Here is a 204,934-nt window from a genome sequence, read left to right on the forward strand (position 1 = left end):
AACACAGTACTCCAAGTGCGGTCTGATCAGAGTTCTATAGAGCTGCAACATCACCTCGCGGCTCTTGAACTCAATACCCCAACTAATGAAGGTCAACACTCCATACGCCTTCTTAACAAACCTATCGACCTGCGTGGCATCCTTGAGGGATCTATGGACATGGACCCCAAGGTCCCTCTGTTCTCCGTAGTACAAGAAGGAAACTATCTTCTGGGGCAAGAGTAGCGGAAGGGGACTGTTGTAGAATGAGTTGGCACAGCTGGAAGGGCCAAGTGGCCTCCTCCTGTGCTGTAGTGATTCTATAAGAGGGAATGAGTTTAAGATGGGTTTAAGGTAAAAGAGCCAGGCAGATGTTGTTAATGGTGACCATGAAACCACCATTGACCTTCCTTACCCAGTCTCAGCTGTAAGTGACTCCAGAGCCACCACAATGTGTTACACTAATCCTCAAGGACTGCAGCAGTTCAAGAAGGCAGCTCACCACCACTTTCTCGAGGGCAATGAGGGACGGGCAATTAAATGCCGGCTCAGCCTGCGAAGCCCACATCCCTTGAATGAATAAAAAATTGTGTTTGTGTGTCTGTGTGTTTCTGTGTGCACGTGTGTGTGCCTGCAATGTTTATGCATACATGTGTCTATGTGCGTGTGTCTATGTGCATGTGTGTGTTTCTGTGTGTGTGTCTGTATGTGTGCAATGTGTATGCATACATGTGTGTCTATGTGTATGTGTGTGTTTGTGTCTATGTGCGTGTGTTTGTGTGTTTCATGGCCTAATCCAATGTCTTGCTTGTTCCTATAGGGTGGACGTCTGACTGCCTGCAGGAGTGGGGGTCCTTCTTGCGACTGGCCATCCCCAGCATGGTCATGTTCTGCACCGAGCTCTGGGCTTATGAAATGGGATCGTTCCTGGCAGGTAACCAACTCCAGGCCCGGGACGGCAGTGCTCCGGTACCTGTTTCCCAACGTCCACTAAAGAATTCCAGGGACTGTTGGATGCTGGCTGTACTAACGATGACTGTCTTTCTCCCCCTTCTCTCTCAGGGCTCATCAACCCGGTCCAGCTTGGGGCACAAGCTGTTATTTTTCAGTTCTTAACGGTTTTGTACATGGTAAGTTATATACTTCACATGGAAGGCGTAGGACTCCCTCCCTCTCATTCACACCAGGCAACACACACCCCTCCCAAATCGTCCCCCACTCCCCACATACCACCTCCCCCACATCACCCAAACCCTCACCCAGAAAGCCCCCATGAGCCAAGTCAAGTCAGGTTGAGTTTATTGCCATGTGCACAAGTACGGTGAGGTACAGGTACAGTGAAACACTTGCTTGCAGCAGCACCACAGGCACGTAGGTACAGACAACACACAGAACATGGATTATATATAAATTATACAAGACAGTGAAGAAAAAAGTGTGCAAAACAAGACATCAGTGCAGAAAAAACAAGAGAGATAAGTCTATGGTGGTGCAAGACATGGTCTGGTGCTCAAGTTCAAGTTCATTTATAGCCATGGGCACACATACCCAGGGTATAAACGCCACGAAAATTAGTGTTTTGCAGCAGCAGCACAGTACGTTACAGACGTGGCAAATTACACCATCTTAAGTTATTATAAATTATACATAACTTACATGACAAAATAAACAAAAATAACAACGACCTTAGAGCAAGTTGAGCGAAATATAGTCCGACGTAGTGTTAGGGTTTCTCAGGTCAGTTCAAGGACCTGACAGCAGTGGGGAAGAAGCTGTTGTTGAACCTTGACGTGTGGGTCTTCGGGCTCCTGTACCTCCTGCCTGATGGCAGCATCGAGAAGAGGGCATGGCCCCTATGGTGTGGGTCCCTGATGATGGATGTTGCCTTCCTGAGACATCAGCAGGCCAGGCAGCATCCGTGGAGAAAAGCAGACGGTCAGCGTTTTGGGTCAGGACCCTTCTTCAGGGATCCTGACTCAAAACGTTGACCACCTGAGTCCTGAAGAAGGGTCCTGACCCGAAATGTTGACCGGCTGCTTTTCTCCACGGATGCTGCCTGGCCTGCTGAGTTCCTCCAGCATCATCGTGTTTTTCATCTCGATTCCAGCATCTGCAGTCCTTTGTTTTCATAGTATTCCTGAGACATCGCCTCTTGTAGACGTCCTTGCTGGTGGGGAGAGCTGTAGCAGTGATGGAACTGGCTGAACCCCACCACTCTCTGTACATTGTTCAATCAGCACAAACAACAGTTTGGGGGAACAGGTACAAGGCCCAGGATGGCCTTCAGCTGCTGCTGTTTATATGTCCTCATGCAGTTGCCAATTACTGCAGAGAGTTCAGCTGCCAAGGCCTACCTTCCACCTTCATCCCCTCTTAAGACGATGGTTAAAACCGACCTCCCGACCAACCATTTTTACCTGCCCTGATATCTTCCTACGTGACTCACCGGCACTTGGTAACCTGTCTGTGAACGTTCAGGGATGTTCCACTGTGCAAGTGTCAAGCAAAACCCTCAGCAGCTCAAGGTGGAGGTGTTGAGGGGGAGGGGATGATTTGGTGAATTATTCTCCACACCCAGTGACTCAAAGTTTACCGGCTCCACCAGTTCTCCCACAGCCTATGTTGCACGGCCAACAAACCACAGACACAGTTACACCCAGGCTCTTAGAATGGGCACATGTACAGAACTACAGATACACAAAGAAACATCATCATACAGTTACGTGTGTGCACACAAACACACACACAGACATACACATTCACATACACATACACTCTCACACACATACAGTCATACACACAGAAACACATAGACATACATACACACACACACACACACATGCCCGTGCACAGATACAAACTCTCGTAACACAAGCTCACACACACAGACACACCCACACACGCTCTCTCTCTCTCTGTCACACACACACACAAATACCCACCCACACACGCTCTCTCTCTCTCTCTCTGTCACACACACACACACACACACACACACACACACACACACACACACACACACGCGCGCGCAAGCTCCTGCACACCATTTTTTTTCCATTCAGATTCTCCCCGTTCCGCAGAGTGAGGCTTTTAAAACCATCCAGTTCCCCATGTGACCCATGAGCCTTTGAATCGGCCACTGGACGACACAGAGCTTTGCCTTTTCTTGTTTAAAATGAGTGTTCTCCCACCTTTCAGATTCACGTTGGCATTGGAATGGCAGCTGGGGTCCGTGTGGGGATGGCCCTTGGGGCAGGGCTCCCACAACAAGCAAAGGTCTCCGCAATGACCGCTCTAGTTTGCACAGGTGAGTGGAGTGAAACTCTGCCAAGGTGGTTATCTCTGTATGTGTGGGTGTGAGCATGTGTGTGCCAGTGTGGGTGTGTCCGTGTGTGTTTGCCACTCCAATTCCACATCCCACTCCCACACTGACGTGTCTGTCCACGGCCTCCTCCACTGCCACGTTGAGGCCAGACGCAGGCCGGAGGAACAACACCTCATATTCCGACGGACGTCTCCAGCCCGACGGCCTCAACATCGATTTCGCTGACTTCCAGTAACCCCTCCCCTCTGTTTTCCCTTTTTCCCTATTTCCTTCCTTCTTCCCCTGCCTTTGTTTTCCCTCATTCCCGTAGCCCCCACACCCCTTCTCTTTCCCCTCCCCCACCCTCACATCCTGCCCGCCTCCTCCCTCTGGTTCCCCACCTCCTTCCCTTTATTCTGTGGTCCACTGCGCTCTCCTACTGGATCCCTTCTGCTTCAGACCTTTGCCTCTTCCACCGATCACCTCCCAGCTTCTCACATCTTCCCCCACTCCCCCCCCACCCACCTACCTTCCCCCTCTCACCTGGACTCACCTCTCCCCTGCCCGCGTGTGCTCCTCCCCCTCCCCCCCACCTTATCCCGGCTTCTGCCCTCTTCCTTTCCAGTCCTGACGAAGGGTCTCGGCCCGAAACGTCGGCTGTTCATTCCCCTCCATAGATGCTGCCTGACCTGCTGAGTTCCTCCAGCACTTTTTGTGCATTGAACAATCCAATATTTTTTATTCCAGCTTTGTTTAGTTGCTTGAATTTAAATTCCCCAGTTGCCATGGTGAGATTTGAACTCATCTTCAGATCAAAGATCCAGGATTCTGTGTACTTAACCACAGCACTATTATACCCTTATCTACTTATGTATTTCTATCTGTCCATCTCTCTTTACTTCTCTCACCATCTCTCCCTCCCTCCCCCCTTCTCTCTCTCTCGTCACTTCCTCTCCCTCTCATTCAGTTCCCCTCTCCGTTTCTTTCTTTTAATTTGCCCTGAATATCTCTTCTCCTTTTTCACCCATCTTAGTCCCCCTCTCCTCCCAGACCCTGCGTAGGTTGTGCTGTTGTACAAGGGGGTCCAGTTGTAAGCCCTCTTGTGCAGATGGAAGGGCCCATGTCAGGGACAAAGGTACGAGAGGGAGAGAGGTGGGGGAGCACTGATGTAAGGTCACTGACCTGAACCGTCAGTTTTGTCTCACTCGCAGTTTTGCTTCTACAGATATCCAGCATCTGAGGTAACTCGATGCTTTTTGATGACTACTTGTGTTGGTAAAGGTTGGTAGTAATCTGGACCTGTCACATAAATACTGTGGTGACCTGGGTACTGCTGCCGGTGACCTGGGTACTGCTGCCAGTAACCTGGGTTTGATTCTGACCTCGGGTGCTGTCTGTGTGGAGTTTGCATGTTCTCTCTGAGACCATGTGGCTTTCCCCCGGGTGATCTGGTCTCCTACGTCCCAAAGATGAGTAGGTTGGTAGGTTGAAGGTACAAAAGCTTGAAAGGGCCTGAGTTATAGGGGGGGGAGGGGATGTTGGGCAGGCCAGGACTTTAAATTGGTAAATTGGTTTATTATTGTCACATGTACTGAGGTACAGTGAAAAACTTTGTTTTTCATGCCATCCATACAGATCATTTCATCCCATTCATTGAGGGAGTACAAGGGAAAATGATAACAGAATGCAGAATAAAGTGTTACAGTTTCAGAGAAAGCACAGTGCAGGCAGACAATAAGGTGCAAGGCCATAAGATAAGATATCTTTATTTGTCACATGTACATCGAAACACAGAGTGAAATGAACCTTTTGTGTAGAGAGTTCTGGGGGCAGCCCACAAGTGTCGCCACATTTCCGGTGCCAACATAGCACGCCCACAACCTCCTAACCCGTACGTCTTTGGAACGTGGGAGGAAACCGGAGCACCCGGAGGAAACCCACGCAGACACGGGGAGAACGTACAAACTCCTTACAGACAGCGGCCGGAATTGAACCCGGGTCACTGGCGCTGTAGTAGTGTCACACTAACTGCTACACTACACTTCTGCACTCTGTTTCCTTTTTATCACCTTGATGTACTTATGTACAGCATCATCTGCCTGGATGGCACGCAAAGGTTTCTCACTGTATCTCGGTACATGTGACTACAATAAATCAATGTTCCACTGGAAATTGTCCCTCGTGTGTAGGTGGGTGGGGAGTCGATGGATATGTGAGAGTATAGGTTGTAGGAAATTAGTAAGGATAGAGGATTGATGGGATAGCTCTGAGGGTCACCATGGACTTGATGGGCCCAACGGCTTCCTCCTGTGTCATAAATATGAGAAAGACCAGAGAGTGGGTGTCCTGCAGCAAGTTACTCACGCCCGACACCCCAAAGCCTTTCAAACATCTACAAGACATGTCGGGAATGTTGGGAATATTCTTCCCTTGTCTGAATGAGTGCAGCTCCAGGAAACTTGACAACACCCAGGACAAAGCAGCCCGCCTGAAGATTCACTCCCTCTACCCCCGGCACACAGTGGCTGCAGTGTGTACCGTCAGAGCGCACCGCAGCTGCTTGCCTCTGTGTGCTCGACCGACAAGGACAGCAGGCACGTGGGAATGCCACTACCAGCAGCAGATTCCCCTCGTGACTTGGAAATACACTGCCGTTCCTTCATCACCACTGGGTCTAACTCCCTCTCCAGCTGTACCAGAAATCATTGAATTACTTCAGATGCTGGACATCTGAAATAGGAACAAAAAATCAGCAAGTGAGACAGAATTGGTGTTTCAGGTCATCTTTCATTGTTGCTCCCCATCTCAGGTCCTGGTCCCTCACGTGGGCCCTTCCGTCTACAGAAGAGGGCTTATAACCCCCTTGATAGCAACAGCATGACCTCCGCAGGGGGCTGGGAGGAGAGCGAGAGGTATTCAGGGCAAATTAAAAGGAAATAAATGGAGAGAGAAACTGAATGTGAGAGAGAGGAAGAAAGTAGTGAGAGAGAGGGAGAAAGTAATGAGAGAGAGAGAAGTGGGGGAAGGAGGGAGGGATAAGATATTTATTTATTCGTCGCATGCATATCAAAACACACGGTGAAATGCGTCTGTTTGCGTTACTGAGAATGTGCTGGGGGCAGCCCGCAAGTGTCGCCACTCTTCTGGCGCCAACATAGCACGCCCACAACTCCCAAACTGTACGTCTTTTGGAATGTGGGAGGAAACTGGAGCACCCGGAGGAAACCCACACAGACAAGGGTGGAGAACATACAAACTCCTTGCAGACAGCGGCCGGAATTGAACCCGGGTCGCTGGCGCTGTAATAGTGTTACGCTAACCACTACACTACAGATGCACATCATCACCCTGAAGGACTGTAAGAAGGCAGCTCACCACCACCATCTCAAGGGAAGTTAGAGATGGGCAATAAATGCTGACCTCGTTAAAAGTATTCTGCAAGACATTTTTGGAGAGAGCTTCATGCACCCCTGTAACTTTAAATGTTCTTTCGCATTCCTCCAGCTGATCTTGTGTTAGTGATACCCATTTGGTTGCCATGTCCTGTGGTTTGACGATCTATTTATTGCATCTCATTCCCTGTGTCCTCTTTTGAACAGGGTGTGTGGCTCTGATCATTATGGCGCTCCTTCTGATGCTGAAGGATGTGATACCCAAAATCTTCACTAGCGACCGGTTAGTACAGTTTGCTCAGAGGAGGGAGGGAGGGAGGGACAGAGGGGATGGAGAGTGACCTGGGGCCATCTAAAAGGTTTCACAACCCATGAGTGCCATTACCGTTGTAACATAAGGACTTGTGCTGATGTCTGGTGTCCTGTTTCACCCTGAATACAGCATCAACACCTGCTCGACTGCTGTAACCACTCATAATCAATTCCGCAATGCCGACATTATGTAGAAGCTCCAGTGTGGAGTCAGGCCGTTTATTATGTTTCAATGAGCTCACCTCTCATTCTTCCAAACTCCAGAGAGTACAGGAGACACACGAGACTGCAGATGCCCGAATCTGGAGTAACACACAAAACGCTGGAGGAACTCAGCGGGTCAGGCAGCATCTGTGGAGGGAAATGGACATTCGACATTTTGGGTCGAGACCCTTCATCTAGACCCCATCAAATCTCCATTGTCCAGATGAAGGGTCTCGACCTGAAATGTCGACTGTCCATTTCCCTCCATAGGTGCTGCCTGACTTTCTGTGTTTCTCCAGTGTTTTGTGTGTGTTGCTCCAGATAGTACAGACCCAGTCTGCTAAACTTCCTCTCATAAGACAAACTTGCCGTCCCAGGAAGAGATCTGGTGAACCTTCACTGCATCCCCCTCTATTGCAAGTATAACCTTCCTGAGGTAGGAAGACCAAACCTGTCTACAGTATTCCAAGTGCAAGTTCACCGGGCCCTATCAAGTTGTAGCAAGACACCTCTGATCTTATACTCAGATCATCTTGCAATTAGGGCTGAAAAATACTGTAATGCTGGAGGAACTCAGCAGGTCAGGCAACATCCGTGGAGAAAAGCAGGCGGTCAATGTTTCGGGTCAGGACCCTTCTTCAGGACTTCTTCAGGCTATGTTGAACAGTCTCTATTCCAAGCCTACTCCGGCCCCATTCCTCAACTCTTTCTCCATTATATCAATGACTGTATTAGTGCCACCTCTTGTACCCGTGTGGTACTCAACAGTTTTATAAATTTCGTCACTAATTTTCACCCAGATCTCCAATTCATTTGGACTATCTCTGACACCTCTCTCTCCTTGCTCCATCTTTCTGTCTCCATCTCAGGAGATTCCTTCTCCACCGACATCTTCTACAAACCCACTGATGCCCACAGCTTCCACAATTACAGCTCCTCCCACCTTGTTTCTTCCAAGGACGCCATCCCTTTTTCTCAATTTCTCCGCCTCCGCCCCATCGGCCCCAACGCTGAGGCTTTCCACGCCAGGACATCCGAGATGTCCAACTTCTTTTCCAACTGGGGCTTGTGGTCGAGTTTCGTGAGTCCTGAAGAAGGGTCCTGACCCGAAACGTTGACCGCCTGCTTTTCTCCACAGATGCTGCCTGACCTGCTGAGTTCCTCCAGCATCATCGTGGTTTTCATCTCGATTCCAGCATCTGCAGTTTCTCTTGTAATTAGCGCCAACATACAGTTTGCCTTTCTAACTGTTTGCTGCCCCTTCAGGTTAAAGGTACACCTGGGGTCCCTCTGAACCTTTCAATATCTCACCATTTCAAAGATGATCTTCCTCCCGTTTACTTTACCAGTGGATCATCTCATCTACGTCCATGTTATACTCCATTTGCTATTCCCTCACCCAGTCTCTTAACTTGTGTTACCCATTAAGTGATAAAACACACTAGACAATGAGTTTGCTGAACTACTGTACTCGTTTATTCATTGCAAATGATTCAAACAGCTCAAAGATTCACTATGTAGTTTCAAACAAGTTTCATTAACTCTTTAGTTACACATCTCTTTAGTTTACTTTCACAACTTTCAGAACACACAAATTGTATTCAGATATTACCCACTCCTGATGAACCTGGCCAGGATTTGATCTTGGAGAGTTCTCTGAGTCCCTGACTCTTCACCTACAGTGGTTGGTCTCTGGAGTCACTGCTGTTGGTCATCTCGTAAGGCACCTTTTCTTCGCAAACCTTCCACATATTGTTTAGTTCTTTATGCAGCTGTAATTCCAATCCTTGTCCATACTAGTATATGTTTCTTTAACTTCAAATTCCTGCTGGTTCTATCCCACAATCACTACAACAATTTGGTTCCTTAATTATCAGAATGTTTGTTTGAGCTTTTTGTAACTTGTCAGTTCTCAAAAACATCACCATTTGCTTATTCTGCACTTCAGATAGCTCGCAGTGAGATGGTTTACAATGGGATAGATCACAGGGGCTGTAAGATAAGATAAGATATCTTTATTAGTCACATGTACATCAAAACACACAGTGAAATGCATCTTTTGTGTAGGGTGTTCTGGGAGCAGCCCGCAAGTGTCGCCACGCTTCCGGCGCCGACATAGCATGCCCACAACTTCCTAACCTGTACGTCTTTGAAATGTGGGAGGAAACCGGAGCACCCGGAGGAAACCCACGCAGACACAGGGAGAACGTACAAACTCCTTACAGACAGTGGCCGGAATTGAACCCGGGTCACTGGCACTGTAATAGCGTTATGCTAACCGCTACACTACCGTGCCTGCCCTAAAATGTTCAGCTGAAGAACAGCAGAGGATGGTTTCGATCTATCGACCTCTGGATTATGGGCACACCATGCTTCCGCTGCGCCACTCTGCTGTTTAAAGCTGTCTCAGCTTTGTTCTCAGTTGAGTCTGGCCAGGTGTCAATAACCTGACCTTCCCTCACTGTGCATCTTTGTACTGTGCATTCCAACATCTCTTCCTAGACTGCAGAGTGTCCTCCCAAAGCCTGATGGGATACTTGACATCGCTCTGGCTGCTACACCTGTCTAAGCCAGTCTGAAACCTCTCTGCATCTTCCTCTCTGCATCTCTCTACCCCCTAGTTTCATATCACCAGCCAACCTGGATATACTACACTTGGTCCTCTCAAGCAGTCACTGATCTAGATTGTCTACAGCTTGGGTCCCAGCACTGACCCATGGGTACCCAATGAGTCACATCCTCCCGACATCAAAGTGCACTGTCGATTCTTCCTCACTGTTTAACCAAACCTCGATCTATAGCATTAAACACCCCTCAAGCTCTTATTTTGTTTAATGATCTCTTGTGCGGTACCTTATCAAAGTCCAAATACATCACATCCACTGGTTCCCCCTTATCTATCCTGCTAGTTACATCCTTGCACAAACTGCAAAATTCCAGCAAATTTAGCAAGAAGTTTTCTTCTTTGAATCCATGTTGACTTTGCCCACTACTGCTATTATTTCTTAAGTGTCCTGTTGCTTACTGCGTAATAGATTCTTGCATTTTCCCTGTTATTGATTTGAGGGGTGGGGAATGGGGAGTGAGGGGTGGGGGAGGGTGAATGTGAGAGGAGTAGAGGTTGTAGAGGGTGGGGGTGAGGCTGCGTTTGCACTGGAGGCTGTTGGGAGTGGGCAGGAGTGGATTTGAAGAGGTGGGAAGAAGAGTCCGAAGATTAAACATTTTTTTGTTGCTGCGGGAAGTCACGGTAAACATCTGAAGTTGAAACTCTATCCTTGACAGGAAAATTATTGAGCTGGTTTCGAGCATGATACCAATCCTAGCTCCTTTCCACCTGTGTGATGCCATCGGCTCGGTAAGTCATTCGAGTGCGTTGCATTGTGGAGGGTTTGCCACAGGAGTGAGTCTGCTGGGATGTGACCATGCACGACCCTCGGACAAGTGCTGGGCAACCTCAGCAAGGCATTTTCCTCCCCGGGGGGGAAACACCAAGGGCTCCAGTAGCAGCGTGCACCAGAAATCCCAGCAGAACTTGGCCAGTAACTTTGGTCTTTTGTGTTTGCTCAAGAATCCCAGCTGTGACAGAGAGAGACACCGACAGTGTGGTGTAGAACCATTTGATACCTTGGTAAATTGGATTATTACTGTCGCATGTACTGAGGTGCAGTGAAAAACTTTGTTTTACATGCCATCCGTACAGATCATTTCATCATGTCAGTACATCGAGGTAGTACAAGGGAAAAGCAATAACAGAATGCAGAATAATGTGTTACAGTTACAGAGAAAGTGCAGTGCAGGGAGACAATAATGTGCAAGGCCATAATGAGGTAGATTGAGTGCAGCTTGTCGTACAAGGTTCCTGTCAGAATCCAGTTCTTGTTCCTTTCTCTCACTCACTCATGTCTTTCTAGGGAGTAGTTTCCTCAAAAGGAAGGGGTAAAGTTTGCTGCATGGATGTGGAGTTGAGGTCACGGTCAGATCCACCAGGACATAATTGAGTGGTAGAGGGGCCAGGTGACTGAGCAGCCTTCTACTCTTAATATGTTCCTCACTCTGTGTCAGCTGCTTCGCCGTGGGTACTGCTCAAACAGAAGGTTGTAGGTTCAAATCCCACTCCAGAGAGTTGGGCCTGACTGAGGCTGATGATCTGGTTCAGTGTTGAGGGGCTGCTGTCTATTGAAGTCCTGTCTACCCTCTCAACTGGAGGTTAAAAGTCCCATGGAACGCACCGGAGAACAGCGGGAGAGTGCCCTGGTTTCCTGGCCAATATTTGGCCCGCAGCCAAGATCAGTAATCAGGTTATCTGTCCCTTGCTGTTTGTGGGAGCTTGCTGTGAATAAGTTCTTGCGTGTTTCCAACATTACTGCAGTCACTTTGTCTCAAACATGACGGGATGTACTGAAATGCAGGATTTATTTCTGCAGTGCTGGCGTAAATTTCCCTGCAGGTTTCTGGGAAGAGTGCTGTAAGTGAGGGTGAGGGGTGTATGTACCACCAGGCTTAAGGACAGCTTCTATCCCATGGTGATAAGACTATTGAATGGTTCCCCTATATGATGAGATGGACTCTGACCTCACGATCTACCTTGTTGTGACCTTGCACCTTATTGCACTGCACTTCCTCTGTAGCTGTGACACTTTACTCTGTACTGTTATTGTTTTTACCTGTACTACATCAATGCACTCTGTACTGACTCAATGTAACTGCACTGTGTAATGAATTGACCTGTACAATCAGTATGCAAGACAAGTTTTTCACTGTACCTCGGTACAAGTGACAATCATAAACCAATACCAATACCAATGAAGAAGGAAGTGGGGGTGACCACTGAGCTCAGCTCATGAAGCACCGGGGGAGGAGGCAGAAAATGAAGGGGGGTGAGAGTGGTGAATCTGCAGAGGGAGGGAAGAGACAAGGTGGTGATTCCTCCCTCCACGCTCCATGAGCTGGGTTATTGTTGCAACACTGTAGCCCTTTGTGCCCCGAGACGGTAGAGTTCTTCCAACCCCTTACTGGTACCATAGAGTCATAGAGCACTACAGCAGCACAGAAACAGGCCCTTCAGCCCATCTAGTCCATGCCGGCCTGGTTTCTGCCTAGTCCCACCTACCTGCATCCGGCCCATATCCCTCCAAACCCTTCCCATCCAGGTATCTATCCAAATCTCTCTTAGATGTTACAATTGAACCCGCATCCACCACTCCTGCTGACAGCTCGTTCCACACTCGCACCACCCTCTGAATGAAGAAGTTTCCCCTCAGATTCCCCTTAAATATTTCACCTTTCACCCTAAACCTATGTCCTTTAGTTCTAGTCTCACCCAACCTGAGTGGAAAAAGCCTAGATGCATTCACCCTATCTATACCCCTCATAATTTTGTATACCTCTATAAGATCTCCCCTCATTCTCCTGTGCTCCAGGGAATAAAGTTCTAACCTATCCAACCTTTCCCTGTAACTCAAGTCTTCAAGTCCCGGCAACATCCGTGTAAATTTTCTCTGTACTCTTTCAAGCGTATTGATATCTTTCCTGTAGGTAGGTGACCAGAACTGCACACAGGAGACTTCTGGCACAGAAGGAGATTGTTCTGCCCATTGTGTAGGCACTTCCCAGTTCTCAGCCTTGTACTGCTCTTCCAGGTCCATTTTGACCATGGTGAAAGTGTGGTAATGGTAGGGCTGGGAGATCACAGCCCAGAGTCAATGCCCCTCCTCCCCTGTGATGCTAGGGGGGTGTGGGTTTGCAGAAAGGGGCAGGGTGTTTGGGTGTGTACTGCAGGGGTAAGGGTTAATTCCTCCCATTTATTGATACAGACAACTGACTCCAGTTGAATGTCATATCACACGTGCCCCCCCCCCCCCCAACTTCCCCAACCTCCCATCACATGGAAAACACACCTGGAAGAAGCCTATAAGACTATGGACCAGGATCTGGGAAGTGGGAGTGGCCTAAATGGCTCCATTACTGGCCAGCACAGACAGAATGAACAGAATGGCCTCCTCCTGTGCCATAAATTTCTATGATTCTAGAAGAGCGAATAGACTCACCTGATGCAAAAAAATAATTATTTTTTAAAATTCTTTTAAACCCTGGGGCTGCATTTTTGATCTGTTGGCTATATTTCACCCCGAATATTGAGGTCTAACCTTTCACTTTCCAACAGGGAGTAGCCAGTGGGATTGTCCGAGGAATTGGGATGCAGAAGGTTGGAGCAATTGCTAATCTAGTGGTGTTCTATGTTGTTGGGATCCCCATTGGAATTTCGCTGATGTTTGCCTCAAAGCTCGGAATTCTCGGTGAGGAGTTGAACTGCATGTCCCATGTCCCCAGAACCCTCGATACAGTCAACCAGGGGCCTGTAGGGGTTGTCCCATGGTTACACATAGTCAGGCGTACATCACCCTGAGAAGCAAGCCGCCGTGTGAGCTGCGGGTATTGTCTGCGTGGGTTTGGTCAATTGGTTTGCAATTCCAAAAAAAGTGTTGGAGCATGGGAGATCCAGAGGAATGTTGATGTTAGTCCTGCCTCCTTGTGCAGGAATCGGGAATGTGATGAATAGTCAGCACTTCCCTGAATGAGTGTAGAACCAGCAGCAACTTGAGAAGCTCCTGGACAAAACAACTAGTGTCCAATCCACCAGTGGTAGCATTCATTTCTACACCAGTGATACACCATGGCTGCTATATTTTCCATCTCTAAGATGCTCTGCAGTAGCTCAGCATCTGATAAGCCAACGGACTCCACTCCCTAGAAGGACAAGGTCACCAACTCCTTGTTCTCGTCAACCTGCGTGCTATCCTGACTTGGAAATTAATGGTTCTTCCTTCATCATCGCTGGGTCACACGTTTCTGTCTGCCAAGGCAGGGTTCTGTTCTGAAACGTTAACGATGTTTCTTTCTCCACAGATGCTGCCTGACCTGCTGAGGATTTCCAGCAACTTTGTCATTGTATCAAAGTGGTGATTATCCCCCCTCAACCAACACCCATCTCTCCGACCCCCACCCCTCCAAGTTAATCGCCCACGGAACTTCATGGGTGCCATTAGTTGCACATACAGGATGCTGGTGGAGGCTGCAGCGGAGATCACCCGGTCACTCCTGGGATCTTCCTTCTCCCTGCAGTTGACTGCCTTTTCCAGGAAAGACATTTACCAACTGAGCTCTTCCTGTTTCTTCCAGGTCTATGGGTGGGATTGGCTATCAGTACCTTTCTGTTGTCTGCTTTCCTTTTGACGTTGATCTTCAGGATGGATTGGAGTGCAGCGGTGGAAGAGGCAAGAGCTGCTTTCTCCAGTCTGTCCGTAGCTCCCATGGCCTGGTGACTACGTGAGCTCTAGTTAAAGGGGAGGGAAGGGAGTCAGCAAGACGAGTCCTCTTGGGTCACAGCTGGGCATGTTGTGGAAGAGGCAGGAGAAGTCAGACCACCACTAGAGCTCTGCTTACACCGCCCTCAGCTTGCACACAGGAGGGAGGGGCAGTTGCTAACTGAGGGTGGGTACATAACCAATATTGCAATTATACAGCACCTTTAATGGAGCACCTTGAAAGATGCTTCTAAGGAGGGTTACCGAGGCAAAACCAAGCCTCGTTGGGAGATACAGAGACCAAAAATGTGATCGTTGAGGTACCTTTTAGGGAGAGTTGTAAAGGAGGAAAGAGTGCGTTATGGGAGTAATTGTAGAGCTTAGGGAGCAGGTAGTTGAAACCATGGCAACCGTAGTGGAGCCATTAAATGTGGGGATGTTCAAGCAGCTGAAATTGATCTCAGGAGAACTTTAACATAATAAAACATCACAAGGAGTAATTTATTGGCTCAATCTGATCCCGCGCCAATTCAGGAGGTCAGTAGAGCCAGAGAGTTGAGGAGAGTTTAGAGAGCATTTGGAGAGAGGGTGTGGGAAGTGACGGGGTTTACGGAGGGAGTTCCAGAGTTTAGGAGTTGGGCTGCCCGTGGCAGAGGGATTAAAATCAGAGGTGTGCAAGAGGCCAGAACTGGGGGAAGCACAGGGTGGGGTTTAGCACTCCCCCTGCCCCGGAGGTTGAATTGGAATCTAAAAGCCACTATCAGTTGTGTGTGTGCAGTTGCATCTCAAGGCTTTGAGGTTGATTGTAGGGAGGGGAGAGACCAGTGCTGACCTATTCCTTGCAGTGTCCTGGAGTCAGCTACCTGTCACCCAGAGCTGCCCGGATCAGAGGGCATGTGCTATCAGGAGAGGCCGGACAAACTTGGGCTCTTTTCTCTGGAGCGGCGGAGGCTGAGGGGTGACCTGTTGGTGGGTATAAAATTATGAGGGGCATAGATAGAGTGGACAAGCAAGATCTTTTTCCCATTATTGAGCGATCCAATACCAGAGGGCATGCATTTAAGGTGAGAGGGGGTAGGTTCAGAACAGACGTGAGGGGTAAGTTTTTTACTCAGAGAGTGGTGGATGCCTGGAATGCGTTGGCTGATAAGGTGGTGGAGGCAAATTCATTGGGGGCTTTTAAGAGGGGCTTGGATGGACACATGAATGAGAGGAAAATGGAGGGATGTGGGCTTTCTGTAGGTAGGAGGGATTAGCTATGTCGGCACAACATTGTGGGCTGAAGGGCCTGTTCTGTGCTGTTCTATGTTCTTCTAATGTGGTCCTGGTACCTGGTCAGCAGAAGGAGAGCTTGCGTGTAGGGGTGGAGCCTAGGGGTGTGGGCGGACATGGGGCCAGGAGCGGGGGTGGGATGTGGGCAGGGCCAGGGGTGTGGGCAGGGCCTGGGTGTAGGAGGGCGGGGCCTGTTGTGGATAGGGGTGGGGCCAGGGTGTGGGAGGCGGGGCCCCAGCCGCGACTGACGTTATGGATGTGGTGGGACCAGGGTGTGGGAGGGCAGGGGCAGGGGTGTGCATGGGTGTTTAAACTTGCCGGCTTCAGCAGGGGTTTGTGCGTGGGTTGTTAATGTTGAGGGGCAGCATGTGTTTGCCTGTTGATAAACTGATGCTCCACATATATCTTTGGTCAATGGATGGGCCCTGCCATTTCCCTCTCCCGGTCCATGGAGACAATGCGGTGGCGCTCACTGAGCTGCGGAGAGAGCACATGACCCTCAGTTCTGCTCACGCTTCTTTCAGGCTCGAGAACGAATGGGGCTGAAGACGAGGTTGGGACCCACCACGGCAGCTGAGCTGTGCCCCCCTGAAAACGGTAATGTCACAGATATGCTGCTTACTTATGTTGGCCCAGGACACAGCCCGGTCCATCACACAAACCAGCGTCCCCTCCCCTCCCCTCCCCGCTCCCCTCCCCGCTCCCCTCCCATTGGGCAGACGATACAAAAGCTCAGGACAGTTTCTATCCCAGCATTATCAGCCTCTTGAACGGACCTCACGTACACTTAAAAAATGAACTCCTAATCTCCCAATCTACAGTGCCATGGCACTGTATTTGTCACAGCATGTCACGATACCTGCAACACACGTTTTCTGCAGCTGCGACACACGCCCCCTGCAGCTGCGACACACGCCCCCTGCAGCTGCAACACATAAACTCTGCAGCGGCAACACATGCCCTCTGTAGCTGCAACACATAAACTCTGCAGCTGCAACACATGCCCCTTGTAGCTGCAACTCTATATTCTGCATTCTGTTTTCTTTTTACTCCCTCAATGTGCTCGTGTATGGCATGATCTGTCTGGATGGCAGGCAAAACAAAAACTTGTCACTGTACCCCGGTACATGTGACAATAATAAACCAATACCAGTAACACAAGTTCAAATCCCACCGAGGGAGCTGGGGAACTTAAATAGAATGAAATAAATCCCAATTTTATTTTTAAAAATCTAGTCTTGGTAAAGGTGACGGTTGACCACTGGATGATCATAAACCCTCACCTTGTTCACAATGTCCTTCGGGGAGGAGACTTGCCGTCCTTACCCTGTCTGGCCTCTGACTCCAGACCCAGCAAAGTGTATAAGCCTCTGAAGTGACTCAAAGCCACTCAGTTGTACAGCACCACTCCTCCACATGGACAAAGACTTCACTACTTCCTCCTTGAGGGTAGTGAGGGACAGACAATAAATGCTGGTCTTGTCACTGATGAGGAGATGCCCCCAAATTAATGAAAAGATCACTTTAAGGAGGCATAAATGCGGCCGTACTCGTGAATTCCATCTGGCCACATTGCTGTCATCTGCTGTCTGAGGAACACTGGGGATGTCACTGGTCGGGGACTTTTGAAAGAATTCGATTCCTGAGACATGGTTGAGACCAGGTTAAGTCTTCCCCAGCGCGGCAGTGCGCACTATCTACAAAATACGCTTGGTTACTCACCCAGGCTACTCCATCAGCACCTCTCAAGCTCATGGCCTCAACCACCAAAAAAAACAAGGACCATAGGCACTGCAGATATTACTTCAGGCGCCCCTGCTGCCTGTGTCCTTGATGGTAGAAGTTGTGGGCTTGGGAGGTGCTGCTGGAATAGCCTGGGTAGGTCACTGCAGTGCACTCTGACGGTACACACTGCAGCCACTGTGTTCTGCTGGTGGAGGGTGTGAATGTTTAAGGTGGCTGGATGGGGTATCAATCAAGCAGGAAGCTTTGTCCTCGGATGGCGTCAAGCTCCTTGAGTGTTGTTGGAACTCAGCTTGTCCACCAAACCCGTGACTTGTGCCTTGTCGATGGCGGAAAGGCTTTGGAGGAGAGTCACTCGCTGTGGGATGCCTAGCCTCTGTCCTGCTCTTGTAGCCATGGTTGTATGTGGTTGGTCCAATGCACTCTAAGGTCCAAGACTAATGGAACTATGTGTTCCTTATGAAAGGTGACACCTTGGGCTTGTCCCAGAGCCATGAAGAGACAGATCAGCCGGAGGGCAGCTCACTGCCAGTGAGGAGGAGCTCCTGCCTGTCAGAGGACATCTTGTCGCCTGCTCAACTGATAGTTCGGCGTGGGCTCCTTGCCCTTGCAGGACTGGTAGTCCTGGCAGTGGGGATTGCTGTACACTTCACCGAGCTGTAGAACCTCACTAATGTGTCAGACGGGAAGGTGTAAAAGACGTTGCCAGTAGGGCAACTGCTGTTTATATTGGCTCCATTCCTGAAACCCACCCTGGTGTGAAATGAACAGAAGTACTGTGAGCTTTAGAGACGATGGAAGACCCACAGTGAGCTGCTTACTGTGCAGATGTCCAACTGAAACTAACCCATGTTGAGTTCTTGGAAACCACCAAACCAGGTTCAAAGGTTTCTTCAAACCATGCAGAGTGGCATAATCAGAAAACACTATTAAACACTATTAAACATAGTTTCTTTTTATTTCTTTACAACCAATCCACGGAGAAACCTCTAATCCATTATTCCACACTGGACTAGAATCCACATTCCAAGTTATTGTGATATTTCACCAAACATTTTTCACTCCTGGTCCAGTGAAGAAAAATTCACCAAGCACTGTTCTCTGGACCTTGGTTGGCTGAACAGGTATGAAGTGGTTGGTTGTCCTTGGGAGGGAGCAGCTGTGTGCGGTCAGGGACAGGAGGGGAGGCTTGTATTACCGTAAGGTCAGCCTTTTATCTAAGTGACCTAGCCTAGAGGGGGACCCTTTGACTGCCTATATGTGGGGTGTGCAGCCAAACTAATCACAAAACAGGTAACCGTTCAATAATTACAGTGCCTTGCATTTATACAGCATATTAATAGAGTACCTCCCAGGTGATGCACGTAACGTTGGCGGAAATTTGTCCTGTTGTGTGTGGCAAATGCAGAATATAGAACAGTGGCCTTGCATTTTTCGGAATTTCACCAAGTTTTTGAAACATTTATTTATGAATTTTTGAGGTGTGGGCCTGTATTTATTGTCCATCCCTAACTCCTCCTGTGAAGGTGGAGGTGAGCTGCCTTCTTGAACAGCTGCAGTCCTCCTGATGAAGGCACCATTGGGGAGGGAGCCCCAGTGACAGTGGAGGTATGGAGTCAGGATGTGTGAGTTGGAGCAGAGCTTGGAGGCGATGGTAGATGGTACACGGTCCACACTGGTACCACCGATGGAGTGAATGTATGTTTAACGTGGTGGGTGGGGGTGTAAGTCAAGCTTGCTGCTTCATCTTGGATGAGGTTGAACTTCCTGAGAGTTGTTCAGGCTGCACCCATCCAGGAGACTGATGGATCATGTTTCTGACTTGTGCCTCATCAATGGTTTTAGGGTGTTAAAGGTGAGTCACTTCGAGTCATAGAGTCATACAGCACAGAAACAGGCCCTTTGGCCCAACTCATCCATGCCGACCAAGGTGCCCACCTAAGCTGGAGTCCCTGGATGTTAATTATACTGGGTTTAGGAACAGTAGTGTCATTGGATATCAAGGGTAGGTCATTAGAGTCTCTCTTGTTGGAGGTGGTCATTGCCTGACAGCTTTGTTATAGAAATATTCCTTGCCACTTATGCCTGAATGTTGCTGCTTGCAGCCATGGGCTGCTTCATTGGAGTAGAGAATGGAGATGAACGTGGTGTAATTGTCAGAGAACATCCCCACTTCTGACCTCAGGATGGAAGCAAGGTCATTGGTGAAGCAGCTTAGGACACTGCCCTGGGGAAGTCCTATGGTGATGTCCTGGGGGTGGGATTATTGACTTCCAACAACCACAACTGCCCTCCTTTGAGGTAAGACTCCAACCCCTGGAGTGTTTTCCCATTAATGCCCACAATACTTTTACCAGAGGACTTCTACCACACTCAGTCAAACACTATCTTGATGTCAAGGACAGTCGGCTTTTTGGTTCGTGGCTGAAGTCTGGGGCCAAGAGGTCTGGGGAAACCCAAACCAGACATTGATGAGCAGATTATTGGTGAGTAAGTGCTGCTTGATAGCACTGTTGACACACATTCCATAGACAGAATTCCAAAGTGGTTCACCTTTCAGTTTTCACCATTTATCTCAGTCTACTGGGAAAAATTTCCTTTCCTGGGATTTTTTTCAGTTCTCCTTAGAAAGGTCTTGGTTTAATGTCTCCTGAAAACAACAGCTCCTCAAACAAAGCAGGGCTAGCTGAGGATTGGAGTACCACCCTGGGGATTCTTGTATCCTAGACAGAATTGAGTCCACAGCTTTCTGAAACAGAGAGGGCTGCTAGCAAGGACCCAGGCTGCACTGCATGGAGCAAACGATGTGCGTCTGAAGACAACGTACACTCAGAACAAGGAAGTCCATGGAAGTAAAGAAACTGTGATTGTTCTCCTTGGAACACAGAAAGTTAAATAGAGTAAGAAACAAAAAAAAAAGTGCCAAAAACACTCAGCAGGTCCAGCACATCCATGGAGAGAGACACAGAGTTAAAGTGGAGGTTTAATGGAACTGTTCAAAATCATGATAATCAATCAGGAGAAACGGTCTCTGCTGTTGGTGGGGCTGGTAATCTCTGAACATGGGTTTAAGGTTTTGGGTCAAAGAACCAGAAGGGTCATGAGCAACAAGGATGATCTGGAGTGCACTGGAAGCAGACGTAATGATAACTTTCAAAAGGGGATTGGATGAGTACTTAGGGGAAAGTCTGCTGGCCTGTGGGAAGGAACAGGAGAGGGGGTTTAATTGGAAGCCACTGTCAACGAGCTGGCAAAAGAGATATTCTGTTCTATGGTATACTGCATGTTTCATTTGGCAAAATAATTTCTCGAGCAACTGGTGCACAGGTCAGTACAAGTACATCTAAATGCTCCTTGTGTAGGTGGGAGGTGGCTTTCCTTCCGCAGAGACTCTGAGACAATGTTGTGGTGGTGCATGAGCACACCCGCCTGAGATTTCTGTCCTGGTTTCAAAAAGCACTGTTAACCCCACCTCCCTCAGTCTTACAACCCGGTGGGATCCCTGTGCTCCTCCAATCCTGGCAGCTTGTGCTTCCCTGAATTTAATCACTCCACCGCTGTTGGCCGTGCCTTCAGCTACCTCTGGGATTTCCCTCTTAAAGTCCCCAACCTCTGTGGGATTAATTCAGTGGAGGCTGAGGGTTTTGAAAGGGAAGAGTTCATCTGTTTAGAAAATGCAGACATTAAGAAAGAATGGGGAAATAGTTTGAAATGAGTGAATATTGGACCTTAAATTGACCAAATTTACCCAACAACTTCTGACGTGAGAGTGTTTTACATTAAACAATGTGGCTAAATAACTGAAAGGTTTTCTCACTTATGCTCCATGCTATTGGAAAGAAAAGGTTTTACCATGTTTGGATTAGTATACCGATACCACAAAGGTGATGGCAGTGATGGATCACATTGTCCAACCCGTGTACAGGCAGTGATTGTAACTGCTGTGCCTACCTGCATGTGCTTCTGTTTCAGCGTAGAAAGCTGGGCATATTGGCAGAGTCCCTGAACAGCTGATGTCCAAACCTCCCGAGCTCTACTTGCTTGTGAGGCAGGTCCTTCACCACACCGCTGGGAGCCAGGTCTACTGGCCCACGCCAGATCTTTCAGGAGGTCTCAGACTGAGTGAGATACTGGGAAGGAACGGGACCTCCAGCCCATACTGGAATTCAGGGGAGGGGTTGGGGGGGGGTGTGGGTAGGGATGGAGGTTGTGGGGACGGTGTGCTGGTCACCATAAAATGAAAAAGGCGTCATGTTTTAAGGTCGCTTTTGCCAAAGAGAATTTGACAAAAGAGTCACCTCTAATGATTTAAAAAAAGGATAGCGAATTCACACTAATTTAAGAAATTAGTGTCTAGTGAACTAGCAATGATACTGTTTTAGCAATGATTCCAACATGAGCTGTTGTTGGTCCAGTTCAGGAATTGGAAGATCACCTCACCCAGGTTGTTCATAGCTTGGAAAGAGGTTTGGATGGCAGGTGAGGTAATGATACCATCACGTCTGTTAATATTGGCACGTGCGGCTGAGATAGTATTAATCAGCCCACCCAAGGCTTATGAACCTTGGTGAAACCCTTAATAAAGATGTCCATAACATGGGTTTATTGTACAAAGGTTTTCAAGGATAAATTCTAATTAAGAATATACTTGATGTACTAATTTGTGTAAATAATATAAAACAGCAAGTTTATATTTCTGAACTATTTTTTGACCATTACAAACAATTAAGGTATAAAGTAATACAAAGTAAAATTCCACTGAAAATGCACTGTGACGGCATTCTATCTGTATTGAACATTCTTTGACAGGGAGGCTCGGTTCACTGAGCCTTTGTACTGTTCACTACTGCAGAGTGGCGATAGTGGGGAGGGATTCTAGTTGACAGGTATAGGTCGATTAGAAGAATACCATATTCAAGCCAGAACATCAGCAGCTTCCACAATGAGCGGCAAACATTGTTTGCTGTAATATTACCCTCTATGTCTTGGCTGGGAATTTCAATGACATTCATGCTCTTATAAATCATTTCAAAGCAACTACATTCTTGCTGCAAACTCTCTACTGTAAATCAGTTAGCTCAGCACCAAAAACCACTCCCCTTCTAAGTGGATGGTCAGATAACTTAGTAAACATGGGGCATGGGGCAGATCAGCCATGATCGTACTGAACAGTGGGGCAGGCTTGAGGGGCCGAATGACCTACTCCTATCTTCTTACATTCATAAATCAAATCAGGTGCTAGCACTGACAGAAATGCACCTCATGTTCCGCCTCGGGAGTCTCCAACCTGACGGCGTGAACATTGATTTCTCTAACGTCCGGTAACCCCTCCCCTCTCGTCTCTTTTATTCCCCCACCATTCTTCCCCTTATCCCACCGGCGCCCTTCACCCCATCGCTTTCCGCTCCCCCACCCTCTCCGTCTGCCCGTCACCCACACCCTCCTCCCACTGGGTCCCCTCCCCACCTTCCCTTTATCCCATGTCCTCTCCTGTCAGATTCCATCATCTTCAGCCATTTGTCACTTCTACCTATCACCTCCCGGCTTCTGACGTCATTCCCACTCCCCTCCCTCCCTCCCCCACCTGCCTATCACCACCCCCCCCTCACCTGGATCCACCTAGCACCCACCAGCTCTTGCTCCACCCCTTCCCCCCACCTCTTTATACCAGCTCTCTCCCCTCTTTCTTCCCAGTCCCGGTGAAGGTTCTCGACCCAAAACATCGGCTGTCCGTTTCCCTCCACAGATGCTGCCCGACCCGCTGAGACCTCGAGCACCTTTGCGCGTTGGCCCAAAATAATTGTTTGGTTTGATGTTACCGCCCTCCCCGATGGGGAGAGGTAAACATCTTCCCTTGATGCCTCTACACTGACGCAGAATCCCACTTTTACTCTCACCGCGTCTCCTGGGAATCACCAGGATAAAGACGGGAAAATTTCTGCGCTTTTCCATGGAAAAGTAGTGAAGCAGTTAATTTAGCAAGGGTTTCTTGTCAAATTGTCTGAAAAACACGGGTAGGAATGTTGCCTGGGTTGGTGTTAATGCCTCAGAGCATCCTGAACTTGACAATATCACTTCATTCTACAGCAATTCCAATGGCTCTAATGTGCCAGTGTTATGCAATCATTAGATGTGAAGATCTTAAGAAAAAAAAAGAGGTAAGAGGGAATAAAAGCTTGTTCTATTTACAACCATAAAATGGATGGTTCTTTTTCATGGTTATGTTCTTCGCTTCTCAGCTTCCTTGGCTTATTCCACTTCGTAGAACACCTCCGTTCAGTCCCCAAAGATGCCCCTGAGCTTCCAGTCGCTATCATTATGATTTTCTGTTCCGTGACCTCAGACACTGTCCCAATGTTCCTCGATATAAGCGTGAGGAACAGCACCTCCTCGCCCCACTAGGGATATTACTGCCCTCGGAACTCAACACTGAATTGGATAGTCTCAGATAGTCAGCCACTCCAGCCCTGTGTCACACATCTCCAGCAGTCAGGTGTTTTTCATTTTCTCTGAGGGTATTTTAGGTTTAATTTGCCTGCTCCTCTGACATCCCTTTTGTTATTCAACAGCGCTTTCACAGTGGGCAGCCACAATCTGTGCTGCAGAGTCCTCTCGATCTCCCTCCCTTTTAAAGACCTATTTCGAAACCTCACCCCCATTTCCCTGCAACTTAAACCTTGTTTCATTTCCACCTTTTTCAGTTCTGATAAAAGGTCAGCGACGTGAAACGTTAACTCTGCTCCTCTCTCCACAGATGCTGCCTGACCTGCTGAGTATTTCCAGCAGTCTCTATTTCAGGTTCCCAGTATCTGCAGTACTTTGCCTGGGCTTATTTCCTGTTGTTTCCAAGTCCCCCAGTCAATTAAACTAACATGTCAATTTTAAAAATTCTTTTATACCTTCATAAAGGGAATCCAGGTACCGGGTCTTGTCGCTGATTGGCAATTAGGCTATCGGGGAGGTGTGGCTTTCATGCTTCACATGACCTGCTCTGTGCCCTGGTGATTGGCAGGTGGCATGTTGCTCACCTTGGGGACATCCTGCCGAACTCGCTTGGGAATGCAAAGCATCTTCTGGAATCAGATGGGCTTCCTCTGCCTTGGAGGGTCTGAAGCTCCACCAACCATCTTTGCCTGCTGCTCCTGAGTCAGTCATTTACACATCCACTGTCAAAATTCCTCTCCCACCCTTCCCCTCGAAGAGCAATTACCCTCCAGCTAAGTCTGGTGTCCACAGCCATCAGTCTCAAGAACCTCAAGCTCAAAAGAGCTCCAACTCAGCAGAAGAATAAAACATTTCACACTGCGTAATCCTCAGCAAAACATACCACTTAACTGCTGATGAGCAACTGCAGGGAATTATTAATAACTGGTAAATGTGTTCCCCTAGCAGCGGAAAACCATATTTCATCCCTCTCTGATAGTAGTGGTCCTCAACAATAATGTCTGAAACAGCCGCCGAATTTAAGCCCCTGAACCAAATCTGGATAGCTTTTGCATCTACGAGTCCTTCACTGAATATTAGATACTGCCAATCTAATGAAAATTTGGGCAGCATCGGTTGATCCAGGTTATAGATAGTGCCATAGATAGAGGCACACAGCATGGAAACAGGCTATTCAGCCCACCATGTTCATGCCTACCAGTGGGCACCCACCCCTACTAATCCCATCTTCCAGCACTGTGCCCATAGCCTTCTATGCTTCGGCAATTCAAGTGCTTGATGGCAACTTCTCTGCCCAAGACCGCAAGAAATTGCAGAGAGTTGTGAACACAGCCCAGTCCATCACGCAGACCAGCTTCCCCTCCACTGACTCCGTCTACACTTCCCGCTGCCTCGGGAGAGCAGCCGACAGAATCAAGGACCCCTCCCGCCCCAGTCATTGTCTCTTCTCCCCTCTTCCATCAGGCAGAAGACACAAAAGTTTGAGAACATGTACCACCGCTCAAGGACAGCTGCTACCCCACTGTGATCAGACACTTGGACAGACCGCTCATATGCTAAAAGATGAACTCTTGATCTCGCAATCTACCTCGTCGTGGCCCTTGCACTTTATTTGTCCACCTGCACTGCACTTTCTCCGAAACTGCAACACTACATTCTGCATTGTTTTCCCTTTTGTACTACCTCGATGTACTTACTTATGGAATGATCTGTATGGATGGTGCGCAAACAAAAGCTTTTCACTGTAGCTCAGTACATGTGACAATAATAACCCAATTACCAGATGCTTGATTGCTAGCAATGACTCCTTTTGTTTGGAATTTGGAGACCTTTGGATTGTGGATTGTGCATCAGGTCCATGCATGCTACCAGTGGTTCTCCACCCCATGAGAATTTGGAACAGCTGGCAACTCCCAATTGACGTCCCACTTGTACGTTCCACATCAAGGTCTTGTACTGGCTAGTCCTCCTGAAGCGAAAATCCACCTCGATCCCTGCTTCCCTCTGCCAGTTTCACCAAGGGACTACGTGCCCTTGGCAACGGTTAACTGTACTACCAGCCCGATGCCCAGGATCACGGGTCCTGAAAGGAGGGCCAGTCCCCGGCGAAGGATGAGTTGTTTTGTGGACAAGATTTCACCGACGATGGTAACACCAATTTCTGGCGCAGAGGTTTCTTCCCTGAGCTGTTCAGTATCGACATTGCTCTCCACTGGATTGAGGTTGGACAACACAATCACAGCAATATTCTCCGTCCGTGCATCTACAAGGGAAAATCGGATTGAAACTCTTTTTATAGAATCATACAGAGAAAAACAGTATGGAAACAGCCCAGCAAGTCTGCACTGACCATCACGCACCCATTTTTACACTAATCCCATTTTTATAAAAAATCAACAGGGATATTGTAGTGGGTGACTTTAACTTCCCCATTGTTGATCGATGCATTACTGGCGTTTATCCCCAATCCCCAAGGTGGTGGTGAGCTGCCTTCTGATACCACTGTAGTCCTTCTGGTGAAGGTGCTCCTGCTGGGAAGTTCTGCTGGGAAGGGTGTCCCAGGGCTTGCACCCGGTTACGATGATACATTTCCAAGTACATCACCGTAACTGGGTGTTGTATGACTTAGGAAAGCGAGAGTGGAGGTGAACCCAAGGTGTGCAGGAATGTCCTCTTGTGGAGAGTGGTGAATCTCTGGAATCCCCTACCCGGAGGATTGAGGAGGCTGCATCACTGGGAGGCATTTACAGAAAAGGTGGACACATTTGTGAAAGATCATGAACTCAAAGGCGATGGGGAGATATGATTGTATTGGATGGTGAGGCAAGCTTGAGGGGGACAAGTGGCCTACTCCTGCTCCTACTGTCCTGTGAATCCAGGAAGGGAAAGACCTATCCCACCATTTCCTACTGCAGGAGGGAGTTACGGGCTCAAGCAATTATTTATCAAGGGGAAAACAATTAAATTCTTGATACCTGTTGGAATATCGTTCACCTGGCCGTTGCAGGAGCTGTAAGAAGTGTCCACATTTACCTTCATACCTGCGTTAATCATTGCCTTCAAGGGGAACAGAAAAGCTTCATTAAAAGAGGAGTATAGAGGAAAGCCCCAGCTGCGTCAGTACTGCCGTCTCTTCTGCAGCCAGTTAATGCAGATATTATTTTGCATATGGAGTTAGAGGCAAATGTTTCAAAACTGACAGATTTTGTTAGGTGCAGGTATTAACAGAAATAAGGCAGGCAGAGGGAATTACGGTAACGATCAGCCATGCTCCAATTGAATAACAGAACAAGACTGAGGGATTCAATGGCCTCATCCCTGTCATTAACTGGTAATTGGTTTACTATTGTCACATGTACCGAGATACAGTGAAAAGCTTTTGTTTAGAAACATAGAAAAACTACAGCACAATTCAGGCCCTTCAGCCCACAAAGCTGTGCCGAACATGTCCCTACTCAAGAAATTACTAGGCTTACCCATAGCCCTCTATTTTATTCAGCTCCATGTACCTATCTAACAGTCTCTTAAAAGACCCTATCGTATCAGCCTCCACCACTGTTTCCGGCAGCCCATTTTTGAGAAAAGGCCGAGTTCCCTCAACCTGCTTTCATAAGGCATGCTCCGCATCCCAGGCAGCATCCTTGTAAATCTCCTCTGCACCCTCTCTATGGCTTCCACATCTTTCCTGTAGTGAGGTGACCAGAATTGAGCACAGTACTCCAAGTGGGATCTGACCAGGGACCTATATAGCTGCAACAATACCTCCTGGGTATTGTTAGGGATGGGCAATAAATGCTGGCATGGCCAGTCACGTCCACATCCTGTGAATGAATTAGGGGCAGAGAAATGGCAGATGGAGTTTATCGGCATGGTGGTGTAGCGGTTAGCGTAACGCTATTACAGCGCCAGTGACCCGGGTTCAATTCCGGCCACTGTCTGTGAGGAGTTGTATGTTCTCCCCGTGTCTGCGTGGGTTTCCTCCGGGTGCTCCGGTTTCCTCCCACATTCCAAAGACGTACGGGTTAGGAAGTTGTGGGCGTGCTATGTTGGCACCGGAAGCGTGGCGACACTTGAGGGCTGCCCCGCAGAACACTCTACGCAAAAGTTGTATTTCACTGTGTGTTTCATTGTACATGTGACTAATAAAGATATCTTATTATTCTCTTATTATCTGGGTAGTGACATGTGGCACTTTGGGAGATCAAATTTAAGGGGAAAGTATACAGTTAGTGGCAGGACCCTTAACAGCATTGATGTACAGAGTCCAAAGCTCCCTGAAGGTGGCAAAACAAATACCTAGGGTGGTAAAGAAGGTGTACGGCATGCTTGCCTTCTTCATTTGGGGCATTGTGTATGAGTCAGGAAGTCATGTTGCAGCTAAGAAAATATAAGATACAGTATCTTTATTAGTCACATGTACATTGAAACACACAGTGAAATGCATCTTTTGCATAGTGTTCTGGGGGCAGCCCGCAAGTGTCGCCACGCTTCTGGCGCCAACATAGCATACCCACAACTTCCTAACCCGTACGTCTTTGGAATGTGGGAGGAAACCGGGACATCGAGAGGAACTTTGGTTAGGCTGCACTTGGAGTATTGTGTGCAGTTCTGGCCACCCCATTACAGGAAGGATGTGGAGGCTTTGGAAAGGGTACAGAAGAGTTTTACCAGGATGTCGCCTGGATTAGACGGTATGAGCTATAAGGAGAGGTTGGTCAAATTTGGGTTGTTTTCTCTGGAGCGTCGGAGGCTGAGGGGAGACCTGATAGAAGTTTATAAAATTATGAGAGGCACAGACAGGGTAGAGAGTCAGAATCTTTTTCCCAATGTAGGAATGTCAAATGCTAGCGGGCATCCATTTAAGGTGAGAGGGGGAAAGTTTAAAGGAGATGTGGAGGCCAAGTTTTTTTGTAACACAGAGGTGCCTGGAACTCACTGCCAGGGGTGGTGGTGGAGGCAGATATGATAGTGGTGTTTAAGAAGCTTTTAGATAACCTCATGAATACGCAGGGATTGGAGGGATATGGATCATGCGCAGGCAGAAGGCATTAGTTTAATTCGGCATCATATTCAGCACAGACATCATGTGCTGAGGGACCTGTTCCTGTGCAGTACTGTACTGTGTTACAACAGCTTACGCAGAGTCTGGAGGACGCTTGGTGCTGTGACTCCCCACATGGTGAAGCTTTAGACCAGCCATGGTTACAGGGGCAGGGGCAAGTGAGGAGAGGTGGGGATGGGGCTGGTGGGATGGGGTGGTTCCCCCCCAGTGTAACTCGGCTCCTCCCCTGTTGGGCTGTTGTGGTGGGTGCATTGCACCAGGGCAGACAACCAAAGCAGAGAAAACCATGCACAGAGCTGTCAGGGGGTGCAGCAGCCATTCACGGGGAGGGCCAGCTACCTGTTCGGAGGCCTTCCTCCAGTTCATTTTGTAAATCACGACCAAGAAGAAGGCAGCTTGTACCACCACACAGATGAAGAATCCGGACCAAAGACCTGCAAAGCCGGAACAGTGCAGTGAACACAGAGGACCTTCTGCCGGGTTATGAAGACCCCATGATCTACAGCCTAGTTGACAAGTTGGCCCTGCCACTGGACATCACTGTGACATTAATAACATTACGTGGGAACCAGCTTGTACCCAGGATATTACAGGCCCACCTCCACCAACCAGGAATGCCACAATACAGAAGAGGCTTGTCACCAGCCGAGACGAAGGGGGCTGCTCCATAGATACCCTGAGTGTCCGCTTAAAGAGAAAGGACTTGCATTTCTATAGCCCCTTTCGCATCCCTTTTGGGACATCCCAAAGTGCTTTACAAATCACTTTTGAAGTGCAGTGACTGTTGCAAAGGAGGAACTATGGCAACCGATTTGTGCACAGCAAGATCCCCCAGAGACAGTGATGGGATGAGATGTTTTAGTGATCTTGATTGGATGATCAGTATTGGCCAGGTCACATGGGGAAGACCTCCCTCGTTCTTCTTTGGAAGGGATCAGTTTACAACCACCTGATTTTATTCAAAGGCAGCTCCTCTGACAGTGCGGAACTCCCTCACACTGCCTTGGAATGTCGGCTTAGATTTCTGTACTCAAGTCTCACGGGGTGAGAACTTTACCCACGGAGTAACAGCTAACAGAAACGCGTACTCGTTCCATACGGTGTGCATCATCTATAGGGTACTTAATAGGAACCTGAGGGGCAACTTTTTCACCCAGAGGGTGGTCCGATATGGAATGAGCTGCCAGAGGAAGTGGTTGAGGCAGGTACATTAACAACATTTAGAAGGCACTTGGACAGGGAAGGTTCACAGTGATACGGGTTAAACACAGGCAAATGGGATTAGCTTAGATGGGAATCTTGGTTGGCATGGACCTGATGAGCCAAAGGGCCTGTTTCCATGTTGTATGACTCTATGACTCTAATGTGCTGTGGTGGTAACTAGCCTTGGCTTGTTTAGAAGCCCCTGCACCCTAAACTTTGACCTCCACCTTACAGAAGGACAATGGCAGCACGTCCTGGGAACGCCACCACATCTTCTCACCGTTCCTCCGTCGACACTGGGCAACATTTGGGGACTCCCTTCCTGATGGTATTGTGGAGTGTTGTCCCCTCAGGGACTGCAGTGGTCCAAGAAGGTCACCAGCACTTTCTCCAGGGCGGTGAGGAAAGGACAATAAATAGCAGACCAACAGACCAAGCCCGAGAGCAGACATTAATAATAACGTCGCTGCCTTGGCAAGTGTGTTCCAAATGTCTGAGGTGCCCACTTGTGAAGGGAATAAATGTAAAGGATAATGAAGTTCTGGTGAAGGATCATCATGGAACCAAACTGCACTTCAACTAATTTACCAGAGGCTGAGCAGAGGTCAGACACAGCCCTCCAGGGGTTAGGGGAAGACAAACAGCAGACCACATCCCACACATTGGTGGCATGCTCACCTTTGCCCCAGTACACTGGCACAGAAAGACTCATTTGGAGCACTGCGTGCAGTTCTGGTCACCACACTACAGGTGAGATGTGGAGGTCTTGGTGAGGGTGCGGAAGACATTCATCGGGATGTTGCCTGGATTAGAAGGCATGAGCTATAAGGAGAGGTTGGACAAACTTGGGAGACACAAGAGACCGCAGACGCTGGAATCTGGAGCAACAAACAAAACGCTGGAGGAACTCAGCGGGTCAGGCAGCAGCTGTGGGGGGAGATGGACAGTCAACGTTTCAGGTTGAGACCCTTCATCTGAATGGACTAGACCCTTCAGAATTTTGTTTGTTGGACAAACTTGGGTTGCTTTCTCTGGAGCGTTGGAGGCTGAGGGGAGAACTGATAGAAGTATATGTATAAAATGATGTAAGGCATTGACGGGGTAGATAATCAGAGTCTTTTCCTCTGGGTGGAAATGTCAGATACAAGAGGGCATAGGTTTAAGGGGAGAGGGGGAAATTTTAAAGAAAATATACAGAGAGAGTGGTAAGTGCCTAGAACATGGTGCCGAGGGAGGTTTGTGGAGGCAATATGTTTAAGGGGCATTTGGACAGGCACATGAACAGGCAGGGAATATAGACCTTGTGGAGGGAGACGGCATCATGGTCGGCATGGACACTGTGGGCCGAAGGGCCTGTTCCGTGTTCCAGGACTCCACAATGGATAAGGAAAATCGGGCATGTGGCAGATTAATCCCTACCTATGACACCAAGATGTGCAGCAAACATCAGCGCGATCCCAAGGGGAAAGCCGATGGAGTAGAAGCCGACCAGGTTACCGATAGCTCCCAGCTTCTGCTTCCCCGCTCCCCTCAGCACTCCACCACTCACGGTCTGCAGGGGGAATAGGCAAAGTACCAGCTGATTATCTCTCAACGTTGCTTCCACGCAGGGATATTAAATCATGCCGACAATTCTCTGTTAAGTCATAGGGTCTCCAGTGATTAAGACCAAGACATTGCACTGACTCGCCTGAAAGAAAGGTTTGCATTTCTGATAAGGAAGGCATTCCTGAGAGTCTCCACAGCAGCTGGGCAGAAGCTGACAGAGTTCAACCCAACAAGCTGCTTCACTTCAGATTACACTGCTCTAACACAATTCAAGCATGATTCAAACTCAGCTTCATTCTTTTTGAGTACTTACAGTTTGCAAATGTTTTAACTGAGGACAAAACTGGCATTCTCTATTTGTAGCAACAGCTCATTTACTACAGCTGAAGTGGGCCATTTATTGGAGGCAACATGAGCCATTTATTGAGGCAACGTGGCCCATTTATTATTGTGGACCATTTATCAGAGCCATCAGGGACCATTCACTGGAGGTAACATGCCATGATTAGATTCAATGCAGGCTCGTTATTGGAGCCAGTGGATGGGCTGTAAACCGAGGTTCATTGGAACAGTGAAAGCATTCTCTCCTTGCTTAATAAGTGCACATGATGAGACAATAGTCACCTCATTAGTGAAAGATAATGTGAATAGCTGACTTATCAGGTCTGTTGGCTGAAGTAAGAGATAGTGGAACAGAAATGTGTCCACTGTTGCAGGAATTAAATTAGTATTGTTCCAAATCACAGTTCCACTGAAGTGATTACTGCCAGGTTCTGGAAGGGGAGAACAATTCATCATCCTACTGTTTTTCCCATTTAGCACAAGCGACTGAAAACTATTCTGCCCTCATTGATCTGTTACCAATGGACCTTCTGGACCTTCTATCAAAATTGCTCTTTCCATTTCTCAAACAGCCCTGTTGAAATACTCACAGCTATGGCCTCGAACCAGTGGAAAGTGGCAATGACTGGGTCCACATCTGAAACCAGCTGAATGATCTCCCTGCAGGGGGTGGGGGTGGGGGTGGGGGGGGGGAGAGAGAGACAGAGAAAGAGAGAGAGAGCAAGAGAGAGAGAGAAAGACAGAGCGAGAAAGAGAGGAGAGAGAGTGAGAGAGAAAGAGAGCCGAGTGAGAGAGAGAGAAGAGAGAGCGAAGAGAGAGCAAGAGAAAGAGAGAGTGAGAGCGAGAGAGAGAGAGAGAGAGAGAGACAGGGAGATGGAGAGAGGGAGAGTGAAAGTGTCAGAGGACGTCCAGATAGGCTAAAGATAGTCAATAAAATTTGAATTTTGAAAATTTGCTCTCACTAACTTGTCAGAGGTAAAAACATAACCCAGCACACTTCGAGCAGCTCCAAGGGTAGTAGAAATCAGCAGTGAGCAGCACCCTGGTGAAATGGATGCAAAACAAATTGTTACTTAGCATTTTTGCGGTATTCTTCTTGGGATTTCCCAAAGTGCTTTCGAGTTAGTGAAGTTCTACTTTGCTGAAGTGTTGTCCCTGTTTATAGTCTGAAGCTGCCAGTGATTTACACAGTGTTTTCCTGTATGATGCAGACCAAATAATTTGTTCTGGTGATGTTGGTTGACTTATAAACATTCCTGAGGCTTATTAACTCATCTATTTGATGCAATTTTTTTTTAGAGGAAATGAAAACTGGAAAGGCATTGTAGGTCAGTGAGCAGCTATGGAGATCAAAGACATTTCTTGAGTTCCGATGAAGGTTTTTCACCTAAATCTTCAGAGTCTATCTTTTCTCTTTACATTTCTGACTTGGCCAGTGGCTAGTTTTGGTTTTATCCATCTTTATTTCAGATTTGCTGCATTTGCTGGCAGTCACAGATCTTTGGAGTCCACAGAGCAGAGATTATAAAACTATGAGAGGGAAGACGGTCAGAATCTTTTTCCCAGGGTAGAAATGTCAAACACTAGAGGGCATAGCTAAAAGGTGAGAGTAGGAAACCCACGCAGACACGGCGAGTACATACAAACTCCTTACAGACAGTGGCCGGAATTGAACCCGGGTCACTGGCGCTGTAAAGCATTATGCTAACTGCTACACAACCGTGCCTGCCCTCTGTAAGGAGCTTGTACGTTCTCCCCGTGTCTGCGTGGGTTTCCTCCGGGTGCTCCGGTTTCCTCCCACATTCCAAAGACGTACGGGTTAGGAAGTTGTGGGCATGTTATGTTGGCGCCGGAAGCGTGGCGACACTTGCGGGCTGACCCCAGAATACTCTACGCAAAAGATGCATTTCACTGTGTGTTTCAATGTACATGTGACTAATAAAGATGTCTTATCTTATTCACAGTTTTAAGTAGTCACTATGTGTTTTAGGTTGTGGATATTCTGTGTGCCTGTTCCTTGCTTAAGCGCAGAGCCGCACTTTCCTACATCTTGGTTACGAGTACGCCCTGCGTCCTAACCAGTCGAGTTGTCGGATATGTTCTAGAGGCCCCACGTGTTCAGGCGAGGGAGTGCCAATGGGGCTACTTAGCCAAAGTGAACTCCATTCCGCCTTCTACTTTGATAATGACCCCAGAGCTGAGGGGGGAACAAGAGACTGCTCTTCCCATAGGGACGAGCCTTGGCTTTGCGATCGCTTTGCGGGATGGTGTGTTATTATGTGTTATTCTGTAGTTATAATAAAGAACTACAGTTCCCAGTAGGCGATGCAAGGGGTCACATTGGGGAACAGAAAGTGGCTGTAAAACGAGAGGGAAAGCAAGCCACTCTGGTGTTGGTTAATAAAACGTTCAGATGTTAAACCCACACAAAGTTTGTCTCTTGATGAAGAACAAACATAACAATGGTATCAGCCTTCCCATGACAGGTCGCATAACCCTCCGGCGGTGAGATTGATCCATGTGTTACATACCCTACTGTTCATGTCTTAAAGGGACATTCACCAAATAGCGACCTGACCCATAACACATGGGAGTTAGGGTTTGCTACTGTAATACCCAGGGTTTGCGGTCAGACTTAGACACTGGTACATGCAACTTCTTCACCACTGCCGACACCCCCTGGCCGTTAACAGCACCTCTTGGGTTTGCCGCCACAAGGTTTACCCTGGCTGCCGGGGATACCCCTCTCCGAATGGGATTCCTGGCCTGAACCAAGGCCTTGGAGAGGTTGCTGTTACCTGGCCTACGTGACACCATAATGTCTTGCCTGCCTTCGCTCCCCCTGCAAACCCAAATGCTGGAAATCTGCAATAAAAGCAGAAAATGCTGGAAATACTCAGCAGGTCAGGCAGCATCTGTAGAGGCAGAAACTGTCAACATTTCAAGTCTGTGACCCGATGCAGACTGAAGCTTTGGCTGTTTCTTTTTCCACAGATGCTGCCTGACCTGCTGAATTTTGTCAGCTTTTCTGTTTTTTTTTAAGAAAAATAGCCACGATCTTATTGAATGTTGCAGCCACACCACCAGGTCCAGGAACAGCTACTTTCCTACAACCACCAGGTTCTTGAACTGATCTGCACAACGCTAACCCTGCCTCAGCAACGGGACACCTCCTGCACCACCATGGTCTTGACTGAGGTTTTTCTCTGCACTGATGTCTTATTTTGCATAGTCTTTTCCTTCACTGTCTTGTCCAATTTATGTATAATTTATAGACAATTTATGTTCTCTATGTTGTCTGAATCTAGATGGCCGTGATGCCGCCGCAAGCAAGTTTTTCACTGTACTTGTACCTCGCCGTACTTGTGCACATGACAATAGACTCGACTTAAGACTTATTGCTGGTGTGAGCACATTGGCTTGAAACAGTCAGGTAAGTCGATGCATGTTGGTCGAAACTGTTGAACGTCTAGAGTCGTCCCCTGACCTTTAGCAAGCCGGGACGCCCTGGTGACCGTCAGCTGGAATAATGCAACTGGCACAACATCGATGCGTGGCAACTTCCTTGCAACAATGCAGGTGGCCTGCGTTGCTGCTCCTGCAAGAACCTTACTTACATCTTATGGCATAGAAGGAGGATATTGGGTCCATCTGTACGATGGATATTCACTATCCAGGGCCAGGAGGCCTTTTGCTGAACGAATACTGTTTTTAACTAGATTTAACTAGTACTATTTTTAACTAGTACTATTTAGCCATCTTCTTGAGAAGCAATACTCTCCAGGCTCAGGAAGCCTATTGCTGACTTAACTGAGACTGCAACCTAGTCAGAAGAAACAACAATGTCGATGTTAACCTAAAGCTCCAGCCATTTCACCTGGTCAATGCAGTTGTGCAAACACCACCACTAGATGACTGGCAGAAAGGAGGTATAGATATTAGAAGGCAGTGAGGGTGGGAGGAGTTACAGAGATGAAGACATCGAGTCTACTCCTCAGCCTCGACTCGAGAAGGGTCTCTCCCCAGAGCCTTCCACCTGCGACGGACGACATGTTCGTCTGCAACTCGATGGTATGGTTCTCTAGTTTAAAAACACGATGACGCTGGAGGAACTCAGCAGGCCAGGCAGCATCCGTGGGGAAAAGCAGGCGGTCAGTCCTCGGTCTCCTCCAGGAGAATTCCAAGTGCCGACTGGAGGAACAGCACCTCATTTTCCGTCTTGGAACCTTGCAGCCCAACGGCATGAACATTGAATTCTCCCATTTTAAGTAATTCCCCCCCCTCCCCACAACACTCCCCCCCCCACCACGCTTCTTCTCCTCTTCCCTTTCCCAGCCTCTCTCTCCTTTTTCTACCCCTTTTTCCCCTCTCTCTCCTCACCTTTGACCCATCCCCCGGTGGATCTGCTCTCCCCTCTCCCCCCACACCTGCCTATCACCATCTCTTCCCTGCATCTACCTATCACCTCCCTGTGCCCACCCCGCCTCCCCTCTTTTGTCCACCTATCACTGCTCTGCTTTTCCCTCCTATATATCGGGCTTCCCCTTTTCCTATCTTCAGTCCTGAAGAAGGGTCCTGACCCGAAACGTTGACCGCCTGCTCTTCTCCACGGATGCTGCCTGGCCTGCTGAGTTCCTCCAGCGTCATCGTGCTTTTCATCTCGATTCCAGCATCTGCGGTCCTTTGTTTCTCTGGTTCTCTAGTCTGTAAGAATTGTACTTGTGTTTGGAAACCCTTTGTAGAATTACAATCTCTGTTAGAATTGTTTCTCAAAATAAATGTGCTCCCTTAAAATAAATAACTGTGTTTAATCTGCTTTGTTAGCTGGAAGCCTCTCCTCTTTGGTTGGCGGGGGGGACTCACTGCTTGAAATGGTGATTATTGACAGTTAGACCCCTTCAGAAAAGAGACTAAAGTAGTTAAGTATAGTCTCCCTAAAGTGAGGGTACTGATAGACACCTATAAGACTATAAGGTCTTGGCTTGAGTTTAGGACTCTAGAACAGCTACACTCAATATCATCACATTTGGTCCATGCTAGCTCCCAACTAGGAAATGCCATTCCCTCTTCCTTTTTCCCGTGTCCCTGCGACGTACACTCTCAACTCTTCCTTTTGCCAACTAGGGGGTAATTTACAGCGGCCAATTAACCTACCAGCACGCCTTTGGGATGTGGGAGGAAACCGGAGCACCCTGGGGAAACCCATGCGACCACAGGGAGAACGTGCAAGTTCCAAATGTCGGGATTGAACTTGCGTCGTTGGCTCGGTGAGGCAGCAGCTCTCCCTCCTGTGCCAGGCTACCTATGATCATCAGCGTAAACCAGGAACTTAACCACTGTGCAAACTCTGTCATAACACAGCAAACCATGGCCCGGCAGCTCACCTATGAAGCACAGGGCGATTGCAGCTGAGTTCTGAGCCTTCTCTGGATTTCTTGCTCCCAATGCGTTACCAACAAGGACGCTTGCAGCCACACTGCATCCCAGAGGGATCTGTAGGGCAAAGAACATCATCAGCTCTTCCATCCATGTGCCCGTATTTATCTTCCATTTATCAATTTTGCTCCCCATTTCAGAGTAAACGCAAGAAGGGCTTGCATTTATATGGTGCCTTTCACAAGCTCAGGAGGTCCCAAAAACAGCAGGTTGCCAATGCAGGCACTGTTGTAATGTAGGAATCACAGAGGAGCTGAAACAGAAACCATGACCGAGGTCAGATAACTTGCCGGAATTGGAATTGGTATTGGTTTATTATGTACCAAGATAAAGTGACAAGTTTGCATGCCATCCAGACAGCTCATTCCACACATAAGAACATCGAGGTCATTCAGAAGGAAAACAGAATGCAGAATATAGTGTTACAGTTACAGAGAAAGTGCAGTGCGGGTAGACAAATAAAGTGCAAGGGCCACATCAAGGTAGATTGAGAGATCAGGAGTTCACCTTTAGCATATGAGAGGTCTGTTCATGGGTCTGATAACAGCGGGGTAGAAGCTGTCCTTGAGTCTGGTGGTACGTTCTCTCAGACTTTTGCGTCTTCTGCCAGATGGGAGTGGGGAGAAGAGAGAATGTCCGGGGTGGGCGGGGCTTTGTTTCCAACCTAATTAACCTGACCTAATCCTCCATCACCACTGGTTCTAGGGATGGAGAGGCAAGATCGTGTAGACTAGGGCTATATTCTCTTGAGTTTAGAAGAGTGAAGGAGATCTCATTGAAACTTCCAAAACTCTTAAAGGGTTGGGACAGGCTGGAGGCAGGGAGGATGTTTCCCCTGGCTGTGGAATCTAGAACTAGAGGGTCCCAACTGGGATAAGGCTGATTAGGGCAGAAATAAGAAACTTCTTTACCCAGATTTCTCCATCCCAGAGAGCTGTGGAGTCTCACTTGTTGTGCAGACCCTTATGTTCTAATGTTCCTATTCCAGCACACACATGCTTGCTCAATACACACTATACATTGGGAGGTACATTTATTTACACAGGACTGGCCCAGTTCAGACCCCTCCCACCCCGGTCATTCTCTCTTCTCTGCTCTCCATTTGGGAAGAAGAGACAAATGCCTGAGAGCATGAACTACCAGGCTCAAGGACAGCTTCTATCGCACTGTTATCAGACACTTGAACAGACCTCTCATACACTAAAGATGAACTCTTGATCTCCCAATCTACCTTGTTGTGGCCCTTGCACTTTATTTGTCTACCTGCACTGCACTTTCTCTATAACTGTAACACTTTATCCTACAGACACAAGAGACTGCAGATGCTGGAATCTGGAGCAACACACAAAGTGCTGGAGGAACTCAGCAGGTCAGGCAGCATCCGTGGAGGGAAATGGGTCCATTTCCCTCAGTAGATGCTGCCTGACCCTCTGAGTTCCTCCTGTGCTTTTCGTGTTACACTACATTCTGCATTCTGTTTTCTTTTTACTCCCTCAGTGTATTTATGTATGATCTGCCTGGATGATATGCAAAGTTTTTCACATTGTATCTCAGTACATGTGAAAATAAACCAATACTATACTATACTGACCACTGTTTTCAAAGGCAGGGTTGGTTCTGGGGATTAAGGACTCAAGTGTAGTGCTCTAAAAGCTGCAGGTATTTTACATGAAAATAAGATTGATACAATCACAAAGAAGGCATGCCACTGGCTCTATTTCATTAGGAGTTTGAGGAGATTTGGCATGTCACTAAAGACTCTTGCAAATTTCTACAGATGTACAGTGGAGAGCATTCTGACTGGTTGCATCACCGCTGGGTATGGAGGCTCCAATGTGCATGATTGCAAGAAGCTGCAGAGGGTTGTAGACTCACCAGCTCCATCACGGGCACAACCCTCCCCACCATCGAGGACACCTTCAAGAGGTAGTGCCTCAAGAAGCCGACATTCGTCACTAAGGACCCTCACCACCTGGGACATGCCCTCTTCACGTTACTACCATCGGGGAGGAGGTACAGGAGCCTGAAGACACACACTCAATGATTCAGGAACAGCTTCTTCCCCTCCGCCATCAGGTTTCTGAACGGTCCATGAACCCGTGAACACTACCTTGTTATTCCTGTTTTGCCCTATTTATTCGTCTTTGTAACTTATAGTAATTTTTATGTCTTTATGTCTTACACTGTACTGCTACTACAAAACAACAAATCTCATGACATACATCAGCGATAATAAACCTGATTCTGATTCTGAGTGCTGTGTCTGTGTATGCACTTCATTCACAGAGGGATGTCAGCCTTACCATGTATGCTGCTGTTAACACCTGGTAAATAACAGACTGTGCTCCGAGTTCAACTTCACTAACCAGCCCTGCGAACAGGAAAAGCCACAGTCAAGCTCCGCTGGAAATTAAAACTAGGAGAAAATGTTACCAAAAGATCAAGTGTCCCCATTGAAGTCAGCGAGGGTAAGCAAGGGATCGGCGAACTATGTCCGCTCTGGGTGCTGTTCATCTTGCAACCATGTGGAGGAGCCAGCGATCTGCATTCAGGTCTCTGCCAATGCTGCTCAGACATATTTTTGGGACGAGGTCTCATATCCTAATAGCTCTAACTCTCTGATATACTCAGAACAAACTGTTTCTGTTAAGCATTAAAAGTCAGAGAACTAAGGTGGGCGGATGAGGTTAAAGTCATGATCAACCCAGATCAACACTTGAACAACAGAACCATCTTGAGAGGCTGAATGGCCTTCCTTCTCCACTTGATCCCAGAGAAATATTGCCTGTCATTCGAACAGTACCGTCCCATAGTAGCACATGTGATAGGCACCCCAGCAGAGTTGGACATTGGGCACGGCCTGGATCTTCTGCTGAGCAGTGAGCTACCCAGACTTCCCAGTCACCTGCCCGTTAAACCCTTCTCGGCCAGAGTGTGTTCCCAGATGGGGTGTCCTAAAGGTGAGAAGCTCACGTACTGGGTGAGGCCCAACGCATTGCAAGGTATTCCCCATTCCCAAGCCCCACCCCCACACTTTCTTTGACAACTGGTTAAGCCCCACCCCAAACATGGTCTGACAGCTGTTTAACCCCCGCCTAAAACTTACCCTGACAGCTGGTTAAGCCCTGCCCCCATGGCTTGCTTCTAGAGGTTAAATGTCCAATGTGTATAAACTTCAATATTAACCATATTATTAAGTTCTTTTAGAAGTAAGAAAAACACAAAACGATTAGAGGACACTTTAAATAACTTAATGCAGATAAGGTAATTAAATCAAATAAATGTAAAAGTAAACAGTTTTAAAACTCCTCCAGTTAACCAGCTGTCAACTAGTTTGACAGGGGGATGGGAACCCAAGTGATAGATTAGAGGTTGGTGCATTTAGTGTACAAGTAAATGCAGAGTGTAGACAGACAGTGAGGAAGGATAGGCGGTTGAAATTGTAGTCAGTTGGATGGGCTGAAGTGTGTCTACATTAACGTGAGAAGTATCAGGAACAAGGCTGATGAACTTAGAGCGTGGGTAAGTACATGGAACTACGATGTGGTGGCCATTACAGAGACTTGGCTGTCACAAGGGCAGGAATGGCTGCTGGATGTTCTGGGGTTTAGATGTTTCAAAAGGGACAGGGACGGAGGTAAAAGAGGTGGGGGAGTGGCTTTGCTGATCAGGGACAGTATCACAGCTGTAGAAAGGGAGGATGTCCTGGAGGGATTGTCTGCTGAGTCAGTGTGGGTGGAAGTCAGAAACAGGAAGGGAGCGATCACTCTACTGGGAGTATTCTACAGACCCCCCAGTAGCAGCAGAGACACTGAGGAGCAGATCGGGAGGCAGATTTTGGAGAGGTGCAAAAATAACAGGGTTGTTGTCATGGGTGATTTCAACTTCTCTAATTGGCACCTCCTGATTGTAAAGGGGATAGATGGGGCAGAGTTTGTCAGGTGTGTCCAGGAACGATTCCTGACACAGTATGTGGACAGGCCGACTAGATGTGAGGCCATACCGGACCTGGTACTAGGCAATGAACCTGATCAGGTTTCACACCTCTCAGTGGGAGAGCATTTTGGAGATAGTGACCATAATTCCTTGACCTTTACCATAGCCTTGGAGAGGGATAGGAGCAGATGATATGGGAAAGTCTTTAACTGGGGGAGGGGGAATTATGATACTAACAGGCAGGAACTTGGGAGCGTAAATTGGGATCAGATGTCCTTGGAGAAGTGCACAATGGAAATGTGGAGGCTACTTAGGGAGTACTTGCATGGGGTTCTGGATAGCTTTGTCCCATTGAGGCAGGGTAAGGATGGTAGAGTGAAGGAACTGTGGTTGACAAGAGATGTAGAACATTTTGTCAAGAGAAAGAAAGAAGCTTCCCTAAGGTTTAGAAAGCAAGGATCAGACAGGGCTCTGGAGAGTTACAAGGTAGCCAGGAGAGAGCTTAAGAATGGACTTAGGAGAGCTAGAAGGGGGCAATAGAAGACCTTAGTGAGTAGGATTATAGGAAACTCCAAGGTGTTCTACATGTAAGTGAAGAATAGGAGGATGACTAGAGTGAGGGTAGGACCAATCAGGGATCAAAGAGGAAACATGTGCCTGGAGTCAGCAGAGGTAGGGGAGGTACTTAGTGAATACTTTGCTTCAGTATTCACCAGAGAGAGAGACCTTGATATTTGTGATGATGGCGTACAACAGGCTGATACGCCAGGGCATGTCGATGTGAGGAAAGAGGATGTGCTGGAACTTTTGAAAAACATTAGGATAGATAAGTCAACGGTGCCGGACGGGATATATCCAAGGTTATTACGGGAAGCGAGGGAAGAGATTGCTGCACCTTTGGTGATGATCTTTGCATCCTCACTGGCCACAGGAGTAGTGCCAGATGATTGGAGGGTGGCAAATGTTGTTCCTTTGTTTAAGAAAGGAAGTAGGGATAACCCTGGGAATTACAGGCCAGTGCGTCTTACTTGAATGGTGGGCAAATTACTGGAGCAGATTGTTAGAGACAGGATTTATGGGCATTTGGAGAAGCACAGGCTGATTAGGGACAGTCAGCATGGCTTTGTGAGGGGCAGGTCATGCCTCATGAGCCTGATTGAATTCTTTGAGGATGTGACAAAGCACATTGATGAAGGTAGAGCAGTGGATGTGGTGTACATGGATTTTAGTAAGGCGTTTGATAAAGTTCCTCATGGAAGGCTCATTCAGAAAATCAGGAGGCTTGGGATCCAGGGAAACCTGGCTGTGTGGATTGAGAATTGGCTCTCCCATAGAAGACAAGAGGGTGGTTGTAGATGGAGCATATTCTGCCTGGAGGTTGGTGACTAGTAGTGTTCCGCAGGGATCTGTTCTGGGACCCCTGCTCTTTGTGATTTTTATAAATGACTTGGATGAGGATGTGGAAGGGTGGGTTAGTAAGTTTGCAGATGACACAAAGGTTGGTGGTGTTGTGGATAGTGTAGAAGGTTGCTGTAGATTACAACAGGACATTGATAGGATGCAGAGCTGAGCTGAGAAGTGGCAGATGGAGTTCAACCCGGAGAAGTGTGAAGTGATACATTTCGGGAGATCGAATTCGAAGGCAGTATACAAAGTTAATGACAGGACTCTTAGCAGTGTGGAGGAACAGAGGGATCTTGGGGTCCACGTCCATAGATCCCTCAAGGTTGCCACGCAGGTTGATAGGGTTGTTAAGAAGGTGTATGGTGTGTTGGCCTTCATTATTCGGGGTACTGAATTCAAGAGCCATGAGGTAATGTTGCAGCTCCCTAAAATTCTGGTTAGAGCACACTTGGAGTATTGTATTCAGTTCGGGTCGCCTCATTATGGGAAGGATGTGGACGCTTTAGAGAGGGTGCAGAGGAGATTTACGAGGATGCTTCCTGGATTGGAGAGCATGTCTTATGAGGAGAGGTTGAGCAAGCTAGGGCTTGTATGTTCTGCCCTCAATCCTGGCAATAGTGTGAAGTATCGCACATGCAAATATTTTATTTTATTCTCTTGTCGGGAAGTGGGCATTGATGACAAAGCCAACATTTATTCCCCACCCCCACTTGCTCTAGAGAAGGTGTGGTGAGCCATCTTCTTGAACTGCTAGACTCCCTCTGGGGAAGATGTTGATGGGGAGGGAGATCCAGGGTCTAGAACCAGTAGCAATGAACAACCAACGATATATTTCCAAGTCAGGATCTCCATGACTTGGTGAGGAAACATCAGGGTGGTGGTGTCCGATGCATCTGCCCTCATGGAGTCACAGAGCTGTATGCACAGAAATGCACCTTATGGCTCAACCTGTTCATGCCAACCATGACACCTATCTACACTTGTCCTATTTGCCTGCGTTAGACCTGTATCTCTCCGGTGGAACTCTGGTTAGGCTGCATTTAGAGTATTGCGTGCAGTTCTGGTCACCTCACCATAGGAAGGACATCGAGGCTTTAGAGAGGGTGCAGAGGAGGTTTACTAGGATGCTGCCTGGATTAGAGGGCATGTGCTATCAGGAGAGGCTGGACAAACTTGGGGTCTTTCCTCTGGAGTGGCGGAGGCTGAGGGGTGATCTGTTGGAAGTGTATAAAATTATGAGGGGCACAGATAGGGTGGACAAGCGAGATCTTTTTCCCATTACTGAGCGATCCAATACCAGAGGGCATGCATAAAAGGTGAGAGGGGGTAGGTTCAGAACAGAACAGATAGGGTGGTGGAGGCAAATTCATTGGGGGCTTTTAAGAGGGGCTTGGATGGGCACATGAATGAGAGGAAAATGGAGGGATTTGGGCATTCTGTAGGTAGGTGGGATTAGCTATGTCATTGTGGGCCGAAGAGCCTGTTCTGTGCTGTACTGTTCTATGTTCTTGGTTCTTCTGTGTAGATTTGATGTCACGCCCAAACTAACATATGTCATTCTGTGGCTGTTTTGCTATTCAACAGGGAGCAGCATAAAGTTGTGCTGGGCAGGAGGGGAGGGAGTGCCTTCCATATCAAGTTCCCTTTGGAAAGTTTCAAGTCAATCCGCTTCCACTGCCATCAGACTTCCCTGGACCCGAGTTTACTTCTTCAGAAGCTGCTTGGTTTTAGGATTTACCTCAGAGGCCACTCAGCCCATTTATGTTTTACTGGCATTTTTGCCTTGGATGAACATCTTCCTGCACTTCTTCATCTCACCCTTTCTCTCTTGCCTACAACCCACCCTCCCCTCACCTGCATACATGCTATTGATCTCAGTCGCCCCCTAAACAAGTGAATCCCACACCCTCACGCTCTGCGTAAACACACTACAGCACAGTACAGGCCCTTCAGCCCACGATGTTGCGCCGACATTTTATCCTGCTCTAGGATCTATCTAACCCTTCCCTCCCACATAGCCCCCTATTTTTCTATCATTCATGTGCCTCAGAGTCTCTTAAATGTTTCCAATGTATCTGCCCCCACAACCTCTGCCGGCAGTACGTTCCACACACCCACCACTCTCTGTGTAAAAAAAAAACTTACCCCTGACATCCCCCATGTATCTTCCTCCAATCACCTTAAAATTATGCCCCCTCATGTTAGCCATTTTCACCCTGGGAAAAAGTCTCTGACTGTCCACTCGATCTACGCCTCTTATCATCTTGTACACCTCTATCAAGTCACCTCTCATCCTCCTCCTCTCCAAAGAGAAAAGCCCTAGCTCACTCAACCTATCCTCATAAGACATGCTCTCCAATCCAGGCAGCATCCTGGTAAATCTCCTCTGCACCCTCTCTAAAGCTTCCACATCCTTCCTATAATGAGGCAACCAGAACTGAACATAATACTCCAAGTGTGGTCTAACCAGAGTTCCATAGAGCTGCAACATTACCTTGCGGCTCTTGAACTCAGTATCCTGACTAATGAAGGTCAACACACTATACGTCTTCTTAACAACCCTATCGACCTGCGCGGCATCCTTGAGGAATCTATGAACTAAAGGAAGTTCTCCTGATTTTTTGGGGGATTTATTAGGAGCTATCTGATATTTCAGTTCGCTGGCCCAAACCTTCCCCATTTTATTTGCTCTAGCTTATTGCTTGAGGAGTCTTCTCAGATTCCTTACAGCCATAAAGAATAGTGTTAAGCAGCAGGGCATCCCACAGACCCTGTGGCAGGTTCCCTGGGACAGTTATTCGGTAAGCAGGCTTAGAAACAGCCCCACTACAGGAGGCCAGCTCGCTGATAAGAAATCTCTTAATTTGGAAATGGGCTGTTAAAGAAACTCAGGTTGTACTCACTGGAATTTAGAAGCTAATGGAAACTGGAGGCTGAGGGAGACTATTCCCAATACTTGGGAAATGTGGGACTTGGACAGAGTCTAAAAGTTAGAGTGGTAGAGACGTAGAGTTATACAGCACAGAAAAAGGCCCTTCGGCCCAGCTCGTCCATGCTGACCAAGGTGCCTACCTGAGCTCGTCCCATTTGCCAGCGTTTCGCCCATATCCCTCTAAACTATGTAGCTGTCCAAATATCTTTTAAATGTCGTAACTGTACCCACCTCTACCACCTCCTCTTGCAGCCCATTCCACACACCCACCACCCTCTGTGTGAAAAACCTGCCCCTCAGATCCCCTTGAAATCTTTCCCCCTCACCTTGATCCTATGCCCTCTAGTTTTATACTCTCCCACTCTGGGGGAAAAGACTGCAACCATTCACCCTATTTATGCCCCTCATGATTTTATAAACCTCTATAAGGTCACCCCTCAGCCTCCTAGACTCCAGGGAAAACAGACCCAGCCTATTCAGTCTCTCCTTATAACTCAAGCTCTCCAGTCCCGGTAACATCCTTGTGAATCTTTTCCGCACCCTTTCCAGCTTAATCACATCCTTCCTATAGCTGGGTGACCAGAACTGTGCGCAGTACTCCAAGTGTGGTCTCACCAACGAGGCAGCACTTTCTGACTGGAATCCAGTATGTTTCACAGAGGGAACTGGCTCCTCCCAACAGCAATTGGTACCAGGTTAATTGTTCTGAGATGCACGGCTTTTTGTTAACCATAGTTATTGAGACTTGGGGATAAGGTGGGTCTAGTCATAGATCACCCATGGTGGAACATCTTCCTGTGGTTCTATGACGGAGTATTCGGAGTTTCTATGACAGAATTTCCCATTGTCCTTAATGGCAAGGAGTCGAGAATTTTCAATAGGCAGTTGATTACCTGCTAGGAAAGTCCCAACTTCATAGGTCCACCACTCAATGCACAGCATAAGCATGCTGGGGATGGCCAGTCGGACAAAGTTGCCCCACTCCTGCAGGCAGTCAGCCGACCAACCTAGGGTAAAAGGGATGGGGTTACTGGTCCAACGTCAGGGAAGAACATCGAGCCACAGCAGACACTAGGAAACCAGCAGTGAACACACACCTGTCCATGTCCTGACATGCAACTTCTTCCATCGAATGTACAGAAACAGGAGAATAACTTGAAAGTACTGAGAAGCAACGTTGGCAGCAGCTGACCCCCTGGAAAACACCAGATGACGTGTTAAAAATGTTTCAAAATCTGGGTTGCTACACAACGAATGAGGCTCAGCGGGTAAAGCCACTGCCTCACAGCACCAGAGACCCGGGTTCGATCCTGACCTCAGGTGCTGTCTGGGTGGTGTTTGCACGTTCCCCCTTCGAACGCGTGGTGGAGCGCCGGTTTCCTCCTGCATCCCAAAGACGCATGGGTTGGTAGGTTAATTGGCCACTGTAAATTACTAGCTGGAGCGTAGGTGAGTGGTAGGATCTAGGGGGAGTTAATGGGAATGTGGGGAGAATAAAGACTGTGGTTAATATAGGATTGGGTGTTTGATGATGGTCAACACAGACTTGGTGAGTTGGACGTCCTGTTCCCATGCTGTATACCTTTACGCATATAAACAGGTTTGGAATAGATCAGGACTGTCAAGACAGTGTCCCACTTGCCTTGGTGGCCAAGTCACCCTCAAATCAGCAGTGAGGGTCTGTGGTACCAATCTGATTGCCTGCCCGAAGGTCGTGTTGTCCTTCTGTAAGTGCACCACCCAGAACCACACACAGGAGGTCTAATACTGGAAGTCACAAGAACACAAGAAAACAGGAGAAGTAGGCCACTTGGCCCCTTCAATATGACTATGGCTGATTTACCCCAGACCTGATCTCCTCCTCTGTACGTTCCCCACAGCCCCCAATTCTTCGATCTTTCCAAAGTTTATCCACCTCTTTAAATATTCTAATGATCCAGTCTCCACAACTACATAACGTTTGTAATGTACTGTGCTGCTGCTGCCAAAAACTAATTTTCATGGCATTTATACCCTGGATATTAGGCATATGACAACAATGAACTTGATGTAAGATCATGAGAGTAAAAAGCTGCCACAATGCGTGTACTCTATTATAGCTTGTAGCATTTCCCTTTGTCTATTCCTGTATCGTACATCCTTTTTATTTATTTTCCCTAATATGTTATACATTATAAAACTCCGGTTAGACCACAATTGGAGTATTGTGTTCAGCTCTGTTTGACTAATTATAGAAAGGATGTGGAAGCTTTAGAGAGGGTGCAAAGGAGATTTACCAGGATGCTGCCTGGATTGGAGAGCATGTCTTATGAGGATAGGTTGAGCGAGCTGGGGCTTTTCTCTTTGGAGAGAAGGAGGATGAGAGGCGATTTGATAGAGGTGTACAAGATGATAAGAGGCATAGATCCAGTGGACAGTCAGAGACTTTTCCCAGGGTGAAAATGGCTAACATGACGGGGCATAATTTTGTGGTGATTGGAGGAAGGTATAAGGGGGATGTCAGAGGTAAGTTTTTTACACAGAGAGTGGTGGGTGCGTGGAACGCACTGCCGGCAGAAGTTCTGGAGGCAGGTACATTAGGGACAGTTAAGAGACTTTTAGATAGCTACATGAATGATAGAGAAATGAGGGGGGCTATGTGGGAGGCAAGGGTTAGATAGATCTTAGAGCAGGATAAAATGTTGGCACAATATTGTGGGCCGAGGGACCTGTACTTTGCTGTAGTGTTCTATGTTCTATTCATAGTGTTCCGCAGCAGTGTTACTTAGTTTTAATCAACTTTTAAAAGAGCTTAGATTTGTGTTGCTCATGACCAGCTGTACCCTGGTGTATGGATTCCAAGACGGGACACTAATAATGGAAAGGTGAGGCATGGATTGGCCATATCCAGCTGATTGATGGAACAGCTCTGTGGGGCTGGAAGTCATCTACATTTCCAGTGGGGGGGGGGGTAGGGAGAGGAGGTGAAAGCATGCATGAAGCAGAGGAATCATTACAGCTATCTTTGAGTGAAAAGAGAGAAGGCGTACTTACAGCACTCCCAGAGTTAGCACGTAGAGAAGGAGGTAATTTACCACAGCGTTGAAGACATTGGCTATGAGTCCCGTGAAGACTTGCGGCAAAGTGATCCCCTGGAGAGCAGATGAAAGGAAGTCAGTCCTCCTGGCTGTTGCCTTTGACTGTAGCCTACATACCCTAATCAGGATGTGACGTGGTGGCACAGTGTGTTGAAGTTCACCCAGGTTGCGATCCCTCCCATGTAGAGCTGATCTCAGCCAAGCTGCAGTGTAGCAGGGGAGAGAGGGAGGAAGGCTCAGGGGAGGGTTGTCATCAGGCAGCTACGGCTCCTCGAGAATGATGAGGGAGAAGCGATGACGGAGGTGCAGGGAGCGGGCTGCCCAACATCCTGGTTAACGTAGGGATTATGGAGCCTGCCTTCCCTTTGCAAAACAGAGCAATGAAGTCCTTTCATTCACCTCAATCCTTGGGGGAATTCGGGCATTGGGAGACAGTATAAAGTCTTAGATTTCTATTGTGTCCTTTGCAACCTCAGGAAGTCCCAAAGCTTTTCACGGCCAATGTGGTACTTATGGACTGGTCATGATCCGGCTAAATGGTGGAACGATCTCTTCTTGGCCACTGCTATAGTGTGGAAGATGGGTCAACTGGAGTTATAAATCTTTGCTGATTTGTAAACTGACACCCAATGTTGCCTGTTTTATGTTGTGGTCAAAGGTTTAAATTGTCCCCTCGACTCTACTGTTGGTGTGGAGCTCAGGCTATTATCCACGGAGGGAGTGGAGAAATGAGTCAGTGGGAGATACCGAGAGACAATGGCTCCCTCTGTTCCATCTCACATCAGTCCAAATCACTGAAGCTCACAACTGACTTTTGGCATCTATCACCAAAGATCCCCACCATCCGGGCCATGCCATCTTCTCGCAGCTCCCATCGGGCAGGAGGTACAGAAGCTTGAAGTCCCACACCACCAGGTTCGGGAACAGCTACTTCCCTTCAACCCTACAATGGATCTTGAACCGACCTGCACAACCCCAACCCTACCTCAGCAATGGAAAACTACAGACCACCTCTTGCACTCCCATGGACTTGTCTTTGATTTTTTTGCACTACGGTCTTGTTTATGCATTAGGGTTAGGGTTTTTTTTCTCGTCACTGTCTTGTATAATTTATATTCTGTGTGTTGTCTGTACCTAAGTGCCCGTGATGCTGCGGCAAGCAAGTCTTTCATTGTACCTGTGCCTCACTGTACTTGTGTACACGACAATAAACTTGTCTTGACTTGGCCTCGGGTTGGAGGGGGTCTGAGGTGCAAGTGTGGGGTGGTAACTGACTTGAGTCCCCTTCATTAATTGTCCTCCCGTGACCTTGGCAAAGAGGATGGGCGATCTGTCAGGTGAAGCCAAAGCAGACCTCAGCTTAGTCTGACATTCGACCAGGGTCATAGTTGAAGAAAGGTCACTTGGACCACATTCCAGGGGACTCCTGTGCAACCACAATCAAAACCACTGGAGTGGAGATTCTTTTCTTCAAAGGGAAAAAATGTAATCCTTGACCGAGAGTGAGATAACAACATTTGGGCCATATAGACCACTCGCCTAAAGAGTGGTCCATCCACCCTAATAGACTAATCAATTGGCGATGAGAGATTGATAGGAACTTTCCCTGGAGAGGGCAAGAGAGAAACTGGAGGTCAAGTCACCCAGATTTGGCAAGGCTAACCTCCAGGCAGGATGGTCGCCTGCGAGGTGCCTGCCGCTGGATATGGAGGAGATAATTTAAATAAAACAATGATTGTAAACTGATCGGTTTCCTGGCCGAGTTTGCAAATAAAATGGCAGATGGTCCCTTCCTCTCTTGCGTGGTCGGCACCTCTGATCTGGCTCCCTCAGTTCCATTTCCACAAATATATCTCGGTCACTAATTTAACCTGACAAGAACACAAGAAAATAGGAGCAGGAGAGACCACTCGGCCCCTCAAGCCTGCCCCGCCATTTGGAATGATCATGGCTGATCTGACTCAGACCTCAATGGTTGGAAGGATGTGGTAGCAACAGAGAGAGTGCCTGTGACGCTGCTGTAAGTTTTTCATTGCACCTGTGCACGTGACAATAAACTTGGCTTTGAAAAGATTCACCAAGATGTTGCCTGGAATGGAAGGGTGTACTCATAAGGAGAGATTGTATAGGCTGGGTTTATTCCCACTGGAACGTACGAAGCTGAGACCTTGAGCGATATAGCACAGAAAGAGGCCCTTCGGCCCAACTCATCCACGTCAACCAAGATGCCTACCTGAGCTAGTCCCATCTGCCTGGATTTGGCCCATATCCCACTGAACCTATCTTATCCATGTACCTGTCCAAATATCTTTTAAACTATACGGAGGTTTACAAAACTATGAGGGGCATAGATAAGACAGAATCTTTTTTCCCAGGTGAAGGGAGTCTAGAGCTAGAGGGCACAGGTTTAAGGTGAGAGGGGGGGAATTTAAAGGAGATCTGAGGGGCAGGTTTTTCACACAGAGGGTGGTGAATATGTGGAACGAGCTGGCAGAGGAGAGAGTGGAAGAAGATACTGGTACAGCGTTGAAAAGCCATTGACCAGGTACTTGGATAGGAAAGCAGAAAGATACACGTAAATTTAGTGTGGATAGGCATCAAGCTCGGCGTGGGCAAGGTGGGGCGTGAGGGCAATTTCTGTGCCCTGCATCCCTAGGATTCTTACCGGTACTGTCTTGTTGATTAAACCCATGCGTATCGATGGAGTCAGACACTTTCACCTCTGGTTTAAGGAGTCAACAACAGGATCAGTGGGCTATTACTGGGTTCAGTTCTACCTCCCTGGTTGATAAATGCACCCCTTCACAGAGGAAAGGTGCATTTTGCTAGCACCTTTGGCAACCTCAGAACGCAGCCAAGCTTCTTACACTCAATGAAATGCTTTTGCTGGGTAGACTTAGCTGTGATGCTGAGAAACACGGTGGCCAATTTGTGCTCAGCAAGATCCCAGTGAGGAAAAAGACCAAGAATCCACTTTTGATGGTTAAGCATAAGTACAGGGGCAGGATTCAGAGAGAGTGGACTTGTTCTCCAATGACGGACCATGGGATAATTGACACGTAAGGACAGATAACGGCTAACACCTTTTCAGAAACCAGTCGTTGACCACAGTCAAATCGGAGATGAACTGATGTGTTGTTGTGTCACCTGGTACCTCACAAGAACACAAGAGAACAGGATCAGGAGGCCACTTGGCCCCTCAAACCTGCCCCGCCATTCAATATGATCATGGCTGATCTACACTGGCCTCAATTCCTCTTCTGGGCCAGTTCCCCGTAACCCTTAAGTCCCCGATCTTTCAAATATTTATCTATCTCCACCTTAAATATATCTAATGATCTGGCCCCCACCACCCTCAGGGGCAGAGAATTCCAGAGAATGCCCTCTGTACCTCAGTTTTAAATGACCGGCGCCTTATTTTGTATCCGTGTCCCCTTTGTCTGTGACTCTCCCACAAGTGAAAACATCCCGGCATCTCCCCTGTCGAGCCCCCTTAGGATCTGATATGTTTGAATAAGGTCACCCATCATTCTTCTAAACTCCAAGGAATACTGACCCAAACTGTCCTGCCTCTCTCGATAGGACAACCTCTTATCCCAGGAATCAGCCTGGTGAATCTCCTTTGGACTGTCTCCAACGCTGCTACATCCTTATTTAGGTAAGGGGACCAAACCTGTGCAGAGTACTCCAGGTGTGGCCTCACCAACACCCTGTACCACTGCCAACAAAATCTCTCCCTTCTGGAACCCCAGCCCCTTCACAATAAAGGCCAATAGGCTGTTTGCCTTCCTGTGGGACCTGTTTGTGAATTTTTTGTGATTTGTGCACTAGAACACCTAGATCCTCCTGAACTTCACTCACTTGTAGTCTCTCTCCATTTAAATAATAATCTGTCTTTTGATTCCTCTTACCAAAGTGCATGACCTCACATTTCCCCACATTAAACTCCATTTGCCAGGTTTTCACACAATCAATCTTGATCCCATTCAGTAGGGGGACAAAGTTAAGGCAGGTTGTAGTGGAAAAGCCAGTTGATGGAGCAACATGGTGTAAATTCTTTAGGCAAATGGCTGTTAACAGCATTAATGGCTAAGCCAAAGTCTGTTAAATGCTTGACCACCGGGAGCACAGTGGTGAATGAATTCATCTCCTATTCGACTATTGTGTCTGAAGACTCATTGAGTGAGTTTTTGATGAGATGTTGATGGGGTCTCTACCTCTGTGTGTAGAAAATCCCGAGTTCCAACAAACAGCACATGTCAGACCAAATACCAGAACAAGTTGGATTGTAAGATACTAGCTGTGTGTCACTCTGCCTTCTGGAAAAATGTATAATAACAATCTGTCTGTACTTAACATCTTGAACATGGAAAATAAATCCTACAGGCCTTTACAGAACCTTAATCCAGTTAAGAGCTCAGACCAAATCGGTGAATGTGATGTTAAGTGTGGAGGCCAAGAAATCTGGATGTTTCATTTTCCTGCATTAAACCATCATAGATGTCTCCCAAATACTATTTTTAGAATGCTTGAGAAAGACTGTGATAATTGAGTGTTGTTTTAAAAAAAAGCAGTGTCAGGCTCCCTCGTGAGATGTCACGCTGTTTCAGAAACACCCGGCGTGATGAAAATCTCTTATAGAATTTCTTGCAGCTGCCGGCATTGAGACTTGCAGCTAAGACCTAGCTAAGAACTAGCAGCACTCTTCCAGATCCTGGAGAATTCCAGGGGGTGTCTGCTTCAGACAACATCCCCCGCTCTACTGATCAGTGTCCAGAAAAATATAACCTCACAGGATTGGGCAAGGTAAGTCCTTACAACTTAAGACTGTTTCACTACAGTCTGCCTTCCATTCACACACACATACACAGGCACAGATAGATGCACAGAAACACACACACAGATACACACTCAAACACAGAGAGAGACACACACACAGAAACACACACTGACACCTACACACACAGATAGACACACGGACACACACAGAGATAGATACACAGACACACACAGACACACACACAAACACACAGAGAGACACACACAGAAACACATACACATACAGACACAGAGAAACACAGACACACACACACACACACAGAGGTACACAGACACACAGATACACACACACACACACGCACAGATACACACACATGCAGATACACACACACACACACACACACACACACACACACACACACAGCTGCTTTTGCCTCTCTCCTATTTCTATTGCTCTCTTTGCCTCTCTCACCCTGTGTGTGTGCCTCACTCTCACCCTCTGTGTGTGTGCCTCACTCTCACCCTCTGTACATGCCTCTCTGCCTTTCCCCCTCCCTCCCCAATGCTTCTCTGTCTGTCTCTCCCTCCCTCCCTCTCCCACCATGGCCCATATCTCTGCCTTTGCTTGTGGTCCTGTAAGGGAAGATTGGCCCCAGAGGGAGCAGTGGCCCATCCAACGTCCCAGGACTGGTTCACACCCGGGACAGTTCCACAACTGGGGCATCCATCACTGAAGTCCCAACACTACGGCGCCAACTGATAACTCACTAATCAAACACTGATGGGTCAATTGGAAAATCTGCTCCAATGGGCATGTGTAGACTAAGTATCAGATCCTGGAGAACTTTTCTTTCTGTAGTACATTGTTGCATATTCTCTCCTCCAGAGGCGACCCTTCAGTGCACTACTGTGGGAATTACCCTGGAACAGAAGGAGGCCATTCAGCCCTTCAGGCTGGTTCCACCATTCCATGAAACCAGAGCTGACCTGCACCTTTCACTGCAATAGAACGAGAGAACGTTGGAAATACTCAGCAGGTCAGGCAGCGTCTGTGGACTCCTCAGAGCTTTCACTTTCCATATCTTTCTTAGACTGGGGTATGGATACGGAGTCTAGTGAAAAGCCACTCATCTTAGAATAATGAACTGAGCTTGTTAATGAGGTAGCAGATGTTGGGTGAGCTTGCTAACTTTGTTCTAGCACTTACTCCCAACAGTTCTCTCCATTGGTTATGTTTGCCAGATGACCACCTCTCTGGGCATGAGGTGTGGAGGGGCCTCCCTTCCCTCTACCCCCATTCCAAGATGTTTTGCCCTTTAATCTCCTCTTCTCTCTCCATGGGGAAACACCAGGCCTCCGCTCACTGCCTCCCCATAAAGGCACCACTGAGATCAGGAACTTACCGTGTGGGCAATCGTGGGGGGCAAACCTGCTCCAGCACCGTGCCACCTGGAATAGTTTCCACTTTCAACATCCACTCGCTACGCATCCTCTGCACTTACAAATGAATCTTCTACCTGAAGGCAGCTGAACTTCAAGGGAAATGAAACTGAAGAATTTCACAAGTGGTTTAAAGCAACAATCATTAACATGGAGAAGCAGAACACCACAGGTGTGGGAGATCTGAAATTAAAACCGAAAACGTTAGAAATGCCCAGCGGGTCAGGCAGCATCTGCGGAGAGAGAAGCACTGTTGACGTTAGAAGTAAAACATGTTTTCTGTTGCAGAATAGGAGGAGGGGCGGAGAGAGCAAAAGAAATGTCTGTGATAGGACGGAAAGCAAGAGAAGCTGAATGACATAAGTGGTGTTGGTGCTGACGGAGAGAGGGTGGTGTAGGCCTGTTGTTTGCAGTTGACCTGCCTGAAGGAGGTGTAACTAGAGACAAGAGAGAGGGAAAAAGAACAGAACTGTGGAGTGCAAAACAATACAGGAAAGTACTCAGCAGGCCAGGCAGCGTCTGTGCAGAATGAGCAATTATGTTAACGTTACGGGTTCTTGTGTTTCCCTCCAAAGATACTGCCTGCCCTGCTGAGTTCCTCCGGTGTTGCTGCAGATTTCCAGCATCTGTAGCCTCTTGTGTCTATAACATTACAGGTTGCTGATCTTTCATTTGAACTGGACAGTTCCGACGCAAACTGGGAAGGTTGATTATCCGAAATTGTTGAATACAATGTTCAGTGCGGACATCTGGAACGTGCCTAGTTGGAAGGTGAGCTGCTGATCTTTGAGCTTACATTGGAATTTGGAATTAGAATTGGTTTATTCTTGTCACATGCACCGAGATGCAGCGAAAAGTTTTAGTTTGTGTGCCATCTGGACAGATCATTTCATACGTTGCCGTACCAAGCAGTGATGCATCATATAGGATGCTTTCTATAGTGCATCAGTAAAATATTGGCAAGAGTCATTGGAGGCATGCCGAATTTCCTTCGGCTTCTCACAAGATCACAAGACAAGGGAGCAGAAGTAGGCCATTCGGCCCATCGAGTCTGCTCCAAAGGGAAAAAAGAAAAAGAAATGAGAAACTGGGGGGGGGGGGGATCTATTCTAACCCCAATTTCCGGCCTTATCCTCATATCCCTTGATACCCCGACTAATTAGATATCTATCTATCTCTTCCTTAAACACCTCCAATGATCTGGCCTCCACTGCCGTACGCGGCAAGGAATTCCACAAATTCACCACCCTCTGGCTAAAGAAATTTCTCCTCATCTCTGTTTTAAACCTGTACCCTCTAATTCTAAGATTGTGCCCTCTGGTCCCTGGACTCACCCACCAAGGGAAACAGCTTGGCCACATCTACTCTGTCCAGTCCTTTCAATATTTTAAATGTTTCTATGAGGTCCCCTCTCATTCTTCTGTACTCCAGTGAGTACAGTCCAAGAGCCGACAAACGCTCAGCATACATAAGCCCATTCATTCCGGGAATCATCCTCATAAATCTCTGAACCCTCTCCAACATCAGCACATCCTTCCTAAGATATGGGGCCCAAAACTGTACACAGTATTCCAAATGAGGCCTCACTAGTGTCCCGTAGAGCCTCATCACTTTCTTACTTTTATACACTATACCTCTCGAAATGAATGCCAACATAGCATTCGCTTTCTTAACCACCGATCCAACCTGGTGGTTAACCTTTAAGGTATCCTGTACGAGTACCCCCAAGTCCCTTTGTACTTCTGTACTTTGAATTTTCTCTCCTTCTATATAATAATCTGCCCATTTATTTCTGTTTCCAAAGTGTACAACTGCACATTTCTCAACATTGAATCTCATCTGCCATTTCCTTGCCCATTCTCCTAAACTACCTAGGTCTCTCTGCAACCTTCCTGTCTCCTCAATACTCCCTACTCCTCCACCTATCTTGGTGTCATCCGCAAACTTAGCCACAAAACCATTTACTCCGTCATCTTCTGAGGAAGTAGAGGTGTTGGTGTGCTTTCTTGGCCATAGTGTCCACATGGCTGGTCCAGAACAAGTTGTTGGTGACATTTACACCTAGGAACTTGAGCCTCTCGACCACCTCCACCTCCACCATCGATACAGACAGTGATCAAAGCAGGAGGCCAAAGACGAGAAACAAGCGGGGGCAGGACAGAGAATTAATGTGACAGCAACTGCAAGCTCAAGGTCACCCTCGAGGACTGAATGGAGGAGTTTTGTAAAGTGGCCACCCAATCTGAATTTGGTTTTGCCAGGATACAGGAGACCATATCCTTAACATTTAATGAAGCACACTACATGGGAAGAAGTGCAAGTGAATCACTGTTTGGGTCCTGGATATTGGGACCCAAACTCCCAGTTGTCTGTAATTCTCCATCCTGTACTCACTCTGACCTACAGAATCATACACCAGTTCCCTTACAGAAGGAAGGGATTTAGCCCGTTGTGTACATGGCTGCTCTCTGCCCGAGTATCCAGTCCCCGCACCTGAGCCATTTCTCCGTCGCCTTGCAGACTTTTCTTTACCATCCAGTTCCCTCCCCAGGCCACAGGGGACCTGCCTCCTCCTCATCGGTAGCCGGTGCAGTCCACATACTCCTCCAGTCACTCTTAACCCTCCTCCCACTTGTGGCCTCTAGTGCTCGACCCCCTCTACCAATGGGAACAGTGTCCCACTATCCATTCTATCCTGACCCATCATCATTTTATATACTTCCATCAAATCCTCCATCAACCTTCTTTTTTCTAAGGAAAACAGCCCCAGCCCCTCTAATCTCTCCTTGTAACGGTCGTCCCCCATCCTAGGAACCATCCTCGTAAATCCTTTCAGACCTTTTCTAACACCTTCACATCTTCCCATAATATGGTAACCAGAACTGAGCACAACATCCAGCTGAGGCCCGACTAGTGTTTTATAAAGATTCGGCACAACGTCACTGCTCTTATACCCTGTCTCTCTGTTGACAAAGCCCAGAGCTCTGTACGTCCCAGTAACTGCTACCTGACACTACCATGGACTACACTTCTTTCTCACTCTTGCACTAGTGTCGTTATGCTTATTTTGTGTATATTTTTGTGCGTGCATGAGCTATATATAATTCATGTTAATTTATGTTAACTTACACTTGTAAGGTACTGTGCTACTGCTGCAGAAAACTAAATTTGCTGGCATTTATACCCTGGGTATGTATGCCTACGACAATAATAAACTTGAATTGCTTTCTTAATCTGCCCTGCCACTTTCAATGATTTGTCCCCCTGCTCCTGCACCCCTCTTAGAACAGTATCCTTCATTCTATATTGCCTCTCCTCATTTTCCAACCAAAAGATAGACCTCTTTATCTTTAACCTCCAGTACTGTTCCAATGACGTCCAATGAAAGCTGGAGGAACATCAGCACATACTCTGACTGGACACCTGGCGGTCACAGGGACTCAAAGACGTCAGATAGCCGTTCTTTCTGGTTTGTGTCTTACCAAGTCAGAACTGTGTTGCATCTCAGGGATCCAGCATTGGTATTTTAAAATCGTTCCCTTCTGTCCTCATTACCTTCTCCAGCTGGTTAACAAGCTCTCACTGTCCTCTTCCACCATCATGTATGTCCCTCAGCCTCTCTTGACCTTCAATTCTACCCCCTGTGTGCTCCCCACTCCTCCCCCTTCTCTGAAAATGTAAAACATGTTAATTTCTAACTTCTCCAGGTTCTAATGAAAGGTCGTCGACCTGAAACGCCAGCTCTGCTTCTCTCTCCGCGGATGCTGCTTGACGTGCTGGGTATCTCCATCAAACACTGAAATCAGCCCCATTTGCCAAAACTGGTGTTGGGTGACAGTACCTGATTCTGAAGATAACGGATCTCCAACTGATACAGAAACGCTGCCTGCAGAAAGAGGGTAGGAGTTAGGATGGCCGATCGATGAGTGACCACTGTCGAGAGTGAAATGAAGGGAAGGTCACGCTTCTCTTCAAAGCTGGAGCTTGACCTGTAGACTGCTTCCTGCCCGCCATGAACCAATCAGCTTTGAGAATTCAAGTCAGAGAGCTGGGCAAGTTTGGCTGACCCCTCACACCCTCCCTCCCTGCCTACCCTTGCCTCCTCTTTTACAATCCTGCCCCCAAACAGGAACCAAGAAGACAAGTAAGGCTCTTGACACGGTCCCATATAATCAGTTAATCAAGAAAGTTCGGATGCACGGGGTCAGTTGAGAATTGGCTGTGTGGATCCAAAACTGGCTTGCCTGTAGAAGACAGAGGGTGGTCCAGTCTAGATGAAGGGTCTCAACCTGAAACATCAACTGTCCGTTTCCCTCCAAAGATGTTGCCTGACCCGCTGAGTTTCTCCAGATTTTTGTGTGTTGCATTTAAAACCTTTTAACAACCTTTAAAAAAATATCATTTATTAGCCTGAGAGAGGCTCAGGATAAACTTGTTAATATTGGCTTTAAAACTAAGAATGGCAAAATGAGATTTAAAATGCTTCTCCAGACTGTCTGTTCCAATGGGACAACCCACCTCTGCAAACATCTCCTGTGTGGGAACTCTGTTCCTGACTGTTCGTCCCACTTGTGAACTGTTTGAGTTACGAACATTTCTCAGGAACAGGACTCTCCTATAACCTGGGGAGGCCCTCTAAGTTTATGTAATTTCTGTCCTCTGAAATGGCTCAGTCATTCAATTCAAGGGTAATTAGAGACCAAGCAATAAGCATTGACCTTGCTGGGGATACACACATCCTGCAAATGATTCAAAATATATGTTAGCCGAAGTTTCCTGTCCATCTATTCTCTGCAGGGATGAACTGGTGTCGGGACATTCAATGAGGAAAGGATTGACTTCACCTGTAAGGTTCTTCACAGTTAAATAACATCCTTTTTCTCTAGCTATGCACAGCTACAGAGACATGCATTTATACAGAACCTTTCACTTTCATTAATGTCCAAGTCCATAGCTCCCTGAAAGTGGCAACGCAATAGATAGGGTTGTAAAGAAGGCATGTGGATTCTTGCCTTCATCTATCAGGGCTTTGAGTATAAGAATCAGGAAGTCATGTTACATAGAACATGAAATAGTACAGCACAGTATGGGACCTACTCCCTGATCAATCTAACCCTTCCCTCCTACACAGCTATAACCCTCCATTTTTCTTACATCCATGTGCCTATCGAAGAGTCTTTTAAATGTCCCTATTGTATCAGCCCCTACCACCACCCCCGGCAGTGTGTTCCAGGCACCCACCGCACTCTGTGTAAAGAACCTACCTCTGACATCTCCCCTTAACTTTCCTCCTCTGACCTTAAACTGGTGTTGGTCATTGTTGCCCTGGGAAAAAGGTGCTGGCTGTCCACTCTATCTATGCCCCTCATAATTTTACACACCTCTATCAAGTCGCCTCTCGTCCTGTGTCGCTCCTGGTAAATCTCTTCTGCACCCTCTCTAAAGCTTCCACATCCTTCCTACAATGAGGTGACCAGAACTGAACACAATACTCTAAGTGTAGTCTAACACCAACATTACCTCACAACATTACCTCGCGGCTCTTGAACTCAATCCCCCGACTAATGAAGGCCAGCACTCCATATGCCTTCTCAACCATCCTATCACCTTGCGCGGCAACTTTGAGGGATCTGTGGACGTGGACCCCAAGATCCCTCTGTTCCTCCACACCGCGAAGGGTCCTGCCATTAACCTTGTACTCTGCCTTCAAATTCGATCTTCCAAAGTGTATCACTTCAGACTTTTCCAGATTGAACCCCATCTGCCACTTCTCCACCTAAATCTGCATCCTGTCCATATCCCGTTGTAACCTACGGTGACCTTCTACCTCCAACCTTCATGTCATCTACAAACTTACCAACCCATCCACTTCCTCATCCAAGTCATTTATAAAATTCACAAACAGCAGGGGTCCCAGGACAGACCCTTGCAGAACACACTGGTCACCGACCTCCAAGCAGAACACTCCCCACCTACTACCTCCCTCCGCCTTCTGTGGGCAAGCCAATTCCGAATCCACTCAGCCAAGTCTCCATGTTGCAGCTGTACAAAACTTTGGTTGGGCCACATTTGAAGAATTGTGTTCAGTTCTGGTCACCACATTACAGGAAGGATGTGGAGGCTTTGGAGAGGGTACAGAGGAGGTTCACCAAGATGCTGCCTGGATTAGAGAGTATTAGCTATAAGGGAGGTTGGACAAACTTGGATTGTTTTCTCTGGAGCTGATAGAAAGGAGGCTGAGGGAACATGTGATAGGTCTATAAAATTATGAGAGGCATAAATGGGGTAGACAGCCAGAATCTTTTTCTCCAGAGTAGAAATATCAAATACGAGAGGTGAGAAGGGGTAAGTTTAAGGGAGAGGTGCGGGGCAAGTTTTTTTTTTACGCAGAGTGGTGGTGGTGGTGGTATGGCAGTGAAAACAGATACAACAGTAGCATTTAAGAGGAATTTTGACAGGGACATGGATATGCAGGGAATAGAGGAATATGGAGCATGTGCAGGCAGATGGGATTAGTTTAATTTGGCATCGTGTTTGGCACAGATATTGTGGGCCAAAGGGCCTGTTCCTGTGCTGTACTGTTCTATGTTCTCAGATCATTACCAAGTATTTTTAAAATGTAGCTACTTGCAAAGTAAAAAACGCAGTGACAAATGCACACAGCAAGCTCCCACAAACAATGCTGGGATTACAAGCGGGTAACCTGTTCTAGTGGTGTTGGTTGAGATATTGATACTGGGTCTGAGGGATACTGGGAAGGACAGTATCAAAACAGTCCTGGGAATCCTCAACCTGAGAGGACAGGTGTGGCCTCTGTTTAGCACTTCACCCGAAGGACGGCGGTGTGGCGCTCCCTCAGTGCTGTGTCAGGAGAACCAGCCTAGATTTCCCACGCAAGTCCGTGGGGTGGATCTGGCACTGACAGCTCTCTGACCCAGAGGTGCAACTGTTACCCAGAGAGTCGGGGCTAACATCAGAAAATGGATGATGCCACCTCTGGACTGTCCGAGTTTTACCCTAAAGTCTAATGATAACGGTAGACCCACTGCCTCACAGCTGCAGAGACCCGGGTTCAATCCCGACCTCGGGTGCTGTCGGTGTGGAGTTTGCACGTCCTCCCTGTGACCGCGTGGGTTTCCTCCCACAACCCAAAGGTGAGTGTGTTGCTCGCCTAACTGGTAAATATTGCACAGGTGAGTGGTAGAATCTGGGGGTAGTTGATGGGAATGTGGGGAAAACTGAAAAAAAAATGGGATTAGCGCGAGCGGGAAATTGGGACTGGCTGGGTGGACATCATGGTCAGCATGGACTGGTTGGGCTGAAAGGCCTGTATCCATGCTGTATGACTCTACAAGAACAATCCTACTGCCAACCAGCTCACAGTGGGCACTAAACCCAGCCTCATCTGTGCCTACCATGAAAGTGACTGATATACCTGGAGCTTCAACAGAAAACTTTGTATAACTCTTCTAATCTGCCACGCACACGTTCACGCTGACTAGTTTGCAAAGAAATTGGATGCTACGTCAATTAACTTACAGGAAGACCAGGGATAAAGATCCATACGTAGAGCTGTGATAATCTGGAAGAAAAAACAACAGTGAGCAGCAAATAAGTGAATGGCCCTAACACTGTCAGCCCCAACTCACAGTTCGGACACAGGCAGTCTCTGTGTGGAACTGAGAGAACTGGGCAAGCACAGTTAGCGTGACGCTATTACAGCACCAGCGAGTCGGGTTCAATTCCGGCGGCTGTATGTAAGGAGTTTGTACGTTCTCCCCGCGTCTGCGTGGGTTTCCTCAGGGTGCTCCGGTTTCCTCCCACATTCCAAAGACGTACGGGTTACAAAGTTGTGGGCGTGCTATGTTGGCGCCAGAAGCGTGGCGACACTTGCGGGCTGCCCCCAGAACACTATGCAAAAGATGCATTTCACTGTGTGTTTTGATGTACATGTGACTAATAAAGAAATCTTATCTTATAAGATCATTAGTCTAAATATAAAGACATGATTCTGTACAAGTGCACAAATGATAAAAATTGGCAGCTAGCACATAACTGGCAAATAAATATTATTCCCATTTCCTGACTGGAAATAATTTCCCAAGATACTTCCCGTAAAATGTGAATGGGCGCCAAAACTGACAGCTGGCTTCAGCTCTTCACAGGTATCGAGTTCCAGACAAGATCACCGAGTTCAAGTTGCAGGAGTCGCTGTCAATCTACCTCACTTTGCTTAACATTGTACATTCAGATCTTAGCCAGTCATAGAAGTTTCCAGGCCAGGAGAAAGTACTGACCGATGCTTGACCTCCAATGACAGGTTAAGGAGCGACAACTGACAATAGCTGTGCGGAGTTCTGAAGGACAATAGCCAAGGGTTCCCTCACCTGTGCTGACTCTCCCAGAGGGAATGAGGTTTTTAATCCCAGTAAGGTCACATCTAATTTATTTACAACTCCTTATTTTTCTCTTTTAAATCTTTGATTTGTTTCTTTTATTAATCATCTCACCCCAGCCACTGTCCCCAGGGACACGACAGAACAAATTACTGGTCTACACCGGACAGTTGGTACAGGTGCAGGCTCAGGCCTGTTTGCTCGGCAAGGTTTAAGAACTAGCAGCAGTAGTAAGAGATTTGCCCCCTCACACCTGCTCTGCCATTCAGTCAGATCACATTTACTCACCCCCACTTTCCTGAACTACCCTGATATATCCCTTAATTTCCACAACTGTGGTCTGTGTCTTTATTAATGGTCAACCTGTTACCACCCCCCCCCCCCCTCTGCCCCTCTCCTCTCCCACCACCATAATACTTTTCCAGCCCTTTCTCCCTCAATTATTTGTCCAGCTTCCCCTTAAATTTCTCCTTCCTCCACTTTTTGGCTGAAGGGGTTTGACCTAAACTTCCTTTTGAGTTTATTGGTGACAATCTCATATTTATGACTTTGGGATTTTTGGAGAAGTCTTGAATTGAATTGGTTTGTTATTGTCACTTGTACAGAGTACAGTGAAAAGCTTGTCTTGCATACCGTTCATACAGATCAATTCATTACACAGTGCATTGAGATAGTACAAGGCAAAACAATAACAGAATGCAGAATAAAGTGTTACAGTTACAGAGAAAGTGCAGTGCAGGCAGACAATAAGGTGCAAGGTCATAATGAGGTAGATTGTGAGGTCAAGAGTCCATTTTATTGTACTAGGGAACCTAACAGTGGGATAGGGGCTGTCCTTGAGCCTGGTGGGACATGCTTTCAGAACTGAGGAGTCAGCCCTCCACCTTCTCTGCCATTGAATAATATCAGAGTCCATCTGATCTTCAGCCTTAACTCATTCATCTGTCTGATCCCAGAATCCTTGAACCCTGTGTAATCCAAAATCCAGCTCAGCCTTGGATATACTTAAAGACCTGGACATCCACAGCTCTCTAGGATAGAGAATTCCAAAGCTTCGCAACAATCTGAGTGGAGAAATTCATAGGAAACAGCAGAGGGAGTAGGCCATTGCTCCACTGTTCAATACTATCACGGCTCAACACCATTTTCCCACTCTCTCCCCATACCCCTTGACGTCCTGTGCGTCTAGAAATCTACTTATTAAATATATTCAGCGACTTAACCCTCAGAGCCTTCTGTGGCCGAGAATTCCACAGGTTCACCATCCTCTGAGTGAAGACAGTTCTCCTCATTTCAGTCCTAAATGTCTTACCCTGTATCTTGAGACGATGATGTCTGGTTCTAGGTTCCCCCACCGAGCGAAACATCCTCCCTGCATCCAGCCTGTCAGAGTTTTGCATGCAATTTTCTACGTTTCTAAGAATTTCCTTCTCATCGCAGTCTGAAGATACCAAGCCTAGTTTTGGACCAGTTCTCTTGGGACTGCTGTCACTTGAGAGCTTCCATCAGCAGAGAACAGGTACATCAATCCCTCCTCCCTGAAATGAAAGGCTTAACCAATGAGGAACGTTTGATGTCTCTGGGCCTGTACTCGATAGAGTTCAGAAGGACGAGGGAGGACCTCATTGAAACCTGCCGGATACTGAAAAGCCTGGATAGAGTGGACGTGGAGAGGATGTTTCCATTGGTAGGAGAGTCTAGGATCCGAGGGCATGGCCTCAGAATAAAGGGACATCCCTTTAATACTGAGATGAGGAGGAATTTCTTCAGCCAAAGGGTGGTGAATCTGTGGAATTCGTTGCCACAGGGGGCTGTGGAGTCCAAGTCATTGGGTGTGTTTAAGGCAGAGATTGATAGGTTCTTGATTGGTAAGGGGGTTAAGGGCTACAGGGAGAAGGCGGGGTTGAAAAAAAAATCAGCCATGATCGAATGGGGGAGCAGACCCGATGGGCTGAATGGCCTAATTCTGCTCCTATATCTTATGGTCTTATGGTCCTTCCCTTATCACATCACTCCATCCTCTCTGCCTCCCTGACTAAGCTTTAAGATAATCCTTAAAACCTGCCTCTTTGACTAACCTTTAGGCCTCTGCTCTGGTGTCTCCTTATCTGGCTCAGAGTCCATCACTTTTGTTTGATAATGTTCCTATGAAGAGCCATTGGATGTTACAGGTACTCTAAAAATGGAAGGTTGTTGTTGAGTCTCACGTTTCAGTGATTTGCGTTCCTGGGTGGTCTTGAGTGGTCTTGCCAATTTCTACAGGTGTACGGCGGAGAGCATTCTGACTGGTTGCATCACCACGTGGTATGGAGGCTCCAACGTGCAGGATTGAAAGAGGCTGCAGAGGGTTGTAGACTCAGCCAACTCTATCACGGGCACAATCCTCCCCGCCATCGAGGACATCTTCAAGAGGCGGTGCCTCAAGAAGGCGGCATCCATCACTGAGGATCCTCACCATCCAAGACATGCCCTCTTCATGTTACTACTATTGGGGAGGAGGTACAGGAGCCTGAAGACCCTCACTCAACGATTCAGGAACAGCTTCTTCCCCTCTGCCATCAGATTTTTGAACGATCCAATGAACCCATGAACACTACCTCGTTATTCCTTTTTTGCACTATTTATTTATTTTTGTAACTTATAGTAATTTTATGTCTGCACTGTACTTGCTGCCGCAAAACACCAAACTTCATGACATTATCAGTGATAATAAACCTAATTCTGATGCCAACAGAACCGTGTGTTGGCTCACGATCTCAGGGAAACCCTCCTAACCTCGTCCCTGTCTGTGCTGTGACGTTATTCTGTGGAGAATACATGCATGGGTCCTGCCTTCTGCTGTCTCAAGGTACAGCATTGACCTGCTATTGGACACAAAATTAAAGAGGACTTCTTTTTCTAGAGAATCCAGCAAGGTTAATGGGAGGACTCTTAATGGTGTGGAGGAACAGAGGGATCTTGGGGTCTACGTCCATAGACCCCTCAAGGTTGCCGTGCAGGTCGATAGGGTTGTTAAGAAGGCATATGGTGTGTTGACCTTCATTAGTCAGGATATTGAGTTCAAGAGCCGCGAGGTGATGTTGCAGCTCTATAGAACTCTGGTTAGACCACACTTGGAGTATTGTGTTCAGTTCTGGTCACTTCATTATAGGAGGAATGTAGAAGCTTTAGAGAGGGTGCTGAGGAGATTTACCAGGATGCTGCCTGGATTGGAGAGCATGTCTTATGAGGATAGGTTGAGTGAGCTTGGGATTTCCTCTTTAGAGAGGAGGAGGATGAGAGGTGACTTGATAGAGGTGTACAAGATGATAAGGGGCATAGATCAAGTGGACAGTCAGAGACTTTTTCCCAGGGTGACAATAGCTAACAGGAGTGGAGCATAATTTTAAGGAGATTGGAGGAAGATATCAGGGTGATGTCAGGGGTAAGTTTTTTTACACATAGAGTGGTGGGTGCGTGGAACGCACTGACAGCAGAGGCTGTGGGGGCAGATACATTAGGGACATTTAAGACAGCCACATGAATGATAGAGAAATGGGGGGCTATGTGGGAGGGAAGGATTAGATAGATCTTAGAGCAGGATAAAATGTCGGCACAACATTGTGGGCTGAAGGGCCTGTACTGTGCTGTAATGTTCTATGTTCTATTAATAACGAGATAGTAACATAGTAGGACCCTTACTTGGCCACCTCGGGAGACTGATGGACCGCCAGCAGGATGTGTTCAGTGTTAATGAAGAGAGCCCAGCAGGGGAAGCAGAATATCATGAGGATGATGATCCCTCTTTGGAGAATCACCCCAATTCTCTTCAGGTTTCTGCTGCCAAATGTCTGAAAAATCAGAAGAGATTTCTTTAAAAGCATAACTCACATGTCCACTGAAACCTCTGTTGGTAACAAGTTCTCTGAATTGCCATTTATTGAATCTAGAACAGGCCCTTCGGCCCACAATGTCTGTGCTGACCACGGTGCCAATTTAAGTTGCATGTCGGACTGGAAAGTGAACTCTTGATCTCCAGTCTACCTCGTTGTGGCCCTTGCACTTTATTTGTCTGCCTGCACTGCAATTTCTCTGTAACTGTAACACTATAGACTGCATTCGGTTTCCTTTTTACTACCTTGATGGAATTATGTATGGCATGATCTGTCCGGATGGCACGCAAACGGAAGTTTTTCTCTGTACCTTGGTATATGTGACAATAACAAACCAATGGTCTATCTCCCCCCCATCCCCTGCCTATTCATGAACCTGTCTAAAGCCTCTTAAACATTGCTGTCGTATCTGTTTCTACCACTTCCCCTGGTAGCAGGTTTCAGGCACTCACCACTCTCTGTGCAAGAAACCTGCCCTGCACATCTCCTTTAAATCTTTCCCCCTCACCTTAAAAACACAGCCTTGCTCTTTGTAACCTCCCTCCAGTTCACTGGTCATCATATATAAAAGCAGAGAATGCTGGAGAAACTCAGCAGGTCAGGCAGCAGCTGTTGAGGGAGGGGCAGAGGTAACGTATCAGCCGATGCTAACCGAGCTCCTGAGGAACTCTAGCATGTTCTGTGACCCCACATTTGGTCACGTCTCTTGGCAGGACTCAAGGGCCTGAGGGGTGGGGCAGGCCAGGACTTTAAATTGGTAAATTGGTTGATTTTTGTCACATGTACCAAGGTGCAGTGAAAAATCATTTCATCCCATCAGTACATCGAGGTAGTACAAGGGAAAACAATAACAGAATGCAGAATAAAGTGTTACAGTTACAGAGAAAGTGCAGTGCAGGCAGACAATAAGGTGCAGGGCTATTAGATTAGATAAGACATCTTTATTAGTCACATGTACATCAGAACACACAGTGAAATGCATCTTTTGCGTATAGTGTTCAGGGGGCAGCCCGCAAGTGTCGTCACGCTTCTGGCGCCAACATAGCACGCCCGCAACTTCCTAACCCGTACGTCTTCGGAATGTGGGAGGAAACCGGAGCACCCGGAGGAAACCCACGCAGACACGGGGAGAACGTACAAACTCTTTACAGATAGCGGCCGGGATTGAACCCAGATCGGTGGCACTGTAATAGCGTTACGCTAACTGCTACACTACCATGAGGGATGGTCTTACAGAGGTGCATAAAATCATGAGGGGCATAGATAGGGTGAATGCACTCAGTGTTTTTCCCAGGGAAGGGGAATCAAGAACTAGAGGTCATAGGTTTAAGGTGAGAGGGGAGAGATTTAAAGGAAGCTGACGGGCAACTTTTTCACCCAGAGGGTGGTGCTGAAATGGAACGAGCTGCCAGAGGAAGTGGTTGAGGCAGGCACACTAACAACATTTAAAAGACACATGGACAGGTACATGGATAGGAAAGGTTTAGAGGGATATGGGCCAAACGCAGGCGAGTGGGACCAGCTTAGATGGGAACCTTGGTCGGCATGGATCTGTTGGGCCAAAGGACTCTATGACTCCCTTCTGTTGTCTCAGTATCAAGTTTGTTCTCTGTGTGTTGGTTGGGTACATACCACAAAGGTTCTGTTCTAACTTAGTCTGTCCATCAAAGGCTGGGTCCCCATTTCTTAATCAGAAATGGGGACTCCAACTAGTTACCCCGTGTGGTCTGAACAATCCACCCCATCTCAATGGGTCACTTCTACCTCACTTCTTTCAGGTTAAAGATGGTCCGCATTTAATGACAAAGAGATGGAGGTTTGCGATTTCTCCGCACCTACCTGGGATATGAGGGTGTCGCAGGCTGAAGCTAATCCAGCACCCACGGAGATTCCCGATACATTGATCACCTGTGCAAAGGGAACAAAAGGTAAAGAAAATGGTTTAACAATTCAATTGTAAACGTCACCTCAAGACAAAGGGAAGGATAACTCTGGATGTCGTCCAAATTGCTTTTCCATTTGAGATGTGGGCATCATTGTCAGGGGTGGAGAACAGTACTATAGCGGTTTTGTTACTGGATCGTAAACCAGAAGCCTAGATCAATGTCCTGGGGGTATGAGTCCAAATCCCACCATGGCAGCAGGGAACCGAGCGAATTATATAATCTAGTCTCAGTAAAAGAGATTTTGGACAGGTACATGGATAGGAAAGGTTTAAAAGGATATGGGCCAAATGCAGGTAAATGGGATTAACTCAGACAGGCAATTTAGTCAACACAGCTAAATTGAGCTGCAGGCCACGTTTCTGTGCTATATGACTCACATGTCATTGGGCGAGGCTTGACCTGCTATTGAAAAGAGTACAGCAAACCACTTGATCAAGGAGAATAAGGGATGGGGAATAGCTGATGGCAATACCAGGGCTGCTTACAGCTGTGTGAATGAATATAAGGAACGGTTTTGCTGTATGTACCAGTCCTGCTGAAGGGTCTCGGCCCGAAGCGTCGACTGTCCACTTCCCTCCACGGATGCTGCCTGACCCGCTGAGTTCCTCCGGCGTTACATGTGTGTTGCTCCAGATTTCCAGCATCCGCAGTCTCTCTTGTGTGGAAGGGATGTGGGCACCTGGTGAGCCTGGGATTGTGACGGTAGGGACGCAAATTAAGTTACAGGATGCAAGCCTCTCTGACCAGACCGGCCTTCACTGCCATCCCCTAACTGCCCAGGAGGAGGTGGTGGTGAGCCACAGTAGTGAGGGTGTTCCCGCAGTCCTGTTGGAGAGGGAGTTCTAGGATTTGGAGCCAGCGACAATGAAGGACAGGTGACCCACTTAGTGGGTGACTTAGAGGGGAACTCGAGGGCAGTGCTGCCATGTGCTTGCTGCCCTTGCCCTTCCAGCTGATGCACCTCATGGGTTCGGGAGGTGCTGTCGGGGTAGCCTTGGTGAGTCGCCATAGTGCATTTGGTGGGCCATGGGGCACTGACTGTGGGGGCAGTGAACAAGGTGCTGGATGGATTGTTGGTTACATGGGCTGCTGTTATAAGTCTATTGTGTACAATAAGATGGACTCTTGACCTCACAATCTACCTCGTCATGACCTTGCACCTTATTGTCTGCCTGCACTGCACTTTCTCTGTAGCTGTGACACTTTATTCTGCATTCTGCTGTTGCTTTTCCCTTGTACTACCTCAACGTACTGATGTGGTGAAATGATCTGTATGGATGGCATGCAAAACAAAGTTTTTCACTGTATCTTGGTACATACCACGATTACCAATTACCAGCTACCTTGTCCTGGTTGATATAAGCTGTTTGTTCATATGTCCAAATTTATCTCAACACACTTGTCAACGTTTAACATTGAATTTTTTTGCTCTGATATTTATCAATAGATTGGCTTCCTAGACAACTTCCAAGAGTATTGGTATTGGTTTATTATTGTCACTTGTACCGAGGTACAGTGAAAAACTTGCCTTGCATACCGATCGTACAGATCAATTCATTACACAGTGCATTGAGGTAGTACAGGGTAAAAACAATGACAGAATACAGAGTAAAGTGTCACAGCTACAGAGGAAGTGCATTGCAGGTAGACAATAAGGTGCAAGGTCATAACTTTACCTTAAGAGTCCATCTCATCGTATAAGGAAACCGTTCAAGAGTCTTATCACAGTGGGATAGAAGCTGTCCTTGAGCCTGGTGGTACGTGCCCTCAGGCTCCTGTATCTTCTGCCTGATGGGAGAGGGGAGAAGACAAAATGTCTTGGGTGGGTGGGGTCTTTGATTACGCTGGCTGCTTCACCAAGGCAGCGAGAGGTAAAGAAAGAGTCCATGGAGGGGAGGCTGGTTTCCGTAACGTGCTGGGCTGTGACCTCAACTCTCTGCAGGAAGGAGTCAACACTCTTTGAGTGGGACTAAACATCAATGAACATTTACTTTTTTCTCTTTTGCTTTCTCTCCCTCTCCCTCTCTCCCTCTCCCCCTCTCTCTCCCTCTCCCCCTCTCTCTCCCTCTCTCTCTCTCTCTCACCTGGTGCCCCAAACTCTGGTGTGAAATATGAGAATGGGCAGGATATTTGACCTGACAGTCTAAGACCCTCTCACACACAAAATGTCACCTAGGAACAGTCTGTCCACATTTAGCTTGTGAGCAACTTTGGGCCTCATATCTAAGGAAGGATGTGCTGGCCCTGGAGAGGGTCCAGAAGTGGTTCACAAGAATGATCCCGAGGATGAAAGGGTTAACGTATGAGGAGCGTTTGATGTCTCTGGGCCTCTACTCGATGGAGTTCAGAAGGTTGGGGGGGGTGGGAAAATTGCACTGAAACCTACCGGATACTGAAAGGCCTGGATAGAGTGGACATGATGTTTCCCTCAGTAGGAGATTCTAGGATCTGATGGCACAGCCTTGGAATAAAGGGATGTCCCTTTAAAACTGAGATGAGGAGGAATTTCTTCAGCCAGAGGGTGGTGAATCTGTGGAATTTGTGGGCTGTGGAGGCCAAATCATTGGGTGTATTTAAGGCAGAGATTCATAGGTTCTTGAAAGGGGTTAAGGGTTACAGGGAAAAGGCAGGAGAACGGGGTTGAAAAAAAAATCAGCCATGATTGAACGGGGGAGCAGACTCGATGGGCTGAATGGCCTAATTCTGATCCAATATCTTATGGGCTTGGCTCTCTGTCTACTCCCTCCAGCCCAGGCAACTGCAGCTCATCCAAATCCAGCTCAACAGAGGTCAACTACTAGGCTGGAAATGTGTTTGTCTTTTTTTTTCTAAATAAGGAGTACTTTACAAAAATTCTTTTCTGATGATATATTGTCTGTGGGAAGGTGGTGGTGAGACAGAATAATACAATGAATTGCTAGGTTAGAGTTCCTTCGTTTTACCAAGGATTTTCAGCAATAAATAAACTCAGCGTTTGGATATACATACTGCTGTAGCAAGACAAACTGCATCCAGCTGAACTTTTCCCAAATGTCCACAGAATATGGAGCTGACAATGCCGATGAGATACACCGTTAGCTGGCACAAAACCTGAAAGAGAAAGAGGTTGGATGATTAATATTATTACAGAACCAATCATCTGTCTGTGAGGAGTTTGTACGTTCTCCCCGTGTCTGCGTGGGTTTCCTCCGGGTGCTCCGGTTTCCTCCCACATTCCAAAGATGTATGGGTTAGGAAGTTGTGGGCGTGCTATGTTGGCGCCGGAAGCGTGGCGATACTTGCGGGCCGCCCCCAGAACACTCTACGCAAAAAGATGCATTTCACTGTGTGTTTCCACGTACAGGTGACTAATAAAGAAATCTCATCTTATCTAAAACTGACTCACTCTCCTTGTGACATAGAAACAGAAAATGCTGGTAACACTCAGCAGGCCAGGCAGCTCCTGTGGGGAGAGCAACAGTCACCGTTTCAGGTCCAGGAAGCTTTGTCAGACAGGTCCATTCTCACGAAGGGTCCCAGACCTGTAAAGTGAACGGTCTCTCTTTCCACCGATGCTGCCTGACCGACTGAGGATTTCTAGCATTTTCTGCTTTTGTTTCAGATTTCCAGCGCCTGCAGTTTTTTTTGATTTTCTTCCACTCTTTTTTAGGCCTTGCGTCAATTTTACTTTCTGACTGCCGCTCTTGTGAAGCTTCCTGGACGCTTGCTTTTATAATCATCTCCCAGGTGCTATATATGTACAAGGAGTTGTTGTTGTTGACCTATTTATGTCTGGGACACACAGATATAACTGCTGAGTGAACTCAGCCCTCTACTCTACTCCCGATACACTCATGACTGTGTGGCCAGATTCTGCTCTAACCCCATCTACAAGTTTGCAGATGATACCACTGTAGTGGGCCGTATCTCAAATAATAATGAGTCGGAGTACAGGAAGGAGGTAGAGAGTTTAGTGACATGGTGTCATGACAACAACCTTGCCCTCAGTGTCAACAAAAGAGCTGGTCATTGACTTCAGGAAAGGGGGACGGTGCACATGCTCCTGTTTACATCAATGGTGCTGAGGTCGAGAGGGTTGAGAGCTTCAAGTTCCTAGGAGTGAACATCACCAACAGCCTGTCCTGGTCCAACCATGTTGATGCAACATCCAAGCACCTCTACTTAAATTTTTTTAAAATTTTATTTACAGCGTGGTAACAGGCTCTTCCGGCCCAACGGGTCCGCGCCTAAAGAAATTTGGCATGTTCTCTTTGACCCTCACCAATTTTTATTAATGCACCATAGAAAGCATCGTATCTGGATGCATCACGGCTTGGTACGGCAACTGCTCTGTCTGTGACCGCAAGAAACTGCAGAGAGTTGTGGACACAGCTCAGCACATCACGGAAACCAGCCTCCCCTCCCCTCAGTAAAGCAGTCAGCATAACCAAAGACCCCACCCACCCCAGACATTCTGTCTTCTCCCCTCTCCCATCAGGCAGAAGATACAAAACCCTAAAAGCACATACCACCAGGCTCAAGGGCCCTCCTATCCCACTGTTATAAGATGATTGAACGGTCCCTAGTACGATACAATAGGCTCTTGACCTCACAATCTACCTCGTACCTTATCGTCTACCTGCACTGCACTTTCTTTATAACTGTAACACTTTATTCTGCATTCTGTTATTGTTTTCTCTTGTACTACCTCAATGCACTGTGTAATGAAATGATCTGTATGGATGGCATGCAAAACAAAGTTTTCACTGTACCTCAGTACATGTGACAATAATAAACCAATTTACCAATTACTTTGTGTTAACCCACACCTTACCACAGGGTTTCCCAAGGCTCTTCATCATGCTATTATACCATTCACAAGTTTCGTGACAACTCGATCAGAGTCTGTTGGTAGCTGAAGGGTTAATGCTTCAGTTGGAATCACCTCACAAGTTTACTCTCTGTAAAATGGCTGCTGCTTTTTACACGTTACAATAGTGACTGCACTTCACTGGTATTTGACCCATTGATCGTTTTGCGACGGCCAGATCGATGCGGGCTTTTCCTTTCAAACCTTCCATTCAATTTTTCCTCCTTCGGCATCTATCTGCGGCCTCAATCAAACAAAATCCAGCAGCCCAGTTTAGCAATGAAGATTGTCAGCACTGGCCACCAAACCCCCTCCTTCGCCTGCCCCCCAGTGGCTAGACAGAGAGGTGCAGGGCACAATGCACTTCAAACTCAAGTAGAAGAGGGTGTTGCCCCCAACTGGAGGCAGCTCTCTCACCGGACAGAGGAGGAGAGGGGAGGCTGCTCTAACTAAAAGCAAAGTTTCAAACCAAGTTCCCAATAAAACATGCCCAATGCTTTGTACATGTTTTACCACTGCCATTTTGGACATCATAGAGTCTTATAGTAGTACAGCACAGATATTAAGAGCCATAGTACAGCACAAAACAGGCCCTTCGGCCCAACTGGTCCATGCTGACCAAGATGCCCATCCAAACTAGTTCAATTTGCTTGTGTTTGGCTCATATCCCTCTAAACCTTTCCTATCCATGTACCTGTCCAAGTGTCTTTTAAATGTTGTTATTATACCTGCCTCAACTAGTTCCGCTAGTGGCTCGTTCCATATATGCACCACCCTCCGTGTGAAGAAGTTACCCCTCAGGTCCCTCTTAAATCTTTCCAGTCTCACAAGTGTATGCCTTCTAGTTTCCCTGGGAAAAAGACTGAGTGCATTCACCCTATCTGTGCCCTTCATGATTTTATACACCTCTGTAAAGTCACCCCTCGGTCTCCTACGCTCCAAGGAATAAAGACCTCGTCTGCCCAACCTCTCCCCGTAACTCAGGCCCTTGAGTCCTGGCAACATTCTTGTAAATCCTCTTTGGATTCTTTCCAGCTTAAATATTGTAAACAATCATCCTATGCTTTTTATTTCAATTAAAGAGAATGGTTGCCAAATAACAAAGTTAGAACCATAGCAAAGCTGTTCACTTGAGAGCCAAAGCAAAGGGTTTCAAGGAAAGGCTGATGCTGAGGTGGTGGAGAAACACAGCTGTTACATTCTGACATCAGTTCATATGCAAAACCTTCGAGCTGTTGGAAAACTGCTGCTTTAAGCTCTTCTTTTTTTAGACTACTGACTCCAGAACGCTACAGCCAAATCAGTGCTTGTGCAACTTGGTGACTTTTGCAGATTTCCTTTCAAAATAAGAAGGAAAATATTGGAATCAGGACTCACAGCACCATCCACAGGCGCTGGAGATGGCCACTCGGCCCACTTGAGCGTGCTGTCCCGTTCAATAGGTGGAGAACGCTCGACCACATTCCTGACTGATCCACATATCCTTTGGTTCCTTTTGTGTCCAATAATCTGTCAACGTCGGCCATCTATCAACATCTGAGCATCCACGCCTTCCTGCGTGGAGAATTTCAGAGATTCACAGCTCCCTGAGTGAAGCAATTTTCCCTCACCCATGTCTGATCCTGTAACACGAGGCCAAGATCTATATGTTCCGTCCTGTTAGATCTGGAGATCATGTTGTCCAGAAGGTTCTTTGGAAGTCAACAATGAGGCAGAAATCATATGGTTACAGCTGTTTTATTAGATGCTCATCATAGTACAGGTCAGACAGGGTCAGTCTGTGCTAGCAAGGCAAGTAAAGAAGTAACAAAGGAATGTTACCACATGCTCTTCCTTTATACAGCAAACCAATTTAGATAAGGAAACCTCTGAACGTGTACTGTCAGCTTTGCAGACAAAGGAACTACAGAAGAATAGACCCAAATATACCACAAGTTACTAAAAGCTTACAGACAAACAGGTGACTATACAAACATATAAGCAACCATAAAGAAAGCAGTCTGGGCCCTAATCAAACAATCCTCAGAAACAGCCTCCAAATATCTGTCCTGTTGAGAGTTCCAAGGAAGGAGAGGTGATCTTACTGAAACACATGACATTCTTCAACTTTATATTACCTTGCACTCTCCTATGTTTCGGAGAATCTAGGCCCACACAGAGAAGGTGGGTTGACCTATTCTGCTTTAATTAGAATTGGTGAGTCCAAAATTGCCCTGAAATTTTGGCCCACAAGATTGTTATATTGATAGTTAACCGAAACGTAGCTAAAACCAGCTCGAAGGTTTTGCATATGCACCAGTGTCAGAATGTGATGGCTGTGTTTCTGCAACAGCTCACTTCCCTAGCCTTTCCTTGAACTTTGCAAACAAATTGACCCAGAGCCACATAAAGAGGTGGGAAGGGCATTCACAAAACGTAGGTCAAAAAACTGGATTTTAAGGCCAATTAGCTCATCAACTGCTTTTTGTCTCAGTATAATGAATTGATCTGCACGAACGGTGTGCAAGACAAGTTTTTCACTGTACCTCAGTACAAATGACAATAATAAACCGATACCAAATACCAATACCAAATATTGAAGCGCCCTGTTTTGTGCCTTTATCATTTCCAGGCTAGACTATTTCAACGCATTCCTAGTTAGTTCCTTTTATTCCAACCTCAGTAACCATTATCCAAAACTCTGCTGCCTAATACCAACTGGTATCTACTCCCGATAACCCATCACCCCGGTTCCTGGTTAATTGATACTTCATTTTTAAAATTCATATGATCCTGCATGGCCATACCCCTCTTGGTCCCTGGAATACCACACACCTTCCCTTTTGGTCTCTATATCTCTTTCCTCCACTTCCTCCAAAACTTAGAACTCTTCTTTTCTTGGTGACGGGGTGGAAACTAGGAGTTGACAGAGATGGTGATGTCAGCTGGAAGACGGCGGTGAAGGATAGGTCTGGGGGACAAATGAAATCACCAATTACCAGTAGAGGAGAGAGAAACGAATGCTAGGATACAAAGCTGGAATGGCGGGTTATCTGAAATTGTTGAATTCGATGTTGAGTCTGCAAGCTGTGCTCCGCCATACCAGAAGACGGTGTGCTGGCTCTCGAGCTGAGGTGGAGCTTCCTTGGAATAGTGTAGTCATCGGAGGACAGAGGTCAGAGTGGGAGCGAGATGGAGAATTAAACTGGGTCAGTCTTGCGGATCGAGCAGAGGTGTTCTGTAAGTAAAGCCACCTAGTATGCTTTGGATGTCTCCAATGTAGAGGAGAGCATTCTGTGGGCACCCCCACCAACACCAGCACTTTTTCCAGTATTGACAGTATTGGTGCCTTCTCCCACCCTTTTGCAACACCTCCATTCAGTCCACAACGGTGACCTTGTCCCTGCAGTTGCTGTCACTATAGTCTTCCATTCCACTCCTACTCTGACCCCTCTGCCTTTGGCCTCTCTCACCCTTCCAATGAAGCCTAACGTGAGGAACAGCGCCTCACCTCCTGACTTGACACATTGCAGCCCTCTAGATCCAACACAGATAATCAGCCGTGCCTGCCCTGCACCCTCAGCGACCTTCTCTCTCTCCTCTACTGGTTGTTTGCAGATCTCCTCCAGACCCAGCTTTGTTTATCCTTCAGCCTCCTTCCGCCAATGACATCAATACTTCTGCCTCCCAGTTCCCCCCCCCCCACCTCCAGTCTCTACTCTATCACAGACCCTCTCCCAAACCACCTCCCCCTTCTCTGCAACTTTAAACTAGTCTTACGTCTAACTTTTCCAACTCTGATGCAAATATCAACCTGAAACATTAACCTTGCTCTTCTCTCCTCAAATGCTGCCTGACTGGCTGGACATTTCAAGTACTTTTTTTGTTTTTATTTCAGCATCTGCATCATTTTGCTTTTGTATCAACACAAGTTGTTCCAAGAGTCATCAAGTCTAAGATCACCCCCCCCCCATTTCCATTTAGCAACATAAATATCAATAATTATACAACAGAGAAGCAATATTTTACAGTGAATAGCTTGAGAGAAGCAAATGATAGAAAAGTTATATCCTGACTCGACTGTAACAATGCATCCAGGAAACACTTGGGGGTAACTGCAGCTTCTGCACACCAGTTGCAAAGCTCTTTCTGTAGGATTTTATTAATATATTTCCTCAGCGATGAAACTGTGGCCAGCTTGCATCCACTGGGAAAAGACACACAGTCAGCTCCACAGTATTACAGAGCTCAGAATATCAACTTACACTGGCTGAAACACTGCTCTAAAGCACGTCTGGTAGGAGTCTCACTCGGAGTATTGTGTGCAGTTCTGGTCGCCCCATTGCAGGAAGGACGTGGAGGCTTTCGAAAGGGTGCAGAAGAGGTTCACCAGGATGCTGCCTGGATTAGAGGGTATGAGGTTGGACAAGCTTGGGTTGTTTTCTCTGGAGCTGAGGGGAGACCTGAGAGAAGTTTATAAAATTATGAGAGGCATAGATAAGGTAGACAGACGGAATCTTTCTCCCGGGGTAGAAATGTCAAGTACCAGAGGCATTTAAGGTGAGAGGGGGAAAGTTTAAAGGAGATATGGGGGGGCAGGTTTTTTTACACAGAGAGTGGTGGGTGCCTGGAACGAGCTGCCAGGGGTGGTGCTGGAAGCAGATACGATGGTGGTGTTTAAGAGGGTGTTAGGTAGACACATGAATATGCTGGAAATGGAGGGAGATGGATCATGTGCAGGCAGAAGAGATTTAGTTTAATTCAGCATTATGTTCGGCACAGATGTTGTGGGCCGAAGGGCCTGTTCCTGTGCTGTACTGTTCTATGTTCTGTGAGTCTTAAACCCATAAAGGCACAGAAGGAGGCCATTCAGCCCATTGGCTCCCATCAATCCCATTCCCCCTCCATTTATTATACTGTACCTCTGCAATCTATCCTCTTTTACATTTGCCTGTCAACTCTCCTTTGACTCCTTCTGCCTTTATCCTACACTAGTGGCAATTTACAGCAGCCAATTAACCTACCAGCACATCGTTGGGATTCAGCAGGATGTAACGAGATTCACCAAGATGTTGCCTGGAATAGAGGACTATAGTAATAAGAGATTGGACAGGCTGGGTCTGTTCTCACTGGAATGTAGGAGACTCAGGGGCGACCTTATATAGGTTTATAAAATAATGTGGGGCATAGGTAAGATAGATTGTCAAAGTCTTTTTTCCTGGGCAAGGGTCTTGAACTAGATGGCACAAGTTTAAGGTGAGAGGGGAGAAATTTGAAGGAGATCTGAGAGGTAAGTTTCTCACACAGAAGGAGGTGAATATGTTGAACAAGCTGCCAAAGGAAGTGCAGGAGTTCGTGCTGAGGGACGCACTGAAGCCGGCGGCAGCCAGCGCAAGGGCTCGGTGGGGAAGGACGACAGTTTAGGGTTCTTCCGCCACAGGAGAGGGAGGGGCGGGGTCAGGCGAGGAAGCCCCTCAAGTATTGTAAGTATGAGATTGGGGTATCACCCCAGGGAGCCACACGATCGGTGCCGTGGTTCTTTTATAAAAAGGTAACACTAAGGAGTGATCCGTACACAAATGTAAAGGTTTGCACTGTTTTATTGTTGTACATAGTTTTTTTTGTGATGAATAAAGTTTATTTTGGAATAATAAAAAAAAGGAAGTGATAGAGGCTGATACAATGGCAACATTTAAAAGGCATTCGGACACATAGGTAAGGAGTAAAGGGATACAGGAATAAGATGAGACAAGATAAGGTTTCTTTATTAGTCACATGTACATTGAAACACACAGTGAAATGCATCTTTTGTGTAGTGTTCTGGGGGCAGCCCGCAAGTGTCGCCACGCTTCCGGCGCCAACATAGCATGCCCACAACTTCCTAACCCGTACGTCTTTGGAATGTGGGAGGAAACCAGAGCACCCGGAGGAAACCCACGCAGACACGGGGAGAACATACAAACTCCTTACAGACAGCGGCCGGAATTGAACCCAGGTCACTGGTGCTGTAATAGCGTTACACTAACCGCTACACCACTGAATGGAGGCAAATAGAATTAGCGTGGAAAGGCATCTGGACAAGGTGGGATGGAAGGGAACTCACACAGTCACAGGGAGAACGTTCACACTCCGCACAGACAGCACCCGAGGTCAGGATCGAACCTGGCTTGCTGCAGCTGACAGGCAGCAGCACATCCTCCACTGTAGGGTAGCATCAAAGTCAAATTAATGGATTAGTAATTTGGAGAGCTGAGTTAAAATTGCAGCTGTGGCATTGACCTAAGTTAAGTGAAAAACAGATACTCCCTCTGTTGTCATTAAAGAGAAACACCAAGGACCTTGTAATGAAGTCAGTCTGTTTTTCTTAACCAGTTTGGCTTATATGTGACTCTAGACCCATAGCTCACTTTTAATGTCTCTTTCAGAAAGTCTGACAGCTTCAAGAGCAACTAGAAATGAGCTATGAAACGTGGTCATTGACACCAATAAACAAAGTACAAGCAATAATATCGAAATTCAATATCAGTGCCATGTTCAAAAACACATCGAGCAGAGTTTGAAATCTTGGAATCTCCGGGACGGAAAGCTGCACTCAGGGAGAACAAAAAGAAATCAAGTTGATTCTTTCAGCGAGAGCTTTAAGGGTTCTGGGTGTAAAGTGCTTGGCAATAGATGGGTCTTAACCTACTGCAAAGGATTCGAGGGCATGTGCTATGAGGAGAGGTTGGACAGGCATGGGTTGTGTCTTTTTTCAGGAGCGGTGGAGGCTACCTGATAGAAATTGATAAAAATATGAGAGGCATAGATCGAGTAGACAGCTGGTATTTTTTTCCCAGGGTCCAAATGTCAAATACTGGACGGCATGCACTTAAGGTGAGAGGGGGAAAGTTCAAAGGAGATGTGCAGGGCAATTCTTTTTTAAGCAGAGAGTGGTGGGTGCCTGGAACGAGCTGCCACGGGTGGTGGTGGTGGAAGCAGATACGACAGAGGTGTTTAAGAGGCTCTTAGATACACGAATGTGCAGGGAATGGAGGGACGTGGACATTGTGTAGGCAGTAGTTTAATTAGGCATCTAATTACTTGTTTAATTAGTTTGGCATGACATTGTGGGCCGAAGGGCCTGTTCCTGTGCTGTACTATTCTATGTTCTATGTTGGATGTTCTATGATCTGACTAAACAGTCGAACAATCTGGAAGAGTCGAATGACTTCCCCATCTAGAAGTTTCTGTTTCACACACGCCTGAAGCAAATAATTAAATCTTGCAATGTTTTATTTTGAATTCAAAACAGAAATGGGAAGGGTGTTTGGCCTGAAGCATTAAATCCTCTTTCCCTCACCACAGATGCTGCCTGACCTGCTGAGTGTTTCCAGCACTTTCTGGTTTTATTTTAGATTTTCAGCATCTGCAGTATTATTTTCATTCGGAGTTCATTTTGAAATGCCTGTCTTGTCACTGCTGAGGCGTTAACAAGTAGCTTTCCCCATGAAAATTAAAAAAAAACTGCAGACACTGGAAATCTAAAGTAAAAACCGAAAGCGCTGGAAATACTCAGCAGGTCAGGCAGCATCAGTGGGTGATGTACGGTCTACAACCTGAAACATTGCTCTGTTTATCTCCCCACAGATGCTGCCTGACCTCCTGAGTGTTTCCAGCATTTTCTGTTGTTACTAAGAAGGGATTTGTCTGTTCATTAGCCCATTATTATTTGTGGGAGCTTTCTCCGCACAAGTTGGCTGTTATGTTCACTACACTACAAAGAGTATTTCCTTTCCAATAGAGCACTTGGGGTATCCTGAGAGATGCCAAGTCCCTCTCTTCCACTACTTACTGAGCCATTATTCTGATAAATTGGAACATTTTCTCTCCGGAATCAGATCTTGTGAACTTTAAATGTAACATGTTTGGAAAGTTAAACTTACCACTGGACCGGCCAATCGGAAAAGATCCTTTACTTCTGTCCAGAAGTTGAGGGGGATCAAACTTCTGATTTTCCTCATTAGTTGACTCTGGGCAACATCGTGGAAAGCTCCCAGCCTCGGGTCGCTCATCTTCCAAGCTCTCCAGTAGCCGGCTTGTGAATTGCTTCTCAACTCCAGATCCAGTTACCGGCTTTAAATACTGGCGTCCAGATTCCAACGCAGACGCGATGGCTCCGGTCGCACCTTATACTGAAGGGCTCCGGGCGCTGCCCTTATGAGTGGGACTCAGTCCGCATCGTGGAAACCGGGTAATAATTGCTACAAGCGCCATCGCAATGGGGTCATGCAATGCTCGGCTGGTGTTCTGGTGATTTACCAGTCGATGGGTGGGGGAGGAGAGACGGAGCTTTTTATCAGCATGACTGAAATGTGCATAGCTTTTTGCTTAAGTGCATGCAGCCACCAGATAACCGTGCCTTGTTTATGCAATTTTGTTTATCAAATTCTTTGCCTACACTAACAAGAATGTAAAGGTTTGCACTGTTTTGTAATTGTATATAGTTTGTCTTCTATTATGAATAAAGTTTATTTTGTAAAATAAAATATTGAGTTTCCCAGTGCCCTAATATTGGGGATGACATTAATCCTTGGTTCTGCTTCCAACACATTTGCAGAAGAAAGGGTCTCCTTCTCAAAAGGCAACACTATCCACCACTGGTGTCTGGAATACACAAAGCCATGCTCTTCCCCTTTCCTTCATAAGACAGAAGCAGAATTAGGCCATTCGGCCCATCGAGCCTGCTCTGCCATTCGATCATGGCTGATTTATTTTTCCCTCTCAACCCCGTTCTCCTGCCTTCTCCCCGTAACCTTTGATGCCCTTACTAACCAAGAGCCTATCAACCTCCGCTTTAAATACACCCAATGACTTGGCCTTCTCCTGTTCAGCCCATCAGACCTGGCCTGTTCTTTCCGGGTGGCTCCACTCCTTGCCTTCCCCTTATCCCTTCAAGGTCTTCTCTCATCCAACAATGACTTCCAATTGTAAAACTGCAAGATGTAGGAGCAGAATTAGGCCATTCAGCCCATCGATTGTGCTCCACCATTCAATCAAGGCTGATTTTTTTTTCAACCCCATTCACCCGCCTTCCCCCCCGTAACCCTTAACCCCCCTACCAATCAAGAACCTATCAATCTCTGCCTTAAGTACACCCAATGACTTGGCCTCCACAGCTCTCCATGGCAACGAATTCCACAGATTCACCATCCTCTGCCTGAAGAAATTCCTCCTCATCTCAGGTCCAAAGGAACATCCCTTTATTCTGAGGTTCCAAAGACATTCCAAATATTCCATTCCAAAGACATACGGGTTAGTAGGTTAACATGGGTGTAATTGGGTGGCGCAGGCTCATTGGGCTGGAAGGGTCTGTTACCGTGCTGTATAAATAAAGCTTTTAATAAAAAGTTTTTTAAAGAGGCTGTGCCCTCAGGTCCTAGACTCTCCTACTAATGGAAACATCATCTCCACGTCCACTTGATCCAGGCCTTTCAGTATCCAGCAGGTTTCAGTGAGATCCCCACTCATCCTCCTGAACTCCATTGAGTACAGGCCCAGAGACATCAAACGCTCCTCATACGTTAACCCTTTCATCCCCAGGATCATTCTTGTGAACCTCCTCTGGACCCTCTCCAGGGCCAGCACGTCCTTCCTTAGATACGGGGCCCAAAATTGCTCACAATGCTCCTTAATGTGGCTGAACATCTCCCAGGAGATCTCACAAGTGCTCCATCAAAATAAGACTGATGTGGAACCGTGTATTAAGCCATTTGACCAAAGGCTTGGTAAGAGAGGTTAGCATTAAGATGCTTGTTAAAGGAGGAAAGAGAGACAGAAAGGTTCGGGGGTCGAATTTGGGAGCAGAGGATCCTGGAGCTGAAGACAAAACTGTCCTTGGTGGAGCTCTTAAATTTGGGATTGATTAAGAAGCTAGAATTAGAGGAGCACAGATATCTTGAAGGGTTACAGAGCTGGAGCTATGGTGGACTATGGACCAAGTGCTGGTAAATGGGATTAGTATGGATGGTATGATGGTCAGCATGGACATAGTGGGCTGAAGGGCCTGTTTCTGTGCTCTATGACTCTATGATGAAGGGGGAGACTGTGAAGGGATTTTCTTCTTCAATCTTTTTATTAATTTTCAAATTAGTACAAATTAATATATGTAACGTTAATACTTAAACATCTGGTGCAAAGAGATCAGAATAACAATCCTAACAGTTAATATACATAATCACAAGGAGTAAAAAAAAGTAATCTAGACCTCCTGCTCTCTTATTAAGTGAACATAATACAAAAGTAAAATTGAAAAGAGATTTAATTATATGAGAAAAGAACCCCCAAATCAAAAAAAATATTAATAATAAACCAAAAAAAACCAAAAACTTCAAAGAAAACCTGGACTGATATTTCTTCAATTAAAAAAAACACTATTATGTCGTTAGCTCTGCTCGTCTGTATTCAAAGGTTATCGAAAGGGATCTGAAAAAGCTCAGCATATATCATGTGGAAATATTGCATAAATGGACTCCAAACTTCCTCAAATGTAAGCGAAGGGTCAAGGAGAAGTACCATTCCTAAATTTAAACATGCTATAGTTTGAGAGAACCACTGAAAAATGGTGGGACGTATTGGATCCTTCCGTTTGAACAAAATGGATCGCTTGGCCATTAATGTGACAAAGGCGATCATACGACGAGCAGAAGCAGATAAATGGGGAGATTCCATCATTGGTAACCCAAAGATTGCAGTGATAGGATGAGGTTGTAAATCAATATTCAATACAGACGAAAGACTGTGAAGGGATTTTGAATGGGCATTTTGATATTAAGGTGCTGCTTAACGGGAAGACCATGTCGGTCAGCAAGCCTACGGGTGACTGGGACTCAGTGAGAGATAAGAACAGAGCAGCAGAGCTTTAGATGACAGCTTCGTCCAGCGGGAGTGCATGGTTTCACAGAGGCGGCTCACCACCAGAGTACTTGGCAGGGAGCAACAAATACTAGCTTCACCAGTGAGTCTCACTGTGTACATGAAGATATGCCAATCTGGCCTGTGTTTACCCTGCAGAGTGAGCACTAGTTGGGGGTAAGGAAGGTGCTCCATCTCAGCGTTGGATGTGCAGGAAAGAGGCTTTTCAGATAAACCCAAAGAATTAGCTGGACAATTTGGTAACTTGAAATGCAGGATTAGGACAAGGCACAGAGAGGTTATTGTATTCAAGTAAGACAGCTGGCTGGAATAAGCGTAGTGTTATGTGCATATAACCTGCACAAATCCCACAAAAAGTGCTGGAGGAACCCGGCAGGTCAGGCAGCATCCATGGAGGGAAATAAACAGTCGACGTTTCGGGCCGAGACCCTTCATCAGGACTGGGAAGGAAGAGGGCAGAAGCCAGAATAAGAAGGTGGGGGGAGAGGGAGGAGCACACGCAGGCAGGGGACAGGTGAGCTTGGGTGACAGGTGAGTCCAGGTAAGAGCGAGGTTAGGTAGGTGGGGGAGGGGGAGAAGATGTAACAAGCTGAGAGGTGATAGGTAGAAGAGGCAAAAGGGCTGAAGAAGGAGGAATCCGGTCGGAGAGGGCAGTGGGCCATGGAATAAAGGATGGGGGAGGGGAGGGGAGGAGATAGGCAGGTCATCAAGGCAAGGGAAGGGAGCCACAGGAATAAGGGGAGACAAAGGAGTTGGGGGGGGGGGAGAAAAAGAAGGGGAGGGGTTACTGGAAGTTAGAGAAATCGATGTTGAGGCCGTCAGGTTGGAGACTCCCAAGGCGGAATATGAGGTGTCGTTCCTCCAACCTGCGTCTGGCCTCAAGGTGGCAGTAGAGGAGGCCGTGGATAGACATGTCAGTATGGGAGTGGGATGTGGAATTGAAGTGGGTGGCCACCGGGAGGTCCCGGCTGTTGAGGCAGACGGAGCGAAGGTGTTCGACGAAGCGGTCACATCCATTGCACTGTCTTTTACCTCAGAGCGGAATAAATTTGGACCAAGCTTTGTCTCATTGACCGTTAGCTTGGGAGCGGAGAGTCTGAGGAAGGACCCATCCGTCTGATGCCGAGATCTGGTCCTTTGCAGCCGGAATCAGGCAAGGCCATGTGACTACCGTCTCAGGTAGATCAGCCCAGACTGGGAGATAGGTTCCCACACCTGAAGTGCAGTGTTCAACTGGTTGGCTTTTTACAACAATCTGGCAGTACCATGGTCTTTTTCCTATGCTAGCCCTCAAAGTTAAAAGTCAAAGTCAAGGTCGAGTTTATTGGCACGTGCACAAACACGTGTGCACAGGTGCAATGAAAAACTTACTTACAGCAGCATCACAGGCACATAGCATCAGATAAGAAGCATTCATAAGGAAAACATAAATTAAACACAAATTTTACAAGGAAGAACACAATTAGAACAAAAAAAACAAAGTCCATTTTAGTGCAAGGTGATCAAAATGGTCACAGTGTTGCTAAACTGCAGTGATTAGGGTTGTGCTGGTTGGTTCAACAACTAAATGGTTGAAGGGAAGTCGCTGTTGTTGAACCTGGTGGTGTAGGACTTCAGGCTTCCATACCTCCTGCCCGATGGTAGCTACCAAAGTTAGCAAGGTCTGGTGGGATTCGAGTTCAGATTATCTGGCTTGCTGGTCGGTTTCCACAACCACTACTGTATTCTTCCTCTCTGAGGTGAATCAGGTCTAATTAAATGGTTTTCCTTCATCTGATCCTTTACCTCAGGCAGGGAGCTCCTTACCATTTTCCCTCACCTGAAACCATTGGACCAGACAGTCCCAGCTCTGTGTGGCTCTCCTGTTCTTTCTGCCGATGATTTTGTGCACTGTGGTCTCCATCCCTCGACCTTTACCACTTAAACGTTAAGCAGATTTCAGGACACGGAACTGGGAATTGCTTGAGGTCAGTTTCACCCTGTTGTGTTGGATTCCACATGGAAACTAGCATTCTGTTGCTCCTTCTTGAAGGGTTATAGCCTCCTTCCAAGACTCACGCACATGGATACCTCAATGCTAACGTTGGGATTATTGTGGAACTGGGTTAGCTGCAGCACGAATGAGGCAGAGAAAACCAATCTGGGCACCGCTGCCAATCCTACCCAACCTCCTGAGCTCGTAGCCCCCACCCGGGTCAACGTGGACAGAGAATGATCCTGGATACTGATGCCTTCAACCAGACTCTATTGACACAAAGCCTGATGTACTACAACAGCTGATGAAACCTGCTGTATCATGTATCAGCGATGACTCTCGGTAGACTGTCTCATTGCCAATATATGAAATGTAAACGTGTTTCCCTGCTAAACCTCATGCTTTTCGCTGTGAGTTGGTGGCACATGGCACGGCTGGTAGTGCTGCTGCCTCACAGCTCCCTTGTCCTGGGTTCGATGCTGACCTCCAGGGCTATTCGCATGTCAAGTCTGCATGCTCTCCCTGTGACTGCGTGGGCTTCCTCCCACACCACAAAGACGTACGGGTTAGTAGGTTAATTGGCCGCTGTAAATTTCCCCTCAATCTGTGGTAGAATCTGGAGGGAGTTGATGGGAATGTGAAGAGAATAAAATGGGATTAGTATAGATGGGTGCTTGATGGTCCGCAAGAAGGGCCTGCTTCCGTGCCGTGGGCCACTATGAGTCTAATTGGTGTTTGGGAATAACCACTTGAGAGTATTATCAAGCTTTGTCAGATGGGTCAGATTCAGAAACAGAATCAGGTTTATTATCACTGACATATGTTATGAAATTTGTTGTTCTGTGGCAGCAGCACAGTGCAAGACAAAGACGTAAAAATTATTATAAGTTACAAAAATAACTAAATAGTGCAAAAGAGGAATAACGAGGTAGTGTTCTTTTTTTCATGGACCATTCAGATCTGAAAGCGCAGGGGAAGAAGCTGTTCCTAAAACGTTGAGTGTGGGGGCTTCAGGCTCCTGTACCTCCTCCATGATGGTAGTAACGGGAAGAGGGCACATCCCGGATGGTGAGGGCCCTTAATGATGGATGCTGCCTACTTGAGACACCGCCTCTCAAAGATGTCCTCGATGGCGGGGAGGGTTGTGGCCGTGATGGAGCTGGCTGCGTCTACAACCCTCTGCAGCCACTTGTGATCCTGTGCGTTGGAGCCTCCGTTTGAAATAAAAACTGGAAGATATTGTCAGGTCAGGTAACACAAGTGCTGCGAGAGAGAGAGAGCGAGAGAGAGAGAGAGCGAGCGAGAGAGAGAGAGAGCGAGCGAGCGAGAGAGAGAGCGTCCACGTCCTAGGTTAAGGAGGATATGCTAAAACTGGGAGAATGAATTTTAATTTGTAGAGAGGTGAAAGGTGCAGAAAACAAAGGGAATCTCTGGGCTAGGCACAGGTCAAAGGAGTCAAGGTAACAATTGTGGAGACACAACAGACTGTGGATGCTGGAATCTGGAGCAACACACACACAAAATGCTGGAGGAACTCAGCAGGTCAGGCAGCATCTATTGGAGGGAAATGGACGGTCGACACTTCAGGCTGAGACCCTTCACCAGGACTGGAAAGGAAGAGGGCAGAAGCCAGAATAAAAGAGGAGGGGGAGGAGCACAAGCTGGCAGGTGACAGGTGAGTCCAGGTGAGGGGAGGGATGAAAGGCAATGATGTGAGAAACTGAGAGGTGACAGGTAGAAGAGGCAAAAGGGCTGAAGGAGGAGGAATCCGGTCGGAGAGGGCAGTGGACCGTGGAATAAAGGGAAGGAGGTGGGAATAGTGGGCATGTCATGAAGGTGGGGGAGGGGAAAGAGAAGGGGTGAGGGGGCCACAGGGATAAGTGAAAACAAAGGTGGGGGGAGGGGGGAAGGGGTGGAAAATGGGGGGATAAAACAGACGGGAGGGTTTACTGGAAGTTAGAGGAATCGATGTTGATGCCGTCAGGTTGGAGACTCCTAAGGCGGAAAATGAGGTGTTGCTCCTCCAACCCGCGCCTGGCCTCAACGTGGCGGTAGAGGAGGCCGTGGAACAGACGTGTCGGTGCGGGAGTGGGATGTGGAATTGAAGTGGCCGGGCACCGGGAGATCCTTGCATTTGCGGTGGCCTCCTCTACATTGGTGAGACCCGACGCAGATTGGGGGAACCGCTTCGTCGAGCACCTCTGAGGACTCGGGAATGGAGTCGGACGTTGCTCACCAGTGACGGGACATTGAGAAGGGACTGGATGATCTCAATGATGGGGCAAATATCAGTCCAAAACTCAACCCTGGACCTGACATGACCCTGAGGTTGTAAAGAGTCTGCTCCAAAGTTCAGACAGTTGCCCAGCCAAGAAACAGAATCTATAATCACTACTCATAAGTGAAGTGGTTTATGTACAGTACAAAGTCAATACCAAACATGCATTTCAGTTGACTGCCGTGACTCATCAATCAGCATTCCACACTGTAGGATAACTTCACAACTACCATTATTGAACATCACAAGAGAAGGAATGGTGCCCAAACATTTTAGCTGAATAGATACAATAGTGGCACTCAAGAGGCTTTAGATAGACACATGGATATGCGGGGGATGGAGGGATATGGATCATGTGCAGGCAGAAGGGATTAATCTGATTTGGCATCACGTTCAGTACAGACCTGGTGGGCCGAAGGGCCTGTTCCTCTGCTGTTCTATGTTCTACAAATGGGGGGACAAATTGACACAATGCAACAAGCTGTCAGTAGGTGAAGATGGATTTATTTCCACACACAGTGGTATACAGAACATGACTGAATTTTGTAGAGCATGAAGTTACTGTCAGAAATGCACTGGCAGCTCTGGGTCATTGCCTTTTGCAGATATCATTCAGATAAAGCCTTCCCCATTCCAAGCAACAGAATGCACAAGATCACCACCACCCCGTTCAGAGTAGTGCCCTGGATTTTGTAGGAATTACAAAACACGTCTGCTTCTGTACCAGTCAGGTTCCTTGCTAACTTTTGACTTCTGTTTCACTTTTGTTCAAAAGTGCCAGACCAACCGCTCCCCTCCTGTAGCAGTCAAGTGCCACCAAGCTCTGCTCATCTGTCAAGGACATGGGGGTTTACGTACCCGTGCCTACAGTAAAGTGTATCACAAGTCCAATCGTAAGTACAATTAGCCCTGAGATCAAAGCCAGGCTGCGGCGAAGGATCAGTTGCTTCAAGGACAAGAGGTCTCCAACCACAACAGTAGCCTGTGGCTCACAGGAGTCTTCGATGAGCTGTCCTGCTTCTGCATGGCTCTCCATTTCCTCAACATTTTCTGCAAAGTAAAACTACATCCTGTATTCACAGAGTGCCTTTAATTCTGTCAAGAGTCCCAATGTGTTTCACAGGAACACTCCATCCACACTTCCCACTGCCTCAGAAAAGCAGCCAGCGTAATCAAAGACCCCTCTCACCCCAGATGTTCTCTCTTCTCCCCTCTCCCGTCAGCCAGAAGATACGAAAGCCTGAAAGCCCGTACCACCAGGCTCAAGGATAGCTTCTACCCTGCTGTTATCAGACTCATGAAAGGAACTCTTGTATGTTAAAGATGAACTCTTGACCTCCCAATCTACCTCCTTATGACCTTGCACCTTAATGTCCGCCTGCACTGCACTTTCTCTGTAAATGTAACACTTTACTCTGTATTCTGTTATCTCTTTTCCCTTATACTACCTCGATGTACGACCTTCATGCATTTAAGGTGAGAGGGGGTAGGTTCAGAACAGACGTGAGGTGCAAGTTTTTTTTAACTCAAAGTGGTGGATGCCTGGAATGCGTTGCCTGATAGGGTGGTGGAGGCAAATTCTTTGGGGGCTTTTAAGAGGGGCTTGGATGGGCACGTGAATGAGAGGAAAATAGAGGGATATGAGCATTCTGTGGGTAGGAGGGATTAGCTATGTTGGCACAACATTGTGGGCCGAAGGGCCTGTTCTGTGCTGTACTGTTCTATGTTTTGAAGCTATCTGCATGGATGGCATGCAAAACAAAGTTTTCACTGTACCTCAGTACATGTGACAATAATAATCCAATTACCAATGCCTCCCATACAAGCTAATATTAAGGTAAATGACTAAAAGCTTGGTCAAGGATAAGATATCTTTATTTGTCACATGTACATCAAAACACACAGTGAAATACATCTTTTGCGTGGAGTGTTCTGGGGGCAGCCCACAAGTGTCGCCACACTTCTGGCGCCAACATAGCATGCCCACAACTTCCTAACCCGTACGTCTTTGGAATGTGGGAGGAAACCAGAGCACCCGGAGGAAACCCACGCAGACACGGGGAGAATGTACAAACTCCTTACACACAGTGGCCGGAATTGAACCCGAGTCGCTGGCGCTGTAATAGCGTTACGACGGGCATCTTAACAGTGGAGAGAGAGGGAGAATCTGAGAGAGGGAGAATCTGAGAGAGGGAGAGTCTGAGGGATGGGACGTCCAGAGCTTGGGGCCCAAGCAGCTGAAGACACCATCACCGGTGATGGGGCGATTAAAGTTGGGGATGAACAAAAGAGCAGAGGTCTGAAGAACTCATGGTCTGTAGAACTCGTGATCTGTTGCAGACTGCAGGGGTTGGTTGCAGAAAGGGCCTGGCTCACTGCTGGAGTTTTATGTAACACGTCACCGCGAGGACAGAGAGGTAAAAATGGCATCGGTTGCCGGGTGGGGAATCGGACAGGAGTTGGGAAAGGGAGGACAACAGGGATTGGTGGGCGGAAGCCCAGGGGTGACAGGTGTGGACACCTGGCTCAAATGGCAAAAGCAAGTCCCATTCATAAACCAGGAAGTCCAAGTTTCACCTCTGGGAAGGCATACTTCTCAGAGTGTACAGCACAGACACAGGCTATTCAGCCCATCTAATCCATGCTGTTGTTATGCTCATGCGTTTCCCCTCACCCTCCTCATCCAATCCCATTCTACCCCTCTCTATCCAGCTCCTTATACCCATCTGTAGCATTCACCTTCACCACTTGCTGCTAGTTCCACGTTCCCGATTGGTAAGCGTGGGTATCCACATTACCTCAGACGAGGATTTCAGATAGTAGTAACTGTGAGCATGATCCCAAGTGTACTGTTAAATGTAGTTTCATCACAAGACCTTACTCCTGATTGGCTATGTTTATTAATTACCATTCAAAATATACCAAATTATTGGTTCAGGGCTCAACATTGGAGAATTATAACCAGTTTGGAAGTGGGTCCTGGTTACATTACACCTGCTGTAAGGAAAAAGCATGGCAAAAGCATGGAAGGAGGCAGAGGGGTGACCTTTTAGTTTATAAAATTGTCAGGGCCGTAGATAGGAAAGTCAGTCTGTTCCCCAGGGTAGGGAATCCAGAACTAGAGGGCACAGCTTTAAGGTGGGAGGGCAAACATTTAGAGAAGATCCAAGGGGCAAGTTCCTCAGGACCAGTTCCACTCACCACCCTATTACAGGAAGGACATGAAGGCTGTTGAAAGGGTACAGAAGGGGTTCACCAGGATGCTGCTTGGATTAGAGGGTATGAGGTTGGACAAACGTGAATTGTTTTCTCTGGAGCATCGGAGGCTGAGGGGAGACCCGATAGAGATTTGTAAGACTACGAGAGGCATAGATAGGGTAGACAGAATCTTCCCCCCCCCAGGGTATAAATGTCAAGTACTGGAGGACGTGCATTTAAGGTGAGAAAGGAAAGCTTAAAGGGGATGTGCAGGGCAAGATTTTTTTTTATATATACTGTACACACACAAAAAGAGAGGTGGGTGCCTGGAATGGGCCGCTGGGGAGGGGAGGGGAGGGGAGGGGAGGGGAAGCAGATATGATAAGAGGCTGTTAGATAGACATAAATATGCAGGGAATGGAGGGATATGAATTGTGTACAGGCAGAAGATATTTGGTCCAATTCAGCACAGACATTGCGAGCCAAACAGACCTTCCTGTGCTGTTCTATGTTAGTTTACACCATCCCCCCCACCCCACACCCTTTCCTCCCTCTCTTGCTCAAGACTTATTCCATCCCAGGCTTCTCCCGGTTTTGGCGAAAGGTCATTAACTCCTACTTTCTCTCTTCATGGAGGCTGCCTGACCTGCTGAGCATTTCCAGCATTTTCTCTTCCATTATGTGAGGCCTTGATACCTGTCAAGTTACCTTCTGTGTGGCGACTGGAGGTTATGCTCGGCGAGTTCATGCCACTCGTCACACCCGCGTTAATCAGAGCCTTTAAATAAAACAACACCTTGATTAGAACACAATGACTGGAAAGAGGGAGTACCTTCCGCATTAGGGCCTCCCCAGAAAGTGCTTCCTTTGACAGTTTTAAAACCAGTTGTATCATAGAAGGATGCCATGCATCCTACCGCGTCTGTGCCTGGTCTACTTTCTTAGGAGGTTCAGCATGTCACCAAACACTCTTACAAACTACTACAGATGTACTGTTGAAAGTATCCTGACTGGTTGCACCATGGTCTGGGACGGCAATTTGAATGCGCAGGAACGCAAGAATCTGCAGAGAGTAGTGGACTCTGCCCAATACATCACGGACACATCCCCTCCCCACCGTCGGTAGTATCTACAGGAGGCGTTGCCTCAAGGAGGCAACATCCATCAACAAAGATCCCCAGCATCCCAGCCATGCCATCTTGTCGCAGCTACCATCGGGCAGGAGGTACAGAAGCCTGAAGTCCCACACCACCAGGTTCAAGAACAGCTACTTCCCTTCAACCATTCGGTTCTTGAACCAACCTGCACAACCCTAATCACTACCTATGACAACTTTGCACTACAATGGACTTCTTTTTTGTTCTAATTGAGTTCTTTCTTGTATACTTTTTGTATAATTTGTTTTTCTTGTGAATGTTGTGTCTCTAGTGCTATGTCTATGATGCTACAAGTTTTTCATTGCACCTGTACATGACAATAAGCTCTACTTGATTTTTAATAAGTTCACCAGTTAGTTCCACTCCCTGCCTCCTTCCCGCAGCTGTGAAGCAGCACCCTTCATGTGTTACCCAATGCCTGTAACTATTGAATGTGGATCCCACACTCATTCAGGCAGCAAGGTGGGACTGTAGGTACAACGACTACAACAGCAGTGATGATTCAGGCACGCATCTTGAGCTGTTTCAGTGTCAAACACTGGAGACTCCACATCTGCTCCATTAGCAGCTCTTGTAGTTTCAGTGTGAGCTGGCAACCCGCACTAGTCAGTGGGACCACCTCTGGTCTCTGCACCTGGGTCGGACTGAGGAGGCTTCACCCCATTGGTCAAGATTCCAGGTAATCTGAATCAGGATGTTGCTCAAGGGATCCATGTTGAGCCAGATACCAAGGGGAGCTCTCCTGCTCTGATTCCAAACTAACAACCAGGTGCTCATTCTTCTCAACCTGGAGGTAGGCTGGAATTCTCACCTGGAACATGCCACCCCATCCTAGGCATCGATCCGGATTTTTATCCTGGAGAAGGACTTGAACTTGCAGCCTCCTACCTCAGAGGTGGGAGAATGGCCCAATTACCTCAGCTGGTGTGCTAGAGCTTGATCCCTGGCCATAGCCGAGCACTCTCCATTGACTGACTGGAGAGAAACCATAAGAATAAAAAACACACATTTTCAGAACTGGTTTCCCCTGGCAACCTCACCTGATACGTGGCTTTGTTCCAGTTCAGTTTGGAAATCACTATCTGGAAGAAGATGGCCTGCAGTGTCACCGAGATGAACAAACCAGACCAAAGGCCTGCAAGGAAGGAATGGTGTAGTGAGCAGGCAACCATGACAACCTCCTTTCTGCACTGTTTCCCATCACCACCACTTCTTGGTCTCAACTTTTATTATCATTTATTTTTTGGAATTTGACCCAAACCTGATTGAGCTTTCAGGCTTTTGTATCTTCTGCCTGATGGGAGGGGGGGGGAGAGAGAATGTCCAAAGATCCCCCCCACCCACCCCAGACATTCTCTCTTCTCCCCCCTCCCATCGGGCAGAAGATACAAAAGCCTGAAAGCCCATACCACTAGGCTCAAGGACAGCTTCTATCCCACTGTTATAAGATATTGAATGGTTCCCTAGTATAATAAGATGGACTCTTGACCTCACAATCTACCTTGTTACGGCCTTGCACCTTATTGTCTGCCTGCCCTTTCTCTGTAACTGTAACACTTTATTCTGCTTTCTGTTAAGAGTTAAGAACATGGGGCAGGTGGGGAGTCACATGTAGGCCGCAGCAAAGGATGGTAGATCTCCCCCACTGAAGGACATCAGTGGAGCAGAGCTTCTTAACAGCAGTCGGTGTTTTCTCCCACAAGGGTCATCAAATACTAGAGGATGTGCATTTAAGGTGAGAGGGGCAATGTTTAAGGGAGAGGTGCAGTGTAAGTTTTTTAAAAATATATAAACATAGGGTGGTAGGTGTCTGGAACAGTCTACCAGGGGTGGCAGTGGAAGCAGATACAATAGTGGCATTTAAGAGGCTTTTAGCCTCTTGACTATGCAGGGAATGGGGGATATGGATGATGTTCAGGCGGAAGAGATTTAGTTTATTTTGTCATCGTGTTCGGTACAGACGTTATGGGCTGAAGGGCCTGTTCCTGTGCTGTATTGTTCTATGTTCTATATCTAGAGAAGTTGCTTTTTCTCTTAAATCCTCTCATTTTGGTTCTGGCAAAGCCCCAGCCCGGCAAGGAAGTGGACTTCCTTCCCTGGCAATTGTTGGAAAGAATTGGGGTAGCACAGTACTGCAGTCTCAAGGCACCAGCAACCCAGGTTCAATCCCGACCTCTGATGCTGTCTGTGCAGAGTTTACATGTTCTCCCTGGGACTGCGCTGGAACAATGCAACGATCCCACACGCACCCAGTCGGTACAGACAGCAGCTAGGGCTTAACATGTAAATAATGCCTAGCAGGTAAATTCTACCTCTTTGGATACATGTGCATGCAGCGTCTCCATGCATTCACGAAGACATTGCAATAATGAACCGACTTGGTAAATCAGGATCTGAATTCGATCTTTAGATTCCTGGTTCAGTATCATAGTCAAGAACACAAGAAAACAGGAGGAGGAGGAAGCCCGCCCTGCCATTCAATCTGATCCTGGCTGACCTACACTGGCCTCAAGTCCTCATCTGGGGTAGTTCCCCAACCTTTCAAATATTTATCTAGCTCCACCTTAGATATATCCGGTGATCTGGCCCCCACTACCCTGAGGGGCAGAGAATTCCAGAGATTCACCACCCTCAGTGATAGGAAGTTTCTACGCACCTCAGTTTTAAATGACCTTATTTTGTCCCCATGTCCCCTTGTTCGTGACTCTCCTGCTGATGGAAACATCTCACCATCTACCTTGCTGAGCCGCCTTAGGGTCTGAAGGACATCAGTGGAGCAGAGCTTCTCATCCACAGTCGGTGTTTTCTCCCACAAGGTCATTAAATATTAGAGGACGTGCATTTAAAGTGAGGGGGAAAGTTTAAAAGGGAGATGTTTGAATAAGGTCACCCCTCATTCTTCTGAACTCCAAGGAATACAGACCCAAACTGTCCAACCTCTCTTGATAGGACTACCCTCCCAATCCCAGGAATCAGCCTGGGGAGTCCCCTCTGGACCATCTCCAGTGTTACCATATTTGATTTTAGATAAGGAAACCAAAACTGTACAGTGTGCCAGGTGTGGCCTCACCAACACCCTGGGCTACTACAACAAAACCTCCCTCTTCTCAATCTCTTCGCAATGGAGGCCAACATGCTGTTTGCCTTCTCAACTACTTATTGGGGTTTGCCTGTTAACTTGTTTCTGATTCATGCACTAGACTCTAGTCAAGCTACTACTGTACTAAATGCATCCACCAATCTATGCTACCTCAGATCTATAGGACAAAAGCCAGCAGGGGACCCAGCCACTACTGTATGTTGATTCCTGCATCTGCAAACATTGCTGGATTATGATCAGGAGTGGGAACTTAATTCCCCTACCACAATAACGCACTAATCCCAATTTCACCACCTCTGCCACTACCCTAATTCAAATGATCCAATTTATTGGTGGCCCTTCCCATTTCCATCTCCTCTGCAATCCTTGCCATTTGCATCAAACTTCCCAACTTGATATCACCAGAAAGGAGAGAGTTTAGGAACACCAGGGAATTTTATACAAAAAGGTAGCATCTTCAAAACAAAATCTTACCTAAGACACCGAGTTTTGCTGCAAACATCAATGATATCCCAATGGGATATCCAATCAAGTAGAAGGCGATTAGACTGGCAATGGCTCCTAACTTTTGTTTCCCAGTCCCTATTAAGATTCCGCCTCTAACACACTGTATGGCAGACAAGTGGAATATATTAGTTTTACAATTAAGGTTTATAGAAGGCTCCAGAGATTCATAACAGAATTAAATCAAGCTGCTGGAGGAACTCAGAGGGTCAAGCAGCATCTGTGGAGAGGAAGGAATTGTTGATGTTTTGGGTCAAAACCCTGTCATAGAACATAATAGCACAGTACAGGCCCTTCGGCCCACGATGTTGTGCTGACAATTTATCCTGCTCTAAGATGTATCTAACCCTTCCCTCCCACATAGCCCTCCATTTCTCTGTCATTCATGTGTCTATTTAAGAGTCTCTGAAATGTCCCTAATATATCTGTCCCCACAACCTCTGCCGGCAGTGCGTTCCACGCACCCACCACTCTCTGTGTAAATAAAAACTTACCCCTGACATCCCACTTGTATCTTCCTCCAATCACCTTAAAATTATGGCCCCTTGTGTTAGCCATTGCGGCCCTGGGAAAAAGTCTCTGACTGTCAACCTGGAGGGTTTCAGCTGGAAACATCGACAGATGCTGCTTTACCAGAGGTCCTCCAACAGATTGTTTGTGGCTCCAGAATTAAATCACTAATACATGACTGACTGCATACAAAATCTCAAAATCTAATCCTTCTAGACAGGAGATACATTAACACATAAACAATACTTAAGATCCACATATAACACGTAAACTCCCATTTAGAATTTTTAAAAAATAGTTAAAGAAAATTTTGCTGTAAAATACTCACAGACATGGCATCAAAGAAGTGGAAAGCAGCAATTAATAGATGGAGTTCAGCAACCAATTGGATAATGTCTCTACAAGGGGAAGAAGTGGGTGTCAGGGACTTTAGACGTTTGTAAATTCACTGTGTAAAGTCCAGGCAGATGAGTTTTGTTCTTACAGGCAGGAGGACTATTATTCTACTTACTTGTCAGTGGTAAAGATGTAGCCCACCACATTCTTCATAGCTGCCATTATCGAAGAAATCACCAAAGCAGAGACTCCTGTTGGAAGAAGTTCACAGGGAATTGCAAAGTAAAAAGCGGATCCACAATATTAAGATATTCTGACAACTCTCAAAATAAACTTCACCTCAGAAGATTTTATATATCCAAATTATGTGGTGATGGTAGTTCCCTGCTCTTTCACAATTTAATCTATGGCTAGCTCAGGTGTTAGCCCCATTGTGACGGGAACGTGGGCAGGACTGAGGTAGTTCGGCTTCAGGGAGAGACATGGAGAAGCTGGAGTTCTCCTCGGAACAAAGGAAGCGTTGAGGTGGTGTTCAGAACCCCAGGGATCATAATCCGGTGAAGCTGCGTCCACTGGCAGCCATTTGGCAACCCAACAGAAGAGGGAATTGACAAAACAGCCAAGGACAGAAGAGATAACGTTTTGTTTTTGGCACAGACCCGTAATAAATTAACCAGAGACAGTGGTGGGATTAAATTCAAGAGCAACTTTCAAAGGGGAATTTGAGGCACATGTAGGGGTAAATGGTGGAATGGGGCAGGAGGGCCCACTTGGAGAGCTGTTTAAAGAGATAATACAGATCTGGGCAGCTACTTCGGCTTGTACCATGCCGCTGGTTCCAGGGTTCTGTAAGAGCAGCTTCACTGCAGCCTTGTAGGAAGGGACAATGGGCCCAAAGCTTACTTTAATGCACTTGAACATGTACCATAATCAGTTGATGTAACAAAGATAGTGTTACGGACTCAGTGAAAGTCCCTTTAAGATAGAGAGTGTGTGTGTATGTGTGTGTGGGGCGTGCTTACGTCAATAGAAGATAAAGGACGTAATGACGTTGTTGAAGAAGTAAGAAGAAGAAGAAGAAAGAGAGAGAGAGAAGGGAGAGAGACACCAGCCTGCTTGTTTTCTCTATCGATGGATGAGAAACAATAACTGTGTTTGCCACTGAAATCCATGTATGGAAGTTGGAAGTAATCCGGTGGAGTTCACTTTGTTGCTGACCTGTAGAAGGAAACAGGTATTTGTGTGTGGACGACCACGGTTCGGATGCTTTTCGGGGTGAGGAAGTCACTACCGAGTAAACACTGAAGTGTCGTTTGGGTTCCATCGTGGAACATTTGGATTTCGTATGTACTCTCTCTATGTTTTTCTACATCTACATCTTATCTTCAGACAACGGTGGTTGTTGAAGAAGCCCTTGCTCATGTTTCACCTTATGGCTTGCGGAACTGAACTTTAAGAACCATTCCGGAACTGGGAGTTTTGGACTTTGTCACACACACACACGAAGAGTTTAGTTTTGGGGTTAACGTTCGAGGTTTAACATTCTTGAATTCTAACATACTAACATTTTTTTTTTAACTTTTATTTTACGTATTATCATAAGTAGTGATTAATAAAATAGTTTTTAACACTGAATCATGCTCAGTGTGTTTCTTTTGTTGCTGGTTCGTGACAAAATTGGGGGCTGGTCCGGGATAGTTCCCAAGGTTAACGAGTGTCGTCTGGGATTGTACCCCAGATTGACGAGATTTGTTCGAGATTCAATCCAAAGATTTTTGAGGGAGGTCTGATAAATTCTTTTTAATTGGCTTGTGTGTGTGGAAACCAGCAGCAATGGATATTAAGGCATTTTTGGAGTCACCAACCCAAAAGGGATTGGAGGTGGCGAAAAAGGATGATCTGATAAAGATTGCTACAAGGCTAAACCTTACAGAAGTAAAGCAGTCTATGAGAAAGGCAGATATTCAGAGACTGATAGCTGGCCATTATGTGGAAAAGAAGGTGTTTGAGAAAGAAGTGTTAAAACAGTTTCCTGGCAGTGAAATAGCAATTTCTGAGGCACAGGTGCAGCTGGCAAAGATAGAGGCTGAACGAGAGCAAACCCAGTTAAAGATAGAAGCTGAACGCGAGCAAACCCAGTTAAAGATAGAAGCTGAACGAGAGGAAAAGAGATTAGAGGCCGAACAAAAGCTAACTCAGATGAAGATAGAGGCTGATCTAGCAATGAAGCAGATGGAATTGAAGAGGATGGAGCTGGATAACGAGGAGAAAAAGAGGCAGCATGAGTTACAAATGAAGCGTAGGAGTTCGGAATCTGATTCTGATGATGGTTTTTCAGCCAGCAGGGAGGTTCGATTAGTCCCTCCGTTTGAAGAAGATCAGGTTGATCAGTATTTCCAACATTTTGAAAAGGTTGCTGTGAGTTCAAACTGGCCAAGGAAAGGATGGGCTCTTATGGTACAGAGTGTGATTAAAGGTAAAGCTCAAAAAGCTTATTCTGCTTTGTCTGTTGAGGATGCAGCTGATTATACCAAGGTAAAACAAGCTATTTTGAAGGCCTATGAATTGGTCCCTGAGGCTTATAGACAAAAATTCAGAGACTTGAGGAAATCTGCAGATCAGACTTATATGGAATTTGCCAATGGAAAGAGAATATGTTTTGAACGATGGTGCCTGGCTAAAAATGTAGATGGGGATTACGATAAATTGACAGAATTGATACTGGTGGAAGACTTTACAAGATGTGTTCCAGCTGAATTAACAACATATTTAAATGAAAAGGCAGTGGAAACTTTACAAGAAACTGCTAGGTTGGCAGATGATTATGCTTTAACCCATAAATCCAAATGGGGACAACCTAAAACCTTTCAAAAGAGTTACAAAGACAATCCAGGTAAACCAGAGATTAAATTGGGAGGTAATCAAAAAGGAAAAGATGAAAAGAAGCCAGGGCTGGAGAAACCTGTTGAGCGTACTTGTTATTACTGTAGGAAACCTGGCCACGTGATATCTAATTGTGCCCTTTTGAAGAAAAAGAAGGAAGCTGGGCCCAATGCTTGCTTTCAGGCAATTAAAAATCAAAAAGGTTTAGGAGATGCTGTTAAAGATCAGTCCTTGCAAGAGGTAAAAGCAGAAAAGTTGGAGGAGGTGAGAAAGGAATTCCGTTCTTATGTATCAGAGGGTTTTGTTTCACTGAATGATGAGTCACCCCAGGTGCCAGTGAAAATTCTTAGAGATACTGGGGCTAGTCAATCTCTCTTGCTGGACAGTGTTTTAAATTTTGGTGAAGAAAGTGACACTGGTGAAGTAAATCTAGTACGAGGCGTTACAGGTGAGACCATGTCTGTCCCTTTTCACAGGGTGATTTTAAAGTCAAAGTTCGTAGAAGGACCAGTCGAGATAGGGATAAGACCTAGTTTGCCAGTGGAAGGAGTTTCTTTGTTATTGGGAAATGACCTTGCAAATGGAGAAAGTGATCCTGTGGTACGGTTAACAACCAAACCAAGGATTGATGAGTCTGAGGATGATTCAGATGTTTACCCATCATGTGCGGTGACTCGAGCTAGAGCTAGAGAATTAGCCAAGACAGACAGTCCGGTGCAGTCTGATGTGGTTCCTTGTGACAGTCCTAAACAGGAAGAAAATTTTGATGCCTTATCTGAGACTTTTCTGTCTTCACTGGAGGATCAACATCCTTACAGTGAGCCTGAATTTAAAGATTTGTCTTTGTCGAGGAAGGATTTCATGGTGGAACAGACAAAGGACCCTGAGTTGACAGAATTGAAAGAAAAAGCTCTCTCATGTGAGGAGATTGAAAAGGTGCCAACTGGATACTATGTCAAAAATGGAGTGTTAATGAGGAAATGGAGACCTCCTCATGTTCCTGTTACTGAGGAATGGGAAGTTATTCATCAGGTTGTTGTTCCAAAAGTTTATAGGGATGAGATTTTAAACCTGGCCCATAGTATGCCTTTGGGTGGTCATTTTGGGGTGAATAAAACTGTAGGGAAGATCTTGAAACAATTCTATTGGCCTGGTTTGAGAAAAGATGTGGTGATGTTTTGTCGAACCTGCCACACATGTCAGATGGTAGGTAAACCAAATCAAAAACCCCCTGTGGCTCCTTTGAAACCAATTCCTGCTTTTGATGAGCCCTTTTCGAAGGTGATTGTGGACTGTGTTGGCCCCTTACCAAAGTCTAAGACTGGAAATCAGTATTTGTTAACCATCATGTGTGCCACTTCTAGATTTCCAGAGGCAATACCCCTTAGAAATATTAAGGCCAAGACGGTGTCAAAGGCTCTTGTAAAATTTTTTACCTTGTTTGGTTTGCCAAAAGAAATCCAATCTGATCAAGGTAGTAATTTTATGTCAAAAATTTTTCAACAAATAGTCTATGAGCTGGGAGCAAAGCAGATTGTATCATCTGCATATCACCCAGAATCTCAAGGAGCTCTGGAGAGATTTCATTCTACTCTCAAAAATATGCTGAAGACTTATTGCTTTGAAAACACCAAGGATTGGGACGAAGGTATCCATTTACTTTTGTTTGCCGTTAGAGAATCGATCCAGGAGTCAATCGGATTTAGTCCGTTTGAGCTTGTGTTTGGACATAGGGTGAGAGGACCTTTGGAGTTGTTAAGAGAGCAATGGGTTAATGAGGAAGTTCACTTGAGTCTGTTGGACTATGTCCAAAAATTTAAAACTCGGTTGGAGAGAGTCTGCCAGCTAGCGAGAGAGAATCTGAAAACAAGCCAGATAAGAATGAAGACATATTTTGATAGACGTGCTCGGCCTAGGACATTCGCAGTGGGGCAAAAGGTGTTGGTATTTTTCCCTAGCCAAAATAATCCCTTGCAAGCTCGTTTTTCTGGACCCTATGTTATTGAATCTCGAGTGACTGATCTAACATATATAATCAAAACACCAGATAGACGCAAGAAAACACAACTCTGTCATGTAAACATGCTAAAACCTTATTATGAGAGGGATTCAGTTGTGGCCTTGGTGGATGGTGAAAAGGTTGTTTCTAGAATGCCTGATGTTGATGTTGAGGAAGGCCAATTTAGACCAAATATTGTTCCATCGAAACTGAAAAACCAAAATATCATGGAGAACCTTGAAACGAAGTTGGACCATTTACAAGTTTCACAAAAACACCAGATGAGAGAATTAATTTTAAAATTTAAAAATCTGTTCCCAGATGTTCCAAACAGAACATCGGTAATTACCCATGATGTTGATGTTGGGGATGCAAAACCAATCAAACAACACCCATATCGAATGAATGTGGAAAAAAGTAAACTTGTTGATCAGGAAATCAAATACATGTTGGAAAATGATATTATTAGACATTCTACTTCAAATTGGAGTTCGCCCTGTGTTATTGTACCTAAACCTGATGGAACTGTTAGATTTTGCACAGATTACAGGAAAGTGAATGCTGTAACAAAGTCAGATGCTTACCCTATTCCTAGGGTGGATGATTGCATAGACAGAGTGGGAAAGGCAAAATTTCTTACAAAGATTGACCTATTAAAAGGGTACTGGTGTGTTCCATTAACAGATAGAGGAAGGGAAATTTCAGCCTTTGTAACCCCTTCTGGATTGTATGAATACAATGTTTTGCCATTTGGAATGAAAAATGCTCCGGCAACATTTCAAAGAATGATTAATTCAGTGATTCATGGGTTAAAACATACAGATGCATACATTGACGACTTAGTGACTGGGAATGATACTTGGGAAGATCACATCTCTGCATTAGAAAGGTTGTTTGAAAGACTTTCCAAGGCTAACCTTACAGTTAACTTGGCTAAAAGTGAATTTGGCCATGCCACTGTGACGTATCTTGGTTATGTTGTAGGTCAAGGCAAGCAAGCTCCTGTTCAGGCAAAAGTTCAAGCAATATCTGAGTTCCCTATTCCCACAGGTACGAGGACTGTTAGAAGATTTTTGGGAATGGTTGGATATTATCGAAAATTTTGTAAAAATTTTGCTGATATTGCTCTTCCCCTAACTAATCTTCAGAAGAAGGGAGTAAAGTTTGTTTGGACAGATTCTTGTCAAGAAGCATTTGAGAAGCTGAAAGCCATTTTATGCTACCATCCTGTGCTCAGAACACCTGACTTTGAAAAGCCATTTTCATTAGCAGTAGATGCCAGTGATGAAGCTGCAGGAGCTGTGTTGTTGCAGAAGGGTGACCTTGATGATATTGACCATCCTGTAGCTTACTTTTCAAAGAAATTTAATGAGCATCAAAAGAATTATTCCACCATAGAGAAAGAATTACTGTCGCTTGTTTTAGCCTTGCAACATTTCAGTGTATATGTTTGCACCGCTCAGAAACCATTGACTGTGTATACAGATCATAACCCATTGGTGTTTCTGAGCCGAGTCAAAAACAAGAACAGAAGGCTGTTAAACTGGAGTTTAATTTTGCAAGAGTTTGATCTCATGATAACTCACATTAAAGCCAAAGATAATGTGATTGCTGATTGTCTTTCCCGATGTTAAATGGGAAACATGTATCTATACTAATCTGATAGTCTGTAGTTGTGTAGCGTGATAATTATTAACATTACTAACTGAATGCGCGGTTAAAATTTTCTTGGGAAAATTTTTTTTTAGGTGGGAGGTGTTACGGACTCAGTGAAAGTCCCTTTAAGATAGAGAGTGTGTGTGTATGTGTGTGTGGGGCGTGCTTACGTCAATAGAAGATAAAGGACGTAATGACGTTGTTGAAGAAGTAAGAAGAAGAAGAAGAAAGAGAGAGAGAGAAGGGAGAGAGACACCAGCCTGCTTGTTTTCTCTATCGATGGATGAGAAACAATAACTGTGTTTGCCACTGAAATCCATGTATGGAAGTTGGAAGTAATCCGGTGGAGTTCACTTTGTTGCTGACCTGTAGAAGGAAACAGGTATTTGTGTGTGGACGACCACGGTTCGGATGCTTTTCGGGGTGAGGAAGTCACTACCGAGTAAACACTGAAGTGTCGTTTGGGTTCCATCGTGGAACATTTGGATTTCGTATGTACTCTCTCTATGTTTTTCTACATCTACATCTTATCTTCAGACAACGGTGGTTGTTGAAGAAGCCCTTGCTCATGTTTCACCTTATGGCTTGCGGAACTGAACTTTAAGAACCATTCCGGAACTGGGAGTTTTGGACTTTGTCACACACACACACACGAAGAGTTTAGTTTTGGGGTTAACGTTCGAGGTTTAACATTCTTGAATTCTAACATACTAACATTTTTTTTTTAACTTTTATTTTACGTATTATCATAAGTAGTGATTAATAAAATAGTTTTTAACACTGAATCATGCTCAGTGTGTTTCTTTTGTTGCTGGTTTGTGACAATAGTGAGAGCATAGGGTAGGCACAGTAGTGTAGCGGTTAGCGTAACACTTTACAACGCCAGCAACCTGGGTTCAAATCCAGCCACCGTCTAAGGAGTTTGTACGTTCTCCCCGTGTCTGCGTGGGTTTCCTCCGGGTGCTCCGGTTTCCTCCCACATTCCAAAGACGTACGGGTTAGGAAGTTGTGGGCGTGCTATGTTGGCGCCGGAAGCGCGGCGACACTTGCGGGCTGCCCCCAGAACATTCTACGCAAAAGACGTATTTCGCTGTGTTTTGATGTACATGTGAGTAATAAAGAAATCTTATAGGGGAGGGAGGTGGAGGGTGTGAAGAGAAGTGGGGGGATAGATGGGGAATGGGGGGGGAAAGAAAAAGAGGACGGAAGGTGAGGGAGAGGACAGGGGAACATGGGGAGGCAGAGTCAAACTGGAAATCATTGGAAATAAATAAGCTGGACTGGATGCATTACAGCCCTGGATTTAAATCGGGAAGCTGCCTCGAGTGGACTTGGGCAAGCTCTGAAAGAAGGAGATTGAGAGGTTGCTGTGTGAATTAACAGCACTGACAAAACGGGTCACTGGAAGAAAAACTTTCACTTTGTAATGAGCTTGTAGTGTTAGGTTGTTTGCTTGCTGCCTCATTTTGGTGAGCTACAGAGAATAAAATCTCACAAAAAGTTGGGCACTCATAGCAAGGAAACAGATCACAGCATCCTCCCTGCTAGTCCCAGTTGCCTGCGTTTGGCCCATAACCCTCCAAGCCCATCCCCTCCATGTACCTATCCGAATGCCTCTTAAATGCTGCAATTGCACCTGTCTCGAGCACTTCCTCTGGCAGCTCAGTCCAGGTACTCATTACACTCTGCGTCACGAAGTTACCTCTCAGGTCTCTTTTAAATCTCTCCCCTCTTATGTTGTATCTGCGCCGTCTAGGTTTGGACTCCCCCACCCTGGGGAAAAAACTATGACCGTCCACTTTATCCATACATCTCATGACTTTATAGACTTGTGCGGATGTGACGAGAGGGGTGGAAGTGTGCATCACTGCAGGAAGTACCCACTCGAATATACAGGCAAACATGAAGACCCCATCCACCCAGGTCAGTCTCTCTTCATCCCTCTCCCATCAGGCAGAAGATACAAGAGCCCGAGGGCACATACCACCGGGCTCAAGGACAGCTTCTATCCCGCTGTGATAAGACTATTGAACAGTTCCCTTATACAATGAGATGGACTCTTGACCTCACAGTCTACCTTGTTATGACCTTGCACCTTATTGTCTTACCTGCACTGCACTTCCTCTGTAGCTGTGACACTTTACTCTGTATTCTATTATTGTTTTTACCCTGTACTACTTCAATGCACTATGTAATGAATTGATCTGTATGGACGGTATGCAAGACAAGTTTTTCCATTTTACCTCGGTACAAGTGACAATAATAAACCAATGTATTTCACTCCAGGTCAAGTCACCTTTCAGTTGCATGACACTGAAAAGACGTTTGTGTGATTGAACATTGACCACTATGTCCATTGGACCACTGGGCAGGATCGATTGAGCAGGGCAGTGGAGAGTAACCAGCTGTTTGGAACAGTGCATGGCTTGCAGTCAATTCCTTTAGAAAAGGGACAGGAAATTTTGCTTTTCCTTTTAAAAAATAATTAATTTTTGCCTGGTCAACACCTCTGATCTGTCTCCTTCAGTTCCCGTCTCCACAAATATATCTCAATCGCCACTTTAACCTCACAGAACACAAGAAAATAGGAGCAGGAGTAGGCCACTCGGCCCCTCGAGCCTGCCCCACTGTTCAGTATGACAATGGCTGATCCACCTCAGACCTCATTGGTTAGAAGGATGTGGAGGAACAGAAAGAGTGCAGAAAAGATTTGCCAGGATGTTGCCTGGAATGGAGGGGCGTAGGTATAAGGAGAGAGTTATCCAGCATGGAAACAGACCCTTTGGCCCAAATTGTCCACACTGCCCGAGATGTCCATCTGAGCTCAACCCATAACTCTCTAAACCTTTCTATCCACGTACCTGTCCAAATGCCTTTTAAACATTGTAGTTGTACCCGCCTCTATTGCTTCCTCTGGCAGATACAATATTAAATTAAGTGACGGGTTACATTAACTGAATTTAGGAGAGGGACTATTCAGCCCATTTTACTGTGCTAGCTCTCTGAAGGAGTTAAGTAATCCTACTGTTGCTGTTTTCCCCCACAGCATTGTATATGTCCAATTCCTTACTGAAGTTTGTCTTAACTCATCAATAAGTGTAGTAAATCATAAACCAGCACTCACCAGCACACCACAGCGCCACACGGGCAGAGGTCTTAGCCTCCTCTGTCTTTTGAGCACCCAAAGCTTTACCCACGCGGACACTTGCAGCCACACTGTATCCCAGAGGGATCTGCAGAGGAAAACAACAGCAACCAGTATAGCTCTGCAACACTTCTTTCTAATGCTGAAACTCCCTGCTCTTGTGGCCTGATCAGCAGTTGCGATCCTGAGACGGTACAGCACCGTTGGGCATCCAGATTTGATTGCTAGCCTGTGCCACTGAGTTTTTTTTTGACTAATTCATTCACAGGATGTGGACGTGACTGGCATTTATTGCCCATTCCTAACAATACCCAGGAGGTATTGTTGCAGCTATATAGGACCCTGGTCAGACCCCACTTGGAGTACTGTGCTCAGTTCTGGTCGCCTCACTACAGGAAGGATGTGGAAGCCATAGAAAGGGTGCAGAGGAGATCTACAAGAATGCTGCCTGGAATGCGGAGCATGCCTTAGGAAAGCAGGTTGAGGGAACTCGGCCTTTTCTCCTCGGAGCAACGGAGGATGAGGGGGGACCTGATAGAGATGTATAAGATGACGAGAGGCATTGATCGGGTGGATAGTCAGAGGCTATCCCCAGGGCTGAAATGGTGGCCACAAAAGGACATAGGTTTAAGGTGCTAGGGAGCAGGTATAGAGGAGATGTCAAGGGTAAGTTTTTTTACTCAGAGAGTGGTGAGCGTGTGGAATGGGCTGCCGGCAACGGTGGTGGAGGCGGATACGATAGGGTCTTTTAAGAGACTGTTGGATAGGTACATGGAGCTGAGAAAAGTAGAGGGCTATGGGTAAGCCTAGTAATTTCTAGGGTAGGGACGTGTCCAGCACAGCCTTGTGGGCCAAAGGGCCTGAATTGTGCTGTAGGTTTTTCGATGTTCTAATTGCCCTTGAACTGAGAGGGACAGTCCACTACATAGGTGGGTCTGGAGTCACATACAGACCAGACCCAGTAAAGGTAACAGATTTCCTCCCTTGATTGTGTTAGTGAATTATATACATTTTTATATATAACATATAGCTTTTATTTTTCTATACTTCATATAAGAAAATGAATTAGTGAATTCACATTAGTGAACCAGATGGGTTTTTACAACAATCCACTGGTTTCAAGGTCTCCATTACTTTTTTTAAATGTAATTTAAATCCCCACGCTGGGATTCGAATTCATGGCTTGTGACCCTGGCTGTTTGCCCAGTGACGGAGGTGTCCTGGCCTGGCACCGTTTGTAATTCTGATTTAATTGATCTGTGCCAGGGACCACGGGTAAACAAAGCCACCCAGGAGGTGGATATGTCTCTCGCCGGCTGGTACGGGTGCAGCAAGTTGAGTTGAGAATGTACTTGGAGCAAGTACAAGTTGCTGCTGATTCTACCCACTTTATTGGGAATTTAACAAAATGAAGACCCGAACAAAGTGAACAGAAGTAGTTCTTCCAGTGGACACATCGAGCCATTGGGAGGAGGTAGCTGGGAAAGGAACGGATGGGGTTTAGCATGCGTTAAACATTGAATAGTTGCCGTGAGCTGTACTCTGCCCTCAAGATTCAGTTTCACGGGGCTTTCATGGAATTGTACCCTGGAAGTAGAGTGCAATTTCTGGCACAGTTAGCACAACCAACAGGGCATGGATGTTCTGCCCAGTAACTTTGTGTGGAAGCACAATCTTGAATGGAGAAGAAAATCGTTCAACATTTGTCCCCTGTCCCACCAGAACGTCAGTCTTACCATGTATGCTGCTGATAAACCCTGATAAATAATGGTCTGGGCTCCCAACTCCACTTCATTTACTAAACCTGCAAACGAGAAATGTCAATCATTCTTGGAAATGTCAGAGAAAGAAAAAATGTCTTTTAATTATCTCAAACCTTGGCTGCCAATGAAAGGTTTCTTTTGAAGCGTGGCTACTATTGTAAGGTAGTAAGCATTTCAGCCAACTCGCACTGAGCAAGTTCCCACAAACAAGAATGCTATAAAATGACCAGATTATCTGTTTACTTAATGGTGTTAGTGCAGCTGTAGACTGGCCAACAACTCCCTGGTCCATGAATGGAAGACTTGGCAACACAAGTTCCAAACCCTGGAGAACATCATATCGACCCACCCGGTAACCCTGGATGTAAGAGACACCTCTTTTCCCCAATGGGTATCTTGGGTTGACTGGACTGGCAGATAGGTCAACCAAGTCGGAAGTTCCTCATCTTACATAAAAGGAAAAGCAAAGAAGGATAATAATGGCGAGGTCATTGGGAAGGGGTTGCATTTGACCAGTGCCTCATCCAACAGAAGGCACCTCCAAGAGTATAACATCAGCCCTCAACCCAGAGGCGAGAGCACTACTGATGGAGCCTCTCACTAACGGTCCTGGTACACTGCCTGGTGCATCTTCAGGGAACATTATACATCATGGAATGCCAATTAAAATATATTTTTCTTAAATCAGGTCCTATCTTCATTAAAAAGAAAATTAGGGTTTACCTTATGGAAGTCTTTTAATTTCTCATAATAAACAAAGTTGGACCTCACTCCCACCATTATCTATTTAATTTTATCTAAATGTTTTTCTCAACTCCTTCCTCTTCCAAACAATATTTCCCATTATTCTGTGTCACCTCCATCAATTGTAAATCTCCTTTGTGTTCTAATTCCAGGAACCTTAAAGCGGATATCCCGTCTGCTTTTCAAAAGTGCCAACTACTATCTATTGTCACTCTCCATTGTCACTGCCAGAATTCAGAACCGTCTAACCTCAAATATGTCTTAGGTGCCGAGGTCCCATGATCTGGAACTCCCTCTCTAAACATTGCTGCCTCTCTCTCATCCTCCAAGATGCTCTAGGTTTTTCTGGCTTGTCTATACCAACTTTCCTTATGTGGCTTGGGATGAAATTTTCTTTGCCATGAAATATCCTGGACATTTTATTATGTTAAAGATGCTACATAGACACGGGTTCATTTGATTTTTCTGTCAAGCTCTGTTGGAGCTGTGAAACGGTTGGAGACATTTTCTCTGCTGTCTGATGCCTCCTCACCCACACTGGCCCTCACATAACACCTTGGTTTTTAAAATCTCAGCCTCGTTTTCTAATCCTCTCATTCCCTTGCCCCTCATCTCTAATCTCCTTCAGCCCAATAGCTTGAAGATCTCTGGACTTTGCCCAATTATTCCCCCCTGCATTTAATCGCTCAACTGCGGCTTCAGCTGTAAAGGCCCACGGCTCTGGAATTCCCTCCCTGCCTCTCCCTTAAGATGCTCCTCAAAATGTACCTCATTGACCAAGTCTTCAGTTATTTGCCTAATGTAGTTGAACATTAAATTTTGTTTGATTAAAATAAAGGTTTTCATTCCATATTCAATAAAGATGAACTGGGTGTTTTAGCAGTTTATTTACCTGCAAGGATGATACCAATCTCAAATGTCCACCATTCAATACACACCATGAATAAGCTGGGGACAGCCAGCAGCATGAATTGGCCCCACTCCTGCAGACACTCGGTGGACCATCCTCAAAGAGAAATAAAATGGTGCGGTTGATGCAACATCCAAATGAATACAGGCACCAAGACTAACGGGGAAGGAAGATAGGAAAAGGAAGAGGAGACCCAAGCTCATCCCATATGATGGGCTCAAGCTAAGGTTGTAGTTTGGCCATCGTGAATGCAAGGGTAAACTTGCACCAAGTGCATGACCTTGACAATGGCTACCATGCAACATCACCAAGTGGGACCTTCATACTATTCCTATGAAGAGTCTGAAGAACACAGGTGATGTGTCAGCCTGGGCTCCTCCTGTGCACCTTCTAATGAGTGGCAAAAATAGCTGCAGTCTGGACCCTCTTTGCACATGTGCCCTCTCCCTCAAGGTAATGCAACGCACAATGTGGGCTCATCCACAAGACCAAGGCAGTCATGGTTTTTATCCCTTGCTTGGTCCGAGCTATCTGACATCAGCCTCATTGGTGGGGGCTTGTTGAAGGTCATATAAAAGGCACTGGACACAGAGTGGGGACACAATTTCCTTTAGAAATCCTAAGACATGGAATTCCTGCCTGCACATTCCTTACCCTACGGCCACTAGAAGCGTTGGCCAGTCCTTTCCCGCCTCAGGACCCTGCACGTTCCTGTGGCTTGCGGTCCAACAAGCCTTGGCTCTTGGCTACAGCTCCGTCTTCCAGGAGTTGCTGCTTCCTGGCATGCCAGCCCCTCCTCAGGGCACGCACCAACAACGTTTCAACACTGCTAACCTCCTTGCCTTGGGAATGGGTGAGGGTAGCTAGTGATGAGCTGGGACAAGAAAGCCCTTTGGGGAAGGGAATTGGGAGGAGAAGTAACCAGAATTAATCCCGGGCCAGCTGCTAGTAGATCCACTGATATTCCCAGTGGGATTTCCAAACCCCTAGTCCCCTTTTCTTTTTTTTCCAATCTTTTTATTAGTTTCCAAATTAATACAGATTAATATATAACATCAATGATTGTACACGTAATACAAAGAAATCAAGAGAGCAGTCATGACATAGGTAATCATAAAAAGTAATAAAATATTTTAAAAAATCTTTAGATCTCACAATCTCTTAGTTGATGAAAATAATATAAAAGAGAAAAAGATTTATTGTATATATATAAAAAAATCCCTAAATCAATAAAAAAAATTGTAAATAATATAACAAACTAAAGAAAATTCCAAAAAAATGAAAAAAAAGAAAAAAACTGGACTGAAATTTCTCAATAAAAACAGAGCAATATTATGTTGTCAACTCCATTCCTTTAAATTGAAAAGTTATTGAAAAGGGATCTATATCATATGAAGGTATTGAATAAACAGACTCCAAATGTCTTCAAATTTAAGCCAAGGATCAATAGTATCACTCTTAATTTTTTCCAAGTTTAGACATGACCCTTTTCTTTATCGCAGATCCTCAACTGTTTGTATCTGACCGACAAGCTTAGCTGCCTGTCCAATCACTTGGTGGGGAGGGGGTATCAAATGAATGAATAGTAAGGATCCATTTCCCTTCCACAGAGGGGTTAAGAACCAGGGGCATAGATTTACAGTAATTGGCAAAGGATTAGCAGCTAGATGAGAAAATATCTTCATACCCAGAGAGTGGTGGGGGTCAGGAACTCACGGCCTGGAAGAGCAGTGGAGGCAGAGAGCCTGAGCACATGGACCTACACTCGCAGAGCTGTAACTTGCAGGGATACACACCAAGCGTTCGTAGGTGGGACTAGGCCGAGCAGTTCTTTTTCTAACCAGACGGAATGGGCCAAATAGTCTCCTTCGTCGGATCATAGAACAGTTACAACACTGAATACACCATCACAGATTAGGGAAGAGATGCAATCGATTCACCTATCAACGGTTGAAGGTAGGAAACACATGCTGTAGAATGGAGGGAAGGGAATGGAATGGAATGGGGAGGATCTTGGCTCTGAAGCAGGTATTCACCTCAGCTGGCGCATGCTGCTATTGACATTTGGATAACAAGTCCTCCCCTATTTTGACTTAAATTACCTGCCCAGGTCTGAACGTGCAACTTTTTCCATTGAATGTACACAAAGAGGACAATGGCTTGGCAGTACTGGGAAGCTACGTTTGCAGCAGCAGAACCTCTGAAAAACATCAGATTTGTGGCTTTAGTGTAGCTCCGAGTGACGCCCGTGTCGATAGTGCACGTCTCATCAATACTGGTTTAAATAAAAATCAGTTGTTTTTTTCCTTGTGTTTATAAAATATGTTTTAACAGTTGCTTTTATCTTTTATTATAAAATTTTATATTAAAATATATAACACATTATATAGCACCTCTCTCAACCCTAACCTGTGACATTACAAAAGACCAGTTACATGAGAGCAGTGTTAACACTTGCAAAACTGTTTGCATGATGTTGGTTATGATATTGTTTGTAGCTTATTGCTTCAGAATTCAAAATGCAAATTCAAATGGGAAGATATACTGGAAAATTTTATACATCAACTGTTACTGTAATATGTATGATCACTTTTTTTTAAGAAAAGGATGATCTAGCTGTGAGAATTAGAAGGAACAATGCACTTTGTTCCATGATTGTTAGATACTACAGATAATGGACAGATTGTGCTGATGGCTAGCTGGTGGCGTCTTGGGTCAAGAGGCTTACAGGAATGATCTGAGCTGAGAGTTGGATACACTTCTCATCTGACAGCTCAGCTTTACGTCAACCACGGCTGCTGCATCTAAAGCAGAAACCCTCACTCAAAATGGTGGCAAGTGGTTTGTTTTCTATAACTTTAACATTAATAGATCAATGGCACTGGAGCGTGGCGACTCGTTGCAAGCTGCTCCCTGCAGATCTATTCATTACAATCGTTCTACTTTTTAAAATCTAAATTCTATGACCCCAAGATGACCTTGCACCTTATTGTCTGCCTGCACTTTATCTGTAACTGTTACACTTTATTCTGCATTCTGTTATTGTTTTCCCTTGTACTATCTCAATGTACTGTTGTAATGAAATGATCTGTATGGATGGCATGCAAAACAAAGATTTTTCACTGTACCTCGGTACATGTAAATTGGTTTATTATTGCCACAAATTGCTCAGCTCAATGAGTAACTATGGAGTTCAGCTACTGTTTACATCCTACCCTTATTAATCCTCCCAAATGGCATTGCCTCACAGTTTTGAGGATTAATTGCCATCTGCCATGGCTCTGCTCATCTTACCAACTGATCAATATCATTCTGTAGCCCAAGACAACTCTCCTCACTATCAACACCATTAATTTTCATGTCATCTGCAAATTTGAATCATGCCCCCTACATTCACATTATGTTAACATGTACAACAGTAAGTGTCCCATCACCAACCCTCTGGTCACAGGCTCCCGATCACAAAACCAACCCTCCACCATTACCTTCTGTTACCAGTCCAACTTTGAATCCAATTTACCATTGGATCACATGGGCTCCAACCTTCTGAACCACTTTTCCACATCAAAGCCTTTCTGAAGTCCGTGTGAACCACATCTTCTACCCCGCCTTCACCAGTACACTTGGTTACCACTGAAAAATTCACTCAAATTGGTCAGACAGGATCTCCACCAACAAAGCCATGCTAACTATCTTTGATTAACCCCTGCCTTTCTGTGTTGTAGATTAGGTAGTACATTTGCTGTCCTCCAGTCACCTAGCACCAGTTAAGACTTAATTTTTTTTTAAGGGCCTCAGCAATCTTCTCTGCGATAAATCTCATTAAGCCCCAGGGATTTATCCAACTTTAAGTCTGCCAAGATATTCAATACTTCCTTTTTAATAACATATTCTAAAATTTTACTGTCCCCCCCCCCCCCCCCCCCCCTTTCATCTCTCCAACTACAATGTCCTTCTCCTTAGTGGATACAGATGAGAAATGCTCATCACTCACCTACCTCCTCTGGCTCCATGCACACATTGCCACTTTGTTCGCTAACAGACCCTACACTTTCCCTAATTACCCTCTTGCTTTTAACATACTTATGAAGTGCTTTGGGATTTTGCTAACTTTTGTGAAGGACTGATATCTCATGCTCCCTCTTTGCCCTCATTTCTATGTCTTGTTTAAGTACTCCCCTATATTTTCTATACTCCTGAAAGGTGGTTCCCCCATCTCACTCCCTGCTCTGTTTAATACCTGCCAATACGGTTTCTTTTCTTTATCTATCCCTCAATATTCCTTGACATTCAAGATTCTTGGACTTACCTTTCACACTTATAGGAACTCTTGGCTCCAAACTCTCACCATTTTACTTTTAAATAATTCCCTCCTGCAAGATATGGACTTACCTGCAAGTAGTTGCTTTTACCAGGTCCTGTCTTACGACATTGAAATTAATCTTCCCCCAATTCAGGACCTTAATTATCAGACCATCCTTATCCCTTTCCAAAAAGTCAGCGTCAAAGTGGTGGGTTGACAGTCCTGTTTCTGTGCTGTATGACTGTATCTTGAAGCTTGCTTATGGTCACCATCTCCAAAATGTTTCCCAGTTGACATCCCAAGTACATTCCCTAAATGTGTACTGCTCCTACTCTAGTCAAACTATCCATGTACCAATTCAAAAAGTTCTCCTGGACACACTTTAAAAATTCCACCCATCTCTTTCAAACTAAGGTAATCTCAGATAAAACTGGAGGAAACTGAAATCATCCACTAGCCTAACCCAATGCTCTCGCATCTCTGCAGGATTTCTCTATACATCTGTCCCTCTATCTCTTGCTGTCTACTAGGAGGCCTGTAGTATACCCCCAGCAAAGTGATCAGCCCCCTATTTTGTTCCTAAGCTCTACTCATATTGCTTCATACGCAGGTCATTCTGTCTTCTCTCTTCCATCGGGTAGAGGATACAGGAGCCTGAAGGCACGTACCACCAGGCTTAAGGACAGGTTCTATCCCACTGTGATAAGATTATTGAACGGTTCCCTTATACAATGAGATGGACTATGACCTCATGATCCCTTGCACCTCATTGCACTGCACTTCCTCTATAGTTGTGACACTTTACTCGGTACTGTTATTGTTTTTACCTGTACGACCTCAGTGGACTCTGTACTCTCAATGTAACTGCACTGTATAATGAAGTGACCTGTATGATCGGTATACAAGACAAGTTTTTCACTGTACCTTGGTACAAATGACAATAATAAACCAATACCAATATATCCCCCTTCATTACTACAGTAGTGGAGTACGTGTTGCAAAGCCAACTAATCCCTTACATCCCCTCCTAGGTCCTGTCCTTTCAACCATGCGTCTGTGATGGCAACAATATTGTGCTGATACCCCAAGTTCACCTGCCTTACTAGTCAGACTCCTTACTTTAAAAATAGACAAAACTTAGCTTTCCATTCCCTCACACACTATTGTGTCTGTTCTGCCTATGGGACTGGTCTGAATATTCTTTATATTTTACTGTACATATACTCTGTATCCCATTTTCCTGGCAAATTAGCTTGAATCCTCCATGACAGAACTAGCAAATCTCCCTGCAAGGGTGCTAGATTTGTTCCGGTTCAGGTGCAACATGTGCAGCTTGTACAGGTCCAACCTCCCCCAGGTGCTGCTACCTCACAGCTCCAGTGACCCGTGTTCAATCCCGATCTCGGGAGCTGTCTGTGTGGAGCTTGCATGTTCTTCCTGTGACCACGCTGGTTACTGACGGGTGCTCTGGTTTCCTCATCCTCCAATTCCTTGGCTCTCTCCATCCCGGAGCCTGCCTGGTCCTCCCAAGGCACTGGGCACACCTCGTGTTTCATTTCTCCATCAGATGAACCTCAGGAATTCCCTCACTAGAACACTCTGCCTCTCTTCTTTAAGACATTACTTGAATGCTCTCTTTGATTAAGTCTTCACTCTGATGTCTCCTTAAGTAGATGGAGATCAAATTCTATTTGATAAGTGTTCCTGGGACATGCATTGGGATGTTTCACTATGTTGAAGGTGGTGTGCAAATGCAAGTTGTTATCATCATTGAAATTATACTTCAATTCCCGAACAGGGGTCATAGAGTTATACAGCACAGAAACAGGCCCTCAGCCCAACTCATCCATGCCGAACGAGATGTCTACCTGAGCTAGTCCCATTTGCCCACACTGGGCCCATATCCTCAAGCCCTTTTCTATCCACGTATCTGTCCAAGGGTCTTTTAAGCAGAATTGTACCCACCTCTACCACTTCCTCTGGCAGATGGTTCCATACACCCACCACATTCCGTGTGGAAAACTTGTCCCCATTAAATTTTCTCCCCCTCTCACCTTACATCCAAGCCCTCTAGTTGTAGACTCCCCTACTCTGAGGAAAAGACTGTGGCCATCCACCTTATCTACTCCCCTCATGATTTTATATAGCTCTACGAGGTCACCCCTCAGCCTCCTATGCTCTAAGGAAATCTACAGCTCGATACTTCAGCAAAGCAGCCAACGTAATCAAAGACCCCTCCCACCCTGGTCATTCTCTCTTCTCCGCCCTCCCATTGGGTAGAAGATACAAAATCTTGAAAGCACGCACCACGAGGCTCAAGGACAGCTTCTATCCCACTGTCGTAGGACTATTGAATGGACCTGTTGTACAATAAGATGGACTCGACCTCACAATCTACCTCGTAGTGGCTCTTGCACCTTGTTGTCTGCCTGCATTGCACTTACCCTGTAACTGTAACACTATATTCTGCATTCTCTTATTGCTTTTTCCTTGTACTACCTCAATGTACTTGTTATGAAATGACCTGTCTAGAATTGCATGCAAAACAAAGCTTTTCACTGCATCTTGGTACATGGGACAATAATAAACCAATTACCAAAAGGTCCCAATTTATCAAGCCTCCCCTTATAACTCCAGTCCAGTAACATCCTGATGAATGTATGCAGGTAGAAGTGATGTCCTGAACTACGGCCTCACTAAATGGGCTTTACCCTCTTGTATCACTCTCTCTCTCCCTCAGACACCTTCTCCCATCAGTACATAGGAACAGGAGGTGCCCATTCATCTCTAGAGAACAAATGGCACTCTGGTTCCACCACGGCTGATCTCAACTCTATCGGCTGATCCTCGTGGCTTTGCCAAGCGAATGTCAATCTGTTTGAGCTCATGGATATTTCAATTGGCGACTTTTAAGGGGAGGCAGTGGAGGACAACACTACTCACGTCTACACGGTGACCCCGAGCTTCCAGTTGCCGGTCACTTATTCTCCAAGCCACCCCAATCTGTCCTTGGTCTAAGCACTGAACAACATCTCATATTCCAGCTCCACACATGTCAGCCTTCAGGATTCAGCAGTGAATTCAACAGCTTCCAATAATCAGCCACTCCAGTCTTGTGTATCTCATGTCTTACCCTCAGTTATTACCTTAACTCTTCTGGTACTTCCACTGCTTCCTCCCATGTACATCTCCTCCTTCACCACCCTCTCCCAGCCAGCACCACCACTTGTGTCAATTAGTCTGCTCCCATCTCCACCTTATCACAGACCATGTGATAACTCCACCATTCAGTGACCCCACTGTGATAACTTCACCAGTCCACCTTCTTTGCAACATTAGACTCATTTTGTTTCTTACTCTTCCTAGATCTGATGAAACATCGTCAACCTGAAACGTTAGATCTGCTTCTCCCTCCGCAGATGCTGCCCCATCTGCTGGGTATCTCCAGTATATTTGTTCTTTATTTCGGATTTACAGCATCTGCAATAGTTTGCTTTTGAAATAAAGAAACCATCCGCTTATTAAATAACCATTATCTTTGTAGGTTATTTTAAATTATAATCAAACACCTTCACATCTTTTTGCACCCTCGGCTACAATTCCCAACTAATAAATGATGTTAAAAGTTTGCATTTCTTTCTTGGAAAAAGTCTGCTACTTACGCGACTCCCGTTGCCAGAACATAGAGCAAGACGTAATTAATCACAGCGTTAAAGATGTTGGTAACGAAACCAGTGAAAATTTGAGGCAGAATAATCCCCTGAAGTGGGTGGAAAAGAAACAAGATTCCATTTATCTTATACAGTGGGGAGGTGATGAAATTTCATTGTTCAACTCTTTAATGATCTGTGGACACCCCTAGCAAGGCCAGTATTTACTGCCCTTAAGGTGATGCTGGTGAACCGCCAACTTGACCATGGAGACAGAATGGTGGACAAGATGGAGGAGAATCTGCTGGCTGCTGCATTCCTGCCTGCCCATGGTCCCGTTTCCTCTGGTTAAATTACATTGCCAAAAACTCAAAGAAAGTTGTGATCTGGTACATGGTGCAAGGTAAGTAAATTGAACAACAACTTCCAATACTGGATAAATAATTGAAAATTTTCCAGAGGGGCTGCAGAGCAATAGCAAGGAATTAATTGGAGTCTGTTCTCTGATCAGGATGACAGGTACATGCCCGATATGGAGAACAATTCAAGGATCTGGCCACATATGGCAGCATCGTGCATAGGGACAGCTCAAGGTAAGTTGATGAACTGGAACAGGGAGGCCCTTGGAACATTTCTATTGTGCGACTTTCAGCAGGGTGAAGAATAATGTAGGAATAATCTATTGAATACCACACTGAAAAAGTAAGTTACATTTGAACAAAATGGAAGCACTTTCCTGCTGATAATGGCATGATTCCTCCAGGAAGACCAGCCAGTCAGGAACAAAGTGGGCCAAGAGCCAGAGGAAGGATTCAGAGAACCATTTATTGAGGTATAAAAGGTAACCGACCTCCCGTCACTAGTGCTAAATGGACAATATAACGTGTTCTGCTGCCTGTGGAATCGATTCCAAGAGCACAATTCTGCTGCTACAATACATTCCACTTACTCCTACTGATTGGGAGCAAATTCTATGCAGTTTCTATTCTCTTCAGTGCAGTTTCAACACCATAACCTGCACAAAGTTTTAGAGAAGTTGTTGCTGTATCTAGGCAAGGCCAGAACCAGGGACCTGAATTGTAAGTTAGTCACTATCTGAATCAGGTTTATCATCACTGACACAGGTCGTGAAATTTGTTGTTTTGCGGCAGCAGTGCAGTGCAAGACGTAAAATTACTGTAAGTTACCAAATAAATAAATAGTGCAAAAGAGCAGTAACAAGGTTGAATTCATGGACCGTTCAGAAATCTGACGGCAGAGGGGAAGAAACTGTTCCTGAATGTTGAGTGTGGGTCTTCACGAGGAGGTACGCCTCCTCGTCGCCATCTGAGATTCTGCCAACAACTGTGATGTCATCGGCAAATTTATAGATGGCATTTGAGCTGTACCTAGTCACGCAGTCACGAGTGTAGAGAGAGTAGAGCAGTGGGCTAAGCACACATCCTTGAGGTGCACTTGCGTTGATTGTCAGTGAGGAGGAGATGTTACCACCGATCTGCATTGTGGTCTCCCGATAAGGAAGTCCAGGATCCAATTGCAGAGGAAGTTACAGAGGCCCAGGTTTTGAAGCTTGTTTGATTAGTACTGAGGAGACGATGGTGTTGAATACCGAGTTGTAATTGATAAACAGCAGCCTGATGCATGTATTGCTTTTGTCTAGGTGCTCCAAAGCAGAGTGGAGAGCCAGTGAGATTGCATCCTTGCTCAGGCAGGAGTTAAGTCTAGCCATGACCAACCTCTCAAAGCATCACAGTAGATGCAACTGCTACCGGGCGATAGTTGTTGAGGCAGCTCACCCAGCTCTTCTTGGGCACCGGTATGATTGATGCCCTTTTGAAGCAGGTGGGAACCTCCAACTGCAGCAGTGAGAGGTTGAAGATGTCCTTGCACACTCCAGCCAGTTGGTCGGCACAGATTTTCAGTACCTGGCCAGGTACAGGATCGGGGCCTGACGCCTTGCGAGGGTTCACCCTCTTGAAGGATGTTCTGACATCGGCCTCCGAGATGGAGATCACAGGATTGCCAGAAGCTGTTGGGATTCACACAGGTGTAGTGTTATTCTCCCTTTCAAAGTGCTCATCAAAGGAGTTGAGCTCATTAGGGAATGAAGCATTGCTGCCATTTACGCTGTTAGGTTTCGCCTTGTTGGAAGTAGTGGCCTGCAAACCCTGCCACAGCTGTCGTGCATCCGACTGTGTCTCTAACTTCACTCAGAATTGCCTTTTTGCTCTCACGATGGCCTTCTGTAGGTCGTACCTGGACTTCTTGTAGGGTTCTGGATCGCTGGTTTTGAATGCCACAGATCTAGCCCTCAGCAGACTGTGAATCTCCTGGTTCATCCAGGGCTTCTGTTTTGGGGAGACTCAAGTGTGTTTTTGAAGGCACACACTCATCCATGCAGGTCTTGATGAAGTCGGTGACGGCCGAGGCATATCCATTTAGATCCAAGGAGGAATCCCTGAATATGGTCCAGTCCACCGACTCAAAGCAGCCCTGTAAACGCTCCCCCGCCTCCCTTAGCGGTCCTCACCACTGGTGCTGCGGTCCTCAGCCTCTGCCTATATGTTGGGAGTAGAAGTACAGCCAGGTGATCGGATGTGCCGAAGTGCGGGCGCAGGATGACACGGTAAGCATTCTTGATGGTGGTGTAACAGTGTGTTGGCTCACTAATAAATCCAGTTGGGAATTCCGGAGAAACTTTCTGACGCAGAGAACAGTGAGAATGTGGAACTCCTCCCCCACAAGGAGTGATTGAGTTGAACAGCACTGATCCATGCAAGGGAGAAAGGGATGTATGTTCGACACTGATGGGAAGTGAAGGTGGGGGTAGAAGCTCGTGTGGATGATGACAACGTGGACCCATTATCCCACCAGCCTCTGGCTATGCACTGGTCCCTGGGAATCCTGGGCAGTATAATATTTGAGAGCTAGTTTCATCTTATAAAGGAATTCTTTCAAAGTGATAAATGCTCCTGAAGAGCAGATAGTCCAGGAGGAGTTAGGATGATGGGGCTGCCAAGGGTCCCATTCTCTTGTTGGGACAAGGTGACCTCGCACTCAATGTCAGCAAGACCAAGGAATTCATTGTGGACTTCAGGAAGGGGAAGTCGGGAGAACACACACCAGTCCTCATCGAGGGATCAGCAGTGGAAAGGGTGAGCAGCTTCAAGTTCTCGGGTGTCAACATCTCTGAGGATCTATCCTGGGCCCAACACGTTGATGCAATCACGAAGAAGGCACACCAGTGATTCTACTTTGTTAGGAGTTTGAGGAGATTCAGTATGTTACTTCTGCAAATTTCTATAGATGTACGGTGGAGAGCATTCTGACTGGTTACATCACCGCCTGGTACGGAGGCTCCAATGTGCAGGATCGCAAGAGGCTGCAGAGGGTTGTAGACTCAGCCAGCTCCATCACAGGCACAACCCTCCCCACCGTCGAGGACATCTTCAAGAGGCGGTGCCTCAAGGCGGCAGCATCCATCACTAAGGACCCTCACCACCCGAGACATGCCCTCTTCATGTTACCACCGTCGGGGAGGAGGTACAGGAGCCTGAAGACCCACACTCAGTGATTCAGGAACAGCTTCTTCCCCTCTGCCATCAGATTTCTGAACAATCCATGAACCCAACCTCGTTATTCCTTTTTTTACACTATGTATTTTGTAACCGTAATTTTATGTCCTTGCACTGTACTGCTGCCACAACAAATTTTATGTCATATAAGACAGATAATAAATCTGACTCTGATTCCTTTAATCTTCCCCTCCTTACTGTGGGATGGAATGTTGTTGAGGACCTCCTCTGTCACTGCATCACTCAGCACTGCTTGCATTCCAAAGATGCTGAATTTGTTGAGTAGTCAAACTTTAAATTAACAAATCTCAAGAATTTTTCAGGCAGGAATACAAATTAAAGATGCGTATTAAGAAAATTATGTACCTGATTCTGAAGGTATCTGCTCTCCAACTCATAAAGAAACGTCATCTAAGAAAGATGAAAAAGACAAAGTTTCAACATCACTGGACAAGATTATACGCACACCTCATGAAAGCTCGAGTCTGACCATTTGAACTGTAGGGGACTGGGGATTGTGGGATCAGGAAGGAGAGTTGAGGCCGAAGATCAGACCAGCTTCATTCTTAGTGAATGGCGGAGGCACAGGGGCTGTATAGCCAGTCCTTGTCCTTTTATATTCTGATGTATCGATTTGCAATGGTCCAAGTTATAAGAATCCATGAGGAAAACATTTGTCCTCGGTCTCTTGTGCCAAATGCTCGATACACTGGCATTGTACTCTGCTTCTAAAATTTGATCCCAATGGATTTGCCGGTGACCAGATTCACTCGCCCTTCACACCTATATCATGAGATGAAGCTCTTCCAGTTAATGCCACTCTGGTTGTGCTGAGCTAATTTAGATGGGGATCAAAACTCTCCCAATCTATACGGCACATCAATGGTTCAACAGGCAATGGCTTAACTCGGACTGTGTAAACACCAACCAAATTTCGTATTACCCTGTAATAATTTACTCACGGGAAGAGCAGGAATAAATATCTTCACGTAGAGCTGTGCTAGCCTGCAAAAAACATAGAAGTCATTAGTAAGAGCACGCAAACCAAAAGATCACCACCTTCTGTAACCAACAGTAAGCTCAAAACAAAAGCAAGTAGTCTTGGCAATGCACCAAAGCATCTTAACGCATGGACAGCACCTCATCTTCCATCTGGGCACATTGCAGCCTTTAGGACTCAATATCTTTCTCTAACTAACCCCCCACCCTCTCCCCCACCATTAAGCCATCAACCTCATTTATGGCTTATTGTCATGGAAACCCTAGCCTCATCCTATCACAGATACTCCCCCCGTTCTAACTACTCTTCCCCACACCCTCTCTACAACTTAAAACTAACTTGCTTTTTGTTTTGCTTTCCTAGTTCCAAGGAAGTGTCTACAACCTGAAACATTAACTCTGTTTCTCTTTCCACATGACCTACTGTGTGTTCCCACAACTTTCTGTATACAATTCCTGGTCTGAAATTCCTCAAGTTTGGGATTTTGCACTACAGCCAGGAATCTCTCCCCTTGCTTGCTTTTCCAGGGTTGGGAAGTGAAAACCAGGCCCCACTGGTCCATTCAATGGCAGATGTTACCTCAACAGACGAGCAGCACACCCCCAGTACTCCATGGAGTGTCCAGAATTGACAGAAATTCCATGCAAACCCATTCCTCTCTGTCCAGCTCGGAACACCAGAGTTCCATTAGTGACCCTTAGATATTTGGCCACATCAGGCAACTAAAGCTTGTGTCAAAAACATTGATGCATCCTTCAAAAAGGACATTGATACACCCCACCTGTGACAGAGGCCACTGCTGACTTGCTGTGCAGAGGACAGATGAATATATACTGAGCCTTTCCTACTGGTAAAAAAGTTCAGGCAACAAGTGTGATGCAAAGTGACGAATGAGGCTCACTATTCCCAGTAAAATGCTAATCTAACAGTGATAAACCCCTAGTTTTCTCAGCAGGTAGCACTCACCATAACTGACACTGCACTGAAGGAATATCAAAGTTAGGACATTACATTGCAGTTGTACAAGACATTGGTGAGCCTAAACTTGGAGTATTGTGTTAAGTTTTGGTCAGCCTGCTATAGGAAGGATGTCAGTAAGCTGGAAAGTGTGCAGAAAAAATCTACAAGGATGTTGCCAGGACTCGAGGGACTGGATTACAGGGAGAGGCTGGACAGGCTAGGACTTTATTCCTTGGAGCGTAGGAGTCTGAGAGATGGCTATATAGGTGTACGGAATCATGAGGGGCATAGATAGGGTGAATGCACACAGTCTTTTGCCCCCAGGGCTAGGGAAATCAAGAATTAGAAGGTATAAGTTTAAGGTGAGAGAGGAAATATTTAATAGCAACCTGAGGGGCAAATCCCCCCCCCCCCCCCACACACACACACACAGAGGGTGGTTTGCATAGGGAACGAGCTGCCAGAGGAAGTGGTTGAGACAGGTACAATAATAAAAAAAACACTCGGACAGGTACATGGATAGGAAAGGTTTAGAGGGATATTGGTTAAGGGCGGGGAAATAGGACTAGCTTAGATGGGCACCTTGGTCAGCATGAACAAGTTGGGCTGAAGGGCCTGTTTCCCTGCGGTATGACTCTATGCATTGTTGGTGGTGACCTGGTCAGAGAACAAACTAACTTTCACTGTTTGAAGTGCAGAACTAACAAGTTTAGGAAGATCTCCCATCTGTTTCTATCAGCCATCTAATGATACCCTCATTCAACCCAGTCCATTACAATTTACTCATTGGTTTGCAAATGAACTCATCAAGACTGCTGGCTCCACCTTGGTGATGCTCCCTGATCAGACATTAAACACAGGTCCTAACAGAAACAACTCCACTCAGATACATTTAGGAATGTTTTCCCAGCAGCTTCTTTAATCTACACCCATAGCTACTTGACTCACTCCTCTGCATAGGACCCAGGAGGGAATTGGCTGCCCTACTTCATTAAATAACTGCAATTCAAATACAGTAAAACATTTTGAAACATCCTTGCAGTTGTGAAATAAATCGAACCAAAAATAAACGGGAGTACACGTTCCTAAGTTATTTCCTCAACCTCCCTAAAAGCCAGTTCCGAGCCCAACCAGCTGGACAACTTAGTCGATAGACTTTACCAAAATAAGATACCTGGAGTCACCTTCTCATTGTTAACTCCAGCACTTCGCTGCGCACTAGATATCTCACAAGGAATGTGTAGTCAAGCTCTGACAGTGTAATCCAGGGACTGAACCCTCAGGGTAAGTTTGCTTTCTAAGAAGGTGTACGCACAAACTCCACTCTGTAAAATAACAAGACTCTCACTTTGCAACCTGAGGAGGCTGCTTGAAGGCCAACAGGATGAGTTCAGTGTTAATGAAGATTGCCCAGCAGGGAAGGCAGAATATCATCAGAATGAGAATCGCTCTCTGGAGAATCACCCCAATTTGCGTCAAGTTTTTACTGCCATACGTCTGAAAATTAGAACATAAATAAAACTCTTTTGGTGTGTGCAATTTATATTGCAAAGCCGCAATATCTTTTGAACTGATCAAATAATTGAAATGCATAGTTACTTCATTCAGAAGACTCACTGTGATAACGCGCTTTTGAGCAACAAAAGCATATTTTTTTAATGCAAAATTGTCTCACGTAGAAACGACAGATGGTGTCCAGTGAAAAGTAAAGGCTCAGATGTTATTCTCAAGAGAGTGGAAGGAAATAGTTTTTTTGTAAAGGAGGACTGTTCCTGGTTTAAATGTGTTTAGGATTCTATGATTTACTGCTTCTATTATTTTATTTATAGATAAATCTATTGCTTTATAAACAATAAAAGGTATAGAATAGGCAAATGTGGAAAATTAAGCAGTGAGTGCAGGACAGCTGGCATTTATATAGTGCCTTTCACATCCCAGAATACTTCACTATGAACAAGTATCCAACTGAGACAGGTAACCAAGGATAACCAAAGAGGGACAGTTCACACTCATAAAAGGCCAGTTACAGCAAAATTAGAAAGTACTGTCCACAGGGTGAGAATCAACACTTGAAACGGATTTTCACATTGACTCGTGAATCTCTATTGCACTCACTCTGTTGTATCATTATCATAGGTAAAGAGCCCAAAATTGTATATAGTGCAGGTATGGTCTCATCGAGGCCCTACGTTATTGCAGTAAGAACATAGGCCCTTGCTCTGCTCCATCCTTCACCAGAACATAAGACATGGGAGGGATGCCATTGGACTCCTTGAACCTGTTCTATTAGTCAATAAGATCATGACTCAATGCCATTTTCTGGTACTATCCTCATTTCCTTTGATTTCATCAATATCCAGAAATCTAACACAATCAATGACTGAGATTTCACAGTCCTCTGAAGTACAGAATTCCATTGATTTACCATTCTCTGACTAAAGAAATTTCCCATGATTTTAGTCCTAAATGGTTTATTCTTTGTTTTGAGGCTAGTTGTAGATGCCTCAGCCAGGGAAAGCATCTTCCCTGTAGCTATTCTCTACGAATTCTGCAAGCTTCATTGAGGTTGCCTCTCATTCTTCTAAACTCGATCTCTCTTCATACAACAAACCTGCCATCCTTGGAGCCAACCTGCTGAATCTCCACTGCACTCCCTCTATAATCATTGTATCATTTTTAGGTAAAGAGACCAAAATTGTACACGGTTCTGCAGGTGTGGTCTCACCAAGGCCCTACATTATTGCAGTGAGACAGCTTTACTCTTATAATGGAGGTCAGCATATCATTTGCCTTCCTAACTCAGTGACTTGTGTGCATGGACTCTGGACGTCAACATTCCCCAGTCCCTCACCATTTAATAAACACCCTTTTCTGTTTTTTGTACCAAAGTGGACAACATCACATTGTACTCCATCTACCAAGTTGTTGCTCACTCACTCAGCTTGCCCACACCCTCTTAGATCAACAGCAAACTTGAAAAATGTTACATTTGGTCTCCTCATTCAAATCATTGACGTGCATTGACGAGAGCAGAAGGATGACGAGAGTAAAGGTAGGACCGATTGGAGACAAAGGTGGGAAGATGTGCCTGGAAGCTGTGGAAGTGGGTGAGGCTCTCAATGAATACTTCTCTTCAGTATTCACCAAGGAGAGGGGCCTGGATGACGCTGAGGACGGTGTTGGTAAGGGTAATGTTCTGGAGCATGTAGGTATCAAGAGAGAGGATGTGTTGGAGCTGTTAGAAAACATTAGGACCGAGAAGTCCCCGGGGCCTGACGGAATATTCCCCAGGCTGCTCCGCGAGGCGAGGGAGGAGATTGCTGAACCGTTGGCTAGGATCTTTGAGTCCTCGTTGTCCACGGGAATAGTATCGGAGGATTGGAGGGTGGCAAATGTTGTCCCCTTATTCAAAAGAGGTAGCAGGGATAGTCCAGGGAATTACGTCTGTGGTGGGCAAGCTGTTGGCAAGGATTCTTAGAGATAGGATCTATGAGCATTTAGAGAATCATGAACTGATTAGGGACAGCCAGCATGGCTTTGTGAAGGGAAGATCATGTCTCCCAAGCCTGATAGTGTTCTTTGAGGAGGTGACCAGGAAGATTGATGAGTGCAGTGCAGTAGATGTGGTCTACATGGATTTTAGTAAGGCGTTTGACAAGGTTCCACATGGTAGGCTTCTTCAGAAGGTCAGAGGGCATGGGATCCAGGGAGGCTTGGCCGTGTGGATTCAGAATTGGCTTGCCTGTAGAAAGCAGAGGGTTGTGGTGGAGGGAGTGCATTCAGATTGGAGGGCTGTGACTAGCAGTGTCCCACAAGTATCAGTTCTGGGACCTCTACTTTTCCTGATATTTATTAATGACTTGGATGAGGGGGCAGAAGGGTGGGTTAGCAAGTTTGCAGATGACACAAAGGTCAGTAGTGTTGTGGAGGACTGTCGAAGATTGCAGAGGGATATTGATAGGATGCAGAGCTGGGCTGAGAGGTGGCAGATGGAGTTCAATCTGGAGAAGTGTGAGGTGGTACACTTTGGAAGGTCAAATTCCAAGGCAGAGTACAAGGTTAATGGCAGGATTCTGGGTAGTGTGGAGGAGCAGAGGGATCTGGGGGTTCATATCCACGGATGACTGAAAGTTCCCTCACAGGTGGATAGGGTAGTTAAGAAAGCTTATGGAATGTTTGCTTTCATAAGTCGTGGGATCAAGTTTAAGAGCCACGAGGTAACGATGCAGCTCTACAAAACCCTGGTTAGACCACACTTAAGAGTACTGTGTCCAGTTGTGGTCGCCTCATTATAGGAAGGATGTGGAGGCGTTGGAAAGGGTGCAGAGGAGATTTACCAGGATGCTGCCTGGTTTGGAGAGTATGGATTATGAGGAGAGACTAAGGGAGCTAGGGCTTTACTCTTTGGAGAGAAGGAGGATGAGGGGAGACATGATAGAGGTGTACAAAATATTAAGAGGAATTTAGAGTGGACAGCCAGCGCCTCTTTCCCAGGACACCAATGCTCAATACAAAAGGACATGGCTTTAAAGTAACGGGTGGGAAGTTCAAGGGAGCTATCAGAGGGAGGTTTTTTTACCCAGAGAGTGGTAGGTGCATGGAATGCACTGCCGGGGGTAGTGTTGGAGGCAGGTATGTTGGTCAAGTTCAAGACATTGTTAGATAAGCATATGGAGGAATTTAAAATAGGGGGATATGTGGGAGGAAGGGGTTAGATAGTCTTAGGAGTGGTTTAAAGGTCAGCACAACATTGTGGGCCAAAGGGCCTGTATTGTTCTATGGATTGTGACTAGCCGGAGCCCAGGGATGTGAGGGAGCTAGAAGGTGCAGAAAAGATTCACGGGGATGCTGCCAGGACTGGAGGACTCGTTACGAGGACAGAGTGGGTAGGCTGGGACTGTTTTCCCTGAAGCGAAGGAGGCTGAGGGGTGAGGTTTATAAAATTATGAGGGGCACAGATGAGGTAGACATTCAGTCTTTTTCCCCAGGGTAGTGGAATCCAAAACTAGAGGGCATAGGTTTAAGGTGAGAGGGGAAAGATTGAAAGGGGAAGTTTTTCCACACAGAGGGTGGTGTGTACATGGAACGAGCTGTCAGAAGAGGTGGTCAAGGCAGGTACAATTATAACATTTAAAAGACACTTGGACAGGTACGTGAATAGGAAAGGTTTAGAGGGATGCGGCCAAACACAGGCAAATGGGATTAGCGTAGCTAGGCATCTTGGTCAGCATGACTGAGTTGGGCCAAAGGGCCTGTTTCCACACTGTACAGCTCTATGAATCTATAATTTTTTACTGAAGCTCACTAATCACAACATGCCAACGCAAGGAGGACCAGTTTATTCTTGCTCTGTTTCCTATCTGTTAACCAACTCTCCATCCATCCATCCATGGGATCGTGGCGAACTCCAATTTCCCACCTGATCCTTGTATTTCCCCCGATTCGCTCAGTGCCCAAAAACCTATCAGTTCAAGTCGGTGTGTGATCATCTACAGCAGAGAATTCCAAACACTCAACTCAAGTAAAAGGTTCTCCTCATTGCCATCCTAAAAGGTTTATCCTGAGACAATGCCCCCTTCTTCCAGAATCATCGGGCTATGGAAACAAACTCTTGCATCAAGGACCATCTGTCTCTTTTTCTCTGAAATATATACATCTCAGAGGGGTCAGTAATCACACTCATTTACTCACCAACCTCTGTTATTGGTTTGTTATTGTCACACGTACTGAGATGCAGTGAAAAGCTTTTGTTTCTATGCCATCCAGACAGAAAAGTACATCAAGATAATAAAACTGAAAACAGAATGCAGAATAAAGTGTTACAGAGAAAGTGCAGTGCAGGCAGACAAATAAAGTGCAAGGGTCACAACAAGGTAGATTGGGAGATCGAGAGCTCACCTTTTAGTGCACAAGAGGTCCGTTCAAGTGTCTGATGACACTGGGATAGAAGCCGCCCTTGAGCCTGGTGGTATGCGTTTTCAAGCTTTTATCTTCTACCCAGTGGGGGGGGGGGGGGGGGGTAAAGAGAGAATGACCAGGGCGGGAGGGGTCCTGTTCACTACTTAGCCCAGGAATCCATAACGATTTCAATAATTTAAAAGACAATTTGATGCTGGAATGAGCAGATACCTAAATAAACTTATTTAAATCAGTTGAATAATTAATTTGCCTGTGATTATTTTGAGTAATGGAACTAACTCATAGATGAATGTGAACAGCAATAATGTTCTTAAATCTCTAAGCAATCAACTCATTATAATGAACCTTCCGCCAGTTAATTACAGCATTTGATCAATCATTTTACTATTTAATCCCAATCTTTGCCTTGTAAAATAGGATCACATTTGAAGCACTGGATTTAGTGAGGAGGCAGAGCAGAGGTATAGGCAAGAACAGGAAAGGTCTTATTTTTTTTTAAAAAAAGAAGTTATTTCAATGCAAGAGGCTTAGCAGGTAAGGTGAACAAACTCAGAGCGTGGGTTGGCTCTGGGGACTGGGATGTTACAGCCATAACAGAAACATGGTTGAGAGAAGGGCAGGACCGGCAGTTCCAGGGTACAGATGCCACAGGTACAATAGCGGTGCTGGTAGGTTTGCCATTTTGATGAAGGAGAACACAAGTGCTTCGAGAGGATATTGTTACGGACTCAATGAATGTCCCTTTAAGATAGTGTGTGTGTATGTGTGTGTGGGGCGTGCTTACGTCAATAGAAGATAAAGGACGTAATGACGTTGTTGAAGAAGAAGAAGAAAAAGGAGAGAGAGAGAGAGAGAAGGGAGAGAGACACCAGCCTGCTTGTTTTCTCTATCGATGGATGAGAAACAATAACTGTGTTTGCTACTGAAATCCATGTATGGAAGTTGGAAGTAATCCGGTGGAGTTCACTTTGTTGCTGACCTGTAGAAGGAAACAGGTATTTGTGTGTGGACGACCACGGTTCGGATGCTTTTCGGGGTGAGGAAGTCACTACCGAGTAAACACTGAAGTGTCGTTTGGGTTCCATCGTGGGACATTTGGATTTCGTATTTACTCTCTCTATGTTTCTCTACGTCTATGTCTTATCTTCAGACAACAGTGGTTGTTGAAGAAGCCCTTGCTCATGTTTCACCTTATGGCTTGCGGAACTGAACTTTAAGAACCATTCCGGAACTGGGAGTTTTGGACTTTGCCACACCCACACACACACGAAGAGTTTAGTTTTGGGGTTAACGTTCGAGGTTTAACATTTTTGAATTCTAACATACTAACATTTTTACTTTTATTTTACGTATTATCATAAGTAGTAATTAATAAAATAGTTTTTAACACTAAATCATGCTCAGTGTGTTTCTTTTGTTGCTGGTTCGTGACAATATTCTTTGGCGGGGGGGGGGGGGGGGTCATCCAATGAGGTTATGTGGGCAGAACTTGGAAGCGAGAAGGGATGATCACTTTGATAAGACTATGTTATAGGCCCCCCAATAATCAACAGGAATTAGAGGAACAGATGTATAGGGAGATTGCAGCTAGCTGGAAGAATAATAGGGTAGAATTAGTGGGTGATTTTATCCTCCTAATATTGACTCAGTCAGATCTATCTCACGCGCTCTTTTTGCTCTCCTGATTTCCCTCTTGTGTACTCGGACACTTCTTTCTCTTGTTGAGAGATTTGCTTGATCCTGATTACCTTCAATCTGATGTATGCCTCCTTTTTCCTGACTACAGCCTCAATATCTCTCATCAGCCAAGGTTTCCTAATCTTGCCAGCCTCGCCCTTCACCATAACAGGAACATGCAAATGGTTTGGATGGGGTGGAATTTGTTAGATGTGTCCAAGAAAGCTTCCTTAATCAACATATAGAGGGCCCTACTAGAGAGGGCACAACACTGGAGCTCCTCTTGAGGAACGAGGTAGGGCAAGGGACTGAAGTGTTAGTGGGGGGAGCACCTTGGGTCCAGTGACCATAACGCTACAGGTTTTTAAATAATTATGATGAAAGATAGAACTGGTTCACAAGTTAAGTTCTTAAATTGGGGCATTAGGCGTGTACTTGCAGAGGTCAATTGAGTGAGATGGGTAAAGGAATGTCTGGCAAGTGCGATATCGAGAGCTCAGGGTCAGCATGTTCCTGTTACGGTGAAGGGCGAGGCTGGCAAGATTAGGAAACTTTGGCTGATGAGAGACATGGAGGCCCTGGTCAGGAAAAAGGAGGCATACGTCAGATTGAAGGCAGTCAGGATCAAGCAAATCTCTCAACGACAGAAAGAAGTGTCGGAGTACACTTAAGAGGGAAATCAGGAGAGCAAAAAGAGGGCGTGAGATGGATCTGGCAGGCAAGGCTAAGGAAAATCCAAAAAGATTCTACAGATATATCAAGAGTAAAAAGGTTAGGGAGAGAGTAGGTCCCGTTAAAGATCAGCAGAGCCGTGTATGTGTGGAGCCGCTGATGATGAGCGAGATTTATAAATAAAGATTTCTCATCAGTCTTTGATGTGGAGTAGATCATGGAAGCTAAGGGATTAAGGCAAATGAGTTGTGATGTCTTGGACCATCTATGAATTATCAAAGACGAGGTATTGGTGGTGTTAAAGCACACTAAGGTGGATAAATTCCCAGCGCTTGACCGAGTGCAACATCAGACCCTTGTGGGAAGCTAGGAAAGAAATTGCGGAGGCCCTTGCGGAGATATTTGCTTCATCTTCAGCCACAGGTGAAGTTCCAGAATACTGGAGGGTGGCTGATGTCTTTGCTGCCCTTGGTTAAATCCAACAAGTCAAGGAATTACAGGCCAACGAGTCTGACATCAGTGGCGGGCAAGCTACTGGAGGGGATTCTGAGGGACAGGACCTAACAGCATTTGGACAGACAAGGAATGATTAGGGATAGTCAGCACAGCTTTGTGTTTGGGATATCATTTCTCATAAATCTGTTCAGGTTTGTTTTTGAAGAGGTAGCCAAGAGGTTGATGAGGGAAGAGGGCATAGTCTATATGGATGTTGGCAAGGTCTTTGACAAGGTACCATATAGAAAGCTAGTCTTGAAGATTAGATTGCATAGGATCCAGGGAGAGCCAGAAAAGTGGATTCATAATTGGCTTGATGTTATGAAGCAGAGAGTGATGATGGAAGGTTGTTTTTCCAGACTTTAGGCCTGTGAGTATTGGTGTGCGCCACAGGGATTGGTGCTGAGCCCATTGCTGTCTGTCGTTTTGGATCAGAATGTACAAGGCATGGTAAGTTTGCAGATGACACTAAAATCAGTGGTATCATAGGCAGTGAAGAAGGTTACCAAAAACTACAGGGGGCTCTTGATCAGCTGGGTAAGTGGGCATAGGAATGGCAAATGGAGTTCAATTCAGCTAAGTTCAAGGTGTTGCATTTTGAGAAGTCGAACCAGGGTAGGACTTTCACAGTGAATGCTAGGTCCCTGGGGAGTGTTGTAGAACAGAGGACCTTGGAGTACAAGTACATAGTTCCCTGAAAGTGGCGTCACTGGTAGACAGGGTGGTGAAGAAGGCATTTGGCATACTGGCTTTCATCAGTCAGGGCACTGAGTACAGGAGTTGGGACGTTACGTTTTAGTTGTGAGGCCGCACCTGGAGTTGTGTACACAGTTTTGGTTACCCTAATATAGGAAAAGTATCATTAAACTGGAAAAAGTGCAAAGAAGGTTTACAAGAATGTTGCCAAGATGAGGGCCTGAGTTATAGGGAGAGGTTGGACAGGCTGGGACTTGATTCCTTGGAGATCGAGGGGTGACCTTACAGAGGTGTATAAAATCATGAGGGGGTATAGATAGGGTGAATGCACGGTCTTTTCCCCAGGGAAAGAGAATCAAAAACTAGAGGACGTAGGTTTAAGGTGAGAGGGGAAAGATTGACAAGGGACCTGAGGGGCAACTTCTTCACACAAAGGGTGGTCAGTAAATGGAACAAGCTGCCAGAGGAAGTGGTTGAGGCAGGAACAATAACAACATTTAAAAGGCATTTGGACAGGTACGTGGATAGGAGAGGTTTAAGGGATATGGGCCAAACATGGGCAAATGGGACTAGCTTAGGTGGGCATGAACGAGTTGGGCTGAAGGGCCTGTTTCTGTGCTGTTTGACTCTATGACTCAGTGGCAGAGACTGAGCATGAAAGCAACCTTAAGCCAATGATGTTGCCTTCAAGGGAAATGAACCAAGCAAACATCAAGACGACATTACCATCAGCATACCTTATAACATGCATTTGAACCTAAATTGATAGAGAATGAGGTTAAGAATTGCCATAAGAAATGGACCATTAGAGGAGCAGAATTGACAACATAATAATGCTCTTTGTTCATCGAGAAATATCAGTCCAGTTTTTTTTCTCTTTTGAAATTTTTTTTAAGTTTGTTTTGTTTTATTACTTATAATTTTTTTTCCAACTTGGGTTTTTTTATATAATAAATCTTTTTCTTTCTCTTCTTGATTTTTTTTGTAATATATTTGCTTACTAAGAAACCGTGGGGCCTAGAATACATTTTTTTATTCTTTATGACTATATATGTCATGATTGTCCTCCTGATCTTTGTATTACATGTATAATTGCCAATGTTATATGTATTAATTTTATTAATTTTCAAATTAATACAGAAGATTGAAAAAGAAAAGAAAGAATTGGACCATTTTGCGATGGTGGGTGTATTTACGTCACAGCCAATGGAAAATACAGCGCAGATGTTTGAGTGAAAACCCTTTCTCTGCTGTTATAAATGGGTTCAACAGTGAGCAGTCTACACTTACCTGAGATATGAGTGTGTCACAGGCTAAAGACAGGCCAACACCTACTGAGATACCTGATACACATACAATCTGTGCAAAAGGAAAAGAATAGTATGATGCAGTTGTAGTACAGCCAACAAAATATCTTGTCTTATCATTAATCTTAAATTAATTTTGATATCTTTATTAGTCACATGTACATCGAAACACACAGTGAAAAGCATCTTTTGCTTAGAGTGTTCTGGGGGCAGCCTGCAAGTGTTGCCATGCTTCTGGTGCCAACATAACATTGCCCACAACTTCCTAACCCGTACGTCTTTGGAATGTGGGAGGAATCCAGAGCACCCGGAGGAAACCCACACAGACACGGGGAGAATGTACAAACTCCTTACTGACAGTGGCTGGAATTGAACCTGGGTTGCTGGCACTGTAATAGCGTTACGCTAACCGCCAAACCACTGTCAATACAGATATTTAATATTTTCTGTCTTCCCAGATTATCAACATAGCTGACTTGGCAGGAAACAAGCATCTCATCCAAGCAGTAACATGCAAGCCAGTTTAGTGAAGATTGACTGACTTGACTATTCTACTGTGGTGAGGAGGTATTAAGTTAAGCCCAAACCCAACCTCATTGAAAATCCTCTCAACTACATTTTTCAGAAGTCACTGCAAAAATTTCCATCCCATCTTATGGAATTTTAGATTGCATACAGTCAGTGACGTATGTTTGAACTGTATAGTCACTATTGAAATAAAAGATCTGCCTTTCGGAAACATGGCAGAATGCCCTCCGTGACATTTTTCCAGGAGGTTGCACTTGGAGTAGTGTTCAGTTTTGGTTACTCCACTATAGGAAAGACATTACTAAACTGGACAGAGTGCAGAAAAGATTTACAGGGATGTTGCCAGGATACAAGGGACTGAATTAATAGGGAGAGGTTGGACAGGTTAAGACTTTTATTTCCTTGGAGCGTAGGAGACTGAAGGGTGATCTTACAGAGGTGTATAAAATCATGAGGGGCATAGATAGGGTTTATGCACTCGGTCTTTTTCCCAGAGATAGAGAATCAAGGCTAGAGGGATTAGGTTTAAGATGCGGGGTGGGCAGATTTTACTGGAACTTGAGGGGCAACTTTTACTTTTACATATAAACACACACACACACACACACACACACAGTGGTACATAAACAGAATGAGCTGCCAGAGGAAGTGGTTGAGGCAGGTACTATAACAACTTTTAAAAGACATTTGGACAGGAACGTGGATAGGAAAGGTTTAGAATGTTATGGGCCAAACATTGGAAAATTGGGACTAGCTTGGATGGGCACCTTGGTCAGCATGGACCAGTTGGGCCGAAGGGCCTGTTTCTGTGCTGTACCGCTCTATGAACATGATAATAACCATACTATCTGTTGATTGTGATATTGACAATAAATATCGGTCAGGCTATTTGAAGAGATGCCAAGGGACCTTTAACGGCCACTTAGGAGAGCAGACAGACATTGGTTGAATTTTTCATTGAAAGGAGGCATCTCCAACACTGCAGCAACCCCACAGTACAGTACTGCTGGATACCAGCCTGGATTTCTGCCTCAACGTTCAGTAGTTGGATTCAAGCCCACCGTCTTTTGAACTAGAGGGAAAAGTCCTGAGACACAGGTGACACGTGATTCCTGGATAACCTCTCTCCTTCAAGGAGGACAGGTGCACTCTTATCTCTTCCAAGTTCAGCACAATCACCAGAGACCTGGGACTGGGTTCGACTGTTTGGTTCAATATCAGTGACAATTCCCTGGGCATCACCGGTAAAAACAGCATTTACTGTCCATCCCTAATCATCCCATGAGATGATGTTGGTGACCACTGACTGGCTTGCAAGGATATTTGAGAGCATTTTAAACACCAACCTATTGGATCTGGAGCAACATGCAGAACAGACAAGGCAAGGATGGCAGATTTAATGAACCACACTGGTTTTTACAACAATCCAGAGAGTTTTTGCAATCATCATTATTTACACTAGTTGTTGCATTTCCAAATTATTAACCGATTTCACAGATGCCATCGGTAAATTTGAACTTGGAGTCTCAGGACTGTTAGTCCAGCTTCTGATTACCAGTTAAGAACTTAACTGCACTGCCACCACAGATCTGCTGTAAGCATTTCATCTGACAGCAAATGCACATCCTATTACAGTGTAGCCTCTGCTTACAAAACAGGTCTTACTGCACAATAAATTATTCTGCACGTAAACTCACCGATGTGGCAAGCGAAGCAGCACCCAACTCAGTCTTCCCTAAATGCCCACAGAATATGGTACTGACTGTACTTATAGTGAAGACCATCAGATGTGACAGGAACTGTCAAAAAACAGAACGCCATTAGCTTTCAGCTTAAAACCTGCTTTTAAACCAAACTTCCCAGAGTGATTGAAATAGTGCAGTTTTTAAACTTCATACCAGTGGTGTGAGATGGAATGCAAATTCAACTGCTTTAAGAGGGGCACCTTAAACAAATGCATGCATACATGTGGTTTTATATGTCATAGTCCTGAAACGTCGACAATTCCTTTCCCCCTCACAGATGCTGCTCGACCCGCTGAGTTCCTCCAGCATTTTCTTTGTTGCTCCAGATTCCAGCGTCTGCAGCCTCTTCTGTCAGCTAATTCAAGTAATTTCCCGTCCCCCTCCCCAATCGGGTGAGTTAGTTTAAAACAAGTACCATAATATGGATTACTGGGCAACTCAATGGCAGCAAACAAAATACTTTTGGAGGAAACAAGCAAGAGAAGCAAAAATAAAAATCATACGTAGTAAGATGTAAAGTATATTTCAAAGAAAATGTATCACGTGTTAAAAATACAATGACACTGCAGACGGTAGTGGACTCTGCTCAATACATCACGGGCACATCCCTCCCCACCATCGGAAGTATCTACAGGAGGTGCTGCCTCAAGAAGGCAACATCCGTCATCAAAGATCCCCACCATCCGGGCCATACCATCTTCTCGCAGCTACCATCAGGCAGGAGGTACAGAAGCCTGAAGTCCCACACCACCGGGTTCAAGAATCCTTTCAACCATTCGGTTCTTGAACCAACCGGCACAACCCTAATCACTACCTCAGTATAGCAACACTATGACCAGTTTGATCACTTTGCACTAAAATGGACTTTGTTTTTATTGTTTTGTTCTTTCTTGTTAAAAGAGTATAATTCATGTTAAATTTATGTTTTTCTTGTGAATGCTGCTTATCTGATGCCATGTGCCTGTGATGCTGCTGCAAGTTTTTCATTGTACCTGCGCACACATGTACTTGTGCATCTGACATTAACCTCGACTTTGACTCACTGTTGATTGCTTCACCACTACACAAGCTATTGGCCTCACCTCACATCTTATCACTCCTTTATGACCAAGTTTATAGTAGAGAAATAAAGGACTGCAGCCGCTGGAATCCAGATGAAAAGTTTATAGTCCCTGCCCTATTTCATTAAGCACACCCAACCCAATAATCCTCTGATCTCCCCCAACTCCAGCTTCTTAGAATCCTATTTTAAATGCTCCAACCTTCCCAATCCACCTGCCCTCTCAATCCCTTCTCCCTAGCCCCCCCTCCCCCAACTTTAACCAAGGCTTTTGCTCACTGTCCCATCTCCAAAGTCTGTTATGTTTGTTGTTTATCAAGAGACAAACTTCGCTTGGGTTTAACAGCTGAACATTTTTATTAACCAACACCAGCCTGGCTTGCTTTCCCTCTCTTTTTACAGCCACTTCCTCTTCCCCAATGTGACCCCTTGCATTTCCTACTGGGAACTGTAGTTCTTTATCATAACTACATAATAGCACAAAGTCCTTTAGCTTTTGTTGTCTGACATCGTTCCTATGAAGTGTCTTAACTCCGATGTGGATGCCATTGAAATCTCAGGGCTGCACTGAGATTTATTTTTGCTCCGGTGCCTATCGCTTGGAAACAAGGCAGCGACGCAAGGAGCCCTGCCGGGGTGCCGTGCTCTGCAAACTCACCACTGGGCCGGCCAGCCGGCAGATCTCTCTCACTTCCCTCCAGAAGCTGCCCGCCGGCAGCCCAGTCAGCCTCCTGAACACCGAGTGGCCGGGGTTGTCCGGGCTTTGGGTGCCTGCTGTCCGATCGGCCATGGCGGAGCTCAGACGCCGCTGCGAGGTGGAGAGACGATGGATTTTAACCTGATCTGACGTCGAAGAGGCGTCTCAGGGCGTCCCCCGCCAGCCGGCGCTAGGACCCGGGAGGACTCTCTCCCCGCCCCCACAACCTCCGCCTCCCACCCGCCCCCGTCCTGTCCCACGCCGCATCCCCTCCCTCTCTCTCCCCGTCCCACAACCCATCACCACCACCTCCTCCCCCTCAACACCACCTCCCCCTCCACCCTCCCTCACCCTCACCCCTCCTCCTCCCCTCACCCTCACCCCTCCTCCTCCTCCCTCCCCCTCCTCCTCCCTCCCCCTCCTCCCTCCCCCCCCTCCCTCCCTCCCCCCCTCCCCCTCCTCCCCTCCCCCCCCTCCCCCCCTCCTCCCTCCCCCCCCTCCTCCTCCCCCCCTCCCTCCCTCCCCCCCCTCCTCCCCCCTCCTCCTCCCTCCCCCCTCCTCCTCCCTCCCCCCCTCCCCCTCCTCCCTCCCCCCCCTCCTCCCTCCTCCCCTCCCCCTCCTCCTCCCCCCCTCCCCTCCTCCCTCCCCCCCTCCTCCTCCCTCCCCCCTCCTCCTCCCTCCCCCCTCCTCCTCCTCCCTCCCCCCTTCCCCCCTCCTCCTCCTCCTCCCTTCCCCCCTCCTCCCTTCCCCCCTCCCCCTCCTCCTCCTCCTCCCTTCCCCCCTCCTCCCTTCCCCCTCCTCCCTTCCCCCCTCCTCCTCCTCCTCCCCCCTTCCCCCCTCCTCCTCCCTTCCCCCCTCCTCCTCCCTTCCCCCCTCCTCCTCCTCCCTTCCCCCCTCCTCCTCCTCCCTTCCCCCCCTCCTCCCCCTCCTCCCTTCCCCCCTCCTCCCCCTCCTCCCTTCCCCCCTCCTCCCCCTCCTCCCTTCCCCCCTCCTCCCCCCCCCCTCCTCCCCCTCCTCCTCCCCTCCTCCCCCTCCTCCCCCTCCTCCCCCCCCCTCCTCCCCCTCCTCCCCCTCCCTCCTCCCCCTCCTCCCCCTCCTCCCTTCCCCCCTCCTCCCTTCCCCCCTCCTCCCCCTCCTCCCCCTCCTCCCTTCCCCCCTCCTCCCCCTCCTCCCCCTCCTCCCTTCCCCCTCCTCCCTTCCCCCCTCCTCCTCCTCCCTTCCCCCCTCCTCCTCCTCCTCCCTTCCCCCCTCCTCCTCCTCCCTTCCCCCCCGCGTCCTCCTCCCTTCCCCCCTCCTCCTCCTCCTCCTCCCTTCCCCCCTCCTCCTCCCTCCCCCCTCCTCCTCCTCCTCCTCCCTTCCCCCCTCCTCCTCCTCCTCCTCCCTTCCCCCCTCCTCCTCCTCCTCCCCCTCCCTTCCCCCCTCCTCCTCCTCCCTTCCCCCCCTCCTCCTCCTCCCTTCCCCCCTCCTCCTCCTCCCTCCCCCCCTCCTCCTCCTCCCTTCCCCCCTCCTCCTCCCCACCCCCCTCCTCCTCCTCCTCCCTTCCCCCCTCCTCCTCCTCCTCCCTTCCCCCCTCCTCCTCCTCCTCCTCCCTTCCCTCCTCCTCCTCCTCCCTTCCCCCCTCCTCCTCCCTTCCCCCCTCCTCCTCCCTTCCCCCCTCCTCCTCCCTTCCCCCCTCCTCCTCCCGGCCCCCCTCCTCCTCCTCCTCCTCTCCCCCCTCCTCCTCCTCCTCTCCCCCCTCCTCCTCCTCTCTCCCCCCTCCTCCTCCTCTCTCCCCCCTCCTCCTCCTCCTCCTCTCTCCCCCCTCCTCCTCCTCCTCCCCCTCCTCCCTCCCCCCTCCTCCTACTCCTCCTCCTCCTCCCTTCTCCCTCAACACCACCTCCTCTCCTCTCCTACCACGCCCCCTCACCTCCCCGTCCCTTCCCCTTCCACGCCCCATTCTATACCCTATAATATGGGCGCTAGGACCCGAGTGAACCCCCGTTCTACCCCTCCCGCACCCCATTTCCCAGCACCCCAGAATATATTGCCGAGGAACCCACCCACACCCTGTCCCCTTCAACCCCTGCGGCACCGCATTTCGCCCGTACCTCACTACATGGGCGCTGGGACCGGGGGAAGAACTCTCCGGGGACACCAGCTAACGGGTTCTGAAATACAGGGGCGACCTCCCGGGAAGGTAATATGATGAGCGCTAAGACCCAACGGCGACCCTCCTCGCTGCTGCAGCCGCTTCTCCACTCACCTGTCCCCTCCACCGAGGCCGCGCGCGATTGGCTGAACGCCAGCGCTCGTGCGCGACCCCATCTGGCTCCGCCTCCCATTGCCTCAAACGGTGAGGCTGCCAATCAGCTGTTCCCGGCTCCATCTGACCACGCCCCCATTCCTGGACCACGCCCCCATTCCTGGACCACGCCCCCATTCCTAGACCACACCCCCATTCCTTGACCACATCCCAGTCCCAGACCACGCCCCCATTCCTAGACCACGCCCCCATTCCTAGACCACACCCCCATTCCTAGACCACACCCCCATTCCTCGACCACATCCCAGTCCCAGACCATGCCCCCATTCCTAGACCACGCCCCCATTCCTAGACCATGCCCCCATTCCTGGACCACATCCCGGTCCCAGACCACGCCCCCATTCCTGGACCACACCCCATTCCTAGACCACGCCCCCATTCCTGGACCACACCCCATTTCTAGACCTCACCCCCATTCCTGGACCATACCCCATTCCTGGACCACATCCCATTCCTAGACCACACCCCCATTCTTTGCCCCTTCTATTTGAATGAATGATGAACGGTTCCAACCCAAAACATCGACTGTCCATTTCCCTCCATAGATGCTGCCTGAATCAGAATCAGATTTATTATTGCTGACATATGACATAAACTGTGTTGTTCTGCGACAGCAGTTCAGTGCAAAGACATAAATCTATAAATTACAAAAATTAAAAAAAGTGCAAAAAAGGATAATGAAGGATAATGTTCATGGGTTCATATGCCTGACCTGCTGGGTTCCTCCAGCTTCGTTGTGTGTTGCCCCTCTATTTGTATTGCCCTGTATTGTTGCTGAGTATAACTGGATTCCCAGCCTGCCCTGTCTAGGTGCACGAAGATTAAGATCTCAGACCCAGCATGAAGCTCATGGTCTATTGACCAGTGGTGGTCCCTGTTCTCCTATATGTTTCAGAGACCTGGACCACTTACAGCAGGCACCTCAAAGCACTGGAGAGATATCACTAATCCTGTCTCCACACAATCTACCAAATCCACCCAAAGGATAAGCGAACCAATATTTTCCTCTCCCAGGCCTACATCCCCAGCACTGAGGTCCCAGTTACAGACAGTTGCCACTGTTGGGTAAGCAGTGGAGTTCACTTGCCCAGTCTCCTAAAACAGACAATAGTCAGAAGCCTGAAGTCCCACACCACCAGGTTCAAGAACAGCTACTTCCCTTCAGCCATTCGGTTCTTGAACCAACCGGCACAACCCTAATCACTACCTCAGTATAGCGACCCTAAGACCACTTTGCACTACAATTCTTTTTTTTTTGTTCTAATTGTGTTCTTTCTTGTATAATTTTGTATAATTTATACTTAATTTATGTTTTTTCTTGTGAATGTTGTGCCTCTGATTGCTACGTGCCTGTGATGCTGCTGCAATTAAGTTTTTCATTGCACCTGTGCATACATGGACTTGTGCACATGAGAATTGACCTTGACTTTGACTATTCTGAGCTCAATTGGAGGAAGAGTTTACTAGGCATACAGAGTAAATGATACAAGGTTGTTCGTCTTTGTAAAACCATCCTCATCTGTGGCCCTTCCCCACTCAAAGTGGAGAAGGAACATTTGGGATGGAATTGAGAACTTTAGGTTCCTGCATCGGGACATGTGGAGGTCCAGTGTAAATGGCAGAAGGGGTGCATTACCTCCCAAGCAGCCAACCCGCTCATCCCATCAGTCACTTCCTATTCCACTTGTGGAAGAGACTGCAGTTCCCACATTGACCTCATCAGTCAGCTCGGAACTCAGAGAACCAGAGTCTAAGCAAGTTGTCCTCGATCTCGAGGGAGTGCCGATACCATTGCTCAGCCTCATCTCTGACTGCTACCCACTTCGCATCATTGCCCCCTCTCTTTTCCCTGCCCCACTGTCACTGCTCTGCCCCGGATATCACTGCCTCTCTCTCCTGCGCACTCTCATTATACTTCCCCTTGGCCTTCACTCATTCATATCCCAGGCAGGCGTTCCTTTTGTTTCTCAGTGCCTCACTGCTGCATAGTAAGTTTGCAGATCATGATGTTCCAATGCATTTCTTTGGCATGTTTCCCTGCAGTAAATTATTAAACACATTTTATTGTTCAACCAGAGGAAAAGCACACTTTGTTGAGTAATAAATTAGGATCACAAAACAAAGACAACTATATCAGTAGTGAACTTGGGAGAATCTTTACTTAAGAATGTAGAATTGTTAAGAATTGTAGATTGTTAAGAATGTAGAATTCACAACGACAATAGAGTGACTAACAGCAGAAATTCATTTAAGTGGTGACCTGCTGTGTTCCTTGCCAAACACTGAGCCCAGGATAGTTCTGACAAAAAGTCATTGACCCCAAACGTTAATTCCTTGCCTATCAATTCCCACTTCTCTAAAAATAAAGTATCTTGTTGATCATCATGAAGTCCTGGAGCTCTTGTTTTAGAAAGCCAGTTCACCACCAGCTTCTCAAAGAGCAATGAGTGATGGATAGTAAATGCTAGCCCTCTCTGCAACATCCACATCCCGCAACAGAGTGACTAAATGCAGTTTTACTTTCTAATTCTGTATCACAGTATGAGATTGTCATATATTGTACATCTTAAGTTCTTCATCGAAGACCCAACTGATGCTTTTATTCTAACCCAAAGGCTATGAGTACCATCCACTGACTGGTATGAATACGAGTGGATTATGAATTTAGCTTGGATTTTGGAAGAACGTACGTTCTGTCAATGACAGTTCTGTTAACTTGTGGAGTGATGACTCCCAGATGCACCGTATGGTGTTTTACATAATAGACATACGTGTAAATGTATATCCAATTGTGTAATATGGAAAACAAGTGCAATTATGTATGTATGATGGAGGCCAAATCAAAAGATCAATACATTTCCTTTATAGTGAAGGACCATTGCTGTGAATGAGAGAAACATTTTGTTTATTAGTAGGTACAATAACTGACCTTAAAGTAAGTGGTGCAGGCAACTCTGTCACACAGTGGTCATTGCAATGGTATTAATGTTCATGGTAATGATCCCAGCTTGCGCTGCCCCCGGGAGGACTGCGCTGGGGACGAGACGGTCGCCCACCTCTTTGCGGGCTGTAGGTTTGTGAGGAGGGTGTGGTGAAAGATGCAAGGGTCCTTGTCACTGTTCGTCCCCAGCAGCAGCGTAACAGGATTCTCTGATCTACGGGCTGTTCCCGGGGACACACACACACAGACGGACATCAACTGCTGCTAGAAGGTCATCAACTCGGTGAAAGACGCTCTTTGGTCTGCCCGAAACTTGTTGGTCTTCCAGCACTGCGAGATGTCCGTAGGGGAATGCTGCCGGCTGGCACATTCCAGGCTGCAGGAGTACGTGCTGAGGGATGCACTGAAGCTGGGCGCAGCCAACGCAAAGGCGGTGGGGAAGGACTACAGTTTAGGGTTCTTCTGCCACAGGAGAGGGAGGGGCGGGGACAGGGAGAAAGCCCCTAAATATTGTAAATACAGGACCGGGTAGCTTCCAGGGAGCCACACGTGTGGCATCGGTGCTGTTTTCTATATAAAAAGGTAACACTAATGAATGATCTGTACAAGAATGTAAAGGTTTGCACTGTTTTATAATTGTATATGGTTTGTCTTTTATTATGAATAAAGTTTATTCTGTAAAAGAAAATGATCCAGGAATAATGGTCAAAGTTACAGATACAAAAACTCAGAGATAGACAAAATAGAACCATATAGAGTCATAGAGTAATAGGGGACAGAAACAGGCCCTTCGGCCCAACTCGTCCGTGCCCACCTTGGTGCCCACCAAGCTAGTCCCATTTGCCCACATTTGGCCTATATCCCTCTAAACCCCTCCTGTTCATGTACTTACCCAAACGTCTTTTGTACATTGTTATTGTACCTGCCTCAACCACTTCCTCTGGCAGCTCGTTCCATATACGCATCACCCTCTGCATCAAGAAGTTGCCCCTCAGGACGCTTTTAAATCTTTCTCCTCTCACCGTAAACCTATGCCCTCTAGTTTTCAGTTCTCCTTCCCTGGGAAATAGACTGTGTGCGTTCACCCTATCTGTATCCCTCATGATCTTATACACCTCTGTAAGGTCACCCCTCAATCTTCTACATTTCAAGGAATAAAGTTCTAGCCTGCCCAGCCTCTCCGTATAACCCAGGCCCTCAAGTTCTGTCAGCATCCTTGTAAACCTTCTCTGCATTCTTTCCAGTTTAATGATGTCTTTCCTATAACAGGGTGACCAAAACTGTACACAGTACTCCAAGTGTGGTCTCACCATTGTCTTGTACAACTGAAACATAACATGCCAACTCCTGCACTCAGTGCCCTGACTGATGAAGGTCAGCGTGCCAAACGCCTTCTTCACCACCCTCCCTACCTGTAATGCCGCTTTCAGCTAAATATGTACTTGTAATCCTGGGTCCCTCTCTTCCACAACGCTCCCCAGGGCCCGACCATTCACTGTGTAAGTCCTACCCTGGTTTGACTTCCTAAAGTGTAACACTTTGCACTTACCCAAATTGGAAGCCATTTGCCAGTCCTTGGCTCACTTACCCAGTTAATCAAGATCCCCCTGTAATTTTTGATAACCTGATGGAAGTACTCAGAAGGTGGAAAACCTTCCGGAGGGAGGAAGCTCTTGTAGTTTCCTCTTTCCAGCAAGTTTTTCTGGGATTCACGTTATGCTGCAGCACAGGTTTCTGTTTCAGAGTAGACAGCCTGTATCTTTTTCCCAGGGTCCAAATGTCTAATATCAGAGGGCATGCACTTAAGGTGAGAGGGGGAAAGTTCAAAGGAGATGTGTGGGGCAAGTTCTTTACACAGAGAGGGGTGGGTGCCTGGAATGTGCTGCCAGGGGTGGGGGTGGGGCAGATACGATAGAGGCGTTAAAAGGCTCCGAGACAGGGACATAGATATGCAGAGAATGGCAGAAGGGATGAGGTGTCATAGAACATAGAACAGTACAGCACAGAACAGGCCCTTCGGCCCACAATGTTGTGCTGACATAGCTATTCCCTCCTACCTACAGAATGCCCACATCCCTCCATTTTCCTCTCATTCATGTACCCATCCAAGCCCCTCTTAAAACCCCCCAATGGAGTTGCCTCCACCGCCCTATCAGGGGACATATTCCAGGCATCCACCACTCTCTGAGTAAAAAACTTTCCCCTCACATCTCTTCTGAACCTACCCCGTCTCACCTTAAATGCGTGGCCTCTGGTATTGGATCGCTCAATAATGGGAAAAAGATATTGTTGTCCACCCTATGTATGCCCCTCATAGTTTTATTAGCTTAATTAGATCAGAACAATATCGTGGGCTGAAGGGCCTTTTCCTGTGCTGTACTGTTCTATGTTCTATGTTCGATATTTCCATAATCCATGTGTAATTCAACATCAGTGTTTAACTCCTTGGAGCAATGGAGGTTTGGTCATAGAAGGGTCATAGAACGATACAGCAGAGGCACACTGAGTCCATGCCCAACATCAGCCACCCATTTACACTAATCCCATATTGAGCTCATTGTTTCTATTCTCCCCACACTCTCACTAACTCTCTCCACATTCTTCCACACTAGGGGCAATTTACAGTGGGCAACTCACCTACAAACCCACACACTATTGGGTGTGGGAGCAAACCAAGGACCCTGAAGGAAACCCATACAGTCACGGGGAGCACACGCAAACTCCACACACTCAGGATTGAACCTGGGTCTCTGGCACTGTGAGACAGTGGGTCTACTGGAGGGTCCGGAGGAGGTTCACAAGAATGATCCCAGGAATGAAAAGCTTAATGTATGAGGAGCGTTTGATGCCTCTGGGCCTGTGCTTGATGGAGTTCAGAGGATGAGGGGGGATCTCATTGAAACCTACCGAATACTGAAAAGCCTGGATAGAGTGGACGTGGAGAGGATGTTTCGATTAATAGGAGAGTCTAGGATCCGAGGGCACGGCCTCAGAATAAAGGGACGTCCCTTTAAAACTGAGATGAGGAGGAATTTCTTCAGCCAGAGGGTGGTAAGTCTGTGCAATTTGTTGCCACGGAGGGCAGTGGAGGCCAAGTCATTGGGTGTATTTAAGGCAGAGATTGATAGGTTCTTGATTGGTAAGAGGTTTAAGGGTTATGGGGAGAAGGAGGGAGAGTGGGGTTGATAAAAAAATCAGCCAAGTTTGAATGGCAGAGCAGAATCGCTGGGCCGAATGGCCTAATTCTGTTCCCATATCTTATTGTCTTGTGGTCTTAGCGCCTGTGCCATTGTGCTGTGTGAGATAGCAGCTTCCTGACTGAGTCAATACCAACACCTGGACTTTAAATCCTCTGATGGATCCCTTTGGAAGGAAATTTAGATTCAAGCAACAAAGAACTACCAGTGGTAGTGGGAGTTCTAACGAGCCACCATTAACAGGACTGCTTGTGAGTGTAGATCATTGGTACATTAGTTGAGGATTCAGCACACGCAGTAACAGCTGGGTCTCCTGTTGATATAAGTTTCTTGAGCTGATACTGCACCAATACGATTGTGGCAATCTGATAACTGGCAGGCAGAGCGTCAATACAGTTAGTGCAGAATCAGGATCAGGTTTATTATCACTGACATATGTTGTGAAAGTACAGCTGTTTCACAGCACAAGTTCGATCCCCACCTCTGGTGCTGAGTGTGTGGAGTTTACACATTCTCCCTGCCACTGAGTCGGTTTCCACCGGGTGCTCCGGTTTCCTCTCCCGTTCCGAAGACGTACGTAGTAGAACTCATTGTTAAGCCCAGAAGTCTGCAACGTGCCCAGATGAGGTTCTGTTCGTCAAGCTTGTTTTATGCTCATTGTGACAGTGCAGGAGGCCACAGACTGGTCGGAGTGGGAGTGGGATCAGGAGTTGAAGAGGCAGACAATGGAATGGGAAGCTCAGGGTCACCACTGTGGACCAAACGCAGGTGTTCCTGTGGACATGTCTCCTGCTCTGCATTTTGCAACTCCCACGTTCCTTTGTCTAGGTTCGTTGGTCTTCGTTCTCACTCTCTTACTTCTCCCATTCACTCATTGACCAGATAACCTTATTTACATCCTATCCCCATGGTCAGCCCGGTTTTATCCTTTCAGAGACATCCCCTCCCCCATGCACCCTGAAGCTTAACAAGCTATTTTTGTCTCCTTTCCAGGCTGCTGCCTGGATTGGAGAGCATGTCTTGTAAGGATAGGTTGAGTGAGCTAGGGCTTTTCTCTCTGGAGAGAAGGAGGATGAGAGGTGATTTGATAGAGGTGTACAAGATGATAAGAGGCATTGATCGAGTGGACAGTCAGAGACTTTTTCCCAGGGTGAAAATGGCTGACATGAGGGGGCATAATTTTAAGGTGATTGGAAGAAGGTATAAGGGGGAATGTCAGTTTTTTACACAGACAGTGGTGGGTGCATGGAACGCACTGCCGGCAGAGGTTGTGGGGGCAGATACATTAGGGACATTTAAGAGACTCTTAGACAGTCACATGAATGATAGAGAAATGGGGGGGCTATGTGGGAGGGAAGGGTTAGATAGATCTTAGAGCAGGATAAAATGTCGGCACAACATAGTGGCCGAAGGGCCTGTACTGTGCTGTAATGTTCTATATTCTTTCCAGTTCTGACATAGGATCTTTGAAATGAAATGTTAACTCCGTTTCTCTTCCCACAGATGCTGCTTGACCTGCTGAGTATCTCGTGTTTCTGTTTTTATTGCAGATTTCCAACATTGGTAATTTTTAAATTTTATTTTTGAGTCTCAAGAATTGTTGGAGGACATCTTTGAGAACGTCCTTGAACCGTTTCTTCTATCGACCTGCTAATCTCTTGCTGCGACAGAGCTTGAATAGGGTCTGTTTCTCCTTCAATGGAATAACCGGGGAGGTGGATACAACAAGGAGCTGGTACTCGCCGTGTTTAGTGCTAACAAGCAAAGAAAGTTTTCACTCCTTGAGTCCTTGAAAGACCAAGGCTGACTCCAAGCCTAGTGATTCACTAAGGATAGTAAGTTACAGCAGGAACACATTGAATCTGCACTGGCCCTTCTGTGGTGGAATACAGTGAGCGCTATGGGACTATCAGTCCTTCAGCCACGGAAACAATTTCTCTTTACCTACTCTGTCTAATCTTCCTCTCGGTCATTCTGCTCCCACTTGTTTCCTTGTGATGGTAATTATTCATCACTAGAACCACTCCTGTAACCTCTCTGAAGCCTCCATCTCCTTCCCTAAAGAATGGAACCAAAACTGGACGGGCTACTCTGCTGTGGCTAGGTTCCTGCTTTATACTAGCGGATAGGTTCAGTTTTATGAATTGTACAGAGGTGTTGATAAAAATAATTTTAGCGTTGTATTTCCTCCAGGAGGTTTGCACTAAATAACAGCAACAAAAGGCAAAATTGTCACAAACATAAGGCGAACTCAAAGATTACTGCAATGGGGCTAGCTCAGCTAGACATCTTGGTCAGCATGGACAAGTTGGGCCGAAGGGTCTGTTTCTGTGTTGCATAACTCTATGGGTCTGCCTGCCCTGCTTTTTCCCCAAATCCCCACAGTTTTACCTACTTCCAACTATTTGTTTAACTTCCTTCTGCAGGCTGCTCTCAAGTCTTCATCAGGCAATGGTTTCCAATTCAAAGCTAGTTATCGTGTGAAGATTGTTCTCCCAATTTCTGCTTTGATTCCATTGCCAATCCCTTAAATCCTTTCCCCCTTGGTTATCAGTCCTTCAGCCATGGAAATAGTTTCTCTTTACTTGCCCTGTCTAATCTTCCTCTCAGCCATTCTGCCTCACCTCCTCCTCCTTGTTTCCTTCTAATTCTTTATCACTAAAACATTCTTACAACCTCTCCAAAACCTCCATGTCCTTCATAAGAATGGAACCAAAACTGGTCGGGATACTCTCAGTGGCCATCCTCCTGTTTTCTACCAGCGTCCTCTTGAACAGACCTTTAATACGCTAATGATGAACTCTTGATCTCCCAATCTACCTCGTCATAGCCTTTACATTTAAGATTAAGATTTCTTTATTAGTCACATGTACATTGAAACACACAGTGAAATGCATCTTTTGCGTAGAGTGTTCTGGGGTCAGCTCGCAAGTGTCGCCATGCTTCCAGTGCCAACGTAGCATGCCCACAACTTCCTAACCCGTCCGTCTTTGGAATGTGGGAGGAAACCGGAGCACCCGGAGGAAACCCACGCAGACACAGGGAGAACGTACAAACTCCTTACAGACAGCGGCTGGAATTGAACCCGGGTCACTGGCGCTGTAATAGCTTTACGCTAACAGCTATACTACCGTGCCTGTTTCAGAATCAGAATTAGAATCAGATTTATTATCACTGACATATGATGTGAAATGTGTTGTTTTGCAGCAGCAGTACAGTGCAAAGACATAAAAATCTATAATTTACAAAAATAAATAAACAGTTCAAAAAAACTTAGAGTACTGTGCTCAGTTCTGGTCGCCTCACTACAGGAAGGATATGGAAGCCATAGAAAGGGTGCAAAGGAGATTTACAAGGATGCTGCCTGGAATGCGGAGCCTGCCTTATGAAAGCAGGTTGAAGGAACTCGGCCTTTTCTCCTTGGAGCGACGGAGGATGAGGGGGGGACCTGATAGAGGTATATAAGATGATGAGAGGCATTGATCGGGTGGATAGTCAGAGGCTTTTCCCCAGGGCTGAAATGGTGGCCACAAGAGGACATAGGTTTAAGGTGCTGGGGAGTAGGTACAGAGGAGATGTCAAGGGTAAGTCTTTTACTCAGGTGAGTGTGTGGAATGGGCTGCCAGCAACGGTGGTGGAGGCGGATATGATCGGGTCTTTTAAGAGACTGTTGGATAGGTACATGGAGATGAGAAAAATAGAGGGCTATAGGTAAGCCTTGAAATTTCTAGGGTAGGGACATGTTCGGCACAGCTTTGTGGGCCGAAGGGCCTGAATTGTGCTGTAGGTTTTTCTATGTTTCTATGTTTCTAAAAAGGAATAATGAGGTAGTGTTCATGGGTTCATCGACCATTCAGCGATCTGATGGCGGAGGGGAAGAAGCTGTTCCTGAATTGTTGAGTGTGGGTCTTCAGGCTCCTGTACCTCCTCCCTGATGGTAGTAACGAGAAGAGGGTATATCCCGGGTGGTGAGGGTCCTAAGTGATGGGTGCCTCCTCCTTGATAAGATTAGATAAGATAAGATACCTTTATTAGTCACATGTATATTGAAACACACAGTGAAATGCACCTTCCACGTAGAGTGTTCTGGGGGCAGCCCGCAAGTGTCGCCGCACTTCCAGCGCCAACATGACATGCCCACAACTTCCTAACCCGTATGTTTTTGGAATGTGGGAGGAAACTGGAGCACCTGGAGGAAACCCATGCAGACACATGGGGAGAACGTACAAACTCCTTACGGAGAGCGGCCGGAATTGAACCCGGGTCGCTGGCGCTGTAATAGCGTTACGCTAACCGCTACACTACCGTGCCTGCCTCTTGAAGATGTCCTGGACGGTGGGGAGGGTTGTGCCCGTGATGGAGCTGGCTGAGCTTACAACCCTCTGCAGCCTCTTGCGATCCTGCACATTGGAGCCTCCATACTGTGATGCAACCAGTAAGAATACTCTCCACTGTACAACAGTATAAATTTGCAAGAGTCTTAGGTGACATACCAAATCTCCTCAAACTCCTAATGAAGTAGAGCCTTCTTCTTGATTGCATCAATGTGTTGGGCCCAAGTAAGATCCTTTGAGATATTGACGCCCAGGAACTTGAAGCTGCTCACCCTTTCCACCACTGATCCCTCAATGAAAACTGGTGTGTGTTCTCCCGACTTCCCCTTCCTGAAGTCCACAATCAATTCCTTGGCCTTGCTGACTTTATTTGCACTTTATTTGTTTACCTGCACTGCACTTTCTCTGTAGCTGCTACACTATATTCTGTGTTCTTTTACTTTAACTACGTCAATGTACTTACAGTACGTACGGCATGATCTGCCTAGAGGGCACGCAAACATAAGTTTTTCACTGTATCTTGGTACATGTCACAATCATAAACCAACTCAATTCAATTCAGATATATTCAGTTTTATTAATTGTACAGTGGCTTCAATATAAATAATTTTTGCACTGCATTTCCTACAGGAGGTTTACACTGAAAAACAGCAATAAAAGACAAAACTGTCAGCAAACATAAGGTGAACTCAAAAATTATTGCAAAAATAGAGTTAGTTGAGGCAACAGTGTGTCTCGCCTGAGCTGGGGTATGGAGGTGGTTTCTCCATTAATCTGTTGATTGCTCAGCTCAATGATTTGAAACATTTTTTTAGGACAAAATAGTTTGGTGCAGATTTGGAGGAAGAATCTTACAGAGTGGAGGTTTACTTCAAAAGAATGCACAATGTACAATAACAGGGGTTTCCCCCGATTAACACAGTAATTGGTCAACATTTGGGACTTCTGATTTTTTTCTTGTTCCAAATTCTGACAGCCACGTACAGTAAATCCTACCTCCGGGGCTTAGATCGTTGGTGGATACAAGTGACATTTATAGTCGAGAGAGGAGTCGTGAGCTCCGACCTTCGCAGAGTAAAGTGAGCTGGAAAAATACTCTTTAACATTGAACTTTAAGTTTTGGGCAGAATACCGGCCAAACCCAATATCTACTCTTCTGCACATTGGCTGCAAGCCAACACTGACTACACCGGCACAATGTTTATCAGTTACATATTGTCCTCTTGCCACATAACTGAGGCTGGAGATGGAATAGTGAGTCTCACAGCTCCGGAACAACGCAAGGGTTATCTTCGTCCCATCACCTATCCCAGGTCTGGTGGCTGATTTCAGAGCGACGGGAAGGTCGAGTAAATCGGGAGTACAGCCGGCTGGTGTTCTATGGTGCCAGGGAGGTTGGGAAAATGACAGACGTGATGCAAGTCACCCCGAACACCACCCCCCACACGTCTAGAACTCGGGTCGCCTTGCTACTGAGGGGAGTAAAGAGGATAATACCAGTCAACTTCTGGGATGAAGCGAAAAGAGTGTCGCTGGTAGCCGGGCCGGTGGTGAGTGCACAGAGTCACACAGCACGAAACAGTCCCTTCGGCCCAACTGGTCCATGCCAGCCATTGCTAGTCCCATTTGCCAGCGTTTGGCCCATAGCCTTCTAAACCTTTCCTATCCCTGTACCTATCCAACTGTCTTTTAAAAGTTGTTAATGTACCTGCCTCAACTGCTTCCTCTGGCAGCTCGTTCCACATGCATATCACCCTCTGTGTAAAAAAAAGTTGCCCCTCAGGTTCCTATTAATCTAACATTAAAAGATCACATCTGAATTAAGAAGGAACTGCCACAACTTATATCGTTGTTGCCTGATCTAACAAAACCAATAGGTTGGATTCGTCTATTAGAAAGACTTTACATAGGAAGCTGAGGATGAGAGAAGGTGTGGAGACCTCTCTGTAAAAACATGCAAACCTGCTATAGGTGTATGATGAAACACTCTCCACTTGCCTGGATGAGTGCAATTGCAACAACGTTCAAAAAGCTCGATACCATTCAGGACAAAGCAGTCTGCTTGAAGTTTTAATAGTGCCCCTGTCTCTGAGACGTCCACTGTCCATGCCTTGGAGACCATTGGACAGATGTTCAAATGCAATAATCATTAGGGACACTGCGCCCACAAGTCCGGGACACGGGCTGGCTGCTCTGGGAGAAGTAGTGACCCCTTAACGCCTTCGCACACCTGCCTGACTCAAGCCGCTGTATCAATATCTTAGGACTGCCCATCGAACACTCCATCAGGGCATTATGACCAGAATTGCAGCAAGTTTAACAAAAGCTGCTGCCACCGTTCTGGGCTTCTACAGATTGTGCCATCTCTCACAAACAAGTAATACACACTCTTGGGTGCTTCCTCTTCATTTCAGTACAACATTTCCTTTAAATTTATAACAATTCCAATATGTGGATCTTGCTACTTGAGTGTTGAATCTGTATTTTTATGCAGCGACAGTCCACGTAAAGGTCATAACATTGAGCACCTCAAATTGCCTCAGGTGCACAGATCTATGCAGTGTAAATTCTGTTGACTCAGTGTTTTCAACCACTTTGATGTGGTGGAGTATCAGTCAGTGGTGGTTAACTCACTGGGCTAGTATCTGAAGGCCTGAATTATTGGTATGTTGACATGAGTTCAAATCCCACCACAGCCATGTGGGGAATTTCAGCTCGTTTAGGTGTAGAATTAAAGAAAAACTATTGGTGTCCATGAAACCACTGTTTCATTGTTGAAACCCATCTTATAGAGTCACACAGTCAAATAGCATAGAATCAAGACCTTTAGCCTACCATGTCTGACCACTGAGTACCTATCTATTATTAATCCACTCTACCAGCACTTGGCCCACGCATTGAGTGTTTAGTATTATGTTTAGCATCCAATAAAACTAACATCCTTCAAACAAAGACATCGATCATCCTTACTGGTCTGGGCTATAGGTAACTCCAGACCCTCCAAAGTGATTGACTCTGAAACAACTTCCCGATGTTTGCTGTTTGGAGGGTAATTAGAAAAGGGCAATAAAAACTGGCCCGGCTAATGATTTCCACACCTTCTGGTCATATAACAGAGAGCAGAGGCTGAATTTCATGAAACAATTTCTTAGCAAATTTAAACTTCTGAAGCACTGGAATGGACAATATAAAAACTTTTGCTCTCTTGACTGGTCATTCTGGTGTTGAGAAGTTTAAAATAAATGCCTGTTCTTTTCATGATTACAAAATAACTGAGTAAAACTGTAGAGAAGTTGGCCACAATAATCAAACAATGTAAGACAAGATTTCTATATTAGTCATACATGCATCGAAACACACAATGAAATGCATCTTTTGCATAGAGTGTTCTGGGGGCAGCCCGCAAGTGTTGCCACGCTTCCGGCACCAACATAGCATGCCCACAACTTCCTAACCCGTACGTCTTTGGAATGTGGGAGGAAACCGGAGCACCCGGAGGAAACCCATGCAGACACACGGGGAGAACGTACAAACTCCTTACAGACAGCTGCCAGAATTGAACCCGGGTCGCCGGCGCTGTAATAGCGTTACGCTAACTGCTACACTACCATGCCTGCGGTAAAGGTTAACCTGTAAAGGTTAACAAGGCAGTTTCACAGTATGTGGACATTGCTGACAAGGGCAACATTTATTAATGATCCCTGGATATCCTGTTACGGGTGCTGATATAACCACTATACTACCATTGACCTGATTTATCCTCTTCGACAGGCTGTGGTAGTTTGGTACAACTGAGGAGCAGTTCAGAATTTTGTTCTGCATTGATTCATAAATGCAGAATGATTAGTGAGTTTTGCCGATGACATGAAAGTTGATGGTGGTGCAGAGGAAGGTTGTCTAAGGCCACAGCAGGATATAGATCAGATGGGCAGCGCACTGGCAAATAGAATTTAATCCTGACAAGCATGAGGCAGTGCATTTTAGGAAGTCAAATAGGGGTAGAACATGTCAGGAAATGGTGGAGCACCAAGGAATATTGATGAACAGAGGGACCTCGAGTCCATAGTTCCCTGAAAATGGCAATACAGGTAGATAAGGTGGTGAAGAATGCATATGGGATGCTCTGCTTCATAGGTTGGGGCATGGAATATAAGAGTTGGGATGTTAGTTTGCACCTTTACAAAACACTGGTTAGATCGCACTTGGAGCACTGTGTGCAGTTCTGGTCACCACACTGTAGGAAGGATGTGGCTACACTGGAGAAAGTGCAGAGGAGGTTCACCAGGATGTTGCTAGGACTGAGGCGAGGTTGGATAGGCTGCATTTGTTTTCTCTAGAGCAAAGGAGGCTGAGGGGAGACCTGATGGATGTATATAAGACTATGGGAGCATTGGTAGGGTAGATGGAAATAATCTTTTTCCCATGATTTATGGTATAGAAAAGGAAGGAGTTTTAAAGGGGATCAGACGGGTAAGTGTTTTACGCAGAGACTGGTTGATATCTGGAACATGCTGCCAGAGGAGGTGATGGAATCAGACACAATCACTATATTTAGGAGGCATTTAGACAGGCTCTTGAGTAGGCAAGGACCCAGATCTAATGTGGGCAAATGGTCTTAGTGTAGTTGGGCAAAAGGTTGGCATGGACGGGGTGGGCTGAAGGGCCTGTTTCCATGATGCACAGCTCTATGCCTCAATTACAAATATTTCTCACACAACATCGAAGGAGGCCATTTGGCCCATTGAGTCTATGCCAACTTCCAAAGCTTTCCCATCAGTCCCATTCCCCCACCTATTTACCTGTAATCCATTCCCTGTCACATACCACCAATTCCCCCTGATTAATCTACCATCCAGCTACACACAAATTAATTTACAGTTGACAACAATTAACCTATCAACCAGCACAAATTTGGGATGTAGGAAGAAACCAGTGCACCCGGGGGTGGGGGGGGGCGGTGGGGGGGAACCATGTGGTCACATAGAGATGTGCAAACTCCACACAGAGAGCACACTAGGATTAAACCCGGTTTGATGGAGCAGTGTAGCAACAGCACTCTCTGTCTCCCAGACTGGATAGGTCCATCTTTCTTCTCCAGTGTGTGGGTGGTCAATCGGTTCCTCTGATATACAGGTTTCTCAGGTGGTCTATTCAAGCAGATGGGTCAGTCCATGAGATCAAATTTCGTTTGATGTCAGAATCTGCCAACAAGTAGGAGAATACTTCAGATGTCATGATGTGAGCGAGGCAATTTATGTATAATGATGAAGTTTCTCCAACTAGCATGCTGTGTACCATCCCATGGAAGCTTATACTTTGTGTATTGCTTGAACTATAAGGATTGGATTAAAGAACTAAATGGGGCTGGATTGTCCGGGATCCAGATCACTATCCGGACTTGCCATCCACACTTCCTGCCCCTCAGACTTCCGCGGAAGGTGCGTGACTGGACAAGCTGAGCCCTTGTACCCCTGAGGCAGAGTGAGTTCTGGGTGCGAGTTTGCCCAGGAGAATGTGTTGTTGGCTGTTAGACTGTTTTTACCTGTCTCTGATGGTCAGAGATGTTGAAAAAGATTGAACTAGATCTGTATAACTATATAAAAATTATGAAAAGTAGTTGAGAACCTGTTAACGTATTTACAAATGAAAATAAAACATAAACTGAACTTAAATAATTGAAGCACTTACCATCATCCACATTACCCCACCGAAATGGGGCGATTCCAGTGATGGAGCAGACAGCCCCATGTTCTGGTGTCTGACTCCCAGCACACCCTGGATGTTCACCTTTGACCACACTATTTTACTTAACTACTGATAGCTGGTCCCCATTGGCAGAAATTCAAGAGGTGCTGAGGAAAAAAACAGCTTTGCCCAGTGATTCCCCTCCAGTCAACAGGATGGAGTTGATGCTGTGACCCAATCGAGCCTCTGGGCACCACGGAACTAGGACTAATTCACTTCGTGTCTCCATTGTCAGAGTAAAGAGCTGTTTCCACTGGCATCAGGGCTGGAGACCTGCTGGTGCCATTTTGGATTCAAAGATTTTCACTGCAAACTTTCTGCATTTGACAATAATTTACTCTATCCACCTGTAACTTTTGTAGAATGATTAACTTTAATTGAGGGCAAACTACTTGAACAAAAAAAATTGTGGTGCTTATGTTTAAAACTAACTGATGATCGCAGCGGTTTTAATCATTAATTTAATTTAACAAAAAATAAGTTCCCTGAAGATGGGACCTCATAGTGAGGGCACTCCTAGGTTGCAGTGATCATAACATCATTGTATTTTACATTCACTTTGAGGGATAGAGGAGTGGGCCCAATCCTTAAACAAGAGCAGTTATAAAGATAGAGCTCGCTTAAGTGAACTGGCAGATCAGTCAAGATGCAGTGGCGGATATTTGCAGGAAACTTTCAGAATAAGGAGAGTAGTCACATTCCAATGACAAAGAAAACTTCCAATGGGGACCAGCCATCAGTAGTTAACTAAAATAGTTAAAGATTGTACGCACTAATGGTGCAAAGGTGAGGGCAGATCACAAGATTGGACAGGTTATGTGAAAAACGGCAAAGAATGACTAAAAGTTTTAGAAGGAAGGAAAAGTTAGAGCATGAGATTAAGTGAGCCAGAAATGCAAATACAGTAGTATTCATAGATAATTCAAAAGGAAATAAGTTAACAAAGTGAGTGGGGCGAGTCCAGTGATGGAGCGGACAGTCAGATGTGTTGGTTCTTCTGACCTGATAAGGGAAGCAAAGGAGATGTCAGAAGAATTAAACAGGTACTTTGTATCAGCCTTTGTTATAGGGAATGCAAATAACATACAGATGTCAATGGGGAATCGGAAGGAAGAGAGGAACTCGGGAAAATTATCATCAGCAGAGCACTGGTACTGAGCAAATTGTTGGAGCAGCAGGCTGACGTTTTAATGTCCTGATGGACTTCAATCTGGGGTCTTAAAAGGAGTGGCTACTGAGATTATTTGTGCTTTGGTTTGAATTTTCTAAAGCTCCCTAGAAAGTAGGAGCACAGTAGACCCACCACGTCTGTGCTGACCGCCATGCCAATTTAACTAACCCTATCTGCCTGCATATGGTCCATTTCCCTCCACTCCCTGCCTGTTCATGTGTCTGTCTAAATACCTCTTAAATGTTGCCATTGTACCTGCTTCTATCACCTCTCCTGGCAGCAGGTTCCAGGCACCTACCACTCCTTGTGTGAATAATTTGCCTTGCCATCTCCTTTAAACTTTTCCCCTCTCACCTTAAAGCTAAGCCCTCTTGTATTTGACATTTTCAGCCTGGGAAAAAGGCTGACTCTCTACCCTATTCATGCTTCTCATAATCTTATATACATCTATCAGGTCATCCTTCAGCCTCCGGTGCTCCAGAGAAAACAATCCAAGTTTGTCCAAACTCTCCTTATGGCTAATACACTCCAATCCAGGTAATATCCTGATGAACCTCTTCTGCACCCTCTTCAAAGCCTCCACAGCTAGTGTGGCTACCAGAACTGTATACAGTACTTCAAATCAGGCTTAACCAAAGTTTTATACAGCTTCAACATGACTTGCCAACTTAGGTACCCAATGCCTTGACTGATGAAGGCAAACGTGCCATGTGCCTTCTTCACCAACCTATCTACCTGTGTTGCCATTTTCAGGAAACTACGGACTTGAGCACCAAGGTCTCTCTGTTCATCAACATGCCTTAGTGCTCTACCATTTACTATATTTGTCCTACCCCTCTTTGACTTCCCAAAATGTGTCTCCTCATACTTGTTGGGCTTAAGTTACACCTGCCAATGCTCTGCCCAATTTTCCATCTTATCTATATCTTGCTGTAGCCTTGGACAACCTGCCTCATGATTGATAACTTCAATGTTCATATTGTCTGAAAACTTATTGATCAGATCGCCTATATTTTCATCCTAATCATTTATGTATGCTATAAACAGAAGGCATTTGAAAAGGGGCTGCATTAAAGATTATTGCAGAAAATAAAAGCTCGGTGTAGTCAGTAACACTTTGGTGTGGTTAAAAGATTGTCTTGGCTAACAGAAAACAGAGAAGCTACAAGTGCTTCTATTTCCGAATGTAACAAGTGTTCTGCCCAGTGCTGGGACCTCAACATTTAACTATTTATTTAAGTGACTTGGATAAAGGCACCAAAGTTATGGTTGCTAAATCTGTTGATGGCACAAAGATAGGAAAGGAAGTTGTGGAGGGGACGTCAGGAGATGGCAGAAGGATATGGATAGGTTAAGCGAGTGGGCAAAGATCTGGCGAATGAATAATGTGGGAACATCTGAAATTGTCCATTTTGCCAAAAATAAAAAGGAAGCATATTGTCTAGCACTGTGATGCTAGATCCCACCGTGAAGCAGAGGGATCTACCTATCCTGGTACTTACCCCATAAAAGGCTTGCTTGCCGATACAAAAAGTAATCAGGAAAGCTAATTGAATGCTATTGCCTCGGGAAATTGAATACAAAATTAGGGAGGTTATGCTCCAGTTATATAGGATATTGGTGGGACTACATCTAGAATAATGTGTAGAGTATTGGTATTCTCATTTAAGGAAGGATATTAATACTCTGGAAGCCATTTGGTGAAGGATTAATTGAGAACTATCTGATTTGGGTACATTATCTTATGAGGAAATGTTAGACAATTTAGACTTGTACCTGCTGGAGTTTAGAAGAGGAAGAAGAGACTTGATAGAAATGTGAGATTCTGAGTGGTTTTGACAGGGTGGATACAGGGGGGATGTTTCCTCTTGCGGGAGAATTTAGACTTAGAGAGGCAACATTTAAAAATGCGTCTTTCATTTAACACATCAATGAGGTGAATTGTCTTTCTCTGAGGGTTGGGAGAGTCTTTGAATATTATTAAGGCCAAGGTAGCCAGATACTTGATAAGTATGGGAACAAAAACTTACCACAGGTGGACAGATAGGTTGAGTTGAGTTTGCATCCAGATCAGCCATGACCTTATTAAATGACGGAGCAGATTCGAGGGGTCAGGTATCCTGTTCCTGCTGCTGTATGTTTGAATAATGAAATCTGTCTTCGATTAGGGCAGTATGTCCATTTAGCAGAATATAATAGCTCTGGTCTTTCAGCATATACTGGGCTCTGACATTATCAGAGTATCTGCAGTAGATCTCCTTGCTGCTTCAGTGTTGACAGCTTTGCCTACATCTCTGGTCCAATATTCAGGGTGTTCAGGTAATAGGTCTATTTAAATAACATGCAAAGGGTGTGGTCTATTTAAATAACATGCAACTTCCTCATTCTGCTGCCTCTGTCTGTTGGCAACAGTAAAGTGAAAAGTTAAAGTTTCAATCATTCTCTGAAACATCAGGGAGCTTTGTCAATGATGCTCCTTCAGTCAAACTCCCAAACTCAAAGTGATTTTAATTAATCAATTTCATAACCCTATTAGTTCTGAACCTGTCTAATACAGTTTTGGGGTATTCACCTGAGCATCAAATTCAACTCTCAGATGAACATAAAGGGTCAAATGGCACAGTTGCAGAGTGAGGTGATTATCTGCAGGCTCATATTCACCCCTCATTCACCATCACTAACCAAATTATCTGTTTATAAATACATTCCTGTTGTGGGAGCTCGCTGTTCACAGATTTGGTGGCACATTCCCAATACCACAAAAGTGACAGCACGTCTGCAGTAGTTCAGGGACATCCTGAAAGGCTCTCTAAAAATGTCTCCATTTCATCAAGTTGCATCCCTCCTCTTTGGACGAAAAGCCCCCTGTTTTCCGAGTGAATTGTGTTCATTGTGTTTTTCCTTTGTCAACAGTTTTTGGCACAGCTGATGGAGTTTTCCATAAGTACTGTCAGCACCATATTCTGTGGACATTTGGGAAGACTTGAATTGGAGATAGTTTCACTTGCTACAACGGTGAGTTTATCAACAGGTTTATTTTACAGTTAACATAGTACTTGTAAAATACAGGCAATGGATCTTAAAATTAACTTTTATCCTTTGATCAATCATAAGTTCTTCTTGTAAGACAGGAGTCTATAGTGTGTACTTAACTGTATAGTGAATCTCCACATTAGAAAGAATAGCTGTAGCCTTGGCGAGCAGGAAGGGAATTCACTGCAGATCCCTCCTCAATCAGCACAACACTACCCTACAGCAGTTGCTGGTCACCATGGGGTAAATATTAATCTCATACAAATAAGAAAAGATAAGGTATCTTTATTAGTCACATGTACATCGAAACACACAGTGAAATGCATCTTTTGCGTAGAGTGTTCTGGGGGACAGCCCGCGAGTGTTGCCACGCTTCCGGCGCCAACATAGCACGCCCACAACTTCCTAACCCGTACGTCTTTGGAATATGGGAGGAAACCGGAGCACCTGGAGGAAACCCACGCAGACACGGGGAGAACGTACAAAATCCTTACAGACAGCAGCCGGAATTGAACCTGGGTCGGTGGCTCTGTAATAGCGTTACACTAACCACTACATTATCTAGCTCTTCCCCAGCTTATGAGCGCCTGACTTATGTACAGCTCGTACATACGAACAAGTGTCTGGGAGACTGGCGGGATGGATTTGCTGGCTGCTGCGGGGCTGCAGGCATCTTCTGCCGGGTGGGAACTCGGTTCATGGCCACATTTCCGACTTGCAAACTGTTTGGGTTACGAACGGTCCACAGGAAGGGAAATCTGTCATAAGCTGGGAAGGACCTATATATGGATTAGGAGCAGGCAACTCTGACCCGCTGAGTTCCTCCAGCACTTTGGGTGCTGCTTTTGCAAATTATGCACCAGGACACCCAGATCCCTCCACATCCCAGAGCTTTGAAATCTTTCACCATTGAGAAACTACGCCTCCTTTCAATTTTGCCTGCAAATCAGACAATTTCTGATCTTCCTACATGATTCTCCATTGCCCAGAACTTTGCGCATTCAACCTATAGACAGGCTGTCCCCAGGTAACGAACAGGTTCTGTTTTTACAGACGTCCTGAAGTCAATTTTGTCCGTAAGTCAGAAAATACACAAAGATCACTGGATATGGTGTCCATACCTCCACAGTATTGTGACGAATGGCATCAAAAACACATTAGACTGATAAGAAAATAATAATGGAGAGAGAGAGGAAACTAGTTCTGCCTTTCATAGGAACAAACATGTGTATGTACACCAGACTTTTGAATCTAGTAATGTTATGGGAGCTCGTACGTATCTACGAGTGTCCATAAGTCAGGCGTTCGTAACCCTGGGGGGTCTGTATATCAATTTGTAGCCTCTTTATGTCCTCGTCACTACTTACTTTCTGACCTATTGTTGTGCCATCAGCAAATTTAGCAAGCACATGTCTTTGGTCCCTTCACCCAAGTCATTCTTATAAATTGCAAAAAGGTTGAGGACCCGTGGCCCACCACTCGTTACGTTTTGCCAATCAGAAGAAGACCCATTTATGCCTCCTCTGTTTCCTGTTAGCCAGCCAATCTGCTATCCGTAACAAAGTGTTACCTCGCACACCATGTGCTTTTATTTTGTATAATAACTATTGACGCTGCACCTCAAATGCCTTCTGGAATCTTTAGAACATCCTCTGGATCCCCTTTTACCCACACCACATATTCAGAGGGCATAAAGTAAGTTGGTCAAACATGATTTACCTCTTGCAAAACCATGTTCACTCTGACTTTAAATATTTCTAAAAACCTTGCAATAACATCTTTAATAGTAGTTTCTAATATTTTCCCTCTTTCAGATGTTCAGCTACCTGGTGTGAATAGTTTAATAATCTTCATAGTATCAGTCCCACACTCTGACACATTCTCTTGAACCTCTGCTGTCTCCTATCTCCATCCCAATACCCCTTAAAACCCACCTCTTTGAACAAGTCTTGAGTGACTCAAACATCTACTTTGCCTCAACACTTTTGCCCTACCTCTGTGAAGGACCTCTGGATGTTCTATCACTTTAGAAGTCCAGTCATAGCATAAGCTCATCATCAAAGTCAGGAGACCACAGATGGCCCATAGTCAGTTTGAGTAGTTACAGGGTAAGTGGTGAATCCTGTGGTTGTCATGCCTTTGGGAAGAGAGTTCAGAGGTAGGAGAAGGAGGTTGAATTGCCAAGAGAAGAAAAATAACAATGTTAAGCAACACGCAAAACGCTGGAGGAACTCAGTAGGTCAGGCAGCATCTATGGAGGGAAATGGACAGTCGACATTTTGGGTCGAGACCCTTCATCAGGACTGGAGGAAGAGGGGAGATGGCCAATATAAAAAAGATGGGGGGAGGGGGTGGAGCAAGAGCTGGCAGGTGATAGGTGGATCCAGGTGAGGGGGTGGGGGGGGTTGATAGGCAGGTGGAGGGGAGGGGAGACTGGGTATGACAGTCTGGGAGGTGATAGGTGGAAGTGACAAAGGGCTGAAGAAGATGGAATCTGATTGGAGAGGACAGTGGGCCACGGAATAAAGGGATGGAGGTGAGGAGGGGACAATGTTACATTGTTCATGCTTGTATAGTTAGGTCCCTTCTTGTAACCAAACAATGTTATTCACTTTGCTATTTTTTCCCTTGCATTTTGCACAGGTGATCAATGTATCAGCTATCTCTGTTGGTGCAGGGCTGGCCTCAACATGTGACACACTCTTTTCTCAGGTAAGTGCCAGTGAACCCCAAGCTGTACAGTGGAAGCTGATACCCCTTCCTCACCAGCAAGGAAATTTATTTGATTCCAACATCTCTCGTGAGGGGTGACAATGTGATAGTTCTTGCTGGTGAGTATCCACAGGACCTACTGATCACACACCTCCTCCCCGATCACCTGGATGTCCATGAGATGCGGACATCCCTAATTGCTCCTGAATTAAGGAAGTGGTTAAGAGTAAACCACATTTATGGGTCTGGAATCACATAGAGGCAAGACCAGGTAAGTACAGTAGATTTCCTTCACTGTTTGACAGAGTGAACCAGATCAGATTTTACAGCAATTCAATAGTTTCATAGTCACTGTCGCTAAGACTAGCTTTTTTTAAAAATTCCATATCTTGTTAATAACTTGAATTTAAGTTCCCCAGCTGCCATGGTGGGAGGGATGGCCAAGAACTCTGGCCTCTGGGCCAGTAATTACCACATCCCAAATTAATTTAGAAAGGAAGGTTTGCACTGTACACCTCCACATCTCGGATGGGTTGTGTTCCGAGAAAACCATCCACATAGTGATTCTCCATAATGCAGACCCTTGACGAAATGTGCTGTTTCTTTTGCAATTTGTGTTTATTTAGTTATGTTTTTCTTACATAAATTCCATAAGAGCAAATTTTAATTCCGTATCTCACATTTTTTAGTAGTGATTTGTGAATTCTGTTGGGGCAAATTTCCATTACACAAACTGCTGTAACGCAGTGGTACATGGTATCAGTAATAGTGACCGGGAGTTACTGAAACCTTTCAGGTCCAGGGATGTCCTTTGGGGAAGGAAGTTCTGCCTTGGTTACCTTGTCTGGTCTGATACAAAACACACCTATTTAGCTGACACTTCATCTACTCTGAAATGATCTAACAAGGCAAGTTGAGGACTGGAGAGCATCCATTGACATTGCTGGCACTATCCTCGTCCAGAGGACTGCAGATGCTGGAATCTAGATGAAAAACACGATGATGCTGGAGGAACTCAGCAGGCCAGGCAGCATCCGTGGAGAAAAGCAGGCGGTCAACGTTTCGGGTCAGGACCCTTCTTCAGGACTGAAGATAGGAAAAGGGGAAGCCCAATATATAGGAGGGAAAAGCAGAGCAGTGATAGGTGGACAAAAGACGGGAGGCGGGGTGGGCACAAGGTGGTGACAAGTAAATGCATGTAAGAGCTAGTGAGAGGCAGGTGCAGGGGAGGAGGGGAGAGCAGATCCCCCAGGGGATGGGTCAAAGGCAAGGAGAGAGAGGGGAAAAAGGTAGAAAACTAGAGGCCAGGAAAGGGAAGAAGAGAAGAAGTATGGTGGAGGTGACTGTGGGGAAGGGGCGTGGGGATCACCTCAAGTGGAGAATTCGATGTTCAAAATCCTGTCCTCATCCTGTCCGGCTACAACATTCCTTCATTTAGTTCCCACAAATCTGTTCATGATTTTGAACGTTTTTATCAGCTTTCATCCTACACAACAACGAACATTGCAAGCTCTCAGAAGCGCAGTGTAAAGAATATCTCACGCATGTCTGGTACCACAATGGTCCAAATAGCCTGAAGCTTCTGCAGCTGAGGGTGAAGTCTGAGGGACTTGCACATCGACCGAGTGCGCCCCCCAGCAACAACCAACCAACAATGGTGTTAAGTTAAGGATGATGACAATGTTACTGTCCTTTGCTGACATTGCAAAGGGCATCTTTGATCATGCAAATTCCCCTGAACAAATAGGCACAGACAAATTTACCTTATCTTCTCATTTTCAGACACATGGCAGCAAGAACTTGAAGAGACTCGGTGTGATTCTTCAGCGAGGGATTCTCATCCTCATGATCTTCTGTTTTCCCTGCTGTGCTCTCCTTCTTAACACCGAGCACATCCTGTCGGCTTTCAAACAGTCTCCTGAGGTGGCCAGGTGAGGGTCCTCATACATTTCACAAAGCAAAGTGGTGCTTATATGTAAACATTTTTACAAGGGATGCCAAAGTGATGGTGTGTCCAAGGTCACAGCAACATACAAGGAAAGGATGGACACAAGCTATAACTGCCCATGATACACACAGGCTCTGGCTCGTGAGTTTTCCCCTTCCTGAGGGGGAAGCAGATCATGTGCAGCCGGCACGGTGTGACCCCGAACTCAGCTGAGCTCCAGACTGCGAATTCCCTTCCCTTCACAATGGTCTGTAGTCTTCACCGTAACATTGCCATAACATCACCACTTACCCTCCATAGCACCACCCCCCTACCTCCTGAAACACCACCAACCTACCCCTGTATCACCACCTATCTACCCCCTGTAACACCACCCACCTACCCCTGTAACACCACACACCTACCCCTGTAACACCACACACTTACCCCCATAACACCACACACCTACCCCATAACACCACACACCTACCCCTGTAACATCACACACTTACCCTTGTAACACCACCCACTTACCCCGTAACACCACACACCTACCCCCGTAACACCACACACCTACCCCTGTAACACCACCCACCTACCCCTGTAACACCACCCACCTACCCCTGTAACACCACACACCTACCCCCGTAACACCACACACCTACCCCTGTAACACCACACACTTACCCTTGTAACACCACCCACTTACCCCGTAACACCACACACCTACCCCTGTAACACCACCCACCTACCCCTGTAACACCACACACCTACCCCCGTAACACCACACACCTACCCCTGTAACACCACACACCTACCCCTGTAACACCACACACCTACCCCGTAACACCACCCACCTACCCCTGTAACACCCCCCATTACCCACCTTTTACAAGAAAGACCACAATCAGAACAAAAAAAAACAAAGTCAATTGTATTTCAAAGTGATCAAAGTTGTCACAGTGTTGCTATACTGAGGTAGTGATTAGGGTTGTGCAGGTTGGTTCAAGAACCAAATGGTTGAAGGGAAGTAGCTGTTCCTGAACCTGGTGGTGTGGGACTTCAGGCTTCTGTACCTCCTGCCCGATGGGAGCTGCGAGAAGATGGCATGGTCTGGATGGTGGATGACAGAGAAAGGCAGGCACTGTGTGTGCAAGACAGGGCAGAAAAAAGTATAAGGACATGGTCTCACTTTGGGTGTGATCTTCGTTTCTACTGGAGTGTTGATAGTTCTATTTACAATGTTACAAATCACAGCAGCTTCTAGCGAAGGTGCTTACTCTAAGAGCAGCAAGGAACTCCCAATATATGGTACTGACCACCTACTTTTCATCCATAAGTACATACAGTATATATAGTCCAAATTCTCATTGCTGCTTATGTCATCTCTGCCTCTTCTGCCAATCCCCCCTTCCCCCCTCCCCTCCCTCCTCTCCCCCGCCCCCCTCTCTCTCTCTCACACCCACACTCTAGGAGGATCTGTTCTGATTGTTTTCTCCTGTGGAGACGTGTCCACTCTTCATTTGGCAAAATCCTGGTGCAGTATGGGTCTTATCCAAAACCCATCTGTGGACCTGTAGCCCCCTGCTCCTAAATCACCTTCCTCTGCTTCAGTGAGCTGTTGAACCCTGCTGCCTGTGTTGAGTTTGCGATTGTTTGACTTGTAGTTTTCCTACTTTTAACAGTGCCTTCAATTTCTCAAACAGGTTAACAACATCGTACGTGAAGATATTCATCCCTGCCCTCCCTGTGAGTAAAGCATTGCAATTAACCCACTCAGTACACAAACAAAGTGGTACAGAAGCTGAAAGTAATGTTGGAAATACTCAGCAGGTCAGGTAACATCTATGGGGAGAGAAGCGGCTAGTATTTCACGTCGATGACCCTTTAGCAGAACTAGGACAGGGCAGAGATATAACAGTGGAAGCAAATGGAGAGAGGGAGAGGAAACAACTTGAAGAACAAAATTTGTGTTTCTTCATCAGTTTGAGATCAGAAACCTTCTAGGTACAGTTACTGAATAATAACTTTGGAGAATATTTATATGCACACTGAAGATTCTTCTGAAGATAGTGCCTGGAGTATCACCTTATGCCTGCAGTATTAATGCCTGCACAGGAGGGGAATGAAACAAAGTTTGCCACAGAGCCACATGGGGAGATATTAGAGGGAGGGCGATTCATTTTAATTAACCTGAATGAATTCTCAATTTGGACATGTACATGTCTGCACAGGTGCAATGAAAAACTTACAGCAGCATCACAGGCACATAGCATCAGATAAGCAGTATTCACAAGAAAAACATAAATTAAACATAAATTTTTACAAAAAGAACTCGATTAGAACAAAAGTGCAAAGTGAACAAAGTGGTCACAGTGTTGCTAAACTGTAGTGATTAGGGTTGTGCCGGTTGGTTTAAGAATCAAATGGTTGAAGGGAAGTATACACATTCCCACCGCAGTCAAATTGATGTGATCTCTTGGGGAGGCCAAAACAGAATAAAAGCCCATTTATACACAAAAGGCCCAGACAAGGCTAGGTCAACTCCAAACTAGTCCTCCCCTGTTTTCCCCACAAGCTACTTTCTTGAAGAAGCGGATGGACATTAATCGGGATCAGGAACCCTGACGGATTTTCACTCCCACTAGTGCAGAGTCTGGGAGGTGAATGGTGCCCACAGCACAGGTTAGCTAACTCCACAGCCACTGGGGTTGGATCCGGATCCTTGTCGTGGCACTCTGATACACGAGGTGGTCCCGCCAAACCATCAGACCCATCGTTCTGCATGCATACATCTCGGCGTTCCAGCAATGTAAGTCTTTACTTATGTAAACTGTTGTCTTTCTGCCTCTTCCTAGGCAATATTTCTTTATCAGTTGGAGATCAAATACCTTCAAAATCAGGTACAGTCATTGAATAATAAATTCGGAGAAGTTGATTTAATTAATGTTTGAGTGCATGATGAAGATTCTTCATTAGTCCAGTCAATCTCACTTATTCTCTCCTTCCCATATTTCTGCAACCTCTCCTCCAAGTACTTGTCCAATTCCTCTGGAAGGCCACTAGTAGAATCTATTCACTCTGCCTCATCAGGCAGAACTTTCCAAACCGAAACCATTCTTCACAAAAGTGGCTTTTCCCTGTGTCACCTCTGTTTCTTTTCCCATTATCTTAAGTCTATGCCTCCTGCCTTTCCCCTTGAGCCGTTGGAAACAGTTCCCCCTTTTGTAAGCTTTTCCTGATTTCAGACACCTCCATCAAATCTCCCCTTAGCCTTCAGTGCCGCCATTCCCAGTCAATCATCACCTTAGCTCGAGGCATTTCATTTGGACTGGGTTTTCAGTGGTCCATATCAAGGCACTCGACCTGAAACGTTGACCCATTCCATGTGAAGGGTCTTCGCTCAAAACATTGACCCATTCCATATGAAGGAAGTTTCAACTGTCCATTTCCCTCCACAGATGCTGCCTGACCTGTTGAGATCCCCCAGCAGCTTGCTTTTTGCTCCAGGTTCCAGCACTTGCAGTCTCTTGTGTCTCTATTCCCAGTCTATCCCCATCACAGTAATTCCTCGTCCCTAGAACCATGCTGGTAGATGTCTCTGTACCTCTCCAAAGGCTCAGTATCTTTCATAATGAGATTAGATTAGGCTATTGTCACATACACCAGGGTGCAAAGAAATTCCTTGTTTGCATGAGCTCACAGAGTAAACAGTATACATGGTAATAATGAACACAACAGTAAATACAGAGACGAACGCAGGACGACAGAATGGTACAAAGTCCAGTGGTGAGAAGTGAGGTGGTGCAAAAAGAAATGCTAAAGTGACAATAACGGAAGGGGTAGAAGTCAGGGTTCGAGAACATGGCAGCTCCACCAGGAAGGGGATGTGATTGGTTCAGGATCCTGACAGCAGTGGGGAAGAAGCTGTTCTTGAGGCTTTCAAGCTCCTGTATCTTCTCCCAGAAGGTAGAAGAGGGATAAGGGAATGGCCAGGGTGACAGGCGTCTTCGACAATACCGTCAGCCTTCCTGATGCAGCGCACCATGGGGGTGGACTGGATCAGAATCAGGTTTATTATCACTGACATGGGACATGAAATGTGTTGGTTTGCGGCAACGGTACAGTGCAAAGACATAAAATTATTATAAATTACAAAATAAATAAATAGTGCAGGGGTTCATGGACTGGTCAGAAATCTGATGGCGGAGGGGAAGAAGCTGTTCCTGAATTGTTGAGTGAGGGTCTTTAGGCTCCTGTACCTCCTCCCTGATGGTAGCAACGAGAAGGTGGCATGTCCTGGGTGGTGAGGCTCCTTCGTGACGGATGCCGCCTTCTTGAGGCACCGCCCCTTGAAGGTGTCCTCAATGGTGGGGAGGGTCGTGCCCGTGATGCAGCTGGCTGAGTCTACAACCCTCTGCAGCCTCTTGCGATCCTGCGCATTGGAGCCTCCGTACCAGGAATGGATGGAAGGAAGTGACGATTGGTTCGTGCTTTGGATGGAGCTCTTCAGCTGGGACCGAACTAGTGCCCTTTAGCAGTATAATACAACCACTTTGCTCTACACTGCTCCGGCCAGGATAAAGCCCAGGATCCTATATCTTCATTAGCTGCTCTGTTAATCTACCCAAAGGTTTATGCATAAAGACTCCCAGCTTCTTCCCTTCTGGCACCCACTTCTTCACTTCCTTTGCACCCTCTCAACGGTTTTTATTCCATGTGCTGACCTGTTGCAGTTGTGAGGTGTTTTCTCCTCCCATTGTACAGTGAGACACCACTCCTACCCTCCACTGAAGGACTGACATTCTGCTGTTCTCACTCCAGGGAATAAACATGCCGCAGGTTTTCACTGGTTTTCTGGCCAACATTTTCAATGCAGCAGTGAATTACATCCTGGTATACATGCTACCTCTGGGCATTCAGTAAGTAGCAAGTCAATTTAATTCTCTTTCAGCTGAAATATTTGGTGTATAAAATTAAGAGGAGGCTAGACAGAATAAATAGGAAGGATCCATTTTCCTGGGTCCAAAACCAGGGGGAATAGATTTAAAGTGCAGGTCCTCCTCAGGTTACCAACGCCCGACTTATGTACACCCGCCTGACGTTGGCATCGTGTTTGGTACAGACATTGTGGGCTGAAGGGCCTGTTCCTGTGCTGTACTGTTCAATGTTCTGCCTCGTGGGAACTCGATTCTGACTTGTGAACCGCTCGGGTTACGAATGGTCCACAGGGACGGAACCCTGCCGTAACCCGGGTGACGACCTTTAATTGGTTGGGTGATTGGAGGGGACAAGAGGGAAGCACCATTGACCCCGGGGGTGGGTCGAGATCTCGGGATCACCATCAGAATGGTCAGTGGGGCAGAAACTCTCAGAGCACTTTAACAGTGCGTGGATGTGTACTTGAAGCTGCAGGGGTCAGGGCCCAGGGCCCAGGGCTGGAGGGTGGGGTTAGGTTGGAGAGGTCTTTCCAAACCAGTATGCACACAATGGGCTGAATGGTCTCCTGTGTTGTAAAGTGTCTGTGGTTTTCTGTCTGACTTGTGACATCTCTGCCATCCCGTTGGCTGTTACTTTCACCAGGCCTGAATGGGTTGAGGGTTGGGGAGGTTGGAGGGGGTGTGGGGGGTGGGGGGGCTGTGAGCGAGCTGATGAGTGGGGTTGGCGGTGAGCCTGGTTTACTTGGACGTGCTCAGCAGGGATGACGGTCAGGAAGGTCCCAGGACGTTGCTGGACAACCGAGTAACAGAGGAGTTTCCTGCAACTTGTGGAAGGAAGAGGGAGGTGGTGGTGAGGAGGCTGGGAGTTGGAGGGGTGGACTCACCAGCTGGTAGGGTCTAAAATGGTTCAAGTTTTAGACCCTCAGCAGGTCAAGGACTGAGGGACCTTGGAGTACAGATGCGTAGTTCCCTTAAAGTGGAGTCACAGGTAGTCAGGGTGGTGAAGAAGGCATTTGGCACGCTGGCCTTCATCAGTCAGGGCACTGAATATAGAAGCTGGGAGGTTATGTTGCGATTGTACTAGACGTCAGTGAGGCCGCACTTGGACTTGTGTTCAGTTTTGGTCACCCTGTTATTGGAAGGATGTGATTAAACTGGGGGAAAAAAATAACAAGGATGTTGCCAAGACTTGGGGAACTGAGTGAAAGGGAGAGGTTGGACAGGCCGGGTCTCACAGAGGTAGATAAAATCATGAGGGGCATAGATAGGGCGAGAGGTCTTTTTTTTCCAGGGTTGTGAATTGAAAACCTGAGGACATAGTTTTAAGGTTAGAGGTAAAAAGAACCTGAGGGGCAACATTTTTACGCAGTGGGTGGTAGATATATGGAACCAGCCGCCAGAGGAAGTGGCTGAGACGGGTACATCAGACACATTTAAGAAGTATGTGGACGGGTATGTGGATGACAAGAGTTTAGAGGGATATGGGCCAAGTGCTGGGAAGTGGGATTAGCTTGAATATACATCTTGGTCAGCACGGATGGGCTGAAGGGCCTTTTTCTGTGCTGGATAACTCTACGACTCTGGAACTGACACGGTGAAAGGAGGGTACTCAAAACCCAGGATGTAAGTCTGAGGCTCTGGGAATTGCGGGGCTGTTCTGCTTAGTGGGATGTGGTTCAAGGTCCAAGCAACCTGACCTGGAGTCCTCTGTGGTTCCATTGCCAGCAAGCGTTCTTGCCTGTGCAAGCCAGGTGTGGTTCACTTCACAGTTCTCTCTTTCAACCTCTTCCCCTCCATTCATTTTCCCATGATCTCGGGATTCACCAAGTGAGCAGGTTGGGATCTGTTTCCAGTTTCCTGCTGCTCTTCTCCCTGACTGAATGCCACAAGGGGAATATCAGGGAATTTCCAGGGACTCCACTCCCAGAAAGAGGTACTGGCACAGGAAATGGGGTGGGCGAGACCAATGATTCACAGTGGCGTGGGTGATAGATCCACTGCCTCAAAGCCCCAGAGACCCAGGTTCAATCCTGACCTCTGGCACTGTCTGTGTGGGGTTTGCATGTTCTCCCCATGACTGCGTGGGTTTCCCCCGGGTGCTCTGGTTTTCTCCCACATCCCAAAGACGTGCGGGTTGGTAGGTTAATTGGCTGCTGTAAATGGTCCCTAGTGTGTAGATGAGTTGGTAGAATCTGGGGGCAGTTGATGGGAATGTGGGGAAAATGAAACAAAACCAGGATTGTTGTAGTGTAAATGGATGGTTGACGGTTGGCACAGACTCAGTGGGCCGAAGGGCCTGTTTCCATGCTGTATGATTCTCTGACGAGGCTTTCCTTCGATGAGGAGACCAGAGAAACTTGAGGCTCTGCTTCTTAGATCAGAGAGCAGAGGCGATGAAGATGTTCAACGTTAATTATAGCTTCCATTGTTCAGTCCATCAGCTGGAGACTGGTGGGACGAGCTGGCAGGTTGTTAGGGCAGGGAAAGCCCCACGACAAAGAATTCAGCTTAAGTTGGCATCATGTTGGGCACAGACATCGTGGGCCAAAGGGCCTGTTCCTGTGCTGTACTCAAAGTCAAAGCCAAGTTTATGGGCACGGTAGTGTAGCGATTAGCGTAACGCTTTACAGCGCCAGTGACCTGGGTTCAATTCCGGCCTCTGTCTGTAAGGAGTTTGTATGTCCTCCCCGTGACTGCGTGGGTTTCCTCCGGATGCTCCGGTTTCCTCCCACATTCCAAAGACGTACGAGTTAGGAAGTTGTGGGCATGCTATTTTGGCGCAGGAAGCGAGGTGACAATTGCAGGCTGCCCCCCAGAACACATTATGCAGAAAAAAAGATGCATTTCACTGTATGTTTCAATGTACATGTGACTAATAAAGATATTTTATATACACAAATACATGTGTGCACAGGTCCAATGAAAAACTTACTTGCAGCAGCAACACAGGCACATAGCATCAGATAAGCAGAATTCACAAGAAAAACATAAATTATACACAATTCTTACAAGAAAGAACACAATTAGAACAAAAAAAAAGTACATTGTAGGGTAAAGTGGTCATAGTGCTGCTGTACTGAGGTAGTGATTGGGGTTGTGCCGGTTGGTTCAAGAACCCAATGGTTGAAGGGAAGTAACTGTTCTTGAACCTGGTGGTGTGGGACTTCAGGCTTCTGTACTCGGATAGAGACCCTTTTTCCTAGTTAACCTACGGTAACTTAGTCATTTCCCTCAACAACCCTGTAGCTTCACCTCACTAGGCACCAGGTAAAAGGTGGCTCAGCAATGAATCACAGCTTTGCTGGCTTCATTATGGCCAGATGTAGGGATGGTGTTTCCCCTGAGCTGGGTGTGTAAAGCCAGGGGTTACAGCCTCAGAGTAACAGTTGGCCATTCAGCGCACAGGTGGAGAACACTTCTTCTCCGAGGAGGTGGTGAGCCTTTGGCATTCTCTACCCAAGAGGACAGTGGACTATCAGTCATTTTGAGTATATTCAAGGTAGGGATGGATGGAGTTTTGAACACTAAGGGAACCAAGGGATATGGGTTTAGGGCAGGAAAATGGCACTGAGGTAAAAAGTCAGCCATGATCTTATTGGATGGCAGAGCAGCCATGAGGGACTGAGAGTCATGGAATCATAAGTAATACAGCACAGAAACAGGCCCTTCGGCCCAACTCATCCATGCCAAACAAGGCGTCCACCTAAGTTAGTCCCATTTGCCCAGGTTTGACCGGTATCCCTCTAAACCTTTGCTCCTGATCCCATTTTCCTTACCATGGTTGGGAAGGGCCACGGAGCCGGGGAGACTGATGGGGATGGTGAGGGAGACCACAAGCTGCTCGGGTACCACACTATGGCTTCTCCTTGGTTCGTGGACCCAGCGGAACTTGAAGCCTGTTACCACAAACGACTGAAGGCAGTAGCATCCATTCTACGTCGGTTTTACTGAAGCCAAAGGCGGTTCAATGCAGTCTTTAACCATGAACCTGGTGTGTTTCAGAGGCTCAGCTGCAGCCAGCGTTGTCTCTTGGTACTGCCAGGCTATCTTCCTGTTCTTCTACATCCGATGGAGAAAGCTATACGTGGAGACCTGGGCAGGTAACTTCTCACCACCTGGTTCAAAAGACTGATACACACCTCCGTCTCCCCATCTTGACTTCACTCCCTGCACAGGCCAGTGACTCCCCAATGCCTCCCCCTCCCCCATTCTTCCAGTCTCGGCAGGTTTGGTGAGTGCAGAGGACAGGACAACTCAACTGAGCGTGCTCAGTTCATACTCGCAAAGCAGCACGACTCCTCAGTATCTGATTGGGTGAAACCTGACTGTCACTCAAACTGGTTTTATCCCCTACCTCTGTAACCAGCGGAAAAATATCCCACCTGTTTTCCCTCCACACCTTCCAGGACTATCCGTTCCCGTTCAATCTGTTCTCGCGTTTGTCTTTGTGAATAAATCATTTTTAAAACTCCAATGACTGTGCCCAGAGTCCTTGGCCTTTGAGACCTCAAAGAACCTTTTCGCACAATAACACCTTCCAGGACTGAGAAAGATTATGCAATAACACAAGTTTATCTTTTACTTCCCTTATTGTCTGTGTCCTGTGCTTTGTAGGAAGCAATGTTATGGACTTTGGTTTATAATTCCCAGAAATACCAGGAAAATCTTGGAGGATTATCCACAGATTTCTAAAACCAGCTAGTCCTGAACTTAGAAAGATAGAGCCAACTAGATGGTTTGAAGCATCACTTTTAACCCCCCCCCACCCCCACCACCACCCCCCCCCCACTTCATCTTGTCTACCTTGCATCAGTAACAGACAAATATTTTATATATAGGATGGTCCACTGAGTGTCTGCAGGAGTGGGGTCACTTTGTCCGACTGGCTATCCCCAGCATGCTTATGCTGTGCATTGAGTGGTGGAGTTATGAAATTGGAATGTTCCTTTCAGGTAAATAAGCTAGCAACTCTTCGTCGAATACTCCACTTGGTCAGTAAATAACGATGGATTTTTTTACTGCCTAATTCCACTCCATTTACTTGCGGTGGGTCTCATGACTAACCGAAACATCCAACAAGAAATCTCCGTTGGTTTCCCAGGAAATACTGGAGGTGTTGGAGAAAGTGTCCAAAAGCTCGGTCAAAGTGGGAGCTTCTAACGTGTACCTTAAAGGAAGAGAGAGAGGGTGGAGAAACGGAGAGTGATTCCGAGGGGTTCCTAGAGCAGTTGAAGGCACGGCTGTCATTGGTGGAGCAGTTACAACCAAAGATAGCTGGGAGGCCAGAGCTGGAGGCAGGCAGGAATCCTAAGCTCCAAGGAAGTTGGAGAGACAGAGAAGGGCTCCACTGTGCAGGAATTTTAAAATGGAGGCGTTTCCAGAGAGGGAGCCATTTTAGGTTGGCTGATGGGTGACTGGTAGTGGGTGACTGGTGGTGGTGCATTGCAATGAGTGAGTGGTGAGGGTTGACGTTTTGGGTTGAAACACTGCATCAGGACTGGCAGAGAGTTCAAATGACAAGTGACTGGAAGTCCTGACCCAAAACGTTGACTATTCCTTGAGCCCCCCCCACCCCCACTCCCCCACACAGATGCTGGTCGACCCACTGAGTCCCTCCAGCAGATTGTCTGTGGCTCCAGATTGCAGCGTCTGCAGCCTCTTGTGTCTCATTATCCACTGACTTAATACCCATGAGATCACTGTTGGGAATACCTGGGATTGGGCGGGGCTGCCGTAAGAGGGGAGGTCCGGAATGTGAGCTGGGTGTGTGGCAGGACCCAGAGCCAAGGGCAGGATGGGGATCAGGAGCACTGGGGTCAGGAACATGGGGTAGGTTTACACAGAAGAGGCATAGATCGAGTGGACAGTCAGAGACTTTTTCCCAGGGTGACAATGGATAACACAAGGGGACATAATTTTAAGGTGATTGGAGGAAGGTATAAAGGGGATGTCAGGGGTAAGTTTTTTACACAGAGAGTGGTGGGTGCGTGGAACGCACTGCCGGCAGAGGTTGTAGGGGCATATACATTAGTGACATTTAAGAGACTTTTAGACACATGAATGATAGAAAAATAGGGGGCTTTGTGGGAGGGAAGGATTAGATAGATCTTAGAGTAGGATAAAATGTCAGCACAACATGGTGGGCCGAAGGGCCTGTACTGTGCCGTGGTGTTCTATGTTCTGTGTTCTATGTAGAAGCTGAAAACTAACATGGAAGTTGTTATATCCAGAAAGGGGTTGACCACCCCTTCCCATTGTAGCCTCAGTGCCACTGCCAGCAGCTTTGGTGGTGTCGGTGTTTTTGTGTTGTCCATAGGAGGTCCCTGCTCCAGATAAAGAGGACGTGGTCCACTTATCCTCTCCTGTCAGCCAGAAGATACATAAGCTTGATTGCACGTACAACTAGGCTCAAGGACAGCTTCTATCCTGCTGTTATCAGACTCTTGAATGGACCTCTCCTACAGTAAAGGTGAACTCTTGATCTCCCAATCTACCCCGTCGTGGCCCTTGCACTTGTCCACTTGCACTGCAACAACTTTATTCAGCGACACAAGAAATTCTTCAAATGCTGGAATCTGGAGCAATACACAAAAAGTGCTGGAGGAACTCAGCAGGTGTCGGCAGTTAGAGATGAAGAGATGCAGAGCGGGCAGAAGGCCAGGATGAGGTGTCCAAGAGGACGAAGAGGGCTGCATTCTGTTTTCCTTCTTACTACCTCAGTGTAATAATGTACGGAATGATCTGTCTGGATGGCACGCAAACAAAAGCTTTTCACTGCATCTTGGTACATGTGACAATAATCAACCAATATTACGACACCACGGGATGTCATTTGGTCCATCTAGTTGACGCTGGCTCCCAGTTGAGCAATCCCTTTGGTCCTTCTCCCTCTCTCCCGATCCTGCTATCATGCAGTAACACAATTGGGGCCCTGTTTCCCTGCTCTGCCTCCGCTGACCTCAGCGGAACTAAATTTATTCCCAACCTGTCGGTGAGGTGTCGGGTGAGATTTAGATGTCACGTGCTCTAAGTGGCTCCACCCCTTATCCAACTGCAGTGGGAGTTCAGCCCTATATCTTTGGTGTTGAATTTATCCAAACGGATATTGAAAAGTCCTCCAACAAAAAAAAATGGCCTCGAGGATCAAGGGTGGGAACTGGCTGCATTTCTGCCGGTTTCTGATCTTGGGCACGCAGTCTACTGAGGGAGCTGATCTCGAGGTTGGGTTTTGGGCTTCCGGGTTGAGGGGAAGAGGTGCATTGGCCGGCCCATCACCAGGCGACGTGGACAACACGCCATTGGTGGGGTCTGAGCAGCATCTCAAAACCTGGATAAGAGAGATAAGAGATATATTTATTAGTCACGTGTACGTCAAAACGCACAGTGAAATGCATCTTCTGCGTAGAGCGTTCTGGGGGCAGCCCGCAAGTTTCGCCACGCTTCCGGCGCCAACATAGCATGCCTGCGACTTCCTAACCCGTACGTCTTTGGAATGTGGGAGGAAACCGGAGCATCCGGAGGAAACCCACGCAGACACGGGGAGAACGTACAAACTCCTTACAGACAGCGGCGGGAATTGAACCCGGGTCACTGGTGCTGTGATAGCATTACGCTAACTGCTACACTACCGCGCCTGCCTGCTCATCCGCTCCGTCAGTCCCAGGGAGGGTGGAGTGGAAAAGGACGGTGGATAGACTAAGGACAATTGAAGAGTGGTCTCCTCAGGCTGGGCAGGAGGAACTGGTTCCCACTGAAGAGTTAAGCCTTCCTGCATCCAGTTTTGAGAGTGGGAGTTCCTTCTCAATCGCAGCCCACCAGTCACTACAGTGATGTCACTGAGGCTCTGCTCCCCAGTAACACAACCTGCCTCTGATGACTTCAGTGTAAGCTTCAGGCATGGGTTAGAACACACATTTGGGTTTAATGCAAGCAACCAGTTACCAGTGTCTTGTTTACATCTGCAATGCTCTGCCAGAGGAGGTGAAGTTACAGGAGTGTTCCTCGGGGGACTGGTTTAAGAGGCATTTAGACAGGCAAGGCATAGAAGGATAGGGTCCCAATGCGGGCGAATGGGATTAGTGTAGATGGGCAAAATGGTCAGCATGGAGGTGATGGGCCGAAGAGCCTGTTTTGGCCTGGACACAGAAGTGACCCCTCTCTTGGCCGTAGCTTTCCATTACTCACTCACCGTACTGTTTCTCGTCCACAGGGTTAATTAACGTGGTTGAACTCGGAGCCCAGAGTGTCGTTTATCAGATTTTAACAATGGTATGCATGGTAAGTGTGAAGATTCTGCAGAATATAAGTGTCAGGGTTTGTGCGACTGATAAAACTATCTGAAGGTTTTCACAGGGAGAAAACAAGCCATGCTTCTTTAAAACACAGACCTTGACGATATTTGAATTTCTAATTTCCCACTGATGTTTCACTATATTAAGTTAGTGGTAAATGTTTATGAGACAAGGTGGACATTACAGGAGTGTTCTATAGGGACTGGTGATAAGAGCACTGATCTTTAGGCTAAATACTAGTGACATGGATTAGGCTATATAGGCAACATCTCCAAGGCTGCAGCTGATATGAAGTGTGGATGTGGAGTGGGTAAGAATGGTATCAACAGGAGGACAAGGGCATCCTGGTGAAATCGGAGACAGGGAGCAGTTGAAGTTTATCACAATTGAACACGGTGTGATGAGAAGCACTGTAGACTACATGGAACAAAGTTAAGGAGGGAGGTGAAATCCAAGGAAGTTATGTGATAGATTCATAAAGCACAGGGTAGGTCCCAGCGAGAGCCTGGTGTTCCATTCTGGGCAGCGGGCTTTAGGAAGGAGTGAAGTCTTGGAGAGGTACAGGTAGCCAAGACTTGTACCCCTCCAAGACTTCACTCCTTCCTAAAGGTGGTGAGGATGTCTGGCACGCTTGCCTTCTTCAGTCAGGGCACTCTTGTACCCAAAGAGTTGGGACCTCAGGCTACAACTGTTCAGGACATTGCTGAGACCACACTTGGAGTATGTGGGCAGTTCTGGTCACCCAGCTAGAGGAAGGATGTCATTAAGCCGGAGAAGTTGCAGAAAAGATTCGCCAGGATGTTGTCAGGACTGGAGGGCTTGAGTTACAAGGAGAGATGGTTATGCTGGGACTTTTCCCTGGAGCGAAGGAGGCTGAGGGGTGACCTTACAGGTGTTTATAAGATCATGAGGAGTATCGATAAGGTGGATGGTCAGAGTATTTTTCCCAGGGTAGGGGAGTCTAAACCTGAGACCACAGGCTTAAGGTGAGAGGGGAAAGATTAAAAGGGGACCTGAGGGCCGTTTTTAACACAGAGGGCAGTGGGTACATAGAACGAGCTGCCAGAGGAAGTGGTAGAGGCGGGTGCAATTACAACATTTAAAAAAGACATTTGGACAGGTACATGATAGGAAAGTTTAGAGGGATATATGCTAAATGCAGGCAAATGGGACTAGCTCAGGTAGGCACGTTGGTCAGCATGGACGAGTTGGGCCAAAGGGCCTGTTTCTGTGCTGTATGACTCTATGAGGGGGTGCAGAGCAGATTTGCTGGGATGGTTCCAGTGTGGAAGGACTCCAGTTATGAGGAATGACCAAAAAAGCTGATGTTGTCCTCTACGGAGCAGAGAAAGTTAAGGGATTTGATCCTGTGTTGTTGTAAGTGGGTAAGTGAGGAGAAACCTTCCACTGGTGGAAGGGTCAGTGGTCAGACAACACCTAGTTACAATGGGTGCCAAAACTTGTGGCTAAATTTCTCCTCTACAGTGAGTTACTGTGACCATGGAACACACTGCCTGATAGGGCAGTCGAAGCAGATTTTGTAGGAACTTCCTATAATGAAGGGGATGAATAGTTGACAGGAAAATATCTGCAGGGAAAGGGTAGCAAAGAGGAACTATTTCTACCAAAGCGTCAATGCAGACTTGATGGGCCAAATGTGTTGCATTGTATGTGAGAAGCATTCCAGCACCTAAACTGAAAGGAACAGAAGGTTAAGTTGGTCAGGTGGCGATGATGTTGGAGGCTTGTGTGGATTATTGAAGCCAGCATGGATGAGCTGGGCTGAAGGGCCTGTTTCTGTATGACCAGACTTAAGGACAGCTTCTATCCCACTGTGATAAGACTATTGAATGGTTCCCTTATACAGTGAGATGGACTCTGACCTCACGATCTACCTTGTTGTGACCTTGCACCTTATTGCACTGCACTTTCTCTGTAGCTGTGACACTTTGTACTGTTATTGTTTTTACCCTGTACTATATCAATGCACTCTGTACTAACTCAATGTATGCACTGTGTAATGAATTAACCTGTACGATCAGTATGCAAGACAAGTTTTTCACTGTACCTCGGTACAAGTGACAATAATAAACCAATACCAATACCAATACAATTCTGCCCAGTGTTGCACCACTTCAGGTCTTGTGTACTTTTTCTCTAACAGATCCCTCTGGGGTTTAGTGTGTCTGCCAGTGTTCATGTGGGGAATGCACTAGGTGCCAGGAGTCCACAGCAGGCTAAAAACTTGGCGAGAGTTGCTCTGTGCTGCACTGGTGAGTCCTTTGTCTGCAGTCCACCACGCTATCTGGCCATGAATTCAAGAACACTGCTCTCACTCTATCTACCTCTCCTCTCCCCTCACCTCACAAGGATACCTAGCATAATGTTCGAGCTGATGGACTAGTGTGCAGTTCCGGCCACTGCGCTATAGGAAGGATGTCGCTGTGCTGGAGAGAGTAAGGAGGAGATTCACTGGGATGTTGCCTGGATTGGAGGACTTCAGTTATGGGGAAGAGATTGGGAAGGATGGGCTTGTTTTCCCTGGAGTGAAGGAGGCTGTGGGGTGACCTGGTAAAGTTATATAAGATACCCCTACCTTTTCCCATGGTAGGGGTATGAAAGTAAGAGGGTATAGGCTTGTGAGAGGAACGGGTTTTAAATATTGACCATAACATTGTTGTAGGCTCTTTGATATCCTCCCGAAGGGGCATTTGAGGCCCCAGTTTATTGCCTCATCTCAAAGAGAGCACATCAGACTGAGTAGCACTCCCTGAGTACTACACCGAAGTGAAAGCCTGGATAAGGCATGGTGGGAAAAAGACAAGATTAGGAATTGATGCTTTATTTTAAGCAGGTTGCCTGGAACTAGAAAGCACACCAGTGCTTCTACTTCCACAGAAGGCTGAGGGAATTTGGCATGTCCCCCATGACTCTCACCAATCTTTATCGATGCACCACAGGAAGCGTCCTATCCAGATGCATCACGGCTTGGTATGGCAACTGCCCTGCCAGTGACCGCAAGAAACTGAAGAGAGTTGTGAGCGCAGCCCTGGCCGTCACACAAACCTCCCCTCCATTGACTCTGTCAACATGTTCCACTGCCTTGCGAAAGCAGCCAACGTAATCAAGGACCCCTCCCACCCTGGTCATTTTCCCTTCTCCCCTCTCCCATCAGCCAGGAGATACAAAAGCTTGAGAGCATGTACCACCAGGTTCAAGGATAGCTTCTAGCCCACTGTTATCAGACTCTTGAATGAACCTCTCATACGCTAGAAGGTGAACTCTTGATCTCTCAATCTACCTCGTCGTGGCCTTTGCACCTTATTGTCTGCCTGCACTGCACTTTCTCTGTAACTGTAACACTATATTCTGCATTCTGTTTTCTGTTTTACCTCAATGTATGGCATGATCTGTCTGGATGGGATGCAAACAAAAGCTTTTCACTGTATTTTGGTACATGTGACTATAATTAACCAATACCAATACTACTGGTAATTACTTGGCCAAAGTTATTTATTCACCAAACCACAAGTAATCATTTTGCTTTCAATTGAACAGGGTTCTGTGCATTGGTGACTTGTGTGATACTGAGAACGGTCAGCCATGTGCTCGGCTATGTCTTCACCTCTGACAAGTTAGGTTAAAACAAAAAGTTCTTCAAACTTCAAAAAACTTAACTCCTAGCCAAACGATTTCAAAATGATCTGAGGGTTTCTTAGACATGTTTCTCTTCCCTTTTTACAGAGAGATTATTTTGCTGGTTGCAGATATATTACCTTTGGTCATTATTCATCAGCTCTTTGATGCCATTACTGTGAGTTTTTCAGCAAAAGCTTTTGGAATTTTTGCTATTTGTTCCGAAGAAATAAGGTGGAATTCAGCATTGTTTGTCAAGCTTTTCTCTTTCAGTACACCTGTACCCACTGGGAATAGATGTCACCGTACTCACAAATTGACATTCCATTGCTTATTTCCCAGGGAAGTCACACCATGCCTTGAATATCACATCACTGTTCCATATCATTTGATGTCTCTGGGCCTGTACTCAATGGAGTTCTGAAGGATGAGAGGGAGATCTCATTGAAACATACCGGATACTAGAAGGATTCATTAGTGAGAGAGGCTGTCTCCATCAGCAGGAGAGTCTAGGATCCAAGGGCACAGCCTCAAAATAAAGGGACGTCCCTTTAAAACTGAGATGAAGAGGAATTTCTTGAGCCAGAGGGTGATGAATCTGTGGAATTCGTTGCCACAGGGGGTTGTGGAGGCCAAGTCATTGAGTGTATTTAAGGCAGAGATTGATAGGTTCTTGATTGGTAAAGCAGTTAAGGGTTTCGGGGAGAATGCGGTTGAAAAGAAAATCAGCCATGTTGATTCAGCCATGCAGAGCAGACTCGATGGGCTGAATGGCCCAATTCTGCTCCTATACCTTACAGTCTTATATCCCTTGGTTGCCTTTATTCTTCTGGTTGATTCCAGATGGAACATCTAGTCTGAGGAATTAAGAGATATGGGGTCAGAGCAGCTCAGTGGCATTGAGGTAAAAGATCAGCTACTATCTTATTGAATGGTAGAGCAGGTTCAAGGAGCTGAATGACCTACTCTTGCTTACATCTCTGCCCTGTGAATTCACCTTTAGACTGTCCTCACTTACATTATTAGTCTGCTTAACCTAAGCAATGCAACTAAGGTCCTTATTGAATTAGGTCCTGGCGTTGGATCCTCCATTTCCCCAGGCAGTGAGCCCATTGTGTGAGGTCTCCCATCCAACTACTAAACCGGCCTGCCTCTGCTTAGCTGGGAACTCACAGGAAGCGCAACAAGAAAGCCAATCCATTCTTTCCAACTCACACCATCGGAACCGCTGGTCAGTCAGCTAACAGCCAGAAGCTTCATACTGTAGAAAATGCAGACACAAGAGGAGGCCATTCAGCCCCACCATTCAGCTGGATCATGGCTGATCTATAGACAACATCCATTTTCCCATCTTAACATTTCCCCCGTGGTCCTTAGCTTAAAGAAGACCAAATAAACTGTTTTAATTTTTTAATCCTGGAATGCATTTGTTGACATTTGCAAATTGGCCCTTGAGTTTCCTGTTTTCTATTTTCTGGGGGGTGGGGGCCAATTAAAAAATTGACTTCATCAGTGGGTCTGGAGTCACATCTAGGTATAGAGTGAAGTAGGTGGGTTTTTATGAGCATGCAAAGGTTTCATTAACATGGTTAATGAGTTGTACCAGATATGTATTGACTCATTTACACTAATCCTACACTAATCCCAGTTTATTCTCCCCACATTCCCATCAACCAACCCCCCCCCCACACCCAGATTCTACAACTCCTCCCACATACCGATGCCGTAGGGGCTATTCACAGCGGCCAATTAACCTACCGACCCGCTTGTCTGTGGGAAGTGGGAGGGAACTGGAGCACCTGGGAAAACTCGTGTGGTCACGGAGAGCGTGCAAACTCCACACAGGCAGCGCCAGAGGACAAGATTAAACCCAGGTCTCTGGAGCTGTGAGGCAGCAGCTTTCCCAGCTGCGCCACTGAGCCGTCCGAAGTGAGAAAACCTTTTAAAAAGAAAACAGATTTATTCCCCGCTTTCTTTGAGAGGACTTAACTCCATATCCATACTCCAGCTCTTGCTCCATCAGTGTGGTTAATTCATTGTTATGCTCCCAAGCCCTGAGTGATGCCACAGTAACTGGATGTTGTTTTCTTTGCCTTTTACACAGTGCGTGAGTGCCGGAGTGTTGAGAGGGGCAGGGAAACAGAAGCTGGGTGCTGTCGCTAACTTTGTTGGATTTTATCTGATCGGGTTTCCTATTGGAATCTCCTTGATGTTTGCTGGAAAACTTGGAATATTGGGTAGGAAATTATACCAGGCCCCCACCTGGCTCCATCTGCCTATTATCCCCTCCCTACCTGGTCCCACCTGTCACCCACCACCCCCTTCCCTCGCGATGCTACACACTGCTCTTCCCTCCCAGTCCTGGTGAAGGGTCTCGACCCGAAACGTCGACGTACACCTTTTATCTCCACAGATGCTGCTTGACCCACTGAGTTCTTCCAACGTTCTGTTTTAATTTTACTCCAGATTCCAGCTTCCGCAGTCTCTTGTGTTCAGAGTCAGATTCAGTTTGTTGTTGTATACACCAGGGTGCAATGAAATTTCTTGCTCATATGAAGCTCACAGAGTAAACAGTGTACGTGGTAATGTTAAATACAGCAGTGAGTACAAAACAGCAGAATGGTGCATAGTGGTGTAAACTGAGGTTGTGCAAAAAGAAATGCTAAAGTGGCAATAACAGTAGAGATAGAATTAAGGGTTCAAGAATATGGCAGCTCCACCGGGAAGGGGATATGAAAGAGGTGATTGGTTCAGGACCCTGATAGCAGTGGGGAAGAAGCTGTTCTTGAGGCTTTCAAGCTCCTGTATCTTCTCCCAGTAGGTAGAAGAGAGAAAGGGGAACGGTCACGTGGTCTTCAGATTATCTTATTGCGTACTTCTTTATTTTCTTCTGGAGGCTCGACTACTTTCCGGGATTTTGACCTGTCGCCACTGGCTGGTGTCTATTCCCACACCACCTTTGTGACTCAGAGGTTGGGGAGGGCACTGCCTCTCCCACTTACATTGGGAACAGCCAGAAGAAATACTTCTGGGAAAATGTTTGGGGAGAGGAATATTTGATTATATTGACGTGCACTGACAGCACTCTTGTCACGTTGCAGGCTTTTGGTTGGGGCTGATGAGCTGTACTGCCATACAATTCGTTTTCTTTCAAGTAGTGATTTACAAGTTAAACTGGAATGAGGCATCGGATCAGGTATGAAACAAAGTTGGACAATACTCAGTGTTTCTCCCTTCCTCCCTTCCTTCTCACACACTGCGCGGCTCCCAGGGTGAGCTTACCTTCTGGCTCCCACGTCATTGGTCATCCAGCCATCTGGCGGGAACCAAGGCAGCCTCAGGGTTACTGCAGCACCAAGTTACCCAACACCCAATGACAAAATGGTGGGCCTGGACTCAGTGTCCATTTCGATCTGGAGATGTCTGGGATCAGGAGTTCACTAACTGGGGAATCAAAGATGGAAATTCCCCTGGAGTTTATTTCATTGTCTCCAAGTTACCTTGTTGCATCTCCAAGTGATAAGTTGTGCATTATTTTCCTGTTAACTAATGGGTCCTCCTGTTGTCGGCAAACTTAGAATGAAACTCGGTATATAACAGAGTGGCACCTGGGTTTGAACACAATTTAGACTTGTCCCAGCCCCTGTCTCTCCCACTCACTGACCCAGACCATCTCTCTCCCACTCCCCCTCACTGACCCAGACCCTCTCTCTCCCACTCCCCCTCAGACTGTCTCAGCCCCTGTCTCATTGACCCAGACCCTCTCTCTCCCACTCCTTCTCACTGACCCAGACCCTCTCTCTCCTACTCCCTCTCCCTGACCTAAGAGACATTCCTCGGTGTTGGTGAGCAGGGCTAAACCCCCAGCACACACCAGCAACTCAGGACCCAGTGGGAGGCGAGCAGAGCTGTGTAACAAGGTCTTCCATCACACAGAGACTGTTCCCTCTCCTAGACCCATGCTTACACGTTACTGAAGTTGTCTGTGTGGTTCGTTTGAAGGCTCTGGTTAATGCAGGCGTGAAGAAAGATGTGAACTCCTCCCACAGGGCTTCAGGAAGTCAAACTGAAGACATTTTGACAGGTGCGAAGTTTATGCCAACTTTTAATTATATTAATTACAAAGAAACAAGAGGAAACCTTTTATAACATCTTTTATCATTGTGTATGGGTGGCATTTGGTTTAGGGTTATCTATAGTCCCATATTAGACAGCAACCCCCCCATATTTCAAGAGGTAATTAGCTAACTCATAGGAAGTCAGTGTGGCATGCTCTTTTACCACGGGAGTACAGATGCTGTGTGATCTAACTTAAAGATATTTTCAGGAATTTAATGTGAAGTCATGAAACAGCAGATAAAAATCATTACAGAACGTTACTGAATTTGCCTTTTTTCCTTTGTAGCCATTTCCATTAATTACTCAGCAGAGTGAAGATATTTTTAAAATGTATCCCTTCATTGGGTTATCCAAATACATCATTCCTTGCAACCAAGAAAGCAAATGTAATTAATTCCTGACATTATAGATATAAAATTGTAGCAAGTAAGGAGGCCATTAGACCCATCTTACCTGTACTATCCCTTTGAAAAGAGCAATCCAATTAGTTCCATTCCCTTGCACGTCTCACATAGCACTGCAATTTTCTCCTTCAACTCTTTCCTCATCCAAACCCTTTGATATTGTGCTTTTCTCCCCATTTATATATCACTATGTTAAGTCTCATATTAACACATAAAATGGAAACCACTTTTCCAAATCTGTCCCACTGCAATGGCACCTTCCTGCTCCTGGTTGCACTGTAGCACCTCCAGTGGTGGGAGGATATAAATACAACCCAGTAGGCTTTCATTTTATAAGTAGACTTAGAAACATTTAAGGAAAGAAAGTTTACAAGAGATGTGAGCAAGTTTCGGATTGTTAGTATTTGATATATGGATAATTATTGGACTTTTAGCCTTTCCAGCAATCAAGTACCACATCACCTAAGCTACTAAGCCGAGCGCTCAGTGGGGAGATGTTCTTGATGGGTGTCAGAGAACAAAATGGGATTGTGTAATTATCTCTGAACCATTTTCCTTTTTTGCGTGTCGGATCTCCTTAAGGATTATAGGGTTGCTAAAGCTACCTCTTAGCTTCCTGGTGTAATATTGAATTTATAATCCATGTCCCTGTCCAAATGTTTTCTCTGGAGCAGTGGAGGCTGAGAGGAGACCGGATAGAAGTTTATAAAACTATGAGAGGCATAGATAGAGTACTGAGTGGGCATCTTTTTCCCAGGGTAGCATGCAGTTAAGGTGAGAAGGAGAAAGTTTGGGGGAGATGTGTGGGGCAAGTCTTTTACGCAGAGTGGTGGGTGCCTGGAATGTGCTGCCAGAGGTGGTGGTGGAGGCAGATACGAAAGAGGTGTTCAAGAGGCTTTTAGACAGGCACATGAATGAGCAGAGAATGGAGGGATATGGACTATGTGCAGGCAGGAGGGATTAGGTGTCATTAGCTTAATTAGTTTGGCACAGCACTGGGCTGAAGGGCCTGTTCCTGTGCTGGACTGTTCTATGTTCCATGTTATAATATTTCAACTTGCTTTACAGGAGTGTGTTCAGGAAACATTGCAGTCATTGATGTTAGTCCAGTGGAAGATACCATGGGACAACCGAGAGAGGAAACCTCTGCCCCAAAGACGAGTGCTAGCCCTGTTCAAGAAACGTTAACAGTGAAACAGCTGATTGTTCGGCGCGGACTAGCTTTCCTTTCTGCACCACTGATACTGGCTATCGGACTGCTGTTACTGAAGGTATAGAGCCTATTGAGCTTCACAGAGAAAAGCATGGGCCCTGGTTCCTTTAGACAGTGTGAGGAACATCAATGAAAGGCTTTGACCAACGGACTACAGAGGACAAGGTTCGCGCAGAGTGTGGCCACTACTGCAGACACACTGGGAGATTCCAACCTGACACCAAGACCAGCACCAATGCTCAGTTCTAAACAGCCCTCACCAATCAGTTAAATTTCCAGTTGTACACTATAACGAGGGGAGGTCAATTTTACTTTCAGCAGCTTAGACAGCATCTGGTGGAGTAGCTCATTGTAAAACCCAGCAAGTTTTTAAGGAGAACATGGCAGATTATACACCAGATTAACAATTTGCATCGCCAGGATCCACCCAAGTGATGAAGGTGAAATGACTCCCCATCCTCCCATCCTATCCTGGTTCTGAAGACACACCTTCCCACAGGCTGAAGTTTGGGTTGAATTTGTATGGAATTGATGGCTGGGTGAAATATTAAAGTACAGCCTCCGCCACATGTGTGAGTGGTCTCCAGATCCTCAACTTCCCCTGCAACAAATAAACATTCTCATGTACCGATGATGAAATTGTCCTGTCTTTTGTCTTTATAAACATTATTTTTAATCCGGTAATGACAATATACCCTTTGTATATTTCCAGCTGTATAACAGTGGCTAAATATCAGATGTTCTTGACTGCAAACATCTCCGGTAAGACCAAGGATGTGAGGGGGGCTATGCAAATGCAAATCTTTTGTGTTGACATCTATTTATTTCCTGAAATCAGTAATCGACACAAAACTGGACCCAGACACGTAACCCTTCTGAGTGCTTATGTCAACCAGTGTATTCTTAAAAGTGACCCAATGTTACATGATTCATGTGTGTGAACCAATGTTCAACCAATTCATGTATGAACCATACTTCACATACGATCCAATGTTACGTGCTTAAAATTGAAGGCAATGCAAGAAATCACAGGGAGTCATGGAATCATACAGCACAGAAACAGGCCCTTCAGCCCATTAGTATAGATGGGTACTTGACCATTGGGTACCCAACTATACTGATCCCATTACCATCACTTGTTCAGGAGCCTTGTATACAATGGCGATGCAAGTGCTCATCTATATACTTAACTGTTACGCGATACCTACCTCTGCCACTCAGGCAGTGCACTCCACACTCCAAGCGCCCTTGGGCTGAAACAATTTCTCCTCAGATTCCCTCTAAACTCTTAACCCTCACCCTAAACCTAAGTTGTCTAGTTTTTGACGCCCCTCCTATGGGGAAAAGTTTCCAACTATCTCGCCTGTCCATGCCCCTCATAATTGTGCGTACCTCTTATCAGATCCCCCCTCAGCCTCCTCCATGCCAAGGAAAGCAATCCCAGCCCATCCTGACTCCCTCATAACTGAAACGCTCCATCCCTAGCAACAACCTGGAGTTCCCTGTCCACATGGACAGTGGAAACAGCTCCATTGGGAACTTTCCAAAGGGAATTGGATAAATAATTGAATATAAAACAAGAAGTATCCTCTGTAGGGAAAGAGCAAGGGAGTGGAATTGATTTCTGAGCTGGCACAGGCATGATGGGCTGAATAACCTCTTGCTATGATCTCATGATCCAGGATAAATAATTAGTGGCCACGGTTTTGAATTTTTTATCTCCTCTTCAGGTTAGTGGTTTCAAATGTCAGTTGAGTGATCTTTGGCTTTCATTTTGTCCTCTCCTATTTGAAGGCAAATGATTATGGTTTGTTTTGCAATAGCAATAAAATAAAATTTAACTGCTGTGGTGATGACAATATGCTTAGATCAAGAAAATGATAAACTGGATTAAAAATCAGAGATTTTCTGATCCCTTTGTCTCAACCTATTTAATAACTAATTCAGTTAATCATTATAGTGTAGAGGGAGAAGAACTCTCAATGTGAAGACATATTCATAGAATCACAGATTAGTTGCAGCATGGAAGGAGTCCATTTGGCCCATTGAGTCTGTGTTGGCTCCATGTAAAAGTGATCCAACTGGTCCCACTCCCTCATCCCCTCCCCAAAGCCCTGTGGTATGTTCCTTTCCAACTATCTTTTGAACACCACTGTAACTTACCCTGAGCCTGCTGGAGTTCTGATAAATCCTACTTACAATACCAGTTACAAGACACAGAGGCTTCAAACAAAAGTGTTCATTCCAATTCTAATAGCACAGAACTGCCCACATGGAGTATCACTTCATATATATGTGTGCAGTTTTGGGCCCCTTATCTTAGGAAGGATGTGCTGATGTTGGAGAGGGTTCAGAGGAGATTTACAAGGATGATTTCCAGAATGAAAGGGCTTACATACAATGAGCAATTGTCGGCTCTTGGACTGTACTCATTGGAGTACAGAAGAATGAGAGGAGACCTCATAGAAATATTTCGAATGTTGAAAGGACTGGACAGAGTAGATGTGGTTAAGTTGTTTCCCTTGGTGGGTGAGTCCAGGACTAGAGGGCACAGTCTTAGAATTAGAGGGTACCCATTTAGAACAGAGATGAGGAGAAATTTCTTTAGCCAGAGGGTCGTGGATTTATGGAATTTGTTGCCACGTACAGCTGTGGAGGCTCGATCATTGGGGGTGTTTAAGGAGAAGATTGATAGGTGTCTAATTAGTCAGGGTATCAAGGGATATGGGGAAAAGGCCGGGAATTGGGGCTGGATGGGAATAGTTTAGCTCATGGTGAAGTAGCGAAGCAGACTCGATGGGCCGAATGGCCTACCTCTGCTCCTTCGTCTTGTGATTATATTATTATATTCATTTATTAAGAGATCGTGGGATCTACAGTTTTTTTTACATTTTATTGTTCTTTATGATTCTCTATGCCATGATTGTTCTCCTGATCTCTTTGTATTACATGTACAATCATTGATGTTATACATTAATCTGTATTAATTTGGAAACTAATAGAAAGATTGAAAAAGAGAAAAAAAAGAAATGAAGTCCCATTGTTGGGACTGCAATGATCCCATTCCCGACTGAAGTTGGAATTCCAGTGTTGGGAAAATGGCTGTCGCACCCTCCCAGTGAGAAGCAAACTAAGGTTCTCCATTCTGAATTGACCACAACATCTGAAAAGCCCTTGTTCCTGTAGTGGAGGTACTTCTCCTTGCTCTATCGCTGGTTCGACCACCATTCAAGCTGCATTATGCTATGACCACTACCTCACGCTGCACCTTGTGTTAGCGTGGGACCATTCACCGGACAGCTCTCGGTCAGGGCAGTGGATGGGGGCGGGGGGGGAAGGAGGTAGCAACACACATTAGGTGCTTCCCCCCATGGGGAATTTGAAGCTGCTGACTCTCTCCACGTTGTATTTTCAATACTGTGTTTATCTCCCTTTGGGGAGGGAGAGGGGGAGGAGTGTTGCTTTGGGGTGTCGGGGAGGGGCAGTGGGTGCATAGGGTGACTCTGTGGTACCTGGATTCGTTGCACCTAATTAGGTCCAATCCATTTTGTAGACAAGTCATTTTGCTCACAGGGACTGGAACAGCGATTCAATGGGGGAATGAACTTATCAAGTGTTAAATATGAACATTAACTTTTCATGAGACATTTGAAAATCAGTGAATCTGTGGAATTCTCTGCCCAAGGAAGCAGTAGAGGTTACCTCATCAGATATATTTAAGACACAGTTAGATAGATTTTTGCACAGTAGGGGAATTAAGGGTTATGGAGAAAAGGCAGATAGCAGGAGCTGAGTCCATGGCCAGATCAGCCATGATCTTATTGAATGGCGGAGCAGGCTCAACAGGCCAGATGGCTGACACCTGCTCCTATTTCTTATGCTGTTATGATCATTGTTAATAATTCTTTTTTTATTCTGTAACTAGTTGCAGGTTGGAGTTTCTCAGTAACAACAATCAGGCTAGGTATGAACTTCGACCTCAGTTATCCTCTGAGTGCACTTTGCTATATGGTGAAAGATCACCTTGATTTACCTCTGCACCATTCACCGGGATTTACGTACTCCTCAAAACGTAGGGTGTATCAGAAGGCCAGTGGCTGTTCACTACCTCAGTATTGTAACACTATGACCACTTTGACGACATTGAACTGCAATGGACTTTTTTTGTTCTAATTGTGTTCTTTCTCGGATAATTTATATTTAAGTTATGTTTTTCTTTTGAATATTTTGTCTCCAATGCGATGTGCCTGTGATGCTGCTGCAAGTAAGATTTTCATTGCACCTGTGCACACATGGACTTGTGCATATGACAATAAATTCAACGTGACTCCATAGTGCAAGCACTGCTGCAAGGAAGGCCAAACCTAGTGAAGACCCCAGGGTGTGCAGCTGCAGCTGGGGTTGGGGTCTTCACTAGGGGTCCAGAATGTGGGCGGGTTGACAGCTGGAGGCCGTGTCCGGAGTGCTTGTGTGTTCCCCGCTCCCTTTAAACTTACAGGTTCACTGGAAAAGTTATTGTATGACTGTGTAGCATGAAATAGAAGTGTGTTTGGGTATTAATAGTAACATCCAATAGTCCAGAAAATCTGCTGGTCTGGCACCAAGTCCCAAGTGTAATGGATTCTTGGAGTTTTACTGTACAATGCGTCCTACTTGGATAAGATAAGATTTCTTTATTAGTCACATGCACATCAAAACACACGGTGAAATTCATCTTTTACGTAGAGTATTCTGGGGGCAGCCCGCAAGTGTCGCCACGCTTCCAGCGTCAACATAGCATGTCCACAACTTCCTAACCCGTACGTCTTTGGAATGTGGGAGGAAAACGGAGCACCCGGAGGAAACCCACACAGACATGGGGAGAACGTACAAACTCCTCAGAGACAGTGGTCGGAATTGAACCCGGGTCGCTGGTGCTGTAAAGCATTACGCTAACCACTACACTACCAATTAGCATACTGTAAGTGACGGGAACAAGTACCTACCCCACTGAACCTATCTCTACAGCACCAGTGGGCAGTGATCCAATACTGGGACTTCAGTTTTAGGAGATACTTTTTTCTCTGGAGCGTAAGATAATGAAGGGAGACCTTCCAGAGGTTTATAAAACCACAAGGGGCATAGATAAGGTGAACAGTCACAGCCTTTTCCCTTACCTCCTTATGTGGCTTTGCATAAATATTTTGTTGGGTAACTTTCCTGTGAAGCACCTTGGGATGGTTTTTACTACATTAAAGGGATATTAATGCAGGTTGTTGTCATTTTATACATTAAGTTGCCAGGATTTAACTTGAACTTTAGATATTGGCTCAAAGTTGGAGAATCCTGGTGTATCTTGCTTCATGGGACATTCGCCCAAAGCATTCTGGGTGGGGAGTATGTGTGATTGAGGTGAACGCCATTTGTTTTGGAGGGGAATTCAGGCCAGACTGTGGAGAGTCTCACTGCCGGTTGAGGACGAGGTGTTTTATGAAGGAAGGAGCCTATCACCACACCAACACAAGCCACCGTTAAACCCAAGCAGCCTGTGTGAATGCCAAACCTGGATCTGATGTTTTATGGGGACCATATATAAGAAAAGATAGATATAAGATAAGATTTCTTTATTAGTCACATGTACATCGAAACACACAGTGAAATGTATCTTTTGTGTAGAGTGTTCTGGGGGGCTTCCGGCGCCAACATAGAATGCCCACAACGTCCTAACCTGTACACCTTTGGAATGTGGGAGGAAACCGGAGCACCCGGAGGAAACCCACACAGACACCGGGAGAACATACAAACTTCTTACAGACAGTGGCGGGAATTGAACCCGGGTCGCTGGTCCTGTGATAACGTTATGCTGACCGCTGCACTACTGTGCTGTTGGGATGAGCTGCAACTCTTGAGTCAGTCAGACTCAGAATCAGGTTTATTATCACTGACTTGTATGACATGAAATTATTTTGCGGCAGTAGTACATAAAATTACTATAAATTACAGAACTAAATAAATAGTGCAAAAAACAAGGGAATAACGAGATAGCGTTCATAGGTTCATGGAAATCTGATGGCAGAGGGGAAGAAGCTGTTCCTGAATCATTGAGTGTGGGTCTTCAGGCTCCTGTACTTTCTCCCTGATGGTAGTAATATGAAGAGGGCATGTCCCGAATGGTGAGTTAAAGGCTAATGTTGAAGACCCCATAGCACTGTTTCAAAGAAGAAAATGGGAGTTCTCCCCGGTGTCCCCTCCAATCAATGACTCCAAAGCCTCGCTGATTGTGGGATCCTGCTGTGCACAGGTTAGTTGCTGCATTCCCTACTGTCACGAACCAGCAACAAAAGAAACACACTGAGCATGATTCAGTGTTTAAAACTATTTTATTAATCACTACTTATGATAATACGTAAAATAAAAGTAAAAATGTTAGTATGTTAGAATTCAAAAATGTTAAACCTCGAACGTTAACCCCAAAACTAAACTCTTCGTGTGTGTGTGTGACAAAGTCCCAAACTCCAAGTTCCGGAATGGTTCTTAAAGTTCAGTTCTGCAAGCCAAAAGGTGAAACATGAGCAAGGGCTTCTTCAACAACCACCGTTGTCTGAAGATAAGACGTAGACGTAGAGAAACATAGAGAGAGTAAATACGAAATCCAAATGTTCCATGATGGAACCCCAGCGACACTCCAGTGTTTACTCGGTAGTGACTTCCTCACCCCGAAAAGCATCCGAATCGTGGTCGTCCACACACAAATACCTGTTTCCTTCTACAGGTCAGCAACAAAGTGAAATCCACCGGATTACTTCCAACTTCCATACATGGATTTCAGTGGCAGACACAGTTATAGTTTCTCATCCATCGATAGAGAAAACAAGCAGGCTGGTGTCTCTCTCCCTTCTCTCTCTCTCTCTCCTTTTTCTCCTTCTTCTTCTTCAACGTCATTACGTCCTTTATCTTCTATTGATGTAAGCACGCCCCACACACACATACACACACACTCTCTATCTTAAAGGGACTTTCACTGAGTCCGTAACACTACACTAAAACAAGTGTCAACACTTGGAAAGTGCCTCACTGAGTTGTCAAGTGCCCTGAAGGGATTGTGTAGGGAGCTGTTGCAATGCTTGTCTGACTTCTTGCTCTTTCACAGTAACAGACAGCTTAACTGGTCGGTGGAGCAGGTTTGCCCAATTCTCTTCTGTCCATTGCCTCCTCCAACCTGATTGGATGCTTCGTTCCGGTTGGTTCTGCACATGACTATCAAGAAGCAGCTGAAGTGTGCAGCCACGTGATAGAACATTCTGACGCAGCGAGCTGGAAAATAGTGGTGCAGTGGGAACGTTGACTGCTCCTTTATAAAAGAATGGGCCCCACCTTCAGACGCAAGGGACTGCAGATGCTGGAACTCTGGAGCAACACACCGAGTGCTGGAGGAACACGGTGGGTCAGGCAGCATCTATGGAGGGAAGTGGACAGTCGACAATTCCGGTCCCACCCAGCAGAAAATGTCTGCATGAAAAGCGCGAGGCTGCTGGAGGAACTCAGCAGGCCAGACAGCATCCGTGGAGAAAAGCAGGCGGACAACGTTTCGGGTCAGGACCCTTCCTCAGGACTGACAAAATGTCTGCAGCCCCACAGCAGCAGGCGAATGAAGGGTCTCGACCCGAAACGTCGACTGTCCATTTCCCTCCATAAATGCTGCCCGACCCGCTGAGTCCCTCTATCATTTTGTGTGTTGCATCCGATTCTGGCATCTGCGGTCTCTCTTGTCTCCAAAAAGAATTGTGCTGTTGTTCGATGAGGCAGAATATAAAATGAGGTTATGAATGGCATGAGAATAGAATTACAGAAGATAGCTCCAGGCAAAAATGGCCTGAATATCCTTTAACATTCATAACTCGTTATGTGTTAAAGTTAACAGCTTAGTAAATGGATTAGAGGATTTGTGATTGTCTGTTCTGTTAAATGAGGGCTGAGTTTGTGAGTGGAGAAATCCCTTTGTTGTAAGGACACCACTTGACCTTCACTGAAAGCTCTCTCTGGGGACCAGGAGCTGGAGTTTCTGTCTCATCTTGAGATGGCTTCTGATCAATCGTGGATAGATCATTAGTACAGAAGCTTCAGCCTCAAAGATACAGCACTGACAGCAACTCAGGAGCAGGCACAAGGTGAACTTCATCAACCAACCCTGTGAAGAGAAAGGAAGCAAGATGAATGTTAAACCTCATTGAAGCAAATGAACAGCAAAATTGTGGGAAATTCACCTTTCAACAAAACTCAAATCACTTTAATGTAATTTTCTGGCTGTGGGGGTTTGGTGGGAGTTTGGTGAGGGTTTGGTGGGAGTGAGTGGTGGGAGTTTGGTGGGAGTTTGGTGATGATTTGGTGGAAGTTTGGTGAGGGTTTGGTGGGAGTTTGGTGGGAGTTTGGTGATGATTTGGTGGAAGTTTGGTGAGGGTTTGGTGGGAGTTTGGTGAGGATTTGGTGGAAGTTTGGTGAGGGTTTGGTGGGAGTTTGGTGGGAGTTTGGTGATGATTTGGTGGAAGTTTGGTAAGGGTTTGTTGGGAGTTTGGTGAGGATTTATTGGAATTTGGTGAGTCTGGTGGTGGTTTGGTGAGTTTGGTGAGGGGTTGGTGGGAGTTTGGTGTAAATTTGGTGAGGGTTTGGTGAGGGTTTGGGGGGAGTTTGGTGACAGTTTGGTGGCATTAACCTTCTTAACCTCTTGCCGCACCTGCATGTTTGCTTACAGTGGTGGTGCACGTAGTCACCCAGGTCCCTCTACACATCAACATTTCCCAACCTCTCACCATTTAAATAATCCTCTGTCCTTCTGATTTCCCACCAAAGTAGAGAACTCCACATTTATTCACGTTACATGCACCAGTCACATATTTGCCCACCCACTCAACTTGTGTAAATGACCTTGAAACCTCTTTTCAACTTCCCCATAACCCAAAACTCCACCCTATGTTGTATTATTGGCAAACTTAGAAATGCTTCATTCAGTTCCCTCATCTAAATCATTATTGTGTAGAGCTGGGGATCAAGCACTGATTCCCGTGATGTTCCACTGGCCATCAGCTGCCATTCCGAAGAAGACCCATTTCTTCCTACTGTCCGTTCCTGTCCGTCAACCTTGCCAATATATAAGGTATATACACTAGATATTTATTTATTAGACTCACGTACATCGAAACACACAGTGAGATGCATCTTTTGTGTAGAATGTCCTGGGGGCAGCCCGCAAGTGTTGCCACTCTTCCGGCGCCAATATAGCATGCCCACAACTTCCTAACCTTTACGTCTTTGGAATGTGGGAGGAAACCAGAGCACCCGGAGGAAACGCGCGCAGACCCAGGGAGAACGTACAAACTCCTTACAGACAGCAGCAGGAATTGAACCCAGGTCGCTGGTGCTGTTATAGCGTTATGCTAACTGCTACGCTACGGTGCCACCCCAATATGTTACCGGTAATGCCATGTGCTTTAATTTCACACACTAACCTCTTGTGTGGGACTTTATCAAAGCCTGAAAATCCAAATGCACCACACTTACTGGCTTTCCCCTTATCTTTTCTATCAGTTACGTCCTCAGAAAAACCCCAGTGAGTTTGCCACACAGGATATCCTCCTCACATATCCATGTTGACTTTGTCTAATCCCATTGATATTTTCGAAGTGTCTTGTTACCACATCCTTTACCATAGACCCCAGCACCGATGTTGGGTAAATCATTCAAAGTTTTGGGTAAGTACAGAGGGCAATTAATCACATCTGAATGAAAAAGGTTTGAAAGGGCAGTGTGTGGATTTGTACGAAGTGATTTATCACAATGACCTTGTTAACTGGTGGAGTAAGATCAGGGAGTTGTATGGCCCACCCCTATTCCAAAATTCTTTGGGCATGATGTTCATTATCTATAAAACAAGATTTCTTTATTAGGCACACATACATTGAAACACACAGTGAAATGCATCTTTTGCCTAGAGCGTTCTGGGGGCAGCCCGCAAGTGTCGCCACGCTTCCGGCGCCAAAATAGCACGCCCACAACTTCCTAACCTGTACGTCTTTGGGATGCAGGAGGAAACCAGAGCACCCGGAGGAACCCCAGGCAGTCATGGGGAGAACGTACAAACTCTTTACAGACAGTGGCCGGAATTGAACCCAGGTCGCTGGTGCTGTAATAGTGTTACCCTGACCTCTACACTACTGTGCCTGCCCTCATAAAAGCAGGTGGGATGCTTTTGCAGAGAACACTGTCCAAAAGCCACTAAAGTGTGCTCGGTATTAGGGAAGGATGCACAGTAGGGAAATGTTGCTCAAACTGTGAGACAGTGGCTGTACCTGCTGTACCACTGTGCCACTGTTACCCTCCACCCCTCCTTAGCTTCCGTCTAGATCTAAACTTAGGTCCAGGAGTTGTGAAGGTAATAATCATTGTGCAGAAGGTTGGAAGTACACTTGTAGCTTTTATTAAGGAATGGGTAAGTATCATAGAACATAGAACACTACAGCACAGTACAGGCCCTTCGGCCCACAATGTTGTGCTGACATTTTATCCTGCTCTAAGATCTATCTAACCCTTCCCTCCCACATAGCCCCCTATTTTTCTATCATTCATGTGTCTATCTAAAAGTCTCTTAAATGTCCCTAATGTACCTGCCCCCACAACCTCTGCCGGCAGTGCGTTCCATGCACCCACCACTCTCTGTGTAAAAAACTTACCTCGGACATCCCCTTATACCTTCCTCCAATCACCTTAAAATTATGTTCCCCTCGTGTTAGCCATTTTCGCCCTGGGAGAAAGTCTCAGACTGTCCACTCGATCTATGCCTCTTATCATCTTGTACACCTCTATCAAATCACCTCTCATCCTCCTTTGCTCCAAAGAGAAAAGCCCTAGCTCACTCAACCTGTCCTTGTAAGACATGCTCTCCAATCCAGGCAGCATCCTGGTAAATCTCCTCTGCACCCTCTCTGAAGCTTCCACATCCTTCCTATAATGAGGCGACCAGAACTGAACACAATACTCCAAGTGTGGTCTGACCAGAGTATGCTTCAAAGTATCTTTATAATTCCTTTTCCTTTCAGTGACAACTCTTTACTCTGACCTTCAGATTGGAACAGGCCAATTTCTAGTGCTGTGTGTGTGTGATGCTTTCCACATTGTGCTTTCCACAGCCCCTAAACATAGCAGGCATGGTAGTGTAGCTGTTAGCGCAACACTAATACAGCGCCAGCGACCAGGATTCAATTCCCGCTGCTGTCTGTAAGGAGTTTGTACATCCTCCAGGTGCTCTGGTTTCCTCCCACATTCCAAAGACGTACGGGTTAGGAAGTTGTGGGCATGCTATGTTGGCGCCGGAAGCGTGGCGACACTTGCGGGCTGCCCCCAGAACGCTCTACGCAAAAGGTGTATTTCACTGTGCGTTTCGATGTACATGTGACTAATAAAGATACCTTATCTTACCCTATCTTATCACTGACCAACCAAGTGTGATTCTTCGATGCATAGTGCAGCGAGACTGGTGTCCGTGGCTCAACAAGCCAGTGGAACTCTCCTTGGGAAGGCTAAAGCAGCATTTTAAAGAAGTCCTGGTATTACAAGGGTGACTTCCTTCCATGAACTGTCTATCGTCGTCACGCATTGTGAGTGAGACCACTGGGGATCTGCAGTGACTCTCTGCATTCTTTTAGAACAGCAAGCATTGGTTCAAAGTCAGGCGCAGAGTGCTGAGACCTCTGTGATTGACCTTTGTTCATTTACATCACTGTTAATGGGGCCATCTGTATCTTTCATGGTACTCTGCTGACTTGGTCCTTTCGATCCTCCATCCTATAGATCAGCTCTCAACAGAATTTAATCACCTTTATCTCTGCTTCAATCATCAATCTCATTCCTAACCACCTACTGCTTATAAAACAGCAGGTCAGCAAGTCATCAACTGCTGTCCTTGAGGGGATATTTCAGACGCCCTCCACCCTGGGTGGGCTGCAGTGGGGGCGGGAGGCTCCATCGCAAGGCTTGTTCATTTTATCGCAACAAATACCGCAGCCGGTATCAGATGCTGTTGGTATTATCGTTTCCTTTTTAAAATCCTGGACAATGTCTTCTGCGAGTCCACTTTCAAGGAATCTAAGTTTAGTTCTCTTCATAGAACCATTCTCCCCAATGTGTCAACCCACTGTCATAAACATCCGTCATCAAAGATCCCCACCATCCGGGCCATGCCGTCTTCTCACAGCTCCCATTGGGCAGGAGGTACAGAAGCCTGAAGTCCCACACCACCAGGTTCAGGAACAGCTACTTCCCTTCAACCATTCGGTTCATGAATCAACCGGCACAACCCTAATCACTACAGTTTAGTGAAGCAGTTAGCGTAACGCTATTACAGCACCAGCGACCCGGGTTCAATTCCGGCCACTGTCTGTAAGGAGTCTGTATGTTCTCCCCGTGTCTGTGTGGGCTTCCTCCGGGTGCTCTGGTTTCCTCCCACATTCCAAAGACGTACGGGTTAGGAAGTTGTGGGCATGCTATGTTGGCGCCGGAAGCGTGGTGACGCTTGCGGGCTACCCCCAGAACACTCTACGCAAAAATGCATTTCACTGTGTGTTTCGATGTACATGTGACTAATAAAGAAATCTTAATCTTAATCTATGATCACTTTGTACTAAAATTGAATTTCTTTTGTTCTAATTGCGTTCTTCCTTGTAAAAAATTATGTTTAATTTATGTTTTTCTTGCGAATGTTGCTTATCTGATGCTATGGGCCTGTAATGCTGCTGCAAGTAAGTTTTTCATTGCACCTGTGAACATAGAACAGAGAACATTACAGCACAGTACAGGCCGTTTGGCCCACAATGTTGCGCCGACATTTTATCCTGCTCTAAGATCTATCTAACCCTTCCCTCCCACATAGTCCTCCATTTCTCTATCATACATGTGTCTAACTAAGAGTCTCTTAAATGTCCCTAATGTACCTGCCCCGACAACCTCTGCCGGCTGTGCGTTCCACACACCCACCTCTCTCTGTGTAAAAAACTTACCCCTGATATCCCCCTTATACCTTCCTCCAATCACCTTAAAATTATGCCCCCTCGTGTTAGCCATTGTCGCCCTGGGAAAAAGTCTCTGACTGTCCACTCGATCTATGCCTCATCATCTTGTACACCTCTATCAAGTCACCTCTCCTTTCGCATATTGTCACATGCACAAGTACATGCATACATGTACTTGTACATGTGACAATAAACCCGACTTGACTTGACTCGAAGGTTGCTGCAACACATTGTCCCAAAGGTTCAGACAAGTTCAGGAAGACTGCATTCAGATTCCAGTCCAAAGAACTTCAGACACATTCTGGTACTGAGTTTATAAAAAGGTAACACTAATGATTGATCTGTACACGAATGTAAAGGTTTGCACTGTTTTATTGTTGTATATAGTTTGTTTTTTATGATGAATAAAGTTTATTTTGGAATTTAAAAAAATTCTGGTACTGAGTTTAGCTGAGCTGATAATAGATTCACATTGACTGGAATCATTCACTGAATTATCACCCACGTTGTGTTTTCCTTTTCCCATTAGATTGTTCCTCTTATTTTCAGCCTTCATGGTTCCTGTCCCTGTTCAAGGAAACCATCTACCCTGTCGGCTCCTCATAATGGCTTGAAAACGTTGTCCAAATCACCCTCGTATTCCTAGTTCCTCATCAAATTAATCTTATTGGCATTTCCTCACCTGCCTGCTTACTTAACCCCAATCTCTTCGAGCGCTAGAGTTCACAGCCTTGTGGAAGGATCTGGAGATTACTGAACATTCTGGTCCAGTTCCTTAAAGAACTGTTTGAATCGGTCAGTAAGTGAACACCCACTCTCTCCCCAGGTCTAAGCTTCCCTCTCAGTTCCCAACCTTCTCCTGTTACTGAGGTAGCTTTCAACCCAATGAATCCCATGGATCATAACCTCGTACAGGTGCTCCCTGGGTTACAGCGGGCTTCCGTTCCTGAGACCTGCTCATAACCCGAACAGTTCACGAGTCGGAAAAGTGGCCACAAACAGAGTTCCCACATGGTGGAGGAGGGTAAGAGGGGATCTGACTGAGGTATATAAAATTAAGAGGGGTATAGATAGGGTAGACTGCAGCAAACTTTTCCCCATATCAGAGGTAGATAAAACTAGAGGACATGGATTTAGGACGAGGGGGAAGAGATTTAGAGGGGGTACGAGGGGGACATTCTTCACCCAGAGAGTGGGGAGTACCTGGAATGCAACACTAGAGAGAGTGGTTGAAGCTGGGTCACTGACAGCATCTAAGAAGTGTGTAGACGAGCACTTGAATTGCTCAGGGGTAGAGTGTTACGGACCAAGTTCTGGGTGCCGGGGTTAGTACGGAATGGTGCCGTGGATGTGTTGGGCCGAGTGGCCTGTTTCCATGCTGTTTGGCTCCATGGCTCCATAGTCCTTGGTGTTTCCCCATCACTCCTGGAAGCCCTTGTTCCAGATTTTAGATAAAACCCCACCCTAACACAACTATCAGAGCCACTGCCCCAGCTCCAGCCATCCGGGTTAGCGTAACACCATTACAGCACCAGCGACCCAGGTTCAATTCCCGCCGCTGTCTGTGAGGAGTTTGTATGCTCTCCCCGTGTCTGTGTGGAGTGGTCCGGTCCCCTCCCACGTCCCAACGACGTGCGGGTTTGTAGGTTAATCGGCCGCTGTTAATTACCCATGATACGAGAATAAAAGGGGATTAGTGTCGGATTTGTGTAAATGGGTTCTTGATGATTGGTGCAGACCTGGTGGCAGGAGGTCCTTCCTCTGTGCTGTATGACTCCATGACTCTATGCCAATGCTCCCTAGACCTAGACTGCCTGTCCCTGACTAACGGGAACTGTCTCTCTCTATCCACATTACCTTAATAATGGATTAAAGAATGCATCCAAATCACCCCTCACTTCCAAAGAATTTAACTCTACTGGTAACCTAACCCCTGGAGTGCAGGAGTTCTGTTGAATTCACACTTCTATCCCTACTGGGCCAGTTAACCCTTGGTAAGCACGGTAGTGTAGCGGTTAGCGTAACGCTATTACAGTGCCAGCGACCCCGGTTCAATTCCGGCCGCTGTCTGTAAGGAGTTTGTACATTCTCCCCGTGTCTGCGTGGGTTTCCTCCGGGTGCTCCGGTTTCCTCCCACATTCCAAAAGGCATACAGGTTAGGAAGTTGTGGGCATGATACATTGGCGCCGGAAGCGTGGCGACACTTGCGGGCTGTCCCCAGAACACTCTACGCAAAAAGATACATTTCACTGTGAGTTTCGATGTACATGTGACTAATAAAGATATCTCATCTCTTATCTTATCTTATCTCTAAGGCGTGGAACTCACACTGTTCCTGCCAAGACTTTGCATAGCTGATCCCTCTTGTACTTCAGTCTTCGAGATATAAGTACCAGTATTCCACTAAACTTGTTGATTATTTTC

The 204,934-nt window shown here is 46.3% G+C and overlaps 3 protein-coding genes across 9 annotated transcripts; 1 reads left to right on the forward strand and 2 right to left on the reverse strand.

The window, feature by feature from the left end:
• Positions 1-23,145: 23,145 nt before the first annotated feature.
• Positions 23,146-82,438, reverse strand: LOC127581226 (multidrug and toxin extrusion protein 1-like). 4 transcript variants are annotated; one of them, XM_052035399.1, is made up of 19 exons: positions 82,078-82,205; positions 78,421-78,618; positions 72,316-72,417; positions 69,855-70,015; positions 69,221-69,289; positions 67,191-67,339; positions 62,653-62,695; positions 58,955-58,999; positions 48,851-48,948; positions 46,915-47,012; positions 46,711-46,824; positions 39,849-39,916; positions 37,494-37,602; positions 33,076-33,151; positions 32,700-32,769; positions 31,639-31,771; positions 29,356-29,450; positions 26,930-27,011; positions 23,146-26,217 (listed from the first exon to the last, which is right to left on the reverse strand). In XM_052035399.1, exons 4-19 carry the CDS (start codon positions 69,969-69,971, stop codon positions 25,979-25,981), a joined length of 1,605 nt encoding a protein of 534 aa, XP_051891359.1. In that variant the 5' UTR covers positions 69,972-70,015; positions 72,316-72,417; positions 78,421-78,618; positions 82,078-82,205; the 3' UTR covers positions 23,146-25,978. The 4 variants fall into 4 exon arrangements, with proteins under 4 accessions (XP_051891359.1, XP_051891360.1, XP_051891357.1 ...); XM_052035400.1 differs by lacking the exon at positions 78,421-78,618 and having other exon boundaries at positions 82,078-82,103; XM_052035397.1 differs by lacking the exons at positions 78,421-78,618; positions 82,078-82,205 and adding an exon at positions 74,141-74,248.
• A 7,365-nt stretch (positions 82,439-89,803) lies between these two features.
• LOC127581242 (multidrug and toxin extrusion protein 1-like) lies at positions 89,804-139,659 on the reverse strand. 2 transcript variants are annotated; one of them, XM_052035426.1, is made up of 17 exons: positions 139,470-139,659; positions 137,704-137,805; positions 135,462-135,530; positions 126,061-126,209; positions 123,715-123,757; positions 123,119-123,163; positions 119,190-119,287; positions 113,327-113,424; positions 111,207-111,320; positions 109,544-109,611; positions 107,787-107,895; positions 98,300-98,375; positions 98,117-98,186; positions 97,249-97,381; positions 94,715-94,809; positions 93,226-93,295; positions 89,804-90,369 (listed from the first exon to the last, which is right to left on the reverse strand). In XM_052035426.1, the coding sequence occupies exons 1-17, from the start codon at positions 139,599-139,601 to the stop codon at positions 90,170-90,172; spliced, it is 1,671 nt and encodes a 556-aa protein (XP_051891386.1). In that variant the 5' UTR covers positions 139,602-139,659; the 3' UTR covers positions 89,804-90,169. The 2 variants fall into 2 exon arrangements, with proteins under 2 accessions (XP_051891386.1, XP_051891387.1); XM_052035427.1 differs by lacking the exon at positions 111,207-111,320 and having other exon boundaries at positions 89,891-90,369.
• Positions 139,660-153,306: 13,647 nt separating this feature from the next.
• On the forward strand, positions 153,307-190,318 carry LOC127581327 (multidrug and toxin extrusion protein 1-like). 3 transcript variants are annotated; one of them, XM_052035631.1, is made up of 17 exons: positions 153,307-153,832; positions 162,112-162,213; positions 164,875-164,943; positions 166,726-166,874; positions 168,577-168,619; positions 169,729-169,773; positions 171,695-171,792; positions 175,813-175,910; positions 176,649-176,762; positions 180,020-180,078; positions 182,266-182,374; positions 183,660-183,735; positions 183,846-183,915; positions 185,842-185,974; positions 186,839-186,933; positions 187,740-187,821; positions 189,329-190,317. In XM_052035631.1, exons 1-17 carry the CDS (start codon positions 153,686-153,688, stop codon positions 189,535-189,537), a joined length of 1,698 nt encoding a protein of 565 aa, XP_051891591.1. In that variant the 5' UTR covers positions 153,307-153,685; the 3' UTR covers positions 189,538-190,317. The 3 variants fall into 3 exon arrangements, with proteins under 3 accessions (XP_051891591.1, XP_051891593.1, XP_051891594.1); XM_052035634.1 differs by having other exon boundaries at positions 153,535-153,832; positions 180,020-180,087; positions 189,329-190,316; XM_052035633.1 differs by lacking the exons at positions 182,266-182,374; positions 183,660-183,735; positions 183,846-183,915 and having other exon boundaries at positions 180,020-180,087; positions 189,329-190,318.
• Positions 190,319-204,934: the final 14,616 nt, after the last annotated feature.

The sequence above is a fragment of the Pristis pectinata genome, chromosome 21 (genome assembly GCF_009764475.1).
Source record: "Pristis pectinata isolate sPriPec2 chromosome 21, sPriPec2.1.pri, whole genome shotgun sequence".
Lineage (NCBI taxonomy): Eukaryota > Metazoa > Chordata > Chondrichthyes > Rhinopristiformes > Pristidae > Pristis > Pristis pectinata.

Bases quoted from the DNA above. Each gene is read 5' to 3' on its own strand.
- LOC127581226 (XM_052035397.1), bottom strand. From the start codon at position 74,168: ATGATGAAGAGCCTTGGGAAACCCTGTG. The intron at 72,418-74,140 runs GTAAGGTGTGGG...TTTCTCTTTCAG, and splicing joins GAGCCTTGGGAAACCCTGTG to GTTTTGTGCCAGCTAACGGT. The intron at 69,290-69,854 runs GTACATACAGCA...CCCTTTGCACAG, and splicing joins GAGACCCTTCAGCAGGACTG to GTGATCAATGTATCGGGAAT.
- LOC127581242 (XM_052035426.1), bottom strand. From the start codon at position 139,601: ATGGCCGATCGGACAGCAGGCACCCAAAGCCCGGACAACCCCGGCCAC. The intron at 107,896-109,543 runs GTAAGACTGACG...TTTCCTCTGCAG, and splicing joins GTTTATCAGCAGCATACATG to ATCCCTCTGGGATACAGTGT. The intron at 98,376-107,786 runs GTGAGTGCTGGT...TTCTTCCAACAG, and splicing joins TGTGGCGCTGTGGTGTGCTG to GAGTCTCTGCTTTGGTGATT.
- LOC127581327 (XM_052035634.1), top strand. From the start codon at position 153,686: ATGACAGACGTGATGCAAGTCACCCCGAACACCACCCCCCACACGTCT. The intron at 175,911-176,648 runs GTAACTTCTCAC...TTTTATATATAG, and splicing joins ATACGTGGAGACCTGGGCAG to GATGGTCCACTGAGTGTCTG. The intron at 185,975-186,838 runs GTAGGAAATTAT...GTCACGTTGCAG, and splicing joins TGGAAAACTTGGAATATTGG to GCTTTTGGTTGGGGCTGATG.